The sequence below is a fragment of the Schistocerca gregaria genome, chromosome 5 (assembly GCF_023897955.1).
Source record: "Schistocerca gregaria isolate iqSchGreg1 chromosome 5, iqSchGreg1.2, whole genome shotgun sequence".
NCBI lineage: Eukaryota > Metazoa > Arthropoda > Insecta > Orthoptera > Acrididae > Schistocerca > Schistocerca gregaria.
Window position 1 is genome coordinate 370,095,282 of NC_064924.1, and position 288,358 is coordinate 370,383,639.

Here is a 288,358-nt window from a genome sequence, read left to right on the forward strand (position 1 = left end):
GCATGAAACGTGACATAATCATGATGAAGAAATATGAAGAATCGATTTTTTCAGCTTCTGTGCAGTACTATGAAAACTTGATGCACATGGGCAGATATTTAACTAATCCGTACAACGCGTTGGAATTTATCCGCATTTGTCTGAGTAAATTACATGTCAGATTACGTCATATGGTTTTGACAAGACGTTGTATGGATGACTTGGAAGCTTTTCAAGGTCTTTTGCCAAAAGTTGAATTTGAAAATAATGATAAAAAGCAGAGAGAAAATAATAATCAATATTGAGAAAATGCAGCCAGCAGCGCAACGGAAAACGTAGATGGAATTCACGTGAACGATATGCTGCGATACACGACGAAAACAGGCATGAAATAAGATATAAGCCATACAGTAGAGATTACAGACGCTTGACTATAGTCGTTATGGGAATGAAGACAATTTCAGACGCAATGAGAATGACAAAGGAAATAGAAATTGGAGTGACCGCACCGATTTTTATTCCGAGCGTGGTGCTCAGGTTGCAGAAACCAAAGCTTCAAGCACACGGGACAATAATATTAATAACAGTTACGCAAGACGAAATAATAATGACAACAGATCAAAACAAAATTGGCCTGATTGTAGAAATTCAAATTCTGAGCGTGGTGCAATTGTAAAAATCAGACCGCCAACGCACTCAACTACTCTAGGAAAAACGAGCCACATTTGCAAACAAAACAGTTTGCAGTTGTCAACAGTCTGCGCACGAACCACATAATTTTGTAGTTGTTGATGACATTAAAGACACTTTGTTACAAGAAAATTACGACTGTAAAAATACACTTGTGAATCTATTGTAAATATTTCCTTTTCCCTTTCTGCTGTACTTGATTCTCGTAACCCGGTCATTGTGATAAGTGAGAAAGTGTTTAATAAATGTGCTCAGCCACCAGTTTCTACAACTTTGCCTCTGTTAAGAACTAATTTTCATGTGTCAGGGACATAAGTTTTCTCTTTATCATCTGGCAGTTCCTCTTTTGTCAACAAAAGCAATGTAGGGTGTACAGTTTTTACGTGAATATGAAGCGATCTTACATTTATGCGATGTTGAAGTAATGTTACATCAGGTACCCGTAACGTTTAAATTTCAAAGTTGGTTGACAAAGGATGTGAATTGTTTGCGTTTCCTCTTTTTGCTCGAGGCACAACACTCATAGAATTTGCCTGATGATTGTATGAACGACATAACAACATTATTAAAACAAAAATAATTAGAGATGAAGCATATTCTGATGCACGCACACATTATTTAATAGAAATTTTAAACTCACATTCTAAAGTTATTTCTCACAAGACAGAAACTATACGAAATTTTCTTTATGACTTCAAGGTTAAGAAACACAATACATTTTTTGTACCACTTTATGTTACTCCTTTGATATACTGAGAAAAGGTTAAACAGGAAATACAATCTGTGCTAGATCAGAGAATAATTGAGAAAGCTGTAAGTTCATACAACAGCCCATTGCAGGTTGTTACAAATAAAGACGATTCAGTTAGACTTGTTCCACACAGATTAGCACTATAATATAACCAGCAACAGGCCAACCATAAAAGTTAGAAAAAATCTTTAAGAAATTTCATGGTGTAAAGGTAATATATTATCTTGATTTACGATATAGTTTTTGGCAAATCAAATTACATCCTGAATGTGGGAAATTATTTTCTAAAATTATCGTTTGGTCTCAATGTTTCATCTGTTGTATTTATCCGAGGTCTGATACTATCGTACATCAACGTTTAAAAGCTAGGATCACCGCTTGTGTTGACGACATTTTAACTGCGGAAAATTCATGGACAGAATACAACCAGGTACTGAGCGAGATATTCTTACGCATAAAAGTGTAACTTTTGCCTGACGAGTCTTAACCAAAGAATGAACATAACTATTCAGTCACCGACGTCTAAGCATTAGTCATAGTTTGGGCATTTGACAAATTTGGTTACTTTCTACAAGGTATGTATCAACTTTTTATTCAGACGTAGATGTCCCTGCTAGGGTATTATGTATCCCAGGTGAACTCGTCGACAAACTCATTTGTTACATACATTTCAGTGACTCACACATTAGTGCTAAGAAATAATGTCATAAATGAAAGGATACATGTTACTTCAACAAAATGGAAAAGCAAATTCGTACTGCCTTTGCAAAATGCAAAATCTATCAAAATTCAAAACCACTTGCCGTTATGCACAGAACATCAGTATTTACGATCGTTCTGTGGAACTAAGAGAATTAGATGCTGTTGAAATTTCCGCTCCTGTTACGAGATCTAAACATGGTCATTCATAGTTGTTTCTTTTTAAGTAGCTCTTTAGATTACTTCTAAAGTTGTGTCATTCACACCTTTACGGAAAGCTATTGCAAAATCAGTATCTATAGCATTGGTAAAGAATTTTCTCAAAGAAGAAGGGCATGTTGACAAAGTAATTTCTGACTACGGCTCACAATTTCGTAGAAAAATTAAACCAATTTTTATATTTCGTTTTATGTCATCTTGTAACCCTTCAGAATGCATTGTGAACGAATTGGGTAAACTTTATAGATTCTATTGATGTCGTCAGCACATATATTAGGATTTACACCTATCCGATTTTCAAAATAGCGTTAAAGAACTACCGAATGATTCTGAAACTTTGCCTCCACTCCTTGTATTAAAGAATAAACGACCGCCAGATCGTATAAGGCTGTTAGTACTGTTCTCTACACACCGACATTTAAGACATGTTGAAATAATTAATTTAGCACTGGAAAACATCAAGAAAACCGCAGAGAGCAGGAAGAGGCTACAGGTTTCTTGCAGAGTAGTCATGTAGATGTAGATGAAAAATCCAGCGATGGTATTGCTTTAACTCAGAAATATGTCCATTTTGAACCATAACTATAATGTTGGTAGCTACATTCCAAAGTTAGTTCATTACTTACTCTGAGATGTGTAAACGAATATAACTGATATCGTTCCTTCATACGTAAAGATTTTAAAATAACGATATATCCATTCTTATCCTAATAATCTGAGGATCAGACGTTTCATCGGCAGGTAACTATGGATGTTTTGGCAGCAGGTGTGACATAGCCATCATGTTGGATTTGTGGGACGATATCATCAGTGTTTGATGGAAAACGTGAGCTTGGAGGTTGGGGTTGGATTGGGTTTGGTAAGGAACCAGCAAAGACTGTTACAGATCATCATCTCTTATTACCACGACCAAAGTCGTTAGCTTTTACAGGCAGTTGTAGTGTCTCTCATCAGCCATCAATGGAAAGATGCTCTCAGTAGCAATAGATCCCTTCTCGACTGATACTCTTCAAAAATTCGCTCAAGCTGTGTCTACGTTCAATATATGCGAGGTGCAACTTTGGTCTATGTAACAAACATGATCCCTTTTCTCATGCTGAAAGAAACACAGGCTACATTGGAGATTTCATTCCTATAATGTTGCATGGGTGCTTAATTAAATAGAATGCTAATAATTTTAATTTTAGTAGCTGTATGAGCGGCTACAAAGTCTCGTAACCGGTTGGCCCTCACTAGTATTACTCCGCAATCTGACTGCACAGAATAACAACAAAGAATGAAAGGAAATTTCTGTTAACACAATTAATTAATTAAGTCCCCAGCAACTATAAAAGCTACGAAACAACAAACCACAAATGTAACTGTTCTGTGTGTGGAAGTGTGATTCAACGTACGCATCTGGCACGGTTCTTCCGCGATAAGACAAGATATTTTAAACACCATCTACACTGAAGTAATTAAAAAAGACAGAAATACTATAATTGCATACAGAAACCAGAATTACAGGCTGATACAAGAACACGTCCAGATGCTTTGTTGACTGAACCTGTGACCAAGAGGCATTGCTATTTAGGACATTTAAAACAAAAAAATTTCTTTATCTTCATATATATTCACGAAAAAATGCACACTGATCATTACAACATCCCCAATCGAACAACATATGGTGTCTTGCCCAACAGAACAACTGCACACGACATGCTCACAACTAGTACTCTATCGACATCGTCTCAACAAGCACTGATCACGCCTACTTCAGAACTAAAACTGCCCACAGCAACTTCTGAACGACAACTGCCAGTGGAGTCGACTGAATAATACACTTTGGCGCAATCTCTGGCGCTGTGACTCAGTGTAGTCACCTTTCATATGCCCCTCCTCCACGGGCTAGAATTTGATGGTATTCTTGCCAGCATAGGTGGTGAAAATGCCACCAAATTCGTCCAAAAAAATACAGACAAAAATAAAAGATAGTATTAAATAAGTAAACATAACTAAATAAATTTTGATTTTGTACTGACCGTTCAATAACCTAATATATAAAATACAGTAAGGAATACAAGTGCTTGCATACATGTGATTTTACATGTGGTTAAACAGTTCAGTCAATAGCGTCAGCAATGCCGAATAGATGCAGGTAAGAGTCTCATAACATTTCATAAACAGTAACACACAAAAAATCAGTTTATACAAATATTCACATAAAATCCTTTCAATAGTTCAATAAACAAGTAGCACTCCTCAGAGTAGTTGACAGTTCCAACAACATCACCCAGCAATGGTCAACAGGTGCAAATAGCACTATCATAACATTTCATCAGCAGTATTTAAACAGCTCCAACAGTGACACCCAGAAATGGCGAGCAAGAGCCGACAACATCAAGTAACATTATCTCAGTAGCAGTAGTTCCATCAGTGGCACCCAGCAATGTTGAACAGGTGCAGACACCAACAAATGACATCATTTCAGTAAAAGCAGTTTCATCAGTGGCACCCAGCAATGTTGAGCAGGTGCAGACACCAACAAGTGACATCATTCCAGTAGAAGCAGTCCATCAGTGGCACCTAGTAACGTTGAGCAGATGCAGACACCAACAAGTGACATCATTTCAGTAGAAGCAGTTCCATCAGTGGCACCCAGTAATACTGAGCAGTTGCAGACAACAACAAGTAGCATTATTTCAGTACAGCAGTTCCATCAGTGGCACCCAGCAATGTTGAGTAGGTGCGGACAGCAACAAGTGACATCATCTCAGTAGAAGCAGTTGCATCAGCAGCACTCAGTAATGTTGAACATGTGCAGACAGTAACAAGTGACATCATTTCAGTAGAAGCAGTTCCATCAGTGACACCCAGCAATGTTGAACATGTGCAGACACCAACAAGTGACATTATCTCAGTAGAAGCAGTTCCATCAGTGGCACCCAGCAATGTTGAACAGGTGCAGACAGCAACAAGTGACATCATTTCAGTAGAAGCAGTTCCATCAGTGGCACCCATCAATGTTGAACCATGCAGGTGGCAGTCCATAGTACTCACTACCACTAACTAGACAGTTCATCAGAGCTCATCAGCAGAAATTAAACATTTCCGAGTGGCACCCATCTATGCTGAACAAGTGCAGGTAACAGTCCATAATATTCACTATCACTAATTAGACAGTTCATCAGAGTTTATCAGCAGAAATTAAATATTTCCAAGTGGCACTCACCAATGTTGAACAAGTCCAGGTAACAATCCATAATATTCACTATTACGAATTAGACAGTTCATTAGCACAAATTAAACATTTCCAAATGGCACCTACCAATATTAATACGTGTAAGCACGGACAACAGTATGAATGCACACACAACTGCTTTTACAAAATCATTATCAATGCTCTTACACTAAACATAGAAATTATAATAAACACACAAATGATATCAGATAATTGTAATATTATTTATTACAAATACAGAAATGTCAGTTAACCTATAATATTTATGGGCGTCAGTGCAAGCCATAACAAACAAGTAAAATAATATTTAGGAGATAGGTCGGTACCAGTTATTTGGGACTGGGAAAGGAAAACACACAAAACACAGTCACTCATCTTTCATCCACATTTAAGTGCTACTGTGTAATTGAATGGTGTTAACTGTGTAAATGGAATTCTGTCAAAATTTGATGCTCATTATGTGTATCATGTAGTAGTGGTACAGTGTATAACAGTCAATTATAGTTAGTCAACGTCATAGTCATCATGTCAAGACCAATGTTTGCCAAGCCAACTTTTTCTGAACAACTGTCAGTGTGCCATGATATGCAAATACTTCCTTTCTCCAAAAAAAAGTGTAGACTGCTTATTTATTTAACAAAGTGTGTGTGTAGACAATCTTCCTTCCACTTGAGTGTTCTAGTCTACCATCTTCATCCTTCTTGTTCCGTATAAACCAACAAAAAAATATGCTCCTCACTTACTTTTATCCACCAAAACTCCAATAATCATCACCATCACATAATATTAATACTTCAATAATACCTCTTCCATCGATACATATAAACCTTATCATCAATACCATTTACCTTACCTCTTGTTCACCAGAACTCCAATAATCATCAACTTCACACAATCTCAATACACCAATAATACCTCTTCAATACGTCGATACATATAAACCTTATCGCCAATATCATTTCACTTCCATAACAACTCTTCCTCTAGTCAGTCTCCTCGAACAAGTACAGATAAAATCCTAGTGCAAACTTTAATTCACCATCCCATACAATCCGAAGACACAATGTCCGCACACAACCTCTGTGTAATCCAACTGACCCAAATCTTCTACTCATTATGAATTATAAAATACATTTTGGTTACCTTGTCCATCATTAAATAAAAGAAATGCATACATGACCTCTAACAGCCTTTAGTTTGAGTAACTTTCAGTAAGTAAGTACGAGTACGGAGTGTGAATGATCGTAATAATTCACAGTGTGTACACCACTTCAAGAATCATGGCTCAACAGAAGCAAACACGTGGAGTATTTATTGTGTCAAGTGTCACTTGCTATTTCAATTGCTCACGAAGAATGCAGTGTAATAACTGTCAATGCTCTAAACGTAGTGTTGGTATGTCATGTCGTTAGCTTCCTTCATATTAGCATAAATTTATACAGCTTCCATAAAACCTCCAGCTCACGTGACTTCAATGAAGTTTCTTGTACCAATGTCGTTCGCAGAATTATAGCAGTTCATTTTCTTATCTTAAAATATAAAGCACTGAGCGTAAGCAAAACATGCAATAGCGACTAAATATACCAGTAGAGAACAGAATGTCAACAAGCGGATGCCGCGCAATCCCTATAACGAGGCTCTGCCAAGCGAACAATCTATAATTAATACCATAGTGTGACCCAAACTCCATGTTCGTACACCGCATATCAGCATTTCTGTATACCAAATTAAAGAGTAGTTATGACAACAAAACAGAAATGTGTAAATATTCAATCCATACGCAAAGCAGGAAATGTATATCTCACATAATAAACAGGTCATTAGCATCATATCAGCATAAGCAAATAAATGTTCATATCTAATCTTAATAAGTAAACATGAAGGCGCAAGCAGATAAATCACAAACTTACACACGTAACCATAACAGCACCATTAATCAGATGACAATAATAATTGAAATAAATAAGCACAGCAGGCACATAATAAAAAAAATGTGACATAAGTGAAAGGGCATTGGAGCCAAGCGAAGCATAATATACGTAATTAACAGCCTGTTCATTAATCAATCATTGTCAAAATCAGTTAACACAAAGTATAAATCACGTAATCGCGAGCCTCAAATTACGTCTAAAGTACGTACCTAAGTGGAAAAATTTTACCCGAAAAATAAACTCAATTAATACTTACCTTTTAGTTCATTACTTTCTTCTTCGAAATTACATTCTTCCTAAAATTTTCTCGATAGTAAGTCCTCTTAACGTCGGACACACACAGAATTTACCTGAAGTTCTTAAATATTTTATACAACCGTATCCTGAAAAATACTGAACGTTAATAACATAATTTATCAAGTCACTATAGCTTTATACTGAATTTAATCCGAGAAATTAGACTTTGTATTTGTTTACAGCTGTCAGTGCATTCGCACTGAGCGCTCGATCAGCTGTAGGTACGTGTGACGTAGGAAGTAATTGTTTGCGGTCAACGACTGCCTTGTGCGGTGCGCATACTTGACTGCTGCTTCGAGTAAGTGGCGCCACCAGAACACGGTGCGGTATCCTTGTGCTCTCCTGTGTTTAAGTGTAACTGACTTGTTTCTCAAAAGTATTTCATTCCACAAAAATGTTAACGTTCGATATATGATGTATTCCCTTAGAGTGCCGTGATTTAAGAGTTTCTACTTCGACAGTGTTATGAATAATTTTGCGAACCCTATATGGTCCGTTATAAAGCAGAAAAAATTGGCGACACAAGCCTTTTCCGTTGTGAGACAAACGATGAGACTTAATTAACACCTTTTGACCAACAGACAAGGTTTTTAAACGACCAGGACGTTTAGCTGATTTCTCTCTTCTAGCAGCCGCAGATGCAATATTTTGTAGAGCCAGTTTGACAACTTCAGAATGCCGCAGTTTCCGTGAAGGCGGTAAAGGAAACAATTTCAGAAATACTATTTGTCAGTGCTTTATTTTTTAATATCAATATAGGCGGTAAGGAAGTTGAATCTTTAGGGAGTTCATTCAGAATTTTTTGAAAAATATGAAGATACTGATCCCACGTTCTGTGGTTCTGAAGACAATAAAGTCGACACAATTTATTGATTTCCTTCACCCATCTCGACGAAGCGTTAGATTGAGGGTGAAAAAGTGAAATGAAAATTGGTTTAATCTTACGACGCCGTAGAGTACGAAGTCAAATTTTACAGCGAATACTGTGATCCATTATCTGATATAACCTTATCAACATGACCCACTTCTTTAAGAAAATGTTTGATGAAAGCATTAGATACTGAACGAGCTGTTGCTTTGCGTAAAGGTGTAAAACACACATACTTTGATGTCAGTTCCACTGCTACCAAAATGTACGCAAAACCATTAGTAGAACGAACCACTAGACCGAACAAATCGACTGCAACTATGTCCTTTAATTTCGCTGGAATGATAGGAAACAACGATGCTCTGTGAGAAATGGTTGGCTGCTTAGCCTTTTGACATAATTTGCATTTGGCAAGAACAGATCGAATGCGTTTTTCCATATTACTGAAGTAGCAATTTTCTCGTAATTTATGAAAGCATTTTCTGGGACAATAGTGTGCATAACTGAAATGTGTATACCAAATCAATTTATTAACCCACTCATCAGGAATGCAAACTAACCAAAAAAGAGTTGTCTACCGATTTTAGTTTAAAAAGCATATCATTGCGAACTGAATAATACTGTCTAATCGCTACACTTTCCTTTCTCCTCCACTTCTCCTTAATGTCTTTCCAGATTGGATCCTTGTTTTGCTTCTTAGCGATGTCCTGGAGCGAATACGAAATAAAATTTTCAAACGCAACATCTTGAATATACCTCAAACAATAATTGTTTTCTTTGCAGTCATACTCAACGCTTTGTTTCAAACCCATGGATGCATGTGATAAAGCATCAGCAATAATATTTGAAGAACCCTGTATCGTAAACAATACTAAAATCAAATTCCTGTAGATACAGCGCCCATCATAACAATCTTCCATGAGTTAATTTTGTTGACATAAGAAATTGCAGAGCTCGATGTTCGGTGTAAACCTTAGTATGTCTCCCATACAAAAATATGCGAAATTTTGTGAAAGCCCAAACAACAGCCAAAGCTTCTAGTTCCGTAATCGAATAATTCGTTTCTGTTTTAGAGAGAACACGACTTCCGAATACAATAGTTTTCTGTACTAAAACGCCGTTTTCTTCTATCTGTTGAAATAAGTGTGCACCTAGGCCTTTGTATGATGAGTCCGTCGCCAAAGAAAAATCTTTAGATAAATCCGGATGTGAAAGGAGTGGAGCAGCAACAAAAGCATCACGAAGTTGTTCAAATTCTGATTGAGCTTCCTCATCCCAACACTAATTGGAATTCTTTCCAGATACTTCACATAAATGAGGTGTGGCCAAATCGTCCAATCTAACAAAGTGTCTAAGAAAATTACGGACACCAAGGAAACTACGAACATCAAGTTTTGTGGTAGGAGTAGCATAATTACGAATAGCGTCTAGTTTCTCTGGTTCAGGAAGAATTCCTTCTGTAGAAATAATATGACCAAGAAATTTCACCTGAGAACGACCAAATCCAGATTTTTCCTAGTTCACTGTAATGCCAACTCTTGCAAAAATATGTAATCATAAATCCAAAATTTCGTTATGCTTGCTCCAAGAACGTTTAGCAATAAGAATATCGTCAACATATGAAGTAATATTGTCACGAAGATAAACAGGTAATATTTCGTTTACACTACGAATGAATGCTGCTGAAGATGTAGTAAGTGCAAACGGTAATTTCCGAAATCACTTTAGGGTAAAATAGTCATATCTCGTTATTCTTTACCGACTCTCTAGATGGATGGATAGTTGAAGAGTTGTTTTGATAGATACAAAGAATAGTAAAAGAGAAAACTAAAAGGGAAATAGCACCACTACAGCTTGGGGCCCTGTGCACGCTACGGCACATATTCACTTAGTGTAGCGAATCCCCTGAGGACTTAAATAGCCGCACATAAATTCCAGTTTGTGACTTAGTGACCAATTTGGTGTAAGTGCGTACATAAATTGATCTAACCATGACATGGATGTATGTCATTCTTAGAATTGCGAAAGATATTATATTTCCGAACAGTTAAAAAGTGTTTACAGTCAAAGTTTTCGCCTGGTGGCGACAAAGACCTACCGCGTCTGTCCCCGTCCGAATGTCGATTATTGTCAAGTTCGCGAGCCTGGCGCTCTCTTGTGGCTTAAATATAGCACCCATCAACTGCTCCAAATTGACTGGTTCAAAATTGTTTTCGCCCCTAACATTTCCTGTAAACTAACTTCCTTCGTCATAGCAGTAAAGCTATCTGTGTTCAATACTATTTCCGAATCTTCCATCTTTAATCTCGTATTTTCTGATTTTTTTTATTCTGAAAAATTTTGAACTAGTCCCGGACTATTTTCCCTGCTTGTTAAATTATTTTCTTCTTCATTATTCATCACACTGTTCTCCTGTGTTGGCGAGTTCGATATGTTAACAATTTCGTCATTCTGACAATCCATCATTTTTGCCTTTTTCATCGATGGCGTAATCATTTACAAAACATACAAAACTCGTCACTATACGAAAACTACACACAAAATGACACTTTATCACCAACAATACCATTCACACGAAATGCTTCCCGACAAACACGTCTAACGAACACTTAAAACTTTTACAATTGAACAAAATTGTCAAACCCATATTCAAGAAATCAAAATTTAAATGCTGCCAAAATACCATTAAAAGAATGACAAGACAACTACCAATGTACAGTTAACAAATCTACACATGCAATATAGACTACAATTACTAAACTACAAATTACTGCAACAATAATACTGTCTGCTACTTTTACTATCAAAAGAATTCCAAGGGACGATGGGAAGCAGCGGTCGCCAAGTGCATGGGGCCTTAATTAAATAGAATGCTAATAATTTTAATTTTAGTAGCTGTATGAGCGGCTACAAAGTCTCGTAACCGGTTGGCCCTGACCAGTGTTACTCCGCAATCTGACTGCACAGAATTACAACAAAGAATGAAAGGAAATTTCCGTTAACACAATTAATTAATTGAGTCCCCAGCAACAATAAAAGCTACGAAACAACAAAGCACAAATGTAACATCTGGCACGGTTCTTCCACGATAAGACGAGATATTTTAAACACCATTTACACTGAAGTAATTAAAAAAACATAGAAATACTCTAATTGCATATAGAAACCTGAATTAAAGTCTGATACAAGAACACGAGCCAGATGCTTTGTTGACAGAACCTGTGACCAAGAGGCATTGTTTTTTAGGACATTTAAAATAATAAATTTTCTTTACCTTCATATATATTGACGAAAAAATACACTCTGATGATTACAACATCCCCAACCGAACAACATATGATGTCTTGCCCCACAGAACAACTGCACACGACATGTTCACAACTTGTACTCTATCGCCATCGTCTCAACAAGCACTGATCACGCCTACCTCAGAACTACAACTGCCCACAGCAACTTCTGAACGACAACTGCCAGTGGAGGTGACTGAATAATACTCTTTGGCGCAATCTCTGGGGCTGTGACTCAGTGTATCCACCTTTCAATGTTCGTAGGTGATGGGTTTCACAAAAACTGCATAAGACTGTGTGAACTTATTCATGTTGTTATTGTTGTGGTCTTCAGTCCTGAGATTGGTTTGATGCAGCTCTCCATACTACTCTATCCTGTGCTTGCTTCCTCATCTCCCACTACTTACTGCAACATACATCCTTCTCAATTTACTTAGTGTATTCATCTCTTGGTCACCCTCTGATATTGTTACCCTCCACGCTGCCCTCCAATACTAAATTTGTGATCCCTTGATGCGTCAGAACATGTTCTACCAACCTGTCCCTTCTTCTTGTCAAGTTGTACGACAAACTCCTCTTATCCCCAATTCTATTCAATACCTCCTCATTAGTTATGTGATCAACCCATCTAATCTTCAGCATTCTTCTGTAGCACTACATGTCAAAAGCTCCTATTCTCTTCTTTTTCAAACCATTTATCGTTCATGTTTCACTTCCATACATGGCTACACTCCATACAAATACTTTCAGAAACGACTTCCTGACACATAAATCTATACTCGATGTTAACCAATCTCTCTTCTACAGAAGCGCCTTCCTTGCCATTGCCAGTCTACATTTTATATCCTCTCTACTTAGACCATCATAAGTTAATGTGCTCCCCAAATAGCAAAACTCCTTTACTACTTTAAGTGTTTCATTTCCTAATCTAATTCCCTCAGCATCACCCGACTTAATTCGACTACATTCCATTATCCTCGTTTTGCTTTTGTTGATGTACATCTTATATCATCCTTTCAAGACACTGTCCATTCCGTTCAACTGCTCTTCCAAGTCCTTTGCTGTCTCTTTCAGAATTACAATGTCTTTGGCGAACCTCAAAAATTTTATTTCTTCTCCATGGATTTTAATACCTACTCCGAGCCGGCCGCGGTGGTCTAGCGGTTCTAGGCGCTCAGTCCGGAACCGCGCGACTGCTACGGTCGCAGGTTCGAATCCTGCCTCGGGCATGGGTGTGTGTGTGGTGTCCTTGGCTTAGTTAGGTTTAAGTAGTTCTATGTTCTAGGGGACAGATGACCACAGATGTTAAGTCCCATAGTGCTCAGAGCCATTTGAACCTATACCGAATTTTTTGCATGCTCAATATACAGATTGAATAACATCGGGGAGAGCCGACAACCCTGTCTCACTCCCTTCCCAACCATTGCTTCCCTTTCATGTCCCTCGACTCTTATAACTGCCATCTGGTTTCTGTACAAGTTGTAACTAGCCTTTCGCTCCCTGTATTTTAGAACTGCCACCTTCAGAATTTGAAAGAGAGTATTCCACTCAACATTGTCGAAAGCTTTCTCTAGGTCTACAAATGCTGAAAAGCAGGTTTGCCTTTCCTTAACCTTTCTTCTAAGATAAGTTGTAAGGTCAGTATTACCTCACGTGTTCCAATATTTCTACGGAATCCAAACCGATCTTCCCCAAGGTCGGCATCTACTAGTATTTCCATTCGTCTGTAAAGAATTCGCGTTAGTATTATGCAGCTGAGGCTTATTAAACTGGTAGTTCGGTAATTTTCACAACTGTCAACACCTACTTTCTTTGGGATTGAAATTATTATGTTCTTCTTGAAGTCTGAGGGTATTTCGCCTGTGTCACACCTCTTGCTCACCAGATGGTAGAGTTTTGTCAGGACTGGCTTTCCCAAGGCCGTCAGTTGTTCTAATGGAATGTTGACTACTCCCGGGGAGTTGTTTCGACTCAGGTCTTTCAGTGCTCTGTCAAACTCTTTACGCAGTAGAATATCTCCCAATTCATCTTTATCTACATTCTCTTCCATTTCAAGAATATGGTCCTCAAGTACGTCGCCCTTGTATAGACCCTCTATATACTCCATCCACCTTTCTGCTTTCCCTTCTTTGCTTAGAACTGGGTTTCCATATGAGCTCTTGATTTTCATACAAGTGGTTCTCTTTTCTCCAAAGATCTCTTTAATTTTCCTGTAGGCAGTATCTATCTTATCCCCAGTGAGATAAGCCTCTACATCCTTATATTTGTCCTCTATCCATCCCTGCTTAGCCATTTTGCACTTACTGTCGATCTCATTTTTGATACGTTTGTATTCGTTTTTGCCTGCTTCATATACGGCATTTTTATATTTTCTCCTTTCATCAATGAAATTCAATATTTCTTTTGTTACGCAAGGATGTCTACAAGCCCTCGTCTTTTTACCTACTTGATCCTCTGCTGCCTTCACTACTTCACCCGTCAGGGCTACACATTCTTCTTCTACTGTATTTCTTTCCCCCATTTGTGACAATTGTTCCCTTATCCTCTCCCTGAAACTATGTACAACCTCTGGTTTAATCAGTTTGTCAAGGTCCCATATCCTTAAATTCCCACCTTTTTGCAATTTCTTCAATTTTAATTTGCAGTTCATAACCAATAGATTGTGGTCAGAGTCCACATCTGCCCCTGGAAATGTCTTAAAATTTGATTCCTGGTTCCTAAATCTCTGTCTTACCATTATATAATCTATCTGATACCTTCTAGTATTTCCAGGATTCTTCCATGTGTACAACCATCTCTTATGATTCTTGAACGAAGTGTTAGCTATGTTTCTATCAGACTGCTTCATTTCTTTCCCCTAGTCCATATTCACCTACTATGTTTCCTTCTCTCCCTTTTTCTACTCTCGAATTCCAGTCACCCATCACTATTAAATTTTCGTCTCCCTTCACTACCTGAATAATTTCTTTTATCTCATCATATGTTTAATCAATTTCTTCATCATTTGCAGAGCTAGTTGGCATATAAACTTGTAGTACTGTAGTAGGCGTGGTCTTCGTGTCTATCTTGGCCACAATAATGCCTTCACTATGTTGTTTGTAGTAACTTACCCGCAATCCAATTTCTTTATTGATTGTTACATCTACTCCTGTTTTACCCTATTTGATTTTGTGTTTATTACCATGCATTCACCTGACCAAAAGTCTTGATACCCCGAGTTCCTGCCACCGAACTTCACTAATTCCCTCCATATCTAACCTATCTGTAAACAAATTAGAACTTTTCGGCTAAATGGTTCAGACAATAAATAGGTGCTTTATTTATCTGTACCACTACATTACAGGCAATATACACTCCTGAAAATTGAAATAAGAACACCGTGAATTCATTGTCCCAGGAAGGGGAAACTTTATTGAAACATTCCTGGGGTCACATACATCACATGATCACACTGACAGAACCACAGGCACATAGACACAGGCAACAGAGCATGCACAATGTCGGCACTACTACAGTGTATATCCACCTTTCGCAGCAATGCAGGCTGCTATTCTCCCATGGAGACGATCGTAGAGATTCTGGATGTAGTCCTGTGGAACGCCTTGCCATGCTATTTCCACCTGGCGCCTCAGTTGGACCAGCGTTCGTGCTGGACGTGCAGACCGCATGAGACGACGCTTCATCCAGTCCCAAACATGCTCAATGGGGGACAGATCCGGAGATCTTGCTGGACAGGGTAGTTGACTTACACCTTCTAGAGCACGTTGGGTGACACGGGATAAATGCCGACGTGCATTGTCCTGTTGGAACAGCAAGTTCCCTGCCGGTCTAGGAATGGTAGAACGATGGGTTCGATGACGGTTTGGATGTACCGTGCACTATTCAGTGTCCCCTCGACGATCACGAGAGGTGTACGGCCAGTGTAGGAGATCGCTCCCCACACCATGATTCCGGGTGTTGGCCCTGTGTGCCTCGGTCATATGCAGTCCTGATTGTGGCGCTCACCTGCACGGCGCCAAACACGCATACGACCATCATTGGCACCAAGGCAGAAGCGACTCTCATCGCTGAAGACGACACGTCTCCATTTGTCCCTCCATTCACGCCTGTCGCGACACCACTGGAGGCGGGCTGCACGATGTTGGGGCGTGAGCGGAAGACGGCCTAACGGTGTGCGGGACCGTAGCCCAGCTTTATGGAGACGGTTGCGAATGGTCCTCGCCGATACCCCAGAAGCAACAGTGTCCCTAATTTGCTGGGAAGTGGCGGTGCGGTCCCCTACGGCACTGCGTAGGATCCTACGGTCTTGGCATGCATCCGTGCGTCGCTGCGGTCCGGTCCCAGGTCGACGGGCGCGTGCACCTTCCGCCGACCACTGGCGACAACATCGATGTACTGTGGAGACCTCACGCCCCACGTGTTGAGCAATTCGGCGGTACGTCCACCCGGCCTCCCGCATGCCCACTATACGCCCTCGCTCAAAGTCCGTCAACTGCACATACGGTTCACGTCCACGCTGTCGCGGCATGCTACCAGTGTTAAAGACTGCGATTGAGCTCCGTATGCCACGGCAAACTGGCTGACACTGACGGCGGCGGTGAACAAATGCTGCGCAGCTAGCGCCATTCGACGGCCAACACCCCGGTTCCTGGTGTGTCCGCTGTGCCGTGCGTGTGATCATTGCTTGTACAGCCCTCTCGCAGTGTCCGGAGCAAGTATGGTGGGTCTGACACACCGGTGTCAATGTGTTCTTTTTTCCATTTCCAGGAGTGTATATCCCGTTTTAAGTTTTATAACCTACCTCCCCGATTAAGGGCTCTGACTTTCCAACTTATTCATAATGGTCATACATTGTTTGTACTATTATTTTGGCTTGTAAATGTACACTACTGGCCTTTAAAATTGCTACACCACTAGGATGACATGCTACCGACGTGAAATTTAACCGACAGAAAGAAGATGGTGTGATGTGCAAATTATTAGCTTTCCAGAGCATCCACACAAGGTTGGCGTCGTTGGCGACATCTACAACGACCTGAAACGAGGGAATGTTCCAACCGATTTCTCATACACAAACAGCAATTGACCGGCATTGCCTGGTGAAACGTTCTTGTGATGCCTCGTGTAAGGAGGAGAAATGCCTACCATTACGTGTCCGACTTTGGTAAAGGTCGGATTGTAGCCTATCGCGATTGCGGTTTATCGTATCGCGACATTGGTTTTAGCGTTCATCGAGATCCACCGACTGTTAGCAGAATATGGAATCGGTTGGTTCAGGAGAGTAATATGGAACGCCGTGCTGGATCCCAACGGCCTCGTATCACTAGTAATCGAGATGACAGGCATCTTATCCTGCATGGCTGCAACGGATCGTGCAGCCACGTCTTGATCCCTGAGTCAACAGATTGGGACGTTTGCAAGACAACAACCATCTGCACGAAACAGTTCGACGATGTTTGCAGCAGCATGAACTATCAGCTCGGGGACCATAGCACCGACGAACCTGGGAGCACGAATGGCAAAACTTCACTTTTTCGGACGAATCCAGGTTCTTTTTAGAGCATCATGATGGTCGAATCCGTGTTTGACGACATCGCGCACATTGGAAGCGTGTATTCGTTATCGCTATACTGGCTTGGCACCCGGCGTGATGGTATGGAGTGCCATTGGTTACACGTCTCGGGCACTTCTTGTTCGCATTGACGGCAGTTTTAACAGTGGACGTTACATTTCAAATGTGTTACGACCCGTGGCTCTACCCTCCATTTTGTACCAGCGAAACCCCACATTTCAGGAAGATATGTACGACCGCATGTTGCAGGTCCTGTACGGACCTTTCTTGATACAAAAAATGTTCGACTGCTGCCCTGGCCAACACATTCTCCAGATCTCTAACCAATTGTAAACGTCTGGTCAATGGTGACCGAGTAACTGGCTCGTCACAATACGCAAGTCACTACTCTTGATGAAATGTGCTATCGTGTTGAAGCTGCATGGGCAGCTGTACCTGCATACGCCATCCAAGCTCTGTTTGACTAGATGCCCAGGCGTATCAAGGCCGTTATTAAGGCCAGTGGTGGTTGTTCTGGGTACTGATTTCTCAGGATCTATGCACCCAAATTGCGTGAAAATGTAATCACATCTCAGTTCTAGTATAATATATTTGTCCAATGAATACCCGTTTATACCTCCCTTTCTTCTTGGTGTAGCAATTTTAGTGGCCATTAGTGTATGTATTTTTGCCTTTTCCATTAATTACGCACGTATTATTAACAATATACATTTTATAGTATAGCAAATTGTAATTCCATATTGTCCCTTTATAGTAAACTCCAGATTATTTAGACGCATTTCAGGAATCTTCCATTTACAAACTGTTCTTCTATTTACAGGTTCCATTATTCATATATAATTCATCTGTACTCAGAATTCAGGTGACCCCAGTTGGTGACAGCTACATGTGTTTTATAATGTTTTGGTTTCTGATGGGATATCATTATCTTCCAAAACGTTTGCGTGAGAGTTTATGACATCCAATAAAAGCAGTTGACATCCACTGAAGTTGTAGATATTCTCGACGACCAGCTGTCTGGGGGCTACTCTTATATGGAACAGTTGTGAAAATTTGTGTTGAAATTCATTGCTTTGTGGCTGGAATTCTTTTAAGTTAGTAACGACAGGACATCTATCGCTAAATAATTTGGAACACTGAAACCATTTGTGGGTTAATTGACTATTTCTGAGTGAAATTAGTGAATTCCATAATTTATTTCTTAAGTTATCACCATCTTGCATTTTTCTATTTAAGCACATGTGTTTCCGGCTCCGTGTCATTAAGTCACACTGAAAAATATTTTTCCTGAAGGCACAGATGCATTACGGAAATCGACAACCGCCCCCTCTTCCCGTAACCACAACGGAGGGAGTCTGAGGTGCCAGATGCTGTTTCGCGTCGGCTGTGGCAACTTCTAACACCCGCTTCGTAGCGGAAGCAATTTTCTTCGCAGGGATAAATTAATTTAGACTCCGTAAATATAAACTTGGTAACGAGATTATAAGGCGATGCGGGTGGCTTTTGTAGACGAACTTGGGGCGACAGTTAGGTGCACAAAAGGCTTGCCGCTTCACAATGTTGACGGAGGCGGAGGTTGAGCCAGTTACACTTCGCAGAGGAGTCACCAAAGAAGAGGTTAGAGTTTAAGGGGGACTGAGCATTTCCTAAGAATCAAACAGAAACACTCTATCCGTCATAATTAAGTTTCGCTGCACCACTATTGCACTGAACGGTATATGAGCCCGTGAAGAGGTAACCATCCTGTAGCATGGAAAAATATTCATCTGCGAAATTTAGGTAAAGGTAATTAAGAACTGTATGACCAGATGAAACTTACAACTTACATGCCTGAAGGATATCATGTAAGTCACGGAACAAACTGTGACACATTTTTATAATTAAAATACATCAAACCCCACCAATCAGGCCCTGCAGACCACGCGATAGCCAACCACCGCCATGATATCCTGTCACTCTCATCGGATGCGGTATGGTGGGGTATGGGGTCAACACACCATCCTCCCGACCTTTTCTGATATTCCGACATTGGTGACGCTAAGTATCAGCCAGCGAGCATTATGGGGCTAAGTACACTCCGGTCCAATCGTGCTACCAAGGTAAAATCTCTGGCAGTACCTATAATCAAACACACGCCTTATCGTGACGTTCCTCCAGGTTTACCACGCGGTTTCCAAGATGGACCTCTCTGGAGATTTTAGGAACGATTTCTCAATCTTGCTGCCAGTCTGGTTTCGGCTGGAATAACCCATGGTTGAAGGATATCGAAAGTGTATCAACATGCGTAGGAGACATCATAAATAAGTAACTCCGTTTTAGAAATTTCCTTGTCCTATCATGTTCTCCCTCCGCCCTCCAGTTGTTACCAACAATGGAACGAACTGCAAAAACGATTATGAATTTCGGAATAGTTGATTTCATCTTGTCCATCTCGAATGGACAATGAAGGTATGTGATACTTAACTTTGAACTAGAATCAACTGTATAAAAAGAAAATCAGTAGTTACAGAAAAGATTAGAATATCAGAAACAGAATAAGTAGATACTGACTATCATAAGCGTGGGTTTTTGTGTCACCAGTCTACTAACTGGTTTTATGCGGTCCCCGACGGGTTCCTCCCTGTGCCAACCTCTTTATCTCATAGTAGCACTAGCAACCTACGTCCTCAACTATTTCCTGAGTGTATGCCAATCTCTGTCCTCCCCTACGGTTTTGCCCTCTACAGCTTCCTCTAGTACCGTTACCGTCATTCTCTTTTGTCTTAACAGACGTCCTATCATCCTGTCCCTTCTCCTCGTCCGTGTTTTCCACAGGTTCGTGTCCTCTCCGATTCTGCGCAGAAGCTCCCCATTTCTTACCTTACCAGTCCATCTATTGTTCAGCATTCATTTTTAGCACTACATCTCAAATGCTTCGTATCTCGTCTGTTCTGATTTTCCCACAGACCATATTTCATTACCATGAATTGCTGCGCTCCAGTTCAACATTGTTAGAAACTTTTTTCTCGAATTAAGGCCTATGTTTGATACTAGAACACTTCTCTTGGCCAGAAACGGCCTTTTTGCCAGTTTTAGTCTGCTTTTGAAGTCCTCCTTGCTCCGTCCGTCATTTGTTATTTTGCTGTCGTTGTTGTAGCCTTGAGTCCAGAGACTGGTTTGATGCAGCTAGCCATGCAACTCTATCTTCATCTCCAAACGACTACTGCCACTTACATCCTTCTGAATCTGCTTAGTGTATTCAGCCATTGGTCTCCCTCTACGATTTTTAGCGTCCGCGCTTCCTTCCAATATTTGATTGGTGATCCCTTGTTGTCCTACAAGCCGATCCTTCATCCTAATAAAGTTGTGCCACAAATTCCTCTTCTCCCCATTAGTTACGTGATCTTACAATTTAATCTTTAGCGTACATCCATAGCGCCACTTTTCAAAAGCTTATATTCTCTACTCGTCTACATTGTTTATCGCCCAAGTTGGACTTGTGTACATGGCTACACTCCATACAAATACTTTCAAAACGGGCTTCCTGACACTTAAATCTAAACACGATGTTAACAAATTTCTCTTCCTCAGAAACGCTTTCCTTGACATAGCCAGAGTACATGCTTTATCCTCTCTACTTTGACGAAGTTATTTTGCCCCCCCCCCCGCCCCTTCCCCAAATAGCAAAACTCATCTACCACTTCAAGTCTCTCATATTCGAATCTAATTCTCTCAGAATTACCTGATTTAATTCGACTACATTCCAGTATCCTCATTTTGCTATTGTTGATATTCATCTTATATCCTCATTTCAAGTCACTGTCCATTTCTTTCAGCTGCTCTTCCGGGTCCTTTGCTGTCTCTGACATAATTACGATGACGTCGGCAAACTTCAAGGTTTTCATTTGCTTCTCCATGGTTTTTAATTCATACTACCAATTTTTCTTTTATTTGTTTTACTGCTTGCTCAATACGCAGATTGAATAACATTGGGCATAGGCTACAACCCTGCCTCACACTTTTCTCAACCACTGTTTCCTTTTCATGCCCCTTGGCTCTTATCAGTGCCATTTGGTTTCTGTACAAATTGCAAATATCCTTTTGCTCCCTGTGCTTTACACCTGCAACCTTCAGAATATGAAATACAGTTTCCCAGCCAAGACTGTCAAAAGCTTTTTCTAATGCTAGAACCGTAGTTTGGCAATCCCTTAACCTATCTTCTAAGGTAATTAGTAAGGTCAGAAAGGCCTCCAGTTTTCCATCATTTCTAAGGAATCCAAACTGACCTTATCCGAGGTTCGATTCTACCAGTTTTTCCATTCGTTTGTAAAGAATAAGTGTAAGTATTTTGCAAACATTCCTTTTAATCTGATACTTCGGTAATTTTCACATCTGTCAACACCTGATTTCTTTGGGATTGCATATGTTACATACTTTTCGAAGTCTGGAGGAATTTCAGCTGCCTCATAGATTTTTCTCAACACATGGAAGAGTTTTTCCGTGTCTGGCTCACCCAAGGTTACCAGTAGTTCCAATGGAATGTTGCCTACTCCTGGGACCTTGTTTGGAGTTAGATCTTTCAGTTCTCTGTCAACTTCTCCACGCAGTATCATATCTCCCATTTCATTTTCATCTACGTTATCTTCCATTTACATAATATTGCCCACAAGTACATCACCCTTGTATAGACACACTACATACTAATTCCAATTTTGTGTTTTCCCTTCTTTGCTTCGGAGTGGTGTCCCATCTGAGCTTTTGATATATATGTACAGGAGGTTCTCTTTCCTCGAAAGGTCTCTTTAATTTTACTGTAGGCAGTATTTATCTTACCCCTAGTGATATAAGCTTCTTCATCCGTATCTTTGTCCTCCAGCTCTCCCTGCTTATACATTTTCGAGTTCCTGTCGATCTCATTTTTGAGATGTTTGTATCTCTTTCCACCTGCTTCATTTATTGTGTGTTTATGGTTTCTCCTTCCGTCAATTAAAACCAATATCTCATCTTTTATCCAAGGATTTCTAGTACCCCTCGTCTTCTTACATACTTGATCCTCTGCTGTCTACACTACTTCATCTCACAAAGATACCCATTCTTATGCTATTGTATTTATTTCCCCTGTTATTATCAATGTTCCCGAAAGCTCACTCTGAAATTCTCTACAACTTTTGGTTCCTTCTGTTTATCCAGGCCCCGTCTAAATAAATTCACATCTTTTTGCAGTTTCTTCAGTTTCAATCTACAGTACATAATCAATAAATTGTGGTCAGTCAACATCTGCGTCTGGAAATTTCTCACAATTTGAAACCCGATTCCCAAATCTCTGTCTTACCATTATAAAATCTATCTGGAAGTGTCCAGTGTCCCCATGTCGCTTCCATGTAAACAGTCTTATTTCATGATTTTTAAAACAGGTGTTAGCAATTATTAAGATATGCCCTGTGCAAAATTCCACTGGGCACCTTCCTGTTCCATTCCTTATCCCCAGTTCATATTAACCTACTACTTTTTCTTCTCTTCCTTTCCCTGCTATCGAATTCCAGTCCCCCTCGAGTATTAAATTCTCGTCTACCTTAACTATATGAATGATTTCCTTCATCGCATCATATATTTCTTCGATTTCTTCATCATCTGTGCAACTAGTTGGCATATTAGCTTGTACTACTGTAGAAATGTTTTGGATGGGGTCTGCCTTTAGCAAAACACAATTTAATTTTTGGTCGCCAAACATGTTTCACAGAAGTTGCAGCATCATCAGTGGTTTTATTATTTTATGGCTGTTAAACATAAGGAATGTTCTTTACTATTTATATACATCTAAATATTACTTTTTAAATCGTAACTAATGATTTTTGAACAACACATAAAATTATGTATTCATACCATCTTACCACATGGTGTGGTTTTTCTGCTGTATTACGTTTCCACAGTGTCTGTTTTTCTTTACAGTTTGTCATCTGCAAACATATAGACAAAATATTTAGCAAAAAATTACGATTTCTAAACAATTATGACTATGCCTGAAATTATTTAATTTTATACGAAAGGTCATTTGTGTTTGTTTCTGTGTGTGCTTATTTACATATTTTCCCACTTACTTTTTCTTTTTTCTTCATCTTCACTGTCAAGTTCTCTCTATTGAGTTGTTACTGTCACTGTTTACCACCTGTAGAAATAAGATGGCGGATGGTGGAGCAGCTGAAGGTGTAAAAAGAAGGTGGTGGACAGTGGAACAACTGAGGATATCATTGGCGGTTATTTTGAATCTCTCAGACGTGTGTGTGTATATGTGTGTGTGTGTGTGTGTGTGTGTGTGTGTGTGTGTGTGTGTGTGTGTGTGTGTGTGTAAAGAGACAGAGAAGAGTGAGAGACAGAGTAGGATGTGAGGATGTATCATAATTATTATAAATAATTATATACATGTAAGTATTTACTTATTCATATATTTATTTATCTATCTTTCATATTGTGTGTGCGGATGTATGTGTGTGTGTGTGTGTGTGTGTGTGTGTGTGTGTGTGTGTGTGTGTGTGTGTGTAGGGGGGGGGGAGAGGGTTCTAAGGGTTGGTGTTATCTGATAATTCTTTGAAGGAAGAGGACAAAGTTCCATTGCAGAGAGCAGTGTATTCATTTATTACTTGCTTTCCTTCCACTAAGGCCATTCGTATTTGATATGTTTCTTCAATTATTAGTTTCTTTGAGGGGTTGTTGCTCCATTTGAGGAGTTTCAAATCAGTATTGATCTATGTTGGAGTATGTTTCTTGTCTATAAGGTCTTTATCAAATGTGAAATGACACTTGTTACTAAAACTTCCTAGCAGATTAGAACTGGGTGCCAGACCGAGACTCCAACTCGGGACCTTAGCCTTTCGCGGGCAAGTGCTCTACGGTAGTGCACTTTCCCCCGAAAAGAAAAGGTCCCGAGTTTGAGTCTCGGTCCGGCACACAGTTTCAATCTGCCAGGAAGTTCCATATCAGCGCACACTCCGCTGTAGAGTGAAAATTTCATTATAGAAACATCCCCCAGGCTGTGGCTAAGCCATGTCTCCGCAATATCCTTTCTTTCAGGAGTCCTAGTTCTGCAAGGTTCGCAGGAGAGCTTCTGTAAAGTTTGGAAGGTAGGAGACGAGGTTCTGGCAGAAGTAAAGTTGTAAGGACGGCGTGTGAGTCGTGCTTAGGTAGCTCACTCGGTAGAGCACTTGCCCGCGAAAGGCAAAGGTCCCGAGTTCGAGTCTCGGTGAGGCACACAGTTTTTATCTGCCAGGAAGTTTCATATCAGCGCGCACTCCGCTATAGTGAAAATTTAATTCTAGACACTTGTTACTTTTTAATGAGTTTCTGTGTTCTGTGTATCTCGTAATACAGTTTCCGCTTGTCTGTCCTATATAAACTAATTTGCAGTCCTGGCATATTAATTGGTAAATTCTAGATGTGTTGTGTTTGTCTGTGCTTGTGTTGGTTGTCCTTACTTATCTCATTGGTGAGTGGTCTGTCCTGTAGGCTATTGTTTGCCCTTATGTTTTGATTAAGTTGCCTATTCTTTGGGCTTCTTTGTTGTTGTATGTGAGAGTGAACCACTTGTTTGTTGTTACGGGTGTTTCTTGTTCATGTGTGTTTTGTGTGTTTGTAAGTAGGTGAGAAGACTTTTGTTTTTGTGCGTTACATGTTATTTCCACTTTTGTTTTAATTTTGTAGTTCAGTATATCTATAGTGTTTGTATCATATCCATACTCTATACCTATTTGTCTGATTGTCTGTGATTCGTTGATATAATTGTTTCAGTAATTGGATTTTTGTTCAGTCTGTGTAACATATATTGGAAACCTGCTAGGTTGCGTGCAATCAGATGATTAGAATGTTTGTTAATGGCTGTGCTACTTGTTACTGCTTTTCTGTAGATGGAGATTAGGTGCTGGCTGTTGTGTCTGTATATTCGAAAGTCAAGTAAATTTAACATTTTGTCATTTTCTCTCTCTGTTCAGATGGTTGAAATGTATCTGAGCACTATGGGACTTAACATCTGAGGTCATCAGTCCCCTAGAACTTACAACTACTTAAACCTAACTAACCTAAGGATATCACAAATATCCATGCCTGGGACAGGCTTCGAAACTGTGTCCATAGCGGTCGCGCGGTTGCAGACTGAAGCGCCTATAACCGCTCGGCCACACCGGCCGGCTTCTCTTTCTGTGGTAAATTTTATTTTAGGTCGACTTCGTTTATATCACTGTGGAGTTGTTGGACGCAACTGGGTATTTCAGCTAGAAGAAGTATTATATTATCTATAGAACGATACCAATATACAGGGTGATTCAAAAAGAATACCACAACTTTAAAAATGTATATTTAATGAAAGAAACATAATACAACCTTCTGTTATACATCATTACAAAGAGTATTTAAAAAGGTTTTTTTTTCACTCAAAAACAAGTTCAGAGATGTTCAATATGGCTCCCTCCAGACACTCGAGCAATATCAACCCGATACTCCAACTCGTTCCACACTGTCTGTAGCATATCAGGCGTAACAGTTTGGATAGCTCCTGTTATTTCTCGTTTCAAATCATCATTGGTGGCTGGGAGAGGTGTCCAAAACACCATATCCTTAAAATACCCCCATAAGAAAAAATCGCAGGGGGTAAGATCAGAGCTTCTTGGAGGCCAGTGATGAAGTGCTCTGTCATGGGCTGCCTGGCGGCCGATCCATCGCCTAGGGTAGTTTATGTTCAGGTAGTTATGGACAGATAAGTGCCAATGTGGTGGCGCTCCATCCTGCTGAAATATGAATTGTTGTGCTTCTTGTTCGAGCTGAGGGAACAGCCAATTCTCTATCATCTCCAGATACTGTAGTCCAGTTACAGTAGCACCTTCGAAGAAAAAGGGACCAAAAACTTTATTGGCTGAAATAGCACAGAAAATGTCCACCTTAGGAGAGTCACGTTCATACTGAGTTTTTTCCCGCTGATTCTCAGTGCCCCATATACAGACAATGTGACTGTTGACTTTCCCGTTAGTGTGGAAAGTTGCTTCATCACTAAACACAATCTTTGAAACGAGAGATTGATCTGTTTCCATTTGAGCAAGGATAAAATCACAGAAATCGATTCTTTTAATCTTATCAGCTGCAGACAGTGCTTGAACCAATTTCAGACGATAAGGTTTCATAACTAACCTTTTTCGTAGGACTCTCCATACAGCTGATTGTGGAATTTGCAGCTCTCTGCTAGCTGTGCGAGTCGATTTTCCTGGGCTGCGAACAAATGCTTGCTGGATGCGTGCTACATTTTCATCACTAGTTCTCGGCCGTCCAGAACTTTTCCCTTTGCACAAACACCCATTCTCTGTAAACTGTTTATACCAACGTTTAATACACCACCTATCAGGAGGTTTAACACCATACTTCGTTCGAAATGCACGCTGAACAACTGTCGTCGATTCACTTCTGCTGTACTCAATAACACAAAAAGCTTTCTGTTGAGCGGTCGCCATCTTAGCATTAACTGACGCTGACGGCTAGTCAACAGCGCCTCAAGCGAACAAATGTACAACTAAATGAATCTTTATAGCTCCCTTAATTCGCCGACAGATAGTGCTTAGGTCTGCCTTTTGTCGCTGCAGAGTTTTAAATTTCTAAATTTGTGGTATTCTTTTTGAATCACCCTGTATTATCAGGTATTTTTTTGTCTTACTATTGTTTGATGACAAGAAACCAAATTGTTTTTTTGCTAAAGACCGACCCCATCCAAAAACGTACGTATTGTTAAAGCAAACACAGATAAAAGAGCTTCTACCTCAAAATGATTATCTCGACGCTCTGCCAGGCATTTGCAAGCAAGCTCTAAAACAAATTCCGGAACACCACAGTGAAGTTACATCAAACTATTTTAAATATAAAATTCAACAGTATTTGTCTTTTGCATCATGTAATACCCAACTGCATACATGTAAATGTAAACAGTATGTCACCAGCAGCCCAATGTGCAAAACACAAAGCAGAAATATAGTGGTTGTAGCCATAAATTATATACCTTCATACAAAAATGCAGGAACTCAGTGTTGAACTACTCAAAATTCACCTGGAACTACGAATTAGCATCCAAATCTCAAAAATATTTGATGATATTATGAATACAGCCAAACAAAACACAGAAACATAAAACAAAATCTAAATGGAATAAACAATAACAACAACAGAACACCATTTTGAAACAAAATGGAATCATTGTACATAAAAATAGACAGCAACCAAACCACACATTCCACAAACATCTAGTCAACCTTACTCACATCCAACTACTTACCAAGAAATAAATTTTCTAGTAAGAGACCCAAAATACTATGTCAACACTCACATTATACCCAAGACAGCGGAGAATTTTATCACAGAAAGTGAATACATCATAAAACAACAAGAGAGCGAATATAGCCCAGACTTCAATGAAGGTCTAACAAGAGAATTAGTTGCAGAACAAATAAGATGCATAATAAAGGGTCCTAGGCGCTGCAGTTTGGAACCATACGACCGCTACGATCACAAGTTCGAACCTTGCCTCGGGCGTGGATGTGTGTGGCGTCCTTAGGTTAGTTAGGTTTATCTAGTTCTAAGTTATAGGGGACTGAAGACCTCAGAAGTTAAGTCCCATAGTGCTCAGAGCCATTTGAACCATAATCAAGGAAAACAAGAACATCATATTGACTGGGACAAAAACTGAAGCAGAAAAAACCTTAAGAAAAGTGAAGAACAAACTTAAAAATGATGAGGTTCACATTACGAGAGCAGACAAGGGCAGCACCATGATAATAAGGAAACAGGATGACTACAAGGATAAAACCTTAAAATTTCTTGGAAGACAACAACATAGCAAAGCTATCCAGCGACCCAACACAAAAATACCAGAATAACACAGAAACGCTTCTAAAAAGTATCTCACACATATTCACAAAACAGAAAGCAAAATGGCCTAAAGAAAAGAATCCCCAAGCATCAACAATGAACAACCTAGTGAAGCTCCACAAGGAGGGTATTTCGATACGCTTCGTTGTCAATTTCAGAAGTGCACCCACATGTCACTTAGCCAGATAAATGCACACATAAATACAGAAACATACGTATACACAACTAACAGAAGTGCACACAACACCAAAGAAATGGTACAAGAAAACAAAAACATCAACGTACCCACAACAGCCACACTCACATCATTTGAAAAAATGGAAATTTGTGGGAAGGACTATGACACCAAACTGCTCAGGCACCGGTCCATAGGCTTACACACCAGTTTAACTAAATTAAACTAACTTAGGATATGGACAACGCTCATCCCAGAGGAATGACTCGAACCTCTAATGTGGAGAGCCGTGTACCATGACCAAATCATTTGACATCACATCCATGTACACCAATACCCTACAACAGAAACCATCAAAATCATCAAACAACAATTAGAAGAACAGGCAGAAGTTCCCAAACCCCACATAAAATAAATATCTTTCATTCTAAAGCTAATCACAGAGCAAAACCATTTCTCATCTGACAACCAGTTCTACTCACAAGAAGACGGGATTCCAATGGGGTCACCAGTCAGTGGACTTCTAGCCCAAATTTCTCTGAATCACATTGAAAATAAAATATTTGAAACACTAGTAAGACCCAAACAATATCAGATAATATATTGGTATCGTTATGTATATGACATCATATGTCTTCTAGGTAAAACACACAGTTGCATCCAACAACTCCACAGTGATATAAACGAAGTCCACCCAGAAATAAAATTCAGCTTAGAAACAGAAAACGACAACATGTTAAATTTCCTTGAACTCACAATGTACAAGCACACAACCAACACCATTTCGCCATATACAGAAAGGAAGCACCAAGTAGCACAGACATTCACAAACATTCTAATCATCTGACTGCACACAAACTAGCTGTTATCCAACACAGACCGAAATAAAACTCCAGTCACTGAATACGACTTTATCAATGAATTACAGACATTTAGACAAATATCTATAGAGTATGGATATGATACAAACACTACAGATAAACTGCAATTAAAACAAAATTAAAACAAAAATAAAGAAGATACCCAACACACAAAAACAGAAGCCTTCTCACCAATTTGCAAACACACAGAACACACATATGAACAAACATGAACAAGAAACACTCACAACAACAAAAGTCCTTCACTCTCCCTTACAACTAACAAGAAGCCCACAGAATAGGCAACATACTCGAAAATAAGGGCAAATAATAGCCTACAGGACAGACAACTCACCACAGAGAAAACTAAGAACAACCAACACAAGCACAGAATGACACAACACATCTGGAATTTCGCAATTAATGTATCAGGGCGGCAAATCAATTTATGTAGGACAGACAAGCAGAAACTTTAATACCAGATATACAGAACACAAAAACATCAAAAAGTAACAGGTGTCATTCCGCATTTGCTAAACACCTTATGGATAATAAATGTACCCTAACGGAAATCTATACTGATTTGAAAATTCTCAAATGCAGCATCAGCCCCCAAAAAAACTAATAATTGAAGAAAATTACCAAATACTAAAAGCCATACTTGAAGGAAAGCAAGTAATTAATGAATACACAGCTCTCTGCAATGGAACTTTGTTCACTGCCCTCAAAGCATTATCAGATAAAACCAACACATTGAACATTGAACCACTCCCCACCTCCCCCCCCCCCCCCAACACACACATACATACACTGACACACACATACATACATACATACACAAAAAACCAAAGACTGATAAATAAATATATGCATAGGTAAATACATATATTCATATAATAATAATAAATTTTCAAACCTTCTCTCTCTCAATATCTACCTATCTCTCCCTCTGTCTCTCTCTCTCTCTCTGTTTGTCTCTCTCTCCCTCCCTCCCTCTCTCTCTCTTTCACTTTCCACACACACTCACACACACACACACACACACACACACACACACACACACACACACACACACACCTCTGAGAGTTTCCAAACAACCACTAGTGTCATGGTCAACTGTTCCACTGTCCGCTACCTTGTTTCCACACCTTCAACTGTTCCACCGTCCGCCATCTTGTTTTTGCAGCTGGTAAACAGTAATAGTGACAACTCAATACAGAGAACTTGACAGTGAAGAAGATGAAGAAAAAAGAAAATATAAGTGAAACATAATGTAAATAGACACATACACTAACAAACAAATACACATGACCTTTCAAAATAAAATTAATTAATTTCAGGCATAGTCATACCGTTCAGAAGACGTAATTTTTGCGTTAATATTTCGTCTGTATGGTGGCAGATCATAAACTGTAAAGACGTAATACAGCAGGAAAACCACACCTTGTGGTAAAAAGTTATGAATACATAATTTTATGTGTTATTCATAAGTCTGTAATTACTATTTATAAACTAATATTTACATGCATATAAACACTAAAGGACATTACTTACGTTTTACAGTCGTAAAATGAAAACCCACTAATGATGCAGCAACTGCAGCGAAACATGTTTAGGGACAAACAACAAAACTGTGTTTCGCTAAATTCAGACCCCATCCAAAAACATGTAAAAGCAAACACAGGCAAAAGAGCTTTAACCTCAAGATGATTACTGTACTACTGTCTTTGTGTCTATCTTGGCTACAATAATGCGTTCACTATTCTGTTTGTAGTAGCTGATCAGCGTTATTAATTTTTTTATTCATTATTAAACGTACTCTTGCATTACCGTTACTTGGTTTTGTATTTAAAACCGTGTATTCTGCTGACCGAAGTCTTGTTCCTCCTGCAACCGAACTTCACCAATTCCCACTATATCGAACTTTAACCTATCCATTTCCTTTCTAAATTTTCTACCCTACCTGCCCGATTAAGTGATCTGACACTCCGATCCATAAAACACCAGTTTTGTTTCTTCTGATAACGACGTCCTTCTGAGCAGTCCCCACCCAGAGATTCGAGTGGGGGACTATTTTACCTCCGGAATGTTTTACCCAAGAGGACGTTATCATCATTTAACCATAAAGCAGCACAACCTAGGGAAAAATTACGCCTTTAGTTTTCCCTTGCTTTCAGCTGCTCGCAGTACCAACCAGCACAGCAAGGTCGTTTAGTTACGAGGGCAGCCGTTGCAACTACTGAAAAGGCTGCTTCCCCTCGTCAAGAACCACACGTTTGGCATCTCAACAGACGCCCCTCCGTTGTGGTTTCACGTACGATATAGCTATCGGTAAGGTGTACAAGCTTCCCAAGCACGGCAAGGTCCATGGTTCATCGGGGTGAGCAGAATTCCTTAACTTCGACGACTTGGTGAGCATCAATCCTGATGTTAAAACATACTATTTTCTAGGGAGCATATTGTGCTCATGTGGGAGCGATCTAGATGCTTGTAAAGCAATAAACTGGTAGCAGAGGTCGCAGGAACTCTTTTTATTCCGTGATTACCGGTTTCGGCGAAGGTACCTAGCTTGCGCTTGTATGTGATGGAGACATAACATTTATAATGTCATCTCCCTCGGACGCCTATGTGCTACTTACGACAATTTTGTAAGGCCTGTGTGTAATAGGCAACTATTAATACCGCCATTGTTAGCCTTGATGTTGTAACCTGTATGTGTCCTAAGATCCAATGATTGCGGCTATAGTTTCGCCGAAAGCGGTCATCATGGAATAAAAAGAATTCCTGCTATCCTGGCTAGCAGTTTATTGTTTTACTGATAGTAAGATTCTCGCTGTTCTAATTTCTGCTGGTTCTCATTACTGTCGTCTTTCTTAGATTTATTCTCTGTTCTCGTGCTGTACTCATTTCACTGTTCAATCCATTCATCATATCATGTAATTCTTCTTTACTTTCACTCAGGATAGCAATGTCATCGGCGAGTCGTATCACTGTATCCTTTCACCTTGAATTTTAATTCCACTCCTAAACCTTTTATTTATTTCCATAATTGCTTCTCTGAAGTAGATAATGAAAAATAATGACAGAAGACCACATTCTTTATTGCACCCTTTTTAATCTGTGCACTTCATTTTTGATTGTCCACCGTTTTTACTCCCTCTTGGCACTTGTACATATTGTATAATACCCGTCTGTTCTATATCTTACCCCTATATTTCTCAGAACGTCGAAAATCCTGCACAATTTTACATTGCCGAAAGTATCTTATAGGGCCACAAAGACGACGCCTTGTCTTGATTTTTCTTTAGCCTTGATTCCATTATCGACAGCAACATCAGAATCGTCTCTCTAGTGCCTTTACCTTTCCTAAAGCGAAATTGATTGTCATCTAACACGTCTTTAATTTTCTTTTCCATTCCTCTGTACTTTATTCTTGTCTGCAAATTGGATGCATGAACTTTTAAGCTAATTGTGCGATAATTCTAGCACTTGTCAGCTCTTGCAATCTTTGGGACTGTGTGGATGATATGTTTCCGAAATTAAGACAGTATGTCGCCATACTCATATATTAGACACACCAACGTGAATAGTCATTTTGTTGCCACTTCCCTCAATGATTTTCGAAATTCTAATGGAATTTTATCTATCCATTCTACTTTATTTGTTCTTATGTCCTCCAGAGGTCTCTTAAATTCTGATTCTAATACTGGATTGACCATCGGAACCTCAGTATCTTTTAAATCGAATCCTGCTTCTTCCTCTATCACATCAGACAAATCGTCTCCGTCACAAAAGTCTTCAATGTATTCTTTCCACCTATTCCCTCTCTCCTCTGCACTTAACATTGGAACTCCTGTTGCAATCTTAATGTTACCACCCTTGCTTTTCATTTCACCGGAAGTAGTTTTGATTTTCCTACATATTGAGTTATCCTTCTAACAATCGTTTCTTTTTCGATTTCTTCACATTTTTCATGCACCCATTTCGTCTTAGCATCCCTGCACTACCTATTTACTTCATTGCTCAGTGATTTGTATTTCTGCGTTCCTTGATTTCCCTGAACATTTTTGTACTCCCTTCTTTTATTCATCAACTGAAGTATTTCTTGTGTTACCCATGGTTTCTTCGCAGTTGCTTTCTTCATATCTAGGATTTTCCTTCCCTTTTGTGATTACCCTTTTTACATATATTCATTCCTCTTCAACTGTGCTGCTTAATGAGCTATTTCTTATTGATGCATCTGTAGCCTTAGAGAACATCAAGTGTATCTCGTTATTCCGTAGTACTTCCAGTCCTTCGTTTTCCCACTTCTTTGTGAGTTGATTCTTTCTGACTAATCTTTTAAACTTCAGCCTACTCTTCATCACTACTTCATTGTGATCCTAGTCTATATATGCTCCTGGGTATGCTTTCCAGCCGGCCGCGGTGGTCTCGCGGTTCTAGGCGCGCAGTCCGGAACCGTGCGACTGCTACGGTCGCAGGTTCGAATCCTGCCTCGGGCGTGGATGTGTGTGATGTCGTTAGGTTAGTTAGGCTAAAGTAGTTCTAAGTTCTAGGGGACTGATGACCACAGCAGTTGAGTCCCATAGTTCTCAGAGCCATTTTTTTATTCCTTCCAATCCAGTACCTGATTTCGGAATCTCTGCCTGACCATGATGTAGTGTAACTGGAATTTTTCCTTATCATCCAGCATTTTACACGTATACCTTCTCCTCTTGTGATTCTTGAACAGAGTATTCGCTATTACTAGCTGAAATTTATTACAGAACTCAATTAGTCCTTCTCCTCTCCTTCATACCTCATAAATTGGTAAGAGATGGAACGGATCCCCCTTGGTACACAAAAAAGGTCCGAACGCTGTTGCAGAGGCAACGGAAAAAGCATGCGAAGTTCAGAAGAACGCGAAATCCTAAAGATGGGCTAAAATTTACAGACGCGCGAAATTTGGCACGTACTTCGATGCGAGATGCCTTTAATAGGTTCCACAACGAAACATTGTCTCGAAATTTGGTAGAAAATCCGAAGAAATTCTGGTCGTATGTAAAGTACACAAGCGGCAAGACGCAGTCAATACCTTCGCTGCGCAGTGCCGATGGTACTGTTATCGACGACTGCGCCGCTAAAGCGGAGTTATTGAACGCAGTTTTCCGAAATTCCTTCACCAGGGAAGACGAATGGAATATTCCAGAATTTGAAACACGAACATCTGCTAGCATGAGTTTCTTAGAAGTAGATACCTTAGGGGTTGCGAAGCAACTCAAATCGCTTGATACGGGCAAGTCTTCAGGTCCAGATTGTATACCGATTAGGTTCCTTTCAGATTACGCTGATACTATAGCTCCCTACTTAGCACTCATATACAACCGCTCGCTCACCGATAGATCTGTACCTACAGATTGGAAAATTGCGCAGGTCGCACCAGTGTTCAAGAAGGGTAGTAGGAGTAATCCATTTAACTACAGACCTATATCATTGACGTCGGTTTGCAGTAGGGTTTTGGAGCATATACTGTATTCAAACATTATGAATCACCTCGAAGGGAACGATCTATTGACACGTAATCAGCATGGCTTCAGAAAACATCGCTCTTGTGCAACGCAGCTAGCTCTTTATTCGCACGAAGTAATGGCCGCTATCGACAGGGGATCTCAAGTTGATTCCGTATTTCTAGATTTCCGGAAAGCTTTTGACACCGTTCCTCACAAGCGACTTCTAATCAAGCTGCGGAGCTATGGGGTATCGTCTCAGTTGTGCGACTGGATTCGTGATTTCCTGTCAGGAAGGTCGCAGTTCGTAGTAATAGACGGCAAATCATCGAGTAAAACTGAAGTGATATCAGGTGTTCCCCAGGGAAGCGTCCTGGGACCTCTACTGTTCCTGATCTATATAAATGACCTGGGTGACAATCTGAGCAGTTCTCTTAGGTTGTTCGCAGATGATGCTGTAATTTACCGTCTAGTAAGGTCATCCGAAGACCAGTATCAGCTGCAAAGCGATTTAGAAAAGATTGCTGTATGGTGTGTCAGGTGGCAGTTGACGCTAAATAACGAAAAGTGTGAGATGATCCACATGAGTTCCAAAAGAAATCCGTTGGAATTCGATTACTCGATAAATAGTACAATTCTCAAGGCTGTCAATTCAACTAAGTACCTGGGTGTTAAAATTACAAACAACTTCAGTTGGAAGGACCACATAGATAATATTGTCGGGTAGGCGAGCCAAAGGTTGCGTTTCATTGGCAGGACACTTAGAAGATGCAACAAGTCCACTAAAGAGACAGCTTACACTACACTCGTTCGTCCTCTGTTAGAATATTGCTGCGCGGTGTGGGATTCTTACCAGGTGGGATTGACGGAGGACATCGAGAGGGTGCAAAGAAGGGCAGCTCGTTTTGTATTATCGCGTTATAGGGGAGAGAGTGTGGCAGATATGATACACGAGTTGGGATGGAAGTCATTACAGCATAGACGTTTTTCGTCGCGGCGAGACCTTTTTACGAAATTTCAGTCACCAACTTTCTCTTCCGAATGCGAAAATATTTTGTTGAGCCCAACCTACATAGGTAGGAATGATCATCAAAATAAAATAAGAGAAATCAGAGCTCGAACAGAAAGGTTTAGGTGTTCGTTTTTCCCGCTCGCTGTTCGGGAGTGGAATAGTAGAGAGATAGTATGATTGTGGTTCGATGAACCCTCTGCCAAGCACTTAAATGTGAATTGCAGAGTAGTCATGTAGATGTAGATGTATTCCTTGTCCCAAACCTACATTCTCCTGTAACCTTTTCTTCAACTTCCTCCCCTACAACTGCATTCCACTCCCCCTAGACTATTAGATTCTCGGTCTTCGATAATGTACTGTATTACCATTCCAATTTCCTCATATACTTTCTCTATCTCTTCATCTTCAGTTTCCGATGGCGGCATGTATACCTGAACTATTGCTGTTGATGGCGATGGTCGTTTGCTGTCGATTCTGATAAGAATAACTCTAAACTGTCTGCATTAACTCTCTGGCCTACCTTTCTAGTAGCAAGTAATCCTACCCCTGTTCACCATTTTCTGCTGCTTTTAATATAGCCCATACTCATCTGACCAGAAATCCTTGTCTTCTTTCCATTTCACGTCACTGACCAGTACCATACCTAGATTGAGCCTTGACATTTCCCTCTCCAGATTTTCTAGCTTCCCTTCAACGTTCAAGCTTATCACATTTCATCCCCTGACTCGTAGAACTTTTTCATTTAATTGTTTATTCATTTTCTTTCTTATCGTCATCTCAATTTTGGCAGTTCCATTCCGGAGATCTGAATGCGGGGTCCATTCCGGAGTCTTTTGCCAATGGAGATAACATCATGAAACTTTTTCAATTACAGGCCACATGTCGTGTGGACATACGTTATGTGCCTTTAATGTAGTGGATTCCTGTGCCTTCTGTAGCCTCATGCCGTTTATTATTGCTAATTCTTCCGCCTTTAGGGCCATTTTCGCACCCCAAAGACAAGAATAGAATGTCTTGAACATCTGTCCGTTCCTCCGTCCTCTTTGAGAAGGCCTTTGGCAGTATGAGTCTGACTTCTCATGTCGGAAGTATTTGGCTGCCAATCCTGGTTATTAATGAAAATTTTGACAGTGGCGGGTTTCAACGTTATGATTTATAATCAAAGCTGCTACCCTAGATTCGAGTGCATAAAAATCAGCAAGTTATGATAAAAATATGGATGCAGAATGAGGTATGACTGAGAGAATGTTATCAGACTAGTTTGAAGATCGATCGTTTTACTTTTCTATTCCAAGATTCTTATGGTCATTTTTTTAAGTTAAAGCAATTTTCAACAAATATTTTTCATGAAGGCATTAAATATCAAATATTTCTAGGTATTCTGTCTTTATAATTTAACTTTGCACTGTGCTCTTTGTACTGTGTCAGCATTTCCTACGATATGGAATTTAACACTGAACAACAACAATGTTTATAGCAGTGGAATGCTGACATAAATTGTTTGATGGTTAAGCCACGTCCTATTAGGGAGGCTCCTAGCAGAATTCTTCTAGTGGGAAAAAAGTTAGAGTAGCATGTATGGTATGTTCTCACAGAGTCATTAGCTGTGGCAAATTCACAGCCAATTAAAAATGATTCACCAGTTTTAGTGGGTTCACCCATCGCAGAATTTACGCGGGCATTCGCTGCAATGCGCAGTACTATAGTGTTATGTGCTCGCTGTTTCAATATGCCAGTTACATGATGAATATTAACATGAAAGAAGTACTCTTACGTGAATGTGATGATTGGGCCTGTATAACTAACCACACCAGCATATACATATGTTTCATTATGAAAGCAACGGAAATTCTAAATCATAATGGTCAAGCGATGTGCTGCATCTTGACAACAGTTTAGGTTTTGGACATCAGAATCTCTCAGCTGTTAAATGAGTCCTACAAGACGGATAAGCCTGCAAATGGTAGCTGTATCTCAGAGGAATTCTCTTCCTCTAAAAACACCCGCATCTCAACAACTAAGTACACATCGCCTCCATTGTCACCTGTTTTGCCGTAGTGAGTCTCAAGCATGTGGCCTTCACCATTTGTGACAAGAGAACAGTTGTCAAACATAGTCTAGCAGAAGTATCGGCCATTGATTTAAACAGATCGAGCTCATACAGCCATCGTGTCTGCCACTAACACATTCTCATGTAATCGTCATAATCTCACTGGGTACTTAAGGAGAGGTGAGGAATTGAAACAGCGACCTGAGGACAAGCAGTCGTCGGCTGACAGATGTCCAGCCTCACCAGAGGCGCGTGGCCTTGCCCCCGGGAACCGCAGCAGCCAGTGGCGGGCAGCATCTGCAGAGGTGGCCTCAGACGGATGGCGACCCGGCCGGCCGCCCTCCCACCGCTCACACTGCCGCCTCCAGCTCCACTGGAGGTAATTCAAGCGCTGACGAATCGCCTGCGCGCTCCCGTGCACCCCACTGCGGTGGCAGGAAGCCCTCCAGTCTCCCTCTACGTAGCTTCTCATAGGCCTGGAAGGTAATCCAGTGTTATCATTCTGGAGCCCGGCAAGTCAGATGAAACTTGCAGTTGTCCCAGAAAAACAGTTGTCTGTGAAGATTAAACCGTAATGAAGGAAAAATCATTTTGCACATTTCGCTGTTGTTTGTTCAAATTAACATTAATGTTTCCTAAGCTGTGACTTATGTATGTTAAGAACAGAAGTACAGCCAGCAACGATGAAATTGCAATAATTTTACTTCATCTGCTTATTGCCCTTTAACTGTATTCTGCAAACTAATGTATCCACGGACCGTGTGCAGACATTTGTCACGCCGGACATTTGCCACGATTTTACCTGCTCGGAAGGGTTGGGCCCCTTGTCTCCCCCTCCTCCTCCTCATCGCTGTTGCGCAGTAAAGGCACTTACTGAGCCTTTCAGCTGGTTTCCTTAACATACGACCAGAATCTCTTTGGATTTTCTGCCACATTTTTAGAGAGAATTTCGTTGTGGAAACTATTAAATGCATCTCGCATTGAAATCCGCAGCAAATTTCGAGCCTCAGTAAAACTTCTCCAATCTTGGAGATTTTACGTTCGTCTAAATTATACGTGCCTTTTTCGGTGGTCCTGCAGCGGCTCTCTGTCGTGTTTTGTGTACCATGGGGGATCAGTTACGTCTCTTATTAACTTATTTGGTATGAAGCTCTCGAGTGCTGTTGATACTATTTCTTTGAACTTAAGCCACATATCGTCTTCACTTAAATAGTTTGGAATGATTGGAGATTGTCTCTTAGAAAGACCTCAACCGAATTTTTAGCTGCTTTTATAGATAGATATATTTTTTGTTTAGTTTTGGTGAATTTGTGTGTTACGGAATTGAGCCTCGCTCGACTGTGTGTTCACTAATCCCTGTATCCATCGTGATGCTCAGGATTATTTGTGGCTAAGAGATAAAGTGTGTTTTCGTAACCATACACAGTTTCAATGGAATCGTAAACTAGTTGTTCAAAATGATTTTTAAAAAACCAATTAGAACAATTACGGAAGTTGTTTGCTATTACAGTAGAGTCTGAAAATGTATTTTTGTCAACATACGGAAGGTAGATTGAAGTCACTGCCAACTATAATTGCATGAGTAGCGTACCTATTTGTGATGAGTCTCAAGTTTTCTTTGAACTGTTCAGCAACTGTTTCATCTGAGACCAGGGGTCGGTAAAAGGAGGCAGTTATTAATTTATTCCGGTTGTCGAATATAACCTCTGCCCATTCTATGTCACAGGAACTATCTGCTTCAGTGTCGCTTATCAGCTGAAACACACATTACATTATTTTTCCTTAAGTTGTGCTTCTTGTTTTTGATGTAATACAGATCATTACAATTACGGCTTTTCCCTCCAAAACCTAGGATGTATTTTCTGTGACCCTGTAAATACCAGAGCTGAACAATGTAGAGCAGCAACGTACGTTACAAGCATAGCATTCTGTATTACTTCATTTCCTTATTTCTAACATTTTAAAATTGTAAGTCGACTTTAGATGACATGTAAATCATAAATGTTCTTATCCTATTTAGCGAACGTATTTTCAGTCATGTTTTGAACATCTTCCCGCTGCACTTTATAAATTAATGTTTCGCCGCAGGGGATATCGGATTTTAGAGAGTAAATTAATATGGAGTATGTCGTTCTTCTTTTCAAAGATTCACATTCCCATTTCTTCTTTCCTTATTGTCTTTTGGGCACGCAGCTGTAGTAATTAAAGTAGGCACAAATGCCGTGATAAAAAAGAAATGATTACCTTAAATTCGCATTCTCTTTACATCGTTACTTTCTTGTTGCTCCCATGCCGATGGACTGCTTCTATTGCAATCAGTAAGCATGAAAGGAAGCTACCCTACAGACAGAGGGATTTATATTTACACTTGGCAGGACTAATTACATACTGACATAATCGTCGGTATTGCTTTCGTTTCCGAAAAGTTATAAATATTTCGATTTCGGAAAAGAAGCTCTGTATTTCGCCAAAATGTCGAAGAAGGGCCCTTACGTACTGGTTGTTTGAAAGCGGACAGAAGAAGTACGAGGAAGGGCGTCCCTTACCTGAGGGATCGCTACTCAATCTACCTGGCGAAGGGTAAAGCGTGGCAAATGTCCGGCGTGTGAAATTTCCTGCTTGGCAAATGTCCAGCATTCTCAACAGACATATTGTGTTCAACAACACCGAAAATCTTGCCTACTTCTATCTTCTACTCGTATCTATCTACTACAGCGTTCTGCAATAGCAGAGCTATCTTATTAAGGTACGAAATGCCATGCTATATCCATTTGTTGTTTCAAATAACATTGGAAAGCTGCTTCAAACCAATGTCTCATGATTTTCCACATTCGCAGTTGAGAACATTTCTGGTGATCATGCTGCTCAGATTTTTATCTGCGAAAATCAGTACATGTTCATTTTATATCTGAATCAGAATAATAAAGTGATTGACAACGAAGCGTAGTTGAGCGTGGAATGGGGCGGTGTTGTCGGTTCGGCGGTGCTTGGGCTCACAGTTGGCTGCAACAGAAACAGCTTTGCGGTTGCTTATTGACTACCTACGGAGCGTGGTGGCGCAGTGGTTAGCATACTGGACTCGCATTCCGGAAGACGACTGTTCAAACCCACCTGCGGCCAACCTTATTTAGGTCTTCCGTGATTTCCCTAAATCCCTTCATGCAAATTCCGGGATAGTTTCTTTCAAAAGGCACAGCTGACTTCCTTCCTCATCCTTCCCTAATTCGACGGAGCGGATAGCCTCGCTGTTTGGTTCTTTCCCTCAAACCATCCAGCCAACCCACTGACTACATACTCAGGCTGCTTTTTAGCATCGTTTATTGAGTTAGCTTTATAGGATCGTAATATTCTTGTGGCTTAACAAACGCACTCCTCTGTATAAAATGGTATCTCGTTCCTGTTATTTTTATATCTTAAGGATAGCAACAGGAGGTGCACTATCTTTTACAATAGTCAAAATCACATTCAGTAGTACTATTCAGCACGAAAGGAGTCATAAAATGGATGCCGGCCGCGGTGGTCTCGTGGTTCTAGGCGCTCAGTCCGGAACCGTGCGACTGCTACCGTCGCACGTTCGAATCCTGCCTCGGGCATGGATGTGTGTGACGTCCTTAGGTTAGTTAGGTTTAAGTAGTTCTAAGTTCTAGGGGACTAATGACCACAGCAGTTGTCCCATAGTGCTCAGAGCCATTTGAACCATTTGAACCATAAAATGGATCAGAATCGTTAATGTACTTGCAATAATTAACTGCTTGAGTACTTACCAATCACTCGTCATGTGCACTTAGAGTGGTACTTGTGAAGAGGAGTATTTCTTAATAATGAGTGAAAGTTACGTTGAAATGCAGTGCACACCATTCAGTCAAAAATATGGAACACAAGCATAAAAAATAAAGACGACTTATTTCAAATGGTGAATGCCATTTAGTTTAGAATCACTTACTTCTTCGACACTCGTTTTTGGAGATCTGGACCGTGAAAGAGTTACTATAATTGCCCAACGATAAAATTATACTTCTAATATTACTCTCTAAACTTACTAGACTTTTTCCATGCTTCCTTAACAACCGTTTCTGTATGGCGTACAACATTACACTACTTCTCTGGCGTGATTTGTGTCACTGCTTCCTCAAACAGTCTTAGAATTTCTGGCACGGTGAAGCTTTTGTTATTTATTGTCACGTAATGTTTAACCTGTGTCCAAACTGTTTTGATGGTGGCTAGTCCTTGCGGATGTCCTAGTCCTCCCTGGGGCATGGATGTGTGTGTTTGTCCTTAGGATAATTTAGATTAAGTAGTGTGTCAGCTTAGGGACAGATGACCTTAGTAGTTAAGTCCAATAACATTTCACACACATTGTTTTTGTTTTGATGGTGTTGAAGTGGAAATGATGTGGTGGAAACATAAGCATCCCGTGGCTATTCGCTCTAGCTATATCATCCACAACTTACGGTTGAAACTGTGAATTCTCTGTAACCTTGAGCTCCGGTCTGCATAAATAGTCCTAAATTTCCACACAGTGGAGTTTCAAAGGATCACGAATGTCGGCTTTTTACGTTGCCACTGACGAATCTTTAACATCTGAATGCTATGTATCGTTATTCACTACAGTGACAATTGCCCCTGGAATCACTTGAAAAAACCATCGTGGTTCATCTCCTCGCGGTGGTCGTTTATTTTACTCGATTTGTAAACGAGGAGAAAGTTAGGTACAAAAGCAGATGCAGTTCCAGCAAGTAAGGTAATAATTATTGCTAACTTTCCAACGGGAACAGCAGAACGACCACATATTCTATCATATGTCCAGTCTTTTCGACGGAAAGACAGCCATTAATGTAGGTTTTGTTGAGACACACAATGTTTTCAAACGGCACTTTCATGATAAGTCTTAAAAGTCGACTACGCCACGCTAAGATGTCAGCTCTCTCCATTACAATTTTTCATCTATTAAATTTTTGTACCGAAAAACCGAGGGCTCTGATTACCGTTAACAAAGAAGACTTGTTGCCTAATATCCATATATGTAATGACATACAACATCTTGTTGAAAAGAGTCCAAGTTTGTTGCTCGTGGTTCTGTCCTTCTCTCTTTAACAGGTGTCCGCAGTTTGGATGAACCAGGCTCTTCTCCTGTTGCACATTATTTCACTTTAAAAAACTTTGCTGAAAGTGTTTTCATATATTTTGAAAGCGTCTGCAGTTGTTTCGACTACCTTCGTTAGAGGCAATGGAGTATAAAAATTCTCTCTCTCCTTCTCGAAATATTCCTACACGCAACACACAAGCACAAGTGTCTGACCACACAGAACACGAGCACACCGCTAAACTGTACGGTTAGCAACCACACTTTTGGTCTCTGGACTGTCCGTTTAACAACCACACTCCTTTGCACCACTTTCAGTATAAGCTTCATCGGTCTGTAACTCAAAGTAACATACCTGCACAGCAAGACAAAGTACGTAAGGAAAAGGACCACAACTGTTTACATTACCGGGAGCGAGCTTCGTCTGCGCCTGTCTACTGTTACCGCTACCTGCAGTAGCAGAGAGATTTGACAACGGTGAACGGAATAGGAGACGAGGCCAAGCGCGCTCTCTGTTTGGCTGTTTCTGTGATAGCGGTCCTGTAAACAGCCAATCGTTACTATCCTTTCTTATTCTTGTCGGGGCTCTAATTTCCCATCCAGTGAAGTCTGTTGTTGACGCTATGTACAGCTACATGATCCCCAACAGAAAATTCTGCACTCCTTAGTGACGCAGGTATACCCGTCAATGAATGAATTAATGAACGAATGATGTATAAAAATACGGGTGGTTCATGAAGAAATCCCGAAAAAGCGTTTTTCACCATTTTTCTTCCGTCTGCAGGGAATCAAACCACAGTCAACCACATTCTAAGATGGCTAAGCACAGTAAATAGCTGAAATTTGTAATATGTATTTCTAAGATTACGGTCTCTAACAACTTCTCTCTAGGTACCTCTATCTGTTTACGATATGCAGAGATTCCAAGTTACCCTACTTGTGCACGTGAAACACGGTGTCAAGCGGTAACGTAGTCTATAAAGTCACGTAGCACAAAGAAATCCAATGTAGAGTATCTGCGTTGTCATCAGAATGGATCTGGGAAGCTATAACGTAGTTTTTAAAGTGACATAGCGAGAAGAAAAATGTACTAATGCATCTCCTTTATCGTCAGAAGGGTTCTGGGAACTCTACAAAGTAGTACTGAACCACATGCAAAATGTATGTACACGTAAAATACGGTTCCAGGTGTAAAATTAGTTTTGTATGATATCATTTTGACCCATTATACGATCAAAAATTTTCTGACCTGTAAAGCTTTTCTTTCATGTTGTGGCACAAAAAGGATGAGAAAAAGTGAGAAAATGCTCATATCGGAGTACAAAGAAAGCGAATAAACTTTTCATAATTAAAAGACACTCACTGAGAAGTGAGGTACCAGTTGCCTCATACTACCTTCCCCAGCAACTTTAAAAATTATTGCTAAAATATTGGCAGGGGACAGAGACAGCAAGAAAGAGACCTAGAAGTAATAAATACTGGAAGGTAGTGGACAGTGGTTGTGGTATAGAAAGAGCGAAGGAGACAATGTTAGTGTGAGTGAAAGACAGGGAGCCACTGGCAGCGGAACGTAGTCGACAGTAAGAGAACAGCTCAAGGAAAAGAATGAAGGGGACAATGCGAATGGGAGAGGAATAACGAGAAGCAGAATGTGGGTGAGCACCGGTGGTAAGGAGTCTATGGTTCAAATGGCTCTGAGCAATATGGGACTTAACTCCCAAGGTCATCAGTCCCCTAGAACATAGAACTACTCATACCTAACTAACCTAAGGACATCACACACATTCATGCCCGAGGCAGGATTCGTACCTGCGATCATAGCGGTCGCGCGGTTCCAGACTGTAGTGCCTAGAACCGCTCGGTCACATAGGCCGGCCAGAATCTATGACCATGACAACAGGGAAGAATGAGATAATGACAGTGAGACAGAGAGAGTAGCAGTGGGAATGAATGAATGATATAGCAACATAGTAGCAGCAAGAGAGAACAAGAGGACACTGAGAGTAGACAGTAGTAGTTGGACAAAAACAAGGTGACTGTAGCTATGAGACAAGAGATAGCGATAGTTAGAGAGCCACAATGAGATAATGACAATGACTCACTCAGAGGAATTATGTATGTGATCTAGTTACAGTTACGGCATCTTGTGGGAGTGAGAGGTGTGCCGCATGTTAAAAAGAGTGTACCAATTTGCATGCCAATATTTTTGTGAAAATGTTTGAAGGTGCTGAAGAAAGCAGAATGAGACAGCTTGTACCCCACTTTAAAGCCAGAGTATTAATAAAGAGGAGAATGTTCGTCCATCTTTGTGCTCTGAAAGGAACATTTTTCCACTAATACACTCCTGGAAATGGAAAAAAGAACACATTGACACCGGTGTGTCAGACCCACCATACTTGCTCCGGACACTGCGAGAGGACTGTACAAGCAATGATCACACGCACGGCACAGCGGACACACCAGGAACAGCGGTGTTGGCCGTCGAATGGCGCCAGCTGCGCAGCATTTGTGCACCGCCGCCGTCAGTGTCAGCCAGTTTGCCGTGGCATACGGAGCTCCATCGCAGTCTTTAACACTGGTAGCATGCCGCGACAGCGTGGACGTGAACCGTATGTGCAGTTGACGGACTTTGAGCGAGGGCGTATAGTGGGCATGCGGGAGGCCGGGTGGACGAACCGCCGAATTGCTCAACACGTGGGGCGTGAGGTCTCCACAGTACGTCGATGTTGTCGCCAGTGGTCGGCGGAAGGTGCACGTGCCCGTCGACCTGGGACCGGACCGCAGCGACGCACGGATGCACGCCAAGACCGTAGGATCCTACGCAGTGCTGTAGGGGACCGCACCGCCACTTCCCAGCAAATTAGGAACACTGTTGCTTCTGGGGTATCGGCGAGGACCATTCGCAACCGTCTCCATGAAGCTGGGCTACGGTCCCGCACACCGTTAGGCCGTCTTCCGCTCACGCCCCAACGTCGTGCAGCCCACCTCCAGTGGTGTCGCGACAGGCGTGAATGGAGGGACGAATGGAGACGTGTCGTCTTCAGCGATGAGAGTCGCTTCTGCCTTGGTGCCAATGATGGTCGTATGCGTGTTTGGCGCCGTGCAGGTGAGCGCCACAGTCAGGACTGCATATGACTGAGGCACACAGTTCCAACACCCGGCATCATGGTGTGGGGAGCGATCTCCTACACTGGCCGTACACCTCTGGTGATCGTCGAGGGGACACTGAATAGTGCCCGGTACATCCAAACCGTCATCGAACCCATCGTTCTACCATTCCTAGACCGGCACGGGAACTTGCTGTTCCAACAGGACAATGCACGTCCGCATGTATCCCGTGCCACCCAACGTGCTCTAGAAGGTGTAAGTCAACTACCCTGTCCAGCAAGATCTCCGGATCTGTCCCCCATTGAGCATGTTGGAGACTGGATGAAGCGTCGTCTCACGCGGTCTGCACGTCCAGCACGAACGCTGGTCCAACTGAGGCGCCAGGTGGAAATGGCATGGCAAGCCGTTCCACAGGACTACATCCAGCATCTCTACGATCGTCTCCATGGGAGAATAGCAGCCTGCATTGCTGCGAAAGGTGGATATACACTGTACTAGTGCCGACATTGTGCATGCTCTGTTGCCCTTGTCTATGTGCCTGTGTTACTGTCAGTGTGATCATGTGATGTATCTGACCCCAGGAATGGGTCAATAAAGTTTCCCCTTCCTGGGACAATGAATTCACGGTGTTCTTATTTCAATTTCCAGGAGTGTAGTAGGAGTATAATTCTGGTTCACTGGTGTTGGCAATGCCCAGTCGACTGGCGCTTTGGAATGGTAATAACAAATGGGCAGGGCAACAAATAGTGCATAACTATAACACACAGCAAATAACTGATTTAAAATCAGAATTTGGAATGCTAAAAACACCAGTTTTAACACAAATAAAATCTGGCCACTAGAAGCACAGGAGATGCATGAACATACTTGGCTACAATTTTAAAGGTTTTACAATTACAACAGAATACAAACAGAGAAAGTTACGGTTGACTGTTTTATACTATATTCTTCTTTTTCGCTCCCAAAATCATCATAACTTAACAGCAACAAACAGTAGTTATGCTGAAATAGGATTCCACAGCTGGTGTTGAAATCAAAAGGAAGCAAAACGTTGAGTCATTACCATGCGAGTCAAAATTGTGTCATTACTTGTTATCATTTTAAATAAGTCACACTGGTGAGCACAAAACACGAAATGTCGACCATTTCAGAGAGGAATCATTAAAGTTCAGTGCAAATCTTCGGTGAGGTGCGAAAGAGTAATGATTAACATAATATTCTCACCAAAATAATTTTAGTCTGTGACTATGCTGGAACAACGAATTCATAACCGTCGGCGATATGTGCCAATATTAACGCACTCGGGCCCACTTTCTTCTTGAGGCGCTTCCCTAAATTAACCGCCCATGCAGGAAGTAGGAAACACATCAGAAGCAAAGGCCCCCAGTAGAAGCCTCCCACTCGGCCACAACGGGAAGCGATATGATCAAGTACCACACCTCACCCACGAGTGGAGACACTTTCTGCACTTCCTCCGGCATATGAATGCCTCGGAGAGCGTGACTGCTCTGCTTAAGCGAACGTACGATGGTTTCCCCTGCAAGGCAACAGCGTAAATCTGACCAAAATTTATTAAAATTTGTCGATTACAATGTGACTATGAAAATCAAAACGTGAAGTATGTACGCTTTCATGTACGTAGAATGTCTCTGCTAATATATTAAACGAAAATGAAGTCTTGAATACTCTTTGACGAAGGTGTTTCCTAGGCCCCGTATCTATACAAACGATTTGAGAGACAATCTGAGCAGCCGTCTAAGGTTATTTGCAGATGACGCTGTCATTTATCGACTAATAAAGTCATCAGAAGATCAAAACAAATCATAAACAATTTAGAAAATATATCTGTATCGTGCGAAATTTGAAAATTGACCCTAAATAACAAAAATGTGAGGTTATCCATATGAGTGCTAAAATACACGACAAATCAGTCAAATCTAAAGGCTGTAAATTGAACTAAATACCTAGATATTACGATTACGAACAACGTAAATTAGAACAATAGAAAATGTTGTGGAGAAAGCTAACCAAAGACTGCGATTTATTGGCAGGAACATTACAGATATACTAAGGAGACTCCCTACACTACGCTTGTACGTTCTTTTCCGGAATACTGCTGCTCTGTTTGGAGTGCTAACTAGATAGGGTTGACGGAGTACATCGAAAAACTTCAAAGACGGGCAGCACGTTTTGTATCATCGCGAAATAGGGGAGATAGTGTCACTGAAATTATACACGATTTTGGGTGGACATCATTAAAAAAACAAAAGCGTTTTCGTAGCGGCCAAATCTTCTCACGAAATTCCATTCAACAACTTTCTCCTCCGAATGCGAAAATATTTTATTGACACAGACGTACATAGGGATAAACGATCACTGCAATAAAATAAGGGAAATCAAAGCTCGTACGCAAAGATGTAAGTGTTCGTTCTTTCCGCACGCTATACGTGCTTGGAGTAATAGAGTAGTGTGAACGTGGTTCTATCAAACCGCTGCAGGCACTTAAATGCGATTTGCAGAGTATCCATGTAGATGTAAATGAAATCAAAAGCATAATAATGAATGTTTTCTATTTTGGGTTTTCAACCGACAGTTGTCTGGATGACCTTGGCGTTAAGTGGCGCAGAAAGGATGGAACGGAACTAAAAGGCAATCGCTGGCAGGGTGGTCTAGTTCCACTTTTGATACTGGCGGGCCTGCCTCTCGTGGCACCTAATGGTCAATTTAGCGTTACATAGGGGTGCCCAGACGCTTTTGATAAGATGTGCAATTGTACTTTCTAACTCGTGATGTACAATATGGATTCCAGATTCTTCTGCCACTCGTATCAACGAAGTTTCAGGCAGTTGCTGACTGCAACATGTTCACATTGCTTGCACTACTGTGTTCAACATTGGCTGACAGCTGACGTTTCACGACCGAGGTGTAGGCCAGTTTTGCAGAAGGGTCATCCAGCAGTCCGCTTATGAGGTTATGGAAACAGAAGATAGCATAAATTGTTCTCACTGACGCCATTCGTGTCTATCTACGACACGCGGAACAACAGGTCACTAAGGAGATCAGAGTTATCATGTGGTCAGAGACTTCACACACAGTCTGTCCAAAGTCCGACACATTAGTAAGTTTCTCTCACTATTCTCTATCTGTACCACATAACTGAAGTTTTTAGGAATGTTAAATTTTATTATTCATGTATAGAGCAATCATTCACCCGTTTACATTTATTTATACTGGATATTAGTAATCTATCGACAGAAACTAAATTATATTGCTCGGAAATTTCGCGAGTACTCACTGTAATTTTCTTCCTTATATTACAGATTAGGGTGTCACGACTTGTTTGAAATTTGACATCTGTATTACCACTATATTAAATTTCTATCGCCCAGCTTAGAACATTGTCATGAAATACTTGGAATAACCTTCTCTCAGTCTCCAGATTCTCTACTTAAGCGGGTAGCCCTCCCTGAAGACATGAAAAGTACGTGACTTCGGTGACATTTTTTCAAGTAAAATAAAAATTAATGCTAAATCTGATGATATAGTTTAATTCCTTAAAAAAATGTATTTATGAAATCTGTGTGTTCACATCGGACACTCCCTCCAACCGCTACGCCAGGTGTAACGAGCCTTTGCAGGCGGAAAATCGGCCTGCGGCGCGTATTTCCGAGAAACTCCTATTCGCCGTGTAACAAAATAATTATGTGTAACTGTTTTTGGATATATTTTCTATCACCCTATGTAGAACTATTGAAACTACTAAATAATAACCAAATGATGATGTGTTGAAAGGAATGTCGTTTTCTTCGCCCAATAAATCCCGACAAAAGCGATAACAGAAAATACACTTTTGAAAATGTCACAAAACGTCTACGTAGGCTGATACAGAGTTTAGAATGTCGGTATCAAAGTGTGATCAAAGTCGTATGTACTGTTCTCAAACCACGTTTCCCGCCAGCTTGAAAAATACTTTTTCCAGAAAAATGCGCTTGAAGCTTTGGCTTACACTTTTTGTATTTAAGTTAAATATAACTCTAGTTTCTGACACTTGAACCGCACAGCTATCCTTCCACATCCAAAACGTGATCCTCCTCCATTGTCTTCGTGGACATGATGGTCCTGCTGGCCTCTTTCTCAACTTTCGAGCGATGCTCTGCCCCCTCGATACACCTTTCGTCCGCTTTTGCGCAGAAGTTTTAACAGGGTGGTCCGATCTAAGTTAGAGCATATCATAGTTCCCATAATGCCGGTTAGCTCGTCGTTTAAATTACATGCTGCCTCACTGGCCTCGATGTCAATTTTTTTTTCGGCTGTCCAAGGTTTTGGAGGCGGTTTTTTTGGAAATCGTAATGTAACTCGATACTTGAGTTTCTCCCAAACTCGCAATGAACGCTACAATTAAGCAGACGACGCACAGAATATTTTAAGGCAATAAAAACGATTTCTTGAAATTTTCAAAAGTGTTAAGCCTCCTAAGAGATGCAGTGAAGAAATAATACACCGTGTGAAGAAGTGGAACTACAATCCTAACCGCGATCTCTGGCAGCTTATGTTTTCATTAATAGGTGTCTTCACATGAGAAATGTTCCCATTTTTCTGACATCACTTTCTTGAGACGTGATATGAATAGTTTTTGCGTCTTCTAACTCATTTGAAAGCGTACTATCAATATTGTGCTATAGATTTCATCTCTCATGTTCTATATTGATTTTACTAACATGTTTGTCTTTATTTGTGATGTACCACATGGAATTAACAGTTGCTGTAATACGTTACATTTATTGTGTTCGTACTGCCTGGACATTTACGTATAGCTATAGGAAGTTTCGATAGATTGTCTTCTTCTTCATAAAGCCTAAAATCTATCCCTCCTGCAGTTCATCCCCGAGAGTCAACACAGCTTTCGGCATACAACTTTTACATATACATGTGTGCAAATTGCAAGTCAGTTGTCCTCACTCATAAGTTACAGCTCTCGTAAATTCTTCATGAACACTTGTTTATTCCTCGGAATGCTGTGTCATCTGTCGTCAATGACCGTTTATCTGCGTTCTTCTTCACATCTTTCGATTCACTTCTGCCCTTGCGTACTTTGGCACAGTACGCCCGTTGATTCTACTGATTTCTACTGTACTAGTCTGTTCGGAAGATAATATTGGCTTTGCTACAGTGATTTTGTATTCGTGATTGAGCTACTGTAGTTCTAGAGATATACGGTTAAGCGTTCTGAAATACAATTTTGTTTCTGTTGGTGAGACTCAGCTGTATATAGTTGGGTATTTGGCCACATTTTCACAACATTGTGGTTTTTATTGAAATTTATTTAACAGCTTATTGCCGTGTTATGCAGATTTCATTGCTAGGCGTTACGGAAATGAAACTATATTTCATTTCCACATGACTCTCGGCCATAATTCCAGTAATGAGGAAAAGTTTCAGGTGCGGGTACAAGCAGGTAGAATATACAGTCCATTACTGCCTCAACAAAATTACATTCATCGTCGTTATGAGACACAGGGGCTTTACACATGAGAATCTACTGTGCGAAAATCAAAAAATATGCAATACGTTTCAGCGAAAGTTAACCTCTAAGAAGCGAAGATTAAGCAACGTAGCCTTTATTTATTCTTATTGCGTGTAATTATGATTTTGGGAGACGCGTTATGCAATTTAACTTACGGTCGTATCTTATGCTCTAGCTTCCACCTCGGCTCACAAAATAAGTATCAAAGCTGTTTAATAATGCACTATGTAATTGTCACTGTCTGGTGTTGAAGGAGCACAACTGAAGATAGCGGGCGATGGAGTTTTTGAAATGTAATCTACATATCACGATCTGGTAACCTTTCTATACTGTGCAATTAGTTAAAAGTCTCGGACTTCTTCTTCGAATGTCTGCAGCTCCAGGTTGCACAACAAGCAAGAAAGAATTATCGAAAATATGTAACAAAATCATGCCAGTGGCGGATAGCTCCACGTCGAAATGATGTGTCTCTCGCTGAACAGGCTGAAAAATTAATTGTAGCTAACATAAATACGTAGAAGGGTGTGGCAATAAATTATACGAACACGTTCCCACTGCATTAGCTTAATATACTGGGCATTATGCAGCGCTACAGAGCACGATGCTTAAGTAGTGGTATCAGGACTGCAGAAGACAAAAGCAAACAGCCAAGTATATCCTAGCTGCCCTCGAAAAAACTGAAGGCCTTGCCTGCCCTCGTTTATTTGTACAGATAATGTAAATGTTAACTTATGAATCGTTCGTCTCGAATCGATACACAGAATTTCAAACACAAAAAGTAACTTTTAGAAAAGAGTGTTACAATACCCCTTGTATGACTACGAAACAATTTGTTACTTTATGATGGGTAGTCATTCAATTTATTGAAAATAAAATATTGATGTATCCATATCTTACATGTTCGATGGGAATAGTCGAATAAATCTAACGTCTATCGGTTGTGATGTTCTGGCCCTGGCTCCTTCGTATGTAATCGTCAGTATGACATGTGAGCAAGGCTATTGTCCTGTGGATAAGTGGGCGACGCAATTCAGGACGCAAGTACAGTGGAGGAGTGCCGGCAGATGCGGCTTGCAACATTTTACCGGATAGTGACAGACCAGGTTGAGCGTAGTTCCTAAGTACTCCCTGTCGTCTACGTACACAGCGCTGTCTTATTGCTTCGGAACACAGTGCCAGATCGTATACGGCCGTAACGCCAAGGCTCCTATATTCATTAAACATTTGTGCCATACTATCACTCTCTTTAAAAAGATGCGCGACTACGGCGCGTACAGACTTAAAATACGTGGACAGTTACGTATACAACAGATAAGGTTTGAATTTCTTTGGTAATGACAAATACTAACGTGACTTCAGAACGTTCATACTATGTGCCACAGAAATTACTTTCTTTTGTTCGATTTCACTAACATAAATTATTTCCTTTTGTTCGATTTCACTTAATTCGAGAGACTTGGACATTGAATTTATACGAAATCGAATCTTCGTTTTCCTTTTGTTTTTATCGTTATAACAAGCTGCTTATTTACAAAAGTCAAAAGTTGGTAAGTTAACACTAATATTACTGTATCCGTGTTTTGTTTACTGATACGCGTTTTAGCTGTACATTTGAATGCTTAAACAAATGCATTTTACTGTAGGTGCACACATGGCCTAATTCACACTTGACCTTTGCACATGGCACATAGCGTGAATGTGATGTGATGTTTTCTCAGTGAGGGTGATTGAGACGTTTTTTGTGTTCCTGTGAAGTTGAATCCACCCACACTCCTTTGGTAGCACACCCTCTTATTGGATGAAGCTTCATTTTTTCCCCGAGGTAGGTGCAAAACCTTTGCATTTGGCAGAATTGCTGCTTCTTTGCCCTAATGCTGTTTTAGTTCTCTGCAAGCGATCGGCATTACACACGATTCACTTATTCTCTTCCTCAGCAAACAAACGGTTGCTGTCTTATCGCAATCACACCAGTTGCTTAGTTTCACTTTAGTATAAGTTTAGGTACTTTTGTACGAGGTTTCTTACTTTTTATGGACTTTTGTGCATACGGATTCTCTGTTCAAGTCATCTTATCTACTAAATTTTTTCTTTAACCAATCACATATTTTTACAAATGTTACTTAGCCTATCATTCGCCTTTTAAAATAAGCTTTTGGAACCTGGGTATGCGGTTCATATAACATGAAGTTAATTTTTCATGTACCATAATCAAATAAAGCCACTACACAAATCAATACCTGAAGTGCGCGAGTCCAAATAGCATGGTTACTACTATTAGAAACGACTGAGGTTCTAAATAACAGACGTTCATAAAAAAAAGAAGAGGCAAAGGCCTCTAGTTACAAGTTTAGCGTCAGCAGTACACTACTACTCACATTGCTTGTGTGATTGTGGTACTGACCTTTACGTTGTTAAGAGGCTAGTACGTAACATACTGATGTGGGATCGTGTTGTGTTCAGTTGGCAGACTGCACACGGTACATTTTGTGTGTATAAATGTTTCCATTTATTGATAGGGAATCATTCTCTGGCATTTTACTATTCACTCAGTTTTATCAATTCACGATCATCCTTTACTATCACCACAAAGTAAATCCCATAGCGTCAAAATGCGTTAATTCTTGTGGCTATTCAGCAATGTTGTAAGGCTGAGATGCACCTTTTCAGTCAGAGAAAACAGTTTTAATTTATACAGTTGAAGTTACTTAGCTTCATAATAAACGGAGGAAAACTACAGACTAAAATGAGTTGGTGCTACGGCATATTTTCTTAAAAGTAATACACGTGTATGTATTCAAACAGATTAATAGAATTCCACCTAGTGTCTATTCTGTATCACTGACACATGCTCGTGTAGCAAATATAATGCTCACTCAAAAACTAAGCCAGGTTACGTGTTGTTTCACTTGCTTTATTTCATTCGGCTATCAGTACGACGAACATTCTCAAAGCTCGTACTTACCTTCCACAATATTCGTTTAACGGTTTTGCGAATTTGGAAACGTCACACCTTGTATCTTATTGGTTCCAGGATTTGTGAGCAAATAACAATCTGTGTCGAACGCGTGTGATGGTACATGGTCCTTCAAAAATTAAAGCCTACTTGCTGTTTTTCATTTCCGCTGTGAAGATTTGCCCTTAGTTTTGAGTAAAACATAATTTTCTACTTCATAATTTTGGGTGTTTTGGTGATTCTAGTCATACTAGAATTTTCTGAGATGGTTTTGATGAGTGATATTAACACGAATTTTATCTTTCCTGCGTAACAATCTGCTTGTCTTGCAAATTTCAGAAGAGGGTCTAAGTACGCGCTTGTTGCTTTCTCTGACATTCAATATAAAATATGAAGAAGTGTCCTGTGTGTCATAAATAGGTAGATGTCTTGATACCTACTGAAACAAGTCAAGATACAGCATCGAGGAAGTGTGTTGTATGTATGAGACGGTATGAATCTGTTGAATTCGGAAAACACCCGTTTGTAAGCATTTGCTTGCGGGATAAAACGTGATATTAAAATTACTAGTATGCTACTTTCTTGAAAAAACTCTACATTAACAGTCATTGAACGAAGATGCATTGTCCGTCAGCAAAGTCTGGATTTTCCTACTGTGGGAAAGTAATCATTTGAAATTATTTTGATAGTTACTGCAGCCGTAGCGGAATTACCAGCAAGATGTCTTATAAAGTAGTAATGCACTTGATACCTCATTGGGCATTCGGGTATAGACCACCAGTATCAGCACGTACCATTTCAAGTGGTTTGATAGGCAAAATAGAGTGCAGATCAGTCTTATTATTTTTCTTTTTATGAATTCTGCTTTCTGATAGATGTTGCAAGTGCCTAGTAATCGGTGTTCTTTTCGTCACATAATGGGAAAGTAGCAAAAGAGGTTAGGTTCTCTTACACACTTCGTAGTACAGTAGAGTCCGCAGGTAAGATCTGTATACCAAATTAGTTCGTCTGTGCTTTCGGATGGTATGCATACATACCAAGAGCTTGTACACGGATACCTTTAGTAGAACAATAAGTTACTGACGTTATTGTGAAGGGTGTAATTTGTTCCAAATTGCTTTCATCATCCTGTTCTCATTTTGTCCTAACGTGAATCTACTTCATGCCGTTCTTTGATGTTTCTGCTCTTATCATTATATTAGCGCCATTAGTGTTCATCTACATCTACATGGGTACTCAGCAAATCACACGTAAGTGTCTGGCACAGGATTTATCAAACCACCTTCACAACAATTCTCGATTATTTCACCTCGAACAGCGCGTGGAGGAAACGAACACCTACGTCTTTCCGTGAGAGCTCCCATTTCCTTATTTTATTATGATGATCGTCTCTCCCATGCAGATATTTTCGTATTCGGAAGAGAAAATTGGTGATATAAATTTCGTGAGAAGCACCCGCCGCATAGAGAAACACTTATGATGTCCCCTTGTATCATGCCCGTGACACTCTTTCTCAGAATTCTGAATAACAATGATACAAAACGTGCTGCCCTCCTCTGAACTTTCTCCATATACCTCGTTAACTCTATCTAGTAAGTATGACACACCGCGTAGTAGTACTGCAAAAGAGGACGGACAAGAGTAGTATCAGCAGTCTCTTTAACAGATCTGTTCCATCTAAGTGTTCTGCCAATAAAACGCAGTCTTTGATTCGTCTTTCCCACAATATTTTATATATGTTCTTTCCAATTTAAGTTATTCTTAACTGTTTCGTAGATGTATAGTTGAATTTACGGACTTTATTGTCGATTGATTTATGGTATTACCGAAATTTGGTGCATTCCTTTTAGCATTCGTGTGAATGACCACACACTTCACTATTTAGGGTAAATTGTCAATTTTCGCACCATACAGATATCCTTTCGAATTCCTTTTTTAGATTTGTTTTGATACTCTGACGATGGTTACTCAGATTCTCTCCTAAATCCTTTATATAGATAAGGAACAGTAGATGGCAAATAAAGCTTCCTATGGGGACACCAGAAATCCCTTCTGTTTCCCTCGAACCGGCCAGAATGGCCGAGCGGTTCTAGGCCCTTCAGTCTGGTGCCGCGCGACCATTACGGTCCCAGGTTCGAATCCTACCTCGGGCATGGATGTGTGTGATGCCCTTAGGTTAGTCTGATTTGATTAGTTCTAAGTTCTAGGTGACTGATGACCTCAGAAGTTAAGACGCATAGTGCTCAGAGCCAATTGAACCATTTGTTTTACTCGAAGAGTTTGTGTTAGTTACTGCTCACTGTAACCTCTGTGACAGGAAATCAAGAAACTAGTCGCAAAATAAAGACGATTTTCCACAAGCAAGGAATGTGATAACAAGCCGCTTCTGAGGTACGTTAACCTAGAAATACGGAATCAATTTGAACGCCCTTGTAGATAGCACTCAATACTTCGTGTGAATAAGGATCGAGTTGTGTTTTAAAAGAACGAAGTTTCCTAAACTCGTGTGGACTGTGTCTCAATAGACCGTTTTCTTCGAGGTATTTCATAATGAACCTACTTGGTATACAGTCTGGACCGGAAAACTTGCTTTTATTAAGTGATTTAGTACGTTACTCATATCGGGAGCTGTTCTTGTTTCGAATTGTGGAATATTTACTTTTACTTGGTCTTCTTTGGTAAAGGAATTTCGGAGGGCTGTGTTTAGTAACTCTGCTTTGGCAGGACTGTCGTCGATAGTACACTCCTGGAAATGGAAAAAAGAACACATTGACACCGGTGTGTCAGACCCACCATACTTGCTCCGGACACTGCGAGAGGGCTGTACAAGCAATGATCACACGCACGGCACAGCGGACACACCAGGAACCGCGGTGTTGGCCGTCGAATGGCGCTAGCTGCGCAGCATTTGTGCACCGCCGCCGTCAGTGTCAGCCAGTTTGCCGTGGCATACGGAGCTCCATCGCAGTCTTTAACACTGGTAGCATGCCGCGACAGCATGGACGTTAACCGTATGTGCAGTTGACGGACTTTGAGCGAGGGCGTATAGTGGGCATGCGGGACGACGGGTGGACGTACCGCCGAATTGCTCAACACGTGGGGCGTGAGGTCTCCACAGTACATCGATGTTGTCGCCAGTGGTCGGCGGAAGGTGCACGTGCCCGTCGACCTGGGACCGGACCGCAGCGACGCACGGATGCACGCCAAGACCGTAGGATCCTATGCAGCGCCGTAGGGGACCGCACCGCCACTTCCCAGCAAATTAGGGACAATGTTGCTCCTGGGGTATCGGCGAGGACCATTCGCAACCGTCTCCATTAAGTTGGGCTACGGTCCCGCACACCGTTAGGCCGTCTTCCGCTCACGCCCCAACATCGTGCAGCCCGCCTCCAGTGGTGTCACGACAGGCGTGAATGGAGGGACGAATGGAGACGTGTAGTCTTCAGCGATGAGAGTCGCTTCTGCATTGGTGCCAATGATGGTCGTATGCGTGTTTGGCGCCGTGCAGGTGAGCGCTACAATCAGGACTGCATATGACCGAGGCACACAGGGCCAACATCCGGCGTCATGGTGTAGGGAGCGATCTCTTACACTGGCCGTACACCTCTGGTGATCGTCGAGGGGACACTGAATAGTGCACGGTACATCCAAACCGTCATCGAACCCATTGTTCTACCATTCCTAGACTGGCAAGGGAACTTGCTGTTCCAACAGGACAATGCACGTCCGCATGTATCCCGTGCCACCCAACGTGCTCTAGAAGGTGTAAGTCAACTACCCTGGCCAGAAAGATCTCCGGATCTGTCCCCTATTGAGCATGTTTGGGACTGGATGAAGCGTCATCTCACGCGGTCTGCACGTCCAGCACGAACGCTGGTCCAACTGAGGCGCCAGGTGGAAATGGCATGGCAAGCCGTTCCACAGGACTACATCCAGCATCTCTACGATCGTCTCCATGGGAGAATAGCAGCCTGCATTGCTGCGAAAGGTGGATATACACTGTACTAGCGCCGACATTGTGCATGCTCTGTTGCCCTTGTCTATGTGCCTGTGGTCCTGTCAGTGTGATCCTGTGCTGTATCTGACCCCAGGAATGTGTCAATAAAGTTTCCCCTTCCTGGGACAATGAATTCACGGTGTTCTTATTTCAACATCCAGGAGTGTATTTACATTGCTGTCGTGCAGAGAAGGTACTCTCTGTGTCTTGCCGCTAGCTTGCTGTACATACACCAGAATTTCTTTGGATTTTCTACCAGGTTTCGGGGCAAAGTTTTCTTGTGGAAACTGTTATAAACATCTTGCAATGAAGTCCACGCTAAATTTCGAGCTTCTCTCAAATATCGCCAATATTGAAGACTTTGTCTTCATTTCAATTTGGCGTGCTTTCTCGTTGTTTCTGCAACAGATTTCTGACGAGTTTTGTTCACAACGAGGTATCTGCTCCGTCGTTTGTTAATTTATTTGGTAAAAATCTCTCAGTTGCTGTCTATGTTATTTCTTTGAATTCAGTCCACATCCGGTCTGCACTTACGTTATTAATTTGGAAGGAGTGGAGACTGCCTCTCAGCAGGCCTTTTTGAATATAGATTTTTCTTTATCATTCAAGGATTTGGGAGTTACGGTATCCAGCATCGCTACGACAACTCTGGGTTCACTAACCAAAGTATCCGTTCTGATGCTCGTAATTGGCTTGCTACCGATCAAGCGCGTTCGAGTTGACTCATGAATAAATTGCTCAAAGTAATTTTTAGTGACTGTGATTAGCACAGTTTCGGTTGATGTTTTATGCGTGCCTTCGAATTTACAATTTTTTTTTCATAAACTTATAGAGGAAAAATTGAAGTCTCCACAAACGATAACTGTATGAGCCCTATACGTGTTTGACACTAGACTCAAGTTAGGACGTCGGTAAAAGGATTCAATCATCAATGTATTCCGGTTTCCAAGACTGATCTCTAACCATACTTCCTCATATGATATCGCTACAGGATAAACTACCTCTAACAGCAAACAAACATACTAATGCCAAATGTATTGTATAGCCTATCCTCTCTGATCACTGTTAGGTCTGTCGCAAAAATTTCAGCAGAATTTCTCTACGGTTTTAATCGGATTTCAGTGTCATCAGTGCTTTGTACTAGTGCTCGAAACTCTGGTACTTTCCCAACACAGTTACGGCAATTTAAAACTGTGATAGCGAATGTTCCTAGATCTACGTTGTTCCTGTGTGCATACTGCACCCTTTGAGAATGAAGTCCTTTTTGTGTTTCCTTGCATCTCTCTATCTTAAAAAAAAGCGCAAAGTCCAGGCCACACAACCCCTGCTACCCGTGCAGCTACCTAGTGTGTGTAATGATCTTCTAGCCTATTTAGCGGAACTCGAAACCTCCACCAACCTAAGGTGCAAGTCGATGAACCTGCAGCCTGCACGATCGCAGAACCGTATCAGACCATCCACTTAGCTCCTGAGCTTTGTACCTACCACATTTCCGCAATCGACCCTGTCGACTGTGTTGGTGAGCTCTGCTTTCATTTCGCAAGCGAGATTGGTCGCCTTTACCGCTTCGGATAGGTGATTAAAGCCAGGGAGAATCTGTGCCGATCCAGAGCGGCACACATCATTGGTGCAGACGTGGGCCACCAGCTGCGCTTGGCAGCACCCTGTGCTCTTCATGGTATCTGGAAGGATCTATTCCACGTCTGGAATGACTCTACCCGGTGTGCACATGGAGTGCTCACTGGCTTTCTTCCCCTACTTTGCCACCATGTCCCCAAGGGACCCCAAAGCATCGAATGTTGGTGCTGCCAACTACCAATACTCCTACCCTCTCCGAATGCCCAGATCTTGCAGGCTGAGAAGCTTACTTTGTAACAGGGAAAATGACTTCATCTGCCTGAGGTACAGTGTCAGCTATAGACAGCACCTGGAAACTGTTCGTCAAATTCGCTGCAGAGGCCTTATGTTCGTCCCCCTCCCGGAAGACTTTCGCCGCCTTCCACGACCGCCACGCCATAAGGTGAGGGGGTCAACATCAATGTGTGCAGTTTCTGCGCTGGTCACTGGTGCGGACATATAGGAGGACTTGTGGGTTGTGATGGACGTCTGTCAGATCTCACTGGCCTGTCGACAACAGAGATGATTATCCACTTCAGCCTCAAGTTGTGTAACCGAAGGCAACACAGCATGGAGGTGAGAGTGAAGTGTCAACAACTCCACTCACATCTGCACACAGTGATGACATCCTCTATCCACATTAAAGTCCGTAGAAAACGACGGTACACAGATAAACAAACGACTATCGGCATGCACTGCGAAATTCTACTGTAGACACTGTCGAAAATGCAAGAACTGTGTCTCATTAATTAGATTGACAAGTGGAGATTAAAAAACTTAACTACCAACAAATTCAAGGGAAACTAAATAATGTGCCAATAACTCTGTTTACTTTCAGGCACAATAGGGAACCCGAGAACTATGTCTATTTAAATACTAAATTTACGAGCAGAAATTCGAAACTAAACTACAAAAGCACACAGATGGTCAGGAACTCATAAAATATCACAAGATCAGTTACGTCCATGCTGCTGCTTTCTCTTTGCTAGGAGTTGATGGCTCAACAACTGCACCATATGTCCTTCATGAGCAAAATGTGATACTCTATTACTTACCCTAGTTTCTCTGTATATTCAGTTACACCTTGTGGAAATCTAGACAATGTACAAGCTACAATGTTGTGTTCTTCTACTGATAATTCGTACCGCACAAAATAAAGGCTTTATATTTTATAGTTTCTCGCATTAGCTTTACCTGCCAATATGAACTTTTTAAATCAATACTTCTAAGATATGTGACATTACTGAATTTTTGTATATGCTTATCAAGCCGTTCAGTTCATGTGCGTAGAGGCAGTATTATTTTATTTACGTTTTGTGCATCTAGCACAAGATGAAAACCTCCATTACGTTTGGTTATCGCTAGCATTGGACTGTAGTATGGTGATACAGAGTATTTAATTATATTCCATTCTAGCATTTCCTTGGTCACATCTCTCGATGCTGCTCACTTTGACCAGGGGATCATGGGATCATATTCGTCTTGGGGCAAAATACGTCATAGCGGCTAACTTCCACATTGTAAATTTATGCTTTAAAACACCTGGTTTTCCCGTAACTACCTGTAATTAGTGTCGTAATAAATCCTAAAACTCAGTTTGTTGTTTCTTTACAGCTGGTATAAATTTAGTAACATTGTCACCCAAGAGTTTTCTTCATGTAATCTACATCCACATACACGCCCCGCAAGCCACTGTAGGCTGCGTGACGGATGGTACGCTTTAGCACAACTAGTCGTTTCTTTTCCTGTTCCAATCGCATATAGAGTGCTGGAAAGACGACTGTCTGTATGCCTCCATATGATTCCTAATTTCTCCATCTTATCTACGTGGTCCCTAAACGAAATTTATGTTGGCGCCAGTAGGATCATGCTGCATCAGCTTCAAATGCCGGTTCCCTAAAAATTCTCAGTAGTGTTCTTCGAAATAAGTGTCTTCTTCCTTCCTTTGATCTCCACGATCTCCACTTGAGCTCCCAATGAAGTTCCAATGACTCTGAGTACTCTCCGTGAAACCGAATAAGGATTCCATCCGGATCTAGTAGCTTATTTGTTTTCAACTCTTTCAGTTGTTTCCCTACTCCAGGGATGCTTATTACTATGTCCTCCATCCATAAGGGACTCTATGTGATGGTCAAACTATGGTACATTTGTACGGCTCTTCTGCGTAACGATTTTTTAAAAGTGGATTTTTAAACTTCGGCCTTCCTTTTACAATCTTCTACTGCCAAATCTTACTGGTCAAGGAGTGACTGCATGGAAGCCTTAGACCAGCTTCGAGATTTTACGTACGACTAGAATTTTTCTGGTTCTCCGCCAGATGCTGGTCCCGTGCACTGTCCCATTTAGGTTTCATTAGATTCAGATAAGCCGAATTTGATGGCCAAGATATGAACGTGAGTTCACTATCAGGCTCTTCAAACAACTGCATCACGATTCTGGCCTTGTGACACTGATATTTATCCTGAGGAAGTGATCAAGCATAAGAAGTTACATTTGGTCCCTAATAAAGTTCATGTAGTCCACAGCCGTTGTGGTGGCTTCGATTACTACCGCAGCTCCCATGGAATCCCAGGTGAATGTGCTCCATAACACAATGGTGCTCCCACTGGCCTGCGTTCGTGGCGCTCAGCATGTATGGAGCAGCCGTTCGCCTGGATGGCGGTGTATCTGGACACACCATCGATCTCGTTTAGCACTAAACGAAATTCATCCGACCAGGTGACATGAAACCACTGATCCGCGGTCCAATCTCGATAAGCCCATGCCCTGTGAAAGTAGAATTGACAATATTGTTGCCTCAACATCGAAACACATAGTGGTCCTCTGCTGCAAATCATCTTGTTGAACTCCGTGAGCTGATCTTTGTGCTCCAAAACACTTGTGCCTGAGCCGGAACTGTACTCTGTCGTCAAAATTGACACAATTCATTGGTTTATCTCCTTCTTGAAGTATAAACTAGGTAAACAGTACCGTTATAGCTTCTTCTAAGTAAGCTGGTAGGTTCTGGGACATTTTATCTCCCCCCATGGTGCCTTTACCTTATCGACGTGGTGTGGCTTGCATGATCGAATGATCCTGAGAGCTAGTCCGGGGGTAGCTCTGCTACTAGTAGGGTCTTTCGTATCAAATACGTCAAAGGTGATGATCCAGACTAAATGGACACCCTCGTCATCTAGGTTGATGTTTGGGCGTGGGGCCAACACCCACATACTCTAAAAAAAAAAGAAAGACTGTTGCGAAACACCAAGAAATAGCCTCGGATCCGGTACGGAATAATAGAAACGACCCCAGCAAATCAAAGGTTAATGTCAGGAGATCACGGGACAAGGATAGAGTGAAGTGTGGCACTTGGAATGTAAAAACACTATTCTCATCTGGAAAGATGAAGGTGCTTGATGAAGAGCTGAATAAGTGCAGGCTAGACATAATAGCACTGCAAGAAATGAGATGGCGTGGAGAAGGAATGCATAATGGAAAGTGGTACAGCTACTTTTGCAGTAGCAATAAAGAAAGTATACATCAGTTTGGGGTGGGCTTTGCAGTAGCCTATAGAGTAAGGGGAAATGTTATTGACTTCAAGGCTGTTAATGAAAGAATATGCTGGATAAGAGTAAAAGGAAAATTCTACAACGTAACTGTGGTGCCATTCCATGTACCTACAGAAGATAAAGAGGACAGTGAGAAAGACAGTATCTACGAAGATCTAGAATCAGTGTGTATAGAAGCACCAACGAATTATGTGGAGGTTTTCCTTGGTGATGCCAGTATTTTAGTAGCAAGAGAAGATATTTTGAGACCTTACACTGGCCTTCACACTCTGCATGATTCCTCTGACAACAACTGGCTGAGGTTAGTCAATCTGACAGCTTCAAAAAACTTAATAATTATGAGTACCTACTTTCCTCGCAAAGACATCCATAAGATAACACGGGAGTCGCCTAATAAACAGACACAGAACTAAGTAGACCACATACTCGTGGATGCCAGAAACAGAACTGCTATAATAGGTGCAGAAATGGGATCAGACCATTACCTTGTGGTGAACGCCATACATGATGGAAAGCAGTAATAGCAGAAGAGGAGAAGCAGACCAGAAAATAAATGCGGACCTACTGAAAGAGAACCACGTTAAGGACAGATATACACTTGAATTTGGAAACAGATTTCTTTCCATAGAAGAAGAAGATGAAGATGATATTGAAACGTTTTGGTCGAAAATCAAGATGCTGCAAGTGAGATGCTGAAAGCAATGGAGGAACGGAGGAAGATCAGCGGATGGTTTAATGATAGTTGTAGTCATGCAGTCACCAAGTGAAAGCAGTGAAACTGTCATGGGTGACAAACGAACAGGATGAAAAAAAGGTTGGGATACATGGAAGCAGCTAGAGAAGCAAGACAAGTCCTTCAAACAGGAAGGCGAGAGTTCATAAACAGTAAAATAGACCTGGCAGAAGAAGAACGGACAGTAGGAAACACAGGACAGTCAGGTTCTTCAAGAGAGGATACAATCCCGGGATTGACGTGATCTCAGGTCAAGAAGGACATATAATCACAGATAAAATGAAAACTGTGGAGCAATGGAGAAACTGCTTCGAAAACCTCCTGAACGTGGATACAAACACCATGAGTGCTACAACAGAAAATGAAGAAGAAGAATCATATAGAGTAAACAGAGATACTGTAACATTGGGGGAGTATGACCTAGCAATCATGAAAGTGGTAAGAGCGACCAAAAAACTGCTAATGAGGGATAAGGCACCAGGAATAGATGGCATAGCTGCTGAAATGGTGACGGAGGGAAGAGCTACTCTGCAAGTGAGACTATACAATATAATCTACTTCATTTGTAAAGAAAAAAGGGTCCCAGATGAAAGGAAGGAGTCTGTCATCTGCCCTACACTAAAGAAAAGAGACGTTGCAACTATAGAGGAATCACATTACTATGTACAGCTTATAAGATCTTGAGTATGTTGTTACTAAAGTGACTAACACTACAAGACGAGGAAGTACTGGGATTGCAATATGCAGGTTTCAGAAAGGGAAAGGCAACTGTAGACCATTTACATACAATACGGCAAGTGCTAGCAATTGGAAATTCCGCAAAAATGTTCACTGCCTTTTTGTGGACTCCTAAAAGTATATGATACTGTGAATTGACAAGCAATATGGAAAGAACTGGAAAGGGCCTAAGTTCCCAGAAAACTCATAAAACTGACTCAGATATGCACCCAGGAGACAACATACACGGTGAAAGTAAATGGAAACGTATCAGAGAAGTTCAAGGTGAGGACTGGAGCGTGACAAGGAAACTTCCTCTCCCGTTTATCCTTGCACTGGAGAGAGCCCTGAGAAAGGTAGAAAGCCTAGAGACAGGAATACAGCTGGGAAGAAGGATCAACACCATGGCCTATGCGGATGACGTAGTTTTAAAAGCAGAGAAAGAGCAAAATCTGCTTCAGCTGACAAGAACAATAGTGGAAGAGGCAATGATAGCAGATCTGAAGTTGAGAATAGATACGACAAAATACCTTGTAGTTGGCAGTGAAAATGATGGCAGACCCCTGAAGGTTGAGGACAAAGTCTTTGAAAGGGTAAAAGACTTTAAATATCTTGGGCTATACTCACTGAAAGGAACGAGGTAGACAAGGAAATTACCACACGAATACAAGCAGGAAACAGGTCAAGGTTTGCACTGGGAAACCTGTTTAAGTCCCGGCTTGTATCGAGATCCTCAGAGACCAAGATCTACAAGATAATAATACAACCTGTAGTCTTATATGGAACAGAGACCTGGACCCTAACCCAAAATATGGAAGAAAACTCCTGACATTTGAGAATGCAATCCTCAGACAGATTCTTGGGTGAAGGATTGAGGAAAAGAAAGAAGTGTGAATTGCAGGAGCTATACAAGTCAATGGACATCGTGGCAGTGATCAAAGAAGGGAGACTGAAGTGGTGTAGACACGTAATGCGTCGGGAAGGCCAGATCATCAGGCAGGTAGTGGAGGAAGATATTAGAGGCAGAAGACCACGGGGAGACCACGACTCCGATGGATTGATCAGGTCAGAGAGGATATAAATCTGGGGTTGTCTGAAGAAGAAGACAAGGGCAGAGAACGCTGGAGGAGCCTGATTGCTGAGGCCAAAGATCGAATGCAGATTGTGTGGCCAACGCAGTAAGTAAGCCATTATATCTAATTACGACTGATCTTGATCTTAAGGGAAGGATTTAATTTTATTCATTGTAAAATCTTTACTGATCCATATCCAAAAGATACATTTGTTACGAGTGAAACGATTCCCTTCGCAGATGGGAAACTGAATAAAAACCAACTTTAGTGTAGAAAAAATTGCATTGCGGTTGATTATAGTCACAAGTGATCATTAAGCTTTAATTATTTGTTTGCACTTTGTCTTAGTTCATCAGACCATTTCCTTTTAAAAAAAAAAAAGCGTTGGAGCTTTGTTATTCGTATATTTCCGGTTTCTTAATGATAACCTATACCAGATAAGCCACTAATGATGGTTTTATTTTTTCTGAGACATAGTGTAATGGGTTAGTACAAAATGATGGTGATGACGACATTTAATCATTTGATTGTTTTATAGTCTTTTACCTCTTTGGACCTGCAATGGTCAAAGTCCTCAGGAGGTATACTATATTACTACAGTTTCACATACTTTAATATTTGATTTTTTTGTGCACTGCGATAGTAACTAATTCAGTTATGTCTTTTCCGGCGTAATACTTACTCGTATGGTGTCGTCATCTACGCCGGGTAATATTTTATATTTTTTTACAGTATTACACAACATGGACACTGTTATTTCCTGCATAAGTTGATTATCCAGTTTTCGTTAACTTTTTATAGAAGACTGTTATGTATATCGGCATGACAACCGTGCCATATGGTATGTAATTTCTAAGTACGGACAAGAGAACGGAATAATACGCTTTCATGTGTCCTAAATCCCAATTAAATAATTATTGCAAACCATGGCCTTGATATGTTAAGCGATTTCGTAGATGAGATTTTCTTGCGTTGTATTTATTCTGCCTTCTGGCAACGGCCTTGCCGCAGTGGAAACAACGGTTCCCATGAGATCACCAAAGTTACGCGCTGTTGGGCGTGGTCGGCACTTGGATAGGTGACCATCCAGGCTGCCATGTGCTGTTCCCATTTTTCGGGGTGCACTCAGCCTCGTGATGCCAATTGGTCGAGAAAAGCCGTATCCTGTCAAGACAGCGAGATTGATACGCACGGAAGACTGATGAACAGGACTGTGCGGGAAAGATGATAACTGCGATGCAGTTGGCCACTAGGAACGTTTGCCGGCGAATTCTAAGAAGAAACATTATTTGTTTGCAGATAGTGGTTCTTGGCTTGTTCTTCTAGAATTTCAGTTTTGTATCCAAGTATTGTTCGGGTAGGGATCCTCGAGAGAGATTAATTCAAGAGAGTGATGAGATCGTCTCACACCTACGATACGTGAAAATCTGTTCAGCTGTAAGTCATTTGAAAATATATTTCGGGAAGATTATCGGCTTTTGAGGAAAATGATTATTTCGCCGATTTTGGTAGAGTGTGAACTCGCGAGGTATAGGAAAAATGGTTCAAATGGCTCTGAGCACTATGGGACTTAACTGCTGAGGTCATCAGTCTCTTATAACTTAGAACTACTTAAACCTAATTAACCTAAGTACATCACACACATCCATGCCCGAGACAGATTCGAACCTGCGACCGTAGTGGTCGCGCGGTTCCACACTGTAGCGCCTAGAAACGCTCCGCCACTCCGGCCGGAAGGTGTAGGAAAACTTCCGATTTATTGAAGTGTGAGATTAGTTTCTCCTGTTTTAGATTAGTGGTCCGTTTTGGAGCTTAATAGGCATGTGTTTGTAGGCCTACCGTGTTTCAGTATTTTTGGGATATTTTCCGTTGTATATTGTATGTAAAGAGATGTGTTCACGAGAAGTCGTTTAGTTATTTTGTGGTTCAGGATTAAAGCACGCAGTAAAGTGTAAGGGATAGTAGCGTTGTTTTGCATTATCGTGGTTGTATAGATGCACGTAAGCACCGACGAGTAGTGACTTAGCGGTAATTGATCGTGATTTATTGTATGACTTTCGCGTGAGCGTCGTAATGTAGTAAATTCCGGAAATGGCGTTGTGTGCACTGAAACTACAGCCTATATTAGTCATTTATTGAGAAGCAATCGAAAATTTATTGAAAATTTGATAGCCTTTTCCCTTGTTCCTAAATGACAAATCGAGAACCATTCATCAGAGAACAAGTTAATTCTCTCTAAAAGAGATCATCGAGTGCTGTGTTTGGAACCAAACCCACTGTATATGTGACTGTAAGCAAATGAAGTGGTATCTGATGTCATGTGTGTAAAACTGTGTATGAAGCTGTAAAGCTTGCTGTATATAAATTACTTTACAACTCACAAGCTGAATTATAAACATTAACGGTACGAAATAAATGTTTTGTTCTAAACACAAGATTTTCTTTCTCAACCTCAAATATGACATTTTCTACCAACAAGTGACGGAAGGAGTCATTAAAATAATTAATGCTATTCATGTTTGCAATATACTGGGTGTACCCTAAATCGAACGACGAAGTTTCTGAGTCTGTCGAAGGATATTTAATGAACATTTTAGTATAAAACACCCGTGATCTCTTTTGGCTTGTTACCGTTGTATTTATTTGGTTTGCTACCTACATTAGCTTCGCGTCTATAGAAACGTCATCGCAACAGTGAAAATATCTGTATCATGTATCACAAAACACAGTGTATTGCAACAGCCGTCAGAAGGAACACGTGAATTGTCATGCAGGATCAGCTCAACATTGTGTCGTTGCCCCGTTCTTTCTCTTCATTCGTTGAATCCATACACAAAGTGTAGATCAACCAAAGCTCACTAAACCTGTCCATACTGCAGAAATTTCGTGCAAACTAAAACTGCGTGCCGGACCAGGACTTCGGACTCAGAAATATTTTTCAGGTAATTGATGGCGGAAGTAAGGCTGCAAGCGCGTGTCATGTGTCGTGCTTTGGTGACTAAACAGCAATTGCCAGCGAAAGACGAAGGTCCTTGGTTCTAGTCTCTGTTCGACAAACAGTTACAATATTCCAGAAAGTTTCATATTGGCGCACATTCCGCTGCAGGGTGGAAAGGCATTCTGTATCCATGCTGGTACGTAGCAGCGTTAACGTATAAATTCCACTTTCAGGAACGAAATCCATAGATTAGGCCGAACAGCAGTGTGAGCGTGAAGAGGAAAATGAGCATTGCTCTTGTCACCGGCAATCATCGTCACTAAATGGCACATTTCTGTCAACATTTGTGTTGTAGTGCACATAGTTTCAGTGCAGTGCAGATACAATGAAAACTGAGTTTAATGACTGAATAAAATCTGCCGTTTGTGAGAATCCGTCGGACACTACGAGTCCCTTATACCAAAATACTATGAAAAATTGCTGATCAAAGTGTGAAATTGTATCAGCAGACACTGTATCCTGCCTTTATAATTGTAAGAGCATAAATTTATTTATTCCGTTCTGAATAACTGTCTAGTACTTCTCCAAAATTTCAAATTTTTTATTAAACGCATTTGAGTCCCAGGTTTGGACCACTTACTATTAAGTATCTACGGGAAGGAGATATTCGTTGTATGAAACAGTGACACATGAAAAGATCCTGTCACGCTGGCTTCTCTTAAGCGAAACTGATAGCGAAGGAAACAGACATTAAGAAGGCTGTATTCTATTACACTTATTAAACCAATTTTGTCAATAACTTTATAGTGTGTTTTGTGCTTAGATGAGTAATGGAGGAACGTGAGTGTGAAGAATTATGAATTTGTAACGCAACAAGTTATTACGAGATGACAAGTTCCACTACGGCACTTAGCCTTCTAGTACGGTGGCTGTAGGATGGCTATGGCTTTTTTCTTTCTTTTTTTCCTCGCTTATCTCACAACATAACTGACGCTGCCTGCCGTGAGAACTGCAAAGCGTGACATTCAGTCGATACGAAGATTCATACCCTCCACGAATCTAAATAATCCATATTAGTTGGTATCCAATTTTGTTCAAACTTGGTACACGGCCTTTTTATTAACGGAATGATGCTGTCAACATATCAGATTTTAATTTATTATATTTTTGGAGATAAAAAGACTTACCTCAAACTCCTAAAACATACGATTGTTTTCTAAAACCAAGTTGGGAACAATAAAAGATTGACTTTCATTATCATTTGAAGCCATTGCAAAGTTATCAGTACACAAAAGTATTAAGTAATTAGAATTTTCTTTTTAAATCTTCAGTCACTCTGGATTACATAATACAAAAATCGGTCAGAATTATTATTTGATTTTATTTTTACGTGTGAGTGGGTGAGAATGATTGAAAGAGTGTATGTGAGATATACGTTAAAGTTTAATATTTCATTTTACGTGAAACCTTGTTCAGACGAACCTTGGGAAAGTTATGTTGCAACCATTATTCTGGTGACGTATCTCAGTGTGTGCTTGCTTTCGTATAAAAGTGTCCAGAATGGAAACTAGAGATGGAATAAGTTTATTTATCAATTTGAATAATGTTTCCCACTTGGTCTACTTTGATTAAACAAAACGCAAGGATTTGAAGTTTTCTGATATTAATTACTATCAAATTAGTGATTAGATAAGGCCAGATTTGCCTCGAGAATGATCTGGAAGGAACGTTCTGACTGGTCGTTTAGATCAACAGCCAATAAGAATGAAGCTATTCCCGCGCAAAAAGAGGAGTGGGCATACACGAGTGTACCGTAGGATTTTGTGTGTGTGTGTGTGGGGGGGGGGGGGGGGGGGGAGTCGCTTGCGAGCCGGTCTACGGATAACACGAGGTCACATTGCTCCTTAAAAATACTCCATAAGATGAGGACCTAATTCCGGTTCGAACATATCGTGACTGAAGCGACTGGAGTTACGAACATTATAATGAAAGTTTTGTGTTTCTAAATTAAATAGTTTGAGAGATATGGGCGTTTGAACATTCTGGTCGTAGTAACAAATCCACGAGGCTCTGCACGAAATATTTTGGCGAGTAACTCTTACGAAGAAGACCACTGAAACGACCGAATGTTTAACTCGCGAATAGTTGTGGGTCTGTGACTGGTAGAACGTGAAAAATAGTCGGATCGGACTTATTAAAATTCTGGCTGCTTTTCGGGTGAATATTTGTTATACAGACAGTGAACTTTGAATGATAACGTTTTACCATATTAAATACGGACTTGGTAGCCATTTAATGTGTTTCAAAATAAATAAAAGCAGAGTTAATCTAATTTTAAACGCTTTTCTGCAAGGAGACTGAAGATCCCGAATGCCCGGTTATTAATCACGAACTTTCAGGAACTGACTTTCAACTAGAGTTACGCGGCCTCTGTGTGGTAGGCATTAGGTGGTGGTTTCATCAACGTTGCTTTTCACTGCCTAGCACGTATCTGCCACCACAAACTGAAGGTACATTAGCAAGAATCCTATCGAGATAGGTGAACTGAACGATGGCATTAACAAAAACGCTGACGACCGAGCCCAGCATCGCAGCAAATTAAAAACTTTCCGCATTCTGTGACTGAACTACATCAACGACAAACGGAAAAATGATTTAGATAAAGAACAGTTTGACGGCAGTTTTGTGTTACACACTTGTCAGTATCGTTTTCCTCTCGTTTCAGGACTACACATAACACCATGCATTTATCATCACAATACTATATCGTTTAGATCTAGAAACTTGAATAAAAAGACTGTAAATATCAAAACTTGTTCACCGTATTTGCTGTTCGGTAACTGTTATAAAATGTCTTAGGTTATCAGAATAGTGACGAAAACTGCACTTTGCGTTAATCAAAAATACTCTATTGTATTACAGCGCGCTCTTCTAACTGAAACTTGTAAATGTCTATCGTTATTAGATAAGCACAATTAAAATGTTATCGCCACTATTCCCTTCATGAAGAGAATTTCAGAAATTTTGAGAAAGGACTGTGTGTACGATATAAAACCTTTGGTCTCAACTAACTCAACGATTGGCCTCAAGGTAAATGAGCATTTGGTTTCCTCTAAGCGATTCAGTATTTACAACAAAAAGTGAGGGGTAACTAGTGGGTTATGATGACACATTGTGAGCAGAAAGAAGTTAATCGATGAACCAGTCTAAATGATACCAAATTTTTTCGCTTTTCGGTTTTAATTTTTCACTGGTTTGATGCCACCCGCCACTAATTGATATCGTGGGCCAATTTTTTATCTAGATAGCAGTTGCAACCGACGTCCCGAACTATTAGCTGGATGTATTCCACTCTCTGTCTCCCTCTAGTACCATGGAAGTCATTCCATGAAGTTTTAACTGGTGTCGTATTATCCTGTGCCTTTTTCTTACCTGTATTTTCCATGTATTCTTTTCCTTGTTGTTTCCTCTGAGTACCGCCCCATTTCTCATCTCATCAGTCCACTTGACTTTCAACACCAGTGGCACCGATTCTCTTCTGTTTCACTTTTACCACGGTCCATGCCACACTACCATGCAATTATGTGCTCCAAAAATCTATTCTCAGAAAATTTTTCATCAAATTAAGACCATTGTTTGAATACTAGCGACTTTTCTTGGTCAGGAACGCCCTTTTTCCAGTGCTAATCTGCTTCTTATCTCGTTCTTGCCCCACCCGTCACTAGTTATTTTCAAGTCTAAGTGAACGAATTCTGTCACTTCGTCTATTTTATGATTCTCAATTCTCGATGTTCTCACTTTTAATGTCGCTCATTACCTTCATGTTTCTCCGAGTTACTGGAGACCATATTCTTTACTCGTCAGACTGTCCATCCTATACAGCAGGTCCTGTAATTCTTCTTCACTGCCTCTGAGGTTATCAATGTCTTCAGTGAACCATATGAATGATATCCTTCCATTATCAATTTTAATCCTTCTCTTTGAACCGTACTTTTAGTTCCCTCGTTTCTTCTTCGATGTAACATTTGCGGCGGAAGAGTGTATCCGTTCCTTACAACCTTTTTAATCCGAGCACTTTGTTCTTAGTTTTCCAGTCTTATTGCTCCCTTGTGTTCGTTTACATATTGTGTATTACCTGTCCTCCCTTATACTTTAACACTATTTTTCTCAGAATTTCGATCATCTTCCACCATAAAAATTGTAATGTTTCTTCCAAGTCTGCAAATCCTACAAACATCTCTAGATTTTTCTTCAGTCTTGCTTTCATTATTAGCGCAACGTGAATTGCTGTTTAGCAACTTTATCTTTCATAGAGCCAAACTGGTGGTTGGCTAAGGTATCCTCAGTCTTCTTTTCCATCCATGTATATATTATGCTTTTCAGCAACCTGGATGCACGAGCCATTAAGCCTTTCTCGGCTCTTTCTGTCTTCAGAAATGGGTGGATAATGATTGTCCGAACGTCTGATGGAATCTCGCAATTCTCGTACGTTGTACACATGAGCGTGAGTAATAGTTTTGTTACCACTTCTCCCAGTTATTTCAGAAATTCCAATAGAATGCTATGTATTCTTTCTGCCTTATTTAAGCTTAATTCTTCTAAGGTTTTTTCTTTTTTTTTTATTCTGACTAATACTGATCCCTCTATCTCTTCCCTGTTGACTCCTGTTTCTTGTCTATCACTTCATCAGAGAAGTTTTCCACCTCGTACAGGCGCTCTGTGTACTCTTTCCACTTATCCGCTCCCTCCTATGTATTTAACAGTTTAATTCTCATTGCACTCTGTAATTACCGTTCTTGCTTTTAATTTCACAGATAATTCTTTTGACTTTTCTATACACTGAGTCCATCATTTCTTTTTCGATTTCTTCGCGTTTTTGCTGCAGCTATTTCACCTTAACTTCCCTACATTAAGTGTTTATTTCGTGAATATGTGACTTGTATTTCTGTATTCCTGAATTTCCCTGAACGTATTTTACTTCCTTCTTTCGTTGGTTAGATGACGTATTTTATCTGTTAGCCATGGTTTCTTGGCAGATGTCTTCGCTGTACATACGGTCTTCTGTTAAACTTCCGTGGTTGGCCTTTTTAGAAACGTCCATTCCTCTTAAACTGAACTATCGGCTGAGCTATTCGTTACTGCAGTATCTATAGACTCAGAGACCTTCAAGCGTTTCTCTTCATTTAGTATTTCCGTATCTCATTTCTTTCCTCATTGAGTCTTAATGGGTAGCCTCATAAAATTCAGGCTACTCTTCATCGTGATCTGAGTCTACACCTGCTCCTGGATACGCCTTAAAATCCAATATCTAATTTTAGAATCTCTGCCTCACAATGGTGTAATCTAATTGAAATCTTCCCGTATCCCCCGTCCTTTTCCAAGTATACCCGCTCCTCTGCTCATTCGTGAACAGGGTATTACTAACTGATATTTATTGCAGAACTAAGTCGTTCTGCTCTCTCGTTTCTACAAGTAAGTTTATATTCTCACGGAACCCTTTCTTCCACTCCTTCCTCTAAAACCGCTTTCCAAAAATTCATGACTATTAGGTTTTTATCTCCCGTCACATACTAAATTACCCGTTCAGCATCATTATATACTTTATCTCTTCTTTCACTGCTTGCAAACTCGGCATGTACGCCTCAGGTAGTGTTGTCGGTGCTGGTTTGCTGTCGTTTCTGATAGGAACGGCACCATCACTGAACTGTTCGTAGTAACTCACTCTCTGCCTACCTTGATACCGAATATTATTCCCTTTATACCACACCATTCTCTGCTTTAAATTTTACAAAAATATCTTACAAAACGTGTACGTTTTCACGACGATAGATTACACGTCGTACAAGAACTACCTTCATTCGAACGAAGTTTTCAGTCCTACCTTTCCGCGAAACAGTTGTCGAGTGAAGCCCTGGTAAACCACTCATGACAGATAAAAATTATGTGCCAGGCTCTCTTCATGTCAGAGGCACACACCACCAGCAGTTTCCATCCAGTTGAAACTGTGTGAGTTCGCCTGACGTGTTGAATCATAGTTTTAACTCGCTGCTACTGACCTATTCGCATTCCACTGCTCTGGGAATTCGGCAACTATTTTCAGTAATCAAGTCGCATAAATCGAGAAGACTGAGTAGCAAAATGTTATTCGATGGTCGTTATCTGTGACGTAAGGTAGAAGTAGATTGCAGCTGACAGCGGGCGGAGAAGATCTCCGAATGGTTCCATTGTTAGAACACTTGTCGTGATATAAAGGTGCTCTGGTTCAGTCACCAGATCAGCACACAGTCCTTAACTCCGCACGAAGAGCTTGTCTGAAGTTTAGAGTCCTGAGGAGAAATGTTTTGTGGAATATGGAGTACTTCCTCAGTCGTTTTGACACTTGCGCTTAACAGAGAACAATAATCCTTTCTTGACTTCCGCAAGGCGTTCGATACAGTTCCCCACAGTCGTTTAATGGACAAAGTAAGAGCATATGGACTGTCAGACCAATTGTGTGATTGGATTGAAGAGTTCCTAGATAACAGAACGCAGCATGTCATTCTCAATGGAGAGAAGTCTTACGAAGTAAGAGTGATTTCGGGTGTGCCGCAGGCGAGTGTTGTAGGACCGTTGCTATTCACAATATACATAAATGACCTAGCGGACAACATCGGAAGTTTACTGAGGCCTTTTGCGGATGATGCTGTAGTATATCAAGAGGGTATAACAATGGAAAATTGTACTGAAATGCAAGAGGATCTGCAACGAATTGACGCGTGGTTTAGGGAATGGCAATTGAATCACAATGTAGACAAGTGTACTGTGCTGCGAATACATAGAAAGAAAGATCCTTTATCATTTAGCTACAATATAACTAGTCAACAACTGGAAGCAGTTAATTCCATAAATTATCTGGGAGTAGGCACTAGGAGTGATTCAAAATGGAATGATCATATAAAGTTGATCGTCGGTAAAGCAGATGACAGACTGAGATTCATTGGAAGAGACCTAAGAAAGTGCAATCCGAAAACAAAGGAAGTACGTTGCAGTGCACTTGTTCGCCTACTGCCATAATATTGCTCACCAGTATGGGATCCGTGCCAGATAGGGTTGATAGAAGAGATCGAGAAGATCCAACTAGAGCAAAGCGCTTCGTTACAGGATAGTTTAGTAATCGCGAAAGCGTTACGGAGATTATAGATAAACTCCAGTGGAAGACTCTGCTGGAGAGACGGTCAGTAGCCCGGCTTTTGTTGAAATTTCGAGAACATAGCATCACCGAGGAGGCAAGCAGTATATGGCTCACTCTTAAGTATATCTCGCGAAGAGACCATGAGGATAAGAACTGAGAGATTACAGCCCACACAGAGGCATACCGACAATCTTTCTTTCCACTAACTATACGAGAAATGAATAGAAGGGAGAACCGATAGGGGTACTCAGGGTACCCTCCGCCACACACCATCAGGTGGCTAGCGGAGTATGGACGTAGATGTAGGTGTAGATGTGGATATCAGAGTTTCACAAGTAGATTTTCGGTTTTCCATTGGTGACATAGTTTACTAGAACGCGACCATGCTCAAACGTACGTTATTTTGAGACACAGTAACTAACCTTGCTATTCGTTTCAGCCGTTTCTGTTTCACTTACAACAGTCCCCGATTCTGTTTTATCGAGTGAAATGAAAAAACTTTATTTAGCACTATGACATACACAAGGATTGAGAGCATTATGTTACAATGGTAATTGGGTAGAGCAGTTACTGCTTATGAGTCTGAGATAATTAGATCTCAGTGTTAATTCTGACCTTTTTTTTAAAGAAATTATGCTGGCTGCAAACTCCACAGAGTTTCGCAAAACCTAAAATTTCAATATATATTCCTGCAGTAATATTCTTTAGAACGCTGAAATATCAGGATAAATTTAATGTGTTTGGTAAATTTAGCTACATAACAAAATACATTAATTATTAGAAGATTAAAACCAGTAGTCTTGGATTACATTAACGTATACCTCACTGCATACTTACCTTACGCATATTCAAAATAGGGGCAGTCTTAATCATTAACTTCATGTTACAAGACTTCAATGCTGATCTTGAAGCGCAATAACGAAACTGTCGATTCTATTAGAAAGACACATTAGCGGAATGAACAAAATCGATACAAGTCTTATTAACTATATTAACATATAGTATTTGAATACAATAAAATTTAGCTATATGAAACTTAACGTATTATTGAAATATTACGAACTGAATTTATGCTTGGCGAATAGTAATAATCCCAGCTGTTTCTAAACTTCTATTTGAAATGCATTGTGTTAGCCAGTTTAGCATTTTAACATTGGTACACTTCAGGGACGGATGCAGAATCACAATAAAAATGTGTTGATAACAAGTAAATCAAGCGCTGGAACTTTTACTAAGTAGTTTTACATAGCAAAGAATTTCACTTGCCCTTGTCGTAACAGAGTACATACTTTGTCCTGATATGAAGAAGATAAGCTGCAAGCAATCGTGAGTTGCCGCTGCTTGTGCCGATCACTTATGACTACATGCAGTCTGCTAATACACAACTGCGGTTAGCTCCTTATTTGAAGTGGCCGCCCCTTCAGTTCAGTGGACAGCGTTTCTTGCTATTAAGTGGAGAAGACGGGTCTATTTCCGGTACTGCCAGGGATTTCTTCAACGTGGGAAGGTTAACTGAGGAGCTACTTGAATGAGAAGTAGTGGCTCCAAGATCAAGAAAGGCCGGCAATGGCAGGGAGGGCGGTGTGCTGATCAAACATCCACCCCTCCTACCCTCCCCATACCGCCTTAGTGATGTCATTGGCTGTGGATGGCACGGCGACCAGTCGACCTCAAAATGCCCGTCGGGGCCACACCTCGGACCTCTAATTTTTTTGTCTTATTTCTGGTGTATAAATATTGATAACTGACCCATTGACACTGCTTCAAATGACCTACGACCTACAGTCAACTTTTAAGGGGGGTTTTATACAAGTCTGAATAGCCCTTCAGCACCCTATTATAAGGTTTTCATGCCACTCGGTGCAACATCTCGTAACAGACTCCGCCAACTTTACCACTTGTCGCCCGATGCCAATTCACATAACGTAGATTCATCCCCCAACTGAAGTTGTTAGTCTCGAGTGATATTTTCATTTTTACATAACGCCATTATGTTTTTATATAATCTCATAAGAAGAACATTACATAATTAATTGGTAGCATTCAGCCATAATTTTAGTCCTTGACGTAACTGAACAACGCGTTTGAAAGACAATGATTGATCGCCATCAGACTGTAAAACTAACCTCATAAACGTAAACCACTGAAAGTCTAACACAACTGCTGCGTTCACAAAATAAAATAGAATAAAACCACATTGGACAATGCGCCTTCGACTTGCATTAAAATCGACGACCTCTGTCACTGGCAGTACCATTTCACACCTCTCCTGCTGGTCTGCTGTGAGCTCTGGGCGTGCCGAGTTCACGCTTATGCAGAGCACCAGGTGCTCCTTAGAACTGACATGTCCGTGGCATTACAAAGTGAGCGCAGCTGTTGCCTCATCCGTAATTCTGTTCTACTGGTCGCTTACAGTTTCCTCAATTTCTAAGTAGTCGGTCGTTACCATGTAGCTACTTCGTCGAAGAGGCATTGCAAATTCATGATTATTCCTCTGCCTTATTATAATTTTACCAAGACATTAATAAATGACATTACTTTGTCATTAACGTTCAGATCTTGAAGATTGTCATGCTGCTTTTAATGAACGTCGTTCTCCAATTCTTCAAGTTGGTCTAGTGTCCTATCTTTCTTTCCTAAGTGCTAGATTTTCTAGTCTTTTTCGATTTCCATTAGCGCTTGGCGTATTTCGCATACTTGATTCACAACAGCTGATTGATCATAATTACCCGTCAAAAGGCATCTTTATGTTTCTTTTGTCTGTAAATATTCATCCTGTCTCATCAACGTACTTCGCACCACAGGATACGCACTGAATTTTATATATCGTTTCACCGACGTCATGCTTCAAGTTATATCTCGCTATACTGTTTGATTGGAACGCTATTTTAACACTACACGATTTAAAAATACTGGCGATGTTTCGCGAGACTGTTCCATATTGCAGCATAGTGACCCTCTCATTTTTTCTTCACTAGGTTTATTTTCTTCGTTCTTATTGTCTTTGCGCAGCAATTCCTTAACAGTAAAAATTGTTCAAATGTGTGTGAGATCTTATGGGACTTAACTGCTAAGGTCATCAGTCTCTAAGTTTAAACACTACTTAACCTAAATTATCCTAAGGAGCAACACTCAAACATGCCCGAAGGAGGACTCGAACCTCTGCTGGGACCAGCCGCATTAACAGTATGTACACGGTAACCGTCATTAAAAGCTGTCTTGTCAATGGTATTTAGTTCCGTCTCTGCATATTTCATGCTCATTGGCACGTTGACTACCCTGTCCGGGACCAAAATTACGGTTGAATGCTAACAGTAATTAGAAACATAAGAAGCGTTAACTCATATCCGTTACAGATAATTTTAAATATACAATAGCATTACAATCAATTATATAGAATCTTGAAATGACGATGTTTACATATCGGACATACTGCCCTTTCAACACAAAAACAAAAAACAATGTATAGTTTTGAATATACTAGGAAACATTGAAAAATGAAAGGCAAAGGAAAATGAATCAAAGTCTTTGTATGTACTTTTTTTGGGGGGAGGGAGGGGACTTGTTAGATGGTTATGTGAGTGCGTGGGGGATAGGTGGTTAGATGATGTGCTTGTGAATCATTGTTCTTTAGACTTTATGTCGTTCTGAGGTGTTCTTCTTAGGGTTTTTCAATCGACGATGTGCAGTTTTGAGTGCTTAGAGATGCGGTATTCTGCCGCATGGTGCTCGATGACACAGGTACGTGGACTGCGTATTTCTCATACGGGATTATCGTTCCATAGATGTGGGATGTTTCGCTCAGTAATGAATCTAGGATTAATTATGTAACGAGATATATTACTTGCGTGCATTATAGCTACCAGGAAAAAGCACTGGATCCTATGTGATAATGAAATGTCAATAAAGGACATTACAGTGGCTTTCTGTTCCTAGAAGCCCAAGAGGAACAGACAGTGATAAAGGTATTCTATTACAAACTTCAAAGAGTTCGTTTAGTTACCCTTTCAGAGCTCTTTCTTCAACCTTACGCAGCAATACGCAAGACAAAGACATTTAATTTGGTAATGAATTACTTTGTCTCAATTTCAGCCCGTAACTAATAATCCTTAAAAGCCAAAAACTAATTAACGCTGGGACACAAGCAGGTAGCACTGCTGCCGTCCGCGTCCTGACCCCATAAAGCCACTAGGAGCAATCCCCAAAGCTTCGCCTGCTCGCCACCGTTAATGAGGGGGAAACCGAAGTAAATTAAAACGCTCGCAGCCACCCTGTACGCATTTAATAATTCAGCTACAAAAGCGGTCTGAGGATAAAACGAAAAAACTGAAAAATTAATAGGGCCTTTTACAATGCCGCAACAAACTTCCTGCGTTTTGTCCTCGAGGCTCTATTCATGTGGAGAGCCGCTAGAATTTGGAAGAGGAAAAAAAATCATTAGTGTTACGAAAGAGGACAGCTGCGTATAACTGCGCTTTTCTGAAAATCTACAGAGGTGAGAAAGGAGATAGAGAAGGGGAGGTAACAAACCTTTGGGCAGTGTTAGTAAATGAAGTCTCAGATTGGAAATTCCAGATTCCAATCAAAAGGTAGTCCCTAAATGATTTCTGCAATCTTCTCTTCTTCAGACACGTTGTGAAGATGGTGGTCTGTTTGTTATGTTTTTCATAAACTATCTGTTGTATCATATGTAAATATTTCCATACTTTTTTATCATGAAGATCCTATTTTGCACTTGTAGTAATAGCAAAATACCTCTAATAACTTCTTATTGAAGAAGGAGAGATTTCATTGATTCTCAGATTTCCTCGTGTACGTTACGTGAATACTCTTTTATAGAGGGATTAAAGGGGATTATTTTCCAGTAGGTGAAGATGAAGCACGTCCTAAGTGAAGTGCACTTGAATAATAGATTTTTGTCTGTTTTCCACAGTCTCATTGCTGTATTATGGGGTAGTTTTCTAATTCTGCCTAATAACTTTCCATACATGTTTGATATTATTCAACTTACTACTTTGCGACCTTCTAAAATCCTGTTGAAATAAGAATAATCGGCAAAGGCGTTATTCAGTGCATTATTTTTCAAACTATAAACTGATTTTGTGAGTACCATCTTTTACAGCATTGTCATACTTATTCAGTATAACAATCCACTGTAGTAACTTATTCATATAAAAGTCAACTGCAGTAGGTTAAAAGCTGATTGCAATTCGGTTACCGGGTGACTGCACCAACATTGTGTGACTGCGGTTGTTGTTTTCGATACACACAACTACCGCAAATCTACATAATCACTTTAGAGATGCTTATTCTTCATTTTCCACTCGAGTAGTTGTCAAGCATTATGGGAGAGAATAATTAACTCTCAACCGGCATGTTTGGAAATTATAACACTAAATGCTTTGCGGATTCCTGGTGACTCCGAAACAAAACAAAAAGTATTGCGTCTGGTAATGATTCGTGTTCTTGGTGGTCTCGGATGTATTCGTAATGAAAGACGGATAAGGAAACAAGCTTTCTTATTTACAACCAATTAAGAAACAAACTAAAACGGAAGGAAAGGGAAAAAAACATAGTGTTTCTGCTACATCTATTTTCCAAGAAAACTTTTTAAATTACTGTCATACCGCGATAGTTTGTGTTCACTGCAGTATTCAGGTGTTGTTTGACATACTGTTTATGAGTGCAGCAGTTTTGGTCTATCAATAGCGTGATTTAGTTTTGTAATCATTGTTTGCGAAATTCGATGTCAGCTGTATGTCTTTTTGGATGGTGATGTTGCTTCCGGGATCATAATCTTGATCTGAACAGTCAGAACCACGTTTCTTAAGCCATCTTAGATTACATAGCAGGGATCCGAAAGTATGCTGGTATTGTGGAGGTATGTGCAATTGTATATCTACGCCAGAGTGATGTAATTGGCGTAAATAACGGGACGCTGATTTGCGTACGCTGTGATGGCACCGGATAGCGGTAGGTTTCACAGGACTTACATCAGGCAAATTTCGTAGCCGAGAAATCAACGTGAGTTCACCATAACGCTCCTCAAACCACTGTAGGACGTTTCTGGCTCCGAGAGACGGACAATTATACTGACGAAAGATGACTTTCTCTGTCGGGAAAGACATCAAGCATGAAGAGATGCAGATGGTTCGCAGACGTCAGGGTGTATTCGAATGTCTCCCACAGCATAATAATGTAATAATGCTCCCGCCAGCGTGCGTCAGCGGCGCATTGCACGTTTCGAGAAGCCGTTCACCTCGGTGACGGTGTTTGTGGAGACGACCAGCGTTCTAGAGAAACAAAAATGTGACTCGCCCGAAGAGCCGACACGTTTCTATTGATCGACGGTCGTATTCCGATAGACCCGTGCCCACCGCAGTCGTAATTGACGATGTCGTTGGGTCAACATATGAACACGTATTGGTGCTCCACTGCGTAGCTCGATGTTTTAACAGCGTGCGATGATGAACAGTGTTCTCCGAAACACTTGTGCATGCGTGCAGTATATATCCTAGTTTACACTGCAGACTAGCCTCAGAACACCACGTTCTGTGAAGAGGCGTGGACATCCAACCATTTAGCGCCTAGTGGTAGTTTCACTGTCATATCTTTTTTCGTAGATGCTCACGACAGTAGCATGTGGACATTCGAGAAACTTCATCGTTTTCGAGATATTTGTTGACAGGCTCTGCGTAACAATAGTCTACCCTTTGTCAAAGTCGTCTATCAAAGTGAATTTATCCACTTGCAGCCCATATCTTTGCCATGGTGATCCCTGTCCGTGTCTGCTCCGCTTACACACTTTTGTCACCGCGTTACGTTGCGCAACGCCAGCAGACGGAATCCATTGCCGCGGTGGGCAGTGGTCATAATGTTTTGGCTTATGGGTATAGATGGACCATGAAAGGATCCTGTCGTTGAACCAAGCGACGGGCTCATTGGCGGCTGACAAAGTTAACTTGATATTAAACAAATGCTAATTGAAAATACTGTGCCGAAAATACAGACACTGAGTACAATAGACGTTCAGAAAAAAAGAAATCTTCAAAATGTGGGTTTCGACGGCAAGAGTTCAATAATTCATTGCATCATGATATGCGAACTCTCGTTTTTAACTGACATTTGTTTTTGCAAACAAGAATTACAAAAACAAATAACACTACTGGTAGACCCAAAATTGCTAGAATCATATACAGTATGTCAAATAATAAGTGAATAGTACAGTGAACACATACTAACACAGTTTAACAATAATTTAAGTGGATACAGAGAATCAGCATTTTAATTAAAAGCACTCTATCTAAATACAAGTGAAGATACAATCACACGTTTCAGATCGTCGTCTTGTGATACCTTATACCTTTAGTATTTATCTCTGTGTATTTACGTTTACATATGTAAGCCATTCCCGTGCCAAAATAAGCATTATATCGTCTCAATGTGATAGGCTTCCAATTAAATCGGCTGTAATTTAATTTGGTGAAGACTACATAAAACAGAAGGGAGTATTTTTTAGGCAATCAAGCATGTAATTACGCTCTGACTCTAACATGCGTATGAGAATGTTTGGTAGGGTCAGGATGTGACCGTTGTCGGGAGGCGCTCATTTCATTGCGTCAGTATTAAGATAAGCAATGTAATTTCAGTGATGACCATTTAAATACGAATTTATAACACTTTTGGAATACGACTAGAGTTATACAGCTTCCACAGGTGTTCGGTAGACGGCGCTGCTGCAGCTCGTGGCCTTTTCACGTGGTCTTTGTCCCGTCGACTGGTCTCGTAAATAGTCGTTCGGAGGAGTTGCTGACGAGTCGATTTAGCTTCTGGCAAGGGTTAAACTGAGTGTATGTGCGACAGTCCAGATGCACGTTCACAAAATCTCAAAATCTTACGTGTGCTAGAGTTTTTCAGCAGCGCTTGTTGATTTAAACATGTTCATGCTGCTTTCAAGTACTATAAGTTTTCGGGACTGAAAGATTTTAAGTTTCTGCCATCGTTGTTCAGTGATGAACTTTTCCGGACTATGACACAGCATCACTGATGATCTTCAACATTTACCCATAGACATCACCTGAATACTGGTTCTGTTTCCATTTTTCTATTTATGCAGTGTCAGCTGACCTGAGGTATCATTTTACTTCCTTAATGGGGAAACCCATATGCATTAATTTACTTAAGGCTTCCTAATTTTTGATGTTTAGAGTAAACAATGTACAGTATTCAAATTTAATTTCGACACTGTGATGACAAAATTTATTTATTTGTTTTCAACAATTTACCGTCCATTTTATTGAACAGGTACATTCATATACTTCTTTATGTATGCCATAACTTCTGGGTATAATTGTTGCTTGCCTGATAAACCCTCTTTTAGACTGCTGGTATTGTTATTAGATAACATGCCCACACTTGAGGTTATAGAGTCAAACTTTATTTTCAGGAATGTTTGGTACTCTGAACCCCGATAATATTAGATAACTAGCGAGCATTGGAGCTACACGTCGTGGTACATTTTCGCCGTAGGTGTGGTCAGTTTTCACTTGGTATTCCTTGTCTGAGGTTCCTGACAAAAGTCGCACTACACTGGAGTCACGTACAAAGATAGTCATTGACACGATTGCAAGTGAAGTGGTAAAACGTCATGATACGATCCGAATACACAGAGAGATCCTATAAAAGAAAACGGTAGCGAGAAGGGGGCGTATTCTTTACGGATTTATTAAGTGAAGTAGGCGCTTGCCACCACTGCATCACGTCAAGTGCCTACCTGTCGAGGTGTCGCATTATGCCCGTCAGCGAACGGCAAATTCTTTACCAATTGTAGGTATAACGGCCTGATAAGACAAATATCAACTCTGGAAACACTACTACCGGAAAGTAAGCAGTGGGATCTGCTAAATGGCCCAGTTGTATCAGCTGATAATTTTGTCGATTTTACTGAAAGATCTGGCAGCGATTTGTGATTAAAACCACAGGGCTGGACTAACAGATATAGTAATGGACGTAGTGAAGACGTTAGATCCAAGCGTCAGAATAATCAGCACGGTTTGTCGCGAAACTGGACTGAGAATATGCCACGCGATGCTAAACAAATAAGGAGTAGTTTTAATCGGAATTGTAATGTTAGTGAAAATAACAATGACGCAAATAGACATAATAAATAATGATAATCACACCCAAGTGCAGTTAGAAAACGAAGATGTGCCATGTCCTTAGTTGTGGGATGGACTAATAAAAGGGCGAGCAGGGGGGCTACAAGAAAGTAGAAAATGTGTAAGAACTAAATTGCTCAAGCCGAACAGCGGGCCGCAACGGATACCATTTTGAGTGACGATCAGTTCGGCGAACGCTGTAGAAGAAATCACTAGAGCAAAAGAGGGAAAAATTCAATGTAAAAGCTGATGTAATTTTAGAGATATTTTTCAGATTGATTGGATTTTTAATAATTAGAAAGATCTAAATGAGAATTGTATAGATGTAACTAATGTGGAATTTAACGTTTTTGAATCGAATAAGGGATGAAACTAAGGGATGTAATGATCATTTGTGTGGGGAAATCGGAAGAATTGTAGTGTGCATTAGTGATGATAATTTCATAAGAGTGGTGCACGGGGTGTTGCGGGGGGGGGGGGGGGGGGGTATAGGCTAATGCATAGACACCAGAACACACGATTACAGCATTTTTTCTTAATTGCATGCATCTTTAAAAATTGATAGTATAGTAACCAATACCGACTTGTAGACGAAACTTGAAAGGTGGCTACACTGAGTCACAGCGCCAGAGATTGCGCCAAAGAGTATTATTCAGCCGCCTCCACTGGCAGTGGCCGCTGAGAAGTTGGTGAATGCAGTGGTAGTTCTGAGGTAGGCGTGATCTGTGCTTGTGGAGACGTCGATAGAGTAGTTCTTTTTGGGCAAGACACCATCGGTTATTCGATTGGGGATGTTGTAATGATCTGTATTTTTTGTCAATATATATGAAGGTAAAGAAAATTTTTTATTTCAAATGTCTTATGCCTCTTGGTCACAGGTTCAGTCAACAAAGCATCTGGCTTGTGTTCATGTATTAGAGTGTAATTCTGGTTTCCATGTGCAATCATAGTATTTCTGGTTTTTTTAAATTACTTCATTGTAAATGGCGTTTAAAGCATCTTATCATATTGAGGAAGAACCGTGTCAGATGTGTATGTTGAATCACACTTCCACACACAGAACAGTTACACTTATACTATGTTGTTTGGTAGCTTTTATAGTTGCTGGGGACTTAATTAATTAATTGTATTAACGGAAATTTCCTTTCATTCTTTGTTGTTATTCTGTGCAGTGAGATTGCGTACTAATATTATTCAGGGCCAACCGTTTCCGAGACTGCGTAACCGGACAAACAGCGACTAAAATTGAAATAATTAGCATTATATTTAATTAAGCCCCAATGCACGTGGCGACCCAACCAGGATCGTCCCTTGGAATTTGTTTGGTAATTAAAAATAGTAGACAGTAGGATTGTTGTAGTAATTTGTAGTTTAGTAATTTCTATATTGCATGTGTAGATTTGGTAATTGAACATTTGTAGTTGTCTTGTCATTCTTCTAATGGTACTTTTGAAGAATTTAATTTTTTTATGTCTTGTATACAGGTTTGGCAATTTTGTGCAATTACGAAGATTTCAATTGTTCGTTAATCGTGTTTGTCGGGAAGGATTTCGTGTGAATGGTATTGTAGAAGATATAAAGTGTCATTGTGTGTAATTTTCGTATAGAGACAAGTTTTGTATGTTTTGTAAACGATTACGTGATCGATAAAAAAGGCAAAAATGATGGATAGACAGAATAGCGAAATTGGTGACATGGCGAACTCGCTAACACAGGAGAACAGTATGATGAATAATGAAGCAGAAAACAATTTAATAAGTCGGGAAAATAGTCCGGAACCAGTTCAAAATTTTTCACAATCAAAAATTTTCAGAATACGAGATAAATGACAGAAAACTCTGGAATAGTATCGAACACAGCTTTACTGCTATGACGAAGGAAGTTAGTTTTAACGGAAATGTTAGGGGCGAAAACAATTTTGAACCAGTCAATTTGGAGGAGTTGATAGGTGCTATATTTAATTTGGGATCACAGATGGGAACAATGGAAACATGGTTAGACTCACAGATAGGAACAACTAAAACCAAAGATGGAAACAATGGAAACACGGTTAGACTCGCGAATAGGGACATGTTTTAAAAACATGAAAGATGAATTAAAGAAAGAAATTAGAGAAGAAGTACAACCGATTTTGAATGCTCACAATAACAGATAAATTTCAATAGAAATCAGACAAAAGGAATAGGATAGAGAACAGGACGAAAGAGATCGCGTGATAGTACAAAATTTTTCAGAGTTAAATTTACAACGCGCTCACACGATAAGGAAGAAATATTTGAAAGAATCGAGGAATCGGTACCAAATGACAGAATAAATAACCTAACACAACAGTATGAACAGTTAACTACTAAATGTGTCAATACTGAAACCCGAGTGGCGACACTTACGGAAGACGTAAATAAACAGAAAGAAAAAATAGGTGACTTATCGGAAAGAGTTGGGGAGATTTCAGATAAATTGACAAGTCTTAGATTAAATGGGGACAGAGATTCAGACGATACAGCTCCATAGCCGTTTCCAGAAACCGAAGAGTACCAGAACATAAATAAACATGTTGAAAATTAGGGAAAATTTAATGAATGCGTTAAAAGGGAATTTGAGGCATTACGAAAGCAAGTCAAACCAATTGAAAGCAAACTCGTAGGAAAAGACAGCAGAAGAAATTTAGAAACACATATAGCAGAGGGCTTTGAAGAAAATAATTTATTTCATTTACGAGAAGCAACAAGAGAGCGCCAGGCGCGCGAACTTGACAATAATCGACGTTGGGACGGGACAAACGCGGTAGGTCTTTGTCGCCACGAGGCGAAAACTTTGACTATAAACACTGCTTAACTGTTCGGAAATTTAAAATCTTTCACAATTCTAAGAATGACATACATCCATGTTCATGGTTAGATCAATTTATGTACTCACGTCCACCAAATTCGCCACTAAGTCACAAACTGGAATTTATGTGCGGCTATTGAGGTCCTCAGGAGATTCGCTACACTAAGTGAATATGTGCCGTCGCGTGCACAGGGCCTCGAGCTGTAGTGGTGCTATTTCCCTTTTATTTTTCTGCACCGCTGCCTACACTTTTACTATTCTTTGTATCTATCAAAACAACTCTTCAACTATCAATCTATCTAGAGAGTCGGTAAAGAATAACCCAATATTACTTCATATGTTGACGATATTCTTCTTGCTAAACGTTCTTGGAGCAAGCATAACGAAATTTTGGATTCATGATTACATATTTTTGCAAGAGTTGGCATTACAGTGAACTAGGAAAAATCTGGATTTGGTCGTTCTCAGGTAAAATTTCTTGGTCGTATTATTTCTACAGAAGGTATTCTTCCTGAACCAGAGAAACTAGAAGCTATTCGTAATTATGCTACTCCTACCACAAAACACGATGTTCGTAGTTTCCTTGGTGTCCGTAATTTTCTTAGACGCTTTGTTAGATTGGACGATTTGGCCACACCTCATTTATGTGAACTATCTGGAAAGAATTCTAAATGGTGTTGGGATGTGGAAGCTCAATCAGAATTTGAACAACTTCGTGATGCTGTATTTGCTGCTCCACTCCTTTCAAATCCGGATTTATCTAAAGATTTTTCTTTGGCGACGGACTCATCATACAAAGGCCTAGGTGCACACTTATTTCAACAGATAGAAGAAAACGGCGTTTTAGTACAGAAAACTATTGCATTTGGAAGTCGTGTTATCTCTAAATCAGAAAAGAATTATTCGGTTGCGGAACTTGAAGCCTTGGCTGTTGTTTGGGCTTTCACAAAATTTCGCACCTTTTTTTGTATGGCAGATATACTAAGGTTTACACCGATCATCGACCTCTAGAATTTCTTATGTCAGCAAAATTACCACATGGAAGATTGTCACGATCGGCGCTGTATCTACAGGAATTTGATTTTAGTATTGTTTACATACAGGGTTCTTCAAATATTATTGCTGATGCTTTATCACGTGCACCTATGGGTTTGAAACAAAAGTGCTGAGGAGGACTGCAAAAGAAAACAATTATTGTTTGATGTATATTCAAGATGTTGCGTTTGAAAATTTTATTTCGTATTCGCTCCAGAACATCGCTATGGAGCAAAACAAGGATCTAATCTGGAAGTACATTAAGGAGAAGTGGAGGAGAAAGGAAAACGTAGCGATTAGACAGTATTATTTAGTTCGCAATGATATTCTTTTTAAATGAAAATCGGTCGACAACTCTGTTTGGTTAGTTTGCATTCCTGATGAGTGGGTTAATAAATCGATTTGGTATACACATTTCAGTTATGCACACTTTGGTCCCACAAAATGCTTTCATAAATTGCGAGAAAATTTGCTACTTCAGTAACATGGAAAAACGTATTCGATCTGTTCTTGCCAAAAGCAAATTATGTCAAAAGCCTAAGCCGCCAACTATTTCTCAGAGAGCACCGTTGTTTCCTATCATTCCAGCGAAATTAAAGGAGATGGCTGCAATCGATTTGTTCGGTCCAGTGGTTCGTTCTACTAATGGTTTTGCGTAGATTTAGGTAGCAGTGGAATTGACATCAAAATACGTGTGTTTTATACCTTTACGCAAAGCAACAGCTCGTTCAGTCTCTAATGCTTTCATTAAACATTTTCTTAAAGAAGTGGGTCATGTTGATAAGGTTATATCAGATAATGGATCACAGTTTTGCTCTAAAATTTGGCTTCATACTCTACTGCGTCGTAAGATTAAACTAATTTTCATTTCACTTTTTCACCCTCAATCTAACGCTTCAGAGAGATGGATGAAGGAAATCAATAAATTGTGTCGACTTTATTGTCATCAGAATCACAGAACGTGGGATCAGTATCTTCACATTTTTCCAAACATTCTGAATTAACTCCCTAACGATTCAACGTTTTTACCGCCTATACTGATATTAAAAAATAAAGCACCGACAAATTGCATTTCTGAAATCGTTCCTTTTCCGCCTTCACGGAAACTGCGGCATTCTGAAGTTGTCAACCTGGCTCTACAAAATATTGCATCTGCGGCTGCTAGAAGAGAGAAATCAACTAAACGTCCTGGTCGTTTAAAAACCTTGTCAGATGGTCAAAAGGTGTTAATTAAGTCTCATCGTTTGTCTAACAAAGGAAAAAGCCTGTGTCGCAAATTTTTTGTGCTCTATAATGGTCCATATAGGTTTCACAAAATTATTCATGATAACACTGTCGATGTAGAAACTCTTAAATCACGGCCCTCTAAGGGAATACATCATATATCGAACGTTAAAATTTTTGTGAAATGACATACTTTTGAGAAACTAACAGTTATACGTAAACACACGGAGAGTACAAGGATACCGCGCCGTGTTCTGGCGGCGGCACATACTCAAAGCAACAGTCAAGTCTGCGCGCCGCACAAGGCAGTCGTTGACCGCAAACAATTACTTCCTACGTCACGCGTACCTACAGCTGATCGAGCGCTCAGTGCGAATGCACTGACAGCCGTAAACAAGTACACAGTCTAATTTCTCCGAATAAATTCAGTATAAAGCTATAGTGACTTGATGAATTATGTTATTAACGTTCAGTATTTTTCAGGATACGATTGAATAAAATATTTAAGAACTTCTGGTAAATTCTGTGTGTGTCCGACGTTAAAAGGACTTGCTATCGAGAAAATTTCGGGAAGAAAGTAATTTCGAAGAAGAAAGTAATAAACTAAAAAGGTAACTATTAATTGAGTTTATTTTTCAGGTAACATATTTCCACTTAGGTACGTACTTTGGACGTAATTTGCTGCTCGCGATTACGTGATTTATACTTTGTGCTAAATTTTATGTTCTATGAATTTACTTGTGAAGCGACGTGCTTGCGTACATTTGCTGATTTGGACAATGTTTTATTAATGAACAGGGTTGTTACTTGTGTATATTATGCATCGCTTGGCTGCTATGCTTTTTTTTTTACTGATGTCACTTTTTTTCTTCTGTGCCTGCTGTGCTTATTTATTTAAATTATAATTGTCACCTGATTAGTTGTGCTGATATGGTTATGTATGTAAGTCATACTTTGTGATTTATCTACTTGTGCCTTCATGTTTGCTTATTAAGATTACGTATGAACGTTTATTTGCTTATGCTGACATGATGCTAATGACCTGTTTATTATGTAAGATATATATTTGCTGCTTTGCGTATGGATTGACTATTTACACATTTCTGATTTGTTGTCGTAACTGCTCTTTAATTTGGGGTATAGAAATGCTGATATGCGGTGTACGAAGATGGAGTTTAGGTCACACTATGGTATTAATTATAGATTTTTCGCTTGGCAGAGCCTCGTTATAGAGATTGTGCTGCATCCGCTTGTTGACATTCTGTTCTCTACTGGTACATTTAATCGCTATTGCATGTTTTGCTTACGCTTAGTGCTTTATATTTTAAGATAAGAAAATGAACTGCTATAATTCCACGAATGACATTGGTACAAGAAACTTCATTGAAGTCACATGAGCTGGAGGTTTTATGGAAGCTGTATAAATTTATGCTAATAGGAAGGAAGCTAACGACATGGCATACCAGCACTACGTTTAGACCATTGACAGTTATTACACTGCATTCTTCGTGAGCAATTGAAATAGCAAGTGACACTTGACACAATAAATACTCCACGTGTTTGCTTCTGTTGAGCCATGATTCTTGAAGTGGTGTACACACTGTGAATTATTACGATCATTCACACTCCGTACTCGTACTTACTTACTGAAAGTTCTCAAACTATAGGCTGTTAGAGGTCATGTATGCATTTCTTTTATTTAATGATGGACAAGGTAACCAAAATGTATTTTATAATTCATAACGAGTAGAAAATTTGGGTCAGATGGATTACACGGAGCTTGTGTGTGGACATTGTGTCTTCGGATTGTATGGGATGATGAATTGAAGTTTGCACTAGGATCTTATCTGCACTTGTTCGAGAAGACTGGTTAGAGGAAAGAGTTGTTATTTAAGTGAAATGATATTGGCGATAAGGTTTATATGTATCGACGTATTGAAGAGGTATTATTGAGGTATTGAGATTGTGTGAAGTTGATGATTATTGGATTTCTGGTGGATAAGAGGTAAGGTAAATGATATTGGTGATAAGGTTTATATGTATCGACGTATTGAAGAGGTATTATTGAAGTATTAAAATTATGTGATGCTGATGATTATTGGAGATTTGTTGGATAAGAGGTAAAGTAAGTGAGGAGCATATTTTTTTTTCGTTTGTATGGAACAAGGAGGATGAAGATGGTAGGCTAGAACACTTAAGTGGAAGGAAGATTGTCTACACAGACACACACTTTGGTAAATCAATAAGCAGTTTATAGTTTTTTTGGAGAAAGGAAGTATTTGCATGTCATGACACACTGACAGTTGTTCAGCAACCGTACATTTTGGTTTGGCTTAACAAACATTGGTCTTCACATGATGACTATGACGTTGACTAACTATTGTTGACTGTTATACACTGTACCACTACTACTTGATACACATATTGAGCATCAAATTTTGACAGAATTGCATTTACACAGTTAACACCATTCAATTACACAGTAGTACTTAATGTGGATGAAAGATGAATGAGTGTGTTTTGTGTGTTTTCCTTTCTTAATCGCAAATGTTTGGTACCGACCTATCTCCTATATACTATTTTACTTGTTTGTAGTGGCTTACACTGACACCCATAAATATAATAGGTTTACTGACGTTTGTGTATTTGTAATAGTTAATTTTACATTTATCTGATATCATTTGTGTGTTTATTATAATTTGTATGTTTAGTGTAAGAGCATTGACTATAATTTTGTAAAAGCAATTGTGTGTGCATTCTAACTGTTGTTCGTGCTTACATGTATTAACATTGATGGGTGCCACTATGAAATGTTTTATTACCGCTGATAAACTCTGATGAACTGTCTAATTAGTGATAGTGAATATTATGCACTGTTACCTGCACCTGCTCAACATTGCTGGGTACCACTGATTGAACTGCTTCTACTGAAATAATGTTACTTCTTGCTGTCTGCACCTGTTCAACGGTGCTGGGTGCCACTGATGGAACTGCTTCTACTGAATGATGTCACTTGTTGGTGTCTGCATCTGTTCAGCGTTCCTGGATGCCACTGATGGACTTCTTCTACTGATATGATGTCACTTGTTGGTGTCTGCATCTGTTCAGCATTGCTGGATGCCACTGATGGACTGCTTCTACTGAGATGATGTCACTTGTTGGTGTCTGCATCTGTTCAGCATTGCTGGATGCCACTGTTGGAACTGCTTCTACTGAAATAATGTCACTTGTTGGTGTCTGCACCTGCTCAACATTACTGGGTGCCACTGATGGAACTGCTTCTACTGAGATAATGTCACTTGTTGGTGTCTGCACCTGCTCGACATTTTTGATTGCCACTGTTGGAGCTGTTTAAATATTGTTGATGAAATGTTATGAAACTGCTATTTGCACCTGTTGACCATTGCTGGGTGCTACTGTCGGAACTGTCAACTACTCTGAGGAGTCCTACGTGTTTATTGAACTATTCAAAGAATTTTATGTGAATATTTGTATAAACAGATTTTTTGTGTGTTCACTATTTATGAAATGTTATGAGACTGCTATTTGCACCTCTTGATCATTGCTGGGTGCTACTGATGGAACTCTCAACTACTCTACTTGTTTATTGAACTACTGAAAGGATTTTATGTGAAGATTTGTATAAACAGATTTTTTATGTATTTACTGTTTATGAAATGTTATGAGACTCTTACCTGCACCTATTCGTCATTGCTGACGCTATTAATTGAATTGTTTAACCACATGATACTTGTGTAAATTATTATGTAAAATCATATGTATGCAAGCATTTGTATTCCTTACTGTATTTTATATATTTGGTTATTGAAGGGTCAGTGCAAAGCCAAAATTTATTTAGTTATGTGGTATTTACGTATTTAATATTATCTTTTATATTTGTTTGTATTTTTTGACGAATTTGGTGGTATTTTCACCACCAATGCTGGCAAAAATACCATCAAATTCTAGCCTGTGGAGGAGGGGCATATGAAAAGTGGCTACACCGAGTCACAGCGCCAGAGATTGCGCCAAAGAGTATTATTCAGCCGCCTCCACTGGCAGTGGCCGCTGAGAAGTTGGTGAATGCAGTGGTAGTTCTGAGGTAGGCGTGATCTGTGCTTGTGGAGACGTCGATAGAGTAGTTCTTTTTGGGCAAGACACCATCGGTTATTCGATTGGGGATGTTGTAATGATCTGTATTTTTTGTCAATATATGTGAAGGTAAAGAAAATTTTTTTATTTCAAATGTCTTATGCCTCTTGGTCACAGGTTCAGTCAACAAAGCATCTGGCTTGTGTTCATGTATTAGAGTGTAATTCTGGTTTCCATGTGCAATCATAGTATTTCTGGTTTTTTTTAAATTACTTCATTGTAAATGGCGTTTAAAGCATCTTATCTATTGAGGAAGAACCGTGTCAGATGTGTATGTTGAAACACACTTCCACACACAGAACAGTTACACTTATACTTTGTTGTTTCGTAGCTTTTATAGTTGCTGGGGACTTAATTAATTAATTGTATTAACGGAAATTTCCTTTCATTCTTTGTTGTCATTCTGTGCAGTCAGATTGCGTACTAATATTATTCAGGGCCTACCGGTTACGAGACTGCGTAACTGGACAAAGAGCGACTATAATTAAAACGATTAGCATTATATTTAATTAAGCCCCCATGTAAACTTGTTAACCTGATGTTATTATTTTGGACCCTAAATATCTTTTTTATAATACCTATCCATCAATAATTGCAATACTAAGTAAAAATGTTTTTTTTTAAATGGCTGTTCGACTCCCAAGAGAATTTTACTATAATGAATTCATATTTGCAATAGACATCCAAGTAAGCCCGGGATCTGCATTGACTTTTCCGTCGCGACGCTTCTTTGGGTAATCTCTGCATGTTTCTAACGGTGACAGCAGAGCAGGGTAGAGCTAGGACGAGCCTGGAGGGTGGTTCACAGTTCGCGCGTGGAAGTGTAATAGTTCGTTAAATACTAATATCAGTTATTTAGTATCTTTAAAGTATCAATTACAATTTTTCAGAGTACTTAAACTATTCTGAGCTGAGCCTAGTCAGCAGAAAGTCAAGTCGTATGACGCTCTCAGGCTCATTACTAAAATGTACAGTTACTTGCCACAAAACGTTAACTGAATTGTTTATGAAGTTGTGTGGCAACTCTTTAAACAACTATAAGTAGGATCTAACAATTAACAGTCGCAAATACAGAAAATTCGGTTAATAAGTTGTGGTGAATTGCAGTATACAAATTCCAAGGACAATGGTTTTTATCGCCAACATGGGGTGCCCATTTTAATGTTCTATATTTGAGACGTGAGAAAACTGTAATGCATTCCTGACCACCAACAACGACTGCAAAACTGCTACAAAAGTAGAAATTTTATCTTATTTAATAACTAACTGTAAATGGAATGTAACTATCATCTCAGTGCTCATATATCACTTAAACTCCGAAGAATATAGTTGATTTAATTTCACTGGTTAACATCTTTCATTGTTAGCTACGAACATTCAAACCCGTTTTCTTTGTCATTTTCTAAAAGGATTAAAATAGGATTTTAATGTAGGATTAAAATATAAACATATTTAACAAAGTACTGAGTGAAAGTAGGTACCGCTATTGAAAGCATATGGGTTGAATTTGTCGCCTTTTTATAACTTTCTGAAGATAATTTCACTTGTAGTAAGTCCAATATTTAACGCAATTTATTTTCTAAATTTATGCCACATTAAATTTCAAAAGGGTAGCCGAAAGCTATTTAGGCACATTATCTGATTGTGTCCATCTTGTTTTCGAACGGTTTGGCAACTATGAAAGAAAATCTTGCTCTGAAGTAAGTCATTTTATTACGAAAGATTATTCAGAATTGGCCCTATCAGACTGGCAACCATCTCCTTTATTTTGGTATTTATTTCAGAAGGATATGCTAACGGTATGTTTCTTATTGCTGTCATCCTGATGCAAATTTATCAGTATTAGTTTGGTGGATATTTCATAGTATCAAAACGATACTACATGTAGTAAATGCAGTGACGTGTATTTACAGAGTGTAGCAAACATTTTGAGTGAAAATGAAATGGGTAATAGAGGGTCCACAATCGATTATGTTGAGATAGTAAACCAATGATTGGAATCACATATTTACCCTGGTTATGAATGAAAAACGACATAGAAATTTCAGCAAACTGCAGTGAACAGCATACTGAATGAATCTTCACGGCCAACAAACACATAAAACTAGTACCCACCACAACAGTACATTTTCCTACAAATTCCATATATGATAAACTGGTTTAAATATTTGGAAAAGAGTTAAAAATTATTCGATTTGCTAAAAGAGACGAAAATTTAACTGATTGGAATCCATTGCCAGGAACATAAAAAAATATTATTGGTACCTGTTGGTGGCTAACATAAATTAGGAACATTGTTGAGACATTTCAGAAACTCTTGATCCAGTGGTGAAAAGACATTCTACAGATAACCGTCCAAACATGATGCAACTAACCGTTCACACCTGATGTATTTAGTTTTAAAATTTACTGAATTTTACTCATTCTAAACCTCTGAAACTGAGGAAACAACATAAAAAACTTTAATATAATACACAGCAGTTAAATATGTCGAATTCGTGCTATTTACAAAAGCAGCCTAACGCTTCGCACCAATAAAAACAATAGAAAACGCCGGAAATTGCCTATAGCCGTCTCTTGCGTGTTCCTTCACGTGGCTCTGATGTCTGTCACTAGATCGAAATACCTACCTTAAAATTGTGCTCCTAGCTAAACTATCCTGTAGAACAACACTCTCTTAGTAATTACAGTGCACTCATTAAATGTGTCATATATACAGACTTATTTACGTCCTGTAGTCTGGAGAAATTGAAATGATCAGGGCATGATATTTTCTTGAAGGCAGGTCTAATCTCTAAGGGTTCTGAAACTAAGTAACCATCGCTATTTATTGATAAATAAGGGCAATTTTCTACGGTTTCTTTAGTTGTTGAAGACTGCAGAAAAGTCTTAGCGAGAATTGCCTTTATTTTTTTTAAGAAAGAAGAGAAGAGAAGGTTTTAAGTTTAAGAAAATACAACGGATAAAGGAGCAAGGTCTGCAGGGTTCAGTAGTTGGAGAGCAGAAGTCCGTAGGTATTACAATACTATTTTGGTCACAGACCGAAATACGGAGTGTACGGCAACTCAGTTACGGGGTCTCCAGAGGAAAAATGTGGCATTGGACAAGTAGGCATTGGCGCTTTCTGGAATAAAGTCGGAAGATCGGTACCAGCTGGAAATAGGAAAGATTCCTGAGAATTTGTAAACGATTGAAATGAAATAAGTCATGTGCTTAACAGTCCATATGATATGCCAGGCGAACCATACGGGGGCACTGTGTTACAGGACACAGTTTCCATACTTGGACAAAAATTTTTTACTGTGTTCGAAACAAAAATTTGGAGGAAACATTGCGGTTAGGAAACAGATATCTTTGAAGAGCATTGCAACAACACAGGTTCAGATTAGGTGCGTTGAACTGTAAATGGGAATATCAAGGGTAAGTAGTTCCGTGAGAACAGCCCGTTGATGAGCTAGCAGGTGTTCATTTCTCATGTTGTTAATTTCGTATATCTACATTTCTACGTTGCAGATATTTTCTAATTTCTAGATACGTAGCTTGCACGGTTATTTGGCAGAAGGTGTAGATGAATTTTTGCTTTTCTAGAAATATTTTCATTCATGTCTACCATCTCATGTCGAAGTTACAAATTTTTAAGCATTGTCTTTACTGGCACTAATCTCTCATTCAGTGTTCATGTTTAGCATTATAAACATACTGCTCTGAAAATATTCTCGTTGATATAAATAACTGATTCGCCAGGGGCAAAAATCGAGATCGAATATCTGCCTTGGCACGTACGTAAATCACAACACGTCCGCAAACTTCGGTAGTGGAAAAAGATGTGAACTGAAATAAATGTGTACAGCGTCGCCCTCCTCGAAGTGTCGAACCTTGTGAGGCTTGAGAAGAGATAAATCTTGCACAGTGTGTCCCTGAGGGGACGCCAGCTAGCAGCGCAAGAGGGAACTTGGAGGATCAGCGTCAGGAATATTTTATTCTCAAGAGAAGGAAGTTGGCAGCAAGGGAACAGAACTAGCCGCGGGCACGTATCGGTATTCGCAGTGGTCGCATCCCTCTCTGTCCGTCAGAGGTTTTGGTGCGTGCAGCATGTGGATGACGCGGAGAGAGGGAGGAAGCACACGTGATGGCTGGAGAAGCACGCGAACGGGTCAGTGGGGACTGGGGCGGAGGAGGATCGAGCTGTCTGCCTGTCACCAGATGTCAGAATCAATTTCGCCGAGATTGAATCTGAAGCTTGCAGTTGAAAGCCGCGATATATATCCGGACGCCGATTCCACGCGCCATCATCGCCCTGCTCGGAATGCCAGGCGCTGCGCACTTAACGGCGAACGGCGAGGGAGTGTGGCAAGATGTAGGGCCCTGCTTACTAGACGGCGTGAGTCCTCTGCATTTCGGGCGCATTACTCGGCTCTTATCGAGGCGGCCTCGATATTCTGGCAACACTGCTGGTTCTGTTGCTGTTCTGCAGTACTCACGTGCAATAGAATTCTCCGCAGAACAGATTTCGTCGCCGATTTTAATTCACTACGCACGCCTACGTTTGTGGGGAGGTGATTACTACGATGAGCCTCATATGCTACGTCGCACACATCTAGGTTTCATCGTTGTTAAAATTCCGTATCACAAGCGGTTAAAATGGAATCCTTAGATGTTCACTTTCTTGTCCGCCAGTATGTCCGTCTGCAAGACTGCTAAAAGCCCTTTTTCTAAGGTCCGAGTGGCTATATGAAGTCGAAATTTATATCACGCATAAAAATTCTACGATCCTTCGGCGGCGTAAAAAAATTGAAGTTTCTAATTTATTACAGTCAATAAATCGTACGTGTACGTCACACATTTCGATATTGTCAGCGCACTTAAAAAGAAATACAGGGTACTTCCCGTTACCTACAGCCGCGAAATATGGAAGAAGTCAGGTTTCTCTTTACAACCAAAGGAAAAAATCCGGAAATTGCTAATTTGTAACTATGTGACAGGATTCTTTTTTTTTTAATCTGATTTTACGTCCGTCCGTCAGTTTAGTTTCCTTTTTCTCAGAAACAAGTAGACGATCAAGTTGGACTTTATGTAAAGTATTAATATCTGTGCCGCATTGCAGGCGGTTAACCAGGGTACAAACATATGGAATAAGTTTACAGATACGTTAGTGACTTGGAGGCTTCTTAAGTAATAGAACACAGTATGTAGTCCTCGACGGCGAGTGTTCGCTAGAGACAGGGATACTTAAGGGAAGTGTGATACGATCGCTGTTGTTCTCTATGTACATAAATGATTTGGCGCACAGGATGGGCAGCAATCTGCGGTTGTTTTCTGATGATGCTGTGGTGTACGGTAAGGTGTCGAAGTTGAGTAACTGTAGAAATATACAAGATGACTTAGACAAAATTTCTAGAAAGTGTGACGAATGGCAACTGGCTCTTAGTGTGGAAAAAAGCAAATTGATGCTGATGAGTGGAAGAGCAAACCTGTAACGTTCGGACACAGTATTAATTGTGTGCAGCTTGACACAGTTAAGTCGTTTACATATCTGAGCGAAGCACAGCAAAGCGATACGAAATGGAACGAGCATGCGAGAATTGTATTAGGGAAGGTGAACTGTCGATTTGTTGGGAGGACTTTAGGAAAGGGTGGTAAACCAGTAAAGGAGGTCGCACATAAGACCTATTTTTAAGTACTGCTCGAGTGTTTGGAATCCCACCAGATCGGATTCAAGGAAGACTTCAAAGCAGTTCAGAGGCGAGATGCTAGACTTGTCAACGGTAGTTTCGAACAACACTTAAATACTACGGAGATGCTTTGGGAACTCAAATGGATATATGTGGATTTAAGGCGACGCTCTTTTCGAGAAACACTATTGAGGAAATTTAGAGAACCGGCATTTGAAGCTGAGTGCCGAACGATTCTATTGCCACCAACATAAATTACGCACAACGATTACGAAGGTAAGATAGGAGGAACTAGGGATCGTACGGAGGCATATAGATTTATGTTTTTCTCTAACTCAACTTTTGCTAGTGGAAAAGGAAGGGAAACTACTAGCAGTGGTACCCTCCACCACAAAGCACACGGTGGCTTGTGGAGTATCTGTGTAGATGTAGATATGGTTCCTTGACGGTAGAAGAAACGCTATCTTCTAAGTCAATGTAGTCAGAAGATATGGTCATTTGCGAGTATGTCACATATTTAGATAGTGACAACCTCACTCATCAGAACCTGTAGGGTACTTCCCGTTGGTCTAGCATCGTGTCAGAGGACAGAAAGGTAGATTTCACTGCATAGGTAAAGTAAAAAATCTGAGAATTTTTAATTTGTAATTGTATCACACGAAACAAACTTTTCAGGCTTGTGTCCGTCCATCCATCTGTTAAAACTCCTATTTCTCAGCGACAGGTAGACTTATTAAGTCGAAAACGTTACATGGTAAGGCATATAGTCCCCTAGCAGCATAATAAACATTGGTTTCTAAGTTAGTAAAACAAAAGACACAGTCATTTGTTCCTCATATTTTTTTAATCACAAGCTCAGTCATCAATACGGACAGGATATTTGTGGATGACATGGACTCATGAAATTTTCTAAGCAGCAACTTTCCGCTTTACAATTAAAGGAAAAAACCTAATAACATTGTTAACTTGTAATTGTATCATACAGAAACTCATTTCTTACGTCTTTCATTATCCGATTTCAAACATTAAGTGAAAAAATTCTCGAAATCCTTGTGACCAATATCTTGTCGGTAACAGATTCATATATATATATATATATATATATATATATATATATATATATATATATATATATATATATATATATATATATATATATATATATATATATTGTGTTAGTGGGGGGGAGGGGGGGTGGGGGGGGGGGTTTGGGTGTGGGAGTGTGGGTGTACCATTAAGTTTGTATGGTCCTCTCAATGCCTGAGTTCTACTAGCACTTTCACACTTTCAGCCACTCTGTCATCTGAAAGTTATTTTTCCTCTAAATTAAAAATTTTGAATCTACAAGGAGAGCAATTTGAATCTGGAGCCTACTATAAATTTAAAATGTGTTCTAGTGAAAATGTCATTTCATTAGACTGCGTGGAGACTTTGAGGAATTTATTTATCGTTCAGGGCAGGGCGAGGGAATAAAGGTCAAACATGGTGGGGGCATTTTTATGTTGATCACTGGAGGAAATATGCAACTAAAGTGGAAAATAATGATTAGTTTCTGTGGGAGGGCCGTACCTTGGACAGACGAGGCTACCCCGTGTTTTAAAAAAGTGCAGTCTGTTTCATCTTATCATAGTGTGATTGGCTGAGGGTCAAGATATTCATAAGGATCCGATTATTCAAATGGATATCAGTTGGGAAACTGTTTTCTGCCAATTGAGTTGCCATTCCTGAACCCACAGTCAGGTTGAATAAAAACGCTATTCGCCAAACACGTCAGTAACTTACGTGTGTTACACTAAAAGTACGTTAAAATTTTTTGAAGAAAGGGGAATGGAAAATGGGAGAGGGAGAAACACATGAATCAGACAACAGTTATCCTTTTCCATCTGCACAGACAGTGGTTACAGGAGGCTGACGTAACCTTAGGAGCTACCAAAACGACAGTGGAAGTGAGAGTAGGCGAGAAGATGTTGGATGCCCACGCCTCATTAAAGAACGTGGAAGTCTGAAAGCTCCCTCGCTGTGTAAAGCAGCTACGTATGTCGTATCCGACAACTAAGTACAATGTGTAAGTAGGCTGTTTAGGTTTTTTTATTGGTAACGCCGCCGCCACGTAGCGCTCTGTATGAAAATCACTGGCTGTGCCGTGTGCAGTCTGTGGGTAGTTTGCATTGTTGTCTGCCATTGTAGCGTTGGGCAGTTGGCTGTTAACAGCGCATAGCGTTGCGCAGTTGGAGGTGAGCCGCCAGCAGTGGTGGATGTGGGGAGAGAGATGGCGAAGTTTTGAAATCTGTAAGACTTGATGTCGTGAATTGCTATATACATTATGACTTTTGATCACTATTGAGGTAAATACATTGTTTGTTCTCTATCAAAATCTTTCATTTGCTAACTGTGCCCATCAGTAGTTAGTGCCTTCAGTAGTTTGAATCTTTTAGTTAGCTGGCAGTAGTGACACTCGCTGTATTGCAGTAGTTCGAGTAACGAAGATTTTTGTGAGGTAAGTGATTTGTGAAACGTGTAGGTTAATGTTAGTCAGGGCCATTTTTTGTAGAGATTTTTAAAAGTCAGATTGCGTTGCGCTAAAAGTATTGTGTGTCAGCTTAAGCACTGTCCTGTATAATTGTTCTAAGGGGACGTTTCAAATGTAGGTTCAAGTAGAAATCTTTCGTAGCTTATGCATCAGTGCACATATTTGAACATGTGATTTGTCACCAAACGATCCCTACATGTCCTCATTTCGATCTGATGACGGGGATGATTTCGATCGTGGTACGCACGAAATGATCCACAATGGATCGTGAATCTGTGAAAATCTGTAGCATGGTCGTATGAATCACATATCTTGGTATACCAGTTGAATCACCGTGCGGGCATACATCGTTATCGAAACATGACGGACTTATGCAGGAGGGAAACTGTTATGCTAAGGAGGATATTCACTTTGGATTTCATAGGAACTATGACGCTAATCGAAAGCACCATTACCCCTATGGACAACGTGAACATTACTATGACGCAGCTGGGTCCTGATGTTCCCCAGTGACATTGGAATCTTCCAGTAGCATAAATGTATCAACAACATGTATGCTGTTGCCATCCAAAGCCTCCGCCCTACTGGAATTAAAATTCAAGGTGAAAAAGTCTCGATGTTACGATTCGCTAATGACATCGCTATCATGAGTGAAAGTGAAGAACAATTAAGTGATCTGCTGAATGGAGTGGACAGTCTAATGAGTACAGAATGTGGACTGAGAGTAAATTGAAGAAAGGCGAGACTATTGAGAATTGGCAGAAATGAGAACAGCGAGAAAATTTTCATCGTGATTGATGGTAACGAAGTAGAGGGAGTTATGGAATTCTGCTACCTAGGCAGCAAAATAACCAAAAACGGATGGGTCAAGAAGGACATCAAAAGCAGACTAGCACTGGCAGAAAGAGAATTCATGGCCAAGAGGAGTCTACTGGTATCAAACATAGACCTTAATTTGAGGAAGAAAGTGATGAGAATAGACATTTGGAACACAGCAATGTATGGTTGTGAAAAAGAGATTGTGGGAATACCGGAACAGAAGAGAATCGAAGCATTTAATTTGTGGTGCTACAGAAGAATTTTGAAAATTAGTTGGACTGATAAGGTAAGGAATGAGGAGTTTCTGTGCAGAATCGGAGAGGAAAGGAATATGTGGAAAACACTGACAAGGAGAAGAGGTAGGATGATAAGGCATCTGTTAACAAGTGAGGGAATGAGTTCAGTGGTACTAGAGGGAGCTGTAGAGGGCAACAGCTGTAGAGTAAGACAGAGAATGGAATACATACAGCAGATAATTGAGGACGTAGGTTGCAAGCGCTAATGTGAGATGAAGAGGTTGGCACAGGAGAAAAATTCGTGGCGGCCCGCATCAAAAGACTGAGGACAGAAAATAAGAATAAATTTAAAAAATGAAAATCATTCCTCCTCATGTAGGCAGGCGCCAACAAAATATTTTCACACTCTGAAGGTTGAAGGTTGATGAATGAATCTTCATAAGAAGTTCCTGCCTCAACGAAAAAGTCTTTGTTTTAACGAATGTTACCACAATTTAAATATGATATCCGTGGCGCTCTATCCCCTATTTCGCGACAGTATGAAACCAAGTGCCCACTTTCTTACTTGTGAGTCTGCATATTATCTCTAATAAATGTTTCATCATACGCAAAAAATCAGTATTTACTTAATACATAAACCTCTATAATACCTGTCCTCCCTTTGAAGTAGCACCTTTGCCTACGATCTGGAGCCTGCTAAGTGCAGAAGAGTAATGAGATACTAGTGTCGATAAACAGTGCAGTCATATTCCTTCAGCAACTGACACACAGCACCAGTTGTACAGCTACGGTACGGTTCCTGGGATGGGGGAGTGATTTCGTATGGGAAACTTTATTTAAACGGTAGTAGGAGATAGTAATGATTCATTGCGGGTGCGACACAACGTTCATGTGACCTTTGGAGTCATGTTATAGCTAACCTTTCAGCCACGTTCGAGACCATTCTGGAAATATTTGTGGCCCATACCGGGAACTGTACAATGCGCACTCAATTACGGGTGTTGTATGTCACTGCGGTCATTCCGGGAATCGCATTCAGCGGCGTGCACCACGAATCGAGACCCCGCACTGCGCACCCAACTACGTGCATTGCAGCGGAGGAGCTGTGTGACTGGTAATCAAAAGGATCAGGAAAGACTGCGTCCCTTTAACTAACACCGTTTATCGTTTTGATAACAAATATTTATTTTTCAAAGTAACAAGAGGTTCGTTTTAAGAAAAACAGGTACGAAGATTCGAAATTAATTTGCCTCACAGTTACTGAATTACAGTAACAGTTTTAATGGCTTCAAACAATCGGCAAGAAGATAGGAATATAACCATATTCGGCTTTAAAAAAATTTGAATTAAGAAAATTAAAAATAAAACAATCCGGCAAAAAACTAAGCTGTAGAAATTTCCACAAGCGAGCTTAAAACTGAGACGTAAGGCAGACACACAGAAGATAGATATTAACCACTTAATAAGAAATAACTATTCGTCTTTACGGCTTACAAAAAGAGTTTACGTCTAACAATCCAAAATAAAATTTAGTAGAAAGTTACAAATGTGTTAAACATAACAACATTAAATTGATTTGAAGCCACATCAGATAAAGACCTCTTGACCGACTGCAAAATTTCATTCACATTATAATACAAGGCAGTCAGCTTGAGCACAGGCAGTCACGACACAACGACTGCAAACAAACAGCAAGCCGCCCTAGGAAATGCTCGAGAGCCGTCCACACAGCCACAAACAAGCCGTTCCCATGTGGCAAGAAGCTTCCGATGTGGAGCACTCTCCTGACAATTTAGCTGGTGCTCTCAGCAAATACCGAACATAAATGTCTCACTGAATTACACTACGACTGAAAGTTATCGTGTAACCAAGACTGCACTTATAGACCTTTTCCAATTAGGTCATATCGCTAGGAAATAAGCCTTACTCAAAATTTAAGGTGTAAAAAAGAGAACAACTGAGAGGGAGCCGTAAGTGCTTCCCGAAAGGAATTTAAATAACAACTCCCTAAGATCTTAGCATTAGCTGTAGGTAATAACACATTAAACTTAAAGAACTGGATAATAATTATAATACCAGAAAGCACACCAGCTTGTAAAACATAGCAAAAACAAATATTAAAGCAGAGAACAGTCTGTTTTCTTGAAATATTTTTAAAAAAAGTAAAGTTTTAAAAAACTTAATAATTCGTACTCCTTTGACATAATTATGCGTGAAGCTGGTAACATTACATAGTAGTACGAATCGCCACAACAACCGGATATGACAAGGCGCCATATTTCATACACCACAAAGGAACAACACTAAGTTTGAGCAAGCATGCCCGCCCAATACAAATCGAGGCATAAACTCTACAGCCAAAGGGCGGGTCGAATGTGGCATATCCATTTTACACGAGTATGTCATCGCAACAACAATTAACCATGACAAATTTTTAGAGAGGACCGTGAACAAGAGATTTACACAGTTCACTTAAAAAAAAAAACACGCACACACACACACACACACACACACACACACAGAGCAGACAGGGTAATAATTTTTTCCTGGAATCACAAAGAATCAAATAACAAAGACGTGCATGACGGCTCAATGAATAGAAACATGAAACATTAGCTCAAATATCTTGCTGTGCGGAAAATCTATGTACAGACCTGAACAACCACAGCCCCCCCCCCCCCTTACACACACGCACAAACAAACACACACACACGCAGCGTAGGCGAAACAAATGTTTTTTCTACCCACTCCTCGCGAAGGGGAAAGGAGAGTGAACGACGACCCGCAAAAGTCCTGATGATCCCCGTCGTGTGTCCATTTCTCGAAGCACTGCCGCTGGGCCCTGCTCCACACCGCACGAATCCCTCACGTAAGCTGCCTTCACTGCACTGTTCGAAGGCCTCCCCGAGGCCGCTCTAGAGGCTGCTTTTTAAGCCTAGCCGAGGCAGCGATAACTGCACAAGGGAGTAATACGCACCAATTGGTGATAGTGGGAAAGTGAAATGAGTTGCCGTGGCTCACTGTGATCTGCTGACTTCAGAAGTATGATTTAATATACAAAGCCGAAGTCATCCTCAAATACGATGAATTGCCTGAATTGCCTAAAATAACGAAAACTTTGTCAACTATGTTTGCATGACTATCTTCCAAAACTTCATTCAAGGGACGGCTGATTATTTACATAGGCAAAATTAATTTGGAGCTTAAGAATTTGGAATTCGTATTTGTTGAACATGAGTTTTATCTTAAATACATACTATACCGCAAACCCAGTCAATAAGACGTGGTTTCAGATAATATATAAACATTGTTTCCCTAACAGTATCAGAACGATTACGAAGTTACGTCTATAAGTGTTTCTTCTTTCATACGCGTTTAATCCAGATTTAGGATGATGATATAGAAAATATTTTGAACTAGTAAATGGAGACGAGTACAAGATATTGCAAGTGTGAAATCGACCACTCGACGTCCGCTGAACAACCCCACAGTAATAGTGCATGAAAAGAAAAATCACCAGAACTGTTAACTGTGATGAATATCTCATAATCTTTCAGCAGAGAGCAGCTAAGTGACCAAACAGTCCTAAACAATAAATTCAATTTTCAAATTAATCACAATAGTCTAGTTCACAAGGCACGTTTATTAACAGGTGACCGGTTTCGATCAACATATGACCATATCAACATATGACTGCAACATAATAAAGGATTACGTTTGAGGGTACATTAAAAGAACTGAAAATTGGCTGTAAAGTTACAAACCGTAAATATAGCCATATTGATTGACAATGACTAACCATGAAACACGAAGCGCAGAATGATGATAGTAAATCGCTGATGAGAGAAGTACAGCTACTTCTTAAATACTGCAGACTCCGCCTACATCTGACAGCATGATATCAGCGTTAGCCAATCAAGTATGGGTTGAAAGAATTATGCAGAAAATGATGCACATATTAGAAAATTAAAATTAAAATTACGTAGAAGAATTTTACGATAAAAAAGAAACAGCTTGTTAATGCAGCTATTGTGAAATAAATATACTACAAGATTTAAAAAGGAAACAAATAAACATCATATTCGTTGTGTATAGGTTGCCTTCTAGGGGCATGCTGGAAAATAATTAAAGTGATAGAATGAAATTTCTACTCTACAGTGCAGTGTGCGCTGATATGATGTTCGTTTCCATGGAGATGGTGGACTCCATACCAAAGATGAAGCATCGGAGGGATTTTCAAAGAGGTGGCTGTCAATATTGATAGGTGACGTTCTTCCATAGATGTACGAATCAGTTGGTTACCATAGAGATGGAAGACCCTGAACTTGACCGTTTTCATTGCAGCAGACAAAACATAGGTAACTGAAGTAGACAGCGAGCTATAGACGCATGCCCAGGATATAAATAAGCCATATCCGTTAATGCACATATCGATCTATAGTAGCATCTGTAGATCTAATACTCTAGCAAATAGCAACAAAAGTGGTATGAGAGGCTAGCAGTATTAAAGAAAAAACTGTTAAAGAAATATGCCTACCGCAATTTCTAAAATAAACTAGCGAAATGGAGTAATGTTGAATAGTAGTAAATAAAAATTATGAAAAACAAATATAAGTTAAAAAGCCAGTACTATGACTGATGTTATTTAAGATGTAAGAAAACAATTTTATATTAAAGCTATTAAATAAAATTAAAGATATTTAAACAAAAAAGCACGACAGTATAGTTCAGAATAAAACGAGCGTGAAGAAGAGTATATAATAGATTCGTACAGTTATAAAATTAGAACAAGTATTCTAAAGTTGATGGGTAAAAAGCATAAAGATATATTTGTCTTTGAAAGCTAGCTGGTCATTAAGAACAGGTGAGGGTTTGTTTTTGTAACAGGAATTCATTCGGATTTCCTTTAACGTATTAAGAAGTATCCAATTTGGTGCATCGTGTGAATTTTCATTTTGCTACAAATGCAACATTCAGAGTGCTTCTTTCATCAAGATGACAAGCAGACAATGAATTGTTAAGAGCAGTTCAATAGTTTCTTCTCTACATAGTATATTATTTTATTACAGCCGTTGGACTGCATTTTGTAGATGGCAGAATTTTTGTATTTTTGAAATTGGCCAACTGTATGTCTCAGTTTCCTTTTCGGTAGGTTGTAAGTCGTCATATAAGTTTCTTCAAATTATTTGTTTCTTTTGGATGAAATAAATCCCACGTGAGTGATGTTAGTAAACCTCGTATTGAAAAATGTAACAGTTTAATCTCCAAGCACAATCATTGTCCATCAATATGGATACATCTACGTGTCACAATTTTTTAGCTGATTTTCACTTTCTTTAATGTATTCCTCTAATTTATATCCTATCTTATATTATAGCCGTAGATCCGAAGATGGTCATGTGATGTTCGAAGCCGGACATCATTTAATAAACTTGCCTAGTGATCTCAGCTGTTGTAAGTAATTTCAAAATGGTGACAGATGTTCATAGCACAGAAAGTAGAGTAGCTTCACTAACAGATGAGCTGTCCTAAATGTGGAACTGCAACATAGTCTGCCAGTAATAAAACTAATTCTTTGCAAGAAAGTGCCATCATTGTTTCTAACGTCAGCGAAAAGTTGCTTGTTTAAATGTGAATGTGTGCGTATATCGGCCAATTGAGGAGCTTCGCCATAATCTTTCGTGAAACACCTAGTCAAGAGTAAAATCGCATTTTTATTACTATCAAGCCGGACGTTGTGACCGAGCGGTTCTAGGCGCTCCCATCCTGAACTTAGCTGCCGCTACCGTCGCAGGTTCTAATCCTGCCTCGGGCATGGATGTGTGTGCTGCCCTTAGGTTAGTTAGGTTTAAGTAGTTTCTAAGCCTAGGGGACCATTGACCTCAGATGTTAAGTCCCGTAGTGCTTAGAGCCATTTGAACCATTTTATTACTATCAACTGAGGATATCATTAAGTAGTTTGAATTCCTGCTTCCATCAGACAGAAAACCGAGCAAGAAGATACCCTGACGAAATCAGTATTGCAGAATGGAAGTAGGGATTGTGGTAAATTAAGATTTTGTGGAGCTACGTACTCGTCAGTGGTCAGCTGCACATGTGTCTCTCATTAAGAACATATGAAGTTTTCGAGATGTCGCAGCACACTCCTGTTCCATTCGGTACGTTCGAAACCGCCGCCCAGATTGCCGACGTTCAGGCAGCTCACGTGTACTGGAGACTGGAGACGCGTCCATTTGGGTGCAGGTGGGAAGCGGCGCCACCCCGCGGAGAGTTCCATTAGGCGGAGCGATCCGCATTGTGGCTGCAGACACACCCGGAGCACTCAGGAACCGCGCCTGTCGCACGCCTCGCCGCTCCGAAACCCCCCCCCCCCCCCCCCCCCCTCTGTCCGTCCGACCGTCCGTCCAGCCATTGACGGCTCCCTCACGCTAACAGAAACCTACCGCGTTTACCAGCTCAGAGATGTCACTAGTGACGACGCTGTTATACTCTATACCGAAGTGGTTTCGCATTAAACTGTGTAACAGGTAAGTTTTCGGTGAAAAAGGCTTTTGTCGGAATTAGACAACATAAAGAAACTCACACACGCGCAAAGGCAGCTCACACACACATCACAGTTTCTGGGTGCCGTTGCCAGTTGATTTACAGATATCACAGGTTTCCGTGATGAAAGACCTTATGTTTCAAATTAGAGGATGGTGTACGAACACGATGTTCGTCTGAACAGTTTACATGTTACATATCTTATACTAAATATGCGTAGCGTTTTACAAAACATAAAACTCTGTAACTGAAGAAGCGTTAAGACTGGATTATAAATATCTTTAGTACGTTATACAGCATTTAAAACAGTATAACGCGACATATTTACAATGTGCTACACAAAGCACTAACTAATATTGGACAAAAACTGTATAAAATGGCGAAGAATGCTAATCTCGAGTTCTGGTAGTCATTCCTCCATGTGAATCCTAAATCAGTCTCTAGACTGGGATACCGACCGAAAAACAACATTGGTTCTTAGATACACACCCATCTACGTTCACCATCCTCCCTTTCATATTAAGGCCTTGGAAGAGTGTATCGTAATGGCAATACAGACAGCAGTTGGTTTACAGTACATTAAAATGGTATATTTAGATCTGGAAAAGAAGAAAATATTTGCATCTGAGATGTGCTGTGTTGACATAAGGTAAAATGATCGCAGACGAAGAGGATTTACCCAGGATCGGTGAGGAAAGATATATGTGACAAACACAGACAATAAAAAGGGACTGGATAACAGGACATGTGTTAAGACGTCAGGGAGTAGCTCCTTTGGTATTACATAGACGTGCAGAGGGTGAAAACTGTAAAGAAACACAGAGACTGGAATAGATGCAGCAAGTAATTAAGGATAGTGGGTGGAAGTGCTGTTCCAAGATGAAGAGTTTGCCAGTTATTTGACTCAGGATGAAAAAAAAAGAAAAAGAAAGTTTTGACCTCTCATGTCTGCATGCATGTTAACAATATTGAAATGTAATGAATACTCTTGCCAGTAATTTGAATCTCTAGAGATAACATAATCCTTACACATGCGAAAAAAATGACTAGTACATTTATTCGCTAATGTAACAGCAGTCGTCAACATCTATGTAAGTACAATAACTATATTAGTGCTGAATATACGGATGCGTCCTAGTGGATCCTAATCACACTGTGACAGTGATATACAAATGGCATAGAGCTAAGAATTTCAGCTTTTGTATTTTACCGCAACTGTTTTGAGTGTAGTTCTATAGTATGGTAGTTTGTATGGTAACTGTGTCTACTATTATAGCTCTCGTGCAGACATCCGGACACAAGAAAATGCCCATATAGACTGAAATCGGTAGAGAATAACGTTGTTTCATTCAGTAGCTGAGAGTATTAGTACGTTATTCCAACAATAACAACTGTTCCTACTTGTTTACCTCTCGACTTACTGTTCCTAAAATCTAAATAAGGCTAATTATCTAACGAGAAGCAGAAGGACCTCAAGACCTCGATATATTATTCTTCTTCAGTTGTATCACACAATACAAAAAATTATCGTTTTGTATCCGCCAGAGTTTGGGAGATACGAGAAACAACTACTGGTAAAATGCAAGAATCATATAAAAATTACTAAATAATGGTGTCGACGTTGACGAATTTTAAAGTTTTGTATCACATCAAGTTCGTACTATAAATATCTTCTCATTTATTGCTCTAGAAAAAATACTATTTACAACAGCCCAGCGTTGTTCGCTCTAGCTGATTTGAGTGGCCAGAGAAAGCTTATATCTGTCCTACAACGAATAACAAATCGACTCACTTTACGCGCCTCTGGCGAAGTGTGCCTGCATGACAGGCTTCCCACACTGACATTATAGCTGATAAGATCACCTGACGTTACCTGTCTTCTGTTAACGGAAGGATTCACAAATTCAATCGTTATCTGCAGCTCACTCGTTAACAAAGGTGCTATGGTCAAAATCGTAAGAGAATAGCTCATTTCTTGACCCAATAATTTCTGCTTCTTTTGAAGAAAATATCAAAGGATTACCACCATAGAACATTGACTGTGGGAAGCAGAATATCGCAGTCAACACGACAATCTGGAATGTGAAAGACGTCCAGAAGTTTTCTATAAATCTAGTGGAGTCGCTGCGTAAGTAAGTAGGCTTTGCGAAAGCGTATGGCACGTTGCAGATAAGAAGCAAGTACACTGTCATTAACAACGCAGGGTTTACTCCACGAAGCTGGCAGATTACCAGCCGCATGTTTACTTCTGTACTGGCTTGGAATAATGTGTTGACTTTCTCCAATTTAAAAGGAAAATCAATCCTACTTAGGATGTGTCAATTTCTCACGACATAAATTCCTGTGTATTTAATATAACATTTGGTGTCAAAAGGGTATTAGACAATCATGACTAGCTTTGATAAAAATGCTACTGTTTTTCGATGGCGTGGCACTGGACATATCCGAGGAAATGTTTCAACACGAAGGAAATCAAGTACAATTTTCATTTTCCTTGCGATACTATCCCGAAGTACCATTCAGGAATCACGGGTACCTCAATGAGGTCCCCGTAATTTGATCTCCAAGGCATTGGACTCTTCTGCATATAGTGACTCCTATTTAATCACAGAAAGATGATAAGGCTTAAACTGTTGTGGCAGAAATAATTCAATTTCAGTCTTACAGTTTTTTAAATACTATCACTACTTACTATGCAAACTGTTTGTGTAGTGGACATGATGGTTGTTATAAAGATCTGTTATGGTTCTGTACGTAAAAACAATCAATTTTGTTGTTGGGATTAAATATGCAGTTTCGTTTTGTTCCTTTGTAACATGAAATCCAGTCCTTAAGAAAGATTTTGCACTGTGTCACATAATATCTGTTCGGTTCCCTGCAACTTCAGGAACTATGTTTGAGCAACTGCGGGGCAGCTCGTGGTGGGGCGGTAGCGTTCTCGCTTCCCGGGTTCGATTCCCGGCGGGGTCAGGGATTTTTTCTGCCTCGTGATGACTGGGTGTTGTGTGATGTCCTTAGATTAGTTAGGTTTAAGTAGTTCTAAATTATAGGGGATTGATGACCATAGATGTTAAGTCCCATAGTGATCAGAGCCATTTTAACCATTTTGAACTGTGGGGCACAACGCATATTTACTAAGAATTAAGAATTCAAAGTCTTATCAACAATGAACGGATAAAAATGGTAAAACCGTTGAACAACGAAGGAGAAGGAAACAGTGTGACTTTCTTCAAAATCGATTCCAGTAAGCTGCGATTTGGATGCCGTTTCCATTATACCCAGTACTTTAACCAATTGGATATTTCATTCACAGCCTGAGACTATGAATGCCTTGTACTGTATAGAATTAGACGTTAGGAACCCCTTGAGAAACGTCCACGTCTTTAAGATGTATTACAGGTCACCGTGGCCTAGAAGCAGCGTCTTGACTAATAATCGATGCGTCCTGGACCCTTGGTTCGATCCCTACACTGCTTGGATTCTGAAAAATAATAATCATCAAGGGCAGTCGAAAACCCTTGTTTTGATTGCAGAACGCAAACTTCCTCACCCTCAAATGTCAAATTTAATAAAATGTTCCAATTGTTACGTCGTGGTCGAATGTATTTCACATTAAAACCCAACGTTTCGTTTTCATCTGTGGAGAACATTTTCAAGGGGGATCGCACCTTCTTTAAACGTCCGACTCGCACCCTGGCTCGCTACTCATTGCAGCAAACCTACGCTTCCGCAAGCTTCCACTTCCGCGTGGATAGTCAAAACATCTGACTTCATGCCACTGATCTGAAGCATACGGAAACGGAAGTTTGCAATAATCAGTAGCGAGCCAGAGTGTGAATCGACGATGCACCTTGATAATGCCTTCCGCACTTGCAAATGTCCTTCGCAAATGGGGACGAAACGTTGGGTTATAATGCAATATCCATTCGAACGCGGCATACAATTCTAAGACATTTACACTACTGGCCATTAAAATTGCTACAGCAAGAAGAAATGCATATGATAAATGGGTATTCATTAGATAAATATATTATACTAGAACTGACATGTGGTTACATTTTCACTAAATTTAGGTGAATAGATCCTGAGAAATCAGTCCCCAGAACAACCACCTCTGGCCGTAATAACGGCCTTGACACGCATGGGCATTGAGTCAAATAGAGCTTGGATGGCGTGTACAGGTACAGCTGCCCAAGCAGCTTCAACACGATACCACAATTCATCAAGAGTAGTGACCGGCGTATTGTGACGAGCCAGTTGCTCGGCCACCATTGAACAGAGGTTCTCAGTTGGTGAGAGATCTGGAGAATGTGCTGGCCAGCGCAGCAGTCGAACATTTTATGTATCCAGAATGGCCCGTACAGGACCTGCAACCTGCGGTCGTGCATTATACTGCTGAAATGTAAAGTTTCGCAGGGATCGAATGAAGGGTAGAGCCACGGGTCGTAACACATTTGAAATGTAACGTCCACTGTTAAAACTGCCGTCAATGCGAACAAGAAGAGCCCAAGCCGTGTAACCAGTGGCACTCCATACCATCACGCCAGGTGATAAGCCAGTATGGCGATGACGAATACACGCTTCCAATGTGCGTTCACCGCGATGTCGCCAAACTCGGATGCGACCATCATGATTCTGTAAACAGAACCTGGATTCATCCGAAAAAATGACGTTTTGCCATTCGTGCTCCCAGGTTCGTTGTTGATTACACCATCGCATGCCCTCCTGTCTGTGTTGCAGTGTCAAGGGTAACCGCAGCCATGGTCTATGAGCCGATAGTCCATTCTGCTGCAAACGTCGTCGAACTGTTCGTGCAGATGGTTGTTGTCTTGTAAACGTCCCCATCTGTAGACTCAGGGATCTAGACGTGGCTAGACGATCCTTTACAGCAATGCGGATAAGATGCCTGTCATCTCGACGGCTAGTCAGCAATAAATATCTTGTGGAGTAGTACACAGTAAGGAAAGACACAAAAATATTCTATTTTCTTATGTAACTAGTGGCATACTTGGGTACTAGAGTATTGATAGTTAGTGTAAGAAAAACATTAAATGAACCTAAAATATTATGTATTGCCAAATCTGAAAATCAAGTAAAACTTTTATTTACAAACTGATACACAAATTTCCAGCTTCTTTTCTGTATAGGAGGTTACCTCTTATTGGTACGAATCCTGTTAACGAAACTTATATACAGAGTGTGGGAAAGAACTTTTATCCCGTTTCTTTAAGAATGTTATTTACTCTGCAGAATGGCTGAGAGCCGCGCCTGCTCAACTTGAATAATTATCTGATTCAATCTTTTTTTTAGTACAGTCGAGGCTGTCGCAAGAGAAATGTAATGGAGTGACGTGAATGAAGTATGTTGTTTCTAATGGAGAAAAGATGGGGCTAGCGTACGCTGTAGCGCACAATACTGTGTGCTGCGTCGACTGCTGCCTGCATTGTTCGCTGCTGGAAAATAACAAAACTGTCTCTTTCTATCTGGATTGACCTTGGCCAATCGAACTCTCACTTTGCCTTGATGAAGTCAAAGACTCGTATCTGCCGCTAGTCTAACTACAGGCATGGTACACTGGTCAGATAACCAGTCCACCACGATTCCACTCAATGTTCGCTCGCTGGTGCTAACTAATACTCTGTCTTTGTTCACACTGCACATTAAGTGTCATAGCCAACACAGTGAACAAACACTTAACCGCGAGCGACTCAATATAGAGTATCACTCCGATTCTCTAGCGACAGAGGTGCTCTGAAAGTGTAGTACTGAGTAGAGACTTCATTCCTTGCTCTCTGCGTACTCACACGAATAAAGTGGCTCCTACTACATGGACCGTCAGCAGAATAACCCCTCTTCACGCACAAAGCAGAGGGGTATAACATCTGCTGCCTTTCCCTCACCCCTCTGGCTCATTGCGTCAGAAGTAGACCACCAGTTAGTGTTACTCTTACAATGGCGCTCCGTTTAAGCCGACCAATCCGGAAATATATAGCATTTGCGTTAGGCATTTACTGTCCACCTGTAAGAACTCTGAAATTGCGCCCTAGCACAATAGGTCCATCAAAAATGCATATGCTGGGGCTCTCCCAAACAATACAGCGGGTTTTGCTTTCAAGGTGAACATGCAGGCCATTATCCCTTTTCTCTGGGGAAAAATTGGTTTGGTCCCTGGGCGGTCGGCCGGTGGGCACAGCTGCATGCTAACTCACCATGCTACGGACTTTCCAGTGGGCTGGTTGCCTCTGATCAACAAAAAAAACTCCTGTAGCCGCCGTGTCTTGAATGTTTGTGTACGCCAGCCACGTCTTTTTAATCTTTGTGTGTACTTGCGATTCATTTCTTACATTTGCTTATCAGTTAAATGGAAATATGTAAAAATGACTGTACCCTATCGAGTTTGGGGGTCGAATAAAACGTCTTGATACGCAGAATACTATGGTGAGGTCGGAATATGTGAGAAATGAAGGTCAGGAGACCACACCACCTTACATCTCCCCAGCCCCGACCCTTATGACAAAATTTTGGTATTGGATTTGTCAATGCCAAGGGAAATATTGACGAAGTCTGGCAAAAATTGTTCTTTCGGATTTGCCAACTAACTTTCACAGTCACTCTCAACAATTTTTTAAGTATTTCTGTATAGCTATCGTTTATAGTTTCAAATTATACAATTTGTGTTTTGTCGCTATGCAGGAATGGACTTATACAAAAGTTAGTTTTCTTTGCCATTGCCATTACATATCTCTGTTCTTCTTTTTCATTTTCGAAAGGTGTTTTACAATCCTTTCTTCATCTAAACTCATTTGTGTACAGTAGATTATGTCTTTGTGTGGTTATCTCTTTTCTTTAATTAGGATTTGCGTAAATGTTCGCAAACGCTCAGTTGTGTTACTTTATTTTGTTTATTTAGTCATTATATTTTCTTTTATGTGTCACTGTTTTTTTTTTTTTTTTTTTTTTGGTGGGAGAATGAAGAAGCATTGCCTCTTAATTCTATCCTCAGTATTAATATTATTACCATAAAAAGCTGTTTTTGAATGTTACTTAAAGAAGAAAAATCCTGCATTAATCCTTTTCAAATTTTACATATCACTTTTACAACGAACGAGAAGAAAAATATCATATTACAAATGAATATGTTTGGTGATGTGGTAGGGAGAACGATGTTCATTTAGCTTTATCCATTTTATGATAATGTTTGTTGTTACAAGATTAATTTGCTGTTTGACATTCGTTCGCATTCTTTTGACTGCGCAAGATTTATATTTTGAGATATGGCTGTAGTGTTTACCATGCCTGAAAGTTCATGGAAAGACGTTTGTAACAAATTTAAGACAGGAGAGAAAGGTATCTTGCTCTCTTCTGGCCTTCTTCATATTGCATCTTCTGGTCATCTCTTCTTTCTTGCGTTCTTCTGTTCTTCTTGGGCTAGGAATATGCGAATTTTAACGTAGAAGAGATATAGGATTTCTAGGATCTGACTGCCTTCCCCAAATATTATTTGATGAGTTTGTAAATCTTAGTAATCTTGTACCTTCATTGTAGTCTCGACATATCATCATTCTCCTCACACTCGTCCATTGAGTAGCAGTGTCATGACATATGCAATGTTCGGGCTGCGCATTGTCCTCCTGAAGTCCAACCTGGTTGCCCTGCAATTCCAATATCGTATTGGTCTTCAGGTTGTTATCATTGCCCTAAGTGCTTTCTCAACATGTCTGTGCCCTCTCCATCGGTATCTCTAAGCATATGGTGTTGAGGGACCTGGCGATTGATGTTGGTGGCGATGTCCCTCTGATGTGTATATTTTTTTCTTGTTTTACAGGCGTTTATTATTGATATTTGCAACAATTTATGACTCTACACAATGCAAAGATTTTTGACAGTTGCAAAAAGATAATCTACTTTTGTTATTTGTGTATCATTTATTGTTTGTGCGCATTTTCCAGTGTACTCAATGATATAAGAAAATTGCTAGTCGGTTTTGTATCTCTCTTTCTTTTTTTCTTTTAATTAATGTGTTAATTTGTTGATCATTTAATTATCTTTTATTTAGTGATTAGTATAAGATATGAGATTTCTTTTGCCCCTTTGTAGCTTTCCTTTTCTTTTTTTTACCGTTCTTTTCATTCACGTGCTTTTAAATGACTCACTTGGTAGTGCCAATACACTCACCTGCTTTTGGGTTCGTTAGCTCTACGGAATTTTCGTGAGAGATTCTGGAAATTATCATCGGCCCTTTATAGACAGCAAAAATTGACGGCATTTATTTTGGATCTTGTGTGATAGGTAACGAGTCTTTACGATTACATTCTGTCCCAAGGTCTTTGCGTGATCTTACGTCTCATTGCTGCTGAGCGAATGTTCCATAAGGCAGAAGCGACGATTTGTCTGTGTTTCTTTCGGGGAATCATTGCTAATTTAATGATTTATTTTATTTTTTCTGGTGGATCTTTTTTTTAATACAGTAATTGGTGGATAAGTTGTGGTACTACGAGGTGCTGACTCTTTATCGAAAAATTTCGTAAGTTCCTGTTTATCTGAATTGTGGCTATTGTCAGTTTTTTCTAATTTTGATTTAACTATTTCGAAGAAATGAATGTTCTGTTTGGACTGTGTTAATGGATGGACGTTAGTTTGCTTAACCTGTTCCGTATTTTCCCGTCAATCTTTCCGTTTCTCAGGATTCGGTGTCTAGCTTCTACTTCTGTTTTCCCTTTGCTGTGTAGTTCTTGTCTATGTAGACCATGATTTGCTCTGTAATTATTCGCGCCCTGCTCTCGCCAGTTGCTGTTTCTGGTATCGTAACCGCTTTCAAAGTATCCTTGACTATAGGTATTTTGATTTCTAAACCTATATCCACCACTGTATAATTATCCATTACCATTCTTACTTCTTTATCAATATTCTTGCTCCTGTTTCTATACAAGTTACCTCAATTATGCCACTGTCCTGAGCTGTTAAATTGCCTGAAATTATTCTTATTAGGATTACAATTATTATTATTAGAATATTCGTTCCTAGTCCTCTCCTTTTGCTGTTCCCTTTCCTTCCTTTTTCTTTCGCCTCGTTTTCTTTAAACATCAATTCAAGCTCCCTTAAGACCTCTTTGAATTACTCGGTATTTTCATTTTCTCTAAGGTAGCCTGTTGATACTTTACCGGTAACTTCATTCTACATAGACGTATCAGCTCTGTGTTACACTATGGTTTATCTAAGCATTGATTCTTTTTGTCCATTGTATGAAAGAATTTTACAACGCTTTTCTCGCAAGAGTTTTCATAGGTATCATCTGAAGCAACTCGTATTTAATTTTGTTTTTCGCCTCCTTAGACCAATATCTTTCGATAAATGCTGTTCTGAACTATAGGTAGGACGTACAGATAGCAGCGATCTTTTGCATCACCTCCGTTACTGTCCCTGACATGTGTGCACAAATAAAGTCATGTTTGTGAGCCAAGCTCCAATGATTTGTCAAGCCTACCTGGAACTGACCGATGGATGTGCGTGCATCCAAGCTACCGCCTTCTTCCTTGAAATGTTGGAATTTTCTAACTATCAAAAAGTGATCTGTATTGTATCTACTCATAAGTCCGGGTTGTGGCTGATTAATAGACTCAAATAATCTTCCACTGCTTGTGTTGCCTTGCCTATTCCCTGGTACTCCACTGACTGTCTGCATATTCTCAATTTCCTGACCCATATTCGCACCATTTCGTAATATTGGTGAACAAAAGTGCTGTTTGTTTGTCTCTACTCTCGTCGTTCGCGATACTGTACCTGTGCTACTGTTAAATTGTGTCATCGGGTTCAGTCGCCTGTCTTTCCATTGGTATCAGCTGACTGTATGTGTCCCGTTGTTCCTGACACGGTGCCTGGTTCTGTGGAGTGTCATGTGTCACTTTAATCGGGGCCTTCTGTTTCGATTTCTGCGCGAGTGCTTCTTCTGATCTTTGTTCTACTTGAACTTTGTTAGACGTTGCGTGTTCATGCACTGAATTAATGCTTAACGTATCAGTTGCTTCGCTACAGGTGTAATCGGTTTCCATATTTTCTTCCATAGTTTGTATCAACTCCTTTCGAAGCTTTTCGAACTGATCTTTGTTTTTAAGCTCTGTTTTACTGATCCGCTGATCATATTTTTTCAGTGCAACTTTTGCTACCTTGCTTTGAATCGCTTGTTCTTCCAAAATTTGTCTTGCAGTTCGAGTGGCCTTTTTCGTAAAACGATCCACTTTTTGGTCAGTGTTTACGATGCCCAATTGGACCTTGTCGACTTCAGTGCGTAATTGCTGCTGACCTTGTGTTAGTACCTGAATTCCTTCCCTAGATTCTTTCACGTCTTTATTTATCTGAGTGATCTGACTATCAATTCTGGCTATCCCTTCTTCCATCCGGATTTTAACCTGTTGAATCTTTGCATTAATCTCTTGTCTCAATTCCTGATAGTCCTGTTTCAATTCCTGATACTGTTTCGTCAGCTGTGTATTAATATTCTTATTCTGTTTCGCTATTTGTGTCATTATACTGTCTATCATTTTTTGTAACATCTCCATGATCGCGTCCTGTCCTGTAACACTACCTTCTGCTGAACTGTGTGTTCTCGATCTATTTTTTTATTTTCTCTACTCGGTCACTTATGTTGTTTACTGGACTGTTCAAATGATTCAAATGGCTCTGAGCACCATGGGACTCAACTGCTGTGGTCATCAGTCCCCTAGAACTTAGAACTACTTAAACCTAACTAACCTATGGACATCACACACATCCATGCCCGAGGCAGGATTCGAACCTGCGAACGTAGCAGTCGCACGGTTCCGGACTGCGCGCATAGAACCGCGAGACCACCGCGGCCGGCTACTGGACTGTGCTGTGACGTTTCTAAGTTATACAACTGCAAAAATCCGTGCTTTCTTCCGCTCTTCCTGTGTTGCTCTTTATGTTGAGGACTAGTTGCATTTGTCATTGAACCGTTTCGTGACTCCGCACATTGCCCTCTGTGTTGTGTATGTCTTATGTTTGAAGGTACAGGTGCGTCCGTTACGGTACCGCTTCCTGGCGTTCGTAACTCCACAGACTTCTGTGCTTGTTGCTGAGGCATATTTAGAATATGTGCAAGAGGTTCGACATATTCTAAATGTCTAAATGTTCCCCTTCTTCCTCCCTGTCTGCATCTCTTTGAACGTTAACTAACTGCCGGTTCAATGACTGTATTGACGCGTATGTTGTCTCTGAATATGCGGCAAACAAACAAGTTCCCTGAGCTCCTTTCGCTGCTAATTTTTGCCATATTCTGTGAGGGCTGTCTATTTATGGCTCAAAATATGCCTTACACGGAATTTCGTATTCTGAAAACTCGGTGTTCTCGTCCATTCGATTCCCATCTCTCTGATCTGTCTCAGTTCGATCCAGATCTACCTGAGTCTGCTCTTTCTGCAACTCACTGACTGTCCCATTCTCTGGTTCACCGTCTGTCCGATTCTCAACGAGCTCATTTACTTGCTGTTTATGTGGCTCCTTCTCCCCCATCTTTTCTACTTGCCGTCTATCTTGTAACCTTTTTGCTGGTGCTCTCGTTAACATGAAAGTTCTTTCAATTCACCACAACCCTATCTGTAACACTGTACGACCACTTACCAGTTGGTTGAACCAACAGCTACAACGTAGTGAATTCTCGGCTACTGTTCTGTCTGCTCTGCTACAGGCTCCAGTCTCCACCTATGTGTTTACAAAGGGAGTAAAAATGTTACTTCTTAATTCTAACTTATTTGATACTGCGTCACTCTGCGTCTCTGCATCACTCTGCGTCTGAGCCTATCACCTGAAGATCCTGTGCCCTAACAGGTACTCAAAAATCGTAAAAATCCAAAAATTTGCCAACGCAAAAAAACAATACCTTTTCACTAAAACTCCGCTTTCCTCGCTACTTGTATCTATTCTAATTCTAAATCTGTGCAAATAACTCTTTAAGGCATGAAAGAAAATTTTTGAAAGTGATAATGCACCCGGACATAAATTTTTTTTCTCCAATTAACTAAATTTATTTTTTCCAAACAACTAACAATTTTTATTTGCTTCTCGATTAACTTAACATTGCATAAATATAAGAAAACTTTCTGAAACACCCAAAAAAAGTTTTTACTAAGATTGAGACCTGCTCTACCTATCATCTATCACCTATTCTGACACTGTCCTATCTTGGTTACCTTCATATCTTACTTATCCTGGCAGTTTATCCATTTTCTGTTTGTGCGTGGGTGTTATGTTGACAAGTTGGGCAGCGGATTGATCTTGCAAGTACCCTTAGGCTCCCGATAGAAGCAATTTCCACCCCACACTGCTACAGACGTCAGGCAGACGCTCCTAACGTACCAAAAAGAAATTCCTGACAAACATTCAGCAACAAATATCTTGCGGAGTAGTCCACTGTAAGGAAAAGACTCAAAAGTATTCCATTTTCTTCTGTAACGTACTTGGCTGAATGGCTGAGAGCTGTGCCTACTCAACTTGAATGATTCTCTGATTGAAATTTTTTTTTTAATTACGGTTGAGGCTGTCGCAAGAGATATGTAATGGCATGACGTGAATGAAGTATGTTATTTCTAATTTCGCTGCTGAAAATAACAAATCTATCTCTTTCTATATGGATTGACCTTCGCCAATCGAACTCTCACTACCCCTTGATGAAGTCAAGGATTCGTATCTGCCCCTAGTCTAACTATTGGCGTGGTACACTGGTCAGATAACCAGTCCACCACGATGCCACTCAATCTTCGCCTGCAGGTGCTAACTAATACTCAGTCTGTGTTCACACTGCACATTAAGTGTCGCGGCAAACACAGTGAACAAACGTTTAATCGCGTCCGACTCAATATAGAGTATCACTCCGATTCACTAGCGACAGCGGTGCTGTGTAAGTGCAGTACTGAGTAGATACTTTGTTGCTCGCAGTCTGTGCACACGCACGAGTGCACTGGCTCCTGCTACGTGTTCCTGCTTCAAGAGCATCAGTGGAACGTCCCCTCTCCACACAAAAAGCGAAAGGCTATGTCTTCCGCTCCTACAGATCACTGCGTCAGAAATAGTCCGCCAATCAGTGTTACTCTTACAAACGGGAGATTGGCGCTCCGTTTAAGCCGACCAATCCGCGTTATGCGTTTTCTGTCCACCTGTAAGAACTCTGAAATTGCGCACTAGCGCACTAGGTCCATCATAAATGCATATGCTGGGGCTCTCCCAAACAATACAGCTGGTTTTCCTTTAAAGGTGAACACGCAAGGCATTATCCCTTTTCTCTGGCAAAAAACTGTTTTGGTGTCTCGGCGGTTGGGCTCGGCAGTTGGCTGGCCAGCGCAGCTGTGTGCTAAATCACCCTCCTATGGACATCCCAGTCGGCTGGTTGCCTCCACGAAACAAAAAACTGCTGTGGCCATCGTGTCTCGAATGTTTGTGTACGCCAGCCTCGTCCTTTCAATCTCGGTGGGCACTTGCGATTTATTTATTTATTAGACTTTCATATCTATTAAATGGAAATATGTAAAAATGACTCTACCCTATCGAGTTGGGGCTCAAATACAACGTCTTGATATGCAGAATATGATAATGAGGTCGGAATATGTAGGAAATGAAGGAGACCACGCCACAATACAGTTTGTGAAACAATTTATTACAATTTTCCTGCAACATGATGATATATGGGATAGTACGTATTTTGCTACAGCAAGGTAATCCATGGTTCACGTTGTTACAATGTTGCTGCAGTATTTCGATGTAAGGGGCCAATACGTCATGTAGTCACCACTGTGCAGTTGAGTAAGTGAGCATCATCGGCAGAAAATGACAAATATTTTGTGTTGCAAGATTAAGTTAATACCCTAGCATGGGCGTTACTATATGTTTGGCTTGGAATAAATATTCTAGCAAGGGTTTTACATATGTTTGGCTGATTACGTTATATGTTTTAACTGAATTACGACGTGATTTTGACAGACAATACAGGTGGTTTAGATGTACGACTAAAATAGTTTACAATTGTGCAAAGATCAAACTATTATTATAGACTAGTGTACTTAAAGATGTGAATTCGATCAGCAGTAGTGCCATGTATGTTTTGTAATGTAATAGAACAAATATTTACATTTTTAATGTGTAATACAGACAATGTTTGGATTATTTAAAGTGTGGTAGAATGTAGGAATTAGGCTCATCGAGAAATGCGTTATATCAACAATGGCAATTACGAAGGCATGTGTACGTCTGCATTCTTATTTATTTATTTTGCTGACGCTAGACCCATACTGATTTCAAATGCTAAAATTTTTATGTGTTTTGGTTAGTAATTTTATTCTGCAGCTAAGTTCCATTTCGAGATCTCAAACTTCTCTGTCTTTTCCCCTCATTGTCTGAGGCCTCGGTGTTAAAATTTTGCATTTAGAGTACTATGAAATTTTGCTTGGACGTTATGAGCATATGTAATCTTACTGACACAGTGATCAAAAACACATTCTTTTTAGTATAGTTTATTGTGCTAAAGTGTCAGGAAATGCTATGTCGGCGCCTAAACATGTCACCACAGGTATGTACATGATGAAACCTAGCAATATTGAAGCTTTATATGCGCCAAACACTAACATACTTTATTGATCCATTATTTTCTTACCGCTAATGTCAAGTTACGCCAGCTTTGTTTGGAGCAGCATATTATTTTAGTTATATGTTTTGTACTGTTATATAACAATAAAACTTATATTTTAACTGTCGAAATAGCATTTTGGCACTTGAATTCACAGTCCACAGTCATGTTTTAAGCATTAGGTGAAATGTGGCAATAACATTGTTTCTCTTGAAATAGACATTTGACTGATATTACAGACTTGAAAGTAACATTCTGGCACTTCATATAAACATTGTGTTGTGGATAAAGATAACGTATTTTGATAAACAATACTGGCATATTCAACATGAAAATACTGCATGTTACACTCTTTACAGATTCAATATATCACAGTGACATTGTACCACTTACTATAAACATTGTGTTACTGATATAATTTAAGTCGCTGTGACATACATTTTAGAAATGCAAATATTATAACAGCATCTCTTATGTATTTTTGATGTTTTAGATCTGGAAGGGGGATGGAGAGAGAGAGAGAGAGATAGAGAGAGATAGAAAGACAGAGAGAGAGAGAGAGACGGGTAGACAGAGATGGAGACAGAGAGCGAAAGGTGAAATTTACTGACGAGGCAGAATTTTGTATGAGAAATAAAGTCAGATAAATCTTTTGTATTGTTGACTTAAAAATACTTTTAGTTACACCCTTTACACATTTTTGATAAAGAATTGAGAGTATAGTAAACCAGAGTAAGTATATTCGTGTCGCAGTTCGATGTAGCAGTCAGATGGCGATCCAGTAACAATAAAAAGGTAAGGAACAGTTTTGGGTTATTACACTTAACGACTGAGGGCCACGACGACGACACATTCTGTATTTCGTCGAAATAATCAGAAAATCACTTTTAATAAGCAGTAATTAAATTTGTATGCGAAGATTGAGGAAGAGAATAAATTTCAAAGGGAAGATTTCGTTTCTTATTATTAAGCAACAGATAGAAATCCTAAGGAAAGGTTTCATAGGTTATTGTAAAAGGGACGGTTGCTTAAAAAAGAGATATAGAGGAGATGGGAAGGCTTGAATATGAGGCCTTTGAATGCGGAACTCAGGATGTGGATGAGTTTGAAAATCTAATAACCCTGGGTGACTGGAACGCTATAGCAGGTGAAGGAATCGAAATGTATTACCGGAGTAAAAATGAGAGAGTACGTAATTTAACTGATTTCTACAATAAATTTCAACTAGTAATAGCGAACACACGATTCAAAATTACAAGAGGAGGGAATATGCTTGCAAACCAGGGAAAAGGCCAGATAACTCTTACATCGTTGTGAAGCAAGATACAGAAATCACATACTGAATAGTAAGGCGTATCCAAGAGTAGATATAGACGCCGATGACAATTTAACAACGAAGAAGTGTAGACTGGAGTTTAAGACAATCGTCAGGAAGAACTAAAACGGGATGAAGTGGGACACGGAAGTACTAAGGAATGATGTTCATTTGAAAATCTCTAACGCTGTACATATTGTTAATATGCAGTTCAGTGAAGAGCGACTGACATCTTTAAAATGTGCAGTCACACAAGAAACCTTGGATAACAAAACAAGTACTTCATATGAAAGACGATAAAAGTAAGTAAGTAAAAATATGTTCAGATAAAGACAGGATTGCAGCAACAGGGTTGCAAGAGGAATGCCAAGACGAAATTCCTTTAGCAACAATATGAATAAATCGAACACTGAATGGTCGTCAGTTGGTCCTTTTTCAGCATACCGAAAAGACAAAACAACCTTAGGGAAAATTAATAAGCAAAAGTCTCCACATCAATAACGTAAGAGAAATTCCACTTTTGAGCGCAGCGGTGAGGGAAGATAGGTGGAACATGTCCGTGTTTGATGACAAAGCCATACTTAGTTCGATATTTTGAAGGAGTAGACGGAAGGTCTCTACGAGGGGCAGATCTGCTTAATAGCGTGGTAGAATAAGAAATGGAACAACCAGGGGATACAGAATTATGGTTTAAAACCAGAGGTTGAAAATATCTCTTCAGTTGTAAATTTCTTTATTTTCACACGACCGGTTTCTGACCGATATAAGCCCATCTTCAGGTATCGTACTGGAAATAGCAGAAGAGGAGAGACAATTTTCACACGCTGCAACACCCCTAAATAACTAAAAAAAAAATTCTAAAAGTTTTACACATTTCAAAACGCATTTCGAAACCGACGGTATGGCTAGGTGCTGTAAAACCTATGTCAATGCGAAAGTAGCAACAGACAGTGCTACAGACGACTGCCTGGGTAGAGAATATATATGAATGATATCACGATACTTCCGTTGTGCTGTGGTCACGGAGCGCCGCGTATACCAGGCGCGATGTGCTGCCTATGAGCGCAGAACAGGGAGTAGCGGATGCGAACGCGGAGGCAAATTGCTAAACCAGAGCGGCAAAAGTGCTGCCATCTATTGACGGGAGAAGACCGCGAGGTCACTAGCCCTGTCACTCAAAATTTTAATTTAATGGTTTACATTTAAAAATAAGAAAAAATTACACGAAAAATACACTAAATAAATTAAAAGAGCATTATGCGTATTAAACAGGTCGGTATAGAACTGTGGCAAATCTGAGTGGACCGTGCGATATAAAATTATTATGTATACCGTAAACCGCAATGAAACTTTCTTTTTACATGAACTAGTGTAAAATTTAGTGGGTATATATAAGTGGGACAATGCGCGACAGTAATCAGTTAAAAAACCATACACATGTGCCGCAACTATTTACAAGGTCTCGTTACTGATCAACAAGGAAAGCAGCGAAACCTTTCAGTCTATACTGTCAGAAAGATATATGCCATTTAATAGGTACCAGCAACAGCACTGAAAGGACACATTAAAAGTGGGGTCATTTCAAACTGCTAACCAACAGTCGACAACTAATCGAGACTTACATGAGATAAGACCTGAGACGCATTTTACATCATGAAAGACTGGTAAATTTTTAAAATGTACAAATAATGTCACAGTGCTATAATGCGCCATAGTCACAGGATAAATTAAAAAACATGGAGTAATGATAACTCTATTTTTTTTTTTTTTTTTTTTTTTTTTTTTTTTTTTTTTTTTTTTTGCTGGATCCCATATGTAGGTTTTATATCTGACAGGATTGACAAATGGCTTTGGAAAGAGGGGGTTATACCTGCCTTCTACAGCCCACATAAGGTCCGGCGCCTACTGAAGCGCGACTAAACCAGAGAAGACAATCGCTACGCATAATCAGGCGTCTATCGCACCCAGTGTAGTGAGTGCCCTTTCGCATACATAGGCCAAACTTCGGATTTGTCAACCTACGAACAGCATTCGACAGTGTAATTTCATGCAAGTGTTCGAAGTTCTTAGGGAAAGGGGTGTCAACTGTATGGAAGCACGGGTTGTGTAAAATATGTGCAAGAAACAAGAGACTTAAGATCAAAAAGAAAGTGGTCGGTTTAGGAAAAGTATGAGGTAGGGGAGTATACTTTCACCTCTACTGTTAAACCTCTAATCCGAAGGAGCAATGACGGATATGAAAGGAAAATTCAGGAATGGGAATACATCCAGACCTGAAATAATAATATTGCAAAAATTCTGTAATGATAGGGTCCATTTTCTATTCTCAGTAAAGAATTATTGCAGTAGATAGTGAATGGCATGGACAGACTAATCAGAAGAAAGATGAACGTTATAAGGAGTACCAGAAAAGATATTATTGACAAGCTTGGGGACTGCAAAGTAGACGAAGGAACTGTGCTATCTTGAAAGCAAAACAACCTATGACGGAGGAAGCCAGCAGGACGTCATAATCAGCCTAACACCAGCAAAGAGGTCATTCCTGGTGAAAAGAACTCTTTTATAAAGTATTATAGTACCAACATTAGACTTTATTTCAGAAAAATAATTTTCTTTGGAGCACGCCATTGTATGGAATTCAAAAATAAACTGTCGGAAAATGTTAAAACAATATAACAGAAGCGTTTGAGATGTGGTATCACAAAAGGATGTCAAAAATGTGATGTAATTACAAGTAATGAGGAAGTCGACAGCAGAATCGGCGAGGAGAGGAACATTAGGAAAACACTGACAAGAAAAAGAGGAAGGATGACGGAACATTTGTCCAACATCAAAAAAAAGCTCACCTGATGAAGGTGTAGAGGATAAAAACTGTAGAGGATGACAGAGACTGCAATATATATATATATATATATATATATATATATATATATATATATATATATATATATACTTGCAATCTATGTCCTCAATAACTTAGGAGCCAAAAATTACTAATCTCGTGTAGGTCGACAACACGCAATTTTTAAACTACGGGAACTTAGCGCAATGCGCTCCGATAGTCCGCGGGATTACCCTCTTTACGGATGCTCTGGACAACGCATGACCGCGAATGCTTTGCCTGCCGAAGATGGTGACGTATCATCCAAGGCGGGCAGCACGCTCGGTGGTAGCACCCAGCCTTCCACTCTGAGGGCCTCTGGGCGAATCCGCCGTGGTCCGACACATTCATTGTAGTTCCGTGATAAGACGTACCGGAAACAAACCCGTCAACAGTTGTTAGTTCGCGTACAGAAAGTATTTTACAAATTGTGTTGGGCCTGAAAAGAGCCTTTTTTGTAGCTGGGACATGGTTTACGTAAAGCAGGTGCTCGAACTGTTGATCCTCTGACGTGACACAAGCTTGTTAGCTTGGTAACGTCGAAAGGTGTTTTGCTGAACTCTTTCAAAGATTCCTGGCAGTGCCCTGATGGGATGGCGGCGTGTTGAAATCGATTCATTAACTCCAATTTGTTTCTAGGGAGTTCACGTCCGGGTGGGAAAACTAGAACCTTGAAGAATCCCCACAGGAAAAAGTCCGGTGGCGTGAGGTCTGGTGATCGCGGGGGCCACGCCCTACGAGCACCCCTGACAGTTACCCGGCCGCCGAAAAGTTCATTTAAATATCCGCGCACGGCACAACTGTTATGTGCGGGCGCCCCATCATGCTACAACCACATGTGTAGTCGTATGTCCAGGGGAACATCTTCCAGCAGGCCAGGTGGAGTTCCTTGCAAAAATTGAAGGTAATTTGCCCCGGTAAGACGAAGAGGTAGACGGACCGGCCCAATCAGATGGTCACCTACAATGCCTTCCCAAATGTTGAGCGAAAAACGTTCCTGGTGTCCGTGGACGTGAGGATTTCTCCTTGTCCAGTAATGAACGTTTCGAGTGATGTAAAGGCCATCCCGATAGGAGGTGCACTCGTAGGTAAACAACACGATATCAGGGAAGTCGGGATCTCGTTCAACACGTCGCAGAAACAACTGGCATATCACTAGCCTCTGTTCATAGTCCCCCACAGTATTCAGTCTTGGGCAAGATGGAAACTAAATGGGTGCTGGCGGTCATCCCTAAAAACCTCGCAGACGAACCGATGAGTGACCCCATGTCGTGTCCAACAGCTCGAGTATTGGCGCAGGTGCTTCCTCGAAGCACTCGAGAAGAGTCTCTTCAAATGCAGCGTCCCGTAGTGTGCTAGGTCTTCCACCATTACCACGATATCCCGCTAACTAGCCTATTTCGCCAAGTCCCCGGTGAATTGCTGTAAACGTTTTCGGGTGTAAGTGGCGTCTTGCTGGGTGCTATTCCTCATGCGTACAACCATCGAACTTCATGCGCATTACCACCGGCTAGTATATAAACAAAACACTGTATTCATTTGTTCTTCAAACTAATATTGTGCCGCCATGGTTACTGTACGACCAAATCGCAATTGAAGTGTGTGTTCTCCGAAGCGAAGCTTTCGAGTGAATGTCTCTAACGTGAGGTGGAGACTAACAGCAAGACCTATTCCACACGTGTGCTTTTCACGTTGGGGAAGTGACGAGGAGAGAGACATTTGTACGTTTGAAGAACTTAGCAGCCCCATCAGTCAAACAAATCAGTAACAGCTTTCACTATACGTGGTTGAGCATTTTCCTGCAAACTGATAGTCACGCCCTGCTGAAAGTGTTATCACTTCTGTCGCTATGCTATTCATTTTTGGAACTCAACCTACGACCAGTTTACAGACAGAAATGATAACACTTCCTGCAGGACCTGACCGTCATTTTGCAGGACAATGCTCAAGCACGTATAGTGCAAGTTGTTACTGATTTGTTTGACTTATGGGGCTGCTAAGTGCTATACCACCTACTGCACTCCCCTGACTTAAGCCCTCATAAGTTTAACTCTATTTCTAAACTGAAGGAAACACTTCACGGCATTCGCTTCAGAACTGCTACAAATTCGTCTGGAAGTAGAACGCACCGAACGCACTGTCAACTCCACTGGCACTGCTAAGAGTATCCTACGACTTCCACATCGCTGGCAACGGGTTATACACAATTATGTTGACTACTCTTAAGGTCAGTAAAACTTTGAAACAAGTATCTAATCTGTCCGAGCTGTAAATAAATAGTTGCCACTATTAAAGTTACAATCCTCGTTTATAGATGTTGCACGTTCTGCTAGGGAACGAATAATTTGGTTCAGGAGAAGAGTTTGCTACGGCCATATCATACTAGTCAAAAGACTGATGATCCAAGAGTTCGAAGAGTTATGGAATATAATACAGATGTAAAAAGTATTTTCAATCGTGCGTGCTATGTACCGAGTGTATATTAGAGATTAGCGCCTTGCTGAAGTTATTTCCAGATACAGTTTCTTTAAACCAGTATGGAATTGTGAGGATGGTGGGGGTTGGTGCCCATCTACATTACATCCCTTACATCTCTGTTGGCCCATCATGCCCAGGGAACGTAGGCTGGTAAGTACTATTCAGTGTCAATAAACTTCATCAACAGCCTATACGTTAAGATATTTTATTTTATTCTGAAAGCAACTTCTTTCGACCTGAAGATGGCAAAATGAATTGCCGAAACTGGTTGCTTTCAAATAAAATAAAATATCTTGAAGTATACAGCTGTTGGTGAAGTTTAGTGACATTGAAAATTGCATACCTTAGGCCTAATACTCTTTAATAGCAAGCCTCACGCAACATTCCTGTCCAGTAGATTGATTACTATCATCAACGATACGTGTGTGATAAAAATGCTATTATTCGTAAATAAGATCATTAGTTTACCAGTACTCCAGTGGTGGCAGTTCAGTAAGTTGCTCTAGAGACCAAGTATACGACTGAGATACCGTTGAGACGTAGTCTCAGTTTAGTTACATTTTACACATTACAGGCATGGATATAGTTCCAATAATGGCATACTTAAAGGTCGAGTGTCGTCTGATTATTGGAAGCGAATCTAAATACTGCACAGGATGTAACGGAATGTAATTCGTGTAGGTAGGCATACATTTGCAATAACCAAATGACATCCAGTTATCATGAAAAGTACAGTGACAACAGGTTTAGGCAATCAATGCAGATTAGAGGCGTGTGACTGGTGACCACTCTGCCATTCTTCTACAGCACCTGATTCAAAAGATTCATGTGTAGACCCATGGATAAAATATGACATAGTTAACACGTCTCCTTACGACAGAGATTCTGCATAAAAAACGGTTTTAACAATGAGAAAAATATGGATTTAGAAGTAATACTTAATGGGACATATACACATCTCACCAGATTTGGCACATTTCGCCTTCCGCCTTTTTCCATATAAAACTTAATTTGGAGAACGCGTTAAGTACACTGCAGGGATACTTACAGCCGTTGCTGCCTTATCATATTCACACATAGATAGAAGACTGAAGAACGTCGGCTGAAATGCATTGACTTACAGGGGCACCACATAGAACTTCATATAAATGAAAACCTTTTACTAGTAGTCTGAAAAATTTGATCTTGTGATCGTATCAGCAAATAAATTTAAAATGGTGCACGTCCCTACACTTTACCATACTGTAATCTTTACGTCTAACATCAGAATTTTCGTCGTAAGTAGTTGAGATTGGACTCGGGGACGAGCAGACAACGAATGACCAAGAGGGAGGGCCGTCGGCAATAATAAGACGTGACGCCGTGATTTCCGGGAGCGCGCGCCACCCCTTTGAAGATCCCGCAGCTGAGGTCAGGGTGGGGAGGGGTGAACCACCAGCGAGCTCTCAAGAGTTTCTCGCACCGGCTGCGAGGGGCGGAAATGTGAGGCAATTTGAGCCAGCTCGCTTTCATCTCGCCACTCTCTTATTTGCCGCCCGCCTTATTAAATCCTCTTTAAACAATGTCTGGAACTTTGATGAAAGAGACTCAGACGCCCAGCTCGGTGAAAAAAAATGCATTAAAGCTTGCAGCGCGGATTGTAATATAGTTCAGGAATTTTTCTTCGATTGGAATATTTTTTCTTTGTAGGTACTCAGGATTGCATTTCAGCCTCCAGAGAAATCGGTCTCTTCCAAGTGCTGTCGATTTACAATAGCCTTAAAGAATTGGTTGAGTGTTTAAAGCTGAAGGACAAAAATGTATGAAGATGAGAGATTATGTCTTCTCAACAACGAGGTCATTAGAGATGCGACAAACACTCTCTTTGGATAAAAATCGAGTGCAAAACTAGCCTTTGTCCCCTTTTCTTTTTATTATTTTTAAAGAACTACCTAAGAATTCAATTAAGTATTTCATACATAGCACAAGGAAACAAAATATAGACAGAAGAACATGGATATCAGTCTTGTTTCTTCGGAATACTATTCCATTTCACTTAACACTTCACCCGGTGTCAGATAAAGAGGTTTACTGAACTGCACGATCTTATCAGTATCTCCTTTAACGTAAAGAACACTGACCCAGGTTTCTGAGAAGATGATTTTCAGCTAATACGATGAACATAATAATACTGTTAACTCGTACTATAGCCTATTATTCTCCGAATATGTGTACGTGTGTAACTTCTGTGTGGAATACGGTGAATAATTAAAGTGGCTTATGTCTGTGTCGTTGTGTCTCGTATGAAAAGTCCTAGTATTTACGGATTTATCTATTCTGGATCTATTGTTGTTGGTGCCTTACATATGTATCTCCTTCCCCGGCACTTTGTATCGGATAACTTTGCTACAGACAGCAGAAGGAAACATAAAGAGTCCCTCTCAGATCCACGTAGCTGTGCCACAACAATGAGATCTCCTGTTCCTTCCTGACCACAGTGAGATATACTTGTTGCTCTCACACAAAAAATCTGAAGGCATATTTCAAATGGGTTTTCACCAGTTATCACATTTCTCTTGCTTTAGGCACACTGTTTCAAACATCTCTCATGGAAGGTCGCAGTTATAAAAACTCAAGTCAGTTCCACACACCTTAATCATCATAAAATATTACACTAATTCTGTAAGTAGGCTGTTTAGGTTTTCTTATTGGTAACGCCACATAGCGCTCTGTATGAAAAATCACTGGCTGTGCTGTGCGCAGTCTGTGGCTAGTTTGTATTGTTGTCTGCCATTGTAGTGTCGGGCAGCGGCAGCTGGATGCTAACAGCGCGTAGAGTTGCGCAGTTGGAGGTGAGCCGCCAGCAGTGGTGGACGTGGGGAGAGAGATGGCGGAGGTTTGTAATTTGTAAGACTGGATGTCATGAGCTACCACATATATTATGACTATTAAGGTAAATGCATTGTTTGTTCTCTATTAAAATCTCTCATTTGCTAACTATACCTATCAGTAGTTAGTGCCTTCCGTAGTTTGAATCTTTTATTTAGCTGGCAGTAGTGGCGCTCGCTGTATTGCAGTAGTTCGAGTAACCAAGATTTTTGTGAGGTAAGTTATATGTGAAACATATAGGTTAATGCTAGTCAGGGCCATTCTTTCGTAGGGATTTTTGGAAGTCAAATTGCGTTGCGCTAAAAATATTGTGTGTCAGTTTAAGCACAGTCTTGCACAATTTTTCTAAGGGGACGTTTCATATGTCGACCCTTAGCCAAAGATACCACATTGGAATCTTCTGATTTTTTCTTGTAGTTTGTGTAGTTAGTGTAGCCTTTGTTTGCTAGCGCGTAATCATAGTGAGAATTTCCTTTGTAGTTGCAGTCTTTCATTGTTGTACAGTAAAACAGTTGTGGCATGCATGTAGATTTGCACCAAGTGTTTCGCAGCTTCGCTTGCAATTAACTAGATATTATTTTCAGTGCTATGTTAATGTGTTCTCTTATTTTTGCTCTTCAAATTGTGCTTTTATGTGTTATCGTGTGAACTATTGTGACAATAATGGCGTGTGAAAAACGTAACACTAGGCTCCAAAGTAAACTGAGAAATAATAGTGACGACGAGCGTCGCTTATCAGCACCACTGTGTAGTGAATTAACAGACATTCGAAGTAGTAATTTGGTAATTGTACATAGGGAAATGGAGCAGGTGGCAAATAACGGTGTAGACAATGAAACAAGTAGTGAACAGGGAACAATTATCGATCGATCAGTCGGCAACAGCTCGCCTCAGGAATCCGAAATGACAGAACACAATATTGCAAATACTGTAGACTTAGGTTATGGGTCCTCACCGTTTTCTCAAATGAGTCAATACTCATTTACTGCCTGTCAAAATGTAAATGTTGCCGGTGAAAATTCACTGCCAAAAAGCATAGAAAAACAGATTCCAGACACTAACACATTATTATTGCAATTAATGCAACAAATGGAACAAAATCGGAAACAAATGGGACAACAGCTTCAAAAGTTAGACACAATGGAAGAAAATCTTCAAAAGTTAGACACAATGGAACAAAATCAGAGACAAACACAACAAAAGCTTCAAAAGTTAGACAATGGAACAAAATCAGAGACAAACACAGCAAAAGCTTCAAAAGTTAGACACAATGGAACAAAATCTGAGACAAACACAGCAAAAGTTAGACGCAATGGAGCAAAAGCTTCAAAAGTTAGACTCAGTGGAACATACGCTTGAACAAATACGTAAAGAATTAACTACTGAATTACATAAAATCGAATCGAAATGTCAAAAAGTCTGTAATTACGTAAAAACACAAATTTGTGAGCATTTCCAACCTATTTTTTCGCGGCATGAAAATGCATTACAGAATCACGAAGCAGCCATAAAAGAACTGCAAACTCATGAGACCTTGCAAGCTAAAATTGACTCAGTTGCATCTACTGATTCGGTTACGCAACTTGCAAAAACTCAAGAAAACTTAAAGGACACAGTAGATACTCTGAAAATTGGTTCAGAAAGACACATGGAGGACATTAGTTCATTATCAGAGAAAGTAGTTGAACTTTCGGAACAGCTAAATAATTTATCTACGAAGGTAGATGATAATCTGAATGACACAAAACCGGTAGTCTTTAATGACACAGAAGAGTTCGAACAAATTAGGAAATTCAAACAAAATCAAAATCAAATTAATACGCAACACCAAAGAGAAATCCGGGAAGTACAAGATCAGCTGACACAGGTAATACAAGAATTACATATTTCAGAGGACTCTCGCACTCCAATACGGGAAGAGGGACATAAAAATACGCAACTGACCCAAAATAATAGCACAGAGCACTTTGGAGATTATGAAAGAAATTGGCAAAGTACACCGAATTTTGAGATGGAACCACCGAAACGACGTAACAATGACCGACATGCGACCCGCCGACACGATGATTTTGACTATAAGCTGTTCATTACTACACGTAAATTCAAAACATTTAAGAATTCTGGCAACGACATTCATCCAAAAGCGTGGCTTCATCAATTCTCTCATTGCTCCCCCCCCCCCCCCCCCCAACTGGTCATTAGATTTATGTGTGGCTATTTAGAGAATGAACCAGCTGTAAGAATGCGATCGGTCATTCACGATTGCCACAGTGAAGGAGAATTTTACCATGCCTTCCTCTCAGCATATTGGTCTCAAGCCACACAAGACCGAGTAAAACATGGCATCATAATGATGAAAAATTTCGAACAATCTGAATTTTCAAGTCTTGTGAAATATTTTGAAGACATGTTACATACGAATCAGTATCTTTCAAACCCATACAGCCCGTCAGAACTCATCCGCATTTGCTTAATCAAATTGCCTGAACATTTACGGCATATTATTTTGGCAGGCCGTTGCAAAGACGACATTGAAGCTTTTCAGGGACTCTTACAAGAATTAGAAATTGACGCTGACAATCGCGGAACGCGAAAACAGGAACACAACAATTACAGGTCACATCCGTCGCAATTCTGCGGTGAAAGAAATAATAACTGGACACGACAAGGCTATTCTCACAACACAAATCGTGACCAAAACAGACACCACCAGTATGACAACCGTTGGCAGAGTAGTAATAATTACAGGGAAAGATCACCTCTCCGCGGTAGTGACTATCACAGAGACAATCAGAGAAACAGACAATATGGGAACCAAAATAATTATTATCAAGGGAGACAGAATAACTTAAGACACAACGGTCTAGCGCGCATTTACGATTCAGTGAGAAATTCTCCACCACGTGACCGACAAGAAAGAAACTATGGAATCTACCGACATGACGACAGACGATATGATCGTAACGACAGACCTGAATTGCAGCAGAACTGGCGGGAATCAAACAGAGCAGGGCCCTCTCGACAAGGTGAATTTGTAGAAGTTAGGTCTCCAAATCCCAATAACGACGTGCGCCAACAAAGACACAATAGGCAATGACTCATACCGCTGGCAGCCACAAAACGTACTTATGAAACTGACGACGCAGCTGCCGTAGCTAGTAATTACGTTAAAATGGAAGACATTAGGGACATATTACTCCAGGAACACGACGTAAAACATAACAACATTGCATATCCTGTGATTCACATTACTGTAAATGACGTAAAATTTACGGCAGTACTTGACTCAGGCTGTCCCATTTCAGTAATTAGTGAAACAGCTTTTAGCAAATGCAACAAAGCGAACGATTGACCTACACTTCCGTTACGCAAGATTACATTACAAGGTGCAGTCATTGGAAAAAGTGTAGATGTACGCCAACAAACCAACTTAGAATTTTTTTGTCAAAGCCACAACCTCTGTATGAACTTTCTTATTGTTCCATTATTGTCGACGGAAGTTATACTGGGAGTAGACTTTTTGAATGAATACAAAGCAATCTTAAACTTTCACGATGCTGAAATAAGTTTAGAGAAAGAAGGTAAGTCAATAGCTTTGAAATTTGAAGATTGGCTCTCAAACCATGACGAGGAAATTAATCGGCTTTACCTTCTGTTAGACAACAGTTCGGAATTTTCTACGGAACTAGACACTAACAGTCGCTCTGCAAGTACTGACAGGGATGATATCGACGGCACAATTGAAACTAATGAGTTAATTCGGAATAAAATTCAAACAATTGAGAATTGTAATGACACTGATAGGCAGGACGTTTTTGAGATTTTACAAGCACATTCCACAGTTTTTACTCACAAAACAGGAACAATCAAGGGATTTCAATACCAATTTCGTGTTCGTGAGCATACTAAATTTTGTGTTAGACCATACGTAATTTCAGCACATTATAGGGACCGTGTTAGAACAGAAATACAATCTATGCTTGACGAGGACATTATTGAGCCTGCTGTAAGCTCATACAACAATCCATTACATGTTGTTGAGAAGAAAAATGGATCGATCAGGCTTGTCTTAGATTCGAGACAAATTAAAACTATCATTATTCCTGAAACAGGCCGCAAACGTTGGAAGAACTTCTTCAAAATTTTAATGGTGTAAGAGTCTTGTCTTCCATTGATCTCAGATCCAGCTTTTATCAGATCGAACTTCATCCAGAATGTAGAAAATACACAGCTTTCCATTGTTTCGGCGTTTGTTATCAGTTTCGGAAACTTCCTTTTGGTTTGAACATTTCCTCGGCAGCATTCATTCGCGGGCTAAATTCCATATTACCTGAGCTCTTAAAACGTCACATCACCTTATATGTGGACGATATTCTGATAGCAGAAGCCTCATGGGAACAACACAATCGCATCCTCAACAGCGTGTTACATATTTTTGCAGAATCTGGAATTACAGTTAACTTGGAAAAGTCTGAATTCGGTAGGACAAAAGTGAAGTTTTTGAGATATATTATTTCTTCTGAAAGCATTCAGACGGATCCTGAAAAGTTAGAAGCAATCAGAGCCATTCCAGTTCCATCCACAAAAAAACAAGTCCGCAGTTTTCTAGGTCTCGTAAATTTTTACCGTCGTTTTCTGAATATGCAAATTCTAGTTGCACCAAAACTTAGTTCTCTCACTGGAAAAAATACTATTTGGAACTGGGACGAACAAACACACTTGGAATTCAATTCTATGAAAGAATCGCTACTTAACACGCCAATACTAGCTCATCCAGATCTGTCACAAGATTTCTGCCTTAGCACAGATTTTTCTAAAGTCGGTCTTGGTGCCCATTTATTTCAAGAAGCCATAGAAAATGACACTACCGTTCAGAAAGCCATAGCTTTTGCTAGCCGAGTGCTAACAAAATCTGAAAAAAATTACTCCGTTACTGAATTAGAAGCTTTAGCTATCGTTTGGGCATTTAACAAATTCCGTTTCTTTCTTTATGGTAAGCACGTAAAAGTATACAGTGATCATCGTGCATTACAATTTCTTATGTCTTCAAAATTAAATCATGACAGGTTAAAACGTTGGGCATTGTTTCTGCAAGAATTCCACTTCACAATAGTCTACATTACCGGCAAGGAGAACATTGTTGCGGACGCACTGTCACGCGCACCGGCTGGGCTTGAGAAAAGTAACACAAAAAGCAACCTCGATAAAAATTTCAGTATTTTTTACATTCAGAAAGTCGCCTTTGAAAACTTCATCACCACATCTTTAAAGGACATTGCTCATGAACAAGATAAAGATCCGATTTGAAAAGACATCAAAAGTAAATGGCATGAAAAGACACACACACACACAGATTCCGCATTATTATCTGGCTAGAAACAACATACTGTTCAAACGATGCTCTGTTGATGACAAGCTATGGGTACTTTGCATTCCAGACGATTTTGTTAATAAGCTCATTTGGTACATTCATTTCAGCTATGCACATTTTGGTCCACGAAAATGTTATCATATTCTTCGAACGACTTGTTATTTTAACAATATGGAAAAGAGAATTCGATGAGTCTTGTCTATTTGTAAACTTTGTCAAAAGGCGAAACCATCTACTGTCTCGCATCGGGCTCCATTGTTTCCTATCGTACCTACTAAATTAAAAGAATTTGCTGCTGTTGATCTCTTGGGACCGCTTGTTAGAACATGTAATGGATTTTCGTATGTTCTAGTCGCTGTTGAACTTAATTCAAAATTTGTTTCTTTCGCTCCGTTACGTAAAGCCACTGGACGTTCTGTATCCATCACTTTTGTTAAAAATTTCTTACGTGAAGTGGGAAACGTTAGTAAAGTCATTTCAGATAACGGACCGCAATTCAGATCTGCTGTTTGGTCACGCATGCTTCGTAACCATAAAATCAAATCTGTTTTTATTTCATTGTACTCACCACATTGTAACCCGTCTGAACGGATTATGAAAGAAATCAATAAGCTTTGCAGACTTTGTTGTCACAGAAAGCATCAGCATTGGGACAGATATTTACACTTATTTCAAAACGTGCTGAATGAAATGCCTCATGACTCCACTGCTTTACCACCTGTTCTTGTACTGAAGAATAAAGAACCACGGAACAGAATCAGAGAGCTTGTACCTTTTCCGAATCCGCGTAAACTTCGACACAAAGACATTATTGACTTGGCTATTAAAAATATAAATTCTGCTGCAGACAAAAGGAGAAAATTACACGGTATAGCAAATGCAAAGAAATTATGTATTGGTCAGAAAGTTCTCATTAAAGCTCATCCATTGTCATATAAGAAGAAACACTTGAGTCACAAATTCTTTCTAGTTTACAATGGACCTTACAGAATCCGACGTATACCACATGATAATTGCGTTGAAGTTGAAATTCTGCGTACTGGGAAGAGTAAAGGTTTACACCACATTTCACATGTAAAAACGTTTATTGAAATATAATCTGCTTTCTAACTTTGTCTTTGCCATAAAACATTTCACTTCACATTTCTAGTATGCTTTGTCACACTGAGAAACTGTTAACATGCAACAATGTTTTGAAGTTAACTATACAGTCTAGAACCTAGGAAACATTTTTAAACAGAAATTACGAATGCATTGTTATAGTGAACAGACGACACAGTGTTGTTATTTGTACATTCTTGCTTGTTAGTTGCACGATTACGTAACAACTATAAGGCTTACATACTTAGAACATATATTGTTAATGAGGATTTAATGCAACATTTGGGTTCAGTTGAAAAGACATTCTTTATTTGAAGTACTTTCTGTGAGATTAAAGATGACTTAGCGTTTGGTTTCTTTGATAGCTACACGATTATATCACGACGCTACTAATGTGTGACACAATTTACATTGTGCTTTTGCGGTGTATCTGTTTTATATCTGCACAGTTTTTCTGAATTATTCTGGAAAGTAAAACATGTTTTAGTGGTAACTTTTGTTGTATAGCTACAATTAGACAGCCTTTTCCATAGCACAGCAATACGTTACAGCACAGTACTTTCTTCATCACGGCAATAAGCGTAATAACTAAGATATTTATACGCAAAGCAATTCACTTCGTTTATTACGAGGTAAGTACATTGACTTCAGCAGAACTTTGCTTACAGAGGACGATAACTACGACACTTCCACATAATTATCTTACAACAAGACGCACAGTTTATCGCTATAGTACACGTAATTGAGTGATTAATTTTGTACTTAAAACATTTATTTTTAAAGATATTTGAAGTACAATGATACAAAGGTTTTCCGTGATACATTTCATTCCATTGCTGTAATCTGTAACACCTGAGGATATAATTACATTAATCCTCAGGGGGGTACACGCTTACTTTGTGTATCATGTGTTTGGCAAGCACAAGGAGCCTTTAGCAAATATAGTATTTGCTTATACAATTTTACACATCGGTACCATATTTCTCTAACACAGAATTACACAGCTATCTGATCATTTAACTGAGAGAGACAAACAATTTTTTACTACATCAGTGACAGATGTTTACGTAATTACACGGTTGGATTACTTCACACTTATGAAATTGTATTTTGTCTGTACTTTCTGAAATGTTCTTATTTTTTCGGAACCATTGTGATACTATGAGAGCTTTGAATGATGTATTTGGTATGGGATCATGATTTTTAAAGTACATTTGAGGCAGATGACACTTTTGACATGAGCAGCGAATTTTTTTAGGTTTTGAAATTATTGGAGGAAGCTACGACGATTTTGAGAGTTGACTGAGGTGTTATGATGTTATTATTACGATGACTATGTTTATTATGCTGTTGCGGTATGTTTATGATTAATAAGCTGATGCTATATGAGTTATTTGATTATGCTACGTATCTGATATGATGAAATATTGAAGAAGTGTCGACGAATAAGGTAAGGAATAATGAGTAGTGGTTAGGGACTCTGGTTTGTGAAAAAGGTTGTTGGAAACCAAGAATCGTACTTTAAGAGTGATGAAATGTATGTAAATGCGTGAATGTATTACAATGCCGACGAAAATTTTTTGGACACTGTTATATCAATAGGATTTTGTTTTTACAGATGTGTAACGCAAATTCTTGACCTGTGAAATTTTTTATATGAGACTGCCACTGTAGCGGAAAATAGTGTCGTAAATATTTCGGTAAGACAGTTACGTGACCACCTGCACGAAATGCGTCGTGGGCACCCAGCTGCGCGACAGACACCTGACAAAAGCCATTAGGTGAAAAAAAAGTGTCCATTATCCTCGATATTGACATTCCTTTGTAGAAAGCATCGCAAAAACGACACGCTCATTACTTGGAAATATACTTTCTTACATCTGCACACCTGATAATCGTCTCCTACTGCTTGTACCTAGCCTATTGTGTTATTTAAATTTCGAATATCTTCGTCATCTGCTTTCCTGAACACTTGCTTCAAAAGTTTTCCTCTTTTGTTCATCCATTCTCCCTTTCTCTTAATCAATGCCCTTAGCATGAGGTCGATTACTTGCTTCATTTGTTCCCTCAGTTACTTGTAAGAGAGTTACAATCCGCAGTATTCCTCCATTTCCGCAAGCATTCCCTTTCGGCTGCTTCTTCCTGCAATTCCCCAAAGGTATCTTCGAACCTGCATGCCTCATTTCTCATCTTTCACATGCAGAATCAAACTAAGCGTCAATTGATGACTAGTTCATAGGAACTTCGGTAGTATTGAGAACACAATTCTAGATTCAAGAGGTTGCTTCCGTAATTCATCCCTGATACACTCTGTACGAGATGGGAGTATCTAAAGTGCTGTATTCTTCCTGGCTGCCTGTGCTGGCCACCTGACAGAAAGGAATCTCTTGTCAGTTTTCCTCTCTCCATCCAAAAACTCCGGTTTATAACAAAATACTACTGAATTTTACACAATACGAACTCATTTAACTACCTGGCATGCACAAAAAACAAAACACCCAAAACAAAACACTACAACCCACTATGGTTGAAACAAAGAAATATGTACAGTTAACAAAAGGAAGCTATAACATAGTCTTAACGCATGTGGTATTCTGTGTGAATCCTCAACAATTTCAACTGTTGGCTTCTTCACCTCCTGACGATATTAGACTCTACCACCTGAGGTGTCTGAATCCGCAGAAAAGTGTCTGCTGCTCCAGGGAAGGGTTTGCTTAGAAACTGTTCCTTCACATTCACCTGCATCTCTGTCACTTGATGTGGCCTCTGGGACGTAGTTTAAACCTTTTCAGTTCTAATTTTGTGTATATGGGCTAGTTATCATACCCTACTGATCTACTCGATATTGCAGTAAGTTCCACTTATATTGCCCCTACTGCTCTTGACATTCCAGTATATTCATATTTGTTCTTTTGATCTTTTGCCAAAGTTACATTATCCATTTCTTGAACTTCTTCACTATTCCTGATCAGCACCTAATTTAGGTTTCAGATCCAAGAAAGGTGATAGCACCTTTCTGTTGTATACAACCTCCTATGATGAAAGACCTCAACTACTGTGAAATTTTCCAATTTTGTACTGAGACAGCATGTTCCAGATTTGCATCCCAGCTATCGTTTTCACATTAATTAATACATATTGTATGGTGTACCTATTCAATACGAGCATTTACTTGTGGATAGAAAGTAGCAGTGCAAAGTTTTCAGATTTAACTTAGGTGACATAACAGCTTCAAAAGGGCTGACATAAAATTTGTAACCTAATCTGTAATAATGGTACCAGGAACGTCAAATTTGAGTAATCAATTATTAATCATCGCTGGATCACTTGTCTGGAACTGCTTTCATTGCTACGAAAAGGGAGAATGGTTTATTATTGATATAATACACATTTTACCCACTGCTGCGCTGTTAAATTGTCCAGGAATATCTGACACAAACATTCAAATGGTTTTGTTGATTCTGGCATCTTTTTCAATTGCACATGTCAGTGACTCAGATGGCTTTTTATGCACATGGCACAGTCTTTCATGTATCGGTCAGTGTCTCGATTTACAGATTTCAACTAAAACTTTATTTCTACGTGCCATCCGTCATTTTGCTTTCTCTGTGCTCTGCCAAAAAGTAGCGATGAGCCTACTGTGACACTCTAAACGATGCAGGAAGCACCATGCATGGTACGCAGTTTGGAATTCTGCACAGAAAATCATCATGCGTCACAAATTGTGGCTGTGGCCTAAAAGCCTGACTGTCAATATCCACTGCTTCTGCTTCCTGTCATTCTGAGAAACTTTTACCTAAGCTTGCAGAGCTCCAATTGAAAGTGATACAGATGTCTTTGGAATAGTCATTAATTGGTTTTCCGCAAATGGGCTTGCCTTAAACTTTGAAAAAACACAGTACATTCAATTTTCTGCAGCAAAAAGTACAGTTCCTTCAACAAATATAACACATGAACAGAACTCAGTAGACACGGTAGATCATACAACGTTTTTGAGTGTACATGTAGATGAGAATGTTAATTGGAAAATTTATATTTTGTGTCTTCTAAAGCGACTAGGTTCAGGAACTTTTGCAATGAGAATAACTGCCAATTTCGAAGATATAGAAATTAGTAAGCTAACATATTTCACATTCTTCCATTCCCTGTTGTCATAAGGATAATATTTTGGGGTAACTTAACTCTTAGACCAAAAGTATTCACTGATCAAGACAAAGTGGTTAGAATAATGTGTAGGCTTCCTAGTCTCACACCTTGTAGGCATCTTTTTAAAAGGTTGGGAATTCTATCAACATTTTCATAGTACATTTACCCACTAATGAAATTTGTTCTTAACGACATAGACCAGCTTAAAAACAACAGTGACATTTATGATCATAATACCAGAAAAAGAAAGACTTACACTATCCTTTACTCAACCTATCTTTGACATAGAAAGGGGTAAAATATGCTGCTATAATTTCTTTTTCAAATTACCAGATGAACTAAAATGTCTGATAGACAGCAGTAATAGCTTCAAAAATAAATTGAAATCACATATACCCGACTACTCCTTCTATAATATAGATGAATTCTTGAATAGGAATAAATAAATCTATAAATATAGCATATGCATGTTGTGCCATTTAAGGGAATGGAGTAAGTAATAGAACTATTAATCTTTAACACTATACTGTAATATATATATCTAATAAAAATTCTTGTTTGATATGTGCATTTCTTGTGTACTTGAGACGTTTCACATCACAACAGCTACCGTACCGTGTGGTTGATCAAAGGAACACGCAACCAACTAACTAACTAACCAACTAACCCTACTTAGCGTGATAGCTTGCACTTTCCCAGGTTTATGCACTACCCCCAAAAAAAGTGCTTAATTTCAATGTCTGCCATTTAGTGTATGGCAAGACCTTCCAATCCCAGTGATCACTTAAGGGTAGCATGATTAATCACTGTCTTAAATGTTCGTCCATACAAATAACACTGAAAGTAGGTAATACCATAACCCACAGCTAACGTCTCTTTTTCTGTTGTTGAATAATCATTCTGTTTCATTCAACTGTTTGATGCAGAGGCCACTGTGTGTTCCTTATTATAGGCTCAAAAACACAACCAAATGGTATGTTCCTTGCATCACAGGATGGGATGAACTCTTGTTCAAAGTTAGGAACTACTAACACAAGATTGGATGGTAAAACATGATCGAATTTCTCGAACACAGACTGACATTCGACTGCCATCTCTAACGTAATAGGCAAAATCGTTGAAACAGCTGTATGAAGCACTAAACCAATGCTATAGTAAGCAAACCATTCATACTTTCTTTTAGAGAAAAGCGCTTGGGGATAATGCAGAGACGTTATGAATCATTTGAGGCATTCTCTGACAGAATTCGTAATCTGAATTCACAGGTTTATGAGTTAACGCAAAACGCAGAGGCGGATAGAGTCCTCTTCCAGGAATCAAGATTAGGACGTTGGACGTATCCGTGAGAGGTGTTTCAGCTCATACATCACGAATCGTAACAATGGAGGTTCCTTGTGAGTTTTCCTCTGCTATCGGAATTGCCACACAGAAGAAATAGATTTTTTGGATTCGGAGTGAGTGAGATGTATTCTCTCCCGATTTAAATGTTACAGATGTGAACAAACGGGTCTTATGGAGTGGCAATGTCCTCGCAAGAAGTGGTTTGAATGTGCTTATGGAAGACATAAGGGCGTGACAGCGGAAATGTGAAGCATGAGAAGCGGAAGAAGAAGAAGAAGAAGAAGAAACATTCATCAAACGTAAATTGGTGTGCCTTGACCATCCCAATGAAACAGTGCACTGCAAGGACGATAACAGAGGTGAATTGTTGCTTGATTGGTGTAGCAAGTATATGTTTCAGTCGTTAGTGTGAATCCCCTATATTGTAAGAGACTTCAGTCTGCAAGGTATCAGGTACAAATGTGGTCAACAATGCGGCAGAACCTTTGGAGGCAGCACTACACGTTTTTAGCAATGGTACTAAAAGATTAAGAAGCATTTATGGAAGTGATGCCATACTTTGGTGAGGAGTGTTGTACTCTTCTTGGACTAAATTTTCTGAACAAAAATTTCCAGCACCTATTTACCGTAACTTAGCCACAAAAAGACATATTGCATCGAACCAGTCCCCTCTCAGAGCTGCGTTTTGATATCGTCTAGAAAAAAATGTTACATCTTCATTTTTCTTTCCCAGAATAAGGTGTACTGAGGCTAGCTAGCATAGGATCTATAGATGGAACAGATACGCTTACTACACTCTGGTTATGCCCCTCCTCCCCCCTTCCCCCCTTTATGCTTGCATGAGCCCAGTTGTTGCACGTAATGCTTCTTGTTCTCTTGGCATTTCTACGCTAGCCTGGCTCCACTCTGTCTTGGAGTAACACAGATAACTAACTATTCATCCACAGTTATTGAATGCGTTCCTGTTCGTTGTGTTATCTCCATTTTAAACTACATTTCAGAAGAAGTGGGCTCTCTTTATACCGACACAACATCAACAAGTTAAAATAACTGTACTAGTCTTTCCTACGTATAATGGCCAAGTGTGTTCCCTGGCATGATCCACGACCAAATCATCGAAAAGTTTCACACTTTACGAGTACCGCCTTAGTACACGGTAATTCATGCCACGATAAATTACAAAATGGGCACTTAGTTGCTGGTAAATATTCTTTCCTACAGTTACCTCTGAACTGCAGGCTCCTGTAGCTTATACAACGTCACTTTCAAGTTGCTGTGCAAATTCTTTTAAACAAAACAAAACAAAAAGAAAATAAGCCAGCAGCAATTGGTCACTCATCATATCACATGACAGATGCCGTTGGTTGCTGATGTACAAGTGTGGCTCGGCGACGTCAGTGATAACTGATGTCAGCAACGCACACGCCCAAGTTTGAGGACTGCAAGTTTACCGAGCACCACACAACGTATCAGAACCAGTATCTGACGTGAATATAGTGTTCCAGAGCCACTGATGGCATCAATGTTACATGTTATCTGCATTTCTCGACACCAATGTTATTATCTGAGCCACCGTCATGTTGTTATCAGGTGGTCGACCTAAGAGGGTGAGTGACCCAATGGTGCGCCGGGGAGCTAACGGTAACATAATTCAGTTAACAGTCATTTATTGATGAGAGTTTTACAATCATTCCTCCTTTTTCCCAGATTTACCCAGCAGTGACCTGCCCATTCCACGTTGCTTGAAAGCGCGACGTGGCCCATCATTGCTGGTGAAGAATTTGCTGAGCGCGGGCCCTGCCATTGGCTGGGATCAGTGCAGTTGCCTGTAGAATGCGGCAGGCGGGCGTTTTCCTAGTCCTACTTGATTGTGGACGTCTGTCAGAGCTTCAGCGTCCTCGATGAGTGAAGCCGCTCTTAAGTTTGATGCCAGAATACTACATACCCCTGTGGTCGGCTGTCAACAGGGCGTGAAGTCGGAAGACCCAACAGAACAAGAAGGACAGCCCGAGAGACAGTCTCAGCGTACGGCCGTCAAGGCGATACTTGTACAGCACTACTAGCTCCACTGCTCAGCGCCGAAACTGAATAACTTTCAGACGGGAAGATCCGTTGTTCATTCACGGAAGACCAGCGTGACTGTGGCTTGTATACCAGAAGTCCCCTCCTTGGCTGGACGGCTGTGGACTAATAGCAGTGGACTTGAAATTGGTGGCAGCTTGTAGACACTTTTTGAATTCGCCAGAGCATCCTGAAACTTAATAGAGCTGGTCTTCCATCGGTATCCCTGGTGCAGAAAGAATGCCCTAAGAATGAGCTTGAGGAGCACAGAGCTGAAGACAACGTGATCATTCCGCACCCTCACTCCTCCTTCCCACTCCCCCCCTCCCCCTCCCCAAACCACACACACACTGGTAACTGAATGTGTCTCTTTTCTGAGCCACTCAGCACTCTCGGCTGCTGTAGTGTTTAACTTCAGGTTTTCAGAACGTTCTATTATGGAAAATTTAAACCATGAAATGTGTTTTTATCACATCTTGAGGTGAACTTGCATCATTTACCTCTTTACAGTAGAGCGTTCTGTCTGCTCAACAAAAACTGAGTCAGTCTTTGATTGCTTTTCTCTTGCCTATTCTGAAGAAACGAGCTCCTAACTTCTTTGCATTTTGGCCGTCACGTGTAGACATTCTGCTAGACCATTATTGCGCTTAGGGCTGTCTCAATCGATTTCTAACAAAGTTTTATTACTACACTTGCTTACTGTTCAGCTGCGCCACATCACTATCACTTCTCAATACTAAGTTTAACTATTCCTTACATCACTAATATACGTTCTACTTATTCTAACATGCAACTTAAGGACAGATTGTAAGATAGAAACATAAAATTATGACATACCTGTGCAGACGCTCTTCTAGGTTATTCAAAAACTATCGTGATTCATATGTTCCCTGTGAACACCTTCTCACCCACACACACTAACAGCAAAAAATCTTAGGATATGAATCACAAATTTGTGCTGAGCCTATATGAACACCTAATGTGAGCTTCCACCACACTAATGTATTGGTAAGGATTAAAACTCATAGTGATAAAATTACGGTCTCATATCTTCGAATAATATAGGCTTATGTCTTCCGTCAGGCTTTATTACACTGGTGACGATACCTTTAGTTCGTTTGAAAGATGTCCTGGCTTTGTCTAGTTGTAGTAAAAAGAGATAATGTTTCTTTGGTATTGTCCTCATCACTTCTCCTGTGACCGAAACTCATTGTTATGTATTACCAACACTGTATAGACTCTTCGAATACAAACATTTTAATGTGGTATTCTCTGGTCTCCACTGACATTTGGTAAACTAATAAGAATAATCCCCAGTTGTTCACAGTGTGTGGTCTATACGCTCCATACCTTTGGTCTAGCAATTCATTTCATGTTGCATTATCAGATCACATTTAGAATGTCTCGCACTGTATGTACTATCAATTAATACTTCCCCCTAAAAGAAACGACCACCTCGCACATGTGCTGCGACGAGGGGCATTTGCAAGGAATACTCAACGGAAGGATCCCTACGATACACTAGCTTGGACAAAGCTCAGCATCTGAGACCTCATCAGACAGGCTTCCCTGACGTGGAAACAGTACAAACGAAAACGAAGACACAAACCGAGCGCAGTCAATCACAGCAACATAAACGAACACCAGTGACTCTCAATACAAGTGAATAGACGACAAAGTCTAAGAAAGACAAACATAATTTGCATTCCGAACTTGGATTTGGATAACAAACTATTCTGATTCCATCAGACAAAAATAACGACAAGAGGCAGGGACCACACCTCCGCGAAACCTTCTCACTAATAATAAATTGCTCTGTTGGGCCTACAGCACATACTCTCGCCTTCTTCCTCAAAGAAGTAGTATCAACAAATAAGTATCAAGATTTACATCAAACTCACATTCTTTCGAGCTGAAAAAATTCACTAAAATTACTGCAGCCCTAGGAAGACACGGTTTATTAGTTAAAGGCTACTAGTGCTGCTTCTCGTGCCACACGCGAGTGCAATGAACTCTGACACCTGCATATGTTCACTGTTACTTTCACGCCTTATCAAACTAAATGGCCTTTATAACATTACTATTAATATTCACTGCTGAATCATAAATTGGACATAGGTTCAGTATTACTTTTCACACATTGTCCTATCTGAAAAGAAATTGTAAATGTAGTTCACTGCAAAATTTTGAAGTGGTCACAGGTTAAGTCTCTCTCAATTAAATACTTTTCTATTTAGAATGAAAGTTGAATGGAATTCACAAACAGGTTACTTCTCACTGTCTTTTGAATAAAGAAATTATTGTTTTCATAGATAGTGGTACTCCCGTTACTGTTACCTAGCATTAGCACAGTAGACAAACTGTGGATCCTCTTATACTATTAATATGCACTTCCAATACACAAGAGAGACAAACACTTAACAAACAGGAGTATGTAACTTTGTACAAATGCAGTTCACGACTTTTACGGCAGTGAGACACACTGTTGACAAATTTGCAAGAAACTGACTCACCTTTTAAAACTTACTACAGGCAGCACTACGATCATTAACTAAGCAAAACTTCATAAGAGTCAGTTTTAAGAACTTATAGTTTTTAAAAGAAACAGCAAATGGTCTTTATTACCACAGTCTTCTACTTTCAAGTAAACGAATAAATAGGTAACTTTGAAACTCCACAAAACTTTAAATTGGACTGCTTCCATCACTGGGGGGCTTTCACAAAACCACATTTACTACCTCCCACAATTTCACTACATCCACAGTAAATCTGCATACTCCCTTCTTACCAAATATCAAACAACATTATTTAATTAACTGTTTGGCTTTGAGACTATCGTTTTTTCCACAAACTAGGAGACTCGGTAATCACCTTAGTTCAAACTGAGAGGAATCTGAGAGGTGTTATAATAAGGAAAAAATTCAAGGTAGGTACATAAATTCAATTATAAATCACCTTATATTTGAGCACACTAACACATCCAAGAAGCTGATCCTTCACTGTACATTATTATAGTGTTCCGTTACAGTGATTGCGCAATGTGCTGACGATTTCATGTTAGTAGCTGGATTTGCAGGTAGACTCTGCTGGACTCTGTCCCTTCTTGGTGGTGATGATAGATACCAATTTCAGAATGTTTCCAGCTCTTTGTCCATCCATCCGCGGAATAGGAAAGCTTCAGGAAAAGCCTCTCTCTGAACCAGCACAATATACAACTTTTACATGGGCAGTTCACAGTTTGGTAGCTCGTCCAAGACGGACTCTCAATTCCACCTTTTCTACCTAGGCCAACCACACTAAGTTCCATTCCCGAGGGGAACCACACTACCTTTTATATACAGGATAACTAAGAACCCTAAGTGAGGATCAGCAGTTTACATAACAGCAACCAAACACAGTAAATAAAACAGAACATTTGCACATATTTACATTTCTACAAAAAATTATTCACATAGAAATTACAATTATGTACAATAAGTTTTGTTCCCTCCGATTGGAATGGGACAAAGAATTTAAATGATAGATACACTACATAGCATAGAATCAAACCATGACATCAAAGTTTTTTTTACAAAGAAAGGAGTATAAAATTTTGTGTTATCGTTAATCAACCAACATTTACGGAAGCTCAACGATGTAACATTAAATAAAACAAAAGCAAAATAAATCAGTAAAGTAATAGAGCTGTGGTGTTACAAGACCATCTGGCCTGCCTTCCCCATTTGATCCTGATCCACAACTACATTTCTGTTCATACTCTCTTTACGCTGTAACCGTCATTTATTTCTAGCTATCGTTCACATGATCCTCTAATATATCATTACTAAGACTGAAAGGATTACCTATTATTGTTACAAGTTTTCAGTATTGACACATAAGTACCATAAGGAATGATCCCTCCAAAAGTTAACAATTCTGTTGTCGACGCCTCAAACAACAACCACATGCGGCGCAGAAACCGCAAACCAACACTCACACAAAAATATTTAGCTCATGAGCAAACACGTAGATTAGCACAGTCGCTGCAGAAACTACAGCTACCATAGATATAACAGTTCACAATCTTGTAACATATGCCCGACTGATAATTAAATGGAAAACGATCATCATGCAAATCAAATTAAGGTGACAAAATCCAGTCCTGCCAGCAGTCGTCTTATATACGACATTAGTTCAACCACATGACTGACTGTTTCAGAAAGAAGTATTTAATAAATCTGAATTGTGGCAGCGAGCAACAGTTTTTACGCAAAGTGTGTGGTTTGGTGAGCAGGCATGTGGGTGGTTCTAATCAATTTATGCATCGGAATATTCTAAGGCACAGAACCCGCTCCCCACGTTGCAGCGCTGTGAAGTTAAAGCCAATAGAATGTTAATACACAAATGACAAATTTCCTCTCCGGGAAGTGAAACTGCAGTTGACTCAGTGTATTAAGATAACACCTATTATATCCTATTACATCGTATTATATCCTATGTTCCTTTAACAAATGCACAAAGGTATACTGTGAACTGCAGTACGAGATGACATTAAAAATAACGGCAGATTTAGTGGCGAAAACATGAATGACATTGGACAAGACATGAAATAAACGACACTAATTATGTTCAAGGTCCTGTTGTATAGAAGTGAAATATATATTGACATACTGTTGACTAATTTGGGAAGAGGGTAGAAAATTTGCTTTGACTTTAATTATGGATAATGCAATCTGACTGTAACTACTTCGCTTGAAAATAATTGTGACTTGTGAACTGCAGAACACCAAGCCACTCCCACTCCAGTAGGCCTAAATCGGACAGGGACTGCTGCTGTTTGAAAAGGTGTAAGAGTTCTGCTTAAAGGAGCCCAATGCGCTGGAGTTTGAAATGCTCACCAGACTACTGAAGTCGTCTGAAAGGTAGCGATCAGAGCGTTGTTGCGTCTGCTCGAAAGGTTCACTTCCGTCTCCTTCTCTTCTCCAGGATCCATACCTGTCTCTCGATACAAAATTGCGAAATTTCGATCAGACTTACCTCGTTAGCAAGACCCGATTCCTCTGCTTCATCCTCCTTTACGACAACAGACCGAATCCCCAACTCAGCCCTCCTTTGTGGCCACAGTCAGAACACCGCTTCTTCATTCTCCTTCTCGGCCACAGCCCGTACACCACTTTTCCACTATCACAAACGAGAAACTACCTTCAGTATGCTGAAATATCTAAAATTACCAACCAAAAACGGCAGCGCTTTCATACGCGAATCGCTTATTTCTCCGCGTACAGTACAGCCTCCATCCAGAAGATGGGCAAAATCTGCTCCTCCAATCCTGCTAATGGCTCTGCCGGTGTCCCAATTAAGTCACTGTTTTAGACACAAGCGCGGGAAGCGGCGTGGGGCCTATGTGACTCAAAAAAACGTTACAGGTATCCCAGCGACATTCTCTGTGGCTTCCTGGCATTCTAGACCATTTTAGCTGCCGAGACAAAACTTTTTCATAACATTAGCGTATACTGATCTCGCAGGAGGCTACATAAGGTACAAAAGGTGAGCACTTGCAGAATCGAAAGAATCAACCCTCCTCGACAAAGAACAATTATCAGCGTGCTTGACTGTGACGAATCGGCAAAAGGAGTTGTAAAACATTGCACTGCAAGTCTTAGCGGCAGTGCACTGTGGTCTGCTATGAGCTCTTCTCTGCCCGTGGCTTGGGCACATCCTGTGGCTCTGGTCCTCTCTGTCACCGTGCTTTCCTCTGTGTGAAAGGCTACGCACTGCCGGACGATATACCTGCTTCCACGCCCCTCCTTGTTCTCTGAAGTGGCACCAATGAAGTGGCTATTTTGCATCTATGAATGGCGAGCTTCTGTTAGCCCTGCTGCAGCCATAACTGTCCGAAAAAACATAATTTTTATTCCATCTTCTCAAATTACTCCACGTTATTACCTACCAATAAATTCAGTACACAACCAATGTTAACCCCTTTAATAAACACCAAAAACATCACTGTTTTCCTCACACGATACAAGTGTCCGAACAGTATGTGTCCGTACTGAAGACGAAAGAAAATAAAGTAACCTTGTGACAGTCATTTTAGCTAAAGCTCTTGACAGCAGCTACCGAGTGTGCTCGCTCGAGTGTACGAGTTGAGTTGCTACATACGAGATGGTGACGTCGAAACTGGGATGTAGCGAAAGCAGTACTTTTATTGTTATTATTATTATTATTGGCGAATTCTCCCCATAAATGGAAGACATTAGCAAATAATGATTTCTTCTTGTTCTTCCTAGGCTTTAGGATCATCCGACCACTTTTGTCTGTATCGTTTTTCTTTTGATTGCTCTGATGTAACTTCCAATGTCTACTTCGTGTCTGAAGGTGTCTCTAGAATGTCGGCTGGTCTTACGTTTGCATTATTTAGGTGCTTTCTAATTTCATCTAGCCCAGGTGTTCAATTCTTAAGTGAAATTACATAATCTATTATTCTCTTCATCAATCGATTTTCTGGTAGACGGCTGAGATGACCAAAGAATTTCATTCGCCTTTTCCTAATATCAGTTCCGATATTTGGAAACTTTTCTGTTGTTTTAATTGATTGTAACCTATAGCCCACTTGGGTATGTCTTCTTCTTAGAGTTTTCCTGATGATCGTTCTCTCTTCTTTTCTAATGTCTTCAAGCTCTTGTTTTCTGTTAAGGTTTAGTGATTCACTTGCATAGAGGATTGCTGGTTTTATGATAGTACTGTAGTGTCGAATTTTTTCCACTCTTGAGATTGATTTTATTTTTGTGTAGAAGCTTCGCGTTCATCCTAATCCTCTTTTTCATTTTTTGGAGGCGATGTGCTGTGACATTTTTTCATTACCTGTCGGTTCGATGAATTTTGCAAGGCATTTAAATTATGGGATCCTGTTAATTTTACCATATTTTGTTCTCAAGCTTTCAATTACCATTTTCATACAAAGAATTCAGTTTTCTCAAATGAAATTTGTAAACCTACTTTTCCTGCACATTCTCTGAGTATTGCTTCTGTTTGACTGCAGTCTGTTAGTGTCACCAGGTCGTCTGCAAATGCAAGGTACGGTCTGTAGAGGTTGAGTTTGACAGGGCCCAGTCGAGTTGGCTTCCAAACGCCACATTTCTTTATTTCTTTCTCCCATTCTATCATAACTTTGTCTAGAACTACGTTGAACAGAAAGGGAGAGAGTCCATCACCTTGTCTCACACATGTTTCAATGTCGAAGGGTTCTCAGATATCCCCCATAAATTTTACTTTAGATTTCGTGCCCATTCGTGCCTGTTTTAAGATTTCTCCTGTTTTGGGCTCTAAACGTCTCTTTTCTAAAATTTAGTGAGGGCCTGTGTATTGAATCGTGTGCTTTTTTTGAAGTCTACAAGTATGCATACTATAGGTTTTTGTCTGAGAGCTCGCATTCTGAGTATGGTTTAGAGGTTGAAAATTTGCTCCGGACATGATCTCTTCGGTTTGAATCCTGATTGATAGTCTGCTGCTTTGGGTTCTAATTGTTGCTGTGTTCTATTCAAGAGACAAGGTCATAGAATTTTGAGGGTGACGGATAATAAAGAGATCACCCTATAGTTGTTTACATCTGATTTATTACCTTTTTTATGTAGTGGATGAATCAGAGAAAACTTCTAGTCATCCAAGATGTTTTCGGTCTGTCAGATGTTTTGGATTATTTGAGTAACTTTTCTGAGAGAATTTGGGTCTAAATTCTTCAAGAATACTGCTACAACTCTTCCTCCCCTTATGCTTTATTGCTTTTAAGTTTCTTAATCTGAGCATAAATTACTTCTTGTGATGGTGGTGACGAGTTTTGTGGCGAGATTTCTAGCTGCACATTCGGGAATATCTCGTTGGGTGCTGGACAATTTAAAATCTGCGAAAAATGTGTGGCTTGTACAGGGCAAGTTATCATCTTGTTTTCGAAAGCAATGATTTTTTGGCGAGTCCCCTTTGATACGGTTTCCGAAGCTCTTATAGAAATCGTGTGTATTGTTGTTTTTGAAGTTTTCTTCGTAGGACTGCAGTTGCTCGCTGACGAATTTTCGTTTAGTTTGTCTTAAAATCTGTTTGCGCATTTGGAAAAATTTCTTCTGTGTTTGTCCTGAGCTGTTGCCATTGTAATTTTTAAATGCCTTTCTTCTTTCTTCTAGTGCGTTCCGGCACTCTAGATTCCACCAATGGTGTTTTGGTTTTCTGTAAAGGGATCAAATCTTCTGCTGTTTTCATGATTTTAGTTTGAAATTCCTCCCAATCTTCTGCGTGTTTTTCTTCACTCCGTGATTTTGGAGTCTTTGACTTTGTATTAATCAAATGTTTCTATGGACGGTGTTTTTCTTTTCAACTTCGGCATAGGTATGAATTTCCTTTTTGTTACGATTGAATAATGATCCGAATCGATATTTGCACTTTTGCGTACTTGCACGTCGTGAATTTCATTTTGGTAGTCACATGATATTGCAACGTGATCAGTCTGAAATTCTCCAAAATGATGGAAAGGTGATCGACAGGTTCTTCTTTTGTTTTTTGGGATGTTTCCGAAGTGTGTCTGTCATAGTTTTTAGGTTGTCTTGTTGGCGTAATTCAATGAGCCGTGAGCAATTTTTATTGGTAAATTTGTGTACTGGATAGTTTCCTACTGTCTCCTTGTATATCTGTTCTCTGCCAATTTGTACATTGAAGTCACTGATTAGAATTTTCAGATTATACACTCCTGGAAATTGAAATAAGAACACCGTGAATTCATTGTCCCAGGAAGGGGAAACTTTATTGACACATTCCTGGGGTCAGATACACCACATGATCACATTGACAGAAGCACAGGCACATAGACACAGGCAACGGAGCGTGCACAATGTCGGCACTAGTACAGTGTATATCCACCTTTCGCAGTAATACAGGCTGCTGTTCTCCCATGGAGACGATCGTAGAGATGCTGGATGTAGTCCTGTGGAACGGCTTGCTATGCCATTTCCACCTGGCGTCTCAGTTGGACCAGCGTTCGTGCTGGACGTGCAGACCGCGTGAGACGACGCTTCATCCAGTCCCAAACATGCTCAATGGGGGACAGATCCGGAGATCTTGCTGGCCAGGTTAGTTGACTTACACCTTCTAGAGCACGTTGGGTGGCACGGGATACATGCGGACGTGCATTGTCCTGTTGGAACAGCAAGTTCCCTTGCCGGTCTAGGAATGGTAGAACGATGGGTTCGATGACGGTTTGGATGTACCGTGCACTATCCAGTGTCCCCTCGACGATCACCAGAGGTGTACGGCCAGTGTAGGAGAACGCTCCTCACACCATGATGTCGGGTGTTGGCCCTGTGTGCCTTGGTCGTATGCAGTCCCGAATGTGGCGCTCTCCTGCACGGCGCCAAACACGCATACGACCATCATTGGCACCAACGCAATAGCGACTCTCATCCCTGAAGACGACATGTCTCCATTCGTCCCTCCATTCACGCCTGTCGCGACACCACTGGAGGCGGGCTGCACGATGTTGGGGCGTGAGCGGAAGACGGCCTAACGGTGTGCGGGACCGTAGCCCAGTTTCATGGAGACGGTTGCGAATGGTCCTCGACGATACTCCAGGAGCAACAGTGTCCCTAATTTGCTGGAAAGTGGCGGTGCGATTCCCTGCGGCACTGCGTAGGATCCTACGATCTTGGCGTGCATCCGTGCGTCGCTGCGGTCCGGTCCCAGGTCGACGGGCACGTGCACCTTCCACCGACCACTGGCGACAACATCGATGTACTGTGGAGACTTCACGCCCCACGTGTTGAGCAAATCGGCGGTACGTCCACCCGGCCTCCCGCATGCCCACTATACGCCCTCGCTCAAAGTCCGTCAACTGCACATACGGTTCACGTCCACGCTGTCGCGGCATGCTACCATTGTTAAAGACTGCGATGGAGCTCCGTATGCCACGGCAAACTGGCTGACACTGACGGCGGCGGTGCACAAACGCTGCGCAGCTAGCGCCATTAGACGGCCAACACCGCGGTTCCTGGTGTGTCCGCTGTGCCGTGCGTGTGATCATTGCTTGTACAGACAGCCCTCTCGCAGTGTCCGGAGCAAGTATGGTGGGTCTGACACACCGGTGTCAATGTGTTCTTTTTCCATTTCCAGGAGTGTATTTTGGATTTTTGGCCACCTGTGTTTCAAGTTCTTCCCAGAATCTTTCTGTTTTTTTCGGGCTCTTTTTTATTATCTCCACTTGTTGGTGCATGTACTTTAATAAAGGTGTAGTTTTTGCTTGTATGTTTGAGTCTTAGGGTCATTAGTCGAGTGTTGATGGGTTTCACGTCTGCTACTCAGTCCAGCACGTTTTTGTCTACTATAAAGGCCATTGCAAATAGTGTTGCTGCTTTGTCAATTTTCTTGTTTGCTCCACATTTGAAGATTCTGTAATTATTGTAGTCTATCGTTCTGAATCTGTATAGCGTGTTTCTATCAAGGCGAGAATATGAATTTTCTGTTTCGTGAGTTCTGTTGTGAGATTGTGTAATTTTCCTGCTTGAATAAGTCTCTGAATACATACGTACGTGTTTTTCGTGAAAGTTTACCAAAGCACTCCTACCTGCCCTCTTGTCTAAGTTCCCCAAAATACGAATGCTTGTTTGCCACTTTAGAGTGGGTGCATTGTCCACCTGGTGTAATTTTTTCATTACTAGTACAAGTCATGTATGTTTATCATCAATTGTTTAACTTTGCTAGTTGTGTAGAACCAAGGAAAATGAGTTCCTGGAGCATGTTTGCAGCCGCACATCCCGGTGAACTGACACCGACCATACTGCCGCTGGCTCCAAGTCAGATGCAGCATGGAATCTGGTTGTTATTTTGGTCCACGGGTGATATTTTATATCCCACCTACTCGGCATATCTACAGAGTATTCTCCTATCCGACAGCCGTGAACGCGCCGATAAACCCCGCATTGGCTTTTATTATTATTGTTATTGGGCTGATTTTTACGATAATGGAACCATCTCCGCTATATGAGATATTTTCTTGTTTACCCCTAGAATCACAGTAACCGACACTGAAGTCACGTTGACAAATCTAGTTGACGAATTTGTCATGACGTCACAACATTAGCTATGTTCGTGGAATCTCGTAAAAATATGATAAGAGATATAAATAACGAAAAAACATACATATGAATAATGAATTACTAAACGGAAGTTCCGTCAAGGTCTTGATCGCATTACTGTCATTCGACAACAATTTTTTTTTTTTTTTTACAATCGAGACAGAACATTTTTGTATTCCTAGTTGTTAAGTATGTTTTTGCCTCTGTTCGCATCATTTCGTTTTAATAAAAGATAGTGAACATTTTTGTTACACACTATAAGCAACACTGCTTCCCACAGCCCAACGGAAATACACGAAAAATGTATGTACCATTGCCTACCGATGCAACATACATACACTGGGAAGATTACAATTTCCTTCGAAATGCAGGAATGAAATAAATCTTTAGTCGTAAACGTTATTTTTGTGGGTAAATAACTGTAAGTCTCTATATTGCATCTACATCTACATAGATACTCTTCAAGCCACCGTACGGTGCGTGGTGGAGGGTACCCTGCACCACTACTAATCATTTCCTTTCCTATTTCACTCGTAAACAGAGCGAGGGAAAACGGCTATTTATATACCTCCGTAGGAGCCCTAATTTCTCGAATCTTAAGTTATAGGTCCTTATGCGAATGTATGTCGGCTGCAGTAGAATCATCGGCAATGATCTTCATATGCCAGCTCTCTAAATTTTGTTAATAGTCTTTCTCGAAAAGAATGATGCCTTGTCTCCAGGGATCTCCATTTGATTTCTAAAAGTATTTCCGTAAAACTGACGAGTTGTTCGAACCTATCGGTAGCAAATCCAGCAGCCTGCGTCTGGATTGATTCGATGTCTTCCTTCAATCCGACGTGGTACAGATCCCAAACACTGAAGCAATATTCAAAGATAGGTCGCACCAGCGTCCTACACGCGGTCACCTTAACAGGTGAACGACTCTTTCCTAAAACTCATCCAGCAAACCGAAGTCGACCAGTCACTTTCCCCACCGCAGTTCTCAAATGCTCGTTCTTTTTCATACCGCTCTGCAACGTTACGTCCGGATATTTAAACGAGTTGACTGTGTAAAGTAGGACACTAACACAGGTCTGTTCTTGCTACTAACCTGCAGTTATAAGCTCAACAGGGAAGTAGTACAACTATTACTACTACTACCACTTTTACTACTTTTTAGTACCACCACTACCAATAACAGCAAAAATAACAACACATATATGATTTAAGAAGAAGAAACAACTGGCGTTTGTGTAGCAGTGTATGACTCGACTTACGAAGGTGCTGTAGATGCCTAATCTCCAACTACAAATACATAAGATTGCCCGATGATAGTTTTTACGGCGAGCGTTGGATGTATAAACTGTAAAAAATTGAAACCATATCAATGACGCCATACTGTCTTCCTCTGTAACTAAAAATAGATTTGTAATTAGTCTGAACAACTAAACTTACATCTTAGAAAGACAGACTTCAATGAAGAAAGACAACTTTGATCTAAGCCTTTTGTGGTATGGCAATGCAGAAGAAACCGAAAGGTATGAAAGCTGGAAGGCGTTAAACAATGAAATACGGGGGACTGATAATTTAAGGAATGATGAGATTATTCATAAAAATGGCTAAGGAAGAGCATACAGAATATACTGACAAGAGGAATGAGTAGGATGGTAGCATGTGTGAGGAGATATCAAAGAACAGCTTCTGTGGTGTGAGGGGGAGGTGTAGAGGGTAAAAATTATAGTTGAGGGCAGACATTGGCTATATGTATTCCAAGCTGACATTGGAATACATATAGCCAATGATTGAGAACGTAGAGTGCAAGTTCTGTTCTGAAGCTCGTGGAAAGCCGTATCAAATCAATCAAGAAAAAATAATTACCGTACAAACGGGAACTACTATGGTGCATTTCACATCCAATGCATGTCTAGTCAGCACCCGTTAGCCAATGGGATTTAGTTCTGCTCCGGACACATTGTCGTTAATAGAGCTGGAGCGTGGACAATGCCAAATGCTCTCCTTCATATAGCATCTTTGCTATACTTCAGTGGTGGAATACTTTGATTTTCTCTGTCTGTAGCGGAAATGGAATGGGTCTGTCCAACACTGTCACCAAAACCTCATCCACTAAACAACTATAGCTGTCCCCTCCTCTCTCTCTCTCTCTCTCTCTCTCTCTCTCTCTGCGCGGAAAGGCTCCGGGAGAAACGTCGTGCTTTTTTATTCCATCGCTACAATTGTTAGCCATCTCCGTAGAGCGAACCTCAGAGGATGTGCCGAAAGAGCAAGCCAACAGAGATGTGTGACTAGCACGAAGAAAATTCCAAGAAGAGTAAACTGCAATTTTGGAATCAACAGAACGTCAAACATATCAGTCTCTTGGTGGAGGAGAAACAGTATGAGAAACAAATGATATGTGAGGATCCATCAGTATAATCAATGTTCACGGGCTCATAAAATGTGGGAGCACGGTTTCATCAACCGTTTCTATCGATCTGTTACTTCAGATAGAACATATCTACCGCTCCCATTAGACGGTTACCTTCCACGCCCACTAAACTTCTCATCTGCTTTTCGAGCGAACAGTTCATAAATTTGTGAGTGGCGCTCTCGGTGACACCCATGAAACGGCTGATGGGCCGCACTAAAAGGCAGAGCCGCCTAATGAAGAAGCGGCTTAATTTGTAAACAGCGGTAGCGGCCTGCGTTAACGGCGGCGCCTCGGCAGTTGTTCCACGGCGGAAACGCCCCGGCTGGCGGTTTGACCTGCGAGTGCGCCCTTAATTATTTCCCGCGCCAAGTACGCCATTTAGGCGCAAGTGGGGAACAATGGCTTTATTCGGGCGGTGGCCGCTTGTTCCTACAAAAGGGGGAACCGAGAAACAGCGCGGGCACGGGCTTAATGCGCCCGTAAAACTAATGAAACGCATGGGGGCGGGCGCGGCGGTAAACAGTCCAGCAGGCGCGAAGCTCGCTGACAGCGGCCGGCGTCGCTGCGTGCCCCGACTGCTCACCGTCCGTCGTCCGCTGAGGGGCGAAGACTGCCTCCCCAGTGCGACCCACACAACGGCTGATTGAAAGCTTACGGCTCTCGTACATCATTCCTACAATTAAAGCTATATTGCGTTCAGTGTTTAGTTACTGAGACCAGGTGAGCAGCAGAACTGAGCTTACGGTCTCATATACCATTATTTCTCTTTTATTTTCGTTTTACTCAGGGAGTTTATTGTCAGTGTGCTTACCCGTCTTACATTCCAGCTTCGTACCTGAGTTGTTTGAAGATACATATCTGCCGCCATGGTAGACACTGCATTCCCTCTGACAGAGTACCGTAGCACATCACTAGAGTAACCGAAACAAAATGGCTCACGCTGTTAAAAAGTGGAGTTCCAAGCAGCAATTTGTTTTCTGCATCTCAAGGGGTACTGTGCTGCAAGAATCCGTGATGTTACGTGAGTGAAGTTTAGCCACCCTCTAGTTTACAAGAAGTGTTTAAGTGGAATGAATAGTCATGTGGCTGTCGTAAAAGATGTTTCTGCATAGCTAGGTGGATGAGTTGATAATGAGCTTGGGCTCGAAACTAATAATCAAGTAATAAAGTAAGTTAAAGTCGCAAGTTCGAGGGCCTTGTGTAATGTATTACGTACTTTGGTAATCCATGACGAGACGGTAGAAGTGGACTAGACAATCTACCATTACATGACACAGCGATTCGGTGGTCTGAGCCCTTCCACTGTTGTCAATGAAGGTACAATGGCGCCAGAAACTGGCAGATGATCTTTTTGCCGTGCACCTGGTACAGCAAGGGAATTGGAAAGCCTGGTACACGAAGTGCGACGCATTACTACCGAAGCGATAGTGTGGCAAGCCGTCACTTGCTTAAATCAAAAATGCATGTCTCGATTTTCATGCATCCTCGATTGTGCATTGTTTGATTCACAATCTTTGACTAGTCATGGCTAGTCCAAAAATATGCCCTTGTGTTTACTTAAAACCCACTTCATCTCTTTTTCTGGGTTTTTGACAAAGCTGATAACTCCTCCACTGATCCTGATGTTTTCTGTTTCATCGGAACATGTTTCCTTCCTTTCTCTAAATTCATTGTATCCCATGATAAACTCTTTTTTTTCCTGTAGCAACGTATATGTACATCACATTGCTCACCTGCCGGATTTGCATACTTCCTCCAACTGGCACTGTTAAATGGTTTCCATCTACGGTAATGATAGCCTCTTTATTCCCAAAATTGACCTTCCCTTTGTATTATTGCAAAAAATCTGCCAACATTTCTACAATTAACCCAAAAGTTATCATGAGGTTCTGGTACAGTTGCTCACCCCGAATATTTATATAAAAAGTATTATTTTTTCAATAATCTTCAAATTGTGAGCTACACCCTTAATATTTATATATGAACTAGTAAATTAACTCATTGCACTTTTGTTGCCTCTGCCTGGGGTCACTTTCAAAACTCAAATTAATTAATTTAATACGGCTTTGGCCAAGTCGGGAACCGGAGAAGGGAATGCTTGCTGGAACAGGGAGTGGAACCATGCTCCAATTGTCAGTAAGACAACATGCAGGCAACACAATATACACACTTTGACAGCCAAGACTCTACGCCATTTGCTGGAGTCCGCCAGACAGCTGCACTGATTCGCCCCCCTTCCACAAAGGAAATAAAATGAAAACAGTTAATAATTGAGGGAGTATAAATGAGAACAGTGGGTTATTTAAATTTACAAAATAGTGAAAAGTTTTATTAATTCTTTTGTAGCTACAGCTAGGTGATAAATCTTACAGAAAAATGACAAACACCAACTAGAAAACGTATGGTGTTTGATTAGCAAAGCATGCATTGTGGTGGAAGCTATACAAATTCTCCCCTGAATTAATTCCTTTTACACCGCAATGTGACTTTCTTGACATGAATCCACTGTCAGGCCCAGCTCTATTAAAGTGGAATCAACTTTGACCAACAATACCACAAACTATGGCTCACCTGAGAACAGGAAGCTGTAAATATCATTTAACAACCTGGTACAGGACCATTGCATCCTTCCACCTCGATTCAGCCGGCAGCAGAAAACTGTGCGCTGTGGGCGAGAAGCGGTGCGTTGCGGCAGCTGTAATGTTGTCTGACATTCTGATTATCAGAATGTGGGAAACTTCCCTATTACAGCCGTGAAATCCCAGCATATTTTAGTGTGAGGTGCACCTAGCCACTGGTCTGAACAAACAAATTTGACTCACACGCACAACGGTGTGTGCTGAAATTGCCAAACGTCTGACCCTAAGCAGATGGAGGAGAGGAGTTCGGCCAGAATGTCATATGGAAGTACGATCCACTGAGTGCTGCTTTCCAGAATCAGTCGCACTGCCAGGTCACTGTGCTCAGCATTTATGGGCCCCAGTTCATCTCTCTCACTGTTTTATGTCGTCTCCACTATGGTGCCTCAGGGACAAGCTCTCTACAGGTTACAAATGCAGTTATATGAATATCATGCCCACATTGTACTAATGTAAAAAATCCTTTCAGTACTCATAGCAAATGTTGTACTGGAGAACACTGAGATCATGACCTACGATATGAATGTTATTCTGACTGACAATGTTGTTCACAGAGTAAAAAGGTAAAATAAGTCATGGAACAGTTTTCAGTATAACCCGCAACAAAAATTGATGTCCACTGGTTTTCGCAGCTGCTCATACCTATTCAAAAAACCCACCGAGCCGTGGCTGTAGTATAAATGTTGCACCAGTGTCATCGCCAAAGCAGACACCCTCTTGAACCGTCTCTTCTAATTTGCCTGTACTTAGCAGACGTGCCTACACAAAGGAAATTTGGAAATGCCTATGATTGGGCATTTGCTCCAAGCAAAAATGTACTGTACGTTATTGAATCTTTCTCAACCAAAGACCTACGATCTGTTGACAACTCTGAAGTCACCAGTTTCCACTTTGCCAACCAGCTCCTCTACAACGGATTAAAGGTACATTTCGAAGAGAAACTGCTGAGTCATAACACATTATCCAGGGGTGACTCTTGGCAGAATGCTCATCTTTTAAAAGCATTGTTTGGGAACTGCGCCTAAGATGGAAACAAGATATAACATCTTGCAAAAATTTTTGGGTATTGTATGGCGTTCATCATCTCCAACACTAAGAATTTCTCCTCTTGGACTGGTCTATCCTGTAGCTGAATATTGCGCCGTAGTGTGCTTCAACACATCTCAACCAGACTCTACACATCACCACAAGAACACTCAGAAGGAATGGTACTTCTCGGTTGCCTCTTCTTAGCCAGACAGTGTATCCTATTTCGTGACGAGAATGTGTTCTCAAACGGGAGTTTACAAAACAGCAGTTAACTCTTATGTCCCTGGCAATGAGGACATTAATGCACTCAATACCATCAGATTTCACTTCCGTCATCCATTTCTGCAAGATGCAAAATATTTTATAGACAAAGGAATAATAATAATAAATCAATGGACAGAAATGTGTCAGAATAGTGCTACCGCAGATCAGTTGTATCTCGTCCAGGCCATCACGTTTCGAGGAGCACCGTATGATCTGATCTGCAGTCAAGTGTAGACGGACCAAAAGGAGAAAATGTGTGGATTCAATGTACAAATGGGGGTTAACACAACCGTCCAGCTGTTACTATGGTGCAACAAACTGTTCAGAATGGCACGTGTGCGTCCTGCAACAGTTCTTTGTGGCAACAAAGACATCTTCCGAATTATAACTTTCAGTTCCTGCTTTTTTCCGGGTTAATGTGTGTATATCTAGTCTTAAGGGAAATGCTTTATCTTGTCTGATATGGTATTAGACGTACGCTAAATAAATAAAAAATTGTGCTATGTGTTTATGAGACAATGGAGCATAGAGGCACCATGCGGATTCACGACCGCCCAAAAAGGCGGAAATTCAATGCTGAGTGCTGTTTGGGACTGCCGTCGTCTAGTGTTAAGTTATTACGCTCGTAAGGAGCAAGCCATTACATGAGTATCCTACTAAAAACATCTGAAGAGACTAGGAGAGGTTATCAAGGTAGAGAGTCGAGTGCATCTATCGAAGGGAATGTTATAGCTTCACAACAAGGCAGCAGCACTTTCATCATAGGATCAATCACGCATGCTGTTCCAATGACCTATCAAATATTGTCATTCTCATAAAATGACAGCCTTTGTCTTCTTCATATTTCCTCATATGAACATATCATTGTGTGAAAGGCATTTTCAGAATGACTAGCCGACCGTGGTGGCCGTGTGGTTCTGGCGCTGCAGTCCGGAACCGCGGGGCTGCTACGGTCGCAGGTTCGAATTCTGCCTCGGGCATGGAAGTGTGTGATGTCCTTAGGTTAGTTAGGTTTAATTAGTTCTATGTTCTAGGGGACTTATGACCTAAGATGTTAAGTCCCATAGTTCTCAGAGCCATTTGAACCAGAATGACTAGGACGTGTTTTTCATGGTGATTCGTCTCCCAGATAGCCTAATACAGATTTTTACAACTATGGCCTCTATCACGTCACTCAACCTTCGACTAGAAGGTGGACTGCAACAGCCTCCACCTCTCGAGAATTGCTCGTCAGTACGGGATTCGTAACACGCAGGAGGTCGAGGAAATAGAAGAGGTCTGAGGAATAGTAGCAAGATCGTCACAGGTTCATTCAGTAAGCATGAAGAATCCCGGAAACGTCCTTTCAACTTCAGTGGGAGGCGCCTCAAGACAGGCGTTATGCGTCAAACATGCGTCACTAGCGTGCGACACTTTGCCTCTAGAGCCTCATCGTGAAGGAAAAGTGTCATAAAAACTGTCAGTCGTCACTTCATATACCACACCACACCACACATCACTACCTTGACAACGCCGCTGTTTGTTTTCGGCTAGTTCCTCCGTTTATCACACTGTCTGCTCCTGACTAATTTTGCAACATTGCACAACAGTGCGTAACAAATTTTCCTGTTTTGTCTGTTCTACCTAATATCATGAAGATATTGTAAATATTGTTTGATTGCATTAATAGCACAAAAGTTTTCGCTCTTTCCTTTGCCAAACTTTGATGTCATGGTTTGATTCCATGCAATGTAGTGTGTTTACCATTTAAATTCTTGGTCTCATTTGGAGGGAGACAAAACTTATTGTATATCTTTGGAATTTGGGTAAATAATTTTCTGTAGAAATGTCAATATGTGCAAATGTTCTGTTTTATTTAATATGTTTGGTTACTGTTATGTAAACTGCTGACCTCCACTTAGGGTTCTTAGTTATTTCGTATGTAAAAGTTGTTGTGGTTCCCCTCGGGATCGGAACTGAGGAGAGCGCGCAAATTGTGGTTGGACTAGGTAGAAAAGATGGAATTAAGAGTCTGTCGGGGACGAGCTACCAAACTGCCAACTGCTCATGTAGAAGCTGTATATTGTGCTGGTGCTGATAGAGGCTTTCCGTGGCACTTTCCAATGCCTCGGACGGATGAATAAAGAGCTGGAACTCTTCTGGAATTGATATCTGTCATCGCCACCAAGAAATGACAGAGTCCAGAAATTCTACCTGCAAATCCACCTACTAACATGGAATCGCCACCACATTGTGCAATCACCGAAATGGAACCAAGGAACAGTAGAAATGTATGGTGAAGAATCAGCTCTTTGGCTATTTTAGTGTACGCAAATATAAGGTAACTTATACTCGAACTCTTATACGTATCTTGATTTTTTATCCCTCTGTCACATTTCCACTTAGGGTCCTTCCCATGCTGAAATGATTACCGAGTGGGTTTCTTGAAAGAACATTAAAGCCTAGCGTTTTACAAACTAATGCCTCTTGAACATAGTAAAAAGAAAGTTAGACTTCATGTGGTAAGTAAGTGAGCTAAAGTACATTACGTTTGCTAAAAATAATTTTTTTACACTGCTTATTAATGTGTTGTTGACAACTTCAAAATTAAGAGATCTTAAAACTGAGGCTTATGAAATTTTGCTTAAGTAAATGATCACATTGCTGCCTGTTGTAAATCGCAAAAGGTGAGTCAGTATTTTACCAATATGTCAATTTTGTGTCTCACTGTAGTAAAAGTTGAAAACTGCAATTGTGGAAAGTTCTATACTCAAGCTTGCTAACCACTTGTTTCTCTTGAGTATTAATAGTGTAATAGGATCCACAGTGTATCTTTTATGCTCATGATATATAAGAATTAATAGAAAGACCATTATCTATGGAAATAATAATTTCTTTATTCAAACGACAGTGAGAAGAAGTCTGTTATTGAATTCAATTTCATTTGCGTTCTAAGTAAAAGGTGTTTAGTAGTGAAAAACTTAATCTATGCACAGTAACTAAATTTACTGTGGACCATATGCATATTTCATGTCAGATAGGAATTTGTTTCAAAAAATATACTGAACCTATGTCTAATTTACGATTGTACACTGAATATTAATAGAAACGTTATTGAGACCATTCAGTTGCACTAAGTCGTTAAGGTAATAGTGTGTTTTGTTACCTGTTATATTTATGCAAATAGCTTGTTCTGATCTGGTAGCTCCAACCTTAGCGTGAACATACTGTATTCAGGTGCCAGAGTTCATTGCATTCGCGTGTGGCAATGTATAGGTTGTGTTTGTCTGTTAAAGTAACTCATACCTATTTTCTTGAACAAGAATGTCAATCGTTCTCTTGCCTAATTAGGCTGTCGACCGTTTTCTTTATTCTTCGAACAGTGTAGATAGGTAAAATATTGTTTCTTACTGTTTAACTATTTACGTAATTTTGACCTTCACTTGCGATATGCCTTCACCATTAGGTACAACACGGTCAACATAATAAATTTCCTCTCAGAGGATAACATTACTGTGCTTCTTTATATTATAATTACTTGAATAAAAATAATTTCATTATACGAACTGGGGCCAGCTTTAAGGTCATAGTATAACAGTAGCAGACGATAGTGTTATATGTGGCTTTTCCGTGAGAGAACTATTTGTTCTGTTGGGGCATAGTGTGTAATAAAACAAATTTGGTATGTGATTGCAGAAGCTACGTAAATCCAGTTGCAGTGTTATAAATGGCACTTCCATATTAAAATTGTGAGCGTGTACGCTGATAAGCAAATCGTTTTGACCACTGCTCACTGCAAAGTTGGATGACACCTGGCGGCATTGCGGCAGGTGAAGCGTTAACAAAAGTATGTAAGCGGAGCAGACACGGACGGGATATCGCCCTCGGAAAAATATGGGCTCAAAATGGGGACACCTAATGAAACAAGTTGCTTTGAAAAAGTTCAGGTTATTATCACAGAGAACCTGTGAACGAGTATCTTGAAAATGGTGAAGCTGGTAAAATGTTCAGGTGGTACTCTCATGAGAAACTGTGGAAACAGGGAGAGGGAGATCCATGACTCATGACAGAGAGTGGGATTCGGCGGCCTGTCTGCTCTGTACAGAAGGATAGATGGGAATCTGTGGCATCTCTGCCGAAAGAGCACAATACTGGTGGGCGTACAAGTGTTTAGGAACACACTGTTCATGGTAAATTGTTGATAGTAATGCTCTCCAGCCTACCATTTCTACGTGTTAACATGTTGACCCAACGATATCGTGAATTACGGTTGCAGTGGGCACCTGACCATCGAGACTCGACCATCGATCAATGGAAACGTGTCGGCTCCTCTGGTGAATCACATTTTTGCTACACTCGATTAATGGTCGTCTCCACAAACGCCCTCATCAAAGTGAACGGGGACTCGAAAAGTGCAGCGCGCCAAGGATGCAGACTGGTGGGAGCAGTTTCATCCCGCGGGACACATCGTCCTGGGCTTTTATGGCATCTGCAAACCTACCAGCAAACTGTCTAATGCCTGATGGGCAAACATAGTGATATATTTCGTTCCATAAAATAAGCAAGCTGTTACGCAGAGCATAGTAATGCGTGCCATAACGTTTTGCCTCCTCCTACGATTATCTCGCCAAAACACGATGAAGATAAAGTAAGGTTGATTCGAGCTCACACAGAGGCTTTCCGACAACCGTTGTTCATATTGTACAGTTTCTTTTCAGTCTTAGAGTAAAAGTTGTAAGATGTGGTATCATTTTCAGAATGACGAGGAGTTGCTTTTCATGGTACAGCATTTTAAACAGCCAAATGCCGATTTCTACAACCATTCCCTCTGTCACGACATCCATCCATCGGATAGGAGGTATACTACAACGCCTTCCTTCCCCCGATTCTCGTCAGACTGGGATTTGTAACACGCAAGATTGATAGAAGAAATAGAAAACGTAGTCATGAGGGAATGAAAGGACACATGTGGCGTCACTGCCTACGGAGAAGTAGCGCGCTACTGACGTGACGGTCGTGCTTACAGATGTCACCGACCGTCCACGAGCCTGCCGTCAGCGACGCACCAACCTTTCACCATTGACACCCATTCATCAGTGCCAACCAGAGTCAACAGAGTGAGGCTTGTTTTGACTCGCCGAATTTCAACAAAGCATGTTCCGAAGTTGAATAGTGTTTCAGTGTTTCCACTGGAACATCCGACCTGTCACCATCATCATTCTCCTACCGAGTGCTGTCAGAGTGGTTTCACGGGAGCAGACTTACCACAGTTAACAGCAGAAAGTGTCCCTCCACATACGCCACCCCTCCCCCCCCTCCCCCCCTCCCCTCCCCCCCCCCCCCACGGCACAACTTGTCCAAGACACAGCGTACAGTACCGTCGTTTGGGATCACATAGATTATATTTGATCTTTTGTGACGACTTTCATGGAGCTTAGTATTAGGGAGCCTTATAGTACTAGGGTTACTTACACAAAATCAGATGAACTAGTGAACGTACTACAATTTAAAGATAATTCTAGTGGTGAGTTGTGAGAACCTATGCTTTGTAACCAGTGCAATTTTCCTGGTCATCCTATCCCTTGTGCTAAGCCTGTAGCAGTTGTTTGCTTCTTGTGCAATCGTTCTGGGTACATAGCCCTACACTGTAGAGAATTATTAGCAAAAAACGTAGGCCGGTAATGGAGGTAGGCAAGAATTATTCTGTGTTCTTGTCAGGTAATTATTTCTGGTTCTGGATTACTCATTCTGAGTGAAGCAGTACAAAAATCAGAGATACAAGGTGTGACCAGAGATCACAATTAAGGGCAGATAAATTGGTTTCATACAACAAACTAGCGGAGAGAAATAAGTAGACAGGTTACTTAGTCACAGCATCCAAGACAGGCTGTTGCTAACCATGGTTTCTGGTAGTCTGAGGAGGAAGAGCTGACGTTTGCGGACGATCACAGGTCATCAGATGGAAGAAATCGCATGAGTAACAATACCATCAGAAATATATAAACTGACTACATCACATTCCATCATTTTTAGTTTTTTGAGTAATTCATCAATCATAAAAATACCAAGAAAATTCTTGATTATTAATTGTTTTATAATTTCTTCTATACCAAAATTCCTTAATGCATTAGGATACATGTCAATTACTTACTGCAATTTTTTTCACAATAGGTATGTCTGGCGTAATGAGTTAATTTCCATCTTTTTTTATCTTACTTTCTTGCACACTATTTAACAGGTATCGATTCTATGTAGTTGTCCTTTATTGAGTTTAATTTTAATTGATCATGAGTTTGTTTTGCCACTACGTAGCGACTTGTAAACAATGTCGAAGTTATTCATTGATACAGGCAGCAAATTTTTATAAGCACAATCAATTTTCATGAAGGTCAAGATCATCACCCATACCTAATTTTCGTTTTCAGCACTACTTGTTTTCCTTCTAATGAAGCATCAAAAACATGCATTCTATCGTTTGTGGGTAACTGAAGTTCTTATATAAAATTTAATACCCAGCCAACTGGTTGCAGACTTCAAAAATAACAGAAAACAAAACACATTAAACAAGTTTCGATAGTTATAAGGTTATCTTCATCAGAGTGGTAAAAGTTACATGAAATCACATAACAACATTAAAATTTCAACAACAGCGCTCTTGTCAATCGACATTTATGTGTTCCATGAGTCAAGAATAAAAATCACAATAAAAAATACTAACAGTTATCATAGAATGATAACACCATGATTGCATGTGGTGGCACAAGTTAACTACTGCAGCCAGCTAAGACAGGCACAGACACAGCGAAAGACACACCAGACTAAATGTCTGGTAAGCCGACACTAGCAGGAGATGGACACAACGATTGGTAATGAAGTTATTTGTCTGTTTCATGTCTTTTTTCCTTAATTTTTGTGACATCTATACGTAATGTCATATTGCTAACAAGCTTCATCTGATGGATAAATTTGTTGATCTCTTCTAACTAATGTTTTATCTAGTTTGGGCCGCAGGGTATAACATCTATGGCCAAGTAGATACATTCCAAAGCATAAAATATTAATTAATTTGTTGACTAATTCCTTTCCCTGTTTATCATTTTTCCCACATCTGGGTAGTAAGTTGTTCAAAAACATAATCAGATACGGTTTCCTATTAGAGTATTGTAAATGAAATCCTTCTTTTTCATTTTGATAGTTTTTATTTCTTACTAATTCTTTTCTATGAACCACTGCTAATGTCTGAATTAATTTGTGTGCATCATTAATTGGAACATATAAAACTGGCTTTGCTGTAGATTGTTTTATTAAACCTTCAGCTTAACTCGATTCTAAATTGGATTTCAATTATAGAAAATAGACATAACTATTTCTTTTACCACTTAATTACATTTTTTTGCTTATACATGATTTTATTTTATCTGAATTACCAAAAGAACACAAAACTTCTGAATGGTACTGTGTATCTGCATACTTTGATAAATCAACTGTTTGAAATTGTAGTATGACACAGAAAGTAATCTGTTGTTAGTTAAAGGATTCTTCAGTCCACTTTCATATTCCTTTTCACCAATTTTTAATTTATATACAATGAACTGATTAATCAAAACCCAACAAATTTAAATGTGAAGACAGGATTTAATAAAAAAAAAAGCTACATTATTGCTACGATTGATATACTGCAACACTCTTTCACTTATATTAATTTGATTAATATCACTCTCTCATTTCTTTTACTTTTATCTCTTCTTCATAATTATTTAGTGCAGCCTGTATTTCTGATTCACTTGATGTGTGATCAAACTGTGGAGGTTCATATTATTTTAACTTTTCACATTTATTCAGTGCAACCCATTTTTCGGATTCACTTAATCTATGATCATACATTGCAGGGTTATCATCAGCTCATTTGTAATGTTTAGTTTTGTATCCTTTATTCGACATAGAAACACTTATTTTTGAAATTCTCTATTCTCTTCAATAACTTTCAGGAAAATAGCATATGATCCTTGATTTCTTTATTTTATCTGCTTGACTGCATGAGTAATGGGCTGACTTTCTTATATTTTTCATATTCTGTTCTTAGTTGTTGCTTCCGTTGCGTAAATCCCTCCTCTATTTTCAATTTTTTTTCTGTTTCGGTTAGCTTCTTTAACAACATATATTTCATACACATTCTGTGTGCTAATACCTTTTGGGAGATCATACTTTGCCAAACATTTATTTTAGACACAAAAACATTAACCAACTATTTTCATGCTCTAAAAGAATCTTTAATATAATGTCTGTATTTACATTCATTGGGTTTCCTAGTCATACCTACTGCAAAAATTCGAAATGATCCTCATTCCACCATTTACTACAATATTCCTCAAAATTATTGATCTTTAAATCAGCACCAACAAATCAATTGCCAATATGGTACTTTTAAATAAGTCTGAGCTAAATAAATTCAGTACATTCTTATATGGCTGCCTCTACAGAAATATTATCTAACCATATCCAGGGTTTCAATTATGATGATGATGACAATGATGTTTGGTTTTGGGGCGCTCAACTGCAATTCTTTTAGAGTTAACATATAAATGATTTATTTTATTCCAGTTCAACCATTTTGGAGTTAAAATGTAATTGCCTATCATTAATATAGTTTTTCCACATTTGCTTGGCACTGTTATTATACAAAGAATAGAATTAGGCAGGAGCTTGCTACCCTTACAATTTGATTTGTTCTGTGGGATTCTTATTTGTGGTAGTCAATTAGTTTTTAATTGATTAACATATATTTATTAATAGAAAAGGGGTTGCACATTTCAGCTAATATTAAATCATCTGTTTTATAAAAATTGACTGTAACTACATGGCACTACTATAGCAGTACTGCACTACTAGATTGAACTCCTAATATAATATAAAAATAGTTCATTATGTTCTGATGAAGAAAGAATAGAAGTTCTTGTTGGTAAATAAAGTTTTGAAAGCATAGAAAAAATTTTCACACAAGAAAGTCTAATATACCTCTTAAGGGAGACGAAATTTTGAAGTGTTATTATTGAAAGTGTGTCAATTTCTGTATGGATGTAAATGATGGTACTGGAGTGTGCTTTGATTCAGTGGCCAAGTGGCCAAGCTATTGTTGCTAATGAAAAAACTGTTGCCAACAACGTTCCTAAAATTATTCCACAGGAATTAATTAACATAAATTTTAATTTAGCTGATAGAATGGAGAAACTAATATTATTTCTTCATTCAAGCCTAATGTTAAATTTGATGGACCACTAACTCATGAATCATGTTATATATTCCAGTTCACGATAAAATTCATGGTGTACAAATAACTGCAATTAATGAAGATGGCAATTTAACTGATTTCAGTGGTGCTTGTGTTACAGTTGTAATGGAAGTGGCTTAATAAAGTTTTATCCTTATTAAATGAATAAGATTGAAAGCTGGCAGTCTTACTACCTGTGAATGAGAAAAGTAAACATACCGTAAATATTCTTAATAATGGCAGTGAAATTAAGATCCATATAGAAAAGGGATGGCTTCATCAGAATCATACTCATAGGTAAATGGGTTTTAAAGCTGTTAAAGCTGATGAATCAGATAACCCATCATACGATGGAAAATCCAATGAAAAATTAATAGATAGCTATTCTGCAAGCCTCTTTCGTTTTATAAGCATAAAGGAAGGAAATAACGTTTCATCTAGAATTGAAATTTCTTTTATTTCTTCATTAGTTCCGTTGTGTTTGACTTTTTCCCTCACTGATAAAATAAGCATGGAAGATAATGTATATAACAATCGAAAAATAAAGAGGAAAAAAAATTTGGCGCTTTATCCATGGATTTGTCAAAGATTGGCAGGAGATCCTGTTTGAAGGAGCCCTTTCTGTAATTTTTACATAATCGTCTAGTGTTGGAGATGCTCTTCTTAGATAGGATAAATACAATGATGCTGGAACTGAAACGAAAGATAGTTTTCCAATTTAAGGTAGAATAATACTGCAGCCACTTTCGCCAAATCGCGGCCGTGGAGAAGGGAGGGTCCAGGCTCCTTGGTGGGAGACCGCGAGTGCAGTAATTCTACAAGCACACAGCAGGAAGCCCGGCCGGCAAACTCGCCTAGCTCAAAAAGGGACAAGGTGCAAAGGACCTGTCTGACAACGAGAAGCGTGCCGAGAACTCATGGACATCTGCAGCGATTAGGACGGAAAGCCAATAACGCACGCGTGAAAGCATTGGAGTTCTGCTCACCTCGCAGCGGTCATTTTACCTGCCTTAGGAAACAGGAATCTGCTGACAATTCCAGCACCCCACGGGCACATGGAGGTGCATGAACAAAAAAAGCGCGGGGAATCGGCGCATGGAGGTGTGTGAAAGAAACCAGAATTCTTAAGAAGATGTTTTCCTCGACAGTGAGGACACTCCTTGTGAATGACAGACGCCGGCAGATTTTTAGGCGAAGCCCGAACATGGGTCTGCCCAGGGCTTATGCAAATAGAGTGGTTAAAAAGAAGTGTTGTGTAGCTGCTCTCCCAACAGCCTCGAAATGTAGGAAAAAGGGGAGTCGTGGAAAGCCCGCCGAAGCGAGAGGATATGGGCGCTTTTCCACCTAGCCCGAAAATCCGCCTTCCGACGGTGTGATAGCACAGCTTCGGCCACGCAACCGACAACGGGCAGACAAAGCGTAGATCGTACCTGGGATCCGCCGCAAAGCCGCGATTGCTGATGAGACGCAGCCGACACTCATAGCACAGCTCCGAGGTAATGCCCCACACCCACGCACCGCCTGCCGCCGTCAGCAGCATACGACGTACGATAACGAAGAATGGTGAGTAGATTCGTTCCCTCCCCCTTCCCCGTAATAGCTGAGTCATGTCCATGCCCAGTCAAAACGTCGCTCACATTTATGATTTTTTAGTTTGTTTTGTGTAAACAGCACGAAAACAAATACATTTCTTTCATGTTCTGAACATATAAGCAATCTTTTATATTCGTACAGGAACCCCTTAATTTGATACCCTTTGCGTGAGATTCTATTTAATTATTGATATCAATTAATTGTTGGCCTCTAACGTGGACCAATCTCATATGTCATCTGCTAGTCATTTCACGTTTGGTAGGTGGTAGAAAGTAATTTCTCGTGTTCACTACACTTTTGGCGACCAGCTTGTGGCGACTGATATCTGGATGTCACGAAATAATTTCACGAGTTCACTACACAATGGAAAGTATCCATTGTTAAATGTGGACCAAATTATAAGCTAGAGGAGCTAGAAAACATCCTGAGAAATCCAAAAATTCCAATATCTTTTTTATGAACTACAAACTATGGATGTCGTAGCATTGATTGTAAGGGCAGTTCTGAGTCAGCTATTAAGAATTTGTTTAACCTAGCAGAATCTAATAAGCTACTTCATACTTGTTACATTTCAGAAAAATAGGAAAACTAATGAGTTGCATGATTTCATCTTGCTAAGCTACACACACTCTAACTTAATAACAGAAATAATGAAGATTTCTGCAAGAAATGAGGAACTTTATTATTTGAAGGATAACAGTTGCCTTCTGGATTTTAATTGAATTTCCCAATTGAGGAGTGATGTTTGTATGGATCCGGATAATTTCATAAGAAATAATCCAATTTATGTCATAAATATGACTCATAGAAACAAAGTACTTGCCAATAACAAAATGATAAAACTTTGTGCACTTTTTAACGATAAATTTCCTGCTGATACCCTTATATACGTCAATATGTATGTAAAAGAGAATCTAACATATGATGCGAAGTACAGAATATCAATTGAAAATGTCTGAGCAAGATGGCATGTAGAATACGCCAGCTTTTTGAATTCTTAAAATTGGTTTATATTTCGCTGAGAAATAAACAAAAATCGATCTATTTGCATGCTTGCTGGCGACAGATGCAGTATACAGATCCCACCTGCATGACAGAACTGACTTAAGTGACAATCATTTAATGGGAACAGCTGATATAGCAATCAAACCATACCTTCTGCTTTGCTTGCTCTGTTTATCTCCATCTCTCTTGCTCATTATGTCTGTGCCTTTTGCACAGCAGTTGATAACTTCGTTTGTAGGTGGAGCTGAGGCAGTCCCCATTAAGAACAGTATGGGAATATACTTCGTTTTTCATGTAATATATTTTATATTATTATTAATTTGAGAGTTCACATTTATATTTACATATTTAGAATTCGTCTCTTCTAAAAATATGCGATGATGTAAAGAAATTAATGTATTTGCTTCCGCAATAATGCAATGTAAACCATTCAATTTGAATGAAGTTTAGCACTCAAATAACAGTGATATGCAAGTCTGGTAAACAGTTTTTGCTAGCCTGTAGGGGCGAAGCTGGTGCTTTAGCTAATGGCTAAGCTGGCCACTACTTAATTATTTGCTGTCCTGCATTCTGTCAGTTAATTTGGCAGCTCTCATCTGGCAGCTCAACGATCTGCAAGCAGTAGATTGAATAAAAGCAGTCTCACATAAAACGAGAATCAGCAGCACCAGAAAGAAACCTGGAGGGTCAAAATAAGAAATAAGAAAAAAAAATCAAGGGAAAAAGCTCTGCAAGTTTCTTTGATATGGGCTAAATTTTTCCTAAATTTGTAAATAAAATTGTTCCTATATGAATGGAGTCACTACTCGAGAAATTCAATGATGCAAGCGATACTAATTTGTTTCAAAATCAGTGGGTTAAAGAAATATTTTGGGTAACATTACCAGATGCAAATTTTTAATGCTGGATACAGAGAAAAGTTAGATGTAGCTTAATAAGGAGTGTATGATTATTTTCCCTCATAGATATTTGAAATTAATAACTAACTGAGTTTTTCAGTTTTTTAAAGAATGAGAGATTAAACTGATACATCAGATTAAAGAAAATGAAAATAATAGTATTGAATATCATTATTCGAAATTATTTGTTTAATTAATGTTATTACTCTTATTCGCCACTCCACTAGCTTATGTATTTTTCTTTTCTTTTTTTTTTTTTTTTGAAATGAGACCGATCACAATAATTTCCTTCAAAATATTTATTTATGCTCAAAATATTTTTGAAGAAGTAGAAACATTAAAAATGTATATGAAAACTGTTTTTAATAACAATTATTTTCTTAACAGGTTTTATGAATGGCAAATGGAAGAAAAAATAAAATTGAAAAGTTTTAACATTTAGGTATTTTTATATATAATTTTGACAAAGCAACCTAGAAATCGAGTGGAGTCCTTGTAGTTTCTGACTCATCCACTAAAAATACATCAAAATTACACACACACGCTTTTTATATACGTATATACTCCTCATAAATTGGAATATTTTACTTTGTTAGATGTAATATTGATATGTTTCGCCTGGGTGACTAAGAACTGATTAATTATATCTACTGATCTTGACATCTTCATCTCTGCAAACACGCTCTGTCACTCTGTACCCCTGCAATGTTGAGGTACCGTACCTTGTAATAATTGCAGATATTTCGTTTCAGGTTTCCTTATTGGTAGAATCCTGAAGCGATGCAGTCTTTCAACAAAGGAAATTGCTTACAATAATATAATACCAGTTGGGTCTCATTCAAGAGATTGAGGAGGTCCAAAGGAGAGGAGCAAGATTCATGACTGGTACATTTAGCCATCGCGAAAGCGTTATAAATCTCATAGAAAATTTGAAGTGAGACGCACTTGCAGATAGACGGCGCTCTAAGCGGAAGGGGCTGCTCACTAAATTCCAAAATCCGATCTTCGCCGAGGATGCAGAGCATATATTTTATCACCAAGTCTCAATCCGCGAAATGATAGCCATTCAAAGTTAAGGGAAATCAGAGCACGTACAGAGGCGTTCAGACAGTCGTTTTTCGCTAGCACGGTCCGAAAGTGGAACTGTGGTGGTGGTGATGGTGGGGGGGGGGGGGGGGGGGGGGGGAGGAAATATGACATTGTTGCGAACTTTGCCGACCACCACACACCGCTTGGTGGCTAGCGGAGTAAATATGTGGTTGTAGATGTAGATTGGAAGTCCTACCAAGAATAATATCACTTAAGACTTGATAATAAGTTTATATTCCAGCTCAGGCAGAATCATGTGCTGATAGAATTTGTAAGGTAATTTCGGACTCTGATCCACTAATTTCCTTAGAGCACGACACTTTCACATCTACATAACTATATATTATGGAGAATAGCATCACTTTAAAACGTGTTGTGTCATTTTTGTACCATTTGTGGCAAGGGAGTGTGTCATACGACGTTTGTGACAGGTGTTAGGCGTTATATGATGGCTCTTGCGTCGCAGGCGAACGAAATCGAATTGTCGTAGCGCTTTAACTTATATTACCATAAAAAGATGTGGCAGAGAACCTGAGAAACTTCTGTTCCTATGTAGAATCACCATGCGAATCTAAGGCTTCCATTCATTCTCTTATTGGCGAGTCTGGTGTGGCAGTTAAAAACAGAAAATAATAGCTCAAACTTTAAACGTCATGTACAAGAAATCGTTCACATAGTGAAAGCATACAAACATACCGTCATTAGACATCAGACAGACTCCAGTATAGACGACACAGTAATAAACATCCCTGGCAAAGAGAAACAACTGAAATATTTCAAGCAAATAAATCAGCAGGTCCCGGTGGAGTCCCTGTTCTGTTTTACAGAGAATGCGGTACTAGTCCTTTACCTAACCTGCATTTATTGGGAATCTTTCGCCCAGCACAAAGTTCCAACTGACTGGAAGAGAAACGCAGGTGACCGCAAGAAGGGCAAGAGAACGAGCCTCCAAAATTACAGTCTAATATCCCTAATTTCGGTTTGCTGCTGAATCTATGAACATATTCTCTGTTCCAGTACACTAAACTTTCTTGAGACTGTGAAGCTTATGTCGGCGGAACAGCATGGTTTTAGAAAGTATCGCTATTGCGAAACTCACCTTGCACGTCTTACGTGAAATATTGCGAACTATGGATGAAGACCAACAGGCAGATTCCGTATTTCTAGATTTCTGGAAAGCATTTGAGACGGTACAGCTTTGTAGGCTATTAACAGAGGGAACGAATATATGTGTAAGCGGCCAGAAGACTTCTTAAGTAATAGACAACTGGCCGCTAAAATTGCTATACCAAGAAGAAATGCAGATGATAAACGGATAATCATTGGATACATATATTATACTAGAAATGACATGTGATTACATTTTCACGCAATTTAGGTGCATAGATCCAGAGAAACCAGTACCCAGAACAACCACCTCTGGCCGTAATAACGGCCTTAATACGCCTGGGTATTGAGTCAAATAGAGCTTGGATGGCGTGTACAGGTACAGCTGCCCATGCAGCTTCAACACGATACCACAGTTCATCCAGAGTAGTGACTGGCGTATTGTGACGAGCCAGTTGCTCGCCCACCATTGAACAGACGTTTCAATCGTTAAGAGACATGGAGAATGTGCTGGCCAGGACAGCAGTAGAACATTTTCTGTATCCAGAAAGGCCCGTACAGGACCTGCAACATGTGGTCGTGCATTATCCTCCTGAAATGTAGGATTTCGCAGGGATCGAATGAAGGGTAGAGCCACGGGCCGTAACACATCTGAAATGTAACATCCACTGTTCAAAGTGCCGTCAATGAGAACATGAGGTGACCGAGACGTGTAACCAATAGCACCCCATAGCATCACGCCGGTTGATACGCCACTATGGCGATGACGAATACACGCTTCCAATGTGCTTTCACCGCGATGTCGCCAAACACGGACGCGACCATCATAATGCTGTAAACAGAACCTGGATTCATCCGAAAAAATGACGTTTTGCCATTCGTGCACCCAGGTTCGTCGTTGAGTACACCATCGTACGCTGTCCTGTCTGTGATACAGCGTCAAGGGTAACCGCAGCCATGTTCTCAGAGCTGATAGTCCATGCTGCTGCAAACGTCGTCGAAATGTTCGTGCAGATGTTTTACTTGCAAACGTCCCCATCTGTAGACTCAGGGATCTAGACGTGGATGGACGATCCATTACAGCCATGCGGATAAGATGCATGTGATCTCGACTGGTAGTGATACGAGGCCGTTTGGATTAAGCACGGCGTATTACCCTCCTGAACCCACCGATTCCATATTCTGCTAACAGTCTCGACCAACTCGAGCGATAGGATAAACCGCAGTCGCTATAGGCTACAATCCGACCTTTATCAATAATGGAAACGTGATGGCACGCATTTCTTCTCGTTACACGAGGCATCACTATAAAGTTTCACGAGGCAACGCCGGTCAACTGATGTTTGTGTACGAGAAATCGGTTGGAAACTTTCCTCATGTCAGCACGTTGTAGGTGACGCCACCGGCGCCAACCTTGTGTGAATGCTCTGAATATTTTGCATATGACAGCATCTCCTTCCTGTCAGTTAAATTTCGTGTCTGTAGCACGTCATCTTCGTGGTGTAGCAATTTTAATGGCCACTAGTGTAGAACGCAGTACGTTGTCCTCGACTGCGAGTGTTCAGAGACCAGAGTAGCGTTAGGAGTGACCCAGGAAGTGTGATAGGGCCGCTGTTGTTCCCTATATAGATAAATTATTGAGCGGACAGAGTGGGCAGTAATTTGATGTTGTTTGCTGATGATGCTGTGGTGTACGGAAATGTGTCGAAGCTGACTGACTGTTGGAAGATACAAGACGACTTAGACAAAATTTCCAGTTGCTGTGATGAACGGCAGTTAGCTGTAAATAAGGAAAAATTTAAATTCATGAGGATGAGTAGGAAGAACAAACCTGTTATGTTCGGATACCGTATTACTAGTCTTCTTCTTGACATAATCAAATGGTTTAAAAATCTAGGTGTAACGTTGCGAAGCAATTTTAGGAGGGAGTGATGTACCTGTAAGGGAGACCGCATATCGGAATTTACTGCTGCCAAATACATTGCACTTAAAGACCACGATGATAAGAAGCGAAAAATTCTTGAGTACCGCTCGAGTGTTTAGGATCCGTACCAGGTAGTATTGAAGGAGGACTTCGAAACTATTCAGAGGTGGCTGCTAGATTTTGTTACCCGTAGGTTCGAACAACACGCAAGTGTTTCGGAGATACTTCGGGAAATCGGATTGGAAACTCTGGAGGGAAGGCAACATTCTTTCGAAAAACACTTGTCAGAAAATTTTTGGAACTAGCATTTGAAACTGACTGCAATACGTTTCTACTGCCGCCAAATGCATTGCACCACGAAGAGAAAACATGAAAAATTAGCGCTCCTCGCTTTATTTACGCGTGAAACTGGAAGGAAATGACTAGTAGTGGTACAAAGAACAGTCCACCAATCACCGTCGGGTGGCTTGCCTAGTATCTATGTAGATGAGCAAAAACATATGATTTAATTAATTATATGTCCTCTTTAGATACTAGAATATTTCATTTGTGCTCGCAAAGTGTGAGAGGTCTTACAAATATATCGTGGTTAATCTATTTTTTTGCGATATCCACTCTGCAATTGTATTTTTAAATGCCACGACCTACAATGTTAACGACTTTCGTTATGTGTTTACGAGCTGTATATATTGTTGCGTTGATTAAGTAGTATTTTTGGTGACAAAATTCATTTATTTTTCATTTCTTTTGTAGTAAGATAATTTTGTTGCGTGTGCATGAGTCTCGTGTGGTGAAGTCGGTTGCCAGTTGCTTTTTTCGCAAGCCCTCGTTTGCGGAAATGCAGCAGCACTGATTGATTACTCTAAGTATCGATGAACATGAACACTGCTGCTTTTTTTTTCGACATATTGTGAGTAACAACACAACACAAATACAGTCTAAATATCTTTCAGGCAGCCTTCTGATTTCAGACTGCTGCTCTTACATGGGTTCTAATAGGTTTGTGTCATTTGTACTAACAGCAATAATTGTCTATGAATCAAAGGGTCATTGAGATTTTTTTTTCTGAAATGCTGGAAGGTATACATTGAGGGTGGATTAAAACTCAACTGGCAACATAAATTTCGTACCGTCCGGGAAATATTTTATTTAAGGGCGTTCCTAATTAGTTACATTCGGTGTGTCTACTTGGCTGCTTATCAAGCAGTTACTTTTCCTGCTGTTATAACACAGGTCAGGGTAGTTTTACGACACTCTCAAATGTCAACTGTTGAAATCTACCACTGAGCCCAATGCTTCAGAATTTGACACACAAACTTGACGATTATATGTATATGTCGGAATTACCTCCAGCTTTCTTTTACATTGCACCGTTTTATCGCAGTATTGCCAAATCAGGCAGCGTTTATCACGTATAAATATCAACTAGCAATGTAAGAACTTCACCCTTTTTCGCGGATATTTTAGAACTTTTTCAACAACTTACATGCAGAAAGTAATCAATTTACAACTCTGCTGCCATTTTAAACACAACTGGAGCTACTACTGGTATGATATATAGATGGAACGATGCTTACGAATTTTAATGCAAACATCTGTTGGTAGCTAGAGGACGATTTGCTATTATTTTGCAATTTCTGGCATTTAATGTAAAAGTCGCTTTGAACAAATACAAATTCCTAATTCTTTATTTATATTTACTAAGCAAATGTTTGTATTTAATTAATTATAGAGACTATTGTTTTTTCACTAGAGCCATCTCCAGTTGACAGGAGCAAATAGGATGTGAAACGGAACTTAGTTTCATTTACATTTACAGACCTTGAGGGAAAGTTTTAGGTAAAAACCTCATCTCCAGAAAAAAAGGATCCCCTTTTTGGAGTATGTATTTCATACACCAAAGTTAGTTTCCAATTATTTATAGATAAATATGATATCTGCTCGTTCTAATACTCCATGACGATGGATCCATAGCCTCTAACCAAAGTTACCAATGTGAAGAACCATGTGGGTTGGAAACCCACAACTTCCAAATCGGAAGATTCTACCACCTGAGCTACTTTGAAGATGCGATCGACGTGTTTCCCCCCCCCCCCCCCCCCCCACCGATCACCGTCTGCCACAGCTGTCTACTGCTGCCATCTGCTGCTGCGGTCCACCACTACCACCGTCGCAGCTGCAGCTGCCCAGTGCTCGCTGTCGCTGGCCGGCTCTCGCTGCCCCCTCATCGGCTGCCAACCCTCACAGCCCTGATCACAAAACTCAGCCCTGTGGGCACAGAGGTGGAGGTGACTGCTCTGTCTTCCATTTGAATACTTAAGACACTTTCTCCCACAACCAGGCCTTCTTTACCTTCACCTCCTTAGACAACCTCATTTAAATCCCTCTCTCCTACTCCTCCCTTCCCCCCTCCCACCTCCTGGCGAAAACAGTGTCGTCTCCTATACCTAACCATTCACTCACTCCCTGCCAACACATAGCTCTTCATGCATATCCTATCCCAGCACTAGGTCAAGTCCTTCATCCTTAATGAAACCTTCCTCCAACTTCACCATGTTGTCCACAGCTTTGCCTATCTCCTTCAGCACACCGACAACCCCCTAGCCCTCACACAAGATAGGGCAACAATTGTCCACCTCAAGCATTTCCTTGTCCAGCCACAACCCCTGTTCAATGGCACGACTGAACACCTTTTCCTCAGCATTTTTTTTTCTTCCCACACCTGTACCACTATCTATGCCTGTCCCACAGCTCCTCTCCCCTACAGCTTCATTTCCCACATTTACTGTACCTTCTCCATATATGTGATTGCCGCTGACTTCAACATCCACAGGTGTGACCCTGCCAGCTTTCATTGGTGGCATCAGTTCCTTGCCATCTTCCAAGGTGACCTCTTTCCTCTCCCACAGCACATCCATCCTGAGAGTCACTCCACCCTGGATGTTATTCTCGCTTCCCCCAATCTCCTTGGTCATATTGGTGTGGATTCCTCTAACCCATTAGTAGTGATCACCTCCACGTCCCTTTCACCATCTTCTCCACACACAGATCCCCTTCTCTCCCCCTCCCTGCTGCCCCTCTGAAGTCCATCCAAGACTACTGCCGTACTGATTGGGATGCCTACCACGAATCCATTGCCTCACAGATCAAAAGCCACCCCCTTACCTTTCACCATCCCACTGTCATCACCCATGATTCTTCCATCCTCCAGAAGACCATCAGTGATGCTGTGGAAGACCATTTTCCTACTAAACTCATCCACCCTCACCACCATTTGCTTCCTCCACAGGACATCCATCTTCTCCATCAGTCCCACAGTCTCCACGGCTCCTTCCTTCATACTCATGACTGGGATACACCCCTCTGCCACCGGCAATTCCAGTGACATGTCTGAAACCTCATCACAGCAAAGAAACGCCATGACTGATGCAGACATTACACACCTCAACTCTGCCTTTCCTGTCAACTTCCCAAAGTACTGGTCTGCCTTCCATCACCTTACTGGCAGCCATCCTAAATTGCATTACCCTCTTCTCCATGACAACTGCCCTTCCCTGACCACCTCAGTAAGGCTAAACATTTTGCTCTCCACCTCTCCGAGATCTTCTCAATTCCTGACGATCCCCATTTTGATTAATCTGTCTTCCCATTCATTCTTGAACGCTCTGATACCCCTGTCCCACCACTAGCCCCTAATTTCCGGTACTTGGATCAGTTACCACCCTCAGACATAAACACACCCATCACCACACATGACATCCAACTCGTCCTCCACCACAAAAGAAACACAGCCCCTGATCACAATGATGTCACCTACTGCCACCTCAAGGATCCCCCCCCCCCAATCCTTCCTGGCTGCCCTTATTACCCTGTGCTTTTACCCTGACCTGTGGAAGGCTTCCTAACCTCTACTGTTTCCTAAACCCAACAGACTCCCCCCCCCCCCTTTGACACCTTTTCCTATCGCCCCATCTGCCTCACCTCTGTGTTCAGTAAGGTCTTTGAGTCCATCCTCTCCCACTGTATTCACCACCATCTTAAGCAGCACCAACTCCTTCTAGCCCTCCTTCTCAGCAGACAACAAGCTCCTTAACCTTACCAATCTTCTTTCGCCCCAGCATAACTCCTGTCACTCTGCTATCTTCGTTTCCATCGACCACCAGAATGTTTATGACCGTGTCTGTCATCCTCGACTCCTCTTTAAACTCCATTCCTATGCTATCCCCATCAATTTCGTCCATCCTGTCACTCCATTCCTCTCCCATTGTCCCTCCTATGCCACTATCCACAATGCTTACTCCTGTACTTTCTATCCCACTGCTGGCGTACCACAAGATCACCCTTTCCCCTCTCCTCTACCTCCTATATATTGCTGATATTCCCAAACCTTCCCCTTCACCTCCAATTTGCTGATGACCCCACCTTCCGGCCCTTTACCCTACCCTTCAAACCCACCTCAACCAGTTCATCGCCTTGTGCAACCAATGGCTCCATCACACCAACCCTCTCAAGGCTGAGGTAATCATCATATGTCATACCAACTGCTCTTTCTAGCTCCACGATTTTTACCTCACCATTTACAGCCGTCCTATCTATTTCACTCCTGTCCTGAAATGGCTTGCCTAACTCTTGACCATCCCCTCACATAGACTTCCCATCTCCTTACAATCCAACACAAGCCCACAATAGACTATAGCTTCTGAAACTCCTGTCTGGCTCGATATGGGGACTGCATCCTTCCACTATCCTTCACACATACAAATTCTTGCATTTCCGCTCTTCCCAGATCATATAAAACCCTCCAAATCCTATAATTCCATGTTCTCCACCTTGACTCCCGTATCCGCCTTCCTACCGCCATGCAGATCCTCTATGACCTCTTCCCCTTCCCACATCTTCTTTTTCTGAAACACATCTGCATCCTGTAAATCCCCTGCTGCCTTGATAGCCCCCTCCCCCAGCTCCTGGTATCATCTATCCTCTCTACCCCTACTCCATTGTCACACCTTTACTGTCGTGTCCTGGCCTGTCTCCATCTCTCCCAATGGAACCGATGATAAGCTTCGCCCTGATCTCTACCCCTCCTAACAACTCTAACACCACCTTCCCTCTACAATTTCTTACGGCTCCCCGTATCCTCCTCTTTCCTTCCTCCAATCGGGTTTCCTCACCCCTACAAAACTCTCCTTTTCCAATGCCCCCTTCTGTGTCTCTGTTCCCCCTACTGACTTGCCTTCCATCTCCCGGCCCAATCGTCTGCTGCCTCTTGGTGCACACCTGACCCCCCCCCCCCTTTCTTCATTTCCTCCCACACCCTGCAGAACCTCTCTCTTACTGCAACATACTTCCCCCCTCCCCTCCCCCCTTTCACTCTAGTCTCAGCCCTCGCGTTTCTTGGCAGGTCCCTCTCGGCTGTTTACCGTGTGTGGCTCGCGCTCATGCCGTTTGTTCTTACGCATTTTGTCACATAGAGTGACGTCTTGTTTCTTCCTTACTTACTGGCTTAACGAAGTTGCTGGCTTGCCTCCTTCAGTGGCAACAGCAGCACTTATCGATACTAGTACCTTCGTATTATCATTGGTATGAGCTCTAGTATTTCCGGGTGGTGGTGGTGGTGGTGGTGGTGGTGGTGGTGGTGTGTGTGGTGGTCAGTCGGTTGGGACGGAGCAGCGAGGAAGCCTCCACGGCGCGCGGCCAGGCCGCGATCGCTGACAGCGTGCAAGAGCTGTCAGATCGTGAGGCGCTACTTGCGAAAGCGACAAAGTTAGTTGCCCACCGAACCTGAACGCTGAAGTTGAGAGATCAGTTTACCTGTTATGAAACGTCAACTATTGTGACATCTCTTCGTTGATTTGCGGGTTGTTGTTCTCAGGACCATTCGGGCTAGCAGCAGCGTATGATGTGTTGGAGTTAGCGAAATCTAGCAGCCGTCTTCCTGTATTGTGAACAATTATTAAATTGACTGTTACTTGGCAGTGAAGTGCAACAACGGTATTTTCTGCCCTATAGCTGTTAACGCCCTAATTACCTGCCCTAGTCGTTAGCGTAGTTTTCGAGCAGTCTGCCTTTCCTCGTCATGTTTATGCTGTCTGGCATGGCGTGTAGTTCGACAGCCTTTAAGTTGTTTTGTTCATATTTTGCTTAGAGTGGTTATTTTTCCCTTGACTGCTTTTAGACGCGATTTTCTGAAGACGTAGTGCTGTTCGCATCCTCGTCCTCTGCCGATATTTTACATCGTTGTGCCATTGGTCGGACGGAAGGGAATTGGTCAAATTGTTGGTCGGTACTTGGTCCATCCACAGTCTGGGTTGCCATCCGATTATTTATCTTCAGGTCTTCTCTGCCAGTATCACCTCACCTTAAGTTTGAGCTCAGGCTGGCCCAAGTAACACTTCTGAGCACCACTGGTTCTGTTTGTTGTAGACTGTGATTTTCACATTAGTTTGAAGCATTGTGCGAGGCCTTCGGCCGTGTATTAATTCAATTCTTTTTTCATTTTACATAAAGGCCTTCAGCCTGTGTAAATTAAAATCTGGAAGATTTATTTTACTTGAAAAATTATTCTTAAAATCTGAAATTGTCTATAATCCTGGCGCAAAGCCGTTAGTTGTTCGATGTGTTATGTGTGGCCTTCAGCCGAGGATTTACGTGAACCACTTTTACGAAGGCCTTCAGCAGTGTGTATTCCTTAAAGGAAAATTTCTTTTATGAGGTGGAAGGGATTTATTTTAAATTGTTTGTCTACTTGTTGTTCAGGTCTTCAGCGGTTGTTTCAATTTTTTGTGGCCTTCAGCCGTGCAATAAGTTAATATTTCTTTAATTAGGCTTTCGGCCGTTCTGGTGTAAGTTAAAAAAAGTCTTGGTTAGAAAAATTGTTTATTAATGTGTTTTAATTATAGTTGTACTTCAGGCGTGTAGTGTAGGCCTTCAGCTGCTAATTGTTTTCAATTGCCTGTTTTTCTTACCTTCTACTTTTAATTGTTTTTGACTTCTAAGCCAGGCCTTCAGCCGTATTGCCTAATTGTGACCTTTTAAAGCCATGTGTAAATAAGTGGTTCTTAGAAAAAGAAGTTGTGTGTTTGATTGTGCAACTCACAGTAACTGTTTACGGCCCCATCCACAATAGTAACCTTATCCTGTGCGCTCTCTGAGTACCTACCAAACAGGTTTGAATCACTTATAGTGGTTTTTTAAGTGCTACTTGTTCTGTGTGTTTTATACGGTGGTCGCCTTTTAACACGTGTGTGTGACTCCAGTGTATTTTAAGTGCCATACAGAAAACCAACTGTGTACTTTTAAATTTATTTCGAGTTTTCTAACTGTCCCCCAATGATCTTCTCTGTGTCAGTGTCTATTTTAACATCCATTGTATCGGTTTACTGCGTTTTTATATCGCCCTTTTTCCGCCAGTATGGTTTCCTCTTTTTATTTTTTGTAATGCCACTCGGCTGAAGAGCGGCGGATTGTGCTGCTGCCAACTCTCCCCTGCCCACATAGGGAGAGGAGTGAAATCACAATAAAGAAGAAAACTGCGAGCCAGTCATTAAAAGAGTTTTTGTAAGTCAGTAATGCAAATATAGCAGCAGAGCGTGAGGCACAAGGCAGGAGACATGAGATGCATGGACATGTGGATTGGTGGGAATGCAGAAGCATGAGACTGAAGCTGCTTCATGAGAACTTTCCAGAAGAGCAGGGTGGTGCTGGTGTTACAGAGAAGATGGGGGGCATTCAGGGATGGGAAAATTTGTAGAAGTTCTGTGAGGCTGAGGAGGTTCTCCTTTCCTCTCCCTTTCCAACCTTGACATTGCCACATGGCAGGCTGTCATGATTTCTGTAAAGACCTTGGAGACAAGGAAGTGTTGACGCTGTTGTCAGCGAAATATGACACGCACATTTGTCTCAGCCACTGATAAGAAGCGCTGATTCTGATGTCAGAAATTCCCTGCTAATACCTGCAATGCCCTACTACTGCCCAGTGTGCCTCCCCTTGATTCTTTGGCCAGTGTCCTATTTTCCCACTGATTCTGCACCATCACTGAGAAGTGGTACTTTGCGTAGTGGCAGGAAACTTGTTAGACCGATAATGGGGACAGGCATGTTACAAGCTGGTGGTAAATAAGGTTAATGTTCAGTACACAACCTCAAGGAGACGCGATGGATGCAACTATGCAACAAGATGCGGTCGTACATGTGAGTAGTAGAGGCGAACGCCCGTCAACAGCGAGCGTTGCCTATCAATTCATTAGGAGATTCGGCCCAAGAAATGTATCAGACTGGCGAGATACAGGAGGTGGACTTTCGGTCACTGGCTGCCACAACAATGAGTCAGGGGGGAACCTTGTCCACGGTGGCCAATGAGGCGGTGCCGTAAGGTCCCGGTCCATGAAGAATAATCTTCCGCCCGTCAATTCGCTGCTGAGTGACGTTCTAGCAGGGCACAGATGGTACGATGTCTCACGTCTGCCATATTAGTGCAGTTAACAGCAATGGTGTTAGTACCACTGTAGAAACGGAAGTGCTGTGGATGGAGGACGATGGCTCGACATTCACCTATTGACAAGTAAGATGATATGTGCTTCGAGAGTTCTTATTTGGTGCAGCCCACTGGGTATGGGATAAGTTTCAAAACTGGTCCATTTTTCCACAGTATAATCAAGGACCGCGCCGTATGTGTGAAATGGTGTAATAACTATGACCGCAAGAACATCGAACGGAAGTTCGAATACACCGTTCTAACTTCGAGACCGCCATGATCAACAGAAAACACACTCACGTCCCTGTTGGCAAGGCATAAACGATAAACGTCGTTGGATTGACGAATGAGTCTGTAGCAGGCTGCCTCGTCTATAAGTTAGCCGTATACGACGCTGGACACTATTCCTATCTGCTCCCGTGGATCTAGCTTCACCACAATGTGAATGAAAAGTCTGATTCCCTGTGCTTTATTCTCGTATATTGTGCGTCGAACGTGAGCTCGATCGTCGTCTTCCGGTAGGAAAGGGCCATCTTGATCTCTAATAATCAATGCACCGCTATGCGAAGTCTCACGGATGTAAACAAAGCTCGCGCTAACGGAGAGCGGATAAAGCGCTATGCAATTCCGACCCGCTACAACGCCGAAGGCGGACTACCTCTAGATCGTCTCAGCTAGGATCTATCATCTCCATGATTTCCCTACCTGATGTACCCCATCTTTTTACCCACAAATCTCAACCCTATTCACCGTACTCTCTCTCCCGACATTATTTTTAAACCTGTACAACTCCTTCTGATTTTAAGTGAAAAGTTTTTACCTCTAGATCGTCTCAGCTGGATCTATCATCTCCATGATTTCCCTACCTGATGTACCCCATCTTTTTACTCACAAATCTCAACCCTATTCACCGTACTTTCTCTGCCGACATTACTTTTAAACCTGTACAACTCCTTCTGATTTTAAGTGAAAATTTTCTTCCTTTTCTTTTCTTTTATCAGAAGAATGTCACCTCCCTACCAAGTGATTTTGAAATGTGTGTATTATCCTACTTTAAATGTGTTTGATTTTTTAATTTAAAGTAGAAAACAGTCCCTATTTTCCTTCTAATTGTCGTATGCGAAATAGGGAACTATAAGAATCAAGGAAATGACATGGAAGGATTAGGCTCCTTTAACTAGCATCTGCTCTTGCACAACAACATCATCATTTGCTTTTACGTATTTTCCTCGATAACATGTCCCATTTTAAAAAATAGGTAGAAATTTAGAAATTTATGGTAAGATCTTATGGGACCAAACTACTGAGGCCATCGGTCCCTAAGCTTACACACTACTTAATCTAACTTTAAGTAACTTACACTAAGGACGACATACAAACATCGATGCCCTAGGCAGGACTCGAACCTCCGACGGGGAGAGCTACGCGGGCCGTGACAAGACGCCCTAGACCTCGCGACTACCCCGCGGCAAAGAGGTAGAAAAACTGAAGTTTATTTGCCTTTACGAGTGTTGAAAATGATAAGAAAGCCGTTGAATTACCTTAATAATAATTTCGAACACATTCAAGAAATAAGACCTTAACCATATTTGCCATTTTAAAATTTTTCAATTAAGCAATTTTAAATAAATCAGCCAATCAAAATAATTGAAACGATTCTAAATAGCTTCCTTCGAGCGAATTCAAGACTTTATGCTGACCACCAAAAGATGAATATTAACAAAGGTAACATAGGAATAATCCAAAGATTTACACAAAAAGTTTACAGTAAAACTAAGAACAAGAATATACTATGTATTAAAGATTAAAGAGAAAATTTGTCGTACGAACCCAGTTCACGTTCAAACGTGCAAATGCGTGTGAATTCCTAAGGGACCAAATTGCTTAAGTCATCGGTTCCTAGGCTTAAACACTACTTCAACTAACTGATGCTAAGAACAACTCACACACTCGTGCCCGAGGGAGGACTGGAACTTCCGGCGGGAGGGCCGCGCAGACATGACGCCTCAAACTGCACGGCCACTCTGCGCCGCACCAGTTAATCAAAGGCCTCTTGGCCCATAGCAAGATTTCGTTTACAGGGCAAGTGAGGTAACATAAGACACTCTACTCTTGGCCCATAGCAGGATTTCGTTTACAGTGCAAGTGAGGTAACATAAGACACTCAACTCTTGGCCCATAGCAAGATTTGGTTTACAGGGCAAGTGAGGTAACATAAGACACTCAACTCGAGCATGGACAACCAGGACGCGCAACTGCAAACAAAAAGCAAGCTGTGCTAGAAAATGCTCGAGAGCCGTGAACACGGCCGCATGTAAGTCAGGACAACACGGCAAGAGGTCGCCGACACGGAAGGCTCTCACAGCAACATACCAAGTGCTTTTAACAAACAAGAAAGATAAGTGTCTGCCTGGATTACACTACAAGTAAGGTTACGGGTTAACCATGAGTGCACTTGTAGAGCGTTTCCAATAAGTTGATACGTTCTAGGAAATAAACTTCACTAACAGAGAACTACAGAGAGGGAACTGTAATTTCTTCCAGGAAAAAATTAATAAACAAGTCGCTATAATCTTATCTCCAGCAGGAGCTCACAGCGTGCTTAAAGGGCCTGGATAACAGTTATACCAGAGAGGCCACCAGCTTCTAGAACATAGAGAAAACATTAAAACTTGGAATTGATTATCATGTTTAAGAATTAAAAAAGAAAACTATTAAAAAAACTAGATATGATGTAGACCTTGCTATAGCTGTGCATGATAACTGCGAGGATTACCTAATGATAACAACATTAAGCATGGCAAATTTTTTTGAGAGAGGACTCTGGAGGACAGATTAATGGTTCAAATGGCTCTTAACACTATGGGACGTAACATCTGAGGTCATAAGTGCCCTAGAACTTAGAACTACTTAAACCTAACTATCTTAAGGACATCACACACATCCATTCCCGAGGCAGGATTCGAACCGGCCACCGTAGCCGTCGCTTGGTTTAAGACTGAAGCGCCTAAAATCGTTCGGCCACACTGGCCAGCAGAGCAGATTAAGACAACTTACTTCAAAATGGCACAGAACAGGTAGGGCAGCACTATTCACAAAACCACAGGGCAAAGAAACAAGGCGTGCATGAGGACTGAATGAAACAAACACGAAAATCTGTTCAAACAGCTTGTAGAGACGGAAATTTGTGAACAGAGCTGAACAACTACTTGCGTACATCATAAGCCTACCAGACCTTGCTTTCTGCTCAGTCCTGGCGAAGAAGAGTGAACGACGAACCGGAAAAGACGTAGAGCCGATCCACAATCCGTGTGCGTCGCTCCAAGCACTGCTGCTGTCCCCGGATCCACGCTGTGCGGAAACTCCGGTCAGCTGCCAGCGCCGCCCTCTTCAGAGGTATCTGTCTCTAGACGCGACTCTAGAGGCCGCTTTCGAAGATTAGGCGAAGCAGCGATAACCGCACAAGGGAGTAAGCAGCGCCCCCTGGTGAGACACCAGCTAAAAGTTATCGATAGTGAAATAAGCCGCCATGGCTAAACAATTTCTTTTAGTCATTTGGCTGAAGGGTGGAATATTGAATCTCTGACAGATCATCCTCACCCATATGGGACGAGAGGGTAAAACAACAATAGAGGAGAAAAGGAGTAACTGTGGCAGAGTGCTTTAGAGAAACTTTTGAGAATATCCGAATACACTTCCTCATGATGCTGTCGTAATGTGGATCCTCTTTGGCAGCTATAGAATGAGAATGTTATGCGATTAAACCTTGCGCAAGTGAATATGTTGACGTTTCTCCTGAAAATATTTCGAAGCTACACTAGGTCTTAGTCCTCTCAGTAACTAAGACACGGACATTAGAAACGTTAGAAGATAATTAGCGACTATACTGCAGTTACAGCAACAATGCCTATATCTGTTTCAAGGAGTGTTATGAAAATATTTCCACGAAGAGTGTCAGGAAACATATTTCAGGTTGTATAAACGTTCGAGATCAAATATTCATCTCTGCAGTCGAAGACGCTTAGCACGTTTGGATGAAATTCAGAAGAACTGGGCAATACACAGATTAGTACGTGCAGTGCGAGATTGTAAGGTATGGGAAAAATCCACTGCGGAGTAAACGTCTTGCTGCATCCACAACCCCCCTCCCCCAACCCATCATCCTCGTACTGCTTCCCACAGGGTGCATCCTTTATTACGCCAAACAGATGGAAGTCAGAATGTGTGAGAACCAGGCTGTGGGGAGGATGGGGAAGAACAATATATTGAAGTTTTGTGAGTTCCTGTGGGGTCACAGACTTGTATGATCCCATGAGTTGTCCTGGAAAAGAAGTTTATTTGCGAGGCGACGAACACGCTGAAGTCCGACGCTGGAGTAGTCACAGCGGGGTATCGAACAGGTTCTCACGACCTTGTTGCGATGATGACAGAAGCCTCGCTCAACGAATGGCCGGACTTTCGATCGCTGATAGGTCTCCATAGTCGTTTTACAACCGCTTATGAACATCAGCGATATTCTGGTTTCCCTCAAAAACTCAGTGAAGGCTGTCTGCTTGCAACGAAGATCAGTTACGGACGCCTTTGGAGGCTATATACAGCACCACAACTTGTCAGAACTTCACGAAACTATAGGGGCTAAAGAACTAGTGCTCTGCGAGGTCCCAGAAATAAACCGCTTTCTATGAACCGAAAACGGTATACAAAAAAAGTATTGCATTTGTTATTGAACTCCCCTCATATTAAAGATCTGCGTAACATCTCCAGAGTCAGCTGCCGGTTAATACGGTCTCTACTAAAGTAACCATTGTTCCTGTACGCACTCGTGAACTTTGGACATCCTCCTTTCCAATCAGCTCTCCCTCATTACCCTGTAATCTTAGCCGGTGCAGTCTCCATAAATTTCCTTTGACAGAACTCGCTATATCTGGAAACATCTATCTTGCACACCAATAAATTCTTTTTTTTTTATTTTCCATTATCATTATTATTATTTTTATTATTGTTATGTTCATTATTAGTGGCAGCAGCAGCAGTATATGTACTGCCACTATTAACTTTATTTGTTCATGGTCAATAATATTTACTCACATTGCTAATATAGACATTCAAAACAGTATTATTTGCCCTCCCAAAACAACAGGTAATTATGGAGTAAAAAAGGTACTGTATGTGTGAAACCTGGGTCCGATGTAGGAAAGGTCGTGATGGCCCTAATCAAATAGGGTTGAATAAATAAATAAAATAAATTTTCATTCACCATTCAGACAGTGAAACAGAAGACGACTGACAGAAAGCCGAATACTTCTGAAGTCTCTCTGCGGATGATTCTCCTCCCAATCATCACACCATCGCAGAACAGCCGACAATGAGCTAAATAATCACAGAATATGATATGAACTAAAATCACTCAACAGCTGCAATTCATGTTGGCCACAAACCTCTGAGACAAATGGTTCCTCTCCTAGCAGCAGTCCATTTTTAGGCCGGTGGAACAACGTGGGAGAAAAGCACAGCACATTCTTGTTTTCAAGAAACGTAGCAGTGCGGATGTACATGAGTGTGCACCTACACCGCTGACATTAGCGTATTGTAGTATTACGGGACACAGTTTGTACATCCTCATTGTTATGTTTCTAGAAATCGAATATATACTCAATAAAAATCAATATGAATCATGCAAACGATATCGAGGAACGACTCGCTCTTTCTCGTCGTCCAAGTGATTCAAAGCGCCATAGGTATAGGCGCCAAGGCGGATGCTGTTTTCCTCGACTTTTTGGGATGGATTTGATACAGTTACTTAGTATTTTTACTGAACAAAAGACGAAACTATCGAGAATCGGACAAAATCTGTGATTACGATGTTGCATTGTCCGTAATCTTTAGAGTTGCGATGTATGTTCCTGCTTCGATTATAATCGTTATGAAATACATGAAGTGTATTCACAGTTGCGACACTGGACAATGTTCAGCTGTGTAATGGAATGATGACAATGAAAATTTGTTCCAGACGTGACTGGCACCTACATTTCTCACTTATCGCGAGCAGTCGTCTTAACCATTTTTTGTTTTCTTTTTTTCAGTTTTTGTTTCTCGTTTTAAAGAAAAGATTCAGGCCGGTGGAGAGAAGCCTGGCCACTGTGCCTGCCCCTGCCCAATGCTGAATCACGTAAACCACGCCCCCATTCTTCTTTTTTTTTTTTAAGGGAAGGAAGATGACAAGTTGGAGAAAATAGTTTTATTCGTACAAATAGAACGTAGAGGCAGGCCGCCCTCCTAGTGTAACCAACATTAGACACTACACTTACTGCTACCACCGATCAACATGTCCATGGATCCCTCTAACCCGCCATTAGGTCCGGGCACGTCTTCACGAAGAAAAGCTTCAGGTGGTTCTGGTACTTATTCGGTCTCATACAATTGACATGCACATGCAGTTAACTTCTCATACGCACCACAGCCCACGTGTGGGGAGGGTCCAAGAAGACAGTGCCCAGATAAGTAGCAGAAGTACTGGCGGTAGCGCGCGTGGCGTCGTAGACGTGAATCGTTCTAGTAGGAAGGTCCTAAAGTCGTGAAGGTGTTTGTCACAATCTCGGTATAGATACAATATGGTTAATTCCTTCACCGATATCACTGCATTTATCTTAGTACATGGACAAGAAGCGATGTCGGAGTCACCGATGTAAGGCTCGTTAGCTCAATGAGGGCCAATATCAGTCTCACGAACATCCACACCTCCAGGACAGACCTTCACTCCAGATGGTGTTTATCGGTATCAGGTAGATGGCGCTGGGGACATAGCAGAGAATCTGCCATACGTATTGAATGGAGTCTCTGACGATTCATGTAATTGTGGTTGACCACCAAATCCCAGCCCTCTCTAGCGTCGGAATCGAGAAAAGCGCTATTCACTGAACTCCAGGCCACAGGCCAAGTAATCGAAGGTAGATGGCTTTCAGTCGGTTTTCTGGAATGGGTTCTACCATTAGGCTGTCAATGTACGCTCTGCAGCCTGACCCACACTTCCATGTGTAATCAGTAGCGTGACCACAACCGCTTTCGCACATTCATTATTTATATTCTTGTACAGGAGACACATATTAATTGAAAGTCGCTTGCCCTTATACACATACGTTATATCATCGTAATACTGAACAACATAGACACTGCATTATCGTGAAAATGTCTCCCTACCTCCCCTCGTACGGCAATATACATAATGAATGTGCGAGTACAGACTGATACACTTGCTTGACGACGTATGAAAGTGAGGGTCTGGCCGTGGAGCATGCTCGCATATCGTAACGGTAACAGGGCCGCTCGCGATAAGCGTGACATCCTGGTTCAAGTCGCGGTCCCGCACAAATTTTCACTCTCATCATTCTACAGCTGTTGGTTGTCCATATTCGCAACTGTGAATACATTTCATTTTAATCTGTGATTTGACTGTGAACTTCGCGGCAAATAATATTCAATACCTGATCCTTACCGCTATGAAACCGACAGATGAAGTAGCAATTTTGCCAGTTGGCTGCAGCGAAATGCAGAAACCTGAAAGGGAACAACGGTTGGTTGGCGGTTGATCTCGAACATAATGTGACGTATTGACTAAGACAATACTACTGTCCTATTACAATTTTGCCGACATATCACTGGCAACAGTAAGAACTGAAAATTATCTAACAATAATCATCCCAGAGGCATGATATGGAATAATCACATCGCATTTATTGTAGAGCAACCAGGCTTAGATTCGTTAGAAGAAAATTAATTCAGTGTAATGTAGACACGAAACAGCCTACAAGACACTCATTGGACCAATTCTTGAAAACTAATGTTCAGTTTAGGGCCCTTACCGGATTGTATGTAGAAGATTCATCGAAGAACGTCGGGTTCATTTAAAGGATCGTTTGGTAACAATGAGAAGATGACAAAAGATCTCTACAAACTCCATTGCCAAACGATAATCTATGGCGATCTGTAAGAGGGCTTCTGTATTTGGATTACGAAAGGGAGGTACTGGAGCATGCAAGGTAGTGTGGGTTGGTCGTGAGCTATATTTGGATAGTTCAGTCGGTAAGTGCATTGCCTGAAAGAGTCAAAGTTCTGGAGACTAGGTCTCACACAGAATAAGGTCTCCCGTGATTAATTGTAAATAAGATCAAATTCGTTATAAATTTTCACAGAAAGGAAGAGCGTCTCACAAAAACAATTATTCATTTTGTGTGCTTATCTGACTTGTTCCGTATCATTCCGATAAAATGATCATTCAAATGATCTATGGAAAATGTAAATAATTAACTAAATTAATGCTGACGACGTGCGCTCTACACACAATAACTGGCGGCAGCTGTCGACGGTATGCAGGCGAGGTGAAGACAGCTGAGACACGCGTCGCAATCGTGCGAGGTGTTTTCTCTAAGGCCTCCACTTGCAGGGACCATCTCATCCGTCGCTTCACGGTCCCACACGACGCCACGTGCCGTGACCACGCGGTGGCGCTCTTCATTTTCGCCCAATTCCTTCACTCACACTCACTGCCGCGCGGCACAAAAAATACCACTTCCTTGTTAACTCTTACAGTCAATTGTGCATTTTTTTTCATGTCTCTGAAGCCGTCTGTCACAAAAGAAAAATAAAGTGGGGCTATCTCGTTTCACTTTACTGAGGCACAAGAATTATCGTCCCCCCCCCCCATGAACCATGGACCTTGCCGTTGGTGGGGAGGCTTGCGTGCCTCAGCCATACAGATGACCGTACCGTAGGTGCAACCACAACGGAGGGGTATCTGTTGAGAGGCCAGACAAACGTGTGGTTCCTGAAGAGGGGCAGCAGCCTTTTCAGTAGTTGCAGGGGCAACAGTCTGGATGATTGACTGATCTGGCCTTGCAACATTAACCAAAACGGCCTTGCTGTGCTGGTACTGCGAACGGCTGAAAGCAAGGGGAAACTACAGCCGAAATTTTTCCCGAGGACATGCAGCTTTACTGTATGGTTAAATGATGATGGCATCCTCTTGGGTAAAATATTCCGGAGGTAAAATAGTCCCCCATTCGAATCTCCGGGCGGGGACTACTCAGGAGGATGTCGGTATCAGGAGAAAGAAAACTGTCGTTCTACGGATCTGAGCGTGGAATGTCAGGTCCCTTAATCGGGCAGGTAGGTTAGAAAATTTAAAAAGGGAAATGGATAGGTTAAAGTTAGATATAGTGGGAATTAGTGAAGTTCGGTGGCAGGAGGAACAAGACTTCTGGTCAGGTGACTACAGGGTTATAAACACAAAATCAAATAGGGGTAATGCAGGAGTAGGTTTAATAATGAATAGGAAAATAGGAATGAGGGTAAGCTACTACAAACAGCATAGTGAACGCATTATTGTGGCCAAGATAGATACGAAGCCCACACCTACTACAGTAGTACAAGTTTATATGCCAACTAGCTCTGCAGATGATGAACAAATTGAAGAAAAGTACGATGAAATAAAAGAAATTGTTCAGATAGTGAAGGGAGACGAAAATTTAATAGTAATGGGTGACTGGAATTCGAGTGTAGGAAAAGGGAGAGAAGGAAACATAGTAGGTGAATATGGATTGGGGCTAAGAAATGAAAGAGGAAGCCCCCTAGTAGAATTTTGCACGGAGCACAACTTAATCATAGCTAACACTTGGTTTAAGAATCATGAAAGAAGGTTGTATACGTGGAAGAACCCTGGAGATACTAAAAGGTATCAAATAGATTATATAATGGTAAGACAGAGATTTAGGAACCAGGTTTTAAGTTGTAAGACATTTCCAGGGGCAGATGTGGACTCGGACCACAATCTATTGGTTATGACCTGTAGATTAAAACTGAAGAAACTGCAAAAATGTGGGAAATTAAGGAGATGGGACCTGGAGAAACTGAAAGAACCAGAGGTTGTACAGAGTTTCAGGGAGAGCATAAGGGAACAATTGACAGGAATAGGGGAAAGAAATACAGTAGAAGAAGAATGGGTAGCTCTGAGGGATGAAGTAGTGAAGGCAGCAGAGGATAAAGTAGGTAAAAAGACGAGGGCTGCTAGAAATCCTTGGGTAACAGAAGAAATATTGAATTTAATTGATGAAAGGAGAAAATATAAAAATGCGGTAAATGAAGCAGGCAAAAAGGAATAGAGACGTCTCAAAAATGAGATCGACAGGAAGTGCAAAATGGCTAAACAGGGATGGCTAGAGGACAAATGTAGGGATGTAGAAGCTTATCTCACTAGGGGTAAGATAGATACTGCCTACAGAAAATTAAAGAGACCTTTGGAGAGAAGAGAACCACGTGTATGAATATCAAGAGCTCAGATGGCAACCCAGTTCTAAGCAAAGAAGGGAAGGCAGAAATTTGGAAGGAGTATATAGAAGGTTTATACAAGGGTGATGTACCTGAGGACAATATTATGGAAATGGAAGAGGATGTAGATGAAGACGAAATGGGAGATACGATACTGCGTGAAGAGTTTGACAGAGAACTGAAAGACCTGAGTCGAAACAAGGCCCCCGGAGTAGACAACATTCCATTAGAACTACTGACGGCCTTGGGAGAGCCAGTCATGACAAAACTCTACCAGCTGGTGAGCAAGATGTATGAGACAGGCGAAATACCCTCAGACTTCAAGAAGAATATAATAATTCCAATCCCAAAGAAAGCAGGTGCTGACAGATGTGAAAATTACCGAACTATCAGTTTAATAAGTCACAGCTGGAAAATACTAACGCGAATTCTTTACAGACTAATGGAAAAACTGGTAGATGCGGACCTCGGGGAGGATCAGTTTGGATTCCGTCGAAATGTTGGAACACGTGAGGCAATTCTGACCTTACGACTTATCTTAGAAGAAAGATTAAGAAAAGGCAAACCTACGTTTCTAGCTTTTGTAGACTTAGAGAAAGCTTTTGACAATGTTGACTGGAATACTCTTTTTCAAATTCTAAATGTGGCAGGGGTAAAATACAGGGAGCGAAAGGCTATTTACAATTTGTACAGAAACCAGATGGCAGTGATAAAAGTCGAGGGGCATGAAAGGGAAGCAGTGGTTGGGAAAGGAGTGAGACAGGGTTGTAGCCTCTCCCCGATGTTATTCAATCTGTATATTGAGCAAGCAGTAAAGGAAACAAAAGAAAAATTTGGAGTAGGTATTAAAATTCATGGAGACGAAGTAAAAACTTTGAGGTTCGCCGATGACATTGTAATTCTGTCAGAGACGGCAAAGGACTTGGAAGAGCAGTTGAACGGAATGGACAGTGTCTTGAAAGGAGGATATAAGATAAACATCAACAAAAGCAAAACGAGGATAATGGAATGTAGTCAAATTAAATCGGGTGATGCTGATGGAATTAGATTAGGAAATGAGACACTTAAAGTAGTAAAGGAGTTTTGCTATTTATGAAGTAAAATAACTGATGATGGTCGAAGTAGAGAGGATATAAAATGTAGACTGGCAATGGCAAGGAAAGCGTTTCTGAAGAAGAGAAATTTGTTAACATCGAGTATAGATTTATGTATCAGGAAGTCGTTTCTGAAAGTATTTGTCTGGAGTGTAGCCATGTATGGAAGTGAAACATGGACGCTTACTAGTTTGGACAAGAAGAGAATAGAAGCTTTCGAAATGTGGTGCTACAGAAGAATACTGAAGATAAGGTGGATAGATCACGTAACTAATGAGGAGGTATTGAATAGGATTGGGGAGAAGAGAAGCTTGTGGCACAACTTGACTAGAAGAAGGGATCGGTTGGTAGGAATGTTTTGAGGCATTGGTGGGGTTTCGGGTTCCGCTGAATAGGTCAGGAGTTCACTACACTCAGCTGGCGGCTACACGGGTAGCGGAGGCTGTGTGGCGTGGACTGGGCGGTTTTTTAGGTTAGAAGGCCTCGGGAAAGTGCGGGATGGGCTGCAATGTCAAAGGGTGCTTGGCAATTACAGGACGTGCTTGGATCAAGGAACAGTCGGAATTTTAGTTGTAAATTGTTGTAGTTGCGCTGGAAAAGTCCCTGAGCTTCAAGCGCTAATAGAAAGCACAGAAGCTGATATCGTTATAGGTACAGAAAGCTGGCTAAAGCCTGAAATAAGTTCTGCAGAAATTTTTACGAAGTCTCAGACGGTGTTCAGGAAAGATAGATTAGGCAGAATTGGTGGTGGAGTGTTTGTGTCTGTCAGTAGTGGTTTATCTTGTAGTGAAGTCGAAGTAGATACTCCGTGCGAATTGGTGTGGGTGGAGGTTATACTTATCAGCCGAATTAAGTTAATAATTGGCTCCTTCTACCGACCCCCAGACTCCGATGATACAGTTGCGGAACAGTTCAGAGAAAGTTTGACTCTCGTAACAAATAAATACCCCACTCATACGGTTATAGTTGGTGGGGACTTCAACCTACCCTCGGTATGCTGGCAAAAATACTTGTTCAAAACCGGTGGTAGGCAGAAAACGTCTTCCGAGATTGTCCTAAATGCATTCTCCGAAAATTGACCTCTTGGCCACAAACAATCCAGAGCTGATAGAGAGCATCATGACTTATACAGGGATTAGTGATCACAAGGTCATTGTAGCTAGGCTCAATACCATTTCTTCCAAATCCATCAGAAACAAACGCAAAATAATTTTATTTAAAAAAGCGGATAAAGTGCCACTAGAAGCCTTCCTAAAAGACAATTTCCATTCCTTCCGAACTGACTATGCGAATGTATACGAGATGTGGCTCAAATTCAAAGATATAGTAGCAACAGCAATTGAGATATTCATACCTCATAAATTGGTAAGAGATGGAACGGATCCCCCGTGGTACACAAAAAAGGTCCGAACGCTGTTGCAGAGGCAACAGAAAAAGAATGCGAAGTTCAGAAAAACGCGAAATCCTGAAGATGGGCTAAACTTTACAGATGCGCGAAATTTGGCACGGACTTCGATGCGAGATGCCTTTAATAGGTTCCACAACGAAACATTGTCTCGAAATTTGGTAGAAAATCCGAAGAAATTCTGGTCGTATGTAAAGTACACAAGCGGCAAGACGCAGTCAATACCTTCGCTGCGCAGTGCCGATGGTACTGTTATCGATGACTGTGCCGCTAAAGCGGAGTTATTGAACGCAGTTTTCCGAAATTCCTTCACCAGGGAAGACGAATGGAATATTCCAGAATTTGAAACACGAACATCTGCTAGCATGAGTTTCTTAGAAGTAGATACCTTAGGGGTTGCGAAGCAACTCAAATTGCTTGATACGGGCAAGTCTTCAGGTCCAGATTGTATACCGATTAGGTTCCTTTCAGATTACGCTGATACTATAGCTCCCTACTTAGCACTCATATACAACCGCTCGCTCACCGATAGATCTGTACCTACAGATTGGAAAATTGCGCAGGTCGCACCAGTGTTCAAGAAGGGTAGTAGGAGTAATCCATTTAACTACAGACCTATATCATTGACGTCGGTTTGCAGTAGGGTTTTGGAGCATATACTGTATTCAAACATTATGAATCACCTCGAAGGGAACGATCTATTGACATGTAATCAGCATGGATTCAGAAAACATCGCTCTTGTGCAACGCAGCTAGCTCTATATTCGCACGAAGTAATGGCCGCTATCGACAGGGGATCTCAAGTTGATTCCGTATTTCTAGATTTCCGGAAAGCTTTTGACACCGTTCCTCACAAGCGACTTCTAATCAAGCTGCGGAGCTATGGGGTATCGTCTCAGTCGTGCGACTGGATTCGTGATTTCCTGTCAGGAAGGTCGCAGTTCGTAGTAATAGACGGCAAATCATCGAGTAAAACTGAAGTGATATCAGGTATTCCCCAGGGAAGCGTCCTGGGACCTCTACTGTTCCTGATCTATATAAATGACCTGGGTGACAATCTGAGCAGTTCTCTTAGACTGTTCGCAGATGATGCTGTAATTTACCGTCTACTAAGGTCATCCGAAGACCAGTATCAGCTGCAAAGCGATTTAGAAAAGATTGCTGTATGGTGTGTCAGGTGGCAGTTGACGCTAAATAACGAAAAGTGTGAGATGATCCACATGAGTTCCAAAAGAAATCCGTTGGAATTCGATTACTCGATAAATAGTACAATTCTCAAGGCTGTCAATTCAACTAAGTACCTGGGTGTTAAAATTACGAACAACTTCAGTTGGAAGGACCACATAGATAATATTGTCGGGAAGGCGAGCCAAAGGTTGCGTTTCATTGGCAGGACACTTAGAAGATGCAACAAGTCCACTAAAGAGACAGCTTACACTACACTCGTTCGTCCTCTGTTAGAATATTGCTGCGCGGTGTGGGATCCTTACCAGGTAGGATTGACGGAGGACATCGAGAGGGTGCTAAGAAGGGCAGCTCGTTTTGTATTATCGCGTTATAGGGGAGAGAGTGTGGCAGATATGATACACGAGTTGGGATGGAAGTCATTACAGCATAGACGTTTTTCGTCGCGGCGAGACCTTTTTACGAAATTTCAGTCACCAACTTTCTCTTCCGAATGCGAAAATATTTTGTTGAGCCCAACCTACACAGGTAGGAATGATCATCAAAATAAAATAAGAGAAATCAGAGCTCGAACAGAAAGGTTTAGGTGTTCGTTTTTCCCGCTCGCTGTTCGGGAGTGGAATAGTAGAGCGATAGTATGATTGTGGTTCGATGAACCCTCTGCCAAGCACTTAAATGTGAATTGCAGAGTAGTCATGTAGATGTAGATGTAGATGTAGATCAAGGGATCACAAACTTAGCGTTGGAGGGCAGCGTGGATGGTAAAAATCGTAGAGCGAGACCGAGAGATGAGTACACTAAGCAGATTCAAAAGGATGTAGGTTGCAGTAGGTACTGGGAGATGAAGCAGCTTGCACAGGATAGAGTAGCATGGAGAGCTGCATCAAACCAGTCTCAGGACTGAAGACAACAACAACAACAAGAATTATCGTCACAAGGGAATTCAATATGTTAAACGTAGCAGAACCGACGTATTTCCAAAACGTGTACAACCAAGTGGAAATGATAGGGGAGGGGGGTGCGAGGTACTTTGTGACCACCACAATAAAAATTAAGATAAAGAATTAAATTTCGTTCATGACTGTTAACTTTACTAACAACACCCTATTCAGATATGTACTGACGTACAAGAAGGGTTCAGAACCTGAAAATATGTTTTAACGCTATGTTAGCAATACCAATGCATTTTCCGTAGTGTACACACAGAGAGTACTTTACGAAAGCCACAAAAATATTGCAAAAAATACAGATATCATTAATTGTCTTTGAGTGTTATTAAGGATCGTGAACTTGAAAACATGAAAATGAGATTTGATGCGAAAAGTCATATTCACTGCAATTTTCTCGACAGTAAATCTGACAAAAAGAATAACAAGTGGTAACTCCATCCCAGGATGAGAAGTGTAGGTTACGCAGCTTCAGTGCCATTCATATTTCTTATCCATTCGTACAGTTTTAAATTATCAATGTGGTTGAAGGCAAAAATATTTTCTTTTTATTTTCTTTTCTTTCTGTTGTAACCACCACCTGCGCCTAGCAGGATGTTTTTACCGTGAACTCTCAAAAGATATATATTTGGAAAACTGTTATCGGTAAATATATTCACAGTTTAATAACCTTTACTGTCTGATTATCAGTTTTGCATATAATTAACAAAAGAAGATATGAAGATATCTCTACTGTCCGATCGGAATATATTTTCATGCAGCAGTATTGGTTACCGGATTATACGAACACAGCTGATGTCAAGAAATTGACAATCAGCGAATTAATTACGAGGTATTTCGTACAGCTTTGGATCATTAACAGTGTCTTTTCTTTCGGATATGCACATATAGTCTTTTCATATAGTTCTAAAGTTGTGTATCATATGTTAGATTTTTCAAGTCTTTGTTTACTTAATGCGTCACTTAATTTTTGATTTTCTAAATATTTACTTTTCTTATCATGGTTATTTTATCATTGCGCCAATTTTTTCTTTTATGTAGAATTTATTCTCGCGCTATTAAGTGACGCATACCGAAAAACGTGACGGTGTATATTGCAACTATAGGAAAATTGCGAAACAGTGGTAGCAAGAGTAATGGTTAGTGAATTCAATAGTAAAGGTTGAGATAAGGAGAGAGGATGTTATCTTTAGTATTTAGAAAATTGTAAAGTCGTCATAACGTTAAAGTACTGTGACACAAGATACGTTAGACACTGGACAAGTATTATAGGCAGACCCAATTACCAGTTTTGATGTAATTTCTGCGATGCGAGTGAAATGATGTCGAGTCACTACTTTCAGGAAGAATTTCGAGTTAATACAACGGTGAATGTTGATACTGGGACAATACAATATTTATTAACACCACTATGATTATAGCCTACAAGGAAGAGTCGTAATGTTACCGAGCGTGAACATGGCTACCGGTGAAGTATCTGTATACAAATTTGGAAGAGAAGAATGATCATGTAGGCTATTCAGAGTTAAATTTATATGGAAGTCGCCGTTGAAAAGTCTCAGCTAAGTGATTAAAAACGAGAACTGCATATGCTGGGAAGCTCTCTTCTTCACAATTAAAATGTCAGTGTCTTCTGTAATAAACATGGAATTTTCGTATGATCAGATATTATTGTTTAGTATTGACTGAATGTAACACTGAGAAGCAATAACTGTATTCCTCTTTACGTGTTAATTCCACAATTATTAATCATTATGTTTATTTCCAGATATTTTGAATTTTTTGTGGAAGTGTGTTTGAAGTTTACATACTGAATATTACGATATTCCGATATACGAGAGAATGTCCTTCGTCCATTAATGTGTCTGGCTTCAGCTAGTGACACAAAGCAACTGTCAGAGGGTTGAATCTATCATATGTAGTCGCTTTCAGGGCGATGAGTGAACTAGTGCTAGATTTTCCTTATTGTTTTTTGGTAATTCACATGGTCATTTCGATTACAGTGTGAGTACATTAAATGAATTTTCGAACTATTTTATTATTTATAATATTTGTGTAATATTTTATAATACTTTAGGTGTTAATAGATTTTGTAGTGACTCTTATATTTCTGTCGGGTCTTTCACTTCGAACCATTTGCGTGAAATTTAATGCTGGAATTGCATACTTTTACAAAGATTTTATAGACGCGGTCAGTAGTAAATATAAACGCTACTTTAAAATGAACAAATATAACGTGTGAAATATATAAACTTTCACTGTCGGAAATGTCTCAATGACGGTGAGAGTCGGACGTTAATAGAAGCAACAACTCGTCGGACGAAAAGTTGGCATACACCAATAAATTCATTAGACCGTGTCATAATCTCCGGTAATAATTTAATAAATTTGTAATATACCATATACTATTAATCTATATACTTTTCTGCAATTTCAAAAGTAGTGAAGGAAAGAAGAGAGGACGGAAGAAAGAGTAAAGTTTACCTTGGTCATTAAGGACGATCTAAGGAAGTGATGGTAGAATGATGCGCTCGTAGGTGTAAATGAAAAGAAACAGCAGATTTATTAGGGTTAAAATTTATGACTTTCCATGAACCATAATGTATTTAAAGTACGCAGTTAGGTATATGACAATGATGGCCGTTTAGGGAAAGAAGAGCTTATCGCCCATGGGAGTGAATGCGTTCAACCCAGCCTACGTTATACGTAACGAGGAGCAGATGTTCGCAGCTTCAGTCATTAAAAGAAACTGAATATGCTACGAACAATTTCCTGCAGGAGGGAACGGCAATGGAACTTTTGCCCGGAACGACGTAATTAAAAGTTTCCGCATGGCTTTCCACCCTAAAGTCTCATTTTCACTCGGAGGCCGCTTTTAACGCATTAACGTGGCCTGTTTTACGTTAAAGCCCGAAATCCTTTGAAAGATACTTTGGGACCAAAGTTTCCCCTGCTTAAAAACAGCTCCCCGTGGTGCAGCTGGTTCTAGTCACTAACGTCCTTGGCACATAAAGGGATTCCCTCTTCAAGGGTCCAACTGCAATCGTTCAAGTTCCGATAAGCATAAATGAATGGTTCATAATCCTATGCTCAAAAAATAATCACTGGAATACATCCCATGAGTAGTGAGTACAAGTGATTTTATATCATAATATTTACTTTTTTTTAAATGTGTTAAATGTTTCAATACAAAGGTATGTTAGCACTGCTGGCAAACTGCATGCGTTTCAGCTGCAAGTATTCGGCTTTTGAGTGGATTGAAACTTTCAGGAAGCAACAAAGTTGCAAGAAACACGTGAGCAGAATTGTTCAATATTGCCACATACGTCTAAACTGCAGAAACAACTCCTTGAAAGTCATCAGTTGGATCATAATAAAATATTCACCCATAAAACAATCAATGAGAGGTCATCCACTTTAGCTCGAAGCTTGCACAATGAACCGGTGCAGTGTAATTATTTGAACAGGCAGCATTTTCGGTTGTTCCGTATCACACCTAGAAAATTCGTAACTGACTGTCATTTGAATTACAATGAGAAGAACACTAAATCAAATGATCGCCTTGCTTAATCCACTGAGAAAATATGAAGGAAAGATATATATGATCAAATAAAGTATTGAAAATATAGAACCGACTGATACGAAGTAAACATATAGAAATTGCATAGTACAATAGTGAGTTGCTTTACTTAATTTTTATTGTAGGCAGTCGATTTATGTTCCGTATCAGATGATCTTATGGATTCAGAAAGCAATTTAAATGTGCACTGTTAAATGTTCCATTACTGCTATTAACCATGGTAATGGAAGAATCAAAAGTTACATTTGGCATTCCAACTGCACAGTGCATAGCTGAATTACATTTCTTAGCCCGAAGATGGTCTTATGCGGTACTGAAACCCAATGTCTTCGATAAAAATTAAGTAGCACTGCTCTGTATTGTACAACATAATTCTTAACCTTCCTAAATGCTGTCTGTCACCGCATTCATAAAATGTTTCTGAACTAGAAATTCTCTGAGGCAATGTTTCATGGCCTAAGATAAAGTGTCGAGAGTAGCTTTGTTCAGTAGGAGTGGGATACAAAAAAGAAGAGAGTAAGGTATGACAGCACGCAGTAGGTATAGCGAAAATAAGTGCGAAAAAGGACTGCATGATTCAGGAAATACTCACCTAATGGATGAAAGAACACAATATTAAAATCTTACGACAGAGCTACAAACGCAGCAGTACAGACCGCTTAAGAATGGAGTTAAATGCAAATACCAGTGGACGAAATAATTATCGACAAAGCAGTCATGTAAAGATACTGAGAAAGATATGATTGTAAAAACACGCTTTACAGGAAGTCAACTGAGAAAGATATTATTGTAAAAACACGGTTTACAGGAAGTTTAAAAGTAACGTGTGAAAAATAAAATAAAAAGAGTTAAGCTACATGATGTAGAAGGAAAGCCTCTGTGTAATGCAGACGAACAGGTAGCAGGAGAACACTGAAATACTTTATTGTAGATATGATCTGTCCCCAAGTGCCGAAAAGATCGGACAAGTGAGACTATGGCACGCGCTCTGAGGCTTCCGTGCTAACTTAATTATGTATATAGATAATAATAATAGTAATAATAATCTCGAGGGTTCAATGGCCTGGAGGTCCTAACACACAGTTTGAAAAGGGTTTCGCCAGGGAGAAGGTAAAGGCCAGCGCAAGGACTATGGTGTGGCAGTGGAACCCAAGGGTAACAACAGCAACACCATTTTCAATTAATAATTATTAATAGAAAATTTCTTTTAGAATTGGAGAGCTTAATTAGATACAGCAACCTTAAGTAATTGTTAACATGTATGATAATGACATCCTGGTGAGAAGTTGTTCCAGATCTCACTCAGACACACCAACCGCCGATATATTTAAAATAATAATTTCTTAAAAAAGGTAAAATTAATGATCTCCTTAAAGAACATTTTTTTTCTTAAAAAAACACTGTATCATAAGTAGATTTAACAGATCCCAAGAAAATCAGAATAACTGTATTTTAAGTAATACGTTTGCTTTACATGTTCAGCTGTTACTAAGGTAATCAAAATCTAGAGCTACTAGCAGCTCCCTGAATTCGTACCAAAATTTAAGGCTAATAAATACTGACGTTAAGCAAATGACTGAATAAATTTATAACCTCAATAATACCTACACAAGTAAGACCGTTACTCACTTCATTCGAGAAATAATCATTTCTCAAGACACACAACTGGCTAAAGTCGTAAAACAAACATTCAGTAACTGGCTAGTAATAATTGACAGAGTTTAAAAACTGATTAAACGAATTTCGTGCTCTCGCTCATAATGTAAGAAAATACTGCTAGCCACACATTCAAATGCTGTTCAACTGCCAATAGAAGCAAACTGAGCGTGGCAGTTTAATATAATCCTTTAAACATCATAATCTTAACACAGCTGTTATTTACTTAACTTACTCCATACTCGAAGGCCAAGGCATCAACCCGTACTCATTTCTCACAGCAATATTAAAACAACGGTTACTGCCATTGGGCAATTTCGTTCCTCCGTCAACTGATCGGCCCAGACTATTAAGACCACCGTAACTAGAAATACTTTCCGAACACGTGGAGGAAAAGACGATCAATTACAGGACCCGAAGAGTAGAGCAATAAAAAAGTCTAAATTTGTATCATTACCAAGGAGTGGTAGTTGACAACACTGCTTAAAGCGGTGCTTGTCATATGAGCACTGACAAAGTTAAGCTCTGTTATTTGACAAGAATAAAACCTGAATGTAATACGTTACTGCCTGTCTGCACTAACAAGGTTCAGTGTGTGTAATTACAACAAGTACGGCACATCAAGAGAGCGTTTACAGTTGTGAATGCTAATAGACTAGATTACGTAATTCAGCCGACCAAGCTATACCACAGAGTCACATGCAGACGTATGCTGGAGCCTACTACACTAGTGACATCTGTAATCAGCGTCCTCAGTTCCAAGCATTAAGCTTGATTCATAATAACAAAAGAGTTGCCATCCAACTCATCACTGTATCAACATTCGTAGTACTGAGATTTGTCCGAAGTGCAGTCGCCGGAATTGACCTCAGGCAGCTCCATGGCCCACAATTGCTAAAGACAGTCGTTGCCACCAAGGCAGCCGCAGCCAACTGACTGCTGTCCAGTCTCCACTCGCCGTCCGGGCCCACAGCACTCTTTCAAACTCCCTCTTGCGAACGCCGTCAGCACTCGTCTCCTCGTCGCGCCGCAACCCCGACGTCTCGCGGCTAGTCTCTCTACTCACCCTCTTGAAATTCTCACAAGGATCTTCTTGCCGAATGAAAGCTTCCCCTCACAATGAGGGCCATGGCTCAATGTTTAACACAGAACCCAGACGAAATGTTGTTTCTGGTGACTCGTCATATTTTTGAGAGATGAGGGCTACGTTACAACGATGGGCAAGGTTCGTCCGGCATTGACTTGGTCCCACCGACATTCGATCCCGCGACTTTTCGATTTCCAGGCAAGCGCTTCACTGCGAGACCACAATGCTCGACATGTATATAGGTAGCTCATCTATATGTTTTCATGAACGAGCTTGCGTGTATCAAAATATAGGACTTAATTGCTACAACTTTTGATTGTGTTAACTTCGAAGCTTAATTTTTTCACGCCACCACTAAAATGTTGACTTTAGTATGTGGCACAAATTTCAGCTTGATACCTTCACCCTTTCTTCACACCGCCAGTAAAATGCTGACTTTAGTATCTGGCACAAATTTCAGCTTGATACCTTCACCCGTTTGTGAGAGAAAGGGCTCTTAGCAAACGGACAGACGCACAACAGACAGACAGAGAAAATGGGTTCCTTTAAGGCTTCCGTTTTTACCCACTGAGATAAATAAAATGTCGTGTGACTAGGGCCTTCCGTCGGGCAGACCGTTCGCCGGGTGCAAGTCTTTCGATTTGACGCCACTTCGGCGACTTGCGCGTTGATGCGGATGAAATGATGATGATTAGGACAACGCAGCACCCAATCCCCGAGCGCAGAAAATCTCCGACCCAGCCTGGAATAGAACCGGGGCCCTTACGACTAACAGTCTGTCGCGCTGACCACTCAGCTACCGGTGGAGGACTCCAACTGAGATACGGAACCATAAATATAGGTGGAACGTATGATTAAGTAATGAGGTCATCATCTGACAGAGATCTGAGCTCAAACATGTCAGCTGGAGTTATCCGAATTGACGCGAAGAATCTACGAAGCAGGTAACTTACGATCAGGTTTACAGATAACTGATGTCATTACACTATCAAAAAATGCACATTTGTAAAAATGAGAAAACTACAGGGTGTTTGTCTGATAAGTCACGTTTGCACACTACTGACCAGAATAGTGTACAAACGAACTATAAGAAAACATAAACAGTACCGGAATTATATGAGTTTGGTTTCAGAAAGAAAAAAATAACAGAGAAGCAATTCTCACACTATGCTTTCCAGTATGAGGTGTAATGAAAGAAAATCAGGGCACTCTCCCACCTTTTGTGATTCGGCCGGAAGCTATTTACCACTATGATAGACTGTGATGTTCTCAGTCCTAAGCGTAGTAACCAGATGTAGACAAATAACCTAGGAAACCCGAGAGTAAATACACTGGAAGGTCAAAAACAAATAAGTTTAGTAAAAATGGTGTAGGATGGGTTTCAGCTTGTTATTGCCGTTTTTCTGTCTCTGCGTTCAAGAAGCAGTAAAGGAAGTGAAATAAATTTCGGGGGAGGAACGAAAGTTAAAGAGGAACAGTAATCAGTGCTAAGTTACGCAGACGACGTACTGGTGTAGGATACCAAGGGTACCTTCTGCCATATATCGTATGATGGCTTGCCGAACATGTATGTAGATGTACACTTCCTGATTAAATATATCCTAACGCCCCCACATAATGCGGAATTGACCGCTAGCTGCCAAGAGTGACGAATCATCTAATGTAAAGGGAGACAGGGAGACCTGCAATGTCGCTAGAGAAGCAGTATCAGCAGAATAGTTCTGTCAGGAGGTCGCAGTGACATCGAACGAATGTGGGCTGCTCTTAGGAAATTTCAGCCCTTTCACAGTTGCCCACGTCGACTGCTTGTGATCTGATTATGATGGGGAAACGCGAAGAAAGATCCACAGCTAGCTAACTTACTGACAGACTGGCATTGACGAGGATAGTTGCAAACCAGCAGATCCTCTAGCACAATAATTGCGCATAGCGAGTAAAAATAGTGGATTATAAGGGTCGACCAGCTGTTCGTAAGCCACACATTTCTATAGTCACTGCTAAGCGACACTTGAGGCGGTATAAAGTGCGACGCCATTGCATGACTGGAAACGAGAAATTTAGAGAGATGAACCACTCAATACGCTACGACAGTCCGATGAAAGGGTCTCGGTTTGGAGAATGCCTGGGGAACGCTACAATCAAGTGTAAAGCCAGCAGTGAAGTGTGCAAGACGTAGTGTTATGGTATGACGGTGTTTCCGTGATTAGGGTATGGTTCCCATAGTGCGTTTATGAGAACACTTATCGGAAGTATAGGATTACATTTTACACGACTACGTACTGAGTGCAGTAGAGGAACAGTTCGCAGACGACGATTGTTCGCATGACAGAGACAACGCACCCTGTCATAAAGCACCATGTGTGAGACATTGGTCTGTGGACAATAACATACTTGAAAAGGATTTTCCTGTCCAGATTCCCAACGTGAACCTAATGGAAAATCTTTGCGATGAGTCGGAATGTCAACTTCACTCAAGCCCCGGGCTCCTACGAAACTAATTCTTTGGTTTCGGTTATTGAGAAGGAATAGGTCACCATTCTTTCACAATCATTCAGAAATCAAATTAAAACAGTTCCCAGCAGATCTCAAGCAGTCCTAAAGGGGAAAATTGGACACACAACGTATTGTAGAATTAGATTTTCACTCTGCAGCGGAGTGTAGGAACGTGTGACATTATTAGCAGAGAATATCGTTTAACGGTAATCGGAGCCAAGAAGAAAGTGCTGACGACCAGTAGACATTAGGATATCAGCAGCAGCACAGTAGTAAAGGAAGTGAAAGAATCTATCAAATATGATTACACAGTATGGTGTGAAACTTGAATGATGTGGGAAATACATTGCCGTAGGTGAAGAAAGCCTTCCTCAGTGAAAGGAATCCACTGATATTAGAGATTGATATAGAACTAAATAAGTTCTTGAAAGAGCACGTCTGGTGCACAGAATTGTATGGAAAAGAATCGTGTTCCAAAAGAAATCCGTATAAGAAGGAAAAGCAAGCATTTTAAATGTGGTTAGATATTGAGCGAAATAAATAAGTACTTCAAGGGATAGGCGAGGAGAGGTGACATGAAGACAAAAGAAGAGAATATGTCTCTGTTGTCCCATTACAGCCAGGGGACATCAGCTGGTATGCACTTTTCATTTCAATAAACTTTACCGACAGCCGTATACTTTAGGATATTTTGTTTTAGTCTGAAAGCAACTAGTTTCGGCAGTTGGTGTAAGGCTTTCGTATGGATCAGCTGCACAACGATTGGAATTCACGGTTGGTTGGTTGGTTGTTTGGGGGAAGAGACCAAACAGCGAGGTCATCGGTCTTATCGGATTAGGGAAGGACAGGGAAGGAAGTCGGCCGTGCCTTTTCAGGGGAACCATCCCGGCATTTGCCTGGAGCGATTTAGGAAAATCACGGAAAACCTAAATAAGGATGGCCGGACGCGGGATTGAACCGTCGTCCTCCCGAATGCGAGTCCAGTGTGGAATTCACGATATCCAGTTTTATGGCGCTATACGATACGTTATTGATTTGAAAAAAAAAGCGTGCGGAGGCCTGAAAATGGCAAAATAAGTTGATGAGGCTGGTTATTAAGTAAATTTGAATGTATATTGTAAAGTAATGAAGTTTAAATATCAGGAGAAGACAAAGGTTAAAGAATTGTAAATGTTGTTTGTTTGGCTAAATGTTCATTAGTGACTGTTACAAATGAACGGTGCTTAATGGGCATATTCTGGAGCATAACCTAAGTGGAGTATGACGCCTAGTGAAGCATGTAAAGGCTGCTGTTTATGTCGTTGTTAATGTTTCTCGGAAGGCGATGACCAGCTATCGAAGCCACACGCACAGGAAAGTCACGGTGACGTAAGAAGAATATCACTAGGTGTTTGCAAAGATAACTCGTAAATATTAATATTGATAAATAATTATAGCAAAGCAAATCTTAAAATTGCCGTTGTTTTCGTGAAAGGGGTCGTTCTAGGTTACGAATCAATTTAACTGAGAAATACATGGATGGAAAAAAGTCACACCTCCAGAAAATAATTAATGTAGAGTAATTAAATTTCGAGAATACATTTGTGTAGATAACATTACAAAGTAACAGGTTAACGTAAGAGCGAGATACGCCATTGCAAATGTGAAATTTTTATTCATTAGTGAAGGTTGTAACCGCCAGAATGTTGTACAGGTACCAGATGTCAGTTTGTGTGATAGATTTCCCCCTCTGTTGCTGTTGGTCGGTCAATATAGGGACAGTTAATGTTGGTGTTCGATGACGCTGAAGTGGCCGTGCGATGATGTCCCATATACGCTCGATTGGTAAAAGATCTGGTGGTCTATCAGACCAAAGAAGCTTGTCGACATTGTGGTGTGTGAGAGTTACCCTGCTGTAAAACACACCCTGGAATTTGTTCATGAATGGGAGCACAACAGGTCGAAGCGCAAGTTTGAAGTACAAGTCTGAAGCCAGGGTGCTTGGGATAACCTCGAGAGTGTTCCTGCAGTCATAAGAAATCGTTCTACAGGCCATAACTCCAGGTATATGTCCAGTGCGTCTAGCAGGGAGACGGGTTGATGGAAGAACCTCAGGGTGCTCTCCTCCTAACCAAAATACGGCCATCAATGGCACCGAGGCCGAAACATCTCGAATCAGAAAACGCAACTGACCTCCACGATGGCCTCTAATGAGCTCTCACCTGACAGCACTGAAGTCTTAAATGACAGTGGTTTGGGGTCAGTGGAATGCACGCTACAGGGCGTCTGGCTGGAAGTTGCCCTTGAAGTAACTGGTTTTTAGTGGTTCTATGTGTCACTGTGGTGCCACATAACGGTAAAATAATCACTGCTGCAGATAGAGTACGATATGTCAGAGCCATACACCGAACACAACAGTCTTCCCTGTCAACAGTGGCACGTGGTATGTGCAGCCCGGTCTTCTATGAATTGTACATTCTCGTGACCACCGCTGCCAGCAGTCATCCATAGTGGCTACATTCATGCCAGGTCTCTCTGCAGTACCGTAGATGGAACATCCAGCAGCCCGTAGACTTATTACAGGACCTCGTTCGAACTCATTGAGGTGAGCTAAACGAATTGACTAAAGAGAGAGGTGACTGCGAGTCCAATGTCATGACGGTACCGCTGCATCACGTACCACCACCTTCGACAAATGACTGAAACCTGGTGTGACTGAAGATAGTGACGTGTGATCTGAAGGAACAAGACTGACAACTGTGGCCGAGCGGATCTAAGCACTTCAGTCCGGAACCGCACTGCTGCTACGGTCGCAGGTTCGAATCCTGCCATGAATGTATGTGATGTCCTTAGGCTAGTTAGGTTGAAGTAGTTCTAAGTCTAGGGGACTGATGATATCAGATGTTATATCCTATAGTGTTTAGAGCCATTTTAATTTGAAAGGACAACTGTACACTAGTAAGGTCATCAGTAAAGATTTACGGTGGAGGGTCATTTGTTGTAATAGAATTAAAAGAAAATAAATATCCAGTTTTTAGTATATTGAGTGATGAAGAGCCGCTGCCAATGGAACTTTCGTCATATTTTGTGTTTATGAAATGTCGGAATATAAAAAAATTCTCTTATGGATTTCTTTCAGTCAGTAGACAAGCCAGTGGGAAACGTGAGAGCAATGTTTAATTTCCTATGTACAGACTAGTGTGAAAGGTGATGTCTAACTATTGATTACTATTAGTGAGAATACTTTAAATTTTGTGTTCATTGACTTGAGAGTCGGATTTAAAATATTTCATAGTCTATATTACCTCGCGCTTACTGTTTAACATATTAAAATGGTAATGAATTTTACTAGATGGGTATTAATATTACAAGAGCATGGGAAATGGCATTTGATTATTATGGTATCTGAAGGAACAGAAAATTTAAATACATTTGATATTCATGTAGTTTAGTAAAATTTGTAGTCTTCAACGAGATCCTTTTATTAAACATTTGTCTTTAGCTCATTTAGTAATGAAAATACATTTCTTAATTATTAATAATTTATAAAAAAACCGAAAGAAATCAGGTAAATTCCATTTCTGATGCTTAGGAAAGGTGTAAGTATTCTGCATAGAAAAAAGGTGACCAAAATTTACAGTCTAGTCCTATGAACTATGACAGTGAGAATATATTACTTCCAGAACAGAAGTTTTCTTTAAAAAAGTAAATAAAATAAAACTTTAGAAAAAATCACGATGGTGAATAGGTGAGGCTGAAGCTAACAGAAGAAATTCGCTCTCTTAAGTGACAGGGATGAATACAGCAGTAGTACGTGAAATGTTTCCCATACAGACATCGGTAACGGAGGTACCATGTAGTGCAGTAGTGGGTCACTGGAGTGGGGCATGGAAGCTAGACACGAGAAAGAATCTTACTTGGACATCTATATGTAGACGAACCACATACATTCAGACGCGAAACTGAGGATTTTCTGTAGTAAATATTAGTAATTAAAGTCCCCTGATCTGCTAAATGGTAGAAGGATAAACTAATTTTTATTAAACGTTTAATACTACAAATACTATGCGGTAAAGCCGATAAATCTGGAAAAACAATTAATATTATTCAGTTACAGATCACATAGGAACACCTAAGAAGTGCATGATGTATGCACAAGATTTCTGCTGCGCACCAATCTCATCAATTAACGACTGATTATAATCTAAGGCCGTACTCTGTACTGTCGTCCTTACCATGCTCTCGGTTTTTAGTATTTTTTGTGCTGAAATGTTTCAACTATTTTAATATTTGCTATTTTACGGGAATTGCTAATAAATGTACCGTCATGCCATCCTGAGAGTTGCTTCAGATAAATTGCAGTTAATACATATGTTGTTTGCTTGCATCCTCTAACTTATCCAACACGCTACAAGAACTGCTTTAAAGGACAACATCGAAGACAGATCTATGGAAAAAAGGAGATAATCCTAGATGCAAATGGTTCAAATGGCTCTGAGCACAATGGGACTTAACTTCTGAGGTCATCAGTCCCCTAGAACTTAGAACTACTTAAACCTAACTAACCTAAGGACATAACACACATCCATGCCCGTGGCAGGATTCGAACCTGCGACCGTAGCAGTCGCGCGGTTCCGGACTGAGCGCCTAGAACCGCCAGACCACCGCGGCCGGCTGCTAGATGCAGATTCATTCTGTGTATACGAGAAAGCGTTAACTTCTGCAGAGTGGGAGGTATGAGTTGTACCGAGTGTGTCACCTATACTGCTTTCTACAGACTTGTGACAAAACTGAGGATCTGGTTGGTACAATGAGAGAATATTGCAATAGGTTGAAGTTAGACATAGTTATAATTAGTGAAATTCCCTTCCTATAAGTGCTGTACTTCTGGTCAGGTGATAACATGGTTATAAATACAAGATCAAACAGGAGTAAAGCAAGAGTGGGTCTAGTATTGAGTAAGACGGTGAGAATGTAGGTAGGCTATTATGAACAGCACCATCGTAGTCAAGACAGACATGAAGCCAATACCCACCACAGTAGTACAAGTCTAAATGACAGGTAAGCTCCGGAAAGAACTGAGAGAAGATAAAAGAAATTATTCAGATATATGAAGGAGTGAAAAATGTAACGGCGGGGAAAGGAAGAGGTGGAGTGTGGTGGGAGGGGTGGGGGGGGACTTGAACTCGATGGACTGGGGGACACGAATGAAAAAGAACCTTATTCTATGATGTTTCGGTATTGAAGCCGGATCATGTTGACTCCCTGCTACAATATTTCAGCTAGTAAGCGTCCAGATACATTCAAGTGAGTGTCCACCACTTGGCATTGATAGTTCACGGTGTCGACTTTACAGCAGGAATCCTCACCGTCTGCAAGTACTGTTCCATCTGTGGCGCGCAGGCGCATGTGTAAAGGTTAAGCTACATGTGCGTCTCCTGTCCGAAAGGACGTTCGCCGCCCTAAAAACAAACATCAGATGTCACGAGACGTGTCATTATGAATAAAATATTTTCTCTCAAAAGTAGTCAAAGAGATCACTGCTTGGCAACCATATTCCAGTTGAAAGCAACCATCAGGATTTATAAGATCTTGTGCTATAGCTATTTCCACAGATTCCTTAATTATTGAATCCCAAAAGGATCTCCCTGGAGCCAAGATTCTTGTGGTAGAATAATCCATACAGTGTCCTGTGGCAATGAAATGCTTAGCTACGGCAGACTTATGGGCTGCGAAAGGCGAGTGTGGCTCTCATGTTTAATGCACCTTTCATGTACTGCGCATATCGCCTATGTAAGCTTTGCCACAGTGGTAAGATATTTTGTAAATCACGGCTTTCCGCAGACCCAGTTCGTCCTTTACCGAACCGAGAAGGACACTAATCTTTGCCAGTGGCCTCAAGATTAACTTGATTTTTCCTTAGGATCCTGCCTACATTTGACGAATGGTTGCCGACGTGTGTATGGAACGCCTAGACTTGATAGCTCCTCTTGATGTTGTGGCTGGTCACATTTCTTTCTCCTGTCGGTGTTCAAAGACAATGGTTACCCGTCACATCACATTATTACAGAGCTGAGGAGGAAGAAATGTGACCACCCACAACATCAAGAAGATAAGGAGCTGTACACGCCCAGGGATTTCCTATCATACGTCGACAACATTTCGTCTAAAGTAGGCAGGATCTAAGGAAACATCAAGTTAAAATAATCTTCCAGCCACTAACGAAGTTTAGCATCCTTCTCGGTTCAGTAAAGGATGATATGGGTCTGCGCAAAGCCGAGATTTACAAAATTCCTTCCGCGCGGGGTAGCCGCGTGGTCGAAGGCGTCATGTCACGATCCTCGCTGCTCCCCGTGTCGGAGGTTCAAATCCTCCTTCGGGCACGGGTGTGTGTTTTGTCCACAGCGTAAGTTAGCTTAAGTTAGATTAAGTAGTGTGTAAGCTTAGGGACCGATGACCTAAGCAGTTTGATCCCATAGTCCTTATAACAAATTTCCAATTTCTTACCACAAATTTATAAATTTACAAAATTCCTTGCCAGTGTTACAAAGCTTACATAGGCCAGACTACATGTACAATACATGAAACATGTGTTGAACATGAGCGCCACACTCGCCTTTCGCAGCCCAGTAAGTCGGCGAGATCCTTTTGAGACTCAATAATTAAGGAAGCTGTGGGCATGCGCATACACCTGCGCGCCACAGATGGAAAAGTATTTGCAGAGGGCGTGCATTTCGGTAGAGGACGCTCCTGAAAGGCTCGCCAATGCGCATGCGTCTCCGAACCGTTTTTCTATAATGCCGACACCGTGATCTAGCAGTCTCCAGTGGCGTATACTCACCTGAAGATGGTTGGACAGTTGGCAGCCGAAATGTTGTGGCAAGAAGTCAACAGGATGCGGCAGCAATCCTGAAACAACATAGGCTACTCATTACGCTGGGAAAACTCCAAAAATCACAGGAAAAAGAAGCTGTCTAGTAGAATCGTCCACACAGCATAATATTTTGATCACTGGTAACGCTTAGTTTAAGAATCTTCAATGGAGGATTTTAATGGAAAAGGATTACATTTACCCTTCTTACAATGTTTTGTTGGTAATAACAACTCAATATGAGTTATACCAAAACACCAGTATCGTGAGACCAATGATGTTACGTTTCTGTGTAGGTACCTGGAATTAGACAGCCTATTTTATCATAACTGCGTAGTGTACATTATTTTCGTTAATATAAATTGTAAATCCCTGTTCTCTTCCTGTAAAAGACTATATTATTGTAATTTGTGAATGTGGTTTTCAGAAATGAGGGAAGCACAACGTCTTTTACCTTGCCTTTCCGTACCGGGGCGCCGTTTGTCTGTGTGAGGTGCGTAGCGCGCCGGCACGCAGAAATAGCCTCTCCCAGGCGCTGTCTGAGTTAGTACAGGTACAGATCGTTCTACACCAAGTTGACAACAGTACAGATATATGGTACAATTTATGGAAGAAAGCGGTGGTGTAGTGCTGTTACAGTACGTAGGCGTCTCATATCAATTGTAGTCCTAGGTGCCAGACATTTCCAGGCCTAATTCTGTGACTTAGTAGGATGCGCCTTAGGTAAATCAAGCATTGTTCTGAAAGGCAGACAGTGTGGCGTGCTTTTTCCATCTCTCTAATACTACTCCATCTGGTGCGCAAGATGTACGAGACTGCAAACATCCTTCCAACTTCAAGAATGTAATAATTTCAGTTACAAAGAATGTTTCTGACGGGCGTGAATATTCTCTAAATGCCGGTTTCGTAAGTGTAAATACTGACATGTATTATTTACAGAAGAACAGAAAAAGTTATAGAAGCCGACCTCGGAGAAGATCAGTTTGGGTTATGGAGAAACATAGGAACACGCGAGGCAATACTGACGCAACGACTTTTCTTAGAAAATAAGGTAAAGGGAGGAAAACCTAAGTTTATAGCATTTGTAGACGTAGTGAAAATTTTTGAAAATGTTGATTGGCATACACTCGTTAAAATTCTGATGGCAGAAGTGGTAAGATACAGGGAGGGAATGGTTACTCAGAACTTGTACAGAAATCAGAATGCAATTATAAAATTCGAGGGACTTTTAAGGAAAATAATAGTCGAGAAGGGAGTGAGACATGGTTGCAGCCTATCCCAGATCTTGTTCAATCAGTACATTGTACAAACAGTTGCACAAGAGGTACAGAAAACCAATAAAAATTTGGAGAAGGAGTAATGGTTCAAATGGCTCTGAGCACTATGCGACTTAACTTCTGAGGTCATCAGTCGCCTAGATCTTAGAACTAATTAAACCTGAATAACCTAAGGACATCACACACATCCATGTCCGAGGCAGGATTCGAACCTGCAACCATACAGGTCGCTCGGCTCCAAACTGTATCGCCTAGAACCGCATGGCCACTCCAGCGTAAGAAAAATTCTTTGATGTCCGCTAGTACCCTAATTCTGTAAGAGTCAGCAACAGACTTGGAAGGCCAGGAATCGATAGTGTCTTGGAAGGAGGCTATAAGATGGTCATTAACAAAATTAAAACGTGAGTTATGAAATGTAGTTGATATAAAACAGATGCCGCTGAGGACATCAGATTCGGAAACGAGATTGTGAAAGTTGTAGATGAGTGGAACAGCAAAGTAACTGATAACTGCTGAAGTATTGAAGATATGAAGCAATGACTGCAAACAGCAAGAAAGGTATTTCTGGAAATGCCAGTAAGCAGTTATCTCTGAGGAGAAGAGAATATAAGTTGGTGGAATATGGTGCTATAGAAAAATTTTGAAAATTAGATGGGTAGTTCTAGTAACTAACGAAGAGATACCCAATCGAACTGAGAAGAAAAGAAGTTCCGCTACAACATGATCAAAAGAACGGATCGGTTCATAAGGCACATAGTGAGATATTTCACTTAAGCACGAAGAACTGCTACAATTCCGCACTGAATTGATAATGACCTGCCACAGGTCGAAATCTGATCTGCGTTGTGACTATAAATGTAATATTAAAGCAACCTAATTCTAAGACTGATTGCTGCTCTATGTAACCCATTAAAGAATCGTCAGCTTGGTACAGACGGAACTACGAGAGTAAAAATTGTAGAAAGAGATAAAGGGATCAATATAGTAAGTAGGCTCAAATGGATGTAGGTTAGAGTATTTATTCGAGCATGAAGAGGCTGGCACAAAATACACTAGCACGGTGAGCTGCATAACATAAGCCTTCGAACTGAGGATTACAACAACAGGGACAAAATAACACTATTTCAATCCGAAAATGTAGCAGTGGCTCCTGTGCTAGCTGTGTGTGTACACAAACAAGGTAACATCAACATGGTTTCACAAAATAAGAATTGTAGCCAGGGCATAAAAATAAGCAATACAGTTGCATTAAAATGTGCAGTTGATATGCGTTCAGAAACTCCTGACGATGATCAAAGAAGCAAATTGTAAGTGTGCGAAAGAACGATGAAGAACACTGAAGTATTATTCCGATGACTAATAGAATAAACTGTAACTAACGAAGTATTTTTACTTCCTACTTCTACTAATTTTCTGTACACAAACACGCTGCTCATACAGAAATTACGAATCCTGAGTTGTACAGATATTTCAGTATTTACGTTTTGTACAAATATCTCGTAGAAGCTGTTCGTAAGACCTCTCAGTTTCATTAAAGGAAGTGTTGTCAATATATGTTCGCCAAGTTTGGTATAATCTTAATGTCATGAAATTTGGATTCATACTTTACGATATTATTTCAAAATACAGGTAAAATTTTTATTTAAGTACAAACGAAAAAGGAAAATCCATTAATAGAAACTTCATTAATACGCTATAATCAAATGTGTAGGTTACACTATACTAGCACCAACTTTTAAACTATAGTAAATCGATGATATAGAACTATAATGCATTCCTTGTTGAAACAAATTATCAGTTATCAGTTGCGTGGACGCTACTGATCGTTGCTCTTAGAAGTTAGTAAATCAATAAAAATCATACCGCTTGTAGTAGATTACTTAGTTTAACCACTTCGGACATTGATCTAAAACTTTTTTATTATATTAATAAATTGTGTAATAGAGATCGGGAAATGTCGTCTGCAAATATCTTTAGATTTCTGAAGGGAATGGGAGAGCTGTAGACAGTATTTGTATTTTTGCACAAAAATCAGAAATTACAATGCTTAATTGTTGCGGGAATTAGTTTTCAGTTTTTACTCTCGTTTTAGTTAGGTACTTTCTCTTCTACGTCACCTGCAGGTCACAATCGCAGCAGCATAATACGATTCTGACTGCAGTGAGAGCAACGTGCGAACGGTAATTGCCGCGCCAGCTGGGGTAATAGCGAACTTCAGGTTGCCGTCGACGTGACGGCCGTTCCCGTCTATTTGGCTCCGTTTATGGGGTCTACGATAATGGCTGCAGTTTTCGTGGAACTTTTAATTGGCGAGTAGGGCGTGGCAGTCACTAGGAACGCGGCGTCACTGTGCGCGGCCTGCAGTTTCTAGAACTGAAGAATTCCTCGTAAATTCCTGGTAGGAGCTGAGGATGTCCACAGCTAAATTAGGCCACCTCTGCCTCAAACGTGGAGCTCACGCGAAACGTGTTTGCAGTTCTCTGTCTGAATTCAACAAAGGCCTTTCCTACAATAACATACTAGATATAATGTATACTGCTAAGTCACTGAAATGGCTAGAGTACCAAATTGCATGTAATCCTAAAAATATCAGGTTAGGATAACAGTGGTTTGAAGACAAAGGATTCTGATTTACTGAAAGGACACACTGGCAGGTTTTTCGGTGTTACCATAGTATTCATGGCATTGCATTCAAACATATACATTTTTCTCCAAAGAAACTTTCTTCTCGGCAGCTAGAAAAAGCGTATTCAACAGACTGAAGGTCATACATCACGAGTATAAGGTGTTAACAGAAACATTGATAATACAGCAAATCTTAGGACCACATATCACTGTCACTACTAAATCAGTGCTTTTTCTATGTTAGCGAATAACGGAAATAGAACACTCTCATTATCTTACTGTAGAGAGATACAAGGAAAAAATCAAGAATATTTTAGTATCTTTAATGGCATACTGATGCATTTTGCTCTTCATTAACATTATTAAAGCTCACGTTGACGTCATCATTATTTCCCACAGTCTGGTGTGTTTCTGTGAGCTATACTCTAAAGATCACGGTCATGCTTCAAAAAATTAAAACGGAGCTAACAGCAGTAATTACGGTACGGAACGGCAGGCAGAAGTGCAGAAGGAGTGTAACACAGTGGTGAACACGGATACAGCACCACGGTGAAAGGCAGGGATAAGGCCAAATTCAACGAATATACAGTAGCACACATACTGTATAGGACAGACATTTGATATTGAGAGGAAAGTATCGAAGTAATATTTAAAACTCTCAAGTGCAGAAGGTACAATTTAAATTCGTTTGAAAAAATGTGACTTGTAAGTTAGATAACGAATTTGTTATGAATTTAGAATGAAAAAAATTAATATGCATTCTAATCATAATTTGGCAGTGATTAAGTGTAGGTTGAAATACAAGTAGAAGTAAGAGTGAAAGAAAAGAGGATAGATTACACTACTATTTAGTATAATAATTACACATTTTAGCATGCAAATACATCTACTGATGTAACAAACGAAAAGGTGAAGGACATACAAACTCTCAGAATGTTCAATATCATCAGTTGAGCAGAACAACATAAAGAAATTTATGTGAAGTGTAGCTATATTTGTAATCACTTACATATGAAATAAGCAGTATATACAAAGAATTATTATCACAAAGACGACGAAATGAGAAGAGTCCCAACGAAATAATTTGCTTAGAACAACGTGCTATGGCAAACGAAATTCGGGTAACTGTAAGGTATGAAAATTTAGGAACGAAAATTAAAACTATGAGGTTCTAAGGAAGATTAAATACGGAGCCAGAGGACATCGGAGGTAAATACAACGTGAAGGAAGTTTTTATAGCAGTGAGAGAGAAAGACACAATATTGGACAGAGCTCAGAGCTATGTTAGAACGCTAAATGATTTGATGTAAAGATAGGACACAACTTCCCCAAATTTTTAAAATTACATGAAAACCAAAGAATTCATCCTAATGTTCCATGTCTTCGAAAATTAAGGACATTCCTGTAAATCATATATACAGGGTGTTTCAAAAAGTACGTCACAAATTTAAAAATTCATGTGAATTTACTGAAAGGAGATCTAGACCTGGTTTTAATGTTATTTTGTAGGAAAACACATCAAGGTCTTTTTCATCTTACATTAAAGATGTTTTACTTGGCTTCCGTTGGTTAACCTGCACTCATCCCACTGGAGGCAAATTTCTTTCGAAATTCGCTGTTGCATTGCCACAGGAGGTAAAAAAACTATATCCTTGATGAATCCCCATTATAAAAAAATTAAAAAAAACGGTCACTGAAAATATCCAGGACGTCAGCCAGGACGTGGGGTCTTGTACCATCTTGAATGAAGTAAACATTTCGTTCTTGGTCATCCACATGTATCTGTGGTAACATATCCAGGTACACTAGCCCATCGATGATTCTCTCACGGAAAAAAGGGACAATGTACTTTGTTACTGCTCAATGCACAAAAAAGATCAGTTTTTAGCTATCACGATCATGCTGCAATGTTTGATGTGTGTTTGCATTGCCCTTAATCCTGCAGTTACGTGCTTTAACCTTGCCACCTAAGTGAAAAGTCGACTCGTCAGAAAAGATGATTTTGTCCAAGAAATATTCATCCTCATGTAATCGATTTAAGATGTTGTTGTTGTTGTGGTTTTCAGTCCAGAGACTGGTTTGATGCAGCGCTCCATGCTACTCCATCCTGTGCAAGCTTCTTCAGCTCCCAGTGTCTATTGCAACCTACATTCTTTTAAATCTGCTTAGTTTATTCATCTCTAGGTCTCCCTCTACCCCCCACGCTGCTCTCCATTACTAAATTGGTGACGCTTTGATGCCTCAGAATTGTCCTGCCAACCGATCCCTTCCACTAGTCAAATTGTGCCACAAATTTCTCTTCTCCTCAATTCTATTCAGTACCTCTTCATTAGTTATGTGATCTACCCATCTAATCTTCAGCATTCTTCCGTAGCAGTATATTTCAAAGGCTCCTATTTTCTTCTTGTTCAAACTATTTATTGTCCATGTTTCACTTCCATACCCATACATGGCTACACTCCATACAAATACTTTCAGAAACGACTTCCTTACACATAAATCTATACTCGATGTTAACCAATCTCTCTTCTACAGAAGCGCTTTCCCTGCCATTGCCAGTCTACATTGTATATCCTCTCTACTTCGACCATAATCAGTTACTTTGCTCCCCAAATAGCAAAACTCCTTTACTACTTCAAGTGTCTCATTTCCTAATCTAATTCCCCCAGCATCACCCGACTTAATTCGACTACATTCCATTATCCTCGTTTTGCTTTTGTTGATGTACATCTTATATCCTCCTTTCAAAACACTGTCCTTCCCGTTCAACTGCTCTTCCTGGTCCTTTGCTGTCTCTGAATGAATTACAATGGATTTTAATTCCTACTCCGAATTTTTCTTTTGTTTCATTTACTGCTTGCTCAATACATAGATTGAATAACATTGGGGATAGGCTAAACCCTGTCTCACTCCCTTTCCAACCACTGCTTCCCTTTCATGCCACTCGACTCTTATAACTGCCATCTGGTAAATAGACTTTCGCTCCCTGTATTTGACCCCTGAACATTCAGAATTTGAAAGAGAGTATTTCAGTCAACACTGTCAAAAGATTTGTCCAAGTCTACAAATTCTAGAAACATAGGTTTGCCTTTCCTTAATCTATCATATAATACAAATCGTAGGATGAGTATTGCTTCACGTGTTCCAATATTTCTACGGAAACCAAACTGATCTTCCCCGAGGTCGACTTCTACCAGTTTTTCCATTCATCTGTTAAGAATTCGTGTTAGCATTTTGCAGCTGTGGCTTATCAAACTGATAGTTCGGCAATTTTCACATCTGTCAACACCTGCTTTCTTTGGGATTGGAATTATCATAGCGTTCTTGAAAAAAAAAATTGTTCAAATGGCTCTGAGCACAGTAGGACTTAACTACTATGGTCATCAGCCCCTAGAACTTAGAAATACTTAAACCTAACTAACCTAAGGACATCACACACATCCACGCCCGAGGCTGGATTCGAACCTGCGACCGTAGCGGTCGCGCGGTTCCAGACTGTAGCGCCTAGAACCGCTCGACCACTTCGGCAGGCCAAAAACTGGGTTTCCATCTGAGATCTTGATATTCATACCAGTGGTTCTCTTTTCTCCAAAGGTCTCATTAATTTTCCTGTAGGCAGTATCTATCTTACCCCTACTGATATATGCCTCTACATTCTTACATTTGTCCTCAACCCATCCCTGCTTAGCCATTTCGCACTTCCTGTCGACCTCACATTTGAGACCTTTGTTTTCCTTTGTGCCTGATTCATTTGCTGCGTTTTTATATTTTCTCCTTCCATGAATTAAATCCAGTAATTCCTCTGTTACCCAATGATTTCTGCTAGCCCTCGTCTTTTTACCTACTTGATCCCCTGCTGACTTCACTATTTCATATCTCAAAGCTACCCATTTTTCTTCTACTGCATTTCTTTCTTCTGTTATTGTCAATCGTTCCCTAATGCCCTGTCTCAAACTCTCTACAACCACTGGTTCTATCAGTTTATTCAGGTCCTATCTCCTTAAATTTAAACCTATTTGCAGTTTCTTCAGTCTTAATCTACGCTCTATAACTAATAGATTGTGGTCAGAGTCTACATATACCCCAGGAAATGTCTTACAATTTAAAATCTGGTTCTTAAATCTCTCTTGCCATTATATAATCAATCTTAAACCTTCCATTGTCTCCAGGCTTCTTCCATGTATACAACCTTCTTTCTTGTTTCTTGTACCAAGTGTTGGCTACGATTAAGTTAGGTTCTGTGCTAAATTGTACCAGGCGGCTTTTTCTTTCATTCCTTACTCCCATTCCATATTCACCTACTACGTTTCCTTCTCTTCGTCTTTCTACTATCGAATTCCAGTCACCTATGACCATTACATTTTCGTCTCCCTTCACTATCCGAATAATGTCTTTTATCTCATCATATATTTCATCAACCTCTTCGTCATTTGCGGATCTGGTTGGCATATAAACTTGTACTTCGGTGGTAGGTGTGGTCTTTGTGTCTATCTTTGTTCCAATAATGCCTTCACTACGCAGTCTGTAGTAGCTTACCTGCGCTCCTATATTTTTATTCATTATTAAACCCTCTCCAGCAGTACACTTATTTGATTTAGTATTTATAACCCTGACCAGAAGTCTTGTTCCTCCTGCCACCGAACTTCACTAATTCCCACGATATCTAACTTTAATCCATCCATTTCCCTTTTTAAATTTTCTAACCTATCAGACCGATCAAGGGATCTGACATTCCACACTCCGATATGTCCAAGCAATAAAAGACACTGATAAAACTGCTCACAAGGCCTTTTGTGCCGATTTAAGATATCAGCACAGAAGTTCTTGCGATCAATTTTATGTGTCTTTTAATGCTTGTACGATCGTCAATCTGTACAGTTTCAAATGCTAACCGCTTGTCAGCACATGCTAAACAGTCGTATGTGGGATTTGCAGTTCGTGAGATGCACGTCTGGTCGATTTCGTAGGGCTGTTGACAAAACGTTGTTTCACTTGCTCAATGACGTCATCAAATGCACTGGCGCGACCTGATGATTTCCCATGTCACGACGAGCACCCTATTTCCACAAAACATATATGCTGCTCATAAATTGTAGACCTACTAGGAGGATCTTTAGCGTACTTGGTACGGAAATTACTCAAAACTGTTGTCGCCTACTTCGATTCTCCAAACCAAAATACACAGCGAGCACTCTCGGTTCCGATGAAGGCTGCCATCTTTAACCCAAATGCCGCTAGCGCTCCTTACGGTGCTTTTCTCCACTAGTGAACTAAGCGAGACAAAACGTGATGTATTCCCCTACAAACTGGCCCTACAATCACCTCTGTAGGCACTATGAATTAATTTACATGAATGTTCAAAGTTTTAAAGCACTTTTTGAAACACTCTCCTATTAGCAGAAGTCATAATGTGTAGGAGAAAGTACCGTCTGATGAAAACTACAGACCAATGATTATTAGTTTCGTACCAAATCGGAAAAGGATTCTCAAACGAAATCTCAGAGAAAGTCACTGAACCTTTCGGGGTACCAGTGAGATCCTACACACCAAAGAGCTTTCCGCTCTTGTAGTAGCAGTGTGCAAATGCCTTTGAAGGAACCAGTGTTCGTGATGACTGCAAAAAACACATGTCATTCCCCTTTTCTGGAAGGTTCGTCAAACAGACGCACAAAATTATAGGCTCATTTATTTGAAGTCTGTCAGTTGTAGAGTGTTGGAACATATTTTACGATTGCATGTTATGACATTTATGGAGACCAAAAATCTTTCCTGTAGCAATCGAAGTGGATTCCTTAAGCAACGGTCATGGGAAATAAAGCTGTTCGTCCACGAGACCCAGAAGGTGTTACATAATGGGGCGCAGATCGATGCCGTGTTGCTTCACTTCGTATGGCATTCAATACATTTCCGCACTACAGGCTAGTGAGCAACTTAGGAGCGAACAGAGAGCTACAGCCTGACCGGATTCAAAAGTTTCTAGAAAAGAGAATGCAAAATGTCATTCTCAATGGAGAGAAGTTTTCTGACGGGGGCACCCCAAGGGTCGTAGGTTAATTATTTTTCACAATTTGTATAAATGATATCGTAGGCGACAACTGAATTTCCAAGAGGCTCTTCACGGATGATGCTGTTACACACAGAGAAGTCTCTACTGTAGAAAATCGTAGCGAAATGCAGAAAGACCTGCAAAGGGTCGACGCATGGTGCAGAGAGTGACAGTGGAAACTCAACATAAACAAATGTAACGAATTTCTTATAATTGTAGATAGTAAGACCCACTAACTTATAATTACACGATTGGGGAACAATTACAACAAGCAGTTACTTCGATAAAATATCTAGGAGTATTTAATGCGGAATGTTTAAAGTGGAACAACCACATAAGATTAATCTCAAGTAAAGCTGATGCCAATCTCAGATTCATTGGAAGTATCTGCAGGAAATGTAGTCTATCGTCAAAGGAGGTAGCTTACAATACTCTGATTTGACCAATACTTGAACGTTTCCCATCAGTCTGGCATCCGTGCCAGACAGAGGAAATAGAACTTCCAAAGAGGAGCTCCACTTTTCGTTTTCGTTACAAGTGCTTTGTTTGATTTTCTTTTTATGAGTCGTCATTCTTCTGGCGAGTTTCACGTAGCCCTCCATGAATTCCTCTCTTCTCCCAGTTCATCTTCACCTCAACGTAGCAGTTACAATTTATGTCCTCAATTATTCCAATCTCTCTCTTCCTTTACAGTTTTTACGCTCTACATTTCCCTCTAGAACCATGGAAGTAATTTTCCTGATGTCGTAACCCATGTCATCCTGTCCTTTGTCTTATCAGTACAAAAAAAATGGTTCAAATGGCTCTGAGCACTATCGGACTTAGCATCTGAGATCATCAGTCCCCTAGAACTTAGAACTACTTAAACCTAACTAACCTAAGGACATCACACACAACCATGCCCCAGGCAGGATTCGAACCTGCGACCGTACCGGTCGCGCGGTTCCAGACTGAAGCGTCTAGAAATGTTCGGCCACTCTGGCCCGCCTGTCATATCACTGTTTTCTTTACATTTCTTTCCTTGCTGTTTTTGCACAGAGCCTCCTCATTCTTCCCTTATCAGTCCACAAACTTTCATCGTTCTTCTGTAGCACCACATCTTGAAAGATTCGATATTCTTCCGTTCCGAATTACACACATTCCACGTCTCACAACCATACAATGCTCTGCTCCAAACGTATATTCTCAGAAATTTCTTGCTTATCTTAAGGTCTATGCCAAACTGATGGTCATCTAACAGATCTACTTTTCCTTTCTGTTGTGTATTATTCCTGTCACCAACTGGGTTGCATGATCTTTTAAGCTGATTGTGCGATGATTTTAGTTCATGTGGGCTGTTGCCATTTTCGTTGTGTAAATGATTTTTCTCCGAAATTCTGACAGTATATCTCCAGTCTCATACATTGTACACAGCCACGGGAGTATTTTTGCTGATTGCAGAAATTCCGAGGGAATGTTACATATCCCTTCTGTCTTATTCGATCTTCAGTCATCCAAAGCTCTTTTAGATTCAGATCCTAATACTGGATCCCCTAACTCTTCCACACCAACTCCTTGTTCAGGCAAGTCCTCACACCTCATAGATTGATTCAGTGTACTACTTCCACCAGTTCTCTCCCTCTCTCCTCTGTTTATAACAGTGGAACTCTCATTGCTCTCTTAATGTTACCGCCCTTGCTTTTAATTTCAGGGGAGTCTGTTTTGACTTTTATATATGCTGAGTCAGTCCTGACAACCATCTCTTTTCCGATTCCTTGACATTTCGCCTTACCTTCCCTGCACTTCCTATTGATTTCATTGAAAAGTGACTTCATTTCCCTAGTCAATTTTTTACTTCCTTCAAATCAAATGGATCTGAGCACTATAGTACTTAACATCTGAGGTCATCAGTCCCCTAGAACTTAGAACTACTTAAACCTAACTAACATAAGGACATCACTCACATCCATGCCCGTGGCAGGATTCGAACCTGCGAACGTAGCGGTCGCGTGGTTCCAGACCGAAGCGCCTATAACCGCTCGGCCACACTGGCCGGCTTATACTTCCTTCCTTCGTGTTTCAGTTGAAGTATTTCTTCTGTTACCCATGGTTTCTTTGCAGTTATCTTCCTTGTACGTAAGTTCTTCTTTCCAGCTGTTGTAAATCTCCTTTTTAGAGATGTCTAATCTCTTCAACTTCACTTCCTACTGAGATATTCACCATCGTAGAGTTTACATCCTTAGAGTAATTCAAGTGTGTCACTTCATTCTTTAGTACTTCCGCACCCCACATCGTTGAGAATTGACTCTTCTTTACTAGTCTTTTAAGCTTCAGCCTATTACACGTCGTTATTGTCATGTGAGTCAATATCTCTTAGCTACCCCTAATGATTGAATACTTAAGATTTCCGAATCTCTGCCTGCTCTAACTGGAATCCACCCCTCTCTATCGAACTTTTCACCTTCTCTTGTGACTTTTGAATTAAATATTCGCTATTACTAGCTGAAATTCATTGCAAAACTCAATTAGTCTTTCTACTCTGTCATTCTTACTACCAAGTCTACATTCACTTGTAACCCTTTCTTCTACTCTTTTCGCTACAACCACTTTAGAATCACTTATGACTATTACATTTACGTACTCTATACCCTCGTATACCTTCTCTATCTCTGAATTTTCTACTTGCGACGTCGCGATGTATACTTGAACAGTTGCTGTTGTTTCTACTTTGCTGTCGAATGTGGTGAGAATAATGACATCTTTGTACTGTTCATAGTAAGTTAATCTCTGCCTTACTTTTCTATTTCTAACAAATCATGTTCTCGTTATACCATTTTCTACGGCTTTTGATGTTGCCTTATACTCGTTTAACCAGAAATCAGTATCTTGTTTCCATTTCATTTCACTGACCCTAGTGACACTGATTAAATCTTGAGTCGCTGCATTTCTCTTTTGTATTTTATACCTTCCCTACCACGTTCAAGCTGCTGACATTCACGCACCGACTCGTAGAACGTCACACCTTCATTGTTATTCAGGTATTATTTTCCTCGTGACCGCGTTCCCCTCAGCAGACACCTCCCACAGATCCGAATGTCGTAGAAGTCCAGAATCTTTTGCCTATGGAGATATTCTTACGACACTTTCTCAGTTACAAGCCACACGTCCTGTGGATACACATTATATGTCTTTCATGCAATCGTTTCTATTGCCTTCTGCATGCACATGCCGTTGATATTTGTTGATTCTTCCACCTTTTAGTGGCTTTTCCCCAGCCCCAAGGGCGAGAGACTGTCCTGAACCTCTGTCCGCTTCTCCGTCCTACTTTACTAGGCTGTCGGCAGAACGAGCGTGACTTAACGCTCTGGAAGCCTTCGGATGCCATTAATGATGATTTTATTCGAAACGTACGCAGTGATGAGGCTCGGACCGGGACCCACGACACTCTGATTACTACCAAAAACGCTATCCCTAGGCGACGGGTAGATTTAGTAACAACGAGATGCCTACCAATTGGAATAGGAGACGCTGCAAGAGAGGCGCTCTTCATTACTGCATCACGATGTGGCTTACTGTTAATATTCCGAGGCCGTACTTTCATAGAGTCAACAATTATAAAGCTTCCTCCTACGTATATCTAGAGGAAAGACCATGAAGATTAAATTACATTCGAGGCCACACTTTGGCTTCCTCGCAATCCTTCTTTCCGTGAACTATTTGGAACTGAAATAGGAAATGTGGGGAGTGACAGTGGTTCACAAAGCACCCCCGCCTTACTTTCCTAGCTGGCTTTCTGAGTACAGAAACAGATCAAGATTGCAATAACTGTCAATATTATATTCGATTTACAGAATTTCTGAGTACAAAATGGCATCACCATTAACAATTTATTCTTTGGTGTGATCGTTACGGTTAATTACGAACTGTTCACACTGTATTAAAACTTACGAATGTTCAGACGTAAAAAGATCTATCGATAGTCGAATGAGAAATTTCACTCTCTAATTTCATTTCTGATATAATTACGTGCATATATATAGTTTTAATTGCTTTAAGTGTATCCCGTCTTGATGGTGTATTCTGGCAAGAAATTTTGGTGTCCGAAGGCACTCGTTTCCAAGAGGACATTCAGTTCTGGGGAAGATTTCTGGTTTGAAGAAACGTTTTCGTTATTATCTCTGTTGTGTTATTCCTTAAGAGGTAAAATTTGTTGGTAGTACAAATTCTCCATAGCTTATGCTGGAATGCGATGGAGTTGGAGGTGAGGATGTGTGGATAGAACTTAATGAAGAAATTACTCTACTGTTTACACTGATTACGGTGTGTGCAAGTAGTCTACAAGTGAAGGAAGGTGGTAGAAAAATAAAAACAAGGTGGTCCATGTCGCATAGTAAATGTGTGATGGACGAGATGGACATAGCAGGTTCGTATCTCGGTATTAGACGAAATGTTTATATGTCATCAGTGAGTGCGCCAATGTCTCGGCTTAAATTTAACCTTCACAGAGTGATGGGTTGCGATACTGTCCGTCGAACAGAGATATAATAAATATTATTTCAAAGAATGAAAGATGATATCATGAGAACAAATATAATTTCAATCATCAAAAATTACTTAAAATAGCAACAGTGGGAAATAGGCATGTATTATCTCAGATGGAGAGTCATCGACAGATGTAGGAGTTCTATTATTTTTATTTTACGGATCTAGTTCCTTATGAGAAAGTTGAAGAGCAACTTTCCATGGTGATGGAACGAGTCAGTACATGAATCTAATGTCATAAATGTAATTACAGAGAAAACTTGCACGAATACTATGTAGACGAAAATCTGCTGAGTGTATATTAGCATAATCAAGAGAATAATACACGAATTAGCTTAATTTTTTCAAGAGCTACACAACAGAGAATAAGAATGAGCCATGAAGACATTCTTGAGCTTAAAACTGAATGTGCGATGATTACGCCTAAGAGTTTTTATTTATTTTGGCAGCTTTTTGAAAATGGATGCAGTGAATAACACACGCTATTCTTCACAAGAGTCACGGAGGTGAGATTAAAATGCAGATTGGATATCTGTTGGTATTAAATGAGTCAACGCTGATAATTCTTGAAATAACCTCTTATTGTTAAAATCAAACTACGTTAAATAAAATAACATATTGAGGGGCCGATATCAGAATCTACAGATTCCTGAACAAGGGTTCACGAGAGGTTCCTGAACTTAAAACGCATATTGCTCGAACTTCCTGTTTCTGAGCCAAAAATACGTTCTGTGTATGAAAAGTTACCCAAAAATACATATGTCGTGTTTCATAAGCAAATGAAAATGAGCAGTGTAGACCTGTTTTGGTGTTGTACTATAACACACTGTAGAAACCGTTATAATGGTAAATACGGCAGCATTAAGTTTTCTAACAAGAATCTGGACATAGAATTTCCTTGACAGCTTACCATCTATCTGAACACCTATGAATCTGAATTGTTCAGACTCACTAATCATATGCCTATTCTGAGTAACCAAAATGTCAGTTTTAGTTGACTTGTGTTTTAGAAACATTAAAAACTGAGTCTTGTGATTTAACTCCAATAAATTTTCTGCAAGCCATGTACTTCAGTCTTGTGTCTGCACTTTTTAATACATTGTCTACGTTGCACTCAAAACACTTCGTTACCAAGCTAGTTTCATCAGCAAACATAAATATTGTAGAAGCAAGTGTCATATTGGAAGGCAGATCATGTATGTACATTCCTGGAAATGGAAAAAAGAACACATTGACACCTGTGTGCCAGACCAACCATACTTGCTCCGGACACTGCGAGAGGGCTGTACAAGCAATGATCACACGCACGGCACAGCGGACACACCAGGAACCGCGGTGTTGGCCGTCGAATGGCGCTAGCTGCGCAGCGTTTGTGCCACGCCGCCGTCAGTGTCAGCCAGTTTGCCGTGGCATACGGAGCTCCATCGCAGTCTTTAACACTGGTAGCATGCCGCGACAGTGTGGACATGAACCGTATGTGCAGTTGACGGACTTTGAGCGAGGGCGTATAGTGGGCATGTGGGAGGCCGGGTGGACGTACCGCCGAATTGCTCAACACGTGGGGCATGAGGTCTCCACAGTACATCGATGTTGTCGCCAGTGGTCGGCGGAAGGTGACGTGCCCGTCGACCTGGGACCGGACAGCAGCGACGCACGGATGCACGCCAAGACCGTAGGAACCTTCGCAGTGCCGTACGGGACGGCACCGACACTTCCCAGCAAATTAGGGACACTGTTGCTCCTGGGGTATCGGCGAGGACCATTCGCAACCGTCTCCATGAAGCTGGGCTACGATCCCGCACACCGTTAGGCCGTCTTCCGCTCACGCCCCAACATCGTGCAGCCCGCCTCCAGTGGTGTCGCGACAGGCGTGAATGGAGGGACGAATGGAGAAGTGTCGTCTTCAGCGATGAGAGTCGCTTCTGCCTTGGTGCCAATGATGGTCGTATGCGTGTTTGGCGCCGTGCAGGTGAGCCCCACAATCAGGACTGCATACGACCGAGGCACACAGGGCCAACACCCGGCATCATGGTGTGGGGAGCGATCTCCTACACTGGCCGTACACCTCTGGTGATCGTCGAGGGGACACTGAATAGTGCACGGTACATCCAAACCGTCATCGAACCCATCGTTCTACCATTCCTAGACTGGCAAGGGAACTTGCTGTCCCAACAGGACAATGCACGTCCGCATGTGTCCCGTGCCACCCAACGTGCTCCAGAAGATGTAAGTCAACTACCCTGGCCAGCAAGATCTCCGGATCTGTCCCCCATTGAGCATGTTTGGGACAGGATGAAGCGTCGTCTCACGCGGTCTGCACGTCCAGCACGAACGCTGGTCCAACTGAGGCGCCAGGTGGAAATGGCATGGCAAGCCGCTCCACAGGACTACATCCAGCATCTCTACGATCGTCTCCATGGGAGAATAGCAGCCTGCATTGCTGCGAAAGGTGGATATACACTGTACTAGTGCCGACATTGTGCATGCTCTGTTGCCTGTGTCTATGTGCCTGTGGTTCTGTCAGTGTGATCATGTGATGTATCTGACCCCAGGAATGTGTCAATAAAGTTTCCCCTTCCTGGGACAATGAATTCACGGTGTTCTTATTTCAATTTCCAGGAGTGTAGAAGCCCCAGCCCGGTCCGCTGAGGCAACACCTCTCCGTCACTTAACTGCATCCCAATCAGGCGCCACCTCATAGCCCCTCTCATTAATTTAGAAAACTACCTTTTTATATCTGTCAGTGTATGAGAGGAATCAATGCTGAACTACTCCTTTTTTCAATAACGGCGATTAATACAATCAGACACCTTAGTTAAGTCAATGAAGACGTATAGTGCTCGCAAATTTTCCTTTAATCCGTCCAGTTCCTCGCAGAGAAAAGAGAATATAACGTTTCCAGTTGAAAAATTATTTCTGCGACAAAAATGTACGTTTGGCAGCAAATTATGTAGTCTGGACTGATCACTAATCCTTGTATATACAACTTTTCTACAACTTCTCCAACCACTGGAAGCGTAGAAGCAGGTCTAAAATAGTAAACATTATTCCTTTATCCTATGTGCACTCTAAACGTGCTAGAAACTGACCATTCTGAAAAAAAAATTAAAACGTGGCTATACACTGAGCGAACACATGCAGCTCATTGCCTTAATATCCTGGTAGACGCTCCATCATATCCCTGAGAGTCCTTAGTCTTCAGTGATTTATTTACTGACTCAGTCTCCCTTTTGTCAGTATCACAGATGTGGATTTCAGACAGCGGTCTTGGTGAGCACTTTTCTCAGAGAGTTCCTTGATTCCCTGTGGAAATTAAGTTTTTATTGAACACATCTGCTACTTTCAGAAAGTAATTGTTGAAAGTGCGCTTCCATCTGACTTACCAACAACATCTTACTACATATTGACTTTATATCTTCCACCTTGTGTCTTTGGCCAGACAATTCCATCACGACTGACCATGTGATTTTAATTTCACCCCGAGAGTTAGCTATTCTATTTGCATACCCATGCTGTTTTAAAGGAGCTTGTACTAATGTTTGAAATGGGCTGGAGTTCGATTGTTACTAGCCCTAACGTTTTGACATAATTCCCATTTCTGCGTAATGTATATATTTCATTAGCCGGCCACTCAGGTAACCTGTTAGCTACAGTATCTTATTTTAAACGTTCTAATGGAAAACAGCTTTCAAAGAGAATGAGAATTGCGTTTAGGAAAGCATTATATTTATCATCTGTTAATCAACGCTATAAACGTACTGCACTTTAAAAAGGTCTTTGTTGCCATTATTTTGTAATAATTTTTAACATGTGTGTGCACACAAATTCGATTTAGAATTAAAATTTGTGCATCATCGTCTGAAAGATCTTTTACTTACGGAATGCCCCACAGTAACGAAGGCTAAACAAAAATTTTGTCATTAGTTGTGCTAATGTTCCCCTGCACTCTGAGTGAAAGGAATACCGTCTGCTTCACATTATTTAAATTTGGGAGATCTTCCAACACTATATGCCTTGTACAGTCACTTCTAAAATGAAAATCACTATATATAACCAATTTCTTATAGTTTATATAAAGTGAACCAAAAACTCTCTCTAGCTTGAACACAAATGTGTAGAAATCTGAGCTATAATTGAAAGCGTAATTTTACTACATTCATCTGTTCCTGCACGACATTTAATGTCATCTGTTCAGTGCAGTGCTTTGGTACGTCAATAGATTAAAATGCAATATCGTTTGCGACGTATATGGGTACTTTCCCACCCCGGAAAGAGCTTCTTGGAAATTAACCGGCTAATGTGGTCTCCGGTGTAGGAAGGCTCTGAATTGTCACATTGTTTAAGTGATGCTCTGATGGGTCAGCAACATCAGAGTCAACATCGACTAGCAGTTCCCAAATTTCAATACATCTTACATATTGAAGCCCTTTTCCAATTACTTCATTACATAGACACTTGCCCCTTTTTAAGGTAGTTTCTTTGCTGGAAGGACTTCCTTTAGCAGGGATACCTGTCAACTACTTTCAATTTAAAAATTATGGAGCTGCAACTAACTTCGGGTGTGCCGCAAGGAAGTGTGGTAAGACCATTGCCGTTCATCCCGTATATCAATGAGCTTGAGTGATATATTAATCTATAATGCAGTACTACCCGAAAAGGCTACAAAAATAGGCAGTCAGACCTTGATAAGTCGTGCACTGATTGACCAATTTCTTTAACTGTTGCAAATAAAAAAAATTGTGCAAATAAAATATGAGCGGTTCTTATGGGTACAGTATCAACGAGTCACAGTTATAACAGGCCAACTCATACAGATACCTGGGTCTAACATTATGTGGAGTCATGAAATGATCAAATAGGCTCACCAAAAGGTAAAGCAGGTCACTTCGTACAACAAGATATTTTTTTCTGCGTGATGAGATCTGGAGAGAGAAATCATTCATTACTTTACAGCAAACTCTTCTTCAGAAATTTTAGAAAGAACCGTGGGTACTACATCTTCCCAAGAGGGATCGTTTCGTAAATGAAAGTTTACTTTGTACGGTTAAATAATGAAATAATAACGACGTCTCGTTATTGCATGTCTTTTATACTACTGTTCTTTCCCTTGATATACACAGCCTGTTGAATTTTGCCTCTGGATTTTGCCCAACGTTTCTTTAACGGTTTTGGTGACGCCAGCATGAATGGCTAGTGACGCCTCAGAAAAATCGTTGAAGAAACGTCGGCAAAGGACGTCGAAGGTAAAACTAACAGGCAACACTTCTATCTGCAATACGCATATGTTCGTGAGTCAAGTGCATGGCTTAAAAAAATCGTACTTTGAACTTGGCGCGTCATTCTCTGTGTGAAATTTACTTGCTTCCCGTATCGTGTTGAATTTTCCAAGAAATCTAAAAAAAAGAAAAGAAAGCTACTTCGATTTTGAAATCATGGGGACTCTTTCACTGCGCGGCTGTTTTACTTGTTAGGTTGTTGAGTGAAATTATCCTGTTCTCCCCTTTTGGGGTTAACAAGTACATTATCAAATCCTACGTTGTTAAAGGCGACTGGATTCGCGGCTCTCGTTATCACGGTCATTAGCGCCTGACAGACGTTACCTATGATGTTGTCACTAACAAACTCTGCTGGTTGTTGGATTACCTATTTATTTTGTCTCTATAGTCGTCGAGAAACTGGAGGCTATGAACTCTTTTGCTGACAAGCGTGTTTTCGTAAATCTGGCTTAAGTGTTTATTCAGCGCAGCACCTGCCCACGCATTTGGTGGGCCAGATTCGGCTCTGCTTGTTCAGCTAGTGCTCAAACCTTTTTGAGCTACATTTACCTCTCTCTTCCTCCCCCTATTTTTGGCCGCATATTCGCTTCGCTGGGCCACTGAGTACACGCTGTCCGAAATTATGCTCCGCCACCGTCCGTCCAGTGTGTTTTAATCAAGTCCACGCTGTAACGGAGCGAGCCAACACATGGGCAGTAAACGCTATGCCGCGTCCTCATTAGACGAACGGCCCGCACTGCCCTGATGGAGGGCTCAGTGCTGTGGCCGCTCCACCGCTGCGAGCACTCCAAGACCTTCGCGGGGACGGCAGGCGCCAGCAGCAGCAACACGCGACACAAATGCACACCACCATAACTTGGACGTGCTGCCGGAATGAACAGGGGCTGCTTACGCTAACGAGGAGACAGTACCGTCCACTTAAAAATTTTCATTTTAAAACTTTGCACCTCCTGAATATACAGACTGCAAGGAGTCCTTACAAATTATAAACATGGTTATACGCTTGTTTCTATGTACGTACGTATATATGTATGTGTCTTCCATGGCTCCTCCTAAGCCACTGGAGACATTTCAATCAAACTTGGAACACGTATCACTTATTATATAGAAAGAATCAGTATGGGGTTAAGAACCACCCACCTATCAAAGGGGTGTGATGGTGAAAACGCAGAGCAGCCCAAGACACGAGAACACTATGCTTTAGTCACCCAATATTTGATAATGACTGCACTTAGATACTTATACGAAACTGTATTTGGCTGACAACCCCAAAAAAATTACGAAAGGAAAAAAGTTTCTCGCTTAACGAATTTTTGCCACATGAAGCAAGACGTTTTAATTTTCACTTCTCTACTACTAACTGTATTCATGACACTTTTGCAGAAACTATTCACCGAAAGTACCAGATAAATTAGATCATAGTACGACACTTCGTTCAGGACAGACGATGTTATAAACACAGAAAGAACTACCACATCATGTAGAACAGTTAAATTTATTACTTTGTTGTTACTAACATTATTCGCAATAGTTTTCGCACTTAGAAAAATATATCATTTTACGATATATAACTCAGGAGATATGACGTCAATCTCTGAGTTGTGTCAATTCCTCCCACTTCATTCATGCAGTTCTTATTTAATACTATTTCTTGCTACTATCTAGATTCTTAACTTATTTGAATGACAGCATCCACATATGCCTCTAAATGTAACTAGAAAGATATATCATTAAGGAGATACGTCATGAGAAACTACCGCAACAGGGAAAGGGAATAGTGGGAGATGGACAGAGAGAGGGGAGAGAAGAAGATGGACACAGAAAGGAAATGGGAGGAGATGAATAAGGGTTAGCGTGACGAGGAGATGGACAAAGAGGGGGATGGTAGGAGAGAGACAGGGGACGAAGCATCAGATGGGGAGACGGGGAGGGGAGAGTAGATTCGCGCCGGCTGAGAAGGATAAGAGGTGGAGGAGATGGACAGAGAGACTGGAGCTCGAAAGGTGGACTGAGAGAGTGGTTGGTGAAGGTGGATAGGGAGAAGAGCAAGAGGGAAAAAATTGGAAATTTGTTGTAAGGACTATGCGACCAAACTGCTGAGGTCATCGGTGTACAACCCTACACACTACTCAATGTAACCTAAACTAAATTAGGCCGGGGACCACACACACATCCAAGCCAGAGGGAGGACTCGAACGTCCGACGGGGGGAGCCACGCGAACCCTGAAAAGGCACCTCACACCGCGCAGCTAGCAAGGAGAGATGGACTAATAGAAGCTCGGAATAAACACATACCCGAGCAGTGCCCGGTGCTGTACTAAGCTAGTAGGACATATTTTAGCGCATGGAGGCAATAGCGAAATTAAAGCATTCGATACATCTCTGTTGGTTGCAGAGATAAGTTTTCATTTCATACATCGGTGCTCCCGTTGCTATGTCTTTATTTAGGGACTCTCACTTTTGGATAGAAATTCAGGTTGCGAAGCTGTGCTTCAGTTTACATAATTGGCATTTTCAAGCGTGATTATGATTATGATTTTTTGGTCAATTCAACAGCATCGCTGAAGCAAACCGCACCTATTGACATATGCTGAATGTAGCGATATGGCATCTGTTTACGGATTGTATAATGGAGACGCTTCTGTTGCTTGCAGAGAATACGGTAGAAGACTTACCAATTGAGGAGTATGAGATTCAAGGATTTGTATCGTTTTTTCACTAGACTGTGAGACTCCGGTGCAGTGCTCATCGATCGTATGTCGTCTAAGTGTAAAAATTAACAGCGTGTGATTAAAGTACAGAAAATTATTCACTTAGTAGAACATAATGCCTCAAAAAGCACACTCAGAAGTTCTGAATGTATCGGTGTTTTACATAGAGGAGAATAGCGAACACCGTATACACGGTCTATGCTTATCATTTATGGTTGATTGAACAGCTTTGAGAGTATGAAGGTAATATGCCTAGTTACAGAATTACCAACTAATCCAGATTAATATTGGTTGGCCGATAATGCCACTTCCACTCGTAGCGGTACCAGTAACAACACTCGTCCATCATATCAGTGACCAGACGAATACTCACATGTTTCTGTGCAGACGTTTTCAAGAACAATTCTCTATAAATGTATGGTGTAGTATGGCAGACAGTGAGTTCATTGTTTTGTGTTGCTGCATCGTCTTAAAGGGCTCCATTATTTAAATATTTTGAATGCGAACATCCACCATTAGTAAAAGTAGTTCCGTCGGATGCAGGCATTGCATTGTTCTTTCAGCATAAAACGAAGCCTATCCTATTGACGTGCCAGGTGACACATCATCTGAACCAAACATTCCACAGGAGATCGATTGGCAGAAACAGTTTTGTGTGACACAAGCCCTGAGGTATCTTCTTCTCCTTATGCCATCGGTTCTGTATTGTTATTTACGGATCTGGCGTGCCTAATTTAAAGTGTGACTTCAAGTCCTTCATGTCGCCACCCCGTTACTCCGATGTTTCCAGAATGAGCTTCTGTGAAGTTTGGAAGGCATGAGACAAGGTGCTGGCGGAATTAAAGCTGTGAGAATGGGTTGTGAGTCATGCTTGGGTAGCTCAGAAGGTAGAGCACTTGCCTGCGAAAGGAAAAGATCCAGAGCTAGAGTTTCGGTCCGGCACAGAGTTTTAATCTGTCAATGACTTTCAAGCATTCACTAGCTGTCAAAGCAAACGAACAAACGACTGTCGACTAGCGTTACTGAACTTTACAGCTGAGCTGGACGAAGGTGCAAGAACTGTGTCTAATAAATTAGATTAATACGCGGAGATTTGGAAACTGAGCCCGGCCGTCGTGGCCGAGCGGTTCTAGGAGCTCATTTTGGAACCGCGCGACTGTTACGGTCGTGGGTTCGAATCCTGCCTCGGGCATGGATGTGTGTGATGTCCATAGGTTACTTAGGCGTAAGTAGTTCTACGTTCTAGGGGACTGATGACCACAGCTGTTAAGTTCCATAGTGCTCAGAACCATTTGGAAACTGAACTAAGGAAGCACGCAGGTGACACTAAACAATTCCCCACTGCTATGGAATTTGTAATATGTTACAACCTCGGTTTACTTCCAACGCCAACAAAAACGCGACAAACGTGTCTATTAGATATTAAATTAACATGCAGAAACTCTAGAAACTAAACTATCGCCGCGCGGGATTAGCCGAGCGGTCTGAGGCCCTGCAGTCATGGACTGTGCGGCTGGCCCCGGAGGAGGTTCGAGTCCTCCCTCGGGCATGGGAGTGTGTGTTTGTCCTTAGGATAATTTAGGTTAAGTAGTGTGTAAGCTTAGGGACTGATGACCTTAGAAGTTATGTCGCATAGAACTTCACACATATTTGAACATTTTCTTGAACTATCAAAGCAAACAGATGAAATTATATAATTGGCTCCTGCTTCTGTCTCGACCGGCTGCTGCTGCCTAACTGATTGACTAATCCCAATTCATGTTATTGAAATTAAAACATTGTCGAAAATCTTGGAATCTCTCGGACCGATATCTTTGCAATATCAATGTCTATAACAGGCAAAAACAGTCGAGGGTCTCTAGTTCCGGAATGAATAATCTGTCTCTATACATGATTAGGTTTGTAGTGAACCCTCAATGCCCTTGTCGCACCTGGCCACTTTTCTTTGTATGTTATTATGAGGTTAACTCCAGAAATTATTCTTGGCAGATAATCAATATCTTTCAGCACGATTAGCGACTGAAATTTCTGCACACTTTTGAAGCTACATGATCCGTTAGGTACGTAGTTATTTTGTGCAACAATGTTGCGAGAGCATTTTCTGATACACTTTTTTCACAACTCAAATTTTGTTTGATGTATCTTATAAGGTTATGAAAAATTATTGAACGTTCCTTGAGATTCGTTATTGTTGTCGCTAAGGGATTTTCTCTGTCGCTCGGCGGTTTGGATTGTCCACAAAGGTCTCGAAAAAGATATTCCCTTTTTGCACAAGTATGTAACCTGCTCGGTGCTATTTGCTGACATCAGAAATCTATCGCGAAAGAGAGTAGGATTCTCGTGACAAGAGTGCGTGCCTGGTACTGCTCTGTGGCTCAGCTAGTGTTTCGCAGGCTGGCCGCTGAAGTGTGTACCGTAGAAATTTGAAAGCCCTCCGAGCCGGAGCGGCAGCCAAGTATTTCGACTCCAGCAGCAGCGCTGGAGAAGGCTGTTTGCTTATCTGCAACACGAGTCTGAGTGGAGTGCGGCGGTGAGAGCCGTGTTTGTGCGACGGTCGCGGAGAGGGCCAGGGTCGGAGTGTTGTTACAAGATTGATGCCCCGGCCGGGGCAGCGCCAGATCGATCCCCGGCGCGACGTATCGGCGCAGGGAGCCGCTAAATGCCGCAGAAGCACTTCTGGGGGAGGCGGTCGTCTCGCTCCCCTATCCTCGCCTTGCCTCGGCGGCCGCGGGCACTCGGCGGGAAGTAACGCGCCGATCCGGACAACAGTCTGGGAGCGGAATGGGCGCACCGCGGCGCCCCTTATCCGACGCCGAGACTCCGCTGCCGCAGCAGAGATGGCCGCATCGACGTTCAGAACTCGAGACGTGGCGCGCCGGCAGCGCGAGTAGCAGCGGCGTTTCTGAAGCAACTGCTGCAAGTAGCGAGTGCGAACAAAGTGAGTATTTTCTTAAGAAAGTATGCAAAAAGTGGACTAATAAACGAAGTAAATTTTCCCTCGTATCAGATTGAACCTTTTTCTGTGCAGGTGGGCCGCAGTACATGCCACGACTGTCAAGAACCCATGAACCTGTCGGAGACGTCATTCCAATGGCATCCAGGCGCTAGGGACAAATTACGTGGTGCGGGCAAACATCATTCACGTCTTGTAAAATAATAATTGTTAAAGATCATTAAGTGCAAATGTCCAGTTGTACAATAGGCAAACGTTCCGAATACACCAAATGGATACTGCTGCTCAATAAATTTAAAATAGACTGACCCCCAAAAAAAATTCTCTATAATGTAAGAGCAAGCCCACAGGGCACTTAAATAAAACTCGAAAAAGGAATAACGGAATTTAATTTTCATTTCACACACTTACGAAACAAAGGGAAAACCTATCAGTGCAAATTATTCTCATTAAGAGCACCAGTTGTCCTTTTGAAATCGTATACCACAGTTTAAACCTACAAACGGGATCCCGACTAACATGAAACCAAGACCATTACTTACGCTTGTATCCCTGTTAAAATATTCCTTATACATCAGAAAGTCCCTTTAAATAAGAAAATCTAGCCGTGCCTCGTAATTTAAAATATTAAGAAATGACCAATCACGGTTCTTCAGAAGTCTATACCAGGACAGCGCCAAATAATAAAATTTAAAGAAATTTAACAACTTGGCCAACGCCAGTCCACCGTCCTGCAAAACATTAACCCGACAGAATGAAACTCCTAAATTCACATTAATAAAAACAGACAATAAGGTAAAATCTCTTTTTAAAAAAGGAAAATAAAACGAAAATATAATTATCGCGGTAAAAGATCGTAACAGCGTTACGTAACTTAATTCTCTGTGTGGTGAGCCGTGGCAGGCTCGGCGATGACGATGTCGTCTGCCGGTGCATGCAGCCGTTTGGTTCACAAGAGAACCGTGGAGCCAAGAGGTTTGGTTTCCTCTGCCTCTGTCGCAGCAGCCGTAAGGTTGGAACAAACTAAGAGAGTGTCAAGTTGCGGCGCCATTAGCCCCATACACTATCAGGCTGTTCAGTCAGGAAAATACTCCCTTAGCAGGCGCCACTTCCGCAAAAGTCAACAACTTCCACACTTTGAACCACCAATTATTTGTACAATTTTAAATATTTTTAGCCTGTCATATTTATTGCTCTGCATTGTTGTTGTTGTGGTCTTCAGTCCTGGGACTGGTTTGATACAGCTCTCCATGCTACTCTATCCGGTGCAAGCTTCTTCATCTCCCAGTACCCACTGCAACCCACATCCTTCTGAATCTGCTTAGTGTAGTCATCTCTTGGTCTCTCTCTACGATTTTTTCCCTCTACGCTGCCCTCCAATACTAAATTTGTGATTCCTTGATGCCTCAGAAGATGTCCTACCAACCGATCCCTTCTTCTGGTAAGTTGTGCCATAAACTTCTCTTCTCCCCAATCCTATTCAATACTTCCTCATTAGTTATGTGATCTACCCACCTAATCTTCAGCATTCTTCTGTAGCACCACATTTCGAAATCTTCTATTCTCTTCTTGTCCAAACTATTTATCGTCCATGTTTCACTTCCATACATGGCTGCACTCCATAAAAATACTTTCAGAAATGGCTTCCTGACACTTAAATCTATACTCAATGTTAACAAATTTCTCTTCTTCAGAAACGCTTTCCTTGCCATTGCCAGTCTATATTTTATATCCTCTCTACTTCGACCATCATCAGTTACTTTGCTCCCCAAAGAGCAAAACTCCTTTACTACTTTAAGTGTCTCATTTCCTAATCTAATTCCATCAGCATCACCCGATTTAATTCGACTACATTCCATTATCCTCGTTTTGCTTTTGTTGATGTTCGTCTTATATCCTCTTTTCAAGACACTATCCATGCCATTCAAGTGCTCTTCCAAGTCCCTTGTTGTCTCTGACAGAATTACGATGTCATCGGCGAAACTCAATGTTTTTATTTCTTCTCCATGGATTTTACTACCTACTCTAAATATTTCTTTTGTTTCCTTTACTGCTTGCTCAATATACAGATTTAATAACATCGGGGAGAGGCTACAACCCTGTCTCACTCCCTTAACAACCACTGCTTCCCTTTCATGTCCCTCGACTCTTATAACTGCCATCTGGTTTCTGTACAAATTGTAAATAGCCTTTCGCTCCCTGTATTTTACCCCTGCCACCTTCAGAATGTGAAAGAGAGTATTCCAGTCAACATTGTCAAAAGCTTTCTCTAAGTTAACGAATGCTAGAAACGTAGGTTTGCCCTTCCTTAATCTAGCTTCTAAGTTAAGTCGTAGGGTCAGTATTGCCTCACGTGTTACAACAATTCTACGGAATCCAAACTGATCTACCCCGAGGTCGGCTTCTACTAGTTTTTCCATTCGTCTGTAAAGAATTAGCGTTAGTATTCTGCAGGTGTGACTTATTAAACTGATAGTTCGGTAATTTTCACATCTGTCAACACCTGCTTTCTTTGGGATTGGAATTATTATATTCTTCTCGAAGTCTGAGGGTATTTCGCCTGTCTCAAACATCTTGATCACCAGATGGTAGAGTTTTGTCAGGACTGGCTCTTTCAAGGCCGTCAGTAGTTCCAATGGAATATTGTCTACTCCGGGGGCCTTGTTTCGACTCAGGTCTTTCAGTGCTCTGTCAAACTCTACACGTAGTATCGTATCTGCCATTTCATCTTCATCTACATCCTCTTCCATTTCCATAATATTGTCCTCAAGTACATCCCCCTTGTATAGACCCTCTATATACTCCTTCCACCATTCTGCTTTACCTTCTTTGCTTAGAACTGGGTTTCCATCTGAGCTCTTGATGTTCATACAAGTGGTTCTCGTATCTCCAAAGGCCTCTTTAATTTTCCTGTAGGCGGTATCTATATTACTCCTAGTGAGATAAGCCTCCACATCCTTACATTTGTCCTCTAGCCATCCCTGCTTAGCCATTTAGCACTTCCTGTCGATTTCATTTTTGAGACGTCTGTATTCCTTTTTGCCTACTTCATTTACTGCATTTTTATATTTCCTCCTTTCATCATTAAATCCAATGTTTCTTCTGTTACCCAAGGACTTCTACTAGCCCTCGTCTTTTTACCTACTTGATCCTCTGCTGCCTTCACTACTTCATCCCTCAAAGCTACCCATTCTTCTTCTACTGCATTTCTTTCCCCCATTCCTGTCAATTGCTCCCTTATGCTCTCCCTGAAACTCTGTACAGCCTCTGGTTCTTTTAGTTTATCCATGTCTCATCTCCTTAAATTCCCACCTTTTTGCAGTTTCTTCAGTTTTGATCTACAGGTCATAACCAATAGATTGTGCTCCTGGAAATGTCTTACAATTTAAATCTTGGTTCCTAAATCTCTGTCTTACCATTATATAATCTATCTGTTACCTTTTAGTATCTCCAGGATTCTACCATGTATACAGCCTTCTTTTATGATTCTTCAACCAAGTGTTACCTATGATTAAGTTGTGCTCTGTGCAAAATTTAACCTCGCGGCTTCCTCTTTCATTTCTTTGCCCCAGTCCATATTCACCTACTACGTTTCCATCTCTCCCTTTTCCTACTACCGAATTCCAGTGACCCATGACTATTAAATTTTCATCTCCCTTCACTATCTGAATAATTTCTTTTATTTTATCATACATTTCTTCAATTTCTTCGTCATCTGCAGAGCTAGTTGGCATATAAACTTGTACTACTGTAGTAGGTGTGGACTTCGTATCTATCTTGGCCACAATAATGCGTTCACTATGCTGTTTGTAGTAGCTTACCCGCATTCCTATTTTCCTATTCATTATTAAACCCGACTTCTGCATTACCCCTATTTGATTTTGTGTTTACAACCATTTAGTCACCTGACCAGAAGTCTTGTTCCTCCTGCCACCGAACTTCACTAATTCCCACTATATCTAACTTTAACCTATCCATTACCCTTTTTAAATTTTCTAACCTACCTGCCCGATTAAGGGATCTGACATTCCACGCTCCGATCCGTAGAACACCAGTTTTCATTCTCCTGATAACGACGTCCTCTTCAGTAGTCCCCGCCCGGAGATCCGAATGGGGATTATTTTACCTCCGGAATATTTTACCCAAGAGGACGCCATTATCATTTAATCATACAGTAAAGCTGCATGCTCTCGGGAAAAATTACGGCCGTAGTTTCCCCTTCCTTTCAGCTGTTCGCAGTGCCAGCAGAGCAAGGCTGTTTTGGTTAGTGTTACAAGGCCAGATCAGTCAATCATCCAGACTGTTGCCCCTGCAACTACTGAAAAGGCTGCTGCCCCTCTCAAGGAACCACACGTTTGTCTGGCCTCTCAACAGATACCCCTCCGTTGTGGTTGCACCTACGGTACGGCTATCTGTATCGCTGAGGCACGCAAGCCTCCCCACCAACGGCAAGGTCCATGGTTCATGGGGGGAGTTTGCTGTGCATAAGAACCAAGAAACCGATTAATGGAACCACATCTCTGGCATTGCAGCCCCTTGAGTCTGCCCGGCACCTTGAGGCAAGATACAGAGATAGGAAACAAACTCAAGACACCACCAATATCGTCTTCCCCCATCTTAGCCCCGTGTAACGTGCTTAACCGGCTCCAAGCTAACTTGACCGACGGGCAGCACGGAATCTCATAATCCAGGGGCCATGCACCTTATGAATCTGAGTCCTCAAAGGAACTGATTCTCCGTTGATTAGATCACACAAACGGAATCCGCAAATCAGAGGAAAATAAAAGCAAAAAGTGAAGTAAAAAAGAACACAATAGCGTAGACCGCTTACAATTTTGTGTACTCTGGAATAATATCGCAGAAGCGCCGTGTAAACAGCCTTCGTACTCCACAACCGAGCCGAACCCGATTTGATACCTCCAACGGCACTGCAGCTGACAGCAATCGCTCGGCTGCTCGCCCCCCATCAGACGCCCCTTCCCAACCAGCCCTCCCCACAACCCAACATTTGGAAGCTGCACACTGGAAGATTTTAAAGAAGGTAGCTGCCATCTTCAGTTACCTGGCTACATTACCGTAACTTACTTGAACATTACGTACGCCAGAAAGACATTTTTCAAGCTGAAAGAACAACTTTAGTAGCTATATTTACGTCTTCAAGTGTTTTTGTTTTGCCATCGTGGCCTGAAGATACGGTTGGTGCCTCGAAACATATTGCTTCATTAAATAATATTGACAAAAAACAATACTGCAGCTAAGTTTGAAAAACTTTCTCGTATTTTATGGTTCAAATGGATCTGTGTACTATACGACTTAACATCTGAGGTCATCAGTTCCCTCGAACTCAAACCTACTTAAATCTATCTAACCTAAGGACATCCCACACATCCATGCCCGACGCAGGATTCGAATCTGCGACCGTAGCAGTTGTGCGGTTCCGGACCGAAGCGCGTAGAACCGCTCGGCCACAGCGGCCGGCCGTATTTTATAAAAGATTGGTTACAACACAGCGATACTGGTAACATGTGCGATTTACTTTCCATTACTCACTTACTAACAGATTTGTAAATTGTATTCAGTGAGAGTGATGTGAGCTCTGTTTTCATTCGATGTGTCATATTTCATGTATGAATCCTGGGTAGTTTTCAAAAAGTAGTTTTCAGAAGTCGGTAGGTGTCAGCACAGAGGTTCTGAGCACAAGCGCATTGATCTTCGGTGGTCAGTTACTTTGTGAGAATTAAGTTAGTGAGTCGGGTACTGGTCACACTAATGAGCTGTCTGGAAATAGCTTGCGGAGCATCGAGATAAAGATACATAGAAAGATTAATTTTGTAAACATTAACTTGAAGAAAGTGAAAACTCACAGTTATTGGTGTTGGTGCATTGCTTCCCTCTGCGCAATTTAGGATGTGAATGGAAAACTTTGTGTGATTTTTTCTTTATCGGTTAGTTTGTTTCATTGTTCAGACGTGATTAAGTTGTTATCAGTTCACATGACTCGCACTCAGGAGTTCTATGTTTTACCATTCCTTTTCCATTTCGATAGCTAATTTCACAAGGAGTAATTTTTGTAAAAATGATCACAATTGTTAAGAAGTCAGAGTTTCTATATGGTTTTTGAATGCTACTCTCTTTTACACTATTCAGTAAATGCAGTATCTTATACGACCTCCTCACGAATTTTGTTTTATGATAATGTGTCGCCGTATTGTACGTCGTGGAAAACTCGTTTCTAAAGCTAAGGCATATCCTGCTTAGAACATGTGCTTGTGCCTACACTCCACTGTACTTGGCTTTCTTTCCTTTCTGCTGCTGTGCTGTATTTTTTACGTTCATCACTGAACAGTAAGCCACAGGTAAGCTATGAAAATTTCTTAGGGTCAGTTTTACATCTCAGTCATGACAACAAGATCATTCATAGTTAGTCGTTACCTTTTAAAATTATTACCAAGTTCAGTCTAGGGAAAGATCAGTTTAGAATTCGTATCTTACGCAGACAGACCCATTTTACAGGACAGCATGACATCCACATGTGTATCATTTATTGTTTGAAATGTTATGTAATTACTTTGCATACGTAGAATCACAGGGCATTTTCACAGAAACATTGTGATTATTTATACTTTCAAAAGTCAGTTTCTAATTTTACGTAGCATTTTCTGTTCTATTAGTTTTGTGCGTTGGAGTTGCAAGTCTCCTGTTCTGACGTCTCGCACTGTAGCACTACTCACAGGACAATTTCTGTAGAATACAGTTTTAGGTTTTCCATTTTTTGTTGTAAATGTTTATTCAAATACATTTATACAATTCCAGATAGTTTTAACAACTTATTCTATCAGATAGCGTTTTCCTAAATACACCACATGCACTGTTCATAATTAGATCACAGACATACGCGAAGATAAAGATAGGAAATAAGTTCCATTCTGTTATAGCCCAAATAAAACATCAATTTTAATAGTATAAGTTACAAGTGTTAATGCATACCAACTTGACGAGTATTTCTGTATAGGTCTTAATAGCCAATACAGCAGCAAATATGAATTGTCTGTTTGACTTACTAATTTTCATATTTATCGTAAGGAAATTTATATTTGTCTTTTTTCCACAAACATATCCACAGGAATATTGCTTATTTTACAGATTTGGGTCAATTTTAGTGTCAGGCACATTTAACGAACGAAACGAAAGCTTCTTTCCAATGTTTTATTATAACGTGAACGCAGGAGAGTTACTTCGAAGTTTCTGATGAAGACTTAACTCCATCCGAACTGGCTTTGCAAGTGCCCACAGTACTGACTGGCCGCCGTGTCATCCTCTCACACCAGGGGGTGTCACTGGATACAGATACGGAGGGGCATGTGGTCAGCGCACCGCTCTCCCGGCAATTGTCAGTTTACGAGACCGGAGCGGCTACTTCTCAGTCAAGTAGATCCTCAGTTTGCCTCACAAGGGCTGAGTGCACCTCGCTTGACAACAGCGCTTAGCAGACCGGACGGTCACCCAAACAACTGCTTGCCTAGCCCGATAACGCTTAACTTCGGTGACCGTCGGGAACTGGTGTTACCACTACGACTAGGCCATTGGTGACGAAGACCTAGGCAAGAGGATTGCATCATATTTAGGTAAAAATGGTGTAATGTGTCAGTCAAATCCAACACCTTCCAAGAAAACCCTGACATGATAAGCAAATCCAGTAGTATGTAACATAGCTTCGAATAAATCGTGACATTAAACTAACCAAAGTAATACGAGTAACGAGTGAGCAATTGGAATACCACAGGCTAACACAAGAATGCCTAAATGCATGTCATACCTTCCTACCGTGAGACAGACGCAATTCCGAGGGGAGAAACGAAAACAGAAGCTGAGAGCAGAACCCTGTTAAGCTAGAAGGCCCTACAATAAGTGAGGGACAACCACGTCACCTCCTAACCACCAGGACCACCCACCAGCCCATGTTAAAAGCTAGAGCCCTCCAGAAGAACAGTATAGATATTACAATAACGCTAAAAGGGCCACACCAGCCGCAAGTTTTAGCGTGAGACTTTTTTACGTCTCTGTTACCTTGCAAACGTTAAAAACATTGCCCCACCACGAAAAGTATAACGTTCCTCATTGGATAGACAGAATTTTTGTAGGGCGAGCTTAAGGCTAACATTGAGAGCCTCATTGGTCAGATGAAAACACAGCCAGATAGTTTTTTTTAAACCAACTTCGGTAAATGGTGGTAAGGAGAAGTTAGGAGAAAGGTTACTTCCGAGACGGAGAGGTGAGTGGAGCTGCGCCAGCCGATGCTCCCTGACGAACACCGACAAGGTAATGAACGCACGCGATGCCGCATAACAGCGCATAAAGCTTCACTCAGAACTGCAGAAGTCTCATCTGTTACACCCCCTTTTTGCATAATACTAGTGTCGATCGTAAATTAAAGCTCATGGTGTTCCCATTTGCCACTTAAAGTAAAAATCTGAAACGCGATGATTTTTCTGTTGTATAGTTATTGAGAAGCCACATCAGCCACTGTAATTTACGACAAGTTAGATAAGTAAAGATAATTGAGGGTCACTGTGGACCATTTTGATAGTTTACTCTTTTGTGAAACTTAATTTAAACCTAGATTATAGATGTGATATGGCATAGGTCATCCTTCGATCCATTGAAGAGCTTGGAAACCCATTCAGGGAATATTCGTTCACATTTTTGTTGAACGCAGTTGCTTTTTCCCATCCTGTATTAAAACATTTCCTTTTATCAATAGTGCAATTTATAAACGATGTTTAGTGAGCAGAATAAAATTTCCAATGGTAAACTTAACTGCTTTCCCGACGTTATTTTAGCAGCTAACTAAAAATAGGAAAGCCTTGAACCCCATCCACTAAATTAAGTTAGTATTAAGATTCTTTTACAGGGAGGGCAGTGGAGCTGACGCTGAAATCATTAAGTATTTGGTTATATCATCGCTAGTCTCACTGAACTCTTCTGAATTCTACATGCCATGTGTGGTCTGGCGTCTCCTTACCAGCAACAGGTCCCAGGTTCAAACTAGTCAATTCGCTAAAAAACACGCTCACAGCGTCGTTGCGCGAAAGTGGTAGGGAGACACGATATAGAACAAACAGACACCCACAGAATGTTAGAGAATGGCGACCTTGCCAGGATGGTAAAATATCATGATTGAAGGGCGACAACATGCCTAACTAGGTCAGAAAAATATCCTGTTGAAAAATTTTCGTAGTAAAAGTTTTTTTCTTTAAGTTATACATAGTCGGAAACAGAAGCTGCAGCGATAGATAGTAAGAAAGTATTCAATAGAAAGTGAGACATTCTAGCAGAGACAATAGCATAATTAAGTTATGAATTTTAATATTGGTAGAATTAAGTTTTCTCTCCAATGCAAGCGCACAGATGGCGGATATATCGTTGACAAGTTGGTTCTGACACAACAAGTAAGTCAATTGATTGTCAAGTTGTGTGTGAAAAAAGGTTATGAATCGCGTGAGATCGTATGAGCGCATGTTGACGCGAAGTAGGGCGCGTGAATTGCTTTTAAAACAAAAAATAAGGGATTCGGAATGATTAGCAATGGCAGATCTAGACCTTGACCTAATTGAGGTAGAGACCCAGCATGAAGATGGACAGAGAATTGAGGACGGAACAACAGACGATGCAGTATCGCGAGAAATAGGACAGATAACGCACCATAACGAGGACTATGTACGCCAAGGCTGTAAAAACGTAGGTCAGCATACGACAGAGGAGCAGGAAAGTAGAGAGACACCCGACAAGGATTCTAACTTGCATCTTGAATACGTAAAACCCATAGTACAAGTAATCAGAGATCCCTCACCACACAGTACATGGAATTCGAGCAGAAACGTGTCACCACACAGTTCAATGCAATCGGTTGCGAACCAACACTTGGGCGAAAACACAGAGCGTATGACGTCGGAAGAAAACGCAATAGGGCCCACCAATCTGGAAGAATTATTACAATTAATGACGGAAACCATGACAAGACTAAATAAACAAATTGCGAAGCAAATTAAAATTTAGAATGCAGGAACGACGAAACAAATTGCAGAAACCACGAGACAAATGCATGAGATTAAAGAACAAAACAAAAAAAATCAATTACATCTAAGTCATATTGAAGACGAGGCAAAAGAATCTCGAGAAGTGATAGGAAACTTAATAACAGCTCACAATCAATTGAGAACAGACATTGACAAGATACAAGCGGACGTACAAACATTGTGTAATGACACTCAGGACGAGATCAAAACATTATGTAATAACACCCAGGAAGAAGTCAAGAAACTAGAGAAACAGATAAACGTAATTACTAGACAAGCAGCAGGTGCAGCACGTAAAATTGTTCAAAATAGTGCGCTACGCAAACATATCACAAAAGCAGTGCTGAAAAGATATGATAGCCTCATAGTAAAAATAGAAGCGCAAACGAAGCGAAAATTTCAGAAATTGCGAACAGAGTTGTGGCAAACCATTGAAGAGAGTAGTGAACAAGATCGAACAAGCACTGAGTCTGCAACCACATCTGTATCTGTAACAGCACCGGAAAAACAAGCAATTAAGGAAGATATTACGCATTTGCGATTCCAATCACAGGCGGAAAGTAATATACGTGAAATCAGAAAGCCTGCACAGCAACAAACAGGTTTCGAAATTCTTGATGAACAAACTGCACCACAAACACATGCGGAACCACAAATGTATGTTTCAAGACAGTTTGGATCGTGCAATGAAGCGGCAAGGTTAGACAGACAAGATACCGAACCAATACGTGACAATGGAAAGCCAGGTCGCGAAGAGTACAGTACAATTCATTCATCTACTCGTTCACAACCAATAGAAGAAAATTATTGCTACCACTCCAACGATACTACGCAAGGGTACGCGAAAGTTACAGTGGACAATATCAATGGAACTACCACAATCGGAAAGAACAACGGGAGAAATGATCAGAAACAAAAGGGGCGAAGAATCGCGAATTTCATATGGAACTATGACAAAGTACGACAACGATCATTTCCTCACAGTCAGAAAATTTCAACACTTTTGAGAAGGAAACTCATTACATCCACGAACTTTTATTGATCAATTCCGAGTAGGATTACCAGAACACTGGACGCTAGCACACAAATTAGACTTTATATGTGAAACATGTCAGGAACAGTCGCAGAAGCCATGCAGAATGTTGCAGCGATATGCCGATCGTACGAAGAATTCAGAGAGCAGTTTCTCTCACGATATTGGTCCAGCGAAGCACAGAACACAGTGAAGTACGAATTATTACTGAACCCATATTTTGAAAATTCAGGAGAGGAGAGTCCCGTGAAATTTTTTGAATTAATGGGAAAGAAAAATCAATACTTAGTGACGGAGAGTTGATAAAAATTATGCACCATGAAGTTACCATTGAAATACCAGCAATCATTAATCGGTCGCGGAGGCAATGACGTCAAAGCATTTAAAGGTATTCTAAGGGAACTAGAGTTCATATTTTCGGAAGATGATGCAAGAAAAAGACGAAGCGCATGTAAAACGAAAGCAAAAAACAGTGGAATCCACAAGATACAGTACGAAGAAACAATAATTACGAAGCACGTGATAACTTTGCACCAAGAAACGACAATAGATTTCAACAAAGAACCGATTATGGATTTAGAAGAGAATATGGCAATAACTATAATTCACCCAGGAACGGCAACAAAGATTACAGAGGGAATAACGACAACCGGAACGGGTATCGGCGCGCCAATAGACCGACAAACTATAAACAAAGAAACCAATATCAACAAGCGGAGCGAGAAAAGAGAACACAGATAGAAGAGGTGGAGGTAAGACCACCAAACCCTGAAAAACGTTCGAATTGACAGCCAATGGGAATGACGCACCGACCCAGGACAATTGCAGCACCTTGAACAGAGAAGTAAATAGCTTATCACGAGAATAGAAGAAGGAAGAAATAAATTCGCAGGGACCAGATGAAAACGAAGACAGGACAATAACAATATTGTGTTGGGACAAAATTAATTGGGAGAATACTGACGAGGAAGGTGAATTACCAGAGGCATGCACAACGAATGTAGGAGGAAAGGACAAAGTAATGAGTATTGCAGAACTATTTGAGATGGATACCAGGCAAAGCGAATTCAATGAGGACAATGCGCAGTCGACAGAAGTTGAAAATAAGTTACTAGTGGGCACACAACACAACGTAAATAATGAAGTAAGTTATGAAGCGATAATTAGAGAATTTAGATGCTATTATATGGAAGGAGCAATGAAGAAGGAGAAGATAGACGAGGATGAGGAAAAGGTAGAGGACGTTGAAGAAAGCGTAAATGAAAGAAGAAATAGAGAAGAGGAAATAAAAGATAGAGAATCAGCAGTAGAAGCTTATCCTACAGAAAGTTCGAATTCACAAGGGAAATTCCTAAAAAAAATACTCATGCATGATTCATTGGAGGATTTGTTGATGCAAGATGAAGAAGAACAGAACCAACCCTTTCAAATTCAACCAATTGTGAAGGCCATGGAGAAGCATATCAAACTCAATATTGCAGTTGATAGCGGAAGTGAACTGACTGCGATCTCAGAAAATTTATTCATGCAATGTAATATCAAGGAGGAATTGCCAGTTCTGAAAACACGTAATATTAAAGTAAGAGGTCCTATTAGAAACAATGCTGCGGAAGTTGCGAGACAAACAAGGTTACCTCTTTCGTGTCAAGGTCAAAAGATCGAAGCCAACATCGTGATTATGCCTAAACTAACTGTAGATTTGATTATAGGTGCAGATTTTTTAGATGAGAGACGAGAAATAATAGATATGGGGAAAAGTACCGTATCATTCGAGAATGTCACACTTCTCTTTGAGCAAAAGCTAAAATCAGAAGAAATACCTGTTATAAACAAACAATTAAGAATGACACAAGATAAAGAGGATGAAGAATTAGAATGGTATGCACTAAAGGGGGAATCACCTCAACTCATGTTAGAAGTCCATAAAGAAATCGATGAAATATTGAAAGAAGTTTAAGGTATTTCGGAACACAGTAAAAGAGAATTAGAGGGTATTTTACTAGATAAAGCAGAGGTATTTTAACCTAATACTGGCAGTATTAAACACTTCCAGTACAAGTTTGAAGTAAAACAGGCAAAACCTTAGGACTTCACCATTTGAGCCATATGAAAAAGTTTGAAGATTAATTTTATTACTGGTAAATAATTAGCACAATATTTCAAGATTATGTTCTAGATAAGATCTTCAGGAGAGAGAAGAATGAAGAGAGAGGAAGGTGGGAAAAAGAAAGTAGTTTCAATAAAAACAAAAACAAAAATAACACCAATAGTACCATAGATTAAGGTGAAGGGATAAAATGTAGATAGTCTAACAGCATGAAATACTAAAATGCTACACACCATAACACCACAGAAAAATAATAAACGAATTTGAGGATTCTTGTAGAAGTTAAGACTCAAAATATCTTAGAATTGTACCATGGAAAGGGCGCAGAAATTTGCAAAGCTTTTTAAGGAGGTGTAAAACAATGGAGGTACTAGACATATGTTAAATGATTATAAGTAAAACTTTTTGTAAGAACCATTGTAAAAATTCCAGCAAAGACCAGATGCAACAACCCACAATTTGCAATATGAGAAGTATCAAGAAAGAAAAGGACGAAATTAGCAAGACACGATTCCTACAAGGCAGAAGCATCGAAAGAAGGGAAAGGACAGTGAGACCAACAGAGGGTAGCAGAAGTGGGCAGTAAATCTGCTGAACCACAGGGTGGCGGAACCCTGCTGGGACAGAACACGTAACCACAGAGTGGCGGAACATGGAAGGGCAAGAGGGTCTTGGAACGCCCCAACTCAGCAGAGCAAGCAAAAAACGGCTCAACGAGAATACTGCGTGGGCAAGCCACCACTGGCAAAAAAATAAAAATAAAAAAAATAAAAAGTGTAAAAATCACAGTACTGCTATTAAACAGCACACTGATGCAAAAAACTGAAGAAAACTTCCACAAAGCAAAAATGACACGCCCAAACAATTTATCAATCTGTTACTAAGAGGAGAAATTCAAAGCAACTAGTTATCAATAAATATTTCCATATCCTGCCCAGAGAAGAAGCAAGAATCAAGTAAGAAGCACAGAAAAAGTAGGAAGAACAGAAGTTGCCGATTCACAAGATTGGGACCAAGAAAAAAGATGGGTGAAGAATAGACGACATACCTTCCCAAATTCCTATCCTATTGTAAACTAGTCGTCTGCAAAGTATTACAACGAAAAACGACCGCTTTCACCGACACATAACGATGACTTTCACGCATACACACCCAAGGCAGTAAACCACTAGATTCTGCACTCACAGCTCCTTTCCATTATGGGACCTCCACAATAGCAACACACACTTGCAAAGCCAACAAGGAATGACGAACGAAGCTGTACATCAAATACTTGCCCACATCCATCTCGCTCAAGTCCATCACCTTTGTGCAAAAACGTTCGCCAACCTCATGCTTAAACATTCATAGGATTGTGTGAAAGTGTGAAATCAAGTTATGTGATGTAAGAATTGTGCAAAAAGATATGTGTGAAAAACTAAATAAGTTAAGCACACCAGACAGCTAATAAACTACAAAATAACAGTAATTGACTATGGACTTAAGTAAAAAATAGACTATCGATAAAAATAAGTCATTAGTTCTGAAATGGACAGTATATAAAAGCAAAAGTAAGGCATAATAAACACTAAAACTATATGCCACTTATTTTCTCATCATAAAAATAAAACAATAACTATATTTTACTTATTTTCTCCTTCTAAAAACAAAGAATAAAAATTATCTTGTTGGATGTTTTCCCTTTTTTTAACATTTGTACCACTTGTTAGGATAATATCTCAATACTTGTGTATGTATATTTCTTTGTCAAAGCAATTCTTGGAAATAATTCTTATTTGTTAGTGTAACAACGTTCAAATGAGTGTCTAGAAACAAAAACATTTTACTTGTACATGATATTTAGAAAATGTGTTAGGAATAGATTGTACTTATTTACTACATTTATGAAACAAAATACAAACTTCACACTTAAATAAAGAAAGTGATAATTAAAAATTAATAATAATAAAATTAGAATAAAAATATTCTTCTCTTGTCAATATAAACATAGTTTTGCGAATAATGAGGAAGATAATAAAAATATAAATTAGTAATAGAAACTAGCATAGAACCAGAGAAACGTGGCTGAACAGTAAGCAACAAAATTTAGATAAAGGAATAATTTTAACTGACTAAAACAATGATTCAATCATTGCCTAACTTCAGTGCAAAAATTAAGTTCGAAGGGTGGTGATATGTAAGGTGTCAGGCAAATCCAACACCTTCCATGAAAACCCTGACATGATAAGCAAATCCAGTAATATGTCACATAGCTTCGAATAAATTGTGACATTAAATTAGCCAAAGTAATACAAGTAACGAGTGAGCAAATGGAATACCACAGACCAACTCAAGAATGCCTAAATGCATGTCATACCTTCCCACTGTGAGACAGAGCCAGTTCCGAGGGGAGAAACAAGAACAGAAGTCGAGAGCAGAATTGTGTTAAGCTAGAAGGCCCTACGATAAGGGAGGGACACCCACGTTGCCTGCTAACCACCAGGACAACCCCCCAGACCATGTTAAAAGGTAGAGCCCTCCAGAAGAACAGTATAGGCCTTATGATAGCGCTAAAAGGGCCACACCAGCCGCAAGTTTTAGCCTGAGACTTTTTCACATCCCTGTTACCTTGCAAACGTTAAAAACATTGCCCCACCAAGAAAAGTAGCCGCCAGGACCACCTCCCCCGCTGGCCGGCCGTGGTGACAGTGCGATTCTGGCGCTGCAGTCCGGAACCGCGGGACTGCTATGGTCGCAGGTTCGAATCCTGCCTCGGGTATGGGTGTGTGTGATGTCTTTAGGTTAGTTTGGTTTAAGTAGTTCTAAGTTGTAGGGGACTTATGACCTAAGATGTTGAGTCCCATAGTGCTCAGAGCCATTTGAACCATTTTTGAACCACCACCCCCCCCCCAGCCCAAGTTAAAAGATAGAGCCCTCGAGAAGAACAGTATAGATGTTACGATAACACTAAAAGGGCCACACCAGCTGCAAGTTTTAGCGTGAGACTTTTTGCGGCTCTCTTACATTTCAAACTTTGGAAACGTTGCCCCACCACGAAAAGTATAACGTTTCTCATTGGGTAGACAGAATTTTTGTAGGCGGAGCTTAAGGTTAACATTGGTCAGATGAAAACACAGCCAGATAGTTTTTTTTAACCAACTTCGGCAAATTGTAGTAAGGAGAAGTTAAAAGAGAGTTGCTTCCGAGTTGGTGAGGTGCGTGGAACTATGACAACTGACGCCCCCTAACGAACACCGACAAGGTAATGAATGCACGCGATGCCGCATAACAGCGCATAAATCTTCACTCAGAACTGCAGAAGTCTCATCTGTTACATCCCATTTTATGTAATACTAGTGTTGAAAGTCAATTGAAGCTATGTAAGTTAAAATCTGTAACGCGATGATTTTTCGGTTATATAATTATTGAGAAGCCACATCAGCCACTGTAATTTACGACAAGTTACATAAGTAATTAAAGATAATTGAGGGTCACTGCTGACCATTTTGATAGTTTTCTCTTTTGTGAAACTTAATTTAAGCGGTACATTATAGATGTGATATGGCTTAGGTCATCCTTCGATCCATTGTACAACTTGGAAACCCACTCAGGAAATATTCGTTCACATTTTTGTTGAACGCAGTTGGTTTTTATCATCCTGTATTAAAATATTTCATTTTATCAATAGTGCAATTTATAAACAATATTTTATGAATAGAATAAAATTTCCAATGGTAAACTTAACTGCTTTTTCGACGTTATTTTACCAGATAACTAAAAATAGAAAGGCCTCGAACCCCTTCCACTATATTTATTTAGTATTAAGATTCTTTTGCAGGGAGTGCAGTGGAGCTGACGCTGAAATCATTAAGTTCCTGGTTATATCATCGCTAGACTAACTGAACTCTTCTGAAATCTACATGTCATGTTTGTTCTGGTGTCTGCTTACCAGCAACAGGTCCCAGGTTTAAACTAGTCAATTCCCTAAAAAGACACGCTCAGAGCGTCGTTGCACGAAAGTGGTAGGGAGACACGACTAAGAACAAACAGACACCACGCAGAATGTTAGAATGGTTCAAATGACTCTGAGCACTATGGGACTTAACATTTGAGGTCATCAGTCCCCAAGATTTAGATCTACCCTACTGGCCATTAAAATTGCTATACCAAGGAGATATGCAGATAATAAACACCCGTTTATTGGATAGATATATTATACTAGAACTGACATGTAATTACATTTCCAAGCAATTTGGGTGCGTAGATCCTGAAAAATCAGTACACAGAAACACCACCTCAGGCCTGGGAATTGAGTAAAACAGAGCTTGGATGGCGTGTACAGATACAGCTGAACATGCAGCTTCAACACGATACCACAGTTTATCAAGAGTAGTGACTGGCGTATTGCGAGGAGCCAGTTGCTCGGCCACCATTGACCAGACGTTTTCAATTGGTGAGAGATCTGGAGAATGTGCTGGCAGCAGTCGAACCTTTTCTGTATCCAGAAAGGCCCGTACAGGACCTGAAACATGCGGTCGTGCATTATCCTGCTGAAATGTAGGATTTCGCAGGGATCGAATGAAGGGTAGAGCCACGGGCCATAACATATCTGAAATGTAACGTCCATTGTTCAAAGTGCCGTCAATGCGAACAAGGGGTGACCGAGACGTGTAATAAATGGCACACTATACCATCATGCCAGGTGATACGCCAGTATGTCTATGACGGATACACGTTCCAATGGGCGTTCACCGCGACGTCCCGAACACGGATGCGGCCATCATGATGCTGTAAATGGAACCTGGATTCATCCGAAAAAATGATGTTTTGCCATTCGTGCACCTAGGTTCGTCGTTAAGTACCCCATCGCAGGCGCTCTTGTCTGCGATGCACCGTCAAGGGTAACCGCAGCCGTGGTCTCCGAGCTGATAGTCCATCCTGCTGCAAACTTCGTCGAACTATCCGTGCAGATGGTTGTTGTCTTCCAAACGTCCCCATCTGTTGACTCAGGGATTGAGACGTGGCTGCACGATCCGTTACTATCATACGGATAAGATGCCTGTCATCTCCACTGCTAGTGATGTGAGGCCGTTGGGATCCAGAACGGAGATCCGTATTACCCTCCTGAACCCACCGATTCCATATTGTGCTACCAGTCATTGGATCTCGACTAACGCGAGTAGCAGTGTCGCGATAAGATAAACCGCAATGGCGATGGACTACAATCCGACTTTTATCAAAGTCGGAAACGTGATGTTACGCATTTCTCCTCCTTACACGAGGCATCACAACAACGTTTCACCAGGCAACGCCGGTCAACTGCTGTTTGTCTATAAGAAATTGGTTGGAAACTTTCCTCATGTCAGCACGTTGTAGGTGTCACCACCAGCGCCAACCTTGTGTGAATGCTCTGAAAAGCCAATCACTTGCATATGACAGCATCTTCTTCCTGTCGGTTAAATTTCTCGTCTGTAGCACGTCATTTTCGTGGTGTAGCAATTTTAATGGCCACTAGCGTACTTAAACCTAACTAACCTAAGGACGTCACACAAATCCATGCCCGAGGCAGGATTCGAACCAGACACCGTAGCAGCAACGCGATTCCGGACTGAAGCGCCTAGAACCGCTTGGCCACAGCGGCCGGCTCACAATTAGATATTTCACTTTTGAGAAGTACTATTCGTAAACGTTAATCTTCAGTACACGTAAATGAATGGTTTTCTAGTGCATTCCGGAAAGTTTACCACCAGAGAATTATAACACGAAACGGGTTCGTAGAAGGAACAAAAATTCCCGGCGTTATACTTTAATACATGCTGCTGAGTAATCTGTGACAGCTTGAGTCACTGCTTTAGTGCAGCATTTCGGAAAAAGGAAGTTGTTTTATCTGGACCTTAGTTTCTCTTTAGCCAGTGAAGCCCGATTAGTATAAAATCTAATCCTTATTTTAACTGCCTGAGCAATATCCGAACAGGTTTGTCTGTTACTAAACTGTGAAGCGTCGGGTAACGGATACCTGGTTCCATTTCCTCGCATCGGTAAATGATTTTGAAGACAGGGCTCAGAAAGTGAGAATCGGGTTCAGTAGGAAAGGGACTCAAATCACCTACCATCCATAATCCAATTTCCCATGGTATCGTCATTACCGAACATCAGTTGTTCATTGTCTGCAAAGTCGAGCTTGTACGATACCACAAATTCCATTGACTCATCTTGCAGAAACGCTAATATTTCGGAACATTTCATGCGTCAGTTCTATCGCACTGCGGAATTCCTTCCGTTCCTTTCCGACGTAATGTCGACTTAGGCCACAGTAGTAATGTTCGTTTTGTTTATCGTTGCCATTGCTCTGCTTTACTCGTCGACTAAGCAGTTCAACTACGCTCTGTACCCTTACTGCCAATAGTTGGCTTGCATGGTAGATAATATGTGGGACATAGAATCCCCTAAACATTATTCGCAATCTGCGACCTCACACTGAAGGGGTTCCTTGCGTGTTATGAAACCTCTAAAAGTATTAAGTGGAACACAAGATCAGCTATGACTAACAAAGAAAGCTTGCAAAGATAATTATTCATTAATGAGACTTATAAAGTACCGTAGTATTTTCCGAAACATGCTTCAAGTCCTAGCAGACTGTTCGCTTTGAAAATAATTATTATAAGGGAGGATCAACTCGGTGTGGTTGCGTTGCTACGAAGAAAAATAATGCCTCCACCGAACTTTTTTGTGAGAACTTTTCAAGATTTCTAAATAAAACAAAACAATATTAAGATTATACGTCTTTGATCTTCATGTCTAGATGTTCATTTCCCAACACATTTGTTTATTTTTATTTTTATTTTTTTAGAGGGTCATCAGTCTAGTTTGATGCCGCCTGCCACGAATTCTTCTCCTGTGCCAACCTCTTCGATCCCGATTAGCACTTGCAACCTACATCCTCAGTTATTTGCTGCATGTGTTCCAACATCTGCCTTCTTCTACAGTTTTTGCCCTCTACAGTTCCCACTAGAAACATGGAAGTCATTTCCTCATGTCTTAGCAGATGTCCTATCATCAGGTCCCTCCTCCTTATCAGTGTTTTCCACATATTCCTTTCCTCTCCAGTTCTGCGCAGAACCTCCACACTCCTTACCTTAACTGTCTACTTAATTTTCAACATTCGTCTGTTGCAACAAATCTCAAATGTATCGATTCTCTTCTGCTCACGTTTTTCTACAGTCCAAGTTTCACTACCATACAATGCTTTACTCCAGACGTACGTTCTCAGAAAATTTCTTCCTTAAATTAAGGCCTGTGTTTGATACTAGTAAATTTCGTTTGGCCACGAATGTCCTTTTTGCCATTGCTAGTATGCTTTTTATGTCCCCCTTGCTCCGTCCGTCATTGGTTATTTTACTACCTAGGTAGCTGCATCCATTAACTTCATCTGCTTCGTTACCATCAATCCTGAGGTTGAATTTCTCGCTGTTCTTATTTCTGCTACTTCTCATTACTTTCGTCTTTCTTCGATTAACTCTCAATCCATATTCTGTACTCATTAGATTGTTCAGTCTGTTCAGCAGATCATGTAATTCTTCTTCACTTTCACTCAGGATAGCAATGCCATCAGCGAATCGTATCATTGATATCCTTTTACCTTGAATTTTATTTACGCTCCTGAACCGTTCTTTTATCTCCATCATTGCTTCCTCGATGTACAGAGTGTACAGTACGGGGGAAAGACTACATCCCTGTCTTACATCCATTTTAATCCGAGCACTTCGTTCTTAGTAGTTCAGTCTTATTATTACCTCTTGGCTCTTGTAAATATTGTATATTAACCGTCTCTCCCTATGGCTTACCCCCCTTTTACTCAGAATTTCGAACATCTTCCACCATTTAACATTTTTGAAGGTTGTTTCCAGGCCAACAATTACTATTAGTGTGTCTTGATTTTTCTTTAGTCTTGCTTCCATTACCAACGGCGACATAAGAATTAACTCTCTCGTGCCTTTAACTTTTCTAAACCCAAACTGTTTGTCATCTAGCACATCCTCATGTTTCTTCTCCATTCTCCTGTATATTATTCTTGTAAGCAACTTGGATGCATGAGCTGTTAAGTTGATTGTGCGACAATTCTCGCACTTGTCAGCCTTGCAAATCTTCGAAATTGTGTGGATGATATTTTTCCGAAAATCCGATTGTATGTTGCCAGACTCATAAATTCTACAGGTTAACGTGAATAGTGGCTTTAATGCCACTTCCCCCAATGATTTTAGAAATTCTGAGGGAAAGTTTTCTATCACTTCTGTCTTATTACGTCTTAAGTCCTCCAAAGCTCTTTTAAATTCTGATTCTAATACTGGATACCCTATCTCTTCTACGTCGCCTCCTGTTTCCTCTTCTATTACATCATACAAAGTTTCCTCCTCATAGAGGCTTTCAATGTATTCTTTCCAACTAACCACTCTCTCCTCTGGATTTAGCAGTGGAATTCGCTTTTCACTCTTGATGTTACCACCCTTGTTTTTAATGCCACCGAAAGTTGTTTTGACTTTCCTGCATGCTGAGTCTATTCTTCTGACAATCATTTCTATTACGATTGCTTTACATTTATCAAGAAGCCATTTCGTCTTAGTTTTACTGCACTTCCTATTTACTTCATTCCACAGAGACTTGTGTTTTCGTATTCCTCAGTTTCCACAGAACATTTTGTTTGGATCCTCCTTACATCGATCAAATGAAGTATTTTTTCTGTTACCCATGGTTTCTTCGTAGACAACTTCTTTGCACCTGAGTTTTCCTTTCCTACTTCTGTGATGGCACTTTTTAGAGATGTCCATTCCTCTTCAACTGTACTGCCTACTAAGCTATTCCTTACTGTTGTATCCATAGCCTTCGAGAACTTTAAGCGTGTCTCGTCATTCCTTACTACTTCCTCATCCCACTTCTTTGTGTATTGATTCTTTCTGACTAACGTCTTCAATTTAAGCCTACTCTTCATCACTACTACATTGTGATGTGAGTCTATATCTGCTGCTGGGTACGCCTTTCAATACCGTATCTGATTTCGGAATCTCTGTCTGACCATGATGTAATCTAACTGAAATCTTCTAGTATTTCGCGGCCTTTTCCAAGTATACTTCCTCCTCTTGTGATTATTGATCAGAGTATTTGCTATTACTAGCTGAAAGTTATTACAGAACTAAATTAGTCTTCTTCCTGTCTCATTCTTTGTCCTAAGCCCATATTCTCCTGTAACCTTTTCTTCTACTCCTTCCCCTACAACTGCCTTCTAGTCTCCCATGAGCATTACATTTTCGTCTCCCTTTACGTACTGTATTACTTTTCAATATCCTCATGTGAGTTAACTAGCGTTTCGGTCTCATTTAAGTATATGGCCTTAAGAGTCGGCCTTCATGAGTTGTGAAACGAACCCTGTCATTCAGGATCCGATGCCACAAAGGGACCATATTCACCACGAGGTGAAGAAACTCACGGACGTCTATTGTCTATTTATGCCTAAGCGCCTTACTGTGCGGGTGAGACAAGACGAGAACGGGCGTCATAGGGAAACCCAGTATATGTCTTTCATGTCCAAGGAGACGTAGCAGTGTTTAATATGGAGGACCTATGATCGGCCATAAAGCGAAAAGTTTGAAAATTATTTAATTCTTTAGTAGGCAATCAAGCCACAGTAATTTTAATCTGCCATCCTCCATAAATTTTCATTTTGATCCCAATAAAATTTGAATATTGAACATATCTATAATAGTTCAGGATTTAGTGGTAAAATGAAACTAACAAGTTTTTTAACAAAGACCTGAATGCTAGAATCTGAACGATTCGGTAGATCTTAACGATCGACATTTCATACAGAAGTGCATCATTAAAATGATAAATGTTGCAAATATCAACGCTGTAACTTTATTTGTTTAAAAGATATAGTAAATTTAATTTTGAAGTATTTACAGTTAAGCGTCAGATCATTTCCTCCACACAAATCACATTCAACGATGACAGCATGACACCTTACTGAATCATTAGATAATAGAATATTTGTTGTAAGGTTTAGTACACGATAGTTACTTTTATTCTATATTTATTTATTTATCAGAAAGCACATTGGTGCAAGGCTACTGACCGCGACATTCAAAGTTAAGAAGGATAGACTATTGGTTTTATGTTAAGGAATTTAACGTTTATTATCTAATGAATATTATTGTTCCTCAATGTAGAACGTGAAAGTGGTCAAGCTTTGATTATTTACATATGTTAATTGTAAATTAATGTAGAATAAGCTGTGCCGATCAAATGGCCGGCTTCAGGAAAGGGAACTATCCTAGTCAGTTGAGTGACGATGTTCGGAGAGCGGCAAAACGAGGCCGGAGACGGGCAGAGAGGGCCACTGCGTTTGGAGACACCAAAGTGAACAGCGCTGGTGCAGGCGCGAAAGCATACAGTTCGGCTGGAGACACCAATTGAGAAACGAAAGCGGACAGTTGGTCTTTAGGCAGCTAGGAAGAGAAACGGATTATAAAATTTCGATTGTGTAGTATCGTGTGACTTAATCTCTGAGCGGTGAGCAGCCGCGCGCCTGGTGCTAACTCTAACTTTTTGCGAACTTAACGAGGTGGAATATTAGACTTGTATTTCGCAATGAGATTGTGAATGATCGAACTGAGTCAAATGGATATGCTATCGAGCGTAATAGTAACTCTAAATACGACCACTATCGCTTTTAATTTTCTTTCTGAATAAACATTATTCTAACCAAATCGCAACTGTGTGGCTTACATCATTTATTAATCGTTAACTTAGTTCCCGATATTACAATTACTGTTATTATATGTTATATTAACTTTGTATTTCGCAAACTTTCCATCAGTCAGACAATTTAACCAAAGGGTCAGAAACGACTAATTTAGGGTGTGCAATGCGACAGGTGCAGCTGAACCCCTAGACGAGTTGAAAGACATTTCGACGAAGAGGAACAGCATATGTGCGTGAACATCTGTGGGATGCTAGCTCGCACTCATCTCCATCTCTTCAGCTTGCGACGTCGCTACACATACCTTAACTATCATTGTTAGTATTGGCTTGTTGTCGATTTTGATAAGTACAATCCTGTCACTGAACTGTTCACAGTAACACACTCTCTACCCTACCTTCATATTCATACGAATTCTACTCCCGTTATACCATTTTCTGCTGCTGCTGATATTACCCTATACTAGCCTGACCAGAAATCCTTGTCTGCTTTCCATTTCACTTCACCGACTCCCACTATATCTAGATTGAGACTTTGAATTTCCCTTCTCTGTTTTTCCTGTTTCCCTACCACGTTCAAGCTTCTGACAATAAACGCCTCAATTCGTAGAACATTATCCTTTTGTTGATTATTCAATCTTTTTCTCATGTTCACCTTCCCCTTCCTTCCTGGAGATACGAATGGGGAATTATTACGGAATCTCTTACCAATGGAGAGATCGTCAGACTTTTTTTTTCAATTATAGGCTACATTTCCTAATGATACACGTTACCTGTTTTTAATGCAATGGTTAACCTTGCCTCTGCATCCTCATGTCGACGATCATTGCTGATTCTTACATCTCTAGGAGCAGTTTCCCACACCTATTACGAGAGAGTGACCTGAAACTCTGTCCGTTCGTGCACCCTCTTTGAGAAGGTCGTTGGCAGCACGAGGGTGACTTCTTATGCCTGAAGTCTTCAGCCTCCAACGTGCATTATTAACCAAAATTTAAGCAGTGTCTGGATTCGAACCCGCGTCGGAGGACAAAGATGCTACGCCTAGACTACGGATGTTCATTACATTTGCACATGTCGCAGTTCTCATGAGTGGGGCGCCATTGTCATGCTGAAGGAGTGAGTACTCCAAGTGTGGACGAACTCTCGTAATTCGAAACTCTTTACAGCACGCTGTTTCTCATGCAGGAACGTATCTACGTTACACACCGTCATGTTACGTGCTATAATTCTGAGCCCTCTAGCGGCAGAGGGCTGAAACTATGTAGACATGAACAATAAAGGGGTAGAGCTTTAAGAGTTTTCATATGAAAATTCTTAGGGATTACCTTTCAGCATGTCCTCGTGCATTGGTAAACAATCCATGACGTACCAACTACCATGCTCAATGTAAGTGAATGTTAGTGAATTACGTGTTGTGCTAAAATAATACAAAACCTTTTCAGTTGTCTCAGTGAGCGAAGTTGCCTACTATAGTATCATGAAAGATGACATGAGACTCTTAATAAGCCACCTTCGGCCTCTCTTTATGATAGATGCATACTTCGTATATGAATTTCCATCATATAGTAATGGTGGTGACATGAAGGCAGAAACGTCTAGTTTTTGATGAATGCTGTTGAGGTCAATAACCTAGTGAAAGTCATAAATAAAAAGCACTATATCTCGGGGGCTCTGCCGCAGTAATCTATCCATTTAACACGTTTTCGGCTTAACAAGGATATCATGAGACGTAAACTGACTATCGTCATAAAAGAAGTTATAGTGTTTGCAAACAACACTGGAAAATATGTTACGCATCAAGACTGAGGCACAGATACACAGTAAATGTCATCTCTGACAATGTGGTAGTAATGCAGCTCAAAAAGTAAAAACTTGAACAGATAAATGTAAGGGAGCAAATCAGGGAAAACTTGAATACTAAACTTTAAAAAATCCCAAATGGGACCCTTCATTTAATATAAACTGTTATGTAAGTACTATTTTTGCGATTTAAGTGTAGATGTTATTCCTACTTTGCTCAGTTTATATTTATTTATTGTTCACTTATTTACTTTTGAGGTTGCATTACCACTACACCGTCATACGTGCCATTTACTGGGTGTTTGAGCGCCAGTTTAGATGAGTGACATCTTTCCCATTGTGGTTTACAAGCACTACCTTCTTTGACGGCAGTATTAAATGTCTGATGACGTTTGTAGCCGAAAACTAATTAACTGAATAAATTAAATCTACAGAAATACACAACATAGTACTTCTCATTGACGGATATCAACAGTCTTACGCTGCCATCATGTGAACTAAAGGAGAATATGAAGATAATGAGGGAGCGGGCCGAGGCTACAGTTAATTTCACCTAATATGTACAATGATGAGCCAATACATTATGACGACCTGCTTAACAGCTTGCTTGTCCGTCTTTGGTACGAAATACGTAACTGATTCTGCAAATTCGGAACCCGACTGTTTATTGTGGAAGTATTTGGCATTAGATGTCTGCGTACAAGTCATGTAATTCACGCAAGTAACGGGCCGCTGATTTGCGTATGAGGTGATGGCACCCGATAGCGATGCACATGGATTCCATACAATTTACATCAGGAGAGTTTGATCCCCGAGACATCAGCGTGAGTTCATTATAACACTCCTCAAACTATTGTAGCACAGTTCTGGCTCCGAGACACGGACAGTTATATTGTTGAAAATGACGTAGCCGTCGGCGAAGACATAAAGATAAAGAGGTGCAGGTGGTTCACAGCTGTCAGCGTGTCTTCGATTATTGTCATGGGATCAAGGCGTCTTCGACAACTACCATAGAACCCATGCAACAGCAGGACAATGTCTCCCACAGGATAACACGGCTCCCATCAGCCTACGTCCGTGGCACGTTGCACGTTTCGAGCTGCCGTTCACCTCTATGGCGGCGTTTGTGGTGACGGCCATCAACCTAGTGTAGCAAAAATGTGATTCATCCGAAGAACAGACGTTTCCCATCGATCGACAGCCGAATCCTGATGGTCCCGTGATCACTCCGGTCGCAGTTGCCGATGTCGCTGGGTCACCATGTGAACACATGCAGGTGACCTGCTGCTTTCACGATATATATACACTTATGAGCCAAAACATTATGATCACATGTTTGGCCGTCTTTTAAACGAAGTGAATAACTAATTCTAAGAACGAACGATAAACTGTGTGCTCCGAAACACTAGTGCGTTCACCAGCATTGTGCTCTTTCGGCAGAGATGCCTACTTTACCGAGCAGACAAGCCTCCGAACCCAATGTTCTGTAAAAAGTCGAGGACGTTCAATCATTTAGCTCCTAGTGTTAGTTTCACTGTCCTACCTCTTTCAGTAGATGATCACGACAGTAGCAAGTGAACATTCGACCAGCTTCGCCGCTTTCGAGATACTAATTAATAGGTTTTGGTTAATAGTAATCTACCCTTTGTCAAAGTCGTTTATCGTAATGGATTTCGCCATTTTCAGTCCACATTTTCGCTAGGGTGAACCCCCTTCCGTGTCTGCTCGACCAGGCGGCATCCAACATCGCAATGGGCATTGGTCATAATGTTTTGGCTTATCAGTGTAGTCTTCCATACCAATCTCATTACCTTTACTTTCTCCCCTTAGATCACATGATGGCAGCGTAAGACTTTTGGAACCGGATATCTTGGATCAATAGAAGTTTCTATACTGCGTTGGTGGTGTAAGAAGGGTGATCTTCATTTAAAACCATACGAATGGTTCTACAGCACTACATGTGTATTTTACACATCATTCGGTTATTCTACCAAGGTGCGATGGAAGAATCAGTTAATTAGTATTTATGACAATGAAATCAGAGCGCCCTCAGGTTGAGCAAACTCATATAAATACTGAAGAGCCGAAGAAACTGGTACACCTGCCTAATATCGTGTAGGCCCCGTGAGAACGCAGAAGTGTCGCAACATGACGAGGCGTGGACTCGACTAATGTCTGAAGTAGTGTTGGAGGGAATTGACACCCTGAATGTCTTCTGGACAGCATGTTGAGAGGCATCCCAGATACGCTCAATAATGTTCATGTCTGGGGAGGTTAGTGACTAACGGAAGTGTTTAAACTCAGAAGGGTGTTCCTGAGCTACTCTGCAGCCATTTTGGAATTGTAAGTGTCGCATTGTCATGCTGGAATTGCGCAAGTACTTCGGAATGCACTAAGGACATAAATGAATGCAGGTGATCAGACAGTATGTTTACGTACGTGTCAACTGTCAGCGTCTTATCTAGACGTATCAGGGGTCACATACCACTCCAACTGCACACGCCCCACACCTTTACAGTGCCTCCACCAGCTTTAACAGCCCACTGCTTACATGCAAGGTCCACGGATTCATGAGGTTGTCTCCTTACCCGTACACGTCCATCCGCTCGTTACGATTTGAAACGAGACTCGTCCGACGAGCCAACATGTTTCCAGTCATCAGCAGTCCAATTTCAGTGTTGAAGAGCACACGCGAGGAGTAAAGATTTGTATCGTGCAGTTATCAAGTGTACACGAGTGGGCCTTCTCATATCAATGAAGTTTCGTTGAATCACTCGCATTCTGACACAAGTTGATGGCGCAGAACTGAAATCAGCAGCAATTTGCAGAAGGGCTGGATTTTTGTCACGTTGAACGATTCTCTTCATTCGTCGTCAGTCGACACTTGCAGTTTTTTCTTTTTCTTTTTTGCGGCCGCGGCGATGTCGGAAATTTGGTGTTTTACCGCATTCCAGATATGCACTGTTCAGTCGTGGAATGGTGGTACGGGAAAATCCCATCATCGCTACCTCGGAGATGCAGTGTCCCACCACTCATGTGACGACCATAACACTACGTTCAAACTCACTTAATTCGTGATAACGTGATTGTACCTGCAGTAGCCGATCTAACAATTGCGCCAGACGCTTGTTGTCTCATATAGGCGCTGCCGACTGCAGTGCCGTATTCTGCATTTTTACATATCTTTGTATTTGAATGCGCATGCCTATACCAGTCTCTTTGACACATCAGTGTATTTAAAATCACGGTCTCTTAAGAAAGATAGAAGTGAGCTTTACAAAATGACAAAAAATGTTATTATAAGTAATATGTTTTCTTCACATATTTTGCAGTTATTAAGGCAATCAATATCTTGAACTACTAGCAACTCCTCGAATTCGTGGCAAAACTTGGACCTAACAAATAGTGACGTCAAGAAAATTAAATTTATAACTTCAATAATACCAACACAAATAAGAATACTCAGTAACTATCTAGTAATAATGTGGAGGTTAAAACGAGAGTAAATGAATTTCGTGCACTAGTACAGAATGTAAGAAAATACTGCTAGGAATGGACTCAAACAGTTCAGTATTCAAGTCGCAAGCAAATTAAGTGAGGCACTTTAACAAACCTTTAAACATACACTCCTGGAAATTGAAATAAGAACATCGTGAATTCATTGTCCCAGGAAGGGGAAACTTTATTGACACATTCCTGGGGTCAGATACATCACATGATCACACTGACAGAACCACAGGCACATAGACACAGGCAACAGAGCATGCACAATGTCGGCACTAGTACAGTGTATATCCACATTTCGCAGCAATGCAGGCTGCTATTCTCCCATGGAGACGATCGTAGAGAAGCTGGATGTAGTCCTGTGGAACGGCTTGCCATGCCATTTCCACCTGGCGCCTCAGTTGGACCAGCGTTCGTGCTGGACGTGCAGACCGCGTGAGACGACGCTTCATCCAGTGCCAAACATGCTCAATGGGGGACACATCCGGAGATCTTGCTGGCCAGGGTAGTTGACTTACACCTTCTAGAGCACGTTGGGTGGCACGGGATACATGCGGACGTGCATTGTCCTGTTGGAACAGCAAGTTCCATTGCCGGTCTAGGAATGGTAGAACGATGGGTTCGATGACGGTTTGGATGTACCGTGCACTATTCAGTGTCCCCTCGACGATCACCAGAGGTGTACGGCCAGTGTAGGAGATCGCTCCCCACACCATGATGCCGGGTGTTGGCCCTGTGTGCCTCGGTCGTATGCAGTCCTGTCCTGATTGTGGCGCCTACCTGCACGGCGCCAAACACGCATACGACCATCATTGGCACCAAGGCAGAAGCGACTCTCATCGATGAAGACGACACTTCTCCATTCGTCCCACCATTCACGCCTTTTGCGACACCACTGGAGGCGGGCTGCACGATGTTGGGGCGTGAGTGGAAGACGGCCTAACGGTGTGCGGGACCGTAGCCCAGCTTCATGGAGACGGTTGCGAATGGTCCTCGCCGATACCCCAGGAGCAACAGTGTCCCTAATTTGCTGGGAAGTGGCGGTGCGGTCCCCTACGGCACTGCGTAGGATCCTACGGTCTTGGCGTGCATCCGTGCGTCGCTGTGGTCCGGTCCCAGGTCGATGGGCACGTGCACCTTCCGGCGACCACTGGCGACAACATCGATGTACTGTGGAGACCTTACGCCCCACATGTTGAGCAATTCGGCGGTACGTCCACCCGGCCTCCCGCATGCCCACTATACGCCCTCGCTCAAAGTCCGTCAACTGCACATACGGTTCACGTCCACGCTGTCGCGGCATGCTACCAGTGTTAAAGACTGCGATGGAGCTCCGTATGCCACGGCAAACTGGCTGACACTGACGGCGGCGGTGCACAAATGCTGCGCAGCTAGCGCCATTCGACGGCCAACACCGCGGTTCCTGGTGTGTCCGCTGTGCCGTGCGTGTGATCATTGCTTGTACAGCCCTCTCGCAGTGTCCGGAGCAAGTATGGTGGGTCTGACACACCGGTGTCAATGTGTTCTTTTTTCCATTTGCAGGAGTGTAGTAACTTTAACACAACCGTTGTGTACGTAACTTAACCATAGTTATACAAGGCCGAGGCGCCGACCTGTTCTTTGTCACAGCAATATTACAAATACGATTATTGCATTGTGTACTTTCCTTTCTGCATCCCACCGATCGGCCCGGACCATTTCGGCCACGATAAACCACTTTAATTGCTTACTCAACAACATGGAGGGAAAGGCCACCAATTACAGGGCCAGGAGTAGTGGACTAAAACAGACTAAGTTTATAACGTCACTAAGAAGCAATAAGTTGCCACTCCGGAAGGTTATGTTGCTAAATGGGGAGCTTGGCACATGAGCAGTGACACAAGGTAAAACTCTGCCATCTGAAAAGAATGAAAACAATTTTACCAAGTATTCCCAGTCTGCACTAATAAGTTTAAGTATGTGTAATTACAGCAAGGGAGAGTTTACAGTTGTGAATGCTAACAGACTAGCCCATGTAATTCAGCTGACGAAGCTATACCACAGCCACATGCAGACGTATTCTGGATCCTACCACATTTGTAAGACTTTTAACCAGCATTTACAGTTCCAAGCATTAAGCTAGATTCATAAGAAACATTCACAACCAAACCAACCGATCCAATTTGCAGCTTTATAAACAGTTGTTACATTCAGGTTTCTTCGATGCGCAACAGGGCTCACCGTTTTCGATCGCCGGAATTGGTCCCATCGGGCAGTGCTCACAGTGGCATTAATATACACGAGGCCACCCCTTCACAGCTCCACAGACAGCTTCAGAAGACAATCGTAGCTGACCAGGGAAGTACCAGCCAACTGAGTCCGGGCCGGTCAGCACACCTTGTGCGGGCCCCCTGCATTCCTCTCAACTCCCTTTCGCGACTACCGTCAGCACGTTTCTCCGCTTCTCCGCGTCCGCACCGCAAGCACCGACCTCTCGCCACCTCTGCTTGACTTCTCGAAATTCCCGCAAAGATGCCAAAGGACAGCGTCCCCTGGCACTGAGCTCCATGGCTCACGAATAATAAAGAGAAGGCTGGAATGGTAGCTTGAACGCAGTAGCTTGACGCTTCGAAGTAATACGCATTCAAAGGAGGCAAAGGGACTAAGTACAATCTACATTTGCTTATTATCGACATCACGCATTGTTTCAAACGAAGCATTCGTCAGCGCATTTCTTGACGTTAAGGGGGCTTATGATCACATTCATATACAGTTTCTGTTGGACAAGATGCCGTAATTCGGAATTCCTCGGAAGACAATACAGGATATCCAGTACAACTTTCGCTCGAAGAAAACTCTGCATACAATGACAGGCAACATGCTACAACCTTTTCTTGACTCCCAGGGCTTGCCACAGGGTGCAGTTTTAAGCCCTGCCCCTTATGCTCTGTATAATCATAATTTAGAACGCGCGATCACCCTCCTCACTAAAATATTACTAGATTGTGGCGGCCTGTGTGCTAGTTCTATTGCGGTGTCTTATCTTCAGTGCAAAACGGCAGTACTCAGCTCCATTGCATTCGTTGATAAATGGCTAGTAACGTGCAGAAGATTTCGGTGTAGAAGTTGGAGAGACCTTCTCCTTTTAGAAATCATATCCTGCTCGCATTGACGGTCACGCCACTTGTGGTATATGTACTTCACCTCCAACATGTAATGTTAGATTTCTCGGACTGATATTTGACTCTCGGTGAACCTGGGCCCCTCACACGCAGTCAGTTGTTACTAACTACGAAAGAACATTTTTCGGTGCAACGAGATCAGTCCCCCGTGCAGAGTGGGAAGCGCATCATTGTACCTACAACGTATGTTGGATTATTCGACCTTTGTTGGAGTATAGCGCCTAAGATTTATCCCTCTTTATTAACTGCTCTTCAACATGAAGACATTCCACCTTTCTTTGAGCCATGCACTCGACGCCCCAAATGCGGTTAGTTCCATCTGGAAAAGTAAAAACTGCATTTGCAGATTATGGACGGCCTCCTATAGAAGAAATAAAATATCCACTGTCTGTACTAGCTAGGACCCTCGTACATATGGTCTTGAAACACTCAGCTCTCTCTGAAAGTGTTAATGTAAATCTAAGCTTTGCTCGTCTCGTTGAAGGTCAGTGTAGTCGTTATATCTGTATCTATGCGGATGGATCATAAATTCCACAAGAGGTCTATAATGAATGAGCTTCTCTATACACTCCGATGCAAGTCAGGAAAGCGTCCAAAATACCTAAAAGCACTTCTACTTTTAAGGCGGGCACAGTGGCACTTTCGGAATCACTGATATTGTGTCTACAGCTCGTTTCTTAAAGCTATTGACAATTTCTGACTCCCAGAGTCAGCTTCAAAACTTTCAACATGGGAGGTGGAATATAGCAGCTATCGGTTATGTATTGAATGTGACTTTGCAACAATGTTCGCTATTAACTATCGGTACCCTCCCACGCTAGCATCCACGAGGACGCAATCTGCATCCATAAGCACCGCACTTTCTCTGAAATTACCTTATGCACGTCTTACGTAAGATCCTGAACCACGGTAAGCATCAAAGGCAAGATACATAAATCGTGTCCCGACAAACGAAATGTGGTTATTACGCGATGTTAAAACCTCGAATTCCTACAAGAGCTTGGTTAACGAGGACATATTTGGACCGATTAACGATTTTCACCGTCATTCGACTCGGCTTCCAAGCTTCTTTTCCGCTCCGTGTACATGGTATCAACATTTGCTGCTCTCCTGCGTGTGTTTCTAAGCTGGGGCCTGATGTAACCCAGCATCTTCTTTTCGTGTCACAAATCTCACATTGGCCGACTGGATTTTTTGAATACATTACTGAGTGTCTCATACTACCTCACCGAAATAGCTTCTTATCTTTTCTTTATGAAAGACATCCCCCTTTATAGACTGACTGTTAGTTGCCTTAAGAGAATAAATAAAAATCTACAGGTACTAATGCTATGCATATTACACCTTCCTTTCACGTTTTTCATTAAATGTCAGATGGGGTGTGAACCGATAAATCGAAATTAATTTCCTATTAAATCTATTTTTTAGCAATTTATGTTGCATACAGTATTGTGACACTGTTGTTGTGGTCTTCACTCCTGAGACTGGTTAGATGCAGCCCTCCTTGCTACTCTATCCTGTGCAAGCTTCTTCATCTCCCAGTACCTACTGCAACCTACATCCTTCTGAATATGCCTAGTGTATTCATCTCTTGGTCTCCCTCTATGATTTTTACTTTCCACGTTGCCCTTCAATACTAAATTGGTGACCCCTTGATGCCTCAGAGCATGTCCTACCAACCGACCCCGTCTTCTGCTCAAGTTGTGCCACAATCGTCTCTTCTCCCCAATCCTGTTCAGTACTTCCTCATTAGATATGTGATCTACCCATCTAATCTTCAGCATTCTTCTCTAGCACCACATTTCGGAAGCTTCTATTCTCTTCTTGTCCAAACTATTTATCGTCCATGTTTCACTTCCATACATGGCTACACTCCATACAAATACTTTCAGAAACGACTTCCTGACACTTAAATCTATACACGATGTTAACAAATTTCTCTTATTCAGAAATGCTTTTCTTGCCATTGCCAGTCTACATTTTATATCCTCTCTACTTCGACCATCATCAGTTATTTTGCTTCCCAAATAGCAAAACTCCAATACTACTTTAAGTGTCTCATTTCCTAATCTAAATCCAAGAGCATCACCCGACTTAATTCGTCTACATTCCATTATGCTCGTTTTGCTTTTGTTGATGTTCATCTTATACCCTCCTTTCAAGACACTGTCCATTCCGTTCAGCTGCTCTTGCGGTCCATTGCTGTCTCTGACAGAATTACAATGTCATCGGCGAACCTGAAAGTTTTTATTTCTTCTCCATGGATGTTAATAACTACTTCGAAATTTTATTTAGTTTCCTTCACTGCTTGCTCAGTATAGAGATTGAATAACATCGGGGAGAGGCTACAACCCTGTCTCACTCCCTTAACAACCACTGCTTCCCTTTCATGTCCGTCGACACTTATAACTGCCATCTGATTTCTGTACAAATTGTAAATATCTTTTCACTGCCTGTATTTTACCCCTGCCACCTTCAGAAATTGAAAGAGAGTACTCCAGTCAACATTGTCAAAAGCTTTATCTATGTTAACAAATGCTAGAAACGTAGGTTTGCCCTTCCTTAATCTAGCTTCTAAGATAAGTCGTAGGGTGAGTATTGCCTCAAGAGTTCCAACGTTTCTACGGAATCCAAACTGATCTTCCCAGAGGTCGGTTTCTATCAGTTTTTCCATTGGTTTGTAAAGAATACGCGTTAGAATTTTGCAGCCGTGACTTATTAAACTGATAGTTCGGTAATTTTTCACATCTGTCAACACCTACTTTCTTTGGGATTGGAATTATTATATTCTTCTTGACGTTTGAGGGTATTTCGCCTGTCTCACACCTCTTGCTCACCAGATGGTAGAGTTTTGTCAGGACTGGCTCTCCCAAGGCTGTCAGTAGTTCTAATGGAATGTTGTCTACTCTCGGGGCCTTGTTTCGACTCAGTTCTTTCAGTGTTCTGTCAAACTCTTCACGCAGTATCGTATCTCCCATTTCATCTTCATCTACATCCTCTTACATTTCCATAATACTGTCCTCAATTATATCGCCCTTGTATAGACCCTCTATATACTCTTTCCACCTTTCTGCTTTCCCTTCTTTGCTTAGAACTGGGTTTCCGTCTCCAAAGGTCTCTCTACTTTTCCTGTAGGCAGTATCTATCTTGCCCCTAGTGAGATAAGCCTCCACATCGTTACATTTGTCCTCTAACCATCCCTGCTTAGCCATTTTGCACTTCCTGCCGATCTCATTTTTGAGACGTTTGTATTCCTTTTTGCATGCTTCATTTACTGCATTTTTATATTCTCTCCTTTCATCAGTTAAATTCAATATTTCTTCTGTTACCCAAGGATATCTACTAGCCCTCGTCTTTTTACCTACTTGATCATCTGCTGCCTTCGCTACTTCATCCCTCAAAGCTACCCATTCTTCTTCTACTGTATTATTTTCCCCCCTCCTTTTCAATTGTTCCCTTATGCTCTCCTGAAACTCTGTACAACCTCTGCTTTAGTCAGTTTATTCAGGTCTCATCTCCTTAAATTACCACCTTTTTGTAGTTTCTTCAGTTTTAATCTACAGTTCATAACCAATAGATTGTGGTCAGAGTCCACATCTGCCCCAGGAAATGTCCTATAATTTAAAACCTTGTTCCTAAATCTCTGTCTTACCATTATATAATCTATCTGAAACCTGTCAGTATTTCCTGGCTTCTTCCATGTATACAACCTCTTTTATGATTCTAGAACCAAGTGTTAGCTGTGATTAAGTTGTGGTCCGTGCAAAATTCTACCAGACTTCATTTCTTAGGCCAAATCCATATTCACCTACTATGTTTCCTTCTCTCCCTTTTCCTACACTCGAATTCCAGTCACCCATTACTATTAAATTTTCGTCTCCCTTCACTATCTGAACAATTTCTTTTATTTCATCGTACTTTTCTTCAATTTCTTCATCATCTGCAGAGCTAGTTGGCATATAAACTTGTACTACTCTGGTAGGTGTGGGCTTCGTATCTATCTTGGCCACAATAATGATTTCACTATGCTGTTTGTAGAAGCTTATCAGCATTCCTATTTTCCTATTCACTATTAAACCTACTCCTGCATTACTCCTATTTTATTTTGTGTTTATAACCCTGTAGTCACCAGACTAGAAGTCTTGTTCCTCCTGCCACCGATCTTAACTAATTCCCACTATATCTAATTTTAAACTATCCATTTCCCTTTTTAAATTTTCTAACCTACCTGCCCGATTAAGGGATCTGACATTCCACGCTCCGATCCGTAGAACGCCAGTGTTCTTTCTCCTGATAACGACATCCTCTTGAGTAGTCCCCGCCGGAAATTCGAATGGGGGGTCATTTTAGCTCCGGAATATTTTACCCAAGAGGACGCCATCATTATTTAACCACACAGTAAAGCTGCATGCTCTCGGGAAAAATTACGGCTGTAGTTTCCCCTTGCTTTCAGCCGTTCGCAGTACCAGCACAGCAAGGCCGTTTTGGTTAGTGGAGGAGGAGATTAGTGTTTAACGTCCCGTCGACAACGAGCTCATTAGAGACGGAGCGCAAGCTCGGGTGAGGGAAGGATGGGGAAGGAAATCGGGCGTGCCCTTTCAAAGGAACCATCCCGGCATTTGCCTGAAGTGATTTAGGGAAATCACGGAAAACCTAAATCAGGATGGCCGGAAACGGGATTGAATCGTCCAGTGCGAGTCCAGTGTGCTAACCACTGCGCCACCTCGCTCGGTTTTGGTTAGTGTTACAAGCCCAGATCAGTCAGTCATCCAGACTTTTGAGCCTGCAACTACTGAAAAGGCTGCTGCCCCTCTTCAGGAACCACACGTTTGTCTGACCTCTCAACAGATACCCCTAAGTTGTGGCTGCACCTGCGGTACGGCTATCCGTATCGCTGAAGCACGCAAGCCTCCACACCAACGGAAAGATCCATGGTTCACGCAGGGGGGAGGGGGGGGGTGACACTGTTATATCTACAAATGTGTTTGTGTTGTAAGTAGGCTGCACAATCACTAATTGTGCTGTGTGCAGTCTGTGGCTGGTTTGCATTGTTGGAATATTTGCTATTGTAGTGTTGGACAGTTGGATGAGAACAGCGCGTAGCGTTGCACAGTTGGAGGTAAGCCGCCAGCAGTGGAGGATGTGAGAAGAGACATGGGAGAATTTTAAGAGCGGTCGATCTGCACGTGTGTCCGCCAGAAAGAGTAAATTTGTAATACTGGATATCATGAATTGATATACACTCCTGGAAATGGAAAAAAGAACACATTGACACCGGTGTGTCAGACCCACCATACTTGCTCCGGACACTGCGAGAGGGCTGTACAAGCAATGATCACACGCACGGCACAGCGGACACACCAGGAACCGCGGTGTTGGCCGTCGAATGGCGCTAGCTGCGCAGCATTTGTGCACCGCCGCCGTCAGTGTCAGCCAGTTTGCCGTGGCATACGGAGCTCCATCGCAGTCTTTAACACTGGTAGCATGCCGCGACAGCGTGGACGTGAACCGTATGTGCAGTTGACGGACTTTGAGCGAGGGCGTATAGTGGGCATGCGGGAGGCTGGGTGGACGTACCGCCGAATTGCTCAACACGTGGGGCATGAGGTCTCCACAGTACATCGATGTTGTCGCCAGTGGTCGGTGGAAGGTGCACGTGCCCGTCGACCTGGGACCGGACCGCAGCGATGCACGGATGCACGCCAAGACCGTAGGATCCTACGCAGTGCCGTAGGGGACCGCACCGCCACTTCCCAGCAAATTAGGGACACTGTTGCTCCTGGGGTATCGGCGAGGACCATTCGCAACCGTCTCCATGAAGCTGGGCACACCGTTAGGCCGTCTTCCGCTCACGCCCCAACATCGTGCAGCCCGCCTCCAGTGGTGTCGCGACAGGCGTGAATGGAGGGACGAATGGAGACGTGTCGTCTTCAGCGATGAGAGTCGCTTCTGCCCTGGTACCAATAATGGTCGTATGCATGTTTGGCGCCGTGCAGGTGAGCGCCACAATCAGGACTGCATACGACCGAGGCACACAGGGCCAACACCCGGCATCATGGTGTGGGGAGCGATCTCCTACACTGGCCGTACACCTCTGGTGATCGTCGAGGGGACACTGGATAGTGCACGGTACATCGAAACCGTCATCGAACCCATCGTTCTACCATTCCTAGACCGGCAAGGGAACTTGCTGTTCCAACAGGACAAAGCACGTCCGCATGTATCCCGTGCCACCCAACGTGCTCTAGAAGGTGTAAGTCAACTACCCTGGCCAGCAAGATCTCCGGATGTGTCCCCCATTGAGCATGTTTGGGACTGGATGAAGCGTCGTCTCACGCGGTCTGCACGTCCAGCACGAACGCTGGTCCAACTGAGGCGCCAGGTGGAAATGGCATGGCAAGCCGTTCCACAGGACTACATCCAGCATCTCTACGATCGTCTCCATGTGAGATCAGCAGCCTGAATTGCTGCGAAAGGTGGATATACACTGTACTAGTGCCGACATTGTGCATGCTCTGTTGCCTGTGTCTATGTGCCTGTGGTTCTGTCAGTGTGATCATGTGATGTATCTGACCCCAGGAATGTGTCAATAAAGTTTCCCCTTTCTGGGACAATGAATTCACGGTGTTCTTATTTCAATATCCAGGAGTGTATATACTATAACTTTTGAACATTATCATGGTAAATACATTGTTTGTTCTCTGTCAAAATCTTTCATTTCCTGACTAGCCTATCAGTAGTTAGTGCCTTCAGTAGTGGGAATTTTTTATTTAGCTGGCAGCAGTGACGCTCGCTGCATTGCAGTAGTTCGAGTAACGAAGATTTTTGTGGGGTAAGTGATTCTTGAAAGGTATAGGTTATTGTTAGTTAGGGCCATTCTTTTGTAGGGATTTTCGAAAGTCAGATTGCGTTGCGATAAAAATATTGTGTGTCAGTTTGGTGTTGATCAGACTAAGTAAAGAGAGTAATGTCTGAGTACGTTCAGTTTTGCTCAGCTGTTTGAAAATCAAATAACGTAAGGGGTTAACCAGTCCAGTAAGTCATGAATATTTTTAAGGGGAGGTTTCCTATGTTGACCCTTAGGCGAGGATACCTCACTGGAGTCTTCTGATATTTTTTTGTAGTTTCTGTAATTTGTGTAGCTATTGTTTATTGCTAGCGCGTAATTGCAGAATTTCCTTTTTAGTTGTAGTTTTTCATTGTTGTACAGTAAAACAGTTGTAGCATGCATGTAGATTTGCACCACGTATTACGCAGGTGCCCTTGCAATTAACTAGATATTATTTTCTGTGCTATGTTAATGTGTTTTCTTATTTTACTCTTCAAAGTGTGCTTTTCTGTGTTATCGTGTGAAATATTGTGACAATTATGGCGTGAGAAAAACGCAATACTAGGCTCCAAAGTAAACTGAGAAATGACAGTGAAGACGAAAGCAGTGTGTTAGCGCCACCGTGTGATGAGTTAACTAATATTCAACATACAAATTTGGTAATTGTGCATAGGGAAATGGACCAGTCGGCAAATAATGGTGTAGACAATGAAACAATTAGTGAAGAGGGAAGCATTATCGATCGGCAACAGCTCGCCACAGGAATCCAAAATGACAGGACGCAATCTTTCAAATACTGTAGATTCAGGTTTTGCGTCCTTACCTTTTTCTCAAATAAGTCAAGACACATTTTCTGCTCGTCAAAATGCGAATATTGCCGGTTCAAATGCACTGCCGTATAGCACTGAGGAACATGTTTCAGACACCAGTGCACTGTTATTACAATTAATGCAACAAATGGGACAAAAGTTTCAAAAGTTAGACACAATGGAACAAACTCAGAAACAAATTAAAGAAACACTTCAACAAACACTTGAAGATTTAACTACTGTGTTACATACTATCGAATCGAAATGTCAAAAAGTCTGTAATGACGTAAAAACACAAATTTGTGAGTATTTCCAACCTATTTTTTCGTGGCATCAAAATGAATTACAGAATCACGAAGCAGCCATAAAAGAAATGCAAGCTATTGTTCTTGAAAATCGCAAGACCTCGCGGGCTAAAATTGACTCAGTGGCATCTACCGATTCGGTTACGCAACTTGCAAAAACTCAGGAAAACTTCAAGGACACAGTAGATACTCCAAAAATTGGTCTAGAAAGACATGGAGGAAATTAGTTCATTATCAGAGAAAGTAGTCCAACTTTCGGATTAGCTAAATAATTTATCTACGAAGGTAGATGATAATCTTAATGACACAAGGCCGATAGTCTTTAACGACACAGAAGAGTATGAACAAATTACAAAATTCAAACAAAATCAGAATCAAATCAA